This window comes from Fusarium phalaenopsidis (assembly GCF_050370095.1).
Source record: "Fusarium phalaenopsidis strain FUZ10S chromosome Unknown contig_32292, whole genome shotgun sequence".
NCBI classification, from domain to species: domain Eukaryota; kingdom Fungi; phylum Ascomycota; class Sordariomycetes; order Hypocreales; family Nectriaceae; genus Fusarium; species Fusarium phalaenopsidis.
In genome coordinates, this window is record NW_028145410.1 from 503,395 (window position 1) to 709,344 (window position 205,950).

The 205,950-nt window shown below is 50.5% G+C and overlaps 65 protein-coding genes and 1 non-coding gene across 66 annotated transcripts; 39 read left to right on the forward strand and 27 right to left on the reverse strand.

Moving 5' to 3' along the window:
• Positions 1–12,773: 12,773 nt before the first annotated feature.
• LRP88_04474 lies at positions 12,774–12,871 on the reverse strand. The gene has a single exon. It is a non-coding gene; the product is annotated as a tRNA-Ala (tRNA).
• Positions 12,872–13,252: 381 nt separating this feature from the next.
• LRP88_04475 (uncharacterized protein) lies at positions 13,253–15,505 on the forward strand (the record flags this gene model as incomplete). The annotated part of the gene is made up of 1 exon (XM_083241047.1): positions 13,253–15,505. The coding sequence occupies one exon, from the start codon at positions 13,253–13,255 to the stop codon at positions 15,503–15,505; it is 2,253 nt and encodes a 750-aa protein (XP_083102195.1).
• A 224-nt stretch (positions 15,506–15,729) lies between these two features.
• LRP88_04476 (FAD dependent oxidoreductase-domain-containing protein) lies at positions 15,730–17,820 on the reverse strand (the record flags this gene model as incomplete). Its single annotated transcript, XM_083241048.1, has 2 exons — positions 15,730–16,541; positions 16,593–17,820. The coding sequence occupies 2 exons, from the start codon at positions 17,818–17,820 to the stop codon at positions 15,730–15,732; spliced, it is 2,040 nt and encodes a 679-aa protein (XP_083102196.1).
• A 1,510-nt stretch (positions 17,821–19,330) lies between these two features.
• LRP88_04477 (aquaporin-like protein) lies at positions 19,331–20,461 on the reverse strand (the record flags this gene model as incomplete). The annotated part of the gene is made up of 3 exons (XM_083241049.1): positions 19,331–19,507; positions 19,559–20,099; positions 20,154–20,461. The coding sequence occupies 3 exons, from the start codon at positions 20,459–20,461 to the stop codon at positions 19,331–19,333; spliced, it is 1,026 nt and encodes a 341-aa protein (XP_083102197.1).
• A 1,132-nt stretch (positions 20,462–21,593) lies between these two features.
• On the forward strand, positions 21,594–23,253 carry LRP88_04478 (glycerol kinase; the record flags this gene model as incomplete). Its single annotated transcript, XM_083241050.1, has 3 exons — positions 21,594–21,742; positions 21,798–22,956; positions 23,014–23,253. The coding sequence occupies 3 exons, from the start codon at positions 21,594–21,596 to the stop codon at positions 23,251–23,253; spliced, it is 1,548 nt and encodes a 515-aa protein (XP_083102198.1).
• An 823-nt stretch (positions 23,254–24,076) lies between these two features.
• On the forward strand, positions 24,077–26,480 carry LRP88_04479 (transcription factor domain-containing protein; the record flags this gene model as incomplete). Its single annotated transcript, XM_083241051.1, has 3 exons — positions 24,077–24,270; positions 24,341–26,167; positions 26,219–26,480. 3 exons carry the CDS (start codon positions 24,077–24,079, stop codon positions 26,478–26,480), a joined length of 2,283 nt encoding a protein of 760 aa, XP_083102199.1.
• Positions 26,481–27,164: 684 nt separating this feature from the next.
• Positions 27,165–28,732, forward strand: LRP88_04480 (S-adenosyl-L-methionine-dependent methyltransferase; the record flags this gene model as incomplete). Its single annotated transcript, XM_083241052.1, has 11 exons — positions 27,165–27,272; positions 27,331–27,372; positions 27,428–27,494; positions 27,567–27,589; positions 27,640–27,658; positions 27,713–27,835; positions 27,886–27,908; positions 27,958–27,995; positions 28,044–28,181; positions 28,231–28,650; positions 28,702–28,732. The coding sequence occupies 11 exons, from the start codon at positions 27,165–27,167 to the stop codon at positions 28,730–28,732; spliced, it is 1,032 nt and encodes a 343-aa protein (XP_083102200.1).
• An 876-nt stretch (positions 28,733–29,608) lies between these two features.
• On the forward strand, positions 29,609–31,366 carry LRP88_04481 (uncharacterized protein; the record flags this gene model as incomplete). The annotated part of the gene is made up of 4 exons (XM_083241053.1): positions 29,609–29,908; positions 29,959–30,069; positions 30,128–30,300; positions 30,358–31,366. 4 exons carry the CDS (start codon positions 29,609–29,611, stop codon positions 31,364–31,366), a joined length of 1,593 nt encoding a protein of 530 aa, XP_083102201.1.
• Positions 31,367–32,080: 714 nt separating this feature from the next.
• LRP88_04482 (Zn(II)2Cys6 transcription factor domain-containing protein) lies at positions 32,081–34,385 on the forward strand (the record flags this gene model as incomplete). Its single annotated transcript, XM_083241054.1, has 3 exons — positions 32,081–32,191; positions 32,241–32,383; positions 32,555–34,385. 3 exons carry the CDS (start codon positions 32,081–32,083, stop codon positions 34,383–34,385), a joined length of 2,085 nt encoding a protein of 694 aa, XP_083102202.1.
• Positions 34,386–34,400: 15 nt separating this feature from the next.
• On the reverse strand, positions 34,401–35,177 carry LRP88_04483 (uncharacterized protein; the record flags this gene model as incomplete). The annotated part of the gene is made up of 2 exons (XM_083241055.1): positions 34,401–35,114; positions 35,175–35,177. 2 exons carry the CDS (start codon positions 35,175–35,177, stop codon positions 34,401–34,403), a joined length of 717 nt encoding a protein of 238 aa, XP_083102203.1.
• Positions 35,178–36,268: 1,091 nt separating this feature from the next.
• On the forward strand, positions 36,269–37,704 carry LRP88_04484 (uncharacterized protein; the record flags this gene model as incomplete). Its single annotated transcript, XM_083241056.1, has 3 exons — positions 36,269–36,322; positions 36,381–36,464; positions 36,517–37,704. 3 exons carry the CDS (start codon positions 36,269–36,271, stop codon positions 37,702–37,704), a joined length of 1,326 nt encoding a protein of 441 aa, XP_083102204.1.
• A 131-nt stretch (positions 37,705–37,835) lies between these two features.
• On the reverse strand, positions 37,836–38,680 carry LRP88_04485 (uncharacterized protein; the record flags this gene model as incomplete). The annotated part of the gene is made up of 2 exons (XM_083241057.1): positions 37,836–38,336; positions 38,396–38,680. 2 exons carry the CDS (start codon positions 38,678–38,680, stop codon positions 37,836–37,838), a joined length of 786 nt encoding a protein of 261 aa, XP_083102205.1.
• A 517-nt stretch (positions 38,681–39,197) lies between these two features.
• LRP88_04486 (SDR family oxidoreductase) lies at positions 39,198–40,556 on the forward strand (the record flags this gene model as incomplete). The annotated part of the gene is made up of 4 exons (XM_083241058.1): positions 39,198–39,228; positions 39,282–39,521; positions 39,575–39,719; positions 39,773–40,556. 4 exons carry the CDS (start codon positions 39,198–39,200, stop codon positions 40,554–40,556), a joined length of 1,200 nt encoding a protein of 399 aa, XP_083102206.1.
• Positions 40,557–40,644: 88 nt separating this feature from the next.
• Positions 40,645–41,803, reverse strand: LRP88_04487 (uncharacterized protein; the record flags this gene model as incomplete). The annotated part of the gene is made up of 7 exons (XM_083241059.1): positions 40,645–40,750; positions 40,802–40,965; positions 41,021–41,114; positions 41,166–41,324; positions 41,372–41,509; positions 41,559–41,652; positions 41,701–41,803. 7 exons carry the CDS (start codon positions 41,801–41,803, stop codon positions 40,645–40,647), a joined length of 858 nt encoding a protein of 285 aa, XP_083102207.1.
• A 1,842-nt stretch (positions 41,804–43,645) lies between these two features.
• LRP88_04488 (uncharacterized protein) lies at positions 43,646–43,876 on the forward strand (the record flags this gene model as incomplete). Its single annotated transcript, XM_083241060.1, has 1 exon — positions 43,646–43,876. One exon carries the CDS (start codon positions 43,646–43,648, stop codon positions 43,874–43,876), a length of 231 nt encoding a protein of 76 aa, XP_083102208.1.
• Positions 43,877–44,565: 689 nt separating this feature from the next.
• On the forward strand, positions 44,566–45,878 carry LRP88_04489 (uncharacterized protein; the record flags this gene model as incomplete). The annotated part of the gene is made up of 6 exons (XM_083241061.1): positions 44,566–44,601; positions 44,650–44,895; positions 44,944–45,146; positions 45,200–45,291; positions 45,447–45,506; positions 45,556–45,878. 6 exons carry the CDS (start codon positions 44,566–44,568, stop codon positions 45,876–45,878), a joined length of 960 nt encoding a protein of 319 aa, XP_083102209.1.
• Positions 45,879–48,373: 2,495 nt separating this feature from the next.
• LRP88_04490 (uncharacterized protein) lies at positions 48,374–49,636 on the forward strand (the record flags this gene model as incomplete). The annotated part of the gene is made up of 1 exon (XM_083241062.1): positions 48,374–49,636. The coding sequence occupies one exon, from the start codon at positions 48,374–48,376 to the stop codon at positions 49,634–49,636; it is 1,263 nt and encodes a 420-aa protein (XP_083102210.1).
• A 399-nt stretch (positions 49,637–50,035) lies between these two features.
• Positions 50,036–51,783, reverse strand: LRP88_04491 (acyl-CoA N-acyltransferase; the record flags this gene model as incomplete). The annotated part of the gene is made up of 3 exons (XM_083241063.1): positions 50,036–50,517; positions 51,041–51,203; positions 51,253–51,783. 3 exons carry the CDS (start codon positions 51,781–51,783, stop codon positions 50,036–50,038), a joined length of 1,176 nt encoding a protein of 391 aa, XP_083102211.1.
• A 13,078-nt stretch (positions 51,784–64,861) lies between these two features.
• LRP88_04492 (HET domain-containing protein) lies at positions 64,862–66,966 on the forward strand (the record flags this gene model as incomplete). The annotated part of the gene is made up of 2 exons (XM_083241064.1): positions 64,862–65,342; positions 65,390–66,966. 2 exons carry the CDS (start codon positions 64,862–64,864, stop codon positions 66,964–66,966), a joined length of 2,058 nt encoding a protein of 685 aa, XP_083102212.1.
• A 468-nt stretch (positions 66,967–67,434) lies between these two features.
• LRP88_04493 (uncharacterized protein) lies at positions 67,435–68,529 on the forward strand (the record flags this gene model as incomplete). Its single annotated transcript, XM_083241065.1, has 3 exons — positions 67,435–67,848; positions 67,935–68,394; positions 68,450–68,529. 3 exons carry the CDS (start codon positions 67,435–67,437, stop codon positions 68,527–68,529), a joined length of 954 nt encoding a protein of 317 aa, XP_083102213.1.
• A 290-nt stretch (positions 68,530–68,819) lies between these two features.
• Positions 68,820–69,680, reverse strand: LRP88_04494 (uncharacterized protein; the record flags this gene model as incomplete). The annotated part of the gene is made up of 1 exon (XM_083241066.1): positions 68,820–69,680. The coding sequence occupies one exon, from the start codon at positions 69,678–69,680 to the stop codon at positions 68,820–68,822; it is 861 nt and encodes a 286-aa protein (XP_083102214.1).
• Positions 69,681–71,722: 2,042 nt separating this feature from the next.
• Positions 71,723–73,213, reverse strand: LRP88_04495 (WD40-repeat-containing domain protein; the record flags this gene model as incomplete). Its single annotated transcript, XM_083241067.1, has 1 exon — positions 71,723–73,213. The coding sequence occupies one exon, from the start codon at positions 73,211–73,213 to the stop codon at positions 71,723–71,725; it is 1,491 nt and encodes a 496-aa protein (XP_083102215.1).
• A 1,229-nt stretch (positions 73,214–74,442) lies between these two features.
• On the forward strand, positions 74,443–76,718 carry LRP88_04496 (uncharacterized protein; the record flags this gene model as incomplete). Its single annotated transcript, XM_083241068.1, has 4 exons — positions 74,443–74,960; positions 75,016–76,409; positions 76,476–76,624; positions 76,689–76,718. 4 exons carry the CDS (start codon positions 74,443–74,445, stop codon positions 76,716–76,718), a joined length of 2,091 nt encoding a protein of 696 aa, XP_083102216.1.
• Positions 76,719–78,254: 1,536 nt separating this feature from the next.
• On the forward strand, positions 78,255–78,549 carry LRP88_04497 (uncharacterized protein; the record flags this gene model as incomplete). Its single annotated transcript, XM_083241069.1, has 2 exons — positions 78,255–78,348; positions 78,404–78,549. The coding sequence occupies 2 exons, from the start codon at positions 78,255–78,257 to the stop codon at positions 78,547–78,549; spliced, it is 240 nt and encodes a 79-aa protein (XP_083102217.1).
• Positions 78,550–80,858: 2,309 nt separating this feature from the next.
• LRP88_04498 (uncharacterized protein) lies at positions 80,859–81,824 on the forward strand (the record flags this gene model as incomplete). The annotated part of the gene is made up of 1 exon (XM_083241070.1): positions 80,859–81,824. One exon carries the CDS (start codon positions 80,859–80,861, stop codon positions 81,822–81,824), a length of 966 nt encoding a protein of 321 aa, XP_083102218.1.
• A 1,400-nt stretch (positions 81,825–83,224) lies between these two features.
• Positions 83,225–84,615, forward strand: LRP88_04499 (FAS1 domain-containing protein; the record flags this gene model as incomplete). Its single annotated transcript, XM_083241071.1, has 3 exons — positions 83,225–83,860; positions 83,911–84,109; positions 84,176–84,615. 3 exons carry the CDS (start codon positions 83,225–83,227, stop codon positions 84,613–84,615), a joined length of 1,275 nt encoding a protein of 424 aa, XP_083102219.1.
• An 853-nt stretch (positions 84,616–85,468) lies between these two features.
• Positions 85,469–87,223, forward strand: LRP88_04500 (major facilitator superfamily domain-containing protein; the record flags this gene model as incomplete). The annotated part of the gene is made up of 5 exons (XM_083241072.1): positions 85,469–85,705; positions 85,753–85,871; positions 85,921–85,972; positions 86,030–86,135; positions 86,265–87,223. 5 exons carry the CDS (start codon positions 85,469–85,471, stop codon positions 87,221–87,223), a joined length of 1,473 nt encoding a protein of 490 aa, XP_083102220.1.
• Positions 87,224–87,954: 731 nt separating this feature from the next.
• LRP88_04501 (NAD(P)/FAD-dependent oxidoreductase) lies at positions 87,955–89,037 on the forward strand (the record flags this gene model as incomplete). The annotated part of the gene is made up of 1 exon (XM_083241073.1): positions 87,955–89,037. The coding sequence occupies one exon, from the start codon at positions 87,955–87,957 to the stop codon at positions 89,035–89,037; it is 1,083 nt and encodes a 360-aa protein (XP_083102221.1).
• Positions 89,038–89,834: 797 nt separating this feature from the next.
• LRP88_04502 (SDR family NAD(P)-dependent oxidoreductase) lies at positions 89,835–90,629 on the reverse strand (the record flags this gene model as incomplete). Its single annotated transcript, XM_083241074.1, has 1 exon — positions 89,835–90,629. The coding sequence occupies one exon, from the start codon at positions 90,627–90,629 to the stop codon at positions 89,835–89,837; it is 795 nt and encodes a 264-aa protein (XP_083102222.1).
• A 492-nt stretch (positions 90,630–91,121) lies between these two features.
• On the reverse strand, positions 91,122–92,378 carry LRP88_04503 (beta-lactamase/transpeptidase-like protein; the record flags this gene model as incomplete). Its single annotated transcript, XM_083241075.1, has 1 exon — positions 91,122–92,378. The coding sequence occupies one exon, from the start codon at positions 92,376–92,378 to the stop codon at positions 91,122–91,124; it is 1,257 nt and encodes a 418-aa protein (XP_083102223.1).
• Positions 92,379–93,230: 852 nt separating this feature from the next.
• Positions 93,231–94,175, reverse strand: LRP88_04504 (uncharacterized protein; the record flags this gene model as incomplete). Its single annotated transcript, XM_083241076.1, has 1 exon — positions 93,231–94,175. The coding sequence occupies one exon, from the start codon at positions 94,173–94,175 to the stop codon at positions 93,231–93,233; it is 945 nt and encodes a 314-aa protein (XP_083102224.1).
• Positions 94,176–96,193: 2,018 nt separating this feature from the next.
• LRP88_04505 (ferric reductase like transmembrane component-domain-containing protein) lies at positions 96,194–98,258 on the reverse strand (the record flags this gene model as incomplete). The annotated part of the gene is made up of 4 exons (XM_083241077.1): positions 96,194–97,223; positions 97,278–97,376; positions 97,441–98,064; positions 98,122–98,258. 4 exons carry the CDS (start codon positions 98,256–98,258, stop codon positions 96,194–96,196), a joined length of 1,890 nt encoding a protein of 629 aa, XP_083102225.1.
• A 675-nt stretch (positions 98,259–98,933) lies between these two features.
• Positions 98,934–99,558, forward strand: LRP88_04506 (Ctr copper transporter family-domain-containing protein; the record flags this gene model as incomplete). The annotated part of the gene is made up of 2 exons (XM_083241078.1): positions 98,934–99,388; positions 99,444–99,558. The coding sequence occupies 2 exons, from the start codon at positions 98,934–98,936 to the stop codon at positions 99,556–99,558; spliced, it is 570 nt and encodes a 189-aa protein (XP_083102226.1).
• A 206-nt stretch (positions 99,559–99,764) lies between these two features.
• Positions 99,765–109,608, reverse strand: LRP88_04507 (uncharacterized protein; the record flags this gene model as incomplete). Its single annotated transcript, XM_083241079.1, has 8 exons — positions 99,765–100,829; positions 100,879–102,585; positions 102,643–104,714; positions 104,764–107,127; positions 107,176–107,371; positions 107,422–108,309; positions 108,366–108,888; positions 108,962–109,608. The coding sequence occupies 8 exons, from the start codon at positions 109,606–109,608 to the stop codon at positions 99,765–99,767; spliced, it is 9,462 nt and encodes a 3,153-aa protein (XP_083102227.1).
• Positions 109,609–111,867: 2,259 nt separating this feature from the next.
• On the forward strand, positions 111,868–113,293 carry LRP88_04508 (uncharacterized protein; the record flags this gene model as incomplete). The annotated part of the gene is made up of 3 exons (XM_083241080.1): positions 111,868–112,186; positions 112,240–112,513; positions 112,561–113,293. The coding sequence occupies 3 exons, from the start codon at positions 111,868–111,870 to the stop codon at positions 113,291–113,293; spliced, it is 1,326 nt and encodes a 441-aa protein (XP_083102228.1).
• A 497-nt stretch (positions 113,294–113,790) lies between these two features.
• On the forward strand, positions 113,791–114,856 carry LRP88_04509 (uncharacterized protein; the record flags this gene model as incomplete). Its single annotated transcript, XM_083241081.1, has 2 exons — positions 113,791–114,058; positions 114,198–114,856. 2 exons carry the CDS (start codon positions 113,791–113,793, stop codon positions 114,854–114,856), a joined length of 927 nt encoding a protein of 308 aa, XP_083102229.1.
• A 766-nt stretch (positions 114,857–115,622) lies between these two features.
• Positions 115,623–117,107, forward strand: LRP88_04510 (Zn(II)2Cys6 transcription factor domain-containing protein; the record flags this gene model as incomplete). The annotated part of the gene is made up of 1 exon (XM_083241082.1): positions 115,623–117,107. The coding sequence occupies one exon, from the start codon at positions 115,623–115,625 to the stop codon at positions 117,105–117,107; it is 1,485 nt and encodes a 494-aa protein (XP_083102230.1).
• Positions 117,108–117,663: 556 nt separating this feature from the next.
• LRP88_04511 (SRPBCC family protein) lies at positions 117,664–118,155 on the forward strand (the record flags this gene model as incomplete). The annotated part of the gene is made up of 1 exon (XM_083241083.1): positions 117,664–118,155. One exon carries the CDS (start codon positions 117,664–117,666, stop codon positions 118,153–118,155), a length of 492 nt encoding a protein of 163 aa, XP_083102231.1.
• A 2,019-nt stretch (positions 118,156–120,174) lies between these two features.
• On the forward strand, positions 120,175–120,987 carry LRP88_04512 (uncharacterized protein; the record flags this gene model as incomplete). Its single annotated transcript, XM_083241084.1, has 4 exons — positions 120,175–120,297; positions 120,346–120,418; positions 120,493–120,667; positions 120,720–120,987. 4 exons carry the CDS (start codon positions 120,175–120,177, stop codon positions 120,985–120,987), a joined length of 639 nt encoding a protein of 212 aa, XP_083102232.1.
• Positions 120,988–122,725: 1,738 nt separating this feature from the next.
• On the forward strand, positions 122,726–123,961 carry LRP88_04513 (NADH:flavin oxidoreductase/NADH oxidase; the record flags this gene model as incomplete). The annotated part of the gene is made up of 1 exon (XM_083241085.1): positions 122,726–123,961. One exon carries the CDS (start codon positions 122,726–122,728, stop codon positions 123,959–123,961), a length of 1,236 nt encoding a protein of 411 aa, XP_083102233.1.
• A 5,448-nt stretch (positions 123,962–129,409) lies between these two features.
• LRP88_04514 (cytochrome P450) lies at positions 129,410–130,972 on the reverse strand (the record flags this gene model as incomplete). The annotated part of the gene is made up of 1 exon (XM_083241086.1): positions 129,410–130,972. One exon carries the CDS (start codon positions 130,970–130,972, stop codon positions 129,410–129,412), a length of 1,563 nt encoding a protein of 520 aa, XP_083102234.1.
• Positions 130,973–131,783: 811 nt separating this feature from the next.
• On the forward strand, positions 131,784–133,868 carry LRP88_04515 (NADPH cytochrome P450 oxidoreductase family protein; the record flags this gene model as incomplete). The annotated part of the gene is made up of 1 exon (XM_083241087.1): positions 131,784–133,868. One exon carries the CDS (start codon positions 131,784–131,786, stop codon positions 133,866–133,868), a length of 2,085 nt encoding a protein of 694 aa, XP_083102235.1.
• Positions 133,869–135,059: 1,191 nt separating this feature from the next.
• Positions 135,060–135,863, forward strand: LRP88_04516 (uncharacterized protein; the record flags this gene model as incomplete). Its single annotated transcript, XM_083241088.1, has 1 exon — positions 135,060–135,863. One exon carries the CDS (start codon positions 135,060–135,062, stop codon positions 135,861–135,863), a length of 804 nt encoding a protein of 267 aa, XP_083102236.1.
• A 1,330-nt stretch (positions 135,864–137,193) lies between these two features.
• Positions 137,194–137,868, forward strand: LRP88_04517 (uncharacterized protein; the record flags this gene model as incomplete). The annotated part of the gene is made up of 2 exons (XM_083241089.1): positions 137,194–137,516; positions 137,574–137,868. 2 exons carry the CDS (start codon positions 137,194–137,196, stop codon positions 137,866–137,868), a joined length of 618 nt encoding a protein of 205 aa, XP_083102237.1.
• A 432-nt stretch (positions 137,869–138,300) lies between these two features.
• Positions 138,301–140,404, reverse strand: LRP88_04518 (uncharacterized protein; the record flags this gene model as incomplete). Its single annotated transcript, XM_083241090.1, has 7 exons — positions 138,301–138,695; positions 138,748–138,922; positions 139,096–139,184; positions 139,256–139,686; positions 139,735–139,883; positions 139,939–140,168; positions 140,218–140,404. 7 exons carry the CDS (start codon positions 140,402–140,404, stop codon positions 138,301–138,303), a joined length of 1,656 nt encoding a protein of 551 aa, XP_083102238.1.
• Positions 140,405–141,887: 1,483 nt separating this feature from the next.
• On the forward strand, positions 141,888–144,142 carry LRP88_04519 (uncharacterized protein; the record flags this gene model as incomplete). Its single annotated transcript, XM_083241091.1, has 5 exons — positions 141,888–141,930; positions 142,066–142,215; positions 142,264–142,844; positions 142,906–143,218; positions 143,313–144,142. 5 exons carry the CDS (start codon positions 141,888–141,890, stop codon positions 144,140–144,142), a joined length of 1,917 nt encoding a protein of 638 aa, XP_083102239.1.
• Positions 144,143–144,259: 117 nt separating this feature from the next.
• LRP88_04520 (uncharacterized protein) lies at positions 144,260–145,755 on the reverse strand (the record flags this gene model as incomplete). The annotated part of the gene is made up of 7 exons (XM_083241092.1): positions 144,260–144,341; positions 144,399–144,472; positions 144,522–144,939; positions 144,988–145,457; positions 145,505–145,552; positions 145,602–145,646; positions 145,702–145,755. The coding sequence occupies 7 exons, from the start codon at positions 145,753–145,755 to the stop codon at positions 144,260–144,262; spliced, it is 1,191 nt and encodes a 396-aa protein (XP_083102240.1).
• A 694-nt stretch (positions 145,756–146,449) lies between these two features.
• On the reverse strand, positions 146,450–147,482 carry LRP88_04521 (SDR family NAD(P)-dependent oxidoreductase; the record flags this gene model as incomplete). Its single annotated transcript, XM_083241093.1, has 4 exons — positions 146,450–146,595; positions 146,666–146,888; positions 146,940–147,401; positions 147,450–147,482. The coding sequence occupies 4 exons, from the start codon at positions 147,480–147,482 to the stop codon at positions 146,450–146,452; spliced, it is 864 nt and encodes a 287-aa protein (XP_083102241.1).
• A 1,366-nt stretch (positions 147,483–148,848) lies between these two features.
• LRP88_04522 (uncharacterized protein) lies at positions 148,849–149,956 on the forward strand (the record flags this gene model as incomplete). The annotated part of the gene is made up of 4 exons (XM_083241094.1): positions 148,849–149,025; positions 149,076–149,161; positions 149,262–149,898; positions 149,948–149,956. 4 exons carry the CDS (start codon positions 148,849–148,851, stop codon positions 149,954–149,956), a joined length of 909 nt encoding a protein of 302 aa, XP_083102242.1.
• Positions 149,957–150,949: 993 nt separating this feature from the next.
• LRP88_04523 (uncharacterized protein) lies at positions 150,950–151,921 on the reverse strand (the record flags this gene model as incomplete). Its single annotated transcript, XM_083241095.1, has 1 exon — positions 150,950–151,921. One exon carries the CDS (start codon positions 151,919–151,921, stop codon positions 150,950–150,952), a length of 972 nt encoding a protein of 323 aa, XP_083102243.1.
• Positions 151,922–154,577: 2,656 nt separating this feature from the next.
• On the forward strand, positions 154,578–156,557 carry LRP88_04524 (GMC family oxidoreductase; the record flags this gene model as incomplete). Its single annotated transcript, XM_083241096.1, has 3 exons — positions 154,578–154,638; positions 154,686–155,029; positions 155,082–156,557. 3 exons carry the CDS (start codon positions 154,578–154,580, stop codon positions 156,555–156,557), a joined length of 1,881 nt encoding a protein of 626 aa, XP_083102244.1.
• A 6,477-nt stretch (positions 156,558–163,034) lies between these two features.
• Positions 163,035–165,243, reverse strand: LRP88_04525 (uncharacterized protein; the record flags this gene model as incomplete). The annotated part of the gene is made up of 5 exons (XM_083241097.1): positions 163,035–163,633; positions 163,683–163,821; positions 163,885–164,668; positions 164,719–165,041; positions 165,091–165,243. 5 exons carry the CDS (start codon positions 165,241–165,243, stop codon positions 163,035–163,037), a joined length of 1,998 nt encoding a protein of 665 aa, XP_083102245.1.
• A 2,162-nt stretch (positions 165,244–167,405) lies between these two features.
• LRP88_04526 (uncharacterized protein) lies at positions 167,406–167,957 on the forward strand (the record flags this gene model as incomplete). The annotated part of the gene is made up of 1 exon (XM_083241098.1): positions 167,406–167,957. The coding sequence occupies one exon, from the start codon at positions 167,406–167,408 to the stop codon at positions 167,955–167,957; it is 552 nt and encodes a 183-aa protein (XP_083102246.1).
• Positions 167,958–170,738: 2,781 nt separating this feature from the next.
• LRP88_04527 (uncharacterized protein) lies at positions 170,739–171,638 on the forward strand (the record flags this gene model as incomplete). Its single annotated transcript, XM_083241099.1, has 1 exon — positions 170,739–171,638. One exon carries the CDS (start codon positions 170,739–170,741, stop codon positions 171,636–171,638), a length of 900 nt encoding a protein of 299 aa, XP_083102247.1.
• Positions 171,639–174,164: 2,526 nt separating this feature from the next.
• LRP88_04528 (uncharacterized protein) lies at positions 174,165–175,527 on the forward strand (the record flags this gene model as incomplete). Its single annotated transcript, XM_083241100.1, has 4 exons — positions 174,165–174,312; positions 174,456–174,921; positions 174,975–175,105; positions 175,163–175,527. 4 exons carry the CDS (start codon positions 174,165–174,167, stop codon positions 175,525–175,527), a joined length of 1,110 nt encoding a protein of 369 aa, XP_083102248.1.
• A 1,416-nt stretch (positions 175,528–176,943) lies between these two features.
• Positions 176,944–177,939, reverse strand: LRP88_04529 (fungal specific transcription factor domain-containing protein; the record flags this gene model as incomplete). The annotated part of the gene is made up of 3 exons (XM_083241101.1): positions 176,944–177,564; positions 177,624–177,703; positions 177,756–177,939. 3 exons carry the CDS (start codon positions 177,937–177,939, stop codon positions 176,944–176,946), a joined length of 885 nt encoding a protein of 294 aa, XP_083102249.1.
• An 872-nt stretch (positions 177,940–178,811) lies between these two features.
• On the reverse strand, positions 178,812–180,319 carry LRP88_04530 (FAD dependent oxidoreductase-domain-containing protein; the record flags this gene model as incomplete). Its single annotated transcript, XM_083241102.1, has 3 exons — positions 178,812–179,086; positions 179,146–179,722; positions 179,786–180,319. 3 exons carry the CDS (start codon positions 180,317–180,319, stop codon positions 178,812–178,814), a joined length of 1,386 nt encoding a protein of 461 aa, XP_083102250.1.
• A 453-nt stretch (positions 180,320–180,772) lies between these two features.
• On the forward strand, positions 180,773–181,559 carry LRP88_04531 (uncharacterized protein; the record flags this gene model as incomplete). Its single annotated transcript, XM_083241103.1, has 2 exons — positions 180,773–181,368; positions 181,424–181,559. The coding sequence occupies 2 exons, from the start codon at positions 180,773–180,775 to the stop codon at positions 181,557–181,559; spliced, it is 732 nt and encodes a 243-aa protein (XP_083102251.1).
• A 1,123-nt stretch (positions 181,560–182,682) lies between these two features.
• On the forward strand, positions 182,683–184,341 carry LRP88_04532 (uncharacterized protein; the record flags this gene model as incomplete). Its single annotated transcript, XM_083241104.1, has 4 exons — positions 182,683–182,928; positions 182,979–183,030; positions 183,085–183,345; positions 183,404–184,341. 4 exons carry the CDS (start codon positions 182,683–182,685, stop codon positions 184,339–184,341), a joined length of 1,497 nt encoding a protein of 498 aa, XP_083102252.1.
• A 1,462-nt stretch (positions 184,342–185,803) lies between these two features.
• On the reverse strand, positions 185,804–187,155 carry LRP88_04533 (pyridoxal phosphate-dependent transferase; the record flags this gene model as incomplete). Its single annotated transcript, XM_083241105.1, has 2 exons — positions 185,804–185,825; positions 185,882–187,155. The coding sequence occupies 2 exons, from the start codon at positions 187,153–187,155 to the stop codon at positions 185,804–185,806; spliced, it is 1,296 nt and encodes a 431-aa protein (XP_083102253.1).
• A 976-nt stretch (positions 187,156–188,131) lies between these two features.
• On the reverse strand, positions 188,132–189,752 carry LRP88_04534 (acyl transferase/acyl hydrolase/lysophospholipase; the record flags this gene model as incomplete). The annotated part of the gene is made up of 5 exons (XM_083241106.1): positions 188,132–188,205; positions 188,258–188,389; positions 188,438–188,834; positions 188,893–189,119; positions 189,272–189,752. The coding sequence occupies 5 exons, from the start codon at positions 189,750–189,752 to the stop codon at positions 188,132–188,134; spliced, it is 1,311 nt and encodes a 436-aa protein (XP_083102254.1).
• Positions 189,753–190,462: 710 nt separating this feature from the next.
• LRP88_04535 (transcription factor domain-containing protein) lies at positions 190,463–192,743 on the forward strand (the record flags this gene model as incomplete). Its single annotated transcript, XM_083241107.1, has 5 exons — positions 190,463–190,581; positions 190,640–190,747; positions 190,814–191,471; positions 191,521–192,033; positions 192,084–192,743. The coding sequence occupies 5 exons, from the start codon at positions 190,463–190,465 to the stop codon at positions 192,741–192,743; spliced, it is 2,058 nt and encodes a 685-aa protein (XP_083102255.1).
• Positions 192,744–194,407: 1,664 nt separating this feature from the next.
• On the reverse strand, positions 194,408–195,208 carry LRP88_04536 (uncharacterized protein; the record flags this gene model as incomplete). The annotated part of the gene is made up of 3 exons (XM_083241108.1): positions 194,408–194,573; positions 194,624–194,909; positions 194,959–195,208. 3 exons carry the CDS (start codon positions 195,206–195,208, stop codon positions 194,408–194,410), a joined length of 702 nt encoding a protein of 233 aa, XP_083102256.1.
• A 1,095-nt stretch (positions 195,209–196,303) lies between these two features.
• On the reverse strand, positions 196,304–201,211 carry LRP88_04537 (ABC-2 type transporter-domain-containing protein; the record flags this gene model as incomplete). The annotated part of the gene is made up of 2 exons (XM_083241109.1): positions 196,304–198,108; positions 198,157–201,211. The coding sequence occupies 2 exons, from the start codon at positions 201,209–201,211 to the stop codon at positions 196,304–196,306; spliced, it is 4,860 nt and encodes a 1,619-aa protein (XP_083102257.1).
• Positions 201,212–202,965: 1,754 nt separating this feature from the next.
• LRP88_04538 (uncharacterized protein) lies at positions 202,966–203,373 on the forward strand (the record flags this gene model as incomplete). The annotated part of the gene is made up of 1 exon (XM_083241110.1): positions 202,966–203,373. One exon carries the CDS (start codon positions 202,966–202,968, stop codon positions 203,371–203,373), a length of 408 nt encoding a protein of 135 aa, XP_083102258.1.
• Positions 203,374–203,783: 410 nt separating this feature from the next.
• LRP88_04539 (cytochrome P450) lies at positions 203,784–205,527 on the reverse strand (the record flags this gene model as incomplete). The annotated part of the gene is made up of 4 exons (XM_083241111.1): positions 203,784–204,535; positions 204,676–204,695; positions 204,748–205,230; positions 205,289–205,527. 4 exons carry the CDS (start codon positions 205,525–205,527, stop codon positions 203,784–203,786), a joined length of 1,494 nt encoding a protein of 497 aa, XP_083102259.1.
• Between the last annotated feature and the right edge of the window lie 423 nt (positions 205,528–205,950).

A 205,950-nucleotide genomic window follows, 5' to 3' on the forward strand; every position in this document is an offset into this window, starting at 1 on the left:
GGAACAATCTTGGCTTCGCCGAGCGGCAATCTAGCATCAGGGGCTTCCTGAATCAGTGGAGCGGGGATCCTATTATCCAAATGTCAGACCATCTGGCTACCGGTACTACTTGGCTCGACACGGTACTATCAGGTCGGGACAACCGCCCGGGCGGCAGATCCGAGCCCACATTCCAAGCGCCGTCGACTTCAGCCACCGACACCCGAATCATCCCAGGCAAGGACTGATGATGGCACTCTCGTTGCCTCCGGATTAGAAGGACCCACTCAGCACCTCCCCGACACTCATGAAGAGCCCCAGACGTCTCATAGCAGCGACCGCCAGCAGACAGCACCAAGGGAGCCAAGCTCTCCACCCCCTGCGCTGCCAAGGGAGGATGATCAGCCGGAAATATCAGACGAGACCTCCTCCATAGGTAGCGTGGATGATGACTGGTTTGGGGTAAAGGAACGTGAACTCGACAACGACAGGCCCTTGGGGAGATTGTTTCTCCGGCAGAAGTGCGCAAGATCGTTAACAAACATGCCGAATGTTACAACATCGGGTACAGCATAACTGACCTAGACATGGGAGTCAATAGCCGGGTTCTTGACTTAGCCTTTGAACGACCGGATGGCTACCTCACTGTGTCGAATTCTCTTTGGATGTGAGAACCCCCCGTGCCTCAATGACCTTGTCACGTATCTGACTGTCTTATGTTGTCTAGCTCCAAGGCATCTATTGATGCCGCCTACAGTACATCATATTATTGCGATGAACAAGTCGACTTCTGCATCTACTTAGAACTCGGAAGCGAGCTCTATGCGAAGGAAAGAAATGAAACTGATCGACTTTATGACAATCGTACGCATATTAATCACACGAGTTTTGGACCCCTTGACGATTTCCCACTGGCCCTCAGCATCAACACCAAGGGGGATCGCTGGAGCCTTTGGAGGTGGGAGTCTGCACGGTGGGCGTGTCTAAAAAACCTGGTGAAGGTTTGCACGGCGGATGTTGGGGAAACAGACCCGAAGCCCAGCCTGCCTGAGTTTCTCCCGGCGATCCTTGTTGAAAATGACAACTGGAATCTTATTGTGACCACGCACAAGGGGAAAACAACAACTGCCTGACACCGGCTCAAGACGGGATCCACGTCGAGCGTGCAGGGAATTTACCAAATCATTACCTGCCTGCATACACTCAGGCAGTGGGGAGAGGATGACTTTTGGCCGTGGCTTAGGGAACTTCTTCTTCAGTCACGCCCAAGTTATCGTGCCCAGAGATTCAGGCGTTCTAGGCCGATGTCCGTAGAGCGATATTATGGAAGGGGGCGGCGAGGGTCATCTATAACAGATGTTGATTTGTAGGTTGCAGTCTTTTGCGGTTTGGAGTTCTAACGGCGTTGTGTATTAACAACGATGGTGTGCCTGATTGTGGGCGATGGCCTCTTTCGGGCTTGCCATTGTGTATAATGATAAAAAGTAAAAAAAAAAAAATAACAAAACCATCAGGGTAGTCAAGCTCCCCATCTCCTGCCTTCCCGAGAGAAGATACGAAGCAGTCCATATGACCCATATTGCCTCGGTAGCTTCTAACAGGTATTGTTCACTTTTACTGTTGACATAGTAGTTTATTGCATTCCACAGAAGATGGCGAATCAGATCTATCAGACGAGACCTGGTCGATGGGTAGTGTAGGGGATAGCCAAGTGGAATACCATAGGCACTCAACTATGTCAGACAGAGCTAACGCGAACCCAATGCCATATACGACAGTCCTTTTGATTAAAGATATTATTATGACGGGTAATATGAGAGGAAAAATGAGGAGCACGGGCAAACTATGTCTTAGTTCTGTCTGAATTGGTTGAGAGGATGCGGCATAGGTAGACAAGGAGAGTGAACTTGGAAAAGTTTGACGTATTATTACCATCCCTAGAAGCCCCTCCCAAAGCGATTCGACCCCGCAAGCCACCAACCCATGCGGCCCATGGTTCGCCCGCTGCCTTGTCTTGGCATGAGGCTCTGCCCAGAGGCTGGCATGTTCTCGGCCATAACCCATTACTGTAATAATCTCTCGAGTCACTTGCCTAGGTAGAATACGTTATGTCGAGGTATAGATAGCAGGCGCGTTATGGGCATTTGGAAGAAGGCAGACGAAGTTGACATTGAGGTGGGCGCCTGACGCCGCGATCACGGGCCGCCAAGAACAAAAGCGAGGCCCGGACCGTTATTCAACTGCTAACATCGTCTAACTTTCGATAGGTCTCGAAGTTTCGTGCGATATAGCATCGCTTAAGTTAGGTGGTCAGCCCAGACGGGCACACTGAGACATCAGCACTGCCAATGCAGCACAAAATTGGCCCCTTCGCCCAACCGGAGCCTGATTTGGCCAAAGGCGAATGCCTGAGGCTGACGGCGCCCATTGATTAGTCTTGGAAATCCGCCCCGTTGACCTAAATCACCTGGATCTCAAAATTGGCCCCGTGCTTCAGTTGCCAGGAAGCCACAGGCACAAAGACTGGGTTGAAACGTGTCTGGATTATCCAGCCAAGTCTCCTACTGTGGTGCAGAGTTGTTTTCATTAGCCAGCTGAAAGATTTTGAGCGAAGTTTAACACCGCCTTTATGACGTGGCGCAAGAAATTTGCCCCTTCGCTCAGAACCCGGCTGGAAAATCAAGTCTGTAGCTTACAGCCTGGTTCACAGTTATAGGTCTCAGAAATTGGCCCCGCTTAGTCAGAAGTTGTAATTATCCCCGAAGCCTAAACAATCATAAATATCCCTCAGTCCTTCGCTCCCTCCGTCTCGGCCTTTCCTCTACCTATGTGTTGCTTAGAGCGACCCCGCTTTAGGGGGGGCTCATTTCACAAGAACAAGGCCCTTTCAAGTACCGTTTTCATGCCCCAAGGCTAGGTAGCTTTAACCCCCTGTACGACACTGTCCCGGTTCCACGGATCTCTCATGCTGGAGTCGCTCCAGCGAAAAATCGAAGGATAGTAAGTGCTGCTTTATCTATTCTCTTGACGCTTATCCCTAATTATCCCGTGTTGCTAGGTCTTCCCGCTTAACTACTCGGAGGGCTACCGCCCATTATTGAAAGTCCAGTAGCTTGTCGAGCAGTGCGGAACAGACTTCCGCGCTCTCACCATCTCTGGACAAGACCATGGACATCGGATAGATCAGTTTTCGTACCTCAGCGTGCTTGACTTTCTGACAGGGTCATCATCCGACACTTTCTGCGCTGACATTGGCTTTTGGAAGTGCGATCTGGAGTGGATGTCAAGACTCAGTCCCCCAGTCTCCACCTCGGACGTTCTCTTGTCTGAGGAGGTGCGCTTGGGAACTTCGGGTTCTGAATTAACTCCTGCGCCTCTAGATAGCCTTGGTCCTTGTTTGGAATCTTCTCAGTCTTCTTGCTCTCCCTCCTCGGCAATCTCTTCTTGTCCCCCACTTCTTCCTACCGACACGCCCAATTCTGTATCCAGTGCCCCGTCTTTCGAGCTCAACTTCCCTTTGGCCCCACCGCAATACCAAGGGTGTGTGATTTGTGGCAAGCAGTTCAGCGCAGACCGCTTCAGATCCCACACAAAGCTTTGCAAGCGCCATCGTTGTTTGGCAACGGGCTGCGGCAAGTGTTATTCCGACGCGGGAAGCCTGAAGCGCCATGAAAAAGAGTGTCGACATATCGAACGCAACCAGCCATCCTCGAGCTACAAGTGTGTTTGCCACAAGACTTTCGCACGATGGGACAAGTTTGTGGCTCATCATCGCCGACGCACCTGCAAGGCTCTACCTGGAAGTTCATATGTTTGCCAATGTGGACTTGCTCTGGCCAGCATCGAACTATTTGAAGCGCATCACAAAACAGAATTACGGAAGGCAGGACGTCCTCGAAAGCAACCACGACAGGAGGGCAACCACGAGGGAGAAGACTACGGATGAGACCGACCACACTTCATCGTCTGGTATTGGCGATATGAGGAGCATTATTTGTCCCCTTACCACCAGCCGGCTGCGAAGTATGAACAAGGACTAATTTCATGTGTGGGAGTGAAGGATTCATGGGTCATGTTAGAAAGGTAAGATAACTTGGGGGGTTTCTGACCCCCTTAGCTTCTGACCCCTCCAAGTGCTCTGGAAAAAGGCAAGGTCTACCGATTGGCTGTCTTTCAAAACTTCCATGTTTAGTTGATTGATCGAGGCCAATCGGTAGACCTTGCCTTTTTCCAGAGCACTCGGAAGGCAAAGGGGCCAGAAACCCTCCAAGTTATCTTAACAAGGGCACTGAGTGCTACTTCTGTGACGATGCCCACGCTGTCGATAAAGGCCGAGGGGTATTTCCTACGGGGGTAAGAATGCCTTCCCTTTATTGAAATTACGGCCCGCTCATGTGGGTCTGGCGACTGTTCGGCTAATCCAACTGTGTTGCTCGAGTTGGTCTACGGTCAAGACACAGTCGAATTAGCCGAATAGCACAGTCGTCAAACCCACATGAGCCAACGTGTTGCGCGATCTTCCCACTTGGGAGATCGGGTCTCTTTGTATGATGGTGGTCATGTTGATGAAGAGAAGGGAGACGATAAAGATATAGATAATAAGCCAAAGGAGGAAGCGAAGGAATATATCTTCTCGTAAGAAAAAAACCATGCAATAACATTACACCATTCAATGTCATAACAGACGAAAACTTTACTAATCTGATCCACTTGCACTGAGATTTCTTATACACACACAACGCGTTCTAAGCATTTACCTTTCAATGAATGCAATTATTTTTATTTAGTCAGCCAACTTAGCTTCCGCTTTATCCAGTCTTTCTTTCAGGATGCACGCCGAGACAAATCTCAGGCGTAACTGAGCCAATTGAGCCTCAAGATAGGGAGTAATGATATCGGTATAGAATTCAACAGCCTCCTCAATGAGTTCATGCTTCTCAACCTCCGTGTCCTCATAAGCTTCCCAGGCCCTAAAAAGATGCCCTAAGGAGAAGATGAATGCTTGGCGGGCCGGCCCTTGAGTCATGGCTGTTGGACGGTAATTATCGCAGCACGGAGACGCGCTAAAGTAGTCTTGAGGTAGCTTAGCTCGCTGTCTTTGAGCGACACAAAGCGATCCAGTTCTTGTGTTGAACGAAAGGTTCGCCTCCGGCTCTTGCCACCCCAGGTTTTCTCCGCTACTTCTAGCATGGCTTCTATCGTCGCACGATCCAGAGATAGAGCAGAGAGCAGCGAGGGCTTAGGAAACAGACGTGACAAATGGTCCAGTAGCATCAACGTCGACGCGCTCCTCTGTGCTGGGCTCGGACGGTGGCACATCTTCTTAGACACTTCGGTGTTGTCCTGACCAACCTCCGTTGCAGCACGCTTTGAAGCTCTCTTCAGTCTTCTTTTCTCGCGATGCTTTTCCCGTTTCGCTTTCTTGATGCCCCAATTGTTTGAGATGGAGATGGTTCGGTCTCCTGCTCTGTGGTCTCATCTGAAGATGAATGAGGTTTGACACCCTGGTGGTCTGGAGAGAGAACTGGGCTGAGGGGCAGAGAACTGGCAACCCCGCTCTGTGTAACGCTGCAAGATGCCTCGATGTCTTCGTTGCTGGCTTGTCCGCTGGCATGGGGAGACGTCGCTGATGGCGGGTCCATTGTGAACTGACGCTGGTGACCAAGTGGTTCCATGTTGCCTGTTGTAAGAAGAATCTGGGCTACTTTTTAGAATCACAGAAGCCCGACCTGAAAGATGGGGAAAGTACAAAACTGATGACAACTTGGCGAGGCAACCAACAGGGATGTCTTGATTCTGCCTGGGCACGGGGATGATTATTCTAGCCAACCGCACAGAGTGCGCCCTGGCGAGCGGTTGGAAACAAACAAGGCGGTGCAACTCGCGGGGCCAATTTTCTCGACGGTTCATGTCATCTTGAAGCACGCTGGGGCGTGAGACGGGGCCATTTTTCTCTACCCAGCCTGGTGCGCCGGAAAAGCGCTTTTCACCAAGATCAGAGGGCCAATTCTGTAAATCCCGAATTTCACTGCTCGAGCAAAATTGCCCCTTTTTTTTCTGGCTGAACGAGCCACGACTCATCCCAGCGAAAACCGGCCCCCTCACGGGGCACATTATATGGCCTTATGGCTTAGGGACAACGTCAAATCAGCTCAAATTACCAGTACAGTCCAAGTAAATTGGCCCCGTCAGCTGCCATGGCAGCTAGAAATGATCAACAGCTATTAAAGAAGCAGTAAGGTCTTAAGCTATGATCATGAAGGTTTAGTTGTAAAACCACAATTTGTCTATCAAATTCGCAAGTTCCTTCAAAGTTTCCTTCACTTGAATATCTCCAGGACGCCAATTGCCGTCTTCCAGTCCGTGATTTGTCGACCAAGTTATGCCATCTTGGCAACACAAACCTATTTCCCCTTCCTGAACCCACGCGATCCGAACCTCCTCGGCAATTCGCAACTTGGCCAGCAACTTTGCTTCGCCTTGAAACATCACACTTCGCCTTGGTTTAGGAGCCTTGCTACGGAACCAAGTATCTCTCTCATGAACCAGAAAAAGATGGCATTTTTCTCACCGGAGGTTATTATAGCCATGATTTTCGGCGCTCCGAGTTTCCTAGTTGCCGTGGTGGGCCTTTGGTTCGCGTACCGAGCTGCGTATTCCTTCAGGCAGCGGCGTCATGATCTAGAGGCCTCGGTACCGGCAGATAATTCCCCGTTCACATCACCAGGCATATCATCGGGGGGTCTCGAGTATATCGTGGCAATTCCGGATGCCGCGCACATACGACATGCTTGGGGCGAACCCGTTATAGACAGGCGTCATCAGGTCCCTCCCTGAATGCTGCGCGCCAAATCGCTGCCCCGTTAAGCGTGAGTTCCCATTATTCTCACTTTTGCAGCTTTACAGCTTCTCATCGCAATGGGCAGAATAAAAACTCATCTCGCCACAGCAGGACATCCGCCAATTCATAAGCTAATGCATCCCCTTGACTCAGGATGATCTTTCAGTCACACCGAACATCCTCGTCAAGGTCAAAGGGCCGGAGGGGTCTTGTGGTTGTTGACTGCTGTTTGTTATATCTCCTGAGTTAGGCTGAGCGTATTTAGTGCGGTGAAATGAAAAGAAGTAAATCGTTGCAGGAAGCAGAGATGGAAAGGAATCTTGGGCGGTTTATGCATTGCAGCTGTTAGGGAAAAGTCAACATGGGTAAACATGGTGCCACCCAATGCCGTTCAGTGTCTGACCAGATTGCGCACTACTCTATCAATGAATGTGACTCCAAGTGATAGAGTGCTCTTGGCCCTCTCCTCTGAGCACTGGTGGCTATCTTCTAGCTTAGCTATCTCATCAAGGGCCAGGCTTCAACTACAAAAAAAACACAGTGGTAGCATGGGCACACAATAAGCATATGGTCCAGCCCAACCTCTAAGATGTACACCTATGCTAGCATTCCAGTTAAGCATGAAGCGACACTCATAACCCTTATTCCCTCGCAAGATCAACCGACGGATAGACAGCTCGGCTAGATGGCTAGGCTTCGCGGTGCAATAGCAACTCGAGTTGTCTGCGAGAGTGGTGGGCCTACCCTAAGTCACAGTTCTGTACTGGTGGAAATTGGCAGAATGGCCAATGAAAGAAACCCAAGGCCTTCTGCCCAAGCCTAATTCTATCACGAACCAAGGCACTAACTGAGTTCGTGAAACCTAAAGCCCGGATAGATGCTCCGCTTTTGGTTGATCATTACCTATCTGTGTCTCCTCAGGCAGTGCAGAGAGGCCTTTCTGGGTCCTCAGCGAACTGCTCTATCTGTCACACCCAAAATCTCCTTGAATAGCTCAATCCACCGCCTCAAACGGGCTAGCAGTCTTCTTATTGGTCATTCTTTACAAATAGAATGTTTCGTAGAACTGTGAAGCTATGCGGTTGTTAGGGGAGAAGATTGGTCCGGATCGGTTCCACTTGCACCACTCCAAGTCATTATTATGTCTTGGTAGGTGATAGCCCGCATCTGGTTTCGTAGTCACACATACGGAGGCAGCTTTCAAAAGTTCTCGGCCGCCAAGGCGCTAGCAGCAGCCACAAAAAAGCAAGGAAAGCAGGTTTGAAACCCCGCACATACAAATTACCTAGAGAGGGGTTTCTTGAGCTTCTTTTCAATTTCTGACCTTCCTATCAATGGCCCCGAATACAGATATCGCGACCCGGGCCTTGGTGGTTTCCCTCAAGTCCCCCTGCGGGGGGAAGACTACTGCCGAAGTGATCGAGATCACAGGGCTCTCAAAGAGCACAATCAACGATATCTACGCCCGAGCGATTGCCCGAGGGTTTGACCCAAATCATCGACCTCTTATTATTCGGAATTCCTTCCTTGAAGATGCCCCCCGGCCCGGCCGCCCGACGAAGCAGACAGAAGAAGCAAAGAAAGCAGTTATCGCGAAGGTACGCCGCGATCGATACGGCCGGGAAAAAACCTGCGCTGATATTGCTGGGGACCTTAGCTTAGAAGGCCACAACCTCTCAGCTATTACAGTCTGGAGGATCCTCAAGGCTGCCGGCTTCCAGAAGACCAAGCCGACGAGGAAGCCTGGGTTGACGAAGAAGATGAGGCAAGAACGTTATAAATGGTGTATTGCCCATCAAGATTGGACCCTTGAAGATTGGAAGAATGTCATCTGGTCAGATGAAACCTCTATTATCTTGCTCCATCGCCGAGGAGGCTATCGTGTGTGGAGACGGGCTGATGAACGCTTCCTTCGTAGCTGTATTCGAGAGAGATGGAAGGGGGCCAGCGAGTTTATATTCTGGGCCGCCTTTTCCTATGATAAGAAGGGTCCTTGTCATTACTGGGGCCCAGAGACTGCAAAAGAGAGGAAGGAGTCAGACCTACGGCTTAAGGAGATCAATCAGGAGCTCGAGCCGATTATGAAGGAAGAGTGGGAGCTCACAACGGGTGTGCGAAGGCTAGGGCTACGAGCCCTGCCGGGCAAGAAGCCTCAGTGGAAGTGGAAGAAGGCAAATGGCAAGCTGACGAGGGGATCAGGGAAAGGTATTGACTAGTGGCGCTATCAACAGACGATTCTTCTTCCAAAGATGCTTCCTTTTGCAAAGGAATGTCAGAAAGAGAGGCCCGGCACGATCGTTCAAGAAGATAAGGCGCCGGCACATAACCACCACGCTCAACAACGCGTTTATGACCTTCATAACATACGGCGGCTTCTTTGGTGTGGAAATTCGCCTGATTTGAACGCGATTGAGCCAGCCTGGCCTTATTTAAAGAGAATAACTACGAAGAAAGGCGCCCCTAAGAGCCGGCGGGAAGCTATTCGGGCTTGGCAGGCAGCTTGGAAGGAACTTCCGCAAGAGAAGATCCAAGCCTGGATAGAGAGAATCCCTACGCATGTGAAGAAAATCATTGAGCTTGAAGGAGGGAATGAATATAAGGAAGGCCGGGAATAGTCTCATAGTAATTTGTATGTATGTGTACTTCTCCTTGCTTTTTTTCCTTTTTTGGGATAGTGGCGTATTTAGCGCGGCCGAGAACTTTTGAAAGCTTCCTCCGTAGAGAGACTTGGTTTCCATAAGGTGCTTGAACGAATTACCCGTTGGCTCATGTGGGGCTATCGCCCTAGGCGAGCCAACCTAGCAAGCTAGGTTGGCCTGAAAACTGCGGGATAGGCCGAAAACCCCGGGATAGCCCCTCACCGTGACGCATCCGAATTTATATGAACTTCATACCTAAAAATACCAAAAAGAGCGATATAAGATAGTGCAATCTAATGCATTCGCGTCTATCTTTATTATAAGTGCCGCAAATAACCTTAAGGCTGCGAGGGAAATAATCGCATTACGTGCTAGATTCGCTAACTAGCCACATCGCGTTATGTAACGGGCTGAGCCCGTGGGGGTCTCGGCTTGCACTCTCGACCAAGACCCACATAAGCACCGAGGCCCACATAAGCTCAACAGCTAAAAGGGGGTTCTTTCCGCTTCTTCTCCTTTACTTTCTTTTCCTTTCTTCCTTAGCTTTAGGATACTCGTTAGAGTCGTTCAGCTAGTTGTCAATATACTCAGCTGGACCGTTACACGTTACTACCGGCGTTACTAAGCTAATCTCTATCAGGGCCGCCATGGCTAAGCATAAGGCTTCTTTTTCTTCTATAGTTAATCGCCTTATTAAGAAGCTCAAGAACCCTGATTCTGTGAGGCCACTGGGCCGCCTGCGCCTCCTGATGAGCGAGGAAGAAGATGCTATTATTGCCTTCGTCACCTAGATAGAAAAAGCCGGCTTTCCTGCCTCTAAGGCTGAGATTGAGGACGCCGCTAATACCCTTCGCCGCCGTAGGGACCTAGAAGCGAAGCCTATGGGTAAGTTATGATATGTAACCTTCTATAAGGATTATCTAGAGCTCTAGAAGACCTTCCTAAAGGCCGTTAATAAGTCTTGTAAGTCTTAGGAAGTAGGCGGCATTACTAACCTAAAGGAATAGTTTAAATAACTTACTAAGGCCATTAAGAGATTTAATATCTATGCCTCTAAATGCTAGAATGCCGACTAGGCCGGGATCTAAGTTAGCTACTTACATAAGCGGATATAGTGCCTCATCATTTGCATAAGAAAGAAGATATATACCTAGGTGCTTAACCTATTAAACCGCGAGACTTGCTCTCTTATTAGTATAAGAAATATAATAGGTAATATAGTATTATTATAGGTTATCTTTAAGATATTTCTTATATTAAATTATATTTATATTAATACTAATTTATAAATATACTTTACTAAGTTAAAGACTATTTTTTTTAATAATAAGATTATCTTTAAGTAGATATAAATATTTAATTAATATAGCTAGGAGAAATTTATAAAAATATAAAGTTATAAAAAGCCTTTTATAAAGTAATTTAATTATAATAAATTCTTTTATAATCTTATAAAATAATATATTTAATATAATATTTTTTTATTTCTTATAATTTAAATAAAGAAATTTAATAACTTTTTATTTTTAATAAATTTATAAAATATAAATTTTTTTTTATAAGAATTATTTTAAATTTTAAATTTTTATAATTTCTTTATTTTTTATTTTATATATTTTTTTAATTAATAAATATAAAAGTCTTTTAATTAATAAAAATATATATTAAAAGATTTTTATTAAGCTTTATATAAAAATAATATTATTTTTTTATACCTTAACTTTATAAAAAGACTATAAATAAGTTAATTAATATTTAATAAAAAGACTTATTAATTAAGGTATAACTTTAAGAGATAATTAATAAAGAATTTATTAAAAAAAATATTATATTAAGATTTAAGAAATTTAATATCTTTCCTCTTAACCCTAACCCTATAATAGCTTTCCTCCTTAAGTAATAAATAAAAATAAAAAAAGTAATTAACCTTACTTTTATTTCCCTTTTTTTATTAAATATATATTTCTAATATACTTTTAATACTATAAAATATATTATAAAAAAATATCTTAATATCTTTTCCTCTCTAATATATATAAGGCTATAAGAAGTCTATAAGGTTATTATAAAAGCTATTTTTCTTAAGGAGATAATAATTATATATATAAATAACTAGCAAAGTTATATTAAGAAGAGATATAACTAAATAAAAAGGGGAAAGAGGGCTAAGCCTATTAGTAACTTTACTTATAATATTAATCTATAAAATCTCTATAACTAGTAAGTAAAAGTTATTATTATAAATTATAAGAAAGAGAATTAGCGGTAGATTCGCTTTATATATTTTATACTCCTTAGGGAGATTAAAAAGCTTAAGGAAAAATAATGAGATAATAAGGAAATTATTATTAATAATATAAAAAAAAAGCTATAATTTAAGAAATAGCTTAAATATATAGAGAAGGATAAGAACTATTTATTTATAGATATATAATATTCTTAGATAACTTAACTTCTTAATAAAAAGACTAATAGGTTCATAATAGATATAGAGTTGCCGCAAGAAGTCAGAGACTCAATCCATGAAGCAACGCACGCCGCGAAGCCCCTTAGCGCGATAGACTAGACCGCCCTCCCCGGCAGCGACGATACAGTCACCTTTAACCTCGAGCCGCCACGGCAGGCCAAAGAAGATAATAAAGACAATAAAGAAAAAGAAGACCTTCCCTTGATCGAGATCACTACTCTTCACGAAGAGAGAGCAACCCCCCCGTTGGCAGCGATCTTCGCCGCCGATAACCCCCTCATACGAGTCATCGCCCCCGCCGGAAGAGGCTTCAACACCGTGCCCTTCACGACCTCAACCACACACTTCAGCATTAGATCAGATCCTTGAGATCATCAGGAGGGAAAGAGAGGTTCAATCAGCCAGTCTGCCGCGTTCAATTGACGTTGATACACCTTAAAATACGTGAAGAGCCGTCCCTCAAGGCGGCAGGGCCTAGGTGCCGCAACAGCGGCCTCTATAGCTCAATCTTAGTCTTCAGGAACATCATTCCCTTCAGCATCGCAAAAGGCATCACTTCTGCTTCTCTTGGGGCTTCAAATATCACTTTGGACGCCTTGTGAACATCAAAAGATCGGAAAGGGCGCAAATCACGGCTAAAATCGGGCTTCTCCGATGTCCCGGGGTTTTCAGCCTGTCCCGCAGTTTTCGGGCCAACCTAGCTTGCTAGGTTGGCTCGCCTGGGGCGATAGCCCCACATGAGCCAACGGGTACTTGAGGGCGCTGGTGTCATGGCCCACTCCGGTCGCGCAAAAAAGATAGCAAGTGGCAAAAAGAGTGGACTATGGTGGATTCAAACCACCTCTGATGGACGAACAGGGAATCGAACCCTGGACCACTCCCAGAGGCGAGGATCTTTTGGAAGAAACTTGCTAAGGGAGTATTATACCACTAAACCATTCGCCCGGAATGCCTGTGTGTTGCGATGTTCGGCGTCTCCCTCTCGGGCTTCATGAACAGAGAGACCCATTAACATGGATAGTATATTTTTAGCTCACTGGAAAATTCCGATGGAAGACGACGATCTTTATTTAAGTTCTGGTTTGTCAGTTTAGTCACGCGTGTTTCACCTAGGGTACAGAGAAATCCAGGGGCTAGCAATACGGGAAAGGAGCAAAAACCTCCACCTAACAATCTCGTATCCCAAACCTTGCTTTGATTAGGTACGGCAATGCCCGTTAGTATGGAACCAATACATGGTATTTAAAATGGCAATGGCAGCCGCCATGCTTCTAGCATGCTTCTAGAAGCAATAGACGGCATCCCGTTCAGTTACTGGACTGGCTAATGATGCTATCGCACGCCACTCTTCACCTATTGGTGGCCGCTGGGCTCGCCGTAGGTGCCGAGCTCGACTTCGTCAAGCCATCCAACAGTTATATCGTCGAGTACAAGAACGGTATCACCAAGAGAGACAACATCTTCTCTCGTGATGCTAGCATCAAAGTTGTCCGAGACTTCCATAGCGACATCTTCTACGGCGCCAACATCGAGGCCGAAAAGCACACAGCCGAGGAACTCTTGGCCCTCCCCGAGGTCGCCAATGTTTGGCCCAATCGCTTCTACGAGCCTATGAGGGTTGTTGCCAGACAGGCGGCTGATAACTCGACCGACCTGCCGCCTGGATCTGACCTCAATCCGAATGAGTACGACGTGCACAACGCGACAGGCGTGTGGGCTCTCCACCAAAAGGGCATCAAGGGCAAGGGCGTCAAGATTGCTGTTGTCGACACTGGCGTCGATTACACTCACCCCGACCTGGGAGCCGGATTCGGCCCCGGATTCAAGGTCGCCGGTGGCTATGACTTTGCCGGTGATGGAACCTGGCCCAAGGGACCTAGAGAGCCTGACGACGACCCAATGGGTCTGCAAGATCACGGCACCCACGTGGCCGGCATCGTGGCCGGCAAGGGCAAGAACTGGTCCGGCGTCGCCCCCGAGGCTACCATCTACGCATACAAGACTTATGCTCGGGACGGCACCGACGAGGCCATCAACATTGACGCCTTCCTCGCAGCATACGAGGCCGGCGTCGACATCATCACGGCCAGCATCGGCCTCGGCGGCGGTTGGTCCGACGGCGCCTGGGAGGAGGTCGCAACACGTCTCGCCAACAAGGGCGTCGTGATCACCGTGTCCGTTGGCAACGGCGGCGAGGGCGGACCTTATCGCGCTTTATCCCCCTCTGGTGCCAAGGGCGTACTTGCTGTTTCCAACATCAACACATACTCGAATCGCGATGCAAAGCTGGCCGTCCCCGACTATAGCACCTCATGGGGGCCTCTCTTCGACCTGCAGATGAAGCCTGACGTCGGCGCCCCAGGTGCATATATCTACAGCACCGTCTTCAACCATGGATGGGCTATCTACAGCGGTACCTCCATGGCGACACCCTATCTCGCTGGAGTTGCAGCTCTCTACATTGGCCAATTCGGCGGCCGAGGCACCCAGAACGGCGCCAATTTTGCCAAGATGATGCATAATCGCCTCGTGTCGAATGTCCGCAAGGTGAACCAGTTCAGCTGGAACGACCCAGTTGCTTCCGTTGCCCAGATCGGAAGCGGCCTGATCAATGCCACAAGCCTCTTCGCGTCGACGACTGACCTGATGTACGAGCCCATGGCCCTCAACGACACTCGCTTTTTCTCTGGCCACCACAAGATCACTGTCATCAATAACAGCAAGAAGCCTGTTGAGTACTCCTTCACTAAGGAGGACTCGCAGGGCGTGAGCTCCCTGGGCAGCGATGCGTATGACACCATTGTCAAGCAGTACGACAACCTGCAGTGGTACGAGTACTCTATCAATGCTACACTTCCGACAAAGTTCACCCTGCAGCCTGGCAAGAGCAAGGAGGTCACCGTCTCTTTCCAGAACCCCGACAAGTCCAACTGGTATAAACCAAGTATGCCCCTATACGGCGGCAACATCATCGTCTCGGGCTCCAATGGCGACCGTCTTGCCGTCCCCTTCGTAGGTGTCGGCGCTGACCTGAAGGAAACGTTCAAGAACATGTTCCTTTCCGAGCCGCGCATGCAATCCCTCGATCCACCCGTTCAGCAGGGCGTCAATGGTTCTACTCCCTCCTTCTCCTTCAGCCTCACTGCCCAGGATTTCCCCGTCATCTGGGCCGGCATCGGCTGGGGCACGCGTCAGCTCCGCTACGACATCTTCGAAAGGGGGTGGAAAGAGAGCGCATGGAAGTGGCCCCTCGTTCCGGGGAAGAATAAGTACGTGGGCTCGGGCACATGGTGGGTTGGGGCGGGACAGGTTCCCAAGTGGTTTGACGATCAGGGCTGGAACCCAGACGAGACAACTGACTATCCCTTGATAAACACGGGTCGAGCAGCGGCCATGCCCGGCTACGACAAGAACGAGTACTGGTGGTTTGGCAAGCTTACCAACGGCACCAAGATTGCCCGTGGCGAGTACGTTTTGCGATTTGCAGTTCTTGTTCCCTTTGGCCGGCCGGAGGTGGCGGCCGACTGGGATACCTTGACGGTGCCTTTCAAGGTGACGGGACAGTACAAGTCTTTGTAGTAATTAGATAGATGACTGAAATATGCACAGTACCTAAAAACGCATCAGAATAAGCTGTTAAGTATTTAATCAATTAAAACCGTACATAAACAAAGAACTCTGTACGCCTATCCTGCCTGCAAGACATGCCTCTTGTAGTAGCAATTTATCTGTAAATCCCAGGTCCCTCGAGCAATCTATCTTCTATCCTCTCTGTCCACCATTTTCCGTTCAGACTGTCAATGTTAGATGGCCCGAGTATCTCTTAGTGCCTGTCCAGCACCAAGTCCATTTACATCCACCTCAATGCCCCCAGCCATGGTTGGCCGCTGAGGCACAGGTACAGAACCGCTAGCCTTGATGTGCAGTTTCTCATCTTGAGCGGATGCAATCTTGTCCTGTTTCAGACCCATCGAGTCAAGAAATCCAATAGTGTCTGTCAGTTCTTGCTCCTTCCTGGCTGCGGTCCAGTGAAGCTCCTCAGCCATGATGTCGATGACCCTTGGCAGGACTTGCAGCGCTTTTGAAACATCGAGGAACGACAGACGGGTCCGGCGGGCGATAACGTCTGCAGCTGTGCAAGCCGCTTCAGAGCGCACGCCGTGAGTGATCTCGGCCTCAATGAATGGCAGGTTTGGCAGAAGTCGGGTGTTCAGACGTGGTGAAATGGCGAGTAGTGTCCAGGCTCGGTCTCCGTAGTTGGTGGCAAGGTGGTGGGCAATATCGGCATCGATGGGGAATACCTCCATTAGTCGCGAGGCAAGGGAAGACCAGTAGCCATGTGCGCCTACGAGGGGTACGTTCCGCGTGCAGCAGGCGCCGCTAGTCGTGAACCCTGGTAGTCCGACACCGCTGATATCGGGAAGAGGTATGGCGCGCGGTTGGAGGTTGAAAGTCTTGATGGCTTCATCAACCGTGTCTTCAGCCATTTGTCGGTAGGTGGTCCATTTCCCGCCTGCACAGGTGAGAAGACCTGAAGGAGAGACGGTGATGAGATGGCTTCTGACAAGAGATTCGGTGTTTTTGGCTCGTGGGTCGCGGACGAGGGGACGAATTCCTATGTGGTGTAAGTAGATGCTCAAACGTTGAAGACAAATGGTTCACTAACCTGACCAAGCTGCCAGTACGTCATCCCTAGAGAGCACCGATTCTGGCGACAAAAGTTTGCTGACCTCGTTGAGAATGAAGTCCACATCGTCTTGCTGCGCCACGGGTGCCTTCTCAACGTTGCAAGGGTTATCCGTCGTTCCAGCCAGAGTGAAGCCCTGCCAGGGAAGAACAAAGATGACACGTCCATCCGAGGTAGCTGCATCAAGCATCCCCATTCCATTAGGGCATAGCCTCTTTGGGAGCATGATGTGGACGCCAGATGAGGGAGCGACGATGGGCTCTCGACTAGGCTCATCCATCTGCTCAATGGCGTCGGTGAAGGGACCGGTCGCATTGATGACGCCCTTGGCATGGACTGTGAAGGCTTGCGATCCGTCAAGTACATCTCGTACCTTGGCACCGCATATTTGACCACTAGCATCTTTCTCGAGATCCGTGACCTCAACATGGTTGAGAACGGTGGCTCCGTATTGAGAAGCCGTCATCGCCAGAGCGACGTTCATTCTCGAATCATTGTGTTGGCCATCATAGTACACCAAAGCGCCAACCATGTTATCTCGCCGCAATAACGGGAACGCAGCAAGCGCTTTGCTCTTACTCAAGTAATAAGAACTTTCAAGACCCTGCGAGCCGGCGAGAAGGTCATAAGCCTTGGTACCAGCCCAGAAGTAGGGCGCTTCCCACCAACGCTGCAACGGTAGCAAGATTGGCAGCGAACTTGATAGATGCGGCGCAATGTTGAGAAATGTCTTGCGCTCCCTCAAGGCTTCCATGACGAGCTGGAGCTGACCGTAGTCGAGGTTCCAAACCGCCTTTTCGAGATAGCGAACACCGCCATGCACGAGCTTTGTGCTCTTGGAGCTTGTACCCGAAGAGAAGTCATCGCGCTCGACGAGTGCGACTTTCAATCCGCGTGTGACGGCATCAAGGGCAATGCCTGTTCCGGTTGCGCCGCCGCCGATGATGAGTAGATCATACTGAGCACTCTTGTCCGGTGTGTTGCTGCGGCGCAGGTCGGCAAGCTGTTCGGCGCGGCTCTTTGTAGCTTGGAACGTCGGTGGCACGATACAGCCGGCGGAATCGCGCTGGAGAGAAGCAATGGGCTTGTCGATGGAATGTGTCTTGTTTCGGGTCGCGTAGACGATGCCGCCGGCTGCTACGGTAGCTGTTGCAGCAGCACAAGCGACGAGCAGCGGCCGCTTGACTGTTCGAAGTCGCTGTTGCATGGTGGTTGGCTTGTGCTCTTGACGAGGGACAGTGTGAGCTCCTCAAGCGCTCTTGAATAGCTTTGAGGGCGTTGATAGGAATGGCACGGGTGGCAGGGTAGGTCTTGAGTATGGTGTCAAGTCAATCAACTTGGAGCAAAGAGAAAAGTATGTTTATAATAGACGATAACTTGACAATGATCGTCGCATTGGAAAAAAAGATTCCATGATTTGCCGGGTGAAAATGGGCCACTCGAGCAGCTCTGATATCATACCTGACGCTTTCCTCTGCAAAGAATCGGAGAGACATGCCGGCCACGCCAAATCACGGTCCCACGTTTCTCCCCGTGACCATTTTCCCTCCTCGATTTCCCGTCGAAATGAAACCCCTGCCCCGCCAGAAACTCGCATCTGACAAGTGAGGTTGTCCCGTAAAACCTCCAACATGCAAGTGAGCCAATTCTTGCCGTGTCATGGACAACGCTCAGCCTCATCCACCATATGCATGTCGGTATTTCAACACCGAGCTGCTAAGCTCTACAGGGATTAGGGCGATAACCCCTGACAGATGCATGTCGGGGTTCGGTACCGACCATAATTCACCGAACACGACCGAAAGATCCATTGTGCGCCCGCCTCCTCCGGCGGCAAACTTGGCTTCCGTGGCCACGTGCTGGTCTTCACCGAGGTACAGCAAAATGCTGTTGGCTTGGCTCGCACCTCGATGTTGCTCTTCAGGTCAGAGGCGCATGCAGGTTGGTACCATTCGGACTAGATACGCTTTCTGGAAGGGAGCCGCAAAACTGCAGTTTCTTACGTATCCACTTGGTTTGGTTGGTGTGGGTCAAAGATCCTACCACGTTGTATCACGGCTCGGCGTCAACTCACCCTGGAGTAGGAGCATTGATGAATGGTGTTATCAAAGTCGAATCTCAGCAGACTTTTTCGCTTGATGAGCTTTAAGCATTGCAATTAGGTGATGTGGTTTGGACATCACTTGATATCGAGGCTAAGCTATCGATGCCCAAGATACAGTGGAGGAGAAATACTGGAGCTGAACGATGTGTTAAAAACCATTTATAGCCAGCGAGTTGACCAAATGCTACACTCTCCAAATACCACCATGAAAGGTTGCCTAATCACCAAATGCTCATCGATTGAGTTAAACATCGTCATCAACTCTAAAGGATATCCACAACGATTTCACAGTGTTTCAGAAATGCTGACACTTCCAAGTTCCACCAGCGCTGATCACAAACTCCAGTGGAGAATCGCGAGGTGGGCACCGTGGGGTTGAGGCAAACGCTCTTCAGACGATCAACGCTATCAATTGACGCACTACCTAAGTAACCATAATACTCTTCAAACTTGTTTCTCATTCTCCTCATGTGGGTTCTGTCATTCCCTTCTTCTGTTTCATTTCCTGTTGTTTCCCTTTCACCCACCAAATTCGAGTTTTCAAAGACTCTCGAACACCCCGCCCTCACCTCGAAAGCGTCCGAGTCCTTCAACCATGCCTAACGAGCGGATTCTATACCTGCGAGTCCAGGGCGCGGTCATAAGTGTTTGACCAGACTGATCGACGAGGAGTTACGAGCCGCTTGAATCCCATGTAGGGAGTGTTCATTGGGCTGGGGCCAGTGTACATGAAGGTATCATAGAGGAAACCACCAAAGGATGTACCAAGGAACGGTATGACCATTGGGATCTATCATCAAGGTTAGTCGAGTGCGCTATGATCAATCAAAGCTTGACTCACCCAGAAATAGTATCCTCCCGCAGACCAGACCTCAGTTCCGTATCCGAGCATATACGAAACCAACCGCGGTCCAAAGTCACGAGCCAAGTTGATGGCATAGCCAGTCTCCCAACCCCAGCAAGCACCGATACCAAAGATCAGGAAGAACAAGGCAAGAGGCATCAACGGTCCGGCACCAATGTTGGTGCTGTCAGCCAATGCAAAGATGACAAACTGCAGGATCGTGCTGGCGATGAATTCGGAGAATACCATGCCAGTACGCGTCATGAAGGCAGCGGGATACGTGCAAAAGATGCCTGCCGTCGCGTTTTCGCCTGTGACGGTTCGGATGCCTGGGCCGCCCTCGTACGCGTTGATGGCAGACTTGTAGTTGCCGTACACGACGGCGGCGGCGGCCATGGCTCCGAGGGTTTGCGCAATGGCATAGATGGGGAGTTTACGCCAGGGATGACCTCTGAAGAGACAGTTCGCCCAAGTCACGGCGGGGTTCAGATGGCCTCCTGATTTACCACCGACGTACACTCCGAGCATGACGCCCAATCTAGTTGAGGAAGTTAATCCAAATCCAGGTCGACTATCACGATCGAAGACTTACCCCCAGCCCCAAGAGATACTCTGGTAGTCACCCTTGGTTCCTCTACTCAGAACAACCTGAGCAACAACACCGTCGCCAAACAGAATCATGACAAATGTACCAAAGAATTCCGAAAAGGCATCCTGGCAGGTTTCCCTGACCCTGCTCCAAAGCAACACCTCCTCCCTCTCACCAACATGAGGCTGCAGCGTCGAATCGCTGGGCAGTTCCTTGAGCGCTTTGGTCTGAACCATCTCGACTTTGGCGGGAGAGCTTGGGCTGTTGATGGATGACTCTGAGATAGAGTCTTGGTTGAAATAGGCGGCCATTGCAAAGATCTTGTTCGAGAGGGGATGCGTGTGAATGCCGTCATCACCTCATGGGGATGTGGTTACAATTTATGCTCAGCAAGGACCAGGAAAGCTCTTAGCCACCAAGCCGATTAGGTTACAAAACGGTCGAGTGTATCCTCTCGGACTGAGCCATCGTTCGGCTCCGGTGTGAGCGAACGTCGCTTCCTTTCCCGAGGCACGTTCCCGGTCCCCTCACCTTCCCATGGTGAGGGTGGCTTACAAGTCTGTTGGTACACTCCTAGTTAGAGAACGGGAAAGTCCAGCTCCGAAGGGGTAGCACTTCCAATCCCTCCCGACACAATCGAACCATGGCTTGTGGACGGGCCCTTCGGTGTTTGTCAGTCAGGTGAGGGTAACGTCTAGATGCGAGCTCGGTAGCCCACACCGAGAGGTATCACCACCCTCCAAGATGGGGATTCGAGACCCCCATCCCCCGCCTCCGCAGGTTCCCCGACGAGCCTCAGCCCCTCCGGAGGTCCGAGGGACTTTGATTAGACAGTATAATAGACTACGAATATGCAGATAAGCGTTCGCCAAGCCCCTTGTCAATTCAAGCTTCTAGAACGGGGTTCCCACTTTGTGGGGATATGCACAAGGTCCCGAGGTGTCAAGAAATTTCTCCACGTTAATCCTTCGCTGCTTAGACCCCGATGGCGTCCTCCGATGCTCGTGCCATTGGCCATGTAAGTCGGGTTCGCAAAACCCGAGTTTCTGACCTCCATCCTTCAGGTGTAGGGATTGTGAGTCGTGCTGCTGGTCCGTGTCAAGATGCAACCCCAATCAACCGCGGTGATCCTCGGCCGAAAATCTTGACCTCGTGCTCTTTTCTCGACCAAAAAGTAAAACCCCGCAAATTGACGCTTGGGGTAGTCACCTGGGGTTAGGTCTAGGAGGGGTTTCTTCCCCGTGGAGGAGGGGATGGCTTGTGATGGTGTCGCATTAGAACCTCCAAGCTCAAGCCGAGACGGGAATACTTAAGTGCCTTGCCCATTGCAGTCTGATGACACGTCCTATCGCATCTTATCTCGGTTTAATCATCACATTACAAGCTTGTTCCACCTTTTGTTTCCCAATCCTTTACAACTGATACCTCTTCACCAAAAGCGTCATGCCTCTCATCAATGGAAACTCCAATGGCTCCTTCATTGGAGCCATTGATCAGGGCACAACCAGCTCGCGCTTCCTCATCTTTGACACTAGTGGCGAAGTTGTGGCGACGCATCAGCTTGAGTTCAAGCAGATCTACCCCCATCCTGGGTAAGGCGATATAGAAGCAACGCTTTTTCGGTCTGGAAGCTAATATTAAGCTTAGATGGCATGAGCATGACCCAGAAGAGCTGGTAAGCTCTGTGGAAAAGTGCATTGATGGAGCTGTCGAGTCCTTTGAGGCTCGGGGCAACTCACGCGACCAAATCAAGGCCGTGGGCATCACAAACCAGAGAGAGACAACCATTGTCTGGGATAGAACGACGGGCAAGGCGCTGCACAATGCCATCGTCTGGACCGACACTCGATCTCAAGAGCTGGTCCGACGACTTAAGCGTCGTCTCGGGGCCAGTGAATTGCCCTCGAGATGCGGTCTTCCTCTCTCCACATACCCCTCGGTCAGCAAGCTGCTATGGCTGCTCGAGAATGTTCCTGATGTCAAGGATGCGTATGAGCGCGGGGTGCTCGCTTTCGGTACCGTCGACACTTGGCTGACGTACAAGTTGAACGGCGGCACGGAGCGTGACATCTACGTGTCAGATCCTTCGAACGCGTCACGCACCATGTTCATGAATCTCGAGACGCTCAAGTACGACGAGGAAATCATTGACTGGTTCCGTCTCGACCCCGCAAAGATTACCCTGCCAAGGATCGTGCGGTCCTCAGACACCAAGGCTTACGGCTCCTTGGCTGGCACATGCTTGAAGGGCACCAAGATTACAGGGTGCCTAGGTGACCAATCTGCTGCCCTCGTCGGCCAAAAGGGCTTCACCCCCGGCCTCGCCAAGAACACATACGGGACTGGCTGCTTTCTGCTCTACAACGTGGGGTCTAAGCCCGTCATGTCTACCCACGGACTTCTAAGCACCGTCGCCTTTGACTTTGGCGAGGGCAACACCATGTACGCGCTCGAGGGAAGCATCGCCGTGGCGGGCTCGAGCGTCAAGTTCCTCGTCGACAACTTTGGTTTCATCCAGTCGTCGTCCAAGCTTAGCGCCCTGGCCGAGACTGTCGAGGACAACGGTGGGTGCACTTTCGTGACGGCCTTTAGCGGCCTGTTTGCGCCGTACTGGATTGACGATGCCCGAGGTACCATCTTTGGCATCACAGCGTACACTCAGCGCGGACACATCGCTCGCGCCACGCTTGAGGCTACGTGCTTCCAAACGAAGGCCATCCTGGACTCGATGGAGAAGGACAGCGGCCACGCCCTAACGGAGCTGGCCGTGGATGGTGGCATGTGCAACTCGGATCTTATCATGCAGGTACGTACATCAGCTGAAGGAACAAGGGGGAGGTGAAGACGCTAACAAGGTTTACAGACGCAGTCTGATCTTATTGGCATCCCTGTCAATCGACCAGCCATGCGGGAAACAACGGCTCTTGGCGCCGCCATCGCAGCCGGTTTCGCAGTGGGAATCTGGAAGGACTTTGATGACCTCAAGAATGTCAACACGGAGGGCCGGACCATTTTTGAACCCCAGATCACTAATGAAGAAGCGGCAGCTCGATTTGGGACGTGGGAGAAGGCGGTCCAGATGGCCAAGGGGTGGGCGAGCTAAACGAGGCGGTGTCTGTAGCGTTCTTGTCTGTGCTTTCTTTTTTCTTTGCGTTTTTTTGTCTGTAGCATATGTATGTAGTTAGCACAAGAGCAGAAGTGAAAATGCTGCTGCCTGCTAGCCCTGGGCCAAGGGCTGCTAAAACAAGCCCGTTCAATTACCTACTGTCAACACTAGTGATGATCGTCTAAGCCATTGCCGTCTGCCACATGCCAATAGAGGCAAAGCGTCCTGGGGCCGACCACATCCTTCAATGGCGCCAGGGTGAGGGGACAAGAGAAACGAAGCATTTTTCTTCCCGGCGAAGCCGTAGCATGAATCAGGACATGAGCTGCGGGTGCTCAGCGTCTCATCTCCACCGGAACTTTATGTAACCTACCAAGCATCGACGTACGTCAGCCGGAGTCCAAAAGAAGAAGGCCCCTAGACCTTCTGGGATGTCATTTGCTACAGGGCCCCTGGTCCGCGCCAACAGGGAGGGGGTAGCACCCCAAAATGCCGCCTTTGTGGTGTGGCCCCCTCAGCTCGGCAGTAGAAGGCATGGTGACAGTGTCAAATCTCCACGTTTCACCAGGGGGTCTAGGTCTCTCTAACTGGGGCAAACTTGGTCAAAGATTGACGGCTTACCGCCGGTGTTAGTGGACCGAGGCTCGGCCTTATTGTCACCAACCGTTCTCCTCAATATTATCTCTGGATCCAATTCTCCACGTTTCCTGTCAACGAAGATCTCCTGTTCCACCAAAGCAATCCATGCGCATGCTTTATTCTACTGCTTATCGCCCTTCCCCAGATTCTACTCCACGCAACTCAATCGAACTCTGAGGGAATGTGGAGGTCCCAGACCCTCGGGAGAGGGATCGGCACAATCCCCACGAGCGAGCCCTCGACAGCGGCAATTGAGGGTGAGGACCTCAACTCGACTCTCAGCAATGATGAGGGATCCAGTGGCGAGGAGTCCAGACTCACCAGCTCAAATGGCCCGACGAGGAAGCGGAGGAGGGAGAGACACCAAAAGATATCGTAGGTCTTTTTCCGACATGCAATACCCGATAAAAAATACGAAAAAATCTGAATAGTTTGTGTGTTCAAGGTGTGAGATGTGCAAATCCCGCAAGGTAAAATGCGACCGTGCTGAGCCGGCATGTTCGTGGTGCGCCCGACACAACCGCGCCTGCGTCTACCTCGAGAGGCAGAAGCCGGGGGCGGCTCGCAATGGCTTCAGTCTTGAGCTGGAGGCCAAAGTCAATCGGATCGACGCGTTACTACAGGCACTGGGACGTCGTGTTGAGGAGCACATTGTTCAGGATCACGCGGCGGCTTCACCGAGCCTCGCGTCTTCCACCGCAAATAATCTACAGGGCGACAGTCAAGATGGTAGTCGACTTACGCCTACAAGTCTCCCGAGAACCTCGTCAATCTCGCAAGCCAGGTCACCAAGTTTGTCCAGCACAGCATGGCAACCCGGCATCCAAACTCAGCAGCCAGTGCTGATGGCCAGTTTGGAGGGCCCTACCCAACCCATGAGTTCTCCAAATGCGCCTGGATTTCGAAAAGACCCTTCCCTTCACTCCTTCACCATTGATCTTCCACCTCACGACGTCGTGTATACCCTCGTGGACCTCTACTTCAAGCACTGCAACACGTGGTGTCCCATCCTTGATCGAAAAACGACCTTTGCTAGCTTCTTCGGGCCCACATTGATGGAAGAAGCCGACCGGATTCTCCTCTATGCAATCGTGGCAACGACGCTGAGGTTTCTCAAAGATCCAAGGATGTCATCCGAGATGCGGACATACTACCATGCCGTGGCTAAGCACACGGTGCAGATATACGCCATGGAACATATCAGCGTGCCTGCTCTAAGAGCCCTCGTCATAATAACTCTGGACGAACTGGGAACATCAAACGGCCCCCGCGGCTGGAATCTCTTGTCATTACTATCACAAAGCGTGAGACAACTCGGCCTATGTGAAGAAAGCACCGTCTTCCTTTCAGCCGAGGCGTCAGAAACTCCGCACACCGGCTCCATGAGAAGAGTCGCAGCTGGAAAGCCCGAGTCCTGGATCGAAGACGAGGGACGGCGACGGCTTTACTGGATGATATACCTCTTGGACCGTTATGCAACAATAGCCACGCCGACGTTTGACTTTATGCTCGACAGCAAGAAAGTCGCGCGTTTTCTACCTTGTTCATACGACTTGTTCTCCAAGAACGTGCCGGTAGAGACAAGGGCTTTTCATCCAAGTGACGATCAGCAGAGAGAATACCTCGTCAACAAACCCGAAAACCTCGGCAGCTTTACCTACCATTGCGAGATCCTCATCATCCTGAGCAAGATCCACGAGTTTCTTAAGACGCCAATTGATGTATCTTCTACAAAGGACATGGCTGAATGGCGAAACACGTACCAGACGCTTGACCGATCACTGGATGGCTGGCTGCAGAGCTTACCGAGTGAATACAGCAAGATATCTGCTCTGTGTCACTCGGACCCTGCAAGTCGTGTGGCAAACTGGTTCATGTTGCACAGCGCATACGTCACTTCTGCAGTGCGGCTTCATTCTTCGGCGGCATATCCAACCGTCAGGTCTCACATATTTGTGCCCTCTCACTACGCAATGCAGAGGTGCTTGTCTGCTGTACAAAGCCTTGGAGACATTACCCGCGATGTCTCCGAAGCAGATGGCTTGAATCTTCTAGGGCCTCCGTTTGCATTTTCGCTCTGGGTTGCTGGCCGATTGCTGCTGGTTCACGCCGCTGCGGTTGGATGTCCAGTTGATCCCCTGATTGACTTCTTTATCGATACGCTTCGCAATGTCGGCCAGCACTGGGACGTCGCGAGCAACTACTCCAAGATCCTGAGCCGGCTTGTCCAACGCGGGAGACAGGGTGACATGAGCTTTGCTGCCATGAGACGGTACGTTCCCGACAATCTTCCCTCACAACAGAACTGACATAGCCTTAGGAGCGCGTATGACTTAGTGACACTTACATCTACCGCTCGACACTCAAGCCTGGAGCCGACATCAACCCAAGTCACATCTCTCAGCGAGCTCGACAACATTGATGTCTTTGACTTTTTCAATTATCCCAGAGTTTCCAATCAGAGTACGGCGAATCTGGTCATTCGACCGCAGACCATGAATAATATTCAAGGGGACTCGGCGAGAAACGGCGTACCCGATCCGGACGCGGATTGGTTAGCTTATGGAGGGTCGCTTTTTAATTAATCTGGAACACCTGGGCCATATAGAATTATGTTGACAATCACTTGTCCGATTTTATGTGCTTGTATCATTAAATCTCAGCCAGGTGTTAGAGGTATACGATTGGGGGATTGGGATTCTACCAAGAGTAATATAAGATGACTGCACGTTCGAGAAAGCATGATCGTATTCTTTACAGGGTTCCTCATCACTTCCGTATCGATTGCCCTCTGCTTGTTCCTATTTGCCTCCACGGCCTGAATCTTCCTCTCATCAGAACCCCATTCCCGGCATGTACGCCGACACAACCCTGCTCGGTTTGGATGCGCTCTTCAACCGAGGTCTTCTTCTCGACCTTGTAAGCAATACGGCCCATGACAGAGCTGAAGGACTTGTTTTTGAGAGACGCAATCCAGTCAGTGACTTAAGCTAGACATCTTCGGGCCAGAGATTGCGACAGTCCCAGGGGTTCTGGCACCCCCAAAGCTCGCGTAGAACAACATGCGTAATCACACGCAGAACCGATACAAATTTTAGCCGACAATACATATCTACGGTGTGACAAGCAGGCGGACATGCAGAGAATGCTACCTTGCATATCAGACCACGGGCGGATAAAATGCCAGGGTCGAACCAACAGACAACAACACCTGTCAAAAGACCGACGACCCCGCCCGTAATTTTTGTCGCGATCTTGACTCTCAAAACATGCACGAACACCCACGGACCAACGTACTAGGCAAGATGACGAATGATCCTGAGAGTTCTCCTCTAGCGCAAGCTGCCGACACCGCCGAAGACCAGGTGGCGCCTCTGGTGCGTAGGACGACGGAACGGTCCATTGATGGTGGATGATGGAACTGACGTGATTCAGGAAGCTGAAGTCCCGGCTGACGGCGATTCGGCAATTGTGGTTGTTAGTACTGTAGCCCTCATCTATCAATGAATGCCGACTGGCTCACCTCCGCTAGACTGATGATGAATTGTCCACTGCGTCGTTGCGCTCGAGCATTCGCGAATACCACATGATCAATGGCCGTGGATATCACCGAGATGAGAGCAAGTCGAACCTAATCGCCTGATTCCTCTTCAGCTAACTAACGTTTGCAGAATACTATCTCCCTATTGACGAGGTACAGCCTATCATTCATTCGATGAAAGAACATCGCTGACAGTGTTGCAGCATGAATCAGAGAGACTGGGTAACCAGGCGTGAACGTCAACTTGTGAATTCAAGGCTCATGACAGCGTGACAGATCTCCAAAACCACCAACTTCTCCTAACATTTGGCGGCAAGAGGTATTTCGCTCCCAATGCTGAGACAGCCAAGCGAGTCCTTGATGTCGGCACGGGCACAGGAGTCTGGGCGGTCGAGTTCGGTATGTCGAGACAGACCCCGTTGAAGTAAAGGCTGACCAGGGTTTCGAAGCCGACGACCATCCTCATGCTCAGGTAGGATCCATGACGGCCTAGACTCGATGTAGATGGCTCAATTCAACAGGTCTTTGGTATCGATATTGCCGCTATCCAGCCAACTTTGTAAGTATCGACCTCAGCCGGTCTGACAATTGTCTGATGATATCCCAGTGTTCCTCCCAACTGCACTTTTGAGATTGACGATGCCGAGAAGGATTGGACTTGGAGTCAAAAGTTCGATTACATCTTTGTACGCCTCATGGTTGGCAGCTTGGCCGACTGGGACAGGTTTACACGCAAATGCTTTGAGTAAGGGCACGAAACCCCCACTTGCACGCTTCGTTCTGACCAAACCCAGAAACCTGGAACCCGGAGGCTGGCTTGAAGTTATTGACCCTACTTTTCCCGCCAAATCAGACGACGGAACACTCAAGCCCACCTCTCCTTTAAACAGATGGGACGAGCTAATCTCCAAGGGTGCCGCAAACCTCGGACGACCCTTCGACGAAGGTGTAAATCACGAAAAGCGCCTCAAAGAACAGGGCTTCGTCAACGTGACGCGCAAGACGTTCAAGTGGCCCATCAACACCTGGCCCAAGGATCCAAAGTACAAGGAGATTGGGCTTTGGACGCTGGCCAACATTGAGAGGAATCTTGAAGCTATCAGCACTATTTTGTTGGCGCATGGGCTTGGTATGAGCCGGGATGAGATTTTGGTTTTCCTTTCTGAAGTTAGGGCCGAGATGCGGAATCCGAGGGTTCATGCTTATTGGGAAGTGTAAGTGCCACTTTAACCCTTAATCAATAGTGAAGCTGACTGGTGATGCAGGTTTGTGGTTACTGGGCAGAAGCCGGAATAGTAGGTCGAGGTATGAAGACGGGTGTATTGTTGAAACCGTATATATGAAATTACATATATGCTACCTGCCGACGGCCCACCTTGCTGTTGTGAAATATACCAAATGATTGCAGTCTCAATACTTGAGCTGAGCAATCATCCATATCGACAGATGATAGTATATCTCTGGTCATCGAACCGTCCGATGGATCGTGTCAGAGATAATCACGCTCTGCTCAATACGCAATATCAAGGGGTGCCCAGAGATAAAGTTCCCCTTTGCCAGTTGGCCGATGCTGGACTGAAACCATTGCGACATCAGTCCGGACAAGCCGAGACAGGCAATTGCACGTCATATCTTGGCAACGAATTCTCCATAACCGGGGTGAGTCAACTGAACGCATAGGGCCACAAATAAGAAACTGTCTCACTGTCGTCAATAAAAACAGAGTTTGCCTAGACCCATATTCACCGGCCAAGCCGGGGTTTCATCCGTCTTGTCTTTACGGCGCGGCCAATCACGACGCGACAGATCCACGACGCGATCCAGGCGATCTTGGCCAAAATACGAGAAATGGCAAGGGAGCCAATACCTTAATTCAATGTGTCTAGGGAGGCTTGCAGAGTCATTCTTGCACGGACCGACATGAGTACAGGCCCAGCCTGGCTGTGCGACTTGGCCGAAAATGCCAACTGTCAGACAAAGATAAAACCCTCCAACAGCCCAATTTTTTACCATCTTCAAGTATTTCCAACTTCACTTTACGTCAACACACACACTATGGAAGGCAGTTATCGGCCTCTTCCTGCTAACGCACCCTCGCACGATCCATCAACGCCTTGGCGAGGGAGTCGACCAAGCAACCAAGCGCCAAGCCCGCCTCACCAGCACGAGTTAATGGAAAAGACAACACCTCGGTTTAGAGGCCTCCCGGCACGCCGACGATCACGACCAAAGCTTTGGCTAGGGGTGCTTGGGAAATGGCTCATCACGGTGGTTTTTATTGTCATCATTTACGTCATTTTGATCGGCTATTCCAACTATGAAGTCATTTCCAACAAGCAGAAGCGATATTTCAATGCATTAATTACCGGATTTTTAATCGCGTTGGGTTTGACGACTATGAGCCAGTTGACAAACGCCGTATCCGATCTGAGATGGTGGATTCTTAGCCGTAGACCTCGCTCAGCAGGAAAGGTGAGCTAGGAATTTCACTTTTGATCAATTTTTCGACTAATAATTTTCAGGTCAAGGCAATCCTACACGCAACTAGTATGACCCAGGTCTTGATGTTGGCCATTAAGTCTAGCCGAACATCTATCCACCTCAGTGTTGCAGCTTGGGTCATCTTATTCCTCGTATGTTCTCTGTGCCGTTCTGTGCGAGACTTAATACTGATGGCTTTGGATAATCTAGGGCTCTCAAATCGGTTATGCCTCTCTCGGACTGTGCTACTCTGTAGACAAGACTGAAGACCGTGCCCTGCTCGTTCCTGGCAACGTCTCCATCCCCAATCTCTCTACAATCGAGACAAACAAAGTCATCAAGCAGTCCAATTCTATCAGGGCACAGCAATACACTGCCAACAGGTTTGTTCTACCAAAATCAAAGCTATTATCAAACAGATTTCTCTGACTGCTCGCCAGTTACGGCACCGTCTCTCTAGCCCTCAACTGGGCCGATCCCGAGGATATGCCCATTCCCGGAACGCTCTGGTTTGCCGACGATTACTCCCTCTTCTGCACCATCGACTACTGTTCCTATGTTTTCCGCGAGATAAACACGCAGACACTGGGGGACCCACGTGCCATTCCTGTCACCGTAACAACGAACCGCAGTATCAATGCCACCGCACAATGCTCTAGCTACCCGGTCCTTCAAGGAGGCAACGGCACAGACTCGAGCATACGAGTAAAGATTGACTCACAAGAAGTCAATATCACCATCCCGCACCAGGATGGACCCGATCAAACGACCTACATGACATCTACCGACCAGTCTTGTGGGGAAGGTTGCAGTATTCTATCAGTGTTCGAAGCGTCATCGACGGAGCCATGGTTCTACAACTGCACTGCAAGGCTAGGATCTGTGGCTAATGCCACTAGACCCGAGCATAAACTTGGTAGCAATCTTGCACAGCTGGCGACGTCGGCGATCGCATTACAGGGCTATGCCAACAATGGAAGCTTCCAGTACATGACATACCCATCCGCGGCAACATTTGGAACGCCGGTGAACGGCTCCACCGAAGCGATGGGGCTTCTCCTTTCTCGCTTCACAATTGGTGTCCTCAGCACCGTCATAGAGTCGAACTCAGACATTGTCGTCCAAGGCCAAGCACCAACCATCGGGCAGAAGCTAGGTGTCTCGCACTGGGGAATCATCCATCTCATTATCTGGCTGACAGCCGGCCTGCAACTACTGCTGGCAGTGCTGGCGACCTGGGTGGCAGAAAAGGTGGTTGTCCCAGAAGAGAACCCTCTCGCCGAAGCACGAGTTTTACAATCCATGGTGACAGAACAAGGGCCTCAGATGATCAACGGCCAGTCGTTTGAGACTGTCCCGTTGGGCCAAGCCAAGTCATTATGGATCTTTAAGGACCAGTACGTGGGGGATGGCGTGTACGATTTATATATGGAGGAGGTGTCGAGATGATCAGATTTATATAGCGCGCCAGTTTTCATTAATTTTCATATGCTTTTTTAGCGATGCTTTGTTCACGAGATTTACTTATATCACGATTTCACTGTGCTCTAGGGTACAACAACACCCCTCCCAGTATTCATTTATCCACACGCAAGACAAATCATGCTTACAAGTCCTCGCGAAACCCGTCACCAAATATTGGCTAACGCTTTTATGAAGGAAAAGTGTTAAACGTGAGCTTATCTAGTCAAGCCATTGTCCACAGATGTATTGATTCGGCCGATCTCGGGCGTCGCTCTCGTACACCAAAATAGGCAAAGTCGATTCTGCAGACCCATGTTCGAGTCAGGTGTTGAAGAAGTGGGGAAACAAGGCGGGATGAGGTCCCAAAAGACCAGAGACACTTCATAATCAAGGAACAGCATTCACAATATTTGACAAACAAAGAATGATATCCACGAAATATAACCTTGTGTTCTTATATACTCCAGCTAAGATGTAGCAGCGTGAGGTGCTTAATCATGTGATGGCTCATCAGCAATCAATGTGACATGCTGCGAGATAAAGACCCTGTGTTGAGTGATTTTGACAGTCTTGGACCAATCGGAACTAGAGTCAACATTAGTCATGATGATTATCAGCCGGTTCTAAAGTTGATCTCCGAGTTTCTTGTCACGTCTCCTCCATCAACTCACATGACAAGCACTTGATCAATCTTTCAAAATGCCAAACTTGAGTGCGGATATGTACAAGCCCGCTCCGCGGCGTGTAAAAAAGACAAACATTGTCCGAACCCGAACTGGCTGCATCACATGCCGTGAGCGAAGAAAAAAGGTACGTTCCAAGGTCAGCGATGCGGAGCAACTGAGTTGACCCGTGGTAGTGCGATGAAAAGAAGCCTGCTTGCAGCACATGCGCGAGACTCGGAAAGCGCTGTGAAAAGTACAAGGCGGGCTTCAACTTTAAGAATGTGTCCTTTGATGCATCGCCAAGTCCTCGACAGGGAGCTCACAAGACCAGAGCCCGGTATGCTCAGCAGGAGGAGTGCTCCCCTGGGGCCGTCACTGCGGACACCCCATTGTCTCATGGATCATCTCCCATCAAATCGACGATATCTTCGAGGCCAAGCCCACGGGCGCCCGAGGCGACGACTTCCTTGACTCCACTTTCGGAATCAATGATATCGCTCCCAATCAGTCCCTTCTCAGACATGGGAGTTGCTGGCCTCGAGTTTACCAACACTGTTCTGGGAGATGGGTTTGCTCTTTGGGCTGGTGATGTTGATTACGGCTCATTGAAGGCGTTGACCGATGAAGCGAATTCGCCGCAATTTATCTCGGATACACAATTAGGGGCTCCGTCTGGCACCTCAGAAGGCGAAGGGACTTCTACACAAACCCAACAACCCGTCGAGACGCCGCTATTTGTTGAAGATGGTCTTCAACATGAGGCTAAATTGGACTGTAACGTCTCGGAATCTATCGATTTCCCTACGACAAGCCCTCCCACCACAGACCTCATATTCCTAGACCACAACTCCACATCCAATGCAATCCAGCCTTACCAGATACTCAAAAGCCCGAGCCCATTTTTACTCAACGACAACCAAGTGGTATACATGGACTTCTGGCTTAACCAGTGCCTTCCGGCTCTACATCCTATTTTCAAAGACTTTCCCGTCCTTGGAAACCTTCCTCTCGTGGTTACCGACACCATGATGGCCCTGTCAGCTGGACGTCTCAGTCGGATGCTGCCACAGAGAAAATCCTTCGACTTTTCCAGCAATCCAGGATTCTCGTTCAGACCTGACTCCAGTCATAAAACGAAGAGTCAGAAGTATTATTACTCTGCTATACGCGGTATATCCGACTGGGTCAAGAATAATAGCGAGTCTCAGACGACCACTACCCTTGCAACTCTGATCCTCTTCTGCTATTGGGAATCGTCGATGGGCAACTTCCGAGACTTTTCCGTTCACTCAGGTGGCGCCACAAAACTCATTGAGGCTCAAGAGAGTACCTTAGTACAGCAGGGCTTTGTCGGTTATGGACTCATGGCTGCTTGGGTGCGAGCTCAGATGAACAACTGGTGGCGACGGATGCATTTTAGCACAGTGGAGTTCCAACGAAAGCAGGACCCAGTGTCGATTTCTCCCAACGTCGAACTCATCTTGGACCTTGTTGGGGACATAAAAGCTTCGGTATTGGTCATGCTATGTGAGTCTCTTCGCATATACTCCTCCGCGGTTGTCGGCTACTGGGACTTGTTCCGCGATCCACCCCCCACCAACAAGGATAGCCAACCGGGTTCACAAACGCCTACAACCTCCTCTGCAAGCCGAGAGGGCGATGCATGCTTATATCCCTACACTCTACTCATGAAAGCCCAAGCTAGGAAGCTGAACGATTGGCACACAAAGCTGCCATTGTCCCAGTTACCCATCACATCTTTTCACTCGGCGGGTCCGGCCACTTCAGAGGACAGCAGATTGACTGTCGAACCGTTATACTTCCAATCTCATGATTCAGCGATGAATTACGCCTATTACATTACAGCACGAATCATTCAGAGCGCAGATTTGTTAAAGGATCAGAAATCTACCACCTCGGCACAAGAAACAGACAGGTGGGCTCTTATCCTGGTTCAAATCGCCGCTGGCATTGACTGGGAAGAATGCATCCGCCTCAACACGTTCGCAATCGGCTTCTCCGGTCTCCTGCTAGTTTGCGCTATGCACACCTCAAACCCAGCCATTGGCCTCTGGATCCAAAACTGGTTGGAAGAGCGACAAAGGACCAGTCACTTGGAAGAGGGCAGCTTTCCTGTTTTGCAGATACTTCAAGTCCTGCGTGCGGTCAACCATGAGCGGGCAAGGGATCGGGATGTATTTGCCGTCTTTCAAACGGTTGACGATGGGGGTGGTGAGGGCAAGTTTCACTCGTATCATAGCCAGACTCTTACCTCTGTGATGATGTATGGAAAGGAAAAGGATACCGAAAACATGGTTTCTTATAGCGTCCCAGTCTAATATCGAAGAGGCTTATCACTCTTCGTCCATCTCAACACAATCCTCGGGGTTCATATGCTCCAACAGAGCGCCAGATGTCCCACTGGTCGTGAACAAAACTCTGAAGCTAGTCTTCCGCAGAAGTCTCACTAAATCGGAGAGTAGATCATCCGTATCCCGTCCATCAAGCCAGTGCAGTCCATCGATGACGCACACTGTATCTGGGGTCACAAGTCGAGCCGCCTGATCGAAAGCGGAAAGTGCCTCGCTCCACGTCCGTACGGTCCCGTCCAAGCCCGAGATCTGCTGCTCCAGCGCACTCAATAGCGATTGCTTCGATGCATCTGTAGAGTGAAAGGAATGGATTGCAGCAAGAAACTGATGCAGAAATGCGTAGACAAGTGAAACAACTCCCTCAGCCTCCCTTGAAGGGTTACCCTCGCGCAGGTCTTGGCTGCTGATGCTGCAAAAGTATGACACTAGAGGCATTGACTCTTCATGTGTTGACTTGAACTCCCAGGCCAACTCAGTGAGCTTGGCTGCCAGGAGAGACATGCCGTTTTGGTGATCCTCTGCTGACTTCGGAGGCCCTTGAAGCCATATGAATGTAGATCCTTCATCGTCGCACTCGAGCCAGTCTTCCACACGCTGAAGCATTTGATCAAGGATCGAGTCGATGTGGAAGCCTTCGAGGATTAGCTTTATTCTCTGGCTGCCGAAGAAGCCCTCCGATGTCTTCATAGCATTTGACTATGCATTAACCATTAGCCGCATGGCGCGTATAAGATAAATCATGGTGGGAGATCTTACCATTTCAATAGGGAAAATTGAAGTTGTTAACTAACTGCCGCTTTCTTCGTTGGTTTTCTTCGTACTACGGTGGTGCCTAGGCGGATCTGTTATAAAAACTGTAAATGGTAATTAAAACTTAAGACTTGGAAAATGGGAAACACAATAGTAGCTTATATAGCTTCCAGCTGCTATCAGTGACAGTTTACAACAGCCTCGTATGGCAACTTATAACGGCAGCTTCTAATAGCTAGTAATAACAGCTTGCAACAGCCTCATGCGGTTTTTGTAAGACATTCACAGAGGTCAACCGTATAATAGACGCTGATCATTGATCCAATCTTGGACCTGAGGCGTCAGCAGGTGACTCTTGATCGAATCAGCCAGCTTCCGGTGCGAGTTCCTCATCTTCTCGATGGTAAGTGGTATTATCTTCTCTCAAGTGTTGAACATCTTTGCCGATATCCTCAACGTTCAAGTCTACTCCTCCGATTTCAAGGATGGTCAGCGGCAATAGTTATAGCAAACCTTTGCCGACAAGCTCAGCGGAACGGCATTTCTTCTCAGCTATACCTCTTTATTCCTCTGGTGGTCATGTCATTGAGCCTTCCAAACCGCCGTCTTTCTCGCCGAGTATGACGCGGAGCAGGACGACGAAGGCGAAATTCTCGTGATAGATGACGATTTTTAGGCCTCCATCAAGCTTTCCAGTGATTTCAAAAAGTATCTAGACACACTGCACAGGAAGGACGAATCTCAGAGGGTGGCTTTGAAGCCTTGGTAGGTGGATAGGGGAGGGTCTATGCGAACAACACTCATACTTGAGTGGAGTTTACATTCACGCGGAATAGAGCAACAAAAAAAGAGCGCTACCCATCGCTTCCCATTATCGTCATTGTTGACGGAGATTCCTGGTGTGTGTCGTTATCGCGCACTATATTGGGAATAGCGTCATCTCCACCAACATTAGTGAGTTATGGGGCGATGTCCAGGACCGCTCGGACAAGACTTAGAAGGTTAAATACATCATTTTCTAGAAATTTAGTTAAAGTCAAGATCACTCTCGACTCACTTAATCACAAGTAACGCTCAGCAACGCCGTGCAAGTTATAAAAATGACTCTTCCACAAAGACACGCGCCCCCGCACGACGAACTACGCCAGTTCTATGTCGGGAAAGACATACACGATGTTCCCAAGCCGGCCGTCATCTTAGACGTGTCACGAGTCCAAAGGCATTGCCAATCCATGTTGGAGGCTGTGGATGCTTTGGGTGTTGGATTCCGTGCCCATATCAAGACACACAAGGTCAGTTAAAACTGCACCTTTGACCATCATCAACTGACCCCTACCAGACAGTCGAGGGCACACGCCTTCAAGTTGGGCAAGGCAGTGGCGACATAAAACTCGTCGTATCGACTCTAGCAGAGATCGATCATCTTCTCCCACTCTTCAAGGAGTATCAAGACGCAGGCCGACATGTCGACATCCTCTACGGTATCCCACTTCCGCCGTCTCAAATTCCACGTCTCGCTACTCTCGGCTCCAAGTTGGGAAAGGGAAGCATCTCCGTCATGATCGACCATCCCTCTCAGCTCGACTCAGTCAAGGTATTTTCCCAGCAGACGAAATTCCCCGCTCGCGTCTACTTGAAGGTCGACACTGGTTACCACCGTGCGGGACTACCTCCCACATCCTTGAACAAGCATGGCTTGATAGAAGCTCTGGCGCAGCTTGAGGCACAGGGGGAAGCTGAGCTGATTGGACTGTACTCGCATAGTAGCCTGAGCTACAAGGACTCCACCCCCGAACAGGCCATGGCCAACCTAGAGGGTGAGATCCAAGGCTGTCTTGAAGCCGTACACGCCCAGTCCCATTTGTTCCCCAAGGATAAAGAAATCACCATCAGCGTCGGGGCCTCTCCTCAAGTTACGGCCATCGAAAACTTGACCAACGCCGAAGGAGATTTGTCAGATGCCGCCCAGTCTCTACGCAAGGCGATTCAAACAGTCTCGGCCGGGAAACCAGGTGGACTTCAGACCACCCTTGAGCTCCACGCAGGAGTGTACTCCATCCTTGATCTCCAGCAAACCTCAACGAACTCAAGGAGGACCCTAGGGCCATTCGAGGAAGAGATTGCAATCTCAGTCGTTGCTGAGGTCTGCAGCGTCTACAACGATAACGAGCGATCTCAGCCAGAAGCACTGGTTGCTGTCGGTGTACTCGGCTTGGGAAGAGAACCTTGCCCTTCGTATCCAGGCTGGGGCGTCATCAACAAGGCTTACCTCAAATCTCAGACAAACTCGGAGAGGCGATTGATCATTGACCGAGTCAGTCAAGAACACGCTATTGTTGCCTGGGAGCATGGCAAGGATGAAGATACCGCCGATCTACCTCCTCTTCCTCTAGAAGTTGGCCAGAGCGTCGTCATTTTCCCGAACCATGCCTGTATTACCGGGGCTCTGTACGGATGGTATCTTGTAGTTGACTCGTCTGATGAGGAGAACTCGACCAAAATTGTTGACGTGTGGGTGAGAGCGAGTGGTTGGTAGTCCAGCAAAGATTTATCATGTAGTTATCCAAAGGATAGAAAACGTCAAAACATTGTTGAAGACACGGCATCTTCAATAAATCAACTCCGTTGCATGCCTAATTTCTTTCTCCCAACGTCGAAGTGGCAGCTCTAGATCAAGTAAACATCCTCGCCTTCGGCCGCGTTATCTCGGTTCCTCACAACACCGTCAACCGCAGCCTCGACACCCTCAGTGCCATCAAGCATGTCCAACCAGCAAGTCTGCACCTCCTTGTGATTCAGCAGCAAAACGATGGTTTCTGCCACTGATGCACGACTCACGTTGCCCTCCGATCCGTTGGTCTTCCCCAATTCAACATGCCCTGCTGGTTCATCCGACAACATGCCAGGTCGAAGACTTATCCCTACAAAGTCGGCCCGCTTTGACGCTTCCTGGAGCAAAGTTTCGTCCGCAGCCAACTTGGCCTGGCAATAACTTTTGAGATAACCGGTTTTCATCTCTTGGGCGTATTTCCATGATGCGTCGTTCCACCAGTGAGGAGGCCTTTGACGACAGGCCAGATAGGAGATGAGGATGAACCTGTTGATAGTGGGAGTTTCAACCGCGGCCTTGATGAAACTGATGGCGGCATCTCGATCAATAGCAAAAGTCTTGGTTATTCCACATCAGTAATTCCCTAGGTCTACTCGTTGTGTTGACTGTTACGTACTCGTTCAGGTCCACCCTTCCCACCAGCACCGGCGCCCCAGACCACAACGTCAGGCTTCACTTTGGAGAGGAGGCCTTTAGCTTGGGAGACTTCTTGAACATCCTCGATGCTGTGAACAAGGACGTTCAAGTTGTTCTCTCCTGCAGATGCCAAGCTCTCGATCTGAGAGACTTGCTCCTTTGTCCTTATAACACTCGTGACAGTCCACGAGTCTCTTAGCAGCACCTGCGTCAGGATCTGGGCCACTTTTCCATGGCCACCGAGTACAAGAGCGTGTCGACCCATTTTTGAGTGATGGAGGGGTGGTTCTTGGTAAAACTTTGTTCGAGACGTTCCTTGAATGATAAAGGGTTAATGTCTCTGGATACGGTTCGAAGTTGGGCCGGCTGAATAATTAGGATACCGAGGCTTTGTAAATAGCATGTCACTAGTTGTATTATTTTCACCTCATGCTCCGAGTTATGGGCAGCAATCATCAACCAAGACCCTCCAAAGGGCCGAGACTGTGTGATGATAGAGCCACCTGCCCCTCCATACAGAAGACGTAGCAAATCAGAGTCGATCCTTTCAGAGATAAGAATCCATTTATGAGACATTAGTGATGTCAGATCAGGGCTTAAGGCGCGTTGCCACAAGGCTCGTATGGTGTACCAAGTCTGTAGGGCGTGTATCCCGCCGCAACCGGAGGCTCCCATTTGTCAGCCTCTTGTGTCTCAATGACGTCGAGACAATGTTAAAATCAACTTCGAGTCCAGAGCAATCTTCTTTCCATCATCAATTCACCTGTGTTTACCTAATCAACATGCCTTCAGCTATCGTCACCGGTGCTACGGGTAAGTATGCGGTTTCTACACCATGTAATTCATGTTAACAGTCCCATTTTGAGGCATCCTGGGCCGCGAGATAGTCAAGGAACTCTGCAGCAGACCTGAAGAATGGAGCACCATCTACGCCATGTCTCGCTCCAAGAAGGAGGACTTTGGTCCGAGGGTCAAGCACGTCCACCTTGACTTGACGGCCGCAGCCGAGACCATGTCCGACGACTTAAGGGACGTTGAGGCAGACTATGTCTTCTTTGCCGCCTACTTGCAGCAGGATTCGGAGGAAGAGAGCACCCGCATGAATGGTACTATTCCCAATACTTGGATCAAGTTGGTGTTTGTGTCTGACGTCCTATAGGCGACATGCTCAATGCTTTTTGCAAGGCCCTCGAGATTACCGGGCGCGCATCATCCATCAAGCGTTTTGTCCTCGTTACTGGAGCCAAGAACTATGGCGTTCATCTCGGCCGGGTCAAGATTCCCATGCAAGAGGCTGATCCATGGTACGTATGAACTGGACCAAAGTTGCTGAAGCCATATTGACACCCGTCACTAGGCTTCCTGAGCCTCCTTTTCCTCCCAACTTCTACTACCGCCAACAGCGTATTCTGCACGAATTCTGTGAGAAGCATGGCATAGAGTGGAACGTCACTTATTCCAACGAAGTTTTTGGATTCGCCAAGGGCAATTTCATGAACTTTGGCAGCGCAATCGCCATCTACGCCGCTGTTTCCAAGGAGCTCGGGAACGAGCTGGTTTTCCCGGGCTCTGAAGAGTTCTACACTAATGCAACTGTCTTCACTGACGCCAGTCTACACGCGCAATTTTCTCGTTGGGCGGCTTTGGAGCCTCGGGCAGCTAACGAGGCCTTTAACGTCGTCAATGGCGACGTGGAGTCGTGGATGAACCTGTGGCCTCGCGTCGCAAAATATTTCGGCCTTAAGGTTCCTGCTGACCAGTTCCTTCGCGAAGCTCCTCTTGCCTCAGAGAGACCTCTGGTGCCAGAACCACCAGCGTCCGTCCTTGCCAGGGAAATGGGTCTACAGGATCGTGTGCCTCAGAGCTACATCCGTCAACGCATTGATCTCGTCAAATGGTCTCAAACTGAACAAGTGCAAAATGCTTGGAAGAAGATGGTGGATCGAGAAGGACTAGACGCCTCAGCTCTGAACAAGGCGTCGTGGGCTTTTGCTGGATTCGCTTGGGGTCGAGACTACAATGTGGTGTTGAACATGACCAAGTCACGAAAACTGGGATGGACTGGTTATCTCGACAGTTGGGAGAATCTGGAGTCGATTTTCGATACCCTTCAGAAAGAAAAGCTCATCCCAAAGATGTAACCAACATAAACTTGGAAACCGGGTCATGGTGTCAATCCCGAGAAAAGCAATTGGAAACTGATACGTTTGGTATTCTATCTTGTCTACTCTATGCCTTGAGACTGTCCTCAAACAACTTTTGTAGTCGTGCACCCTCGCTATCAGCAACCTGGCCGTGGGTCCTAATACTTCCGTAGGGGTGGTAAGGGAACGGACTATGTATGAAGTCAGCAACCATAAGGGTCTACCAGAGTCTTACAACTTACCCATACTCAGGCACAAAGGTGATGAGAGCATCTTGGTTCCGCGCCTTGATGATGCGCAGCCAGAGCTTCTCAAAGAATTCGCGCTCGGGCTTGAAGATGGGGTCCTCAGGCTCGGGGCATTGCGAAGACTGAGTCGTGCCGATGCGGGCATGGATGTGGTGCACCTAATCAATGGTAAGACTCCGGTATGGGAACGAACAATTGACTTACCCGAGGAACCAGGAGATCGAGAATCTCTTTGTCCTCCTCGCCAAGGTCCAGAAGTCGCTCGCAGACTACAACCCAGTGGGAAATGTCCGCCGTGATGCGGAGCCTAAAACAATCGTAAGCAATGATCAAACGGGCAAGGTGGGGCCAAACTTACTCGGGAACCTTGAGCAAGATTTGCTTAGTGGCATAAGGAGTAAAAAGAGCTCGGTTGCGGTGTGTCTCATGGGAGACTAGGCCAGTAAGGCCAAGCTCCCGGTCGACTTCCAGGGTCTTTTGGTAAAAGTAGACAGACTCGTCCACGGTCCAATAGTCACTGCCCTAGTCAGTAAACCGCAGAACTAATGTCATATAGTCGCTTACCCTCCAGATTGGGCATTGATCTTGACTGGTCGCAGAATCTTGGCCAGCTCGAGAGTTTTACGGTAGACGTCGAGATGAGTATCAGGAGTGAGGCCTGTAGGTCGAGCACCGACATAGCCAGCCCAGGCAGTGTGCATCCTTGGATGTGTGAGTTCGGCTCTTGTCTCAGTTGATCAAGCCAACTTACAGCACCGTCGCCTCAAAGTCAGCATCGTCCAAGAGCTTTCGGAGAAGTCGCAGGTTATCAGCATCTCGATCAGTAATGTCGACCTCGACGCCAGCTAAATTACATTAGTTTTTGCAGCCCCGATAGATCTTGAGAAACAAACAGTAGCCCTGCCTCTTCAGATCCGTGAACCAGGGGATCCACTTCTCGAAGTTCTCTCCGGAGTCGATGCCCCAGACAGTTCTGAATCGCTTGATAACCACCATTGTGGCCGCTAAGAAGATGACAAACAAAAATACAAGGAGTAAACTGAAGAAGAAACTAGGTTGAAGAAATCAAGTTTCAACTTCTCAAGTCAACGCCTTTATATCTCACCCAAGCTCACGACTCGGCGATCACCCGGGGTTCCTTGCCCAATCCAACCTCTGAAAGCTCAAGTGGAGCTGCCCTTCTCAAAAAGGCAATATCTCGCCGCCGGGAGAAATTTCCCTTTCAGAGATCTCACGCGGGGAAGTGTCCGATCCACCCCGCCTCCGAGATGCTGCAGACTCCACATGAGGATGGTGGAATTGCCGAATGGACCAGAAGAGGCAATCGGGATTGGCAATTGCCTTGGGCGTTACTGGGGAATTTGTTTTACTTTCGCGTGATTGGTTTAGCGGTCTATTCTTGGCTGGTCATCTCATATTAGATGCTGCTTACGAGATGCTTCCCGACAACAGCAGAGAGCTGCACGTCAGCAATGCCACTTGTCGATTCCTCAATACAAAGCAATTGTTCGCCGAGGCCAATATTTTTAACTGATGTGTTCTTAATAACCTGCAGACTGTTGCTATCTCATGGTGGAATCCAGTTGTTATGGGGCAGCCGACTTATAACACAACTATGGGATCGTCGCATGCAATTGACGCATTCTCATGAGCCATTCTCATGAGCCATTCTCATTCTAAAGATACTTTGCAAGACTTTTCTTCAAATCGAGAATCTCTCTACTCTCTCCCACATCCCCTGTCGATCAAGATGCTAACTTGGCTGTCCGGGTGGCTTCACGCCAACGGTGCGGGAACTAAGTTCTCTTGACTCGTGTCTCATCAGTTGTTAGTTGTGTGGACGCCACGTGTGAAGAGGGTGAAATGGAATTGCTTCCAAGATAGAGTATGCTTATTCTAATGTTCCTATAATATTCTTACTTTCTATCTCTGTTGATCAACCTCGGTCTTGTGGCTCAGTTATCCCATCGAAGGCCGGGCTTCAACTATACTAAGGAACACCTTATCAACACATCATAGCATCATATCCCAATGCTAACACAGTGGTCTTGTCGATCAACCTCGCTGCCGTTTGCGCAGGAGATATTCTGCATACCATTGGCGTTGTACTTCGCAGGTTCTGGTCAGCGTGTGTTCATTTTTTATCATCGTGACGATCTTGCAATAGGCCATTGGAATTGAAGTAAGAGTATATCTATGGCATGGCTTCCTTTGACTATATACATACTTGGATGAATTGAGGGAGTGGTGGGGAGGGCGGGTCGTCGGTGGTCCAGGGATAGTTGCTTCAACCGAGGGGGATGAAGCTGAAGCAGTACCTACAAAGCGCGGGATGATACTCTAAACGGAATTTGTGGGTTTTTTTCTCAATAATTATTTAGGCTCAAATACGTTGTAGTCGTTCCTTACTTCGAGTGGCATGAACAAGATGTTCCAGTTTGTTCACCAGGATAAATAGCTGACACCTTGCTCTTTGTGCATTTCAAAGTTGTCGGTCCGTGTCAGCTGTCAGCTTTGTTCAATTCTTTCAATATCTGCAAAGACCCAGTGTCGAAAGAAAGCCGCTCGAGCCAACCCACCTCGCTCTTTGTGTCCTCATTGTTCAGGAGTGAACAAGAACACTGATCTTGTAGTAGTCGATCACAACAAGCTACGAGAACAAGACAGTGAGTATGAGCCATCTGTCCATCACAATCAATTATAAAGTTCTGGCCAGCTACAACAATCCAGTCTCCATCATCACCCATTACAGCATCTTCACAGCAGTACATCACAACACACTCATTCACAACCGTCAAAACACTTTACAGTCTTTCACGACCCACTTACACCATCAAGATGTGCCAGCCTACTCCGATCACTATCACCCCTGCCTCTCCCGCCATTTTGGCCCCCTCTACCCCCGAAAACTCGGCCCCATCTTCCCCTACCTCTGCTCCCATCACCCTCGCTCAGCCTATTCGCGAGATGGCTAACCCCCGATGCCAGTGCGCTTGCTCTTGCATCACCATCGTCCGAAACCGGTCGTGCATCTTTTGCGACTTTTGTCTTGAGCACCACGTGGCTTAAGCTGACCACATGTTTTGAGCACTGCATGTAAGTGTCTCGAGCCAGATGTGAGCCGTCTGGAGCCTTTGGGGAAGATATAAGATAGATAGGTGACAAGATTCTATCCCGCCCAGAACAAGAAAAGATCAATAAATCGATAAACTATTGAAAAATTAATTTCTTCTCATTAAGTGACTGATTATCCCAAAATACGCCCAAAATATCGACTCGTCACACAAAGCTTTGCCAAGCCGCCCTGACGCTCCCACCATCGAAGCGAAAGCTGGAAACGTCGAAACGGTGGCGAGCACAGATGCTGTCTCCCCTCCCGGAACTTGGACCTGATTAGCAGTACAGATTCCCCATGGGAACGCGCCTCGTCCGCTTCCAGGTTCATGTGTGGATGGTTCTGGCTTGGTGGCTCAGCCTAGCGTGTCCCGACTGGCATGTGCCGAGATGCGCAAGGCTCGCATGTCTGATATCATCTCGTGCTAGAAACTGTAAACAGCCACATGAGGGTCGCGACCTTGGTGTCAGCATTCTTGCAAGTCCGAGAGGGTTTAAAAGGGTTGCTTGAGAACCTGCACGTGGTGGAGTGAGACTCTTTGATGCTCCTGTGATGCGACTTTCGCGATTGAGCGAACCCCCGCCCTAGATTTGCAGCCTCTCTGGGGGTTTGAGAGCCCGAATTCTCGGATCCATCGTGGACAATGCCGTTTGGAAATCCAGGACCAGCGGCCATTCTTGTGCGTTCAACTCACAGATCTTCTCGACTCTCTTAACCTTCGCTCCAGGCTTCACAATGGACCCTCATCGTGGTCGCCACGGCCGTCATCGCCGCCCGAATATATCTACGACTCAAAATCCAGAACCGCCGAATGCTATATAGCGACATCATCATGTGCACGGCGTGGGTTTTTGCAATCATCACTGCAGCATTTGGGCCCGTGTTTGCGAGTAAGGGCGCCCTCGACCCGGACGTGCATACATCACTGGAGGGATACAAGGGTGGCGTGGAGGACCTAAAGCTGGTGCTGCAGGTGAGAGCATCGGGAAGGGGCAGCAAGAATCACGACTGACGACTCCAGTTGTTTTTTGCCGTCAATTTTCCCTTCTACACCACATTTTACCTCTGCAAGGCCGCCCTCCTCGCCGTTTACTTGCAGGTGTTTCCAGAGTTCATGGTCAAGAGAAGGATATTTTTATGGGTGACGATCGTCTTTGTGGTTATCGCCTACATTGTTACCATCACCTTGATATTCACTATATGTCTGCCTCTTGAACGGAACTGGTGAGTTGGCCCTGCGTCTTGGAACCAGCGGCATGTCTGATTGCTCTTAATAGGGAGATTAGCGTGCAAAAATCGTGCCCGGGCTCGTCTTATGCCATTCTCTTCCAGGTCGGCTGGGGATTGCACTTCCTAGGGGATCTTCTCGGTGAGTATTCTGATCCTGAATGACTACGCCCGCTGATATCCCAGTCTTCATTCTGCCGTGGCTGATTGTCCCTGCATTAAACGTCAAGAGAGCACTCAGGCTAGGCATTTACTTTACGTTTCTTCTCGGAACCATCAACATTGCCGTGTGTCTAGTACGCTTTATCGCGATCCAGCGGGCGGGCGAAGATTACTCCATCTCCCTGAGCACCATTGGTACGTTCTCACGGAGCAATCCGCCGGTGGCGATTCTAACGCTTTGCAGTCCTTTGGAGCTCCCTCGATGTCAACGTCGGTCTCGTCATCGCTTGCCTCCCTTCTCTCCGACCATACTTTGGCTCCCTAGGAAGTTCAGGATATCCGACCGAAAACACACAAACCGAATCAACAACAGCAGGAAGACAGTCGGAGGTCGGCGTCAAGATGCATGATCCCCGACCTATGGGGCATTTTGAAGATGCACCAATGTCAGCAGGTCCGAGTCTGCGCGATCCATCCCTCACGTGCACGGAGGAGATTTGGGACGAGGGAAAGAGGGATAACGCGAGTGATGTGGAGTTGATACAGATGCATTTACCACCACGGTGACAGCAACAATTACTTCGAAATATAATAATACACATATTTCAAGCCAACACACGAGGGCTGAGAAATATTTCCAACCTTTAATGATTCCAATTTCCTTCTCGTTGTAACATTGAGTGTGTTGGGCTCAAAATCGTTGAAGACCTTCATGTGGTGATCACTAATCGGACGCCGCCACTCGGCGCCCACGAGTACCAAAAGACCAATGCAAGGGCAACACAAGCTAACCCAAGCCATGATCCAGAGCTTCGTTTACCGCATCTCACTTCCGTATTTCGCATCCGAGCTCGCCTCCGATCCCCGTCGTACAAAGACTGCCGCTATAAGCGAGACGCGTCCAAGCCTCTCTCCGTATACCGACAAATCAGATGGAGCATCGAAATCCTCAAAGTTGCCCTGAGCCGAATGGCGTTTGGGCTAACTCGCAAAGGGCAATTGACGCGCACGACTCCGCGTTGTGGAATGGAGGGAAAGCCGTGTAAGCCGTTGAGTGGATATAAGGTTCCCGCGGCACCCTGGATCAGCCAGCCTTCAGCCTTGGCAGGCGAAAAGGATTCTATGTCCGGTATTGATGATGAATGGAAGAAACCGCATCTCCGAAGGTGAGTCAATATTGCCAGCAAGAGTTATGAGGTCGTCATTAGTACTATCTATTGTAGAACCGACTCAACTCCGGATTAGGATATCTGGGCTCTGCTCTATAATTGACTATTCCATCTGCCTTGAAAATGACATAGAAATCCCATACTGCGTCCCAAAAGGAATGACGTCGTAGAAGAGCCAACACCAGATGCAAATGTCCCGACGGACTGGGTCTCGATAGGGCAAGCGCGTGTTAGACCCCCTGGTGTCGCAGAATCACGTCGGTACTTCATACCGGGTTCATATTTCAATGGCTTGGCATTCCAGCTTCAAATCCGACGACTCGATTGAGCTTGTGCCCCTGGTTCAGCAAGGTCGTTCGGTGCAACTTTATAAACATGGTCGCATAGTCTCCTCGCTGCTTCTGTTGGGCTCAAGTTGGTCATGTCGGGTTCCTTTTCGAGTTCATCTCCAATGCGGAAGATACCTCCCTCCCTGAGACCGCTCAGGGTCTCGGTGTCGTTTAGTTGCATCTTGCTGTCGTCCGTATCGCCGCTGACGGCTCTCTTCAAGTGTTGATCAAGGCCACAGCCAAGTATAATGGAAATAAAAGGTGACCTTCGCGATGCTGCTGTGCTCTGGTATCCGCGGCTAGTCACGCTCAAAGGCTGATAATCTGTAAAAATCCATATCGTATCTTGTGTCGATGTTGAACTGTCGATTCGTGACAAGAGCGCTCTTCGCTATTCTACAGTGTTAGGAATATTCATGAAAAGATGGGGCCAAGGGGATGTAATATTTACCCAGGCTTGGCAGAGCAGCTGATGCTCTCGGGTGCTTTTCTCAAATACAGCTACGACGGTGTCGATGAGAAGATGGTTGCTGACCACCTTTGTATTCGGTAGGAGCTGGCTTTGCGCGTGCATTAGCCAAAGGTCAAGATACTAAATCAATCATTCTTACCAGAGTTCATTGGCAATAGTGCGTTTGCGGACGCCAGGATAACCGTTCAGGTAAATAATGGGTCTGTATTTCCTCTTGGCCATTTTGAAGTGCGTCTTTCGGATATAGACAAGGGAAACATGGGAACTTTGAGCGGTTAACACGGAAGAAGAGAGAGAATGATTAAGCTCACTTCATAGTCATCAATATTACCACTGGCATGGAGTTGGTCACGTTGAAAATGTTAAAATAAGACTTTCATGTGCAGCACCAACGCAGTTGCGGAACTTAGCTACCCTGTATCACAAGATGTACCCGTTTGGCAACACTCATCTTCTAATAGATAAGAGATTAAAGCGGCACAAATGGATAAATATAATAAATCAGAAGTAAGATTTATAATTAATTGCTTTTCTCACAGAAAGGTGATGCAAGTTGGGTGGTGCGAGCTTTAGGATGGTTATGCCAGACAATCTCAGCGTGACGAAACCTCACAGGGCTGGCATCTATCCGTACCTGCACCAATTTCTCTCACTACAATCTACCCAAGTCAGGGCCTCATTTGGCTACTTGAATATCTAGGACTTAACCTTAATGATGCCAAGAAAAGTGCATTCAACATCCAACTTATTTGCTTCTGAAATGAACCGATGCCTAGCCAGAAATAACCACTTCGTCAAAAGGCTGTACAAGGCCAGGGGGCGGGGGCCTCGGAGCAACTAAATAGAAATAATACAGCCGTAACACAACCAACCAGAAATAACCACAACTTGACCCATGGAGGCTGTGATGTCAGCCAAGTGGAGAAATACGGGATCGCCAATCAGACAGTAAGGCTTAGCGGCGGAAAAAAAGGGGGCGGGCCAATGATGACGCAGTTTAACCGTGGGTACCTGTCAGCAATTGAAACAGTTGTTGGCGATGCTTCGTCTCAGCCTTTGACTCTCCTTGCTTCTTCAACAAGCAATGAAGCCATGCGGCCGTCTCGCGCAAACATCGGCTTCTGGCTGCTTTGGCTGTGCGCCCTTGTATGGTGCTACCTGAACAGCTACGATGACCCCTCCTCCTTCTTCTACGACGCCGACCGCGCCTTTGACAGGTCCTTTTCTGCTGTTCGCGAGGCAGAGGTTGAGGAGTACCTGCGACGCGACGTGTACCCGGCCGTTGAGCTGCCAGACAGGACCGACGCGCCGGTAGCGGGCGAGTTTCTGTGCATTGGCATTCCGAGCATCAATCGCACGAGTTCGGCTTTTCTTGCGCACGCTGTTGGGAGTCTGGTCGACGCGCTCACCCTCGAGGAGCGAAACTCGATACACATTGCTGTTTTACTTGCCGACAAAGACCCCAAGAGGCATTTCGCATACGGAAAAGAATGGCTGTTCAACCTCGCCGACGAGGTCCTCGTTTACGAAAACACAAACGTTGGCGAAACGACCGACGAGACGACATCGAACCTCAACTACACTGTCCTTCCCCACGATGTACGCGGCGTCGGTCGCAGTGACGATCGAGTTGAGAATATCCGCCTCGACCACTCTGTCCTGTTCGAAGTCTGCCGAAAACGAGATCCTTCATACTTTGCGCTCGTCGAAGACGATGTGATAGCCTCGCGCGACTGGTTCTCGCGGTTCAAGAAGGGTGTGGCGCAGGTTGAGAAGCAGGCCAAGGACTCGGGCACAGACTGGATCTACCTGCGGTTGTTCTACTCTGAACTCTTCATGGGTTGGAACAACGAGGAGATCTTTGATTATCTCAAGGTGGTCATTCTGGCGTATACCTCTGTCATTGTCTGTCTGTTGGTTGCCTTGCGGTGTCGTCGTCATCGTCACTCTGGCTCTTTCGCCAGCAAGGACTTTGCACAGACCGTCGCATTACTCCTCGGCCTCTGGATCCCAGCCTGCATAGCCTTAGCTTTCGTGACCGGTCGCACCACGCTGCGTCGTCTCACTACTTTCTCCCCCGGTGTCCGCGAGATGCCTCGTTACGGCTGCTGCGCCCAAGGCCTCGTATTCCCGAACCACCACCTACAAGGTCTCCAAGACTTTCTCCGAACACCGCCGTTCCAGTTCCCCGGCGACATGATCACCGAAGATTACGCGCGAGATAGGGGATTGACGAAGTGGGCGCTCGATCCGAGCGTGATGCAGCATGTTGGACTGGTTGAGTCGTCTGATGGTCCCAGGAGGGCTGAAGTCTGGAACTTTAGCTTTGAGAGGCTCCGGCCGAGGCCAGGATGAGAAGACTGTCGAGACTTGTCTGAATCAATTTGGTATAAATGGGTAGTGGGCGCCTGGAGTCGCTTCAATTAGGTGGCCGTGTTCCAGAACGGGGACAAGCGGCATGTCCTAACGATACCCTCTCCGACCGAAGGAATAGGCCCAAGCTGAGGTAATGATGGCTGCATAAGTCTGATCTGGCTCATTGACAGAGCCTGGTTTCTCGGCGTCGACAAGCCCGGATTCGCGATGTTGGAACGAGAAGGAGGGCTCTCGCAGGGTCGAGACAACAGTTGGCGGTATGCCCTGTACAACAGACCATTCACAACCGTGTGAAGAATATGTATGGCCATATAGCTTCGTTGAAAATATGCAACAACATACGACAATAATGTCGGACACTTGAAAGCGACTCGAGCTTCACAAGTCCTTCCGAAAGTACACCCGCTCGTAGCCCTCATCAGTCTTTCTCTCCGTCTCTACAAACCCCATCTTGGCATAAAGCTCAAGATTCTCCCACATCTTGACGTTCGTAAACAGCTCCAGAGCAGAACATCCCCGCGACTTTGCAAAGTCAGCGGCATAGCGCATGAGCACGCCTCCGTAGCCGCGTCCTTGTGCCGTAACGTCGACAACCAGATTGTTGATCTTGACCGCGTCAGAACCTTGTTGGTGACCGAGAACGATGGAGCCGACTATAATGTTGTCTTCTTTTCTTCGTAGGACAAAGACGTCGTGTGATTGAAGGACCTCTTTGTAGTCTGTTGTCATGGGAGCCGGTGGCTTGCCGATGCGCTCAATGTACTTGGTGTATGCCGCATCGACTATGGCCTTGATGGCTGGCACATCTTGACATATTGCCCGTTCAAGTGTGAGCTCATCAGACGTGAAAGGAGGGTCAGCTATATCCCTATCGCATTGTAAGCCAGTGCAGGACAGATTGAGGGTCGGCGTAAAGAATACCTAGAAGTCATACTTAAAGGCAGAACAAAAGAAGCAGTCAAGGGTCAAAGTTCGATTAACAGAAGTGATGAAACTCAGAGTACTGTCACAACAAAGCGATCTTTTGTAGATGTTCAACTCCGGGACCGGGACCGGAAGCGGAGAACTGACTCAATGAGGAGAACGAGGCAATTTAGCTGCATCCTAATATGACCCAACTAGGCATTTCATAACTTGTCTGACAAATCATCCGATCATAACCGCGTGCTAGCATAGAATAGGCATTAAACAATGATAGTAGTGACTGAATCATGAGTCTTAGAGGCGATACTCCCAAGTCTCTCTCTCGCACCAATCCCAAAACTTCTCGCCCAGGCCGTTCTCTGTTGAGGCACGGATGTCTTCGCGGACTGGGGCGATTCGTCCCCAAGGAATAACTGCGATGTATTAGATGAAATTCTACCACTTGAGTTGGATACATACCCCAGCAACCAGAGTTCTCGGGCGTAATGTCTGGCGAGAATCCTGCAAACAGCTCCGTGTAGGCGCCGTACACCGGATCCCAGCTCATCCAGCCAAAGAAGGTGGCGATAATCCAAGGTAAATGGCGACGCAGTTCAGTCTTGAGATTGCCAGGGTTCATAGACTAGATTTGCGTCAGTAAATAGTGGCCTAGTTGGAATGGGAAAACCTACGACGCTGATGATGCCGTCCTTTTGATGGCGTCGTGCATACTCTTGTGACAGCAACACCATGCCCCCCTTGCTCATTCCGTACTTCTCTCCAGTGTTTACATTCCTCTTGTAGTCCAGATTGTCCATGTCCACGCCTCCATGCGGAGCGAACAGTTCAGCAGCTGAGGAAGCAACCCACAGGACTCGCACAGAGCCCGGCGGCTCATGTTTAGCAGCCTCTGCCAAAGCTGGCGTCAGAAGCTGCGTGAAGAGGAAAGAAGCGATGCAGTTGACGCCTAGCTGGAGTTCGTAGCCTTGCTTCGACGTGGAGCCTTCGGGCGGTCTCATCACGCCGGCATTGTTCCACAGGGCATCGAGACGTGTTTCCTTCTGCAGGAATGAGGCTGCTGCTTCCTTGACGCTGTCTAGGTCTTCGAGGTTAACGGGCAAAAAGACTAGGTCGCCTGTGGACTTTGGAACAGCGGAGCGAATGTACGCGATAGCCTCGTTCACTTTGCTCTCAGTTCTCGAAGCGAGATACTGGCAAGTCATACGTGCACCGCCGGCGGTGCAAATAAGATCACGTGATATATCGCACCGCCGGCGGTGCAAATAAGATCTATTATGTAAGACCGACTTATATGTGTGTGATCAAGAGATATCCCTCCCTCATCTATTAAGAGAGCATCTATTCGTGCAATTAAAGAGATTAAGAGGCCTTCTATATATATAGATATTCAGGATATAATATAATCTATTAACCACGCGCTAATCTGCCTTGGGCTATGAATAATATGTGATGCCTTTACTTATATAACTGAATAGCATGGTTTTAAAGTGAATTACTTTAATGCTTCTAATATATAAAGTAGGCTTTTTCTTATTAAAGAAGGCTTTTATCCTCTCTTAAATAATACCGCGAAGATAAATAACTAAAATTAAAACTAAGGTTAGAACCCTTAGGACTTCCCTATCTTTATTAATAATATATTAATACTAGCTAGGGCAATATATCTAATAAATATAAATATCCTAGCTACTTTATATATTATTACTAATAACTAGTAGTAAGAGTAATATCCTAATAATCCTTATCTAGGAGCCTAGCCTCTATAAATATATTATTAGTGGGCTTAGTATATATTGCTAAATAACCCTATTATATCTAATGCTCTATATGCCTAGAATCTCTAAGCCCTTATAAGAGCTTAAAATACTTAATATCCTCCTTAAGGTACTCTTATCGCTATGTTATTACGCCTATAGGGATATTAAGTTAAGAGAGAGTAATATATTATATATTAGAATTAGTAGCTATAGTAATAATAACAAAGGGTTAACCCTAATATTAACCCCTATTAAAGTATATATACCCTTTAGGCTAGAGATTAAATATATTAGAATTAGCCTATAATTATCCTAGGCATGGTTTAGCCCTTGCTAGCGGTAGGGATAATTACTTATTAGCTAATTATTATAGTATTAAAGAATATAAGGATTTATATTATAGATATTAATTAGAATAGCTATATATAGTAGTATTAATAAGGAAGGCAGTGATTTCTATAGGGGTAATTATTTTATTCCTTAGATAATTAAAGGCTACTAGGCCTATAATATATACTTATTTAACTTACCTATAACTTAACTAAAATAAGCTATTAGGTTATATATAATATACTTAGAGATTTACCTTTTTTTTCTCTTTTAAATAATATATACTAATTATATCTTATATTAATTTTATAAATATTAATAAGGGGGGTTTTTACCTCTATATTAATCCTCTTATAATTTATAATCCCTTTTAGTAGCATCCTAGATATACTATATCCCTTGCCGCTATATAAAGGGCCGCTATGCTATCTCTTTCTCTATATTAAATTTAACCCGCTTAGTCTTAGCCTTATCCTAATTAAGATAACTTATTATCTCCTCCTTAGTCTAATCTCTAATACTATTTTCCTCCTTATAATGCCTCCCTATTTGCTTATAGTTAAGGCACTAGTTATACTTAGCTTTAAAGTAATATATAGGCAGCTTTATAGCCTTCTTAAATTACTAGTTAGTCTTAATTATTCCCCGAGGCAATGTAGTATATTAGGCCTCTTATGCTTCCTTATATTATTAGAAGATAGCACGAGGATTATTAGCTCGTAATATAGGCGCGGCTAGGGTAGCTATTAGCATAGCTGCTAGGGGAGATAATACCTAAGTTATTATGTGTGTTAATATATATGTTATTATAATAATCTCGGATATAATAGAGGCGCCTAATAGGGATAATAGGGATAAGGAGCGGGTTATAGAGCGAGAAGATATATGCGTTATTATCTATATAGTTATAGAAGTCTAGACTAGAGCCGCTAGTAGAGCTATTAATAGATCCTCGTAGCGCAAGGGGTAAGCCTTTAAGGTTATCTTATGGCTAAGCTTATGATATCTCGAATACTTTAGTTATGCCCTTGGCTGTGATGCCCTCCTAATAAGCTTAAATATACTGAGCTTACGCTATGTGCTTATTGCCGGTAGCGTTAAATTAGCCGCTAGGTGATTAAATAACTTATAAGGCTTAATGAGAAGCTAGGGGATCCCTGAGCGCTAGAGGTGCTAATATATATGGAAATAGTATAATTAAAGGGGCTCATTTCGCACTAGTAATAGCTAAAGGGTATAAATATAAGGCAGACTAAGAGTCCTCGTGAATATGCCTATATACGCGGGATATACTTCTAATAGTTATTCCCACTAAGAGTTAACCTTATATAAGGCTTCATATAAGATCTAGCCACAGATATAGCTATATAATACCCCTAATAGCCGAAGAGGCATACTTATATACTGCCTGGCCTAAAGTGCCTCAAGTTTAGTAAGCTAATTTAATAGCATAAGCTTAAGGATCCTCTAGGCCCTAAAGAGGTTAGCTTATAAGGTCTTTAGGTATAATTTAATAAGCTTATAAATACCCTCGCAATAAGATATAATATATTACTTAAAGTAGAGGTATTAATTAACCTATGCCTTAATAAATCGCTCCTTATAGGGATCTAGCTAGGTCTAGATAAGATAGCCTACCTTATTAATATACTTCGGGATATAAAGCTCCTTAAGCTTTTTAAGGTTCTTATCATAGATATCCTCTATTACTAAGGCAATAAGCTTATACTAAAGGGCAAAGAACTTATTCCACTTCTTAAGCCCCTTAGGGTTACTTTTATCTTAAGTAAATATAGGCATATAATAACTTAGGATAGCCTTATTAATATGCTATAAGTATAATAATAAGATTAACTTAGGGAAGTATAAATAAAAAGTAATTATATTTATATAAGCTAGGTAGTAATCTATAAGTATTATAAATAAAAGAGCTACCTTATAAAGCTTATATATACTTTATAGATATATAAGGGCCTAAGTATAGTTATTTTCTTCCTCGCTACTAAGAAATATAAATATAATATAGAAAGTTTATTAATAAGTATTTATAGTAATTATCTTAAGAAGAGGCATCTTATACTTATTAGTCTTATATATATAATTTATTATAAGCACCTCGGGATAAAATTAAAGGTACCTTAGTGACTTTAAATATATAAATATTACTATTATAACTTAATTATTATTATTAAGATAAAGATAACTCTAAAAGCCCTTACTCTTAAGCTTATTAGTAAGGGCATATATATTACTTTAGCCTTAAGTAAGGTCTTATTTGCCCTATATAATATAATTATAGATATCCTACTATATAGTAAGTATATCTAAATTAATATATAGATAAGACTTAATCTCCCTTGGTTTAATGCCGGCCCCGTGAAGTTATTAAACTATTAATTTATCTTACCGGGATAATTAATAAAGCATTAGATATACCACTTAACTAAAGCTTGGCTTATAATTATACTTATTAAAGCTAGCCTTAGGATAATGCCTTAGACTCTAAATACCGCCGCAGAGGCTCTCCTTTGCTATGATAGAGAAGCGGCATCCCATACGGCGCATTATAGTCTGCCGCCGTTGCTACTTTGGGTCCTTAGGGGCAAGAGTGCGCCCTGCTCCACGGTCATAGTTAAAGATAACTATGTATCTTCTATTGGGAGTCTTCCTTGATCTCCTAGTCATAAAGGCATAGCCTCGCGGCGCAGCCCAGGCATTAATCGCGGTGCGTAGGTCCTCGCGGCTGTGATATTCGCCCTCGGGGGGGAGGGCATCATCGGGGAAGGAGCGAGAAGCCGCAATTGGATCCATTGGAGCAGGGAAAAGAGATTGTAGATAGAATTGATAATGCAGAAACTACTAGTCATTGAATTGGGGTGATAGAAGCTGTTGATGATTAAATTGAGGGCCTTATTCGAAGGGTGTTATCCCCGTTCAATAATGCCACGTTGCCCTTATTTGCACCGCCGGCGGTGCGATATATCACGTGATCTTATTTGCACCGCCGGCGGTGCACGTATGACTTGCCCGAGATACTGGGAGCTCATACCTGCACCGCCCCGTACATGCACCGTTGGGCCTTAGTCAGCAACAACCCACTATAACTCCTTTCCTCTTAATGCCCTAAGGGCCCTATAACTTAGCACCTACAATAACCAATGGAAGACCTCCCACCTTTTCAATATTATCCCTCGCGAGAGGAGCTTGAGCTTGATCTTGCAATTTACGCAACAATTGGCGGATATAAATGGATTATTCGACGCTCACGTACGCATTGGGGAGGCTCTGAACGGCCTACTATCCTCTATGCTTGCAATCGCTGGCGGCAAGGCTGCCAATTTTCAATCCTTGCCAAAGAAAACTCGTACGAGCTATGGTATCTCCAACAACGCACTGAAGCCCGATTTTCCCACCATAACCACGGGCCCCGAGAGCCCCGAGAGCCCCCTAGCCAGCAGCCGCAAGAGCCCCAAGAGCCCCCTAGCCGGCTGCCCCAAGAGCCACAAGAGCCATTAGAGAAGAAATTGCCCACTTGCAGTAAATGTCATATAGAAGGTCATAGAAGGGGCGCAAAATGCTGTATTTTACGTGGTCAAGATAGCCCTTAGGGCACTGAGAGGAAAGGAGTTATAGTGGGTTGTTGCTGACTAAGGCCCAACGGTGCATGTACGGGGCGGTGCAGGTATGAGCTCCCCGAGATACTCGGGGGATTAGGTAATCGATTTACGCAACCCCTCTGTTCATCACAGAGGGGGCATCACAACCTGTAACTGCGTCACTGCTGTAACCACCTTGAGCAACTTGATTGCCTCATTTCTCCACCAATTGAAGGCCAATTTTAATAAAAATATAATCATTAAAAAGCGCTTCATCTGATCAATTGATTCTGACAATTTGAACCTTCTGGAGGCTATTCCCACATTGTTGTGTATAAGTGAATGTGATGCCTAGTCTCGGGCCCGCGACTGCGGCACGGGAATTGTCATCCCGGCCACCACAATGCACGCCTCGACCCTCTCGTCATCCGAGTAGTTATTAGGCACGCGATCATAGCCGAATCCGCCCCAATCTTCTCGGCGTGATAGATCCTCTTCTTGATCGCTATTTTCAGGCGAATAATCCCTCTTCCGGCCGCCAAAGCGGCTTGTGTGAATCCCTCGATCTGTGTGTTCATGATGATCTCAATATCGTCACGATCCTCCTCCTCGTTGCCGGGCAACAGCGGCGTCAAGTCTCCCGATGATACCGAGAGAACATCTTCAGGTATATTATCTAGCTGACCTCGCGAGGCTGCCACCTCTCGCAAGGCTGCAGCCTTGTCAAGGTCGGCCAAATAGTCGGCGGCCTCGGGAATAGCTTCAAGAACGTGCCGGCTCCAAATTCGATAGTAGAAGTGCCGGGTTTTCTCGTCAGCTTCGGTCCAAAGGCGCCGGCGATACTCTAGGACATCCCTTTCTGACTTATCTATTAATCTCTGGCGGTTGGCCTCTTGTGAAGCCATCGCGGCCGCTTCTGCCGCTGCCTTTTCCCGCTTTGCTTTCACGGCCGCGCCGCCACGGAGACGAGGCCGGCCATCGTCACGAAGGCTCTGAAGGAGGTTATTCTGCTGCCGGGTCAGTCTCTTCTCTTCTAGTCTCTTATCCTCTTGCTCTCGTGCTTCAACCATACGCTTTAACTCATCTACACTAAAGGCACCATCTTTGACGCCCTTAATTTGCCGTCGACTTCGTGTGCGGCGTCCCTCAAGTCGTATATGTTCCTTGTGTAAAGCGAGGCTATTCTCATGTGACTTTTGAGTCACAATGGCGAAGTCAACGCACGCTTCAGCGTGCCGGATAACCTTCCTCGTTGGTGTATCAAGGAGGGATATAGACCTTTGAATAGACTGATCAGAGAGCTGCTTCTTGACCCTCCTCGGGGTCACCTTATCCCTATTTAATTTGACTGGGAATAGGGGCTTATCTCGCTCTTCAGCGTGCCGGCGGAGCGGACCTAGGATGACTTCTGGGTTGAAAGGGGATAACCCTGACTTCTCGAACCCGACATATATGTGACAGGCCTTAAAGGCGGCTGCATACATCCGATTCCACTGGTTCAGGAAGTCGAATCGAGAGATCTGGAGACCGCCGGCCATCATGAAGTCCCTGAGTGCGCACTTTTGCTCATTCTTAAGGTATTGATAGACCCCTACGTCAAGAGGTTGCAGACGGTGGCTCATGTGACTTGGGAGCCGGTACGGGATGATATCAAACATCCCACAATACCATAGGAATTCAGGATCCTCATGAGCGGAAAAGGAGTCCATCAGGAGGAGCCGGTACGAGGTCGGAGCCTTCTTGACTTGGTAGCGAGGTTTGAACGCATATTCCTCGTCAAATTGGGACTTTGTGATAGCCGTTGGGTAGCCAAACCACTCCTCAATAGAGGATCCGGCGAAGGTCTCGCTGGCGGCAAAGGAATAGCGGTTAAAGTGTTGCAGCCACTGGACAGCTCGATGAGAGTTATTAAAACCCGTATCAGTGAATGTGAGGACAACCCGGCCGTCAATATCAGCCCGGGTATATTCCTCTAATAATACCTTCGCCGTGAGTATCAGGAACGAAGGAATTGACTTCCCAGCTGCACTGACTGCATCAACAGAGGTCAAAGACTCCTTATTCCCGGGCTGAAAGACAGTCGTCCGTGTGTTCCGTTTCATCCGCGTAGAAAAGAGCTTGATACTACCATTTACCCACCCAATTTGTAAGGGGTCTCGTCAAAGTTCCAAAGATCGCACTTTTGGATACCAAGGGTGCGCATCAGGGCGTCGAATTCCTTGAACCAATTGTCGATGTGGTATATGTCAGTCTCGGCGGCGGCACGGGTGACTTCTTGGACTTTTGGGGACTTATACTGAAGCTCTGGATGACGCTTTTTAAACCTCCGTACCCACGATACTGATACAGGAGGCTGTGGGTTATTAAATCGGTGTCCTCGAAGGAAACTGGCGTAGTTACGGATAGAGGCTTCTGATACCGCAAAAGCACTCCTTTCAACTGAACGGATAAAGGTCACTATAGCCCGTTCTTCCGGCCCAGTCAGCGCCGTCGGAGTCCCTCCTTTGGAGTCAGAAGGCAGCGGCTTTCCAGCTTTCAATAGATATATATATTTCTTAGTTAGGGCAACATTTGCGTGGTGGAGCGCGGCTGTCTCCTTGATGCTGTGTTTGCCTGGTGAGGGGTTCGCCCGAGTTGTCGGCGGGGTTGATGCCCCCGACAGATACGCATGCGCCGCACGCGCCGCAGCGGCGCTCTCTTTGCTTGAAAATCGAGGCATAGTTGGTTTCAATTGAGTATAAAGTCTAGCTTTAATTTGAAGCTATTCGGACCTCAATTGGTGGAGAAATGAGGCAATCAAGTTGCTCAAGGTGGTTACAGCAGTGACGCAGTTACAGGTTGTGATGCCCCCTCTGTGATGAACAGAGGGGTACGTAACTTGCTTACCTAACCCCCTGGGTACACCTTGGCATTGAGCGAAAAGAGAATGCGGGCCAATTCCTTGCCTACACCGGCTGACGCGCCAGTGACGATAAAGACCTGCGGGGTGTTAATTGGAGCTTTCGAGCTGGCGAGGACACTCACCTTGCCGGATTAATCTGGCACATCTTTTTCGGTGAATTTAGGTGCTGGAGGCCAGACCTGGCTCAATGTATTCAGTGCCCAGCTGAGCATTGTTGAAGTCGATGAGTTGCGTGGTGGAATGATGAGAGAATCAAGTTTATCTTGTTGGCGCTGATCGAGAATGACCTCATACCCCCTGCCCTGTTTCGGTTAAATGATGGAAAACTCTTGATACTCGACACCCTCCAACATCTCGATAGGCACCCACGCAACCGTTCCCACGCGTCTATATTCTGAATCACTTCCTTTAACCGGTTCAAGCATCAAACCTCGTCCACCTGCTGACCGATATCCCTGCACCAGCTGCTGTCCTTCTCTGCCTCCCCACTGTTCCTCGCGCATCTCCCTTGTTCTCAGGATACAGATTGTGTATGTTTCTCTGGTCCCTTTCTCGATATTGTCAGGCGTGAAACAAATGGAGTTACTCTTGGGCACCTCAAGCACCCTCGCGCGCATGCGGATGAACCCCGAGACTAGCCCATCTCCCATCTCACGCTTCGTGACGCCGGCATCAAGTATCTCGGCATCGTCATCATCCGCATCATACCTGAAAATGATTGGAAAGTTTGTCAAGGCCCAGGACCATGAAGGAGCGTAGTACGCTGATGAGTCGAGTGCCGCATGCATCACTTCAGGCCCAGCCCTCTCCCAGAGCAGATCCCTCATCAAGTTTCCCCTCCAAAGTCCTGCCAAGTAATCACACTGGAGCAACTTTTGTACCTCCATTGCAAGACCATCAATAGCAGGGAGCTTATCAGTTGGGACTGTCAAGCGCCGCCGTGAGTAATCCTCAATCATGGACTGCCACGTCTTGAAGCGGACCAACGTCGCTTTCTCTGGCCATGCTCGGCCAGATCGTACCATGGCAAATCCCTTGCCATCAGATGGAACATCAAAGCAACGGAATGGCCAGGCCGAAGAGAAGTGGTCCAGGTCGAGATACTTGATCTTCGGGCTTGACAGGCGGTTTTGAGGGCGGATGTATGAGCAAACTTCCTCTCTGCACTCCCAAACGACATGAGTGGTGGTAAAATATAGGATTCGTGGCGATAGCTCTCGTTCTTGAAGCACCCATCCCCTGGAAAAGAGAGGATTCTTAAAGAAGGATCGAATCCAAGGGTTTGGCTCTTCAGCAGGTGTCGTAAAGTCCCACTCCATCCCGTAACCTCCTCTTCGAGGAACCGGCAAGTCCTTCTTGGAATACGAAGCCTTGATGAACCCGCCATCACAGTGGTCTGAAGCCCCTGCCGCAATGGTGATGTACGCTCTTGAGTAGACTTTGCTCATAAGAGAAGCTTCTCTCGCCCAGTCTTGCTTGTCGTCTTGGAGGATGCACAGCGAATCGATCCAAAGAAAGGGTATTCCAAGTAGATTCGTAAGCTTGATTGCATCTCGTGGTGTTGCTGGAAGTTGCGAAAGTTCGATTCCTTTCCGGAGAGTTTCCAGCTTGTCTGTGATCGCTTTGCCCGTCTCTGGCATACGCGTTCCCCAGCAGTAGCTCAGAGCCACGTATCTTTGGTCTTTTTGTCCATTAGCAGATATCTCATTTTGCAAAACTAGGCGGACATCTGGATACGCTCGAATGTCGATGAGTCGTGATGGCAGAAAGGGTGTAGAGTCCGAGGTCTGACACGCGACATGTTTCTCGGTGCAGTCTTGGATCAGCCGCTTCTGTGTCTTTTGTTCCCTTCCAAAGAGCATAGTGTTTGCGGTTGATCTTAGATCGTGAAACCGTTCGCAAAAGTCAGTGTAATGCCAAGTTGAAAATTGCTAAAGGACTCAAGCCTGTATCTCGCTCTCGGAACGAGACAAAGAGTCCGGTAAACTCGGCGTTTCTTGCAAAGCAGATGGTTCAGCTTTCCTGCAATGCATCCGCATGTGGCTTTGGTGATTGGGCCATGTTGAAGATGGTGTGTGGCGAAGCTACGAAACTGCGCCCCCGAAGCAGGGTTATGAACCACACCAACTGGGACCGAATGATAAAGGAGGGGAGGGGATTAGGAAAGTCATAGCCGTGGTTACGATTTTATCCAAAGCCCATTATTGAACCAGGGACTTGCTCAGCCAGGGGTTTGAAGCGCCTCAAGAAGTCTGCCTTGCGCTTGTCTAGTGTCTAGAAAACAGACAACTCCCTGGATTGCAGCTATGAGTCCAAACAACCAACATCGCACTAGCTTACTGATTAAGATTCGTGGGGTGCAGTGCTTCTGGAGGTACTGAGTTGTGCGAACATGAAGTCCTCCATCAAGTCCCGATAGCCTCAAGCCAGGCGTCAACGAACCTCGTATCTTTGGCCTCGACTTTCTTATCCTTCAGCGCTTCATCACGTCCAAAACGGTGGGGACAATAGTGCTGCCGAAGCCTTGCTCAACTTGGTAACAACATCACCAAAAAGTAGACTCGGTGGCCGTGCGCGAGATCCAGCGCTGCTTCAACGTCTCTGATCTTGAATTTTTCCTCTGCCTTAGCAACTGCGAAGACTTGAGGCGAATGATGTAACCGCATGCCCCTCGAGAAGAGGCCCGTGTCGGCTTCACCGCTATGCGACCAAGTCCAATGAGAGTATTTCCATTGGTGCGAGCAAGATAGATGGCCACGGATCTCAATCTCTATATCTTCAGGTCGCATACTTCCAAAAGGCGGCCATCCATAGGGCGGACTGTGGGAAAAGGTCTCGTGGGAGTAGAGGTGTGAAAAGTCGTGTCGCATACGCCATACGTCTGCCCTTGGAGCCATACCGTCGGCAGAAGGGCCTGATAGCCCGAAATCCATGAAAGACTGGGCCATACCGGTCCATACCGCAGCGTCGATAAATGGGTGGGAAAAGGGATAACTGTGTAGCTTGGTCAAGGATGGTAGAATGCAGTTGATAATTGTCCTGCGGCCACAGATAGCAAGTCCGAGCCATAGCGGCGACATTGCACTGAATGACATGACCCTGGCGAGCAACTCCATGTCGTTGTTTTGGATAATAGGCTCCAACATGTCAGAAATGGGCTGTACCCAGGCTCCAGCGCGGTTGCATGAAACGTCTGGACTCCAAAAAAACTCTCCAAAGACACGGACCCAAGACCCATGGGCATATGCTCAAGGTCATGTAATAGTCGATTAGGTCAAACTCAGCCGGAAGATGCTGTGGCGACCCTGTAAATCCGTATTAAGTGTTGAATGACGGTTTGGGCAATTGGATTTCGACCAACTTGAAACAGTTGACACTGGCATGGAGTGGGATGGTCAGAGCTGCAGCAAGAGCAGCTGAGCACTGAGAGCCCAGATCATAAGCCTCGCAAAACCGTGATAGGTAGTGAGCTGCTTCCCGGGCCGTTGGTGGACGCTGATCGCTTTCGGGATCACCTGCAATACTGACATCCAAATCCTGAGCCATGGTGGCCCAGGGTGACAGTTTTGACCCCGACACGGTCCATCCTCGTCCAGATGCTGTGATGGCCTTCCACCATCTCTGCTCACTTGGCGAAGCGTACTCGAGGTTGAGCACAGTAGAAGCAAGTTGTGTGGATGTTTCAGGCAGAGGCAGATGCTCTATTGACAAATCTTGTCTTTCCGCCAGACTGGCACCCATGGTATACGCCCAACCTAGCGTCAGTAGAGTAATACCATTATTCGTCTTTCCTTCCTATACATGAAAGTTTGACGAAGGCGATATTGAGCAGATGGTTGGGTGAGGTTTTGTGAGAAACAGCCTGCACTCTCTCCCCCTCCGTTCCTTGACTGGGCATGTAGAGCTTGAATCAAGCCACGTAGAGAAGCCCTTCAAGAACCTAAAGTCGCTTGGCACCCTCTCAGGAAAACAAGGGATGCGATCAGGACACTATGTCAGATCCAGACTCGAGCTGGGAATTGTGTTGGTGGCCTTGGCCTTGGAGAGGATCATTTGCCAGCGAGAAGTGCTTCGGCTAAAAATGGCCTCGCTGTCGGAGCCATTGTAGAAGCCATCTTCGCAGGTGTAGTCCATATGCGCGGAGGGTGGAAAGAGGAAAGGTGAGGGAGATGTTGTGCACGATGGGTTGGCGGCGTGCATGCCGTGGGTAAATATTTCAGTCAGCATTTGGCCTATCAGCAAGCACATCAGCTCATTGTTCAGTAAGAGTGCGAGAGATCACCTGCTAGGTATCATTATATCGGTGAAGGCACTGCAGAGGGGGGACATGGGTGCATTCACAACGCAGTGCGTGCATGAGAAAATTGCTCACTTTATCTGCAGAGGTTTAAAGAACTTCCAACTGACTCTTCCACTCTTAACCAGTTTCCAATCGCCCCCAAACCTCCACTTCCATCACTTCTTCCCTCCACAGATGGCACAGGTGAAGACGCCGTTTCTGCCTGTGCCACCGCACATCCTGCAGGTTCTATTAGGACTTGAGGTGCCTTGGTCGGTATGTTGAAACTCAAAATTGACATTGATACGGTCGCTTGTCTCCTGCATCTGCTGGACAAGCGCTTCAAGTCCACAACCCTTTGGCATACCCATCTTGGCCCAGTATGGAAGCTCGTCGGGTATGAAAAACGCGAAGGTGATGGTCCGGCCTTTAAATATCTTAAACCCAGTCCTGGCATCCATGATGGACCTCCAGCTCGTTAGTAAATGTGTCAGTGGCCGGGAAGGAATGCATACAAGCCACCCTTCTTCATTACCACAGTCCTACTGAAGATTACAGGAAGACCGAGACTCTCTGGGGGTATCATCAGCAAGCCATTTGGGGCCGCTTGGGCGATGAGGTGATTGTTATGGGAGCGAGCATGGAACATGACGACCGAATCACTCGCCCATAAGTTGACCATCAAGACCCTGAGCTCTGGATGGAACCGATTAATCTAGCAGCAGTCGTAATCAGTTGGTCCGAATGACCTTATGGCGGCCAAGGAAGATTTCGGGAAGAGGGATTCAACAGTGGACCGGACTTTCTTCTGTATGTTAGTATATTTGGCTATGGCGTTGGTCTGTTGTACCTGATTTTCGAATATGTTGGTCTTGATGAATGTCAAGCCGGGTTTGTTCCTGAAGCGGTACCCGATTTATTTAAAAATCGCATCAACTCGTTGTCCCACGTCGGGATCCTCTTGGTAAAAGTAGCCGAGCTCTTCTATCGACTTCTTTGTCTCGTCAAGTGACGCCATGGTGGCATTCGAAGGCAGGGGATCAACGAGGGACTAGAAGATGAATCGGACAGGTGGACGGTCGAATCTAGCAAGCGATGATTACCCTCACCTTGGAGCTCAAGCATCGATTATTGGTTTGCTGGCTGACGGTTCTCAAGCCTCCGATCCAGGCAGCAACAAAGTCTCAGCCTGATGCACGAGGTCCCCGTCGCATTGCATAAATTCAGACACCGAGAGCCCAGAGCCCGCTTACTATAATGTATTGTTAGTAGGACTCTCCTGGCTAAAAGACTCTCATTGCTTATCACCAAATTTTAGAACCTAGTCATTAACGGCCTCCCAAACTATCCTGCCATCATCGAGTTCGGTTCCTCCCCCTTTGAAACTAACACCACGCCAACTTGTACGTGTCCGCCATGGACTTCATTCTCCAGGCCTGGGACCCTGGCTCTGCGAGATCCGCCGCTAGGAAGGCCGGGTACTGTAAAGCTTGCGTTGGCATGCTATGCACTCCCGAGGGCCTAAAGTCTTTGGGAACCTTACCCGGGTATCGCCATTCCAATATGCACCAGCTCCTAGAAAGCGTCAAGCAAGGGTGCCAGCTGTGCGAGATCATTCTTCATCCCCGACACAAGTTGGGCTCTGAAAAGCAGGTCCAATACTCTGAAAAGCAGAAAGATAGATACGTCTGGTTTGTCTCGCGGGGGTCTAAGCAGAGCCCTCCGCCTGGCTTTACACGGTATACCACCAAGGAATGGGAGAGACGTCTACGCGATAGTCTGGGCGATAGGGTGTGGCTAGATGGCGGGTACGTTGATCACGAGAAGCCGCCAAAAGCCCCGGAAGAACGATGGTCATGGGACAGCCAGATCTCTATCGCAATCATGGCCCCTTTTGGTAAGTATATTCGGCCGTGAAGCTTTATAATACTCATACGTTACAAGACGATCCTGCAGCAAAGTACTTCTTTAATCGAACTACGCATACCAACTTCCTCGACGGTGACATTATGCAACAAGCAAAGATATGGCTTGATGATTGTGTAGGAGGACGTCATGAGAGATGTCTTTTTCTTGAGAAATCTCAGCTTCCTACCCGTGTTCTGGACGTTGAGCCTAGCCTTGGTCCTATTGTCCGTTTGCAAGATCAGACGGCCGGCAGATTTGAGAGGTACACAGTACTGAGTTACTGCTGGGGCGGGCCTCAGCCTCTAACCGCCACCAAGAGCAACATCCAGACCCTGATATCTGGAGTTGAGATTGATAGACTCCCACAGACCCTCAAAGACGCTGTTTACGTGACAAGGAGACTTGGAATTCAATACCTCTGGATTGATGCTCTCTGTATCATCCAAGTTAGCCCGGAAGATAAACTATCCGAGATTGGTAAAATGGGCACAGTCTACCGGAATGCCGTGGTCACCATCGCATCTGCACATGCCCGAAAGGCTTCAGACGGTTTCCTCAAAATTGCCAAGGATAATAAGCCGAAACACTCATGTACAATGCCAATCTACCTCCCGAAGCAGCCTCGAGTTGGTAGAGTGACTCTGGCGGCGGAGGGTATTCCCGCTGATACACACCCATTGCCCCTACGGACTCGTGGTTGGGCTTTCCAAGAAGCCGTCCTCTCCCGGCGTATCCTGATCTTTTCAGATTACGACTTGCATTGTCACTGTAAGCCTCAGCACGAAATGTTCCTCAACCTCGGCAACCTCAAGCGAGAGAAGAGCCCGAAGCTGTTCTCGTTTGGAACCAAGCTTTTCGACGAGTTTGAAACTTACCACAAAAGCCGCGGAGACGGCTGGATGTTGCCAGTGTTCCTTGGTGGAATGTGGAGCGGCATGCTCTTCGAGTTTACTACACGGTCGCTCACTGTGGCTGATGATCGACTTCATGCTGTGCAGGGCATAGCGAATGAACTACTACAGTCGAAGCACTTGTCAACCACTATGGACAGGACATATATTGCGGGCACATGGATGGCTTGTCTGCCATTACAGCTTCTCTGGTCACGATCCCAAGCCGGCCCTTCCCAGCCTGTCACGAGTAGATCCAGAAGAGCCCCAACATGGTCTTGGGGTTGTCTGGACTGCCGTATCAATTTTTACTCCTATGGAATATCCTCCATGCGACCATATAAAGGCTTCTCGCTTTTGCACGTCACTTCTGAGCCAGATGAAGTGTATCTGGAGGCCGAGTGCGATATCGTCCGTCGCAGTTTAGACCAATTCCGCCACGACTCGTCGAAAGACCGGGGCATCCGGATCACCCTTGACCTAGATGTAAACGAGCTTCCTACCACGGCTACATGTGTCTACTATATACTTGTAGACAAAACTATTGACATCACGGGTAGGAAGAAGAGCGATCCACTCCGGCTGTACTATGTTGAGGGTATCGCTACCTACGAGAATGAGCAAGGGGCTTTTCAACGGCTGGGCTTTTTCAGATGGAATGTGAACCAGCCTGCTGAGGATGAGTATACCTTTGGTCAACGGAGACTGGTCAAGTTGGTGTAACGGATGCTGTCGCTTCACAGCCCTACAAGGGGCAACCATCGGCAAAGACCGAAAACGGGCTGACTCTTGGCATGTCAGGATCAATGTTGCAATGTGCGGATCCCGCCTTGTCCGCTTTAGGAAAAATATCAAGAGTTGCATCTAGAGCCAATGCTGGGCGTAATACTGGCCCACTTCCCCAAGATCTTGGCTGCGTCTGACTTGGTCGAGAGCTGAAAACTTGATTCAATCTGAATCCAGTTCCTATCCATTTCTGACGCTCATTGACCAGATGGGTAAATTGGCCAGTCCTTGCCTAGATACACCGCCACCCGTGCCAATTACCACTTTGGCCAGCTGAACTATGATCCTAGACCCTCTTTTCATGTATAAAGGCAGAGTCAAGACTTCGCTTCAAGTTAGACAAGCAACTTACCAGCAATCAGCAGCCCTTAGCGTTCTCTTTCAACTTCCTCTCGGCTATTCACCATGAAGTCCGTTCTTTTCTTCGCCACCATGGCGCACCTCGCGGCATCCTCTTGCCTGAACCTCCAAAACCTAGTCAACTTTGGCGACAGTTTCTCTGATGAAAACCGCCTCAACTACATCTACGAGCATCAAGGCCTACCTCCTGCTGGAACAATCCTCCCTGAAAATGGCAACACCACGACCAGCGGCGGCTACAAGTGGCCCCGAATGGTGGCTCGCAAGACTGGCGCCAAGAGCTTCAACTACGCCGTTGGTGGTGCTACTTGTTCCAAGAAGATCGTTGAGCGCCAGTTTGTCCTGACTCCTGGAAAGCCCTTCCCCTCTGTTCTGGACGAGCAGGTCCCAGCTTTCAAGGCTGATCTTGAGTTTGATGAGCTTCATGGCAAGCGCACGGCCGATAACACTGCCTATGCTGTGTTGACTGGAGGAAACGACTTGACTGCCAATGGCTTTTTGACTGATTCTAACGCCCGGGGCACCAACATCACTTCGTATGTTAGCTGCGTCTGGACGTCTTTGACGCACTCTACGAGACTGGTGGCCGTCACTTTATCGCCATTACACCCCCTGCCGCAGAACACTCCCCGGCCTACCTCATCCCCGAGGACGGCGGTAGACTCGACAACCCAGCGTGGCTCAACAAGACCGCTTACAATATGACCGATTACAACTACAAACTTATGGAGTACCTCACCAGCGCCAAGGCGATGCTGCAGTACGGTGTACCCTTTCAGCTTATCGTCGAGAAGCGATGGCCCGGGTCGACTTTTTCCTTCTTCGACCTCCATGGCCTGATGACCCACATGCTCAAGACTCCTGAGGAGTACATCGACGCCCCTGCCAATATCACTGGTCACTACAGGCACTGCGAGATTGGTGAATTCCTCGACTGCCCAGTTGAGAAGGAGGCCAGGGAGAGTTTCTTCTGGTTCGACGAGCTGCATGTGTCTGAGCGAGTTGGTAAGTCATCAATACCAGACTGCCCCCATTGGTAGTCATTGCTAACACAGCACAGAGGAGAAGGTTGCGGAAGAGTTCATCAAGCTCTTGGCACAGGAATCCAAGTATGGAAAGACCTATCGGTCTTGGGCTTAGGCGACGTACTCGGGCTTGTTGTAGATTAGTGATGGATGTCTGTATCTTTCATTTTTCTTTCAATGTGTACTTGCATAGGGACTTTGTCATCTAGGCAAAACCGGTACTAGTCTGACTTGATAGAATTGTTACAACGAAGAGGAGTAATATTATTCACTGAGAGAATTTACCGCCACGAAACAAGTTGCCAGGCTGCTTCCTAATAACTCTCCATTTCGCGCGTGCATACAAGGTAAGTTGCTGGACTAGGTACCCAATTGCATAAGAATAAACATCTGAAACCCCCGTATTTACAACTCCAGCTTCCCAAGGCACATCCCAGTAAAATTGGCCACTTGCTGCTTGTCGTCAACCTTGACGAAGCTGCCATTGTTCTTCTTGGTAAACTCATAGGCAGCCAACCCGAAAAAGGGCTCATCCAAGCCCTCGCTAACCGGAATAGCATCCGCAACTGAACCCAGGCATGCCCTGACGTCGGCGTCGTGACCGTAGCCGCTGGTGAACTTGCCGCACGGGGACTTGCGGGTCTCGAGGCAGGCGATGACAATGGCAACGACCGCGAAACTGATGATGCACCCGGTGTAGATCTGATACCAAGTTTCTGAAATACAGGGTATAATAGTCGTTGTATCATGCTTGCAGACGAAAAAGATGAAAAAGATGATGGTTGTTGCTGCAAGAAACACAAGATAGAAGAGTAAGACAGTAAAAGTCGTTGCCGTGTAGTTACCGCCCGATATTGCGTAACAGATGGCCAAGGCCAACAGCTCGAGTATAGACAGACCATAGACGAAACGAAACAAGATGCTACCCCAAAAGGTGGTAGGCAGGAATCGAAGTGACTGGTTTTCTTCTGAGAAGCGCTCAAATGACCGGCCAGAGCTATCCGGCTGGCGGCACGAGCATGAGAAGCTATCAGTGGAATTACCCGACCGGCGGCACGATGAGACATTGTTGGGAGAAGGGTATGAGAAGTCGTCGGTAATCCAGAAGCAACAGAAAAGTCTCAGCAAGCCGATAAGAGCGATGGGGAAGAAGATGATGTCGACTGCCATCCACTTTGTGAAGCCGATAGCACCCTCGGTGAGCCCGCCTGACAAGAGGGTGATGGCCTGCAGCCCTTGGAATGTGACGATGAGGGTCTTGACCATTTCTCTTGAGAAGAAAGAAGCTCGAGTGTCCTCTGGCAGATGAACACAATGCTGGTGAGTGCACTTGGTCATGGCTTCTGAGCCATCCCAGCGTTCGCCAGTCCAGAACAAAGCATTCGTGGCGGCGAGGTCGGATTTACTCCAGTCTTGAGCACGGATTCTCCGATCAGTGATTAAAGCGTAGCGCCAGAGAATAGAGGTTGGGTTGTAATGACAGATCCGATGGTACCAAGTTGGTCGATTGTCGTTAAGAATGGTTGGGGAGGGGACACCAACAAGGACATGGGCAACAAGAGGGGTTAGGCACAAGGTGAGGAGCGTGACCCACTCGAAAAGGAGATTTCTTGACTTTGGACTCTTAGCGGGAGGGCGTTAAGTGGCCGGTACTCGAGTGCAGGCATTGTGGGTGTCTCAAAGGGTATATCTGACAAAGGCGGTAATGCGGCGTTGGCATGAAACCGGACATGTTAACAAGGGGAGGAACCCTGTCCTTTATAGAGAATCAGCTGGAGCATTCGGAACGAAGAAACCAGTGCTGTTATTTGATACGTAATGGAGGGTTGCTGACCGGGCTCTCTAAGAACTTTAGCCTCGAAATCAGGCTGGAGGCCAAGACATAGCCACACCAACACTTCCTACCAGCAGCAGGCTGTAGACAACTTTGAGAATTGGTAATTAAATCACGCAATGGCAACTCGAAGCCTAGACTTCGGACCGGCAATGACAAGCTAGAAAGAACAAGCCGAGAATGTCCCATTATGCGCGGTCGATGAGGGTCGGATCGATGCCTAGGCATGTTTCCGGAGAATTTACGTAGTAGTCGAACCCCGAGAGACTCTTGAGCGAGCTATCCATGGCAACTCTCTCCGTAGTAAGAATGGGCTGAAAGAGGCCCTACGCGCAGCGGCGCGTGACGGGGCATAGTGTGCACTTTTGACCCTATTTTTACGTATCCCAAGAGACAAAAGACACGGCCTGAAGCGCTGTGGCATAAGCCTCATCAGCCACCTATATCCAAGCGGCCAATAGAGTCAACTTGGCAACATACCCGGGTCTCCAGCTCAGAAACAACAGAGCCTGATCTCATGCATTCGGTGTGATAAGGATTTATTAGCTGAATACCGTGTACGCCAGTACTCAGTTGCGGCTGATGGCATGCATTGGAGAGGTTGTTTCCTCAGCCTGAACGGGCAGAAATCTTCTTGACTCTTCAACAATATTTCTCCTAGGCCCCAGCTCTAAAAACTGAACTGTTCTTTCTTGTTTTCAATGACGTCTCCGTCGTGCGCAATATTAAAGAACACGCTGATAAACACATAACAGTATCATAACCAAATTCTCTCAACGAACTCACAAGGAGAAGAGATAGTTGAGAGCCTAACCAACCAAACCAAGTTCCCATTTGCGATCCGGGCCAATATGCAAGACCTCAACTAAGCTGAATCCCATCCTGTCTTGTAAGTCAGGCTGTGGGAGGGTAAGCATTCCATCGTAGGGAGTGCCCAAGAAAGCGGTCTGCGGATAACCCTAGCCTCAAATCTTGGAGCCCATGATTCTAAACTTGGCTAGTCTCTCAAAACCGACTCCCTTGCTGAACCGCCAAGACTGTGGCAGTACACCATGTTGTGTTACCACTCACAACTGGCAGTGCCCTCCACAATTCAAGTCGGGGGTCTCACTTTCTATAGGCAGCTGTCACCAAACTCTTGAAAGGATGTCCTGTCTGACCTCTACACAGAAAGCCGCACATTACTCTAAGAACAACAGGCTAGATAGTGATCTAGTTAAAAGGGGGAAGAACTTTCAAGCTGCCTCAGCTACGTGCGTAGTTGCGAGTGAATGAATTGATTCTCAGATGCCATAAAAGAGTTAACCCATTTGGAAGGAAAGGACAGAAAGTCTTACCAAGTGAACGATTGGAAAACGAACAAGCCCAAAGAGTTCTTGACACCAACCTCCATCCAGGTTCACCCGAACATCTTCCTTCCTTGATTCAGTCTTGTCCACTTTCAAGCCCTTACTGAGCTTGCGGCACCTGTCCTTCAATCCGCCAATGGCACAGTCCAAAGCCGAACGCCACCAAAGTCAACACTGGCCAGAGTCAACTTCCCTTCTCCCTCCAAGACCAACATACCAGACCCCGCTTCACTCGTAACCTTTCCATTCTCATCCCTCCAACTCTCAGCCTCTAGCACATCCTCGGTGCCGCCTCTTGCAAACCTCCATTTGGCCTCCTGAAGTAAGTCAAACACCTCGATGCTGCCATCGCCACTCACCCACACCACGAGCTTGTTCCCTCCGTCAGCAAACTTGATCTCGTTTACACCTACGAAGCGTCCTGGTATCATCAAAGGCGTCTCGCCTTCAATCCTGGCGTCTCTGCACGAAAGCAGCCGCCTCTGGATGACCTCTTTCTTGACGATATCCAGGAGAAGGATCTCGCCGTCCCTCTTCCCACCAACGGCTATCAGCGTCCCGTTTGGGTGCCAGGCGACCGAGGGCCTCCACACCTTTGGGCCCTCAGCTTGGAATTGCCAATACAATGTCTCGTCCGCATGAAGCGCATAGACACGAATGATGCCAAACCCGTCTGTGGCGACGAAATACTGCGAATCGGGGCTAAAGGCGCCGGCCCAATTATAGCGGTCTGTTTCGAAACAGTGAAGTTGATGACCATGAGCAGCATCCCACATGCGAATCGTCTTATCGAATGAGACAGTTGCCAGAAGTGTTTCATCAGGGCTCCAGCCAGCCCACTTGATGTCATCGGTATGACCTTTCAGAGTCAAGAGAGGTTTAAAGTCCTCCGTTGAGCAAATCACAACGTCCCAGGGAACAGTCTCGTCAGATTCTGGGGCATATCCAGGCGAATACACCATCTGAGTCCCGGATGGATTGAAGATCTCGGGCTGATGACCGAATTGGAGACGACCGCAAATGCGAATGTTGTCTGAGACGTTTTGCTTTGCCATGACTCGGTCGATCTCAGACACCAGAGCTGTTTCAAGCTCTGGTTGCCCAGGATCCTTCAGCTCCAGGCCTAGACCCTCCAACTTGGCGGCTACGACATCTATAGCGGCCTTGGAAGCGACGTGCAAATCAGACTCTTCCAAGCGCTGAGCCTTTTTAGCTTTGTCGATATCCCAAACAATGATTGTCGGCTCAGCGTCACGACTGATCTGATCAGCCTCTGTTCCTTCAGACGAAACAAGAATGTTGCTGTGGTTTGGCTTGAAAGCAAGGCCGTCTACGGGGCGCGTGTGGCCTTTGAGAACAGTAACGGTCTCCCAAGTCTCCGTATCGATGACTTGAATTCTCATGTCCACAACGATTACTGCCCGCTTGCCGTCACCACTAAGACACGCATCTCGCGGCTTTCCACTCAAAGAAAGCTTTCTATCTTCGTTGCCCCATTGCAAGTGACCACCTTGGGCATAAGGAAAAGGCTTGCCATCAGCAGTGACAAAGTCCTTCTCGACGGCATATCGCCAGTCACGGTAGAGTTGATCAATTGTAAAATGGTAGGGCTCCATGATGTGATGTGATGTTGCAAGAGCGAAGTTCACGTCTTTGTTGACGGCCTTTATATACCCATCTCAGGGTGGCTGAGCAGGCCGGGTTATGTCAAAATGTCGTCGATCTTAAGATGGTATTCATTTATGATATCTAGGCAGCAGCCGATCATTTCAGTTAACAGAGAACAGCTGAGCCACCGATACGGAATTTGTTCAGCTTTCTAGTTGTGACGGATAACACGGCAATGCAAAACAATGGCCGCGGGGGACAACAAGGCAATATATAGACGCAACGGATAGTACGGCAATCCAGATGACCTGTGCTGCGGCTGGCATTGTGATTAAATTAGGGGTCACAGGACTATCATCCCCCCTTCTTGCTCCTGTCCAACCGTTTGAAGACCTTAAAGGCAGCAAACTCCAAATCTGCCTTGCACCCAGCCCACCAACCATGTCCATGACTGTAAAGTCGGCCAATTGCAGAGCCTCTGCGTTATGCAAGGACACACGGAATACGAGGCCCACACCACACAGCGCAGGGAAGAGGCAGAGATCACCGAGCATTCCCTGCCTAAGCCACACTCCAGTTTGACCTGTTTGAAGCGAGGAGTCATCTGCTTCACGGCGAGTTGCATCGACAGGGAGCATCCAAATGTCATCGCCACAGAAGCCTACCAAGATTTATAGAGGTGTTTCATCCCTTGAATGAGAATAACTGACAGGAGGGCCGTAGCTCGTTCTCTACTTTGTACCTAAAATAGAGACTTGCCGAAATCTTGCTGGTGGATTGACCTCATAGTTTGATACTTGATGTTTTATTTACATTAAGAGAAATTAGAATTGATATAGACATACTTTGTATAGATAAATCACACTTATAATATTTTTCAATTTAATATATCTCTATTTTGTATTTTTCTTCGTTATATGTAAACCAGTAGCCTCAGTTATCTATCTTCTGTGGGCTGTCTCCAAGGCAGAGCCCCGACATGTGGCTATCCAGCTCAGCCCCTTCAGCGGGGCTGAGCAATTGCAGGATACATTAGACCATCAGTTTATATTCCGCACCCACCAGATGGGTCAACGAACTCGTCACCGCCTCCCCATACATTCCTGGCGTCAATGCCAGCGGTGGTTTTTTTTTTTCGACCAACCTGCCGCCTTAAGTTGGCAAAGGAGACGTTTGTCACTTCCACAACGCACTTCAACCAATAGAGCACTTGCTCTGTTAATTCGATGCCTGATCGATGGACCCTCTGGCCTCCATATCAGCAGCGGCGAGCATCTTGGGTGTCATCCAGTTTGGTGGCAGTCTACTAAAGACGGTGCGCGAAATCCACAACTCAACAAGCGGCTTGACAGCCGAAAATACCAACGTCGAGCGCGACTGCTTCGAGCTCCGTCATAAAGCCGAGGGCTTGAGCAGATTCGCCAAGAACAACATCCAGTCCTTTCCTTCGGGGGAGGACGGTGAAGAGCTGATTCGGATCTCGGAGAAGTGCGTCAAGGCAACGGAAGAAATTCTGCGTTCCCTGGATCACGTTCGTGACAAGCAGCTGAAAATTCAACACCAACAATCCAGCCAAGCTGGTTCGTCGTCTGGGTTTGTTCCGGGTCAGAAGGCAGACGAAGTGAAGCGTCGGAAACTGAAGACTCTACGCCAGGCGCTCAGAGCGGTGTGGAAGAATGATGAAGCTGCAAAGGCTTTGCAAACATTGTCTGATTTGAGAGGCCAGCTGGAGCTCCACATCCTGTCAGTTGTGCAGTGAGTCCTTCTTGGAAGACGGAACTTTTGACATTCCAATTGACGCACGCATTAGAAAGGCACAAGCCACATCTTCCGTCCTGGATGACTACAGGTTCCAAGCACTTCAGAAGTCAAATCAAGACCTGGTCCAAAAAATACTTGAGAACCGGGATATTTTCGCTGAGGAAATTAGGTCCCGAGTCGACGCTCTATGGGAAAAGACCGAGTCATCACTCGTACAAGCTATCGCCAGAATCGATGAGCGAATACCATCCAGCCGGGAGATTGAGGCCGCTGTTCAGCGGGTGCTACTAAAATGTCTTCGCTTTGCGAGCATCTCACAGCGGTATGAGGAAGTCGCTGAAGCACATCGCTCCACATTCGAATGGATTTTCAAAGCAGACAAGTCCGATGAGACGGCTTGGAGCAGTTTCCCTCAGTGGCTACAACATGGGAATGGCGTGTACTGGCTCAGCGGAAAGGCCGCCAGTGGCAAGTCTACCCTGATACGATACATTCTCGACAGCGGCCGGGCATATGAGTTTCTTGGTCGTTGGGCATCCGGACATGATCTTGAAGTATTCTCATTCTTCTTCTGGAACAGCGGTACACCCGAACAGCGGTCTTTATTGGGCATCTTTCGATCCATTTTGCACCAATATCTATCGAAACACCCCGATCAGCTTCAAACGATACTGCCATGCGCATACGATGACGTATCCCGCTGCCAAGTTTTCAAACAGCATACTCCCAATATCAGTTGGACAGTCGGAAAGTTAGAGGACGCTTTTGAGAGACTGATAAAGTCAACATCTCATCAAAGACTCTGCTTGTTCATTGACGGGTTGGACGAGTACCAGGGTGATCACGCTGCAATGGCACGGTTCCTGGTCAAGGTCGGGGCCCATTCACATGTCAAAATCTGTGTATCTAGCCGGCCATGGCTCCAGATCGAAAACGTCTTCAAATCTTGCCCGACCTTGAGGCTTCAGGATCTCACAAAGCACGACATCTTTGTGTACGTTGAGGATCGACTCAGCGCAAATGAAAATTGGACTGCCCTCTGCGCAGGACAACCAAGCGAAGCGACAAAGGTGATCAAGGAGATTGTCGCGACGGCAAATGGCGTGTTCCTCTGGGTCAAGCTGCTCCTGAACTCACTTATCAAGGGTCTGGATCTCGATGACGACTTTGAGGACGTTGCAAAAAGGCTCCGGTGTCTACCGCGCGGCCTGGAGGACCTCTACTCTCACATGCTGAAGACGATTGACCCACCATTCTACCTGGAGGAGGCTGCCATGTTCTTTGAGATTCTGCGCACCGCAAGACAGAGCCAGGAACTTGCCATGACCGAGACAGGAGGTGACGAGTGGTCAGGGGGCGTGATGAGTATCACAACGCTGGCGCTGGCGGACAGGAAGAACCACAAGCTTTTCGTCCAAAACGACTCAGTCGATTCCAGCAAAGGTTTTATAAATTCTCTGTGTCGGAAAACCGATAATCGACTCAAGTCAAGATGCATGGGATTGTTAGAGGTGAACGGCGCTCATCGGAAACCGTACGAGAATCATACCGTGTCATACATTCACAGGACGCTTCGGGACTTCTTGGAGCGTCCTGATGTTCGTGTCATGATTCAAGACGCCATCAAGGACGATAAATTCTCTCCTAGCCTCAGCTTGGTTCGTTCCTACGTATTTCAAATTCAGTTTACCCTACCGCACTTCAAAACAAGCCCATCGCTAGGTGTATGGCAATCAACACAAGTTGCCATGAGATATGCATCGATTACAGAGAGAAAGCATACCAGCCAAGTTCAATTCATCCTACACCAATTGGATTCAATGATGGGGGAGCACCAAAAAAAGTACGATACTTCAGACTACCACTGGAGCACGGAGAGTTTGCTCCATGGGAGTGGCGAAAACAGTTCGGACCGTGAAGATGATACCTTTCTATCTTTCTGCATTCAGAGGGGAGTTTACAACTATGTCCGGTCCATTCTACAGCAGAATGCTGGCCTGGTTAATGCAAAAAAAGGACGGCCGCTCCTTGACTACGCGGTCTCTTCGCTGATTGACGAACCTCACAACGATACCCGATGCCGCATGTGCAAGGTACTGCTCGAGCACGGCGCATCGCCAAACGAAGTCCACAAAGATGTTTCCCCTTGGGCAAAACTTGTTTTATATCTAGCCAGGAACCGTGCTCTCTTCGATGGCGACTCGCTGACGACCCAAACCCCTGCGTGGTTAGATCTCCTCACCCTATTTATTTCACGCAAGGCCAGTTTGACCATAACTGTTACGGACCAGAGGTTAGGCGAGTCCATGACGGCAAGGCAAATACTGGAAGATATCTTTCTCCTCAATACTCAACGTGACGCTGGCACGCTGAAGAAGGTGCTTAAAGAACATTCACAGAAAGACCAGACTGAGCAGCTCTCACCTCGAGGCCCAATGCCCGTGTTGAATACAAATGCGACCACACTGGACGAAGATGATTCTGAGATGGGCAGGGGCTGGCTGGCCCTCGAAGAGGCGCATAGGGCCGTCAGACCTAGGTACATGCGTGTACAGAACTATGGCACTTTCGGGAGGAGTGAAGGTACGACTGAGAATCCGGTATCTTTGACAACATTGTGGTCGATTTTATGCTGCGGCTGGAGCGGTTGATTTGACAATATCTACCCGGGAATGTAAACTAGAAGTGCGCCCTCACAAGGGAGAAAGAGAATGAACAAGATATTTTTAGTTTAACCCTACTTTCGAACATGTTCTTTGAGATTAAGGATCTAAGGCTACCAGGGAAAATAAACAATACCTAACGGTATCACTGAGTTGGGCCATTTGAGACAGACGCTTTCCCAATTGCCCTCTTGAAGAGGAGCTCCATCGCATCTATTACTATTTCATAACCCAGTCCCATCATAGGTACTCTGGAAGGAGTTTCATCATTCCATGTCACCCCGGGCCACGGGGTGATCGATGATGCACGTGGCTGGCTCCCAATTCACGCTTGCGGTGATGGCGCGGGGGAGAAAAGGAGAGGTTGACCATTGCAGTGGATGACCTCACGACTGTGTTGGTGTATCGAATCGCTCTAGGCATGGCCGAACAATCGCCAATTACGAGTGATGAGATCATGACTTTGGACGTTGTCGCCTATGCCCGGGTGATGTAATCATAGAGTTTAAATACTATAAAATACCTTGACGCAATGCTATCCTCTCGTCAGCATCTTATATCATTCATCCGTACTCTTCCCATATATACCAGTATCAACAGTACATACAACATACCAACACTCACCATGTCGGACAAGCCTATGGATGCTACCAACCTGAACAAGGACACCATGCCCAAGGCGATGGATGCGCAGGGTAGCATTGGCAAGCAATTCACCGGTTTGTCGCTCCCTGGCCCGATTGAATACAATCATGCTCATTCTCTCACGAATAGAACAAGGTGCAATTGGATCAATGGGTCAAAAGATTGGTGGCCCCTTCGACAAGGAGGGTATGATTGGAAAGCAGTTCACCCCGGAGGGCAGCATCGGCGGGGCTGTTCAGAACGCAATGGGTGGAGAGAAGAAGGCAAAAGAGTAGCCTTGAAAGGTGCTTCAGGACCCTATGAATCTAAGCCAATAATGGGAAAACGCCTCGTGTTAACGCAACTTTGCAATTCCATGACCTGTGCCACCCTCTCTGCCAGAACAGTCATCCAGGGATCTTAGCGCCCAATGGAACAGTATCAAGACATAGTCTGAGGTTAGGAGGTAAAATTGGCTGTCAATCCCGCAACTGTCACCCCAAATGGGTCTTCGCGATCGGAGTTGCATACTCAATCTGTAACTTGACCCCAGAATCCTGGTGTGCCCTCGGTGAGGTCCTTAGTGGCGGCAAGCTCGCCTAAACGCCCAGTCACAGACAGTCAGCCACTGTAGATCTCGAAATGGAAGGTCAGGTTCCCATAACAGTTTAAGTTCAAGGATCCAGCGGATCTCTCCAAGGATGTCTCAAGGGTAGGTCCAAGGATAAACGCGCGGCAGCAGCGTCAAGAGCAGCCTATTCGACGCCGGAACGGCCCGTCTGTGTGATAGGTCTCCATGGCTGCATATTGGCCAGGGACGAACGAGGAATACAACATGCCATGGCTTGTCGTTGAATGGAGACGTGATGGGTCTCGTGCCAAGATCTTCACAATGGGTCTGACAAGGATGTCTCGCAGCTTCTTATCTGGGATCGGTTCTTGTGAGTCTGTCCTACATCAGTTACAGCATCCACGAGTATCGTAGAATAAGTTAATTGAGATCCCTCACTTGCATAGCATCTTCACTGGTCTACCGTAAGCATTAGCTTGCTCGGTTGGTTCACGTCTGACGACTCCATCAACGAACCAACGAGCCGCTTCATTTTTCTCTGATTGCCGAGATAAGCTTTCGCTCGATGCCGTAGCCCGCCGCTATCGTTTCATCCCAGCGAGGGTCGAGCAAGACAAGCCAGGCATGATTGGCTCTGAAGCGACGGAAACAAGCGGAGATTGCGATTGTCCAATAACAAGCTATTGCGATCTGTGTGTCTCGCTCCACATGGTCTGTCACGCCTTATCACCTCGTACCGTGAAAAACGCCGCAAAAGACGAGGGAGATTAAAGTGCAGGCATGAACAATTTAGGTCTCACTGATGGTGCAAGGATGGTGTTCCTAACAGGCTTTCCTGGCTGTGCGAGAAGCGAAGGATGCAAGTGCTTCGCCAAGAGGTGTTGATCATGTTTGTAGAGTGATCAAAGCGTTTCTTCGTGCTTACTGGACCTGGGTGCTTGACATGTTATCTCCGGAGTTGTGAGAAAGCAGTGTGCAGTGTTCAGCGTTCAGCACAATCTCATCATTCCTTAAGAGGACATGCAACTTGGCATCGGCTGTTGGCTCGACAGACAGGAGATGGGCATATGTGCGTGATCATAACCCACATGCGCCGGGGATTACAGATGCAAGGCACCCGTCCCGTCATAGCCATCCGCCCAACAGCGGCGGGGCTGATGCGGCGGGAGCCAGGTTCATGGCCACTTTCTCCATGTTGTTGGTCGTGAATTCCCTCTTGTCTCAGTTTCAGCGGTTGATGCCTCTATCTGATCACACAACGTCAAGGCATCAGCCAGCGCCAAAAACAAACTCGGCCGGATTTCTGCATCCCTTGCTGCCCTCTGTCTCGGCATGTTAGACATGCAGGAGGAACATCAACAGACGCGCTGTGGATCCCGCGGCCGACCTAATCGCCCTAGTGAGGCACACTGTCATCAGAGGTTACGTATGCTCCAGATCCTTTGTTCTTCCTACCATGTCAGCCCCTCCTCCTCCCTTCGTAATCTTTCTCACGCGACCTCTTTCTTTGCTGTCAAGTGCTTCAAAATGTCGTTGGAAAAGGCCACTGGCCTGGTCCAGCCTTTCCGGAGCCCACGGCGTGTTCTCTTGCAACTCACTCTTTTCGTCAGCTTATCATTATTCCTTCTGTTCGTCACTTGTAGAGGCTGGCCCTCTGAGTGGATGCGCGTCGATTGGTCGCAATTGTCCCAGGCCGAACTCGACAACATCACTGCCACGGCGAGAGAGTTTGCAGACCACGAGATTCAACCACCATACAAGGACCAATTCTGGGAGGTTGGACAAAGATCAAGACAACTAAGTCAATGGATATCTCAATCTGACAAATTAAATCCCAATTCTTGGGTCGGAAAAGAGTTACTCGCCACCACCGAGACGACGGCCCAAAATCTCTTCCCCTTCCTCCAGAGGCCCGCGCGCAATCCCGGGTCAAGAACGCCGTTATCCGATTTACGAAAATCCTTCGTCAGAGGCTCGCGCGGTATCGTCATTCCCGTTGGAGGAGGAGAACAATCGATCCGTTTTGCCGGCCATTTGATCGTCTCTCTCCGAAAAGTTCTGGGATGCACCCTACCGATTCAGATCGCCTTTGCGGGAGATGAGGACCTATCAAGAGAAGAGCGCGACAAACTTGTCCAACTAGAGGGATACATGGACATTGAATTCCTCAATGTCTTTGACGTTTTCGACGACTCGACGATGAAGCTTAAAGATGGTGGATGGGCTATCAAGGCATTCGCTGTTCTTGCATCGAGGTTTGAACAGGTCATTCTCATGGATGCAGATGCCGTCTTTCTACAAAAGCCCGAGACACTATTCTTCCAAAGACGCTACATCGAGAAGGGCGCCTACCTATTCCACGATCGTCTACTTTGGCAGCATGCCTTCCGATCAAGACACGACTGGTGGAAGGATCAAATCAAGGTCCCTTCACCCGAAATGAACAACTCGTTGGTCTGGACAGAAGACTACGCCGAAGAATGCGACTCTGGCGTCGTTGTCGTCAACAAGGGCAGAGTCGACGTTCTCGTCGGCATGCTCCACGTGGCTTGGCAAAACACGTACGACGTCCGCGAAGAAGTCACATACAAGTTGACCCACGGAGATAAGGAGTCTTGGTGGCTTGGCCTGGAACTTGGCGGTTCGACATACGAGTTTGAGAAGCACTATGGCTCTATGATTGGCTGGGCCGACGACGCCAATGCCCCGAACGTCACAAAGGTGTGCAGCTTTGTCATTGCACACACAGACGACAAGGACAAGTTGATATGGTACAATGGAAGTTTGTTGAAGAACAAAAAGGTGGACCCCAAGGGATACGAGGTTCCAGAGTACTGGATGGTGGATGGAAAGTGGCACAAGGGTGCTACAAAGGCGGACATGAGTTGCATGGATGGCTCGAAAGCCATTGAATTGACTGATGAAGAGAAGCGTGTGCTCAAGGAAAGCATTGGCGCCGCAAAGAAAGTGGACGAGGCTTTGAAACTGAAGCTGGACTAGAGACATGGCGGTTCTTGAATGTTTAATATGATATCATAGCAATGTAGTTTATACCTGTATACTTAGAATTAATCTGTTATCAAAGTATTCAAACTGCCATGATGTTGAATTTGTCAAGGCATCATCTTTCGTTGCAACTCATTGGGTGATGATGGCAAAAGGCATGTGTTTGGTCACCGCCGTCAATACTGAGGTCATATTTTGCCACAATTCAACTTCTCCTGGTGTTCTTTATGGGTTCCAGGATCGATACTCGCCCGTGTTGAGTGATCTCCTAACCAAAACCTTTCGTGACCAAGATTGGCGGTGTTGGGGGATGTAGCTAGTAAGTTGGTTTTCGGTGGGCAAGGAACAACCCTTTTATCCCCATACATGGAGGTGATTCGAGGCTCTTTTACACTTGAACAGGAAAAAAAAATTGTTATCAACCCGGCCGAATTTCTTTGGGCAAGTTACCAATCTTTCTTCTCGATGCTGCTTGTAGGGGTGGTCTCATCCCTGCTACCCTGCACTAGTGAGACTTGGGCCCAGGACTCTCCCAAGGACGAGGTGATATAGAGAGGTTATGCCGATAGAACGGAGCTTTTGTAGCGCCATATTCTCATTTCAAAGCAGCTTTGATTTAAATATTGTATTTGATGTCAAATGCCCCGAAAAGAGCTCCTTGAGAACCGTTCGAAGGACGGTGAGATGGGGCTGAGAGGCCGTTAGAGTGCATGCATGATCTCAAACTCACCGAGAAACACCATACATGCTCAAGGTTATCGCAAAGCTGAGGTTCTATGGCAATGCCTATGTTGCCGAGAATATGACGAAGCTGGCGAATGAGGATATCACGATCGAGAATCGACCAATCTTGGCCACTGTTGTCAAGGGCATTTATTCAACCTTTCCCACTAGGATATTATTTAAAACAGCTTATTAGGTTAGTAAGAGGGAGAGTATTATGGAGCACCACGGAAATCACCAAGATCAATTCCCCGTTGAGGCGTATCACGTCTTTCATATACCACTACGCGTATCGCGTCATACGAACTTATACGCGTATAGCATCACCAGGTTCCCAAACCGACGCGCGGCTGAGTGCCCCTGCCCCGGCTAAACACCCAATCAAACTCGTGACTTGTAAGGAACGCGATCTTGGCCCGTCACGTAAGACAAAAAACCCGAGGAATCCGGTGCGGGGTTCGAAAGGATGACGCCAGCACCGTCACGGATCTTGTCCCTACTGGTTGGTGGCGACGAGTGTCAGCGTAACCGGTTTGGAGAGAACATCTGATCCTTGGTTCTGATATAAACGTTGCTTGCCACACCGCTGCGAACTTGTCGACGTTATCGTGCTTCACTTGCAAGTCAGGTGACCGACGATATTGGCATTCATCAACTGTGCTTCATTCAAGATGAGATTGGTACCAGCGCTTACGCTGGCTTCGGCCGCCTCGGCCATCGTCATCCCCCAGGCCTTGGATGAGTTCAACCACCTGAAGAACGACATCAAGCATACCCTAGAGGAGCTGCCCTCTCGGATCGCTGGATCCGTCGATGAGGCTGTTGAGCATCTCTCCTCCGAAATCTCCAACGCCGTCCACAAGAAGCTTGAGGACCCAGAGGTCCACGGCCATCCCACCGAAGCTCCTATCGACCTGCTTGGACTGGATCTGTCGGATTTGACGATTTGGGAAATCCTTGAGAAGAGCAACCATACCAAGGAGTTTTTCAAGTTGGTCGGGAAGCACGACAAGTTTGGCAAGCTGCTCAACAGCACCGACGCAAACTACACCCTCTTTGCGCCCATTGACGAGGCGTTTGAGCACATTCCCCACGACCACAAGCCCAGCGATGAGTTTGTCGAGAGCGTGCTCAACTACCACCTCGGCCTTGGAGAGTACCCTGCTGGAAGGATTCTCTTCACCCACACTCTGCCCACCGCTTTGAACGAGCCATGGCTGGGTGGCAACCCCCAGAGACTCCGAACAAGCGTCGGCTTCAACGGTGTCAGAGTCAACCTTTATAGCAAGGTCGTCGTCGTCAACATTGTACGCACCATCCCACCCTTCCATATGGACCTCCACTCACATATGCACAGAAAGCCAAGAACGGTTGGATCCATGCTGTCAACCGCATCCTCGTCCCTCCGCCCATGATCGGTCGGGTCATCAGCCTCTTCCCCGCCCAGTTCTCAACCCTGCTGCTCGCTTACGACAAGACCGATTTCGTCAAGTTCGTGCACAACGTCAAGATGAACGGAAGCACCGTGTTTGCCCCCTCTAACAGCGCATGGGAGCGTCTTGGTCCCAAGGCCAATGGTAAGTGCTAAAACTCGCGTAGAAAATTCAAGCTAACATTTGCAGCCTTCCTTTTCAACACTGAGACTGGCAAGAAGTATCTCACCGCTCTGCTCAAGTACCAGATCGTCCCCAACACCACCGTCTACAGCGACGAGATCTACTACGGCGATGAAGAAGCCAACAAGGAAGACCAGCCCAAGATCAACGGCAACTTCCACATCGAGCTCCCTACCCTCCTTGAAAAGAGCCTCGGAGTCGACATCCACACCTGGAAGAGCTGGACCTCGATCGTCGTCAACGGCAACGTCGCCGTCGACTTCGAAGACGGAATCGGCAAGAACGGCGTCATCCACGTCGTCCGCAGCGTTCCCCTCCCCCCCTGCCGAAAGGGTGGTCCACGAACCGTGATTGGAGGAATCACCGTCCAGGAACTGAAGGAGAGACTTCGACCTTATGTTGAGGGCGAGGAGGAGAGTGAGGAGTGGGATGAGGAGGAGCTCTGAAGGATTCTTTTGCATGGACAAGGGCATCTGCAGTGATTGACGAGTTGGTTACACCATGAGTCATGTAAACGATAAGGGAAGTCGGAAAAAGCCCGATCGGACGAGGATAGGCAACAATTAGGTCTTGAAATATGTATGTTAGCGTCGTAGCTGTTGGTCTCCCCTTGCAACCTTGAGAGACCGAAAAAGAGACAGCAAATTCTCCATGAACCATTCCCAATTTGCTCGCAGAAATATCCTTGAAAGCAAGGATACGTAGTATTCAACCCCAGTTGCTGAGGGATTATATCTATCTATCCCCGCAACCTTAACGGTGCTTAACCCCGGCCGATCAAGCACCAAATACTGGGACAAGGTCACGTCAGCGCTGACAGACCAATAGTGGATCACCTCTGCAACAACTACTATCCTCAGCGTAGGAATGATCAGATATCCGTTTCAGTATCAAGTGGGAGAAAATCGGGCAAGAGATGGGAGATGCAACGTTTCCATGATGACGTCTTTGAATCTGTCTTGCTCGTGCTACTAATGGTTCTATCTGCGTAGCATCAGAGCCAGACTTGGCAATAATCGATTGACGACATTTCCAACCCCGATGAGGACTTTTCCATAACAGACATTATTGGACGTCGATCGTAGCATCGTCTCTCCACGAAGAACTATTCACCTGTTCATGCTCCTCATTAACCCCGACATTATTTCCCGAAGCAGCAAATCTTGAAGCAGGGGCGGATAAAGGATAGATCAACACAGGGCAAATGAACACTCTAATGTTAAGCTTAAAAGAAGGTTATCTCCCGCTAGCAAAAGTCCATCGACTTGCTTTGCAGGACGACCGAGTACCGAAACCAAGATGGCGGATATTTCCAAGGCTGTGGCAAACGAAAAGGTGCAAAGGGTAGATGACCCTCCCACGTCCGATTCTGACACTGTTGTTGCTGTGGTTCAAGAGAAGCCCAAATCAACATGGAAGAGTTATCTCTGGGATACTTTTGACAAATCGCCCGAAGAGAGAAGGTTTCTTTTCAAGCTGGATGCAGCGTTGATGACGTTGGCATCGCTCGGCTACTTTATCAAGTATCTCGACCAGGTGAGAACAACACGCACTGGCGATGAGTGAGAGTACTGATTTAGCAGGTCAACATCAACAATGCCTTTGTCTCTGGGATGAAGGAGGACCTGAACCTCATGGGAAACGAGCTCAACTACATGCAAACATGCTGGACTGTTGGATACGTCTTAGGAGAGATCCCGAGGTAAGATAATGTGCCCGCCTAAGCCTTAGGATGATATTGACGAGAGTAGTAACATGCTCCTCACTCGGATCCGGCCCAGCTTGTGGATCCCCTTTTGTGAGGTAAAAATAACCTCCCACGTGCCTCCCCACAACGGTCAATTTCTAACAATAGATCAGGTCACTTGGTCTGTTCTGACGATCCTGCTTTGCAAATGCACCTCCGCCAAGCAAATCTACGTTTTACGCTTCTTCATCGGTCTCGCCGAAAGCACCTTCTACCCTGGTATGTAATAGTTTGTTGGCGCATACCGCAATGCTCACAGAGTGGCGTATTGTGTTCTTTGATATAGTTGAAGCCTGCACCTTGATGGGATAACTGGGCCAGAAGACAGCTAACATAGTGGTCTACTAGGGATGCAATACATTATTGGATCATGGTATCGTAAAGACGAGCTAGCGAAGCGATCTTGTCTCTTTCACGCAATGGGAAACGTCGGATCCATGGTGTCTGGCTATCTGATGGCCGGGTCCCACAACCTCGACGGCGTCCACGGTTTCCACGGCTGGCAATGGCTGTTCATTACTAATACGATCGTGTCGTTGCCTATTGCCATCTCTGGTTTCTTCTTCCTTCCCGACTTACCTGAAATCACCAAAATTTGGTATTTGACGAAGGATGAAATCGCACTCGCCAAGAAGCGAATGCAACTGGAAGGACGAGCTGAACGAGCGCCATACACCAAAGCCAAGTTCATCAAAATCTTTTCAAGTTGGCACATCTACGCTCTCACGTTGTTGTATATCCTCTTCAACAACGGAAACGGCGGGAGCTCGCAACCTGCGTTCCCCATCTGGCTGAAAGAACAAGGGTACACCATCCAAGAGGTCAATATCTACCCAACCATCGTCGAGGTGATCAGCATTGTCACCACGTTGATATACGCTTGGACCTCAGACAGTCTCTTCCGCGGAGCACGCTGGCCGGCAATCCTCTTCTCTGGACTTGTCAAAATCATTGCCTACGTCGGCCTCACAGTGTGGAACGTCCCCAATGCCTTCACATGGGCATGCTTCATGCTCTGTGGCTTCGGAGGGGGTATCAGCGGTCTGACATTTGCCTGGGCGCACGAGATTTGCAGCGATGACAATGAAGAGAGAGCACTTGTGACAGGTGCAATGAATGAGATGGCATACGTATTTCAGGCCTGGCTGCCGTTGGTTATCTGGCAACAGGTTGAGGCGCCGGTTTATCCAAAGGGATACCCGACCATGGTTGGCATGGCCGTGGCTCTTATTGGGACTGCTTTTTTGATCCGGTTTTTGCACAAGAAGGAGCAGAGAGGACGACACGCGTTGGCAGGCCCAGCTTAGAGTACCAGGAAGATGTGAGCTTGGGCCTTCATGTTATCTGTTAGGTGAACAATAGTGTAGCTCAATATCTTCTCTCTACTCACCGACTCTCGCCGGATCTGCGTATTTAATGAAGTTCACTTGGAATGTTGGCAGCCCTAGCTCCTCTCAAGCATAATAATTAGCTAAACATGGATGATGATAAAAGTAAAGCTTTAGAGCTTCTTTCCCTATTCTTATTATACTCTATTCACTATCTTTAGGGGAGGATAAGCTAAAGGTTGCACTAGTGTCTCTCTGTTTCCTCGACCCGGATGGCAGTCAAGTCCCCCTGGTATTATGAGACGAAACTCGAGAGACACGTGATCTACCGTAGATTGCCGCTTTTAAGGTCTTCTTGCTTACTAGCTTAGCTTCGGCTCAGCTATTCACCAGCCCCGTACCTGGGAATATGACACATTGTTCACCAATGAATTTGCTGACACATAAAAGTCCTTTTTCACTGGAAATCAAGCTGCCATATGTGGCCATGGTAACGTTACATGCCTAGATACACAGTAGATATTCTGCGATATACTGCCAATCACAGACACATAATTCTAGTCCAATCGCTGCGTTAAACAAAGGCGGGGTCAATGCAGCCAGAATAATAACTGACAGCATGTCTCTCAGCAATCGCCCGCTCCCCGTACATCTTTCGTACTTTTTCTCCTTCATCATCTGCTTTCTCAATCAAGCACAACCACACCAATATGAAGACCCTAGCCCGCCCTCATGTCATCGTCGTCGGCGGTGGCATCGTCGGTGCCTCCATCGCCTGGCACCTGGCTCGCGAGACTACGGTGACCATCGTCGCCGAAGATGTTGGGGGCCCAGCTACTGCAGCCTCTTTTGCGTGGCTCAACGCCAGCTCGGCCAACGAAAAGTTCTACTATGAATTTCGCCGTCGTTCCTTGGAGCGATGGAAGCAGATCAGGCTCCAGCTTCCTGACCTCCCAATTTCTTGGAGCGGGTCGCTAAACTGGCACAAGTCGCCCGAAGATCTTGTGAAGAAGGAGAAGAACCTCAGCGCCTGGGGCTACGACGTTGTCCACATGCAAAAATCTCAAATCGCCGAGCGAGAACCCTTCATAGACACTTGTATCCTCCCAGAATGGGGTCTCTGCTATCCCGAGGAGGGTGCCATTGAAGCGCACATTGCCGCTCGCCAGCTGATAGCCGACGCAGAAGCCAAAGGCACCAAGTTGATCAGAACTACAGCAAAGGGGTTTTGCAAGAACAACGGCCGCGTCAGTGGAGTTGTTTTGGCCTCTGGGGAAGAGGTGCAGGGCGATCACGTTGTTGTCGCCGCTGGCTTGGGCAGCGTGTCTCTTCTGGCAAGTGAAGAGCTAGCACTCCCGGTCACCCGTGTACCTGCTTTGCTCGTGAATTCGAAACCTACAGAAGAGAAGCTGGTGAACGAGGTTATCAACTCCAAGTATTTATACGTGCGTCAAACGCCTGATGGTGTCATCCGGGCGGGTTGCGAGTATCCAGGCGATGACCCTGGTGATGATCCGGAGCAAACAGCGCGTGACGTCTTCGCAAAGATTCGGCAGACGTTGGTTGGCGGGAGCAACCTCGAGTTCGATCACTATACTATTGGACACAAGCCGGTCCCTGAGGATGCGCTGCCTATCATTGGACCGACCGGCCTTGATGCCCTCAGTATTGCAGTCATGCACTCTGGGGTGACAAATGCTGCCATAGTCGGAGAACTGCTCAGCAAGCAGATCTTGACGGGCGAGACTGACCCAGCGCTCGTCAACTTTCGGCTCGACCGATTTACCAGGTAGACAACGAAGCTACCTTGATTTTGTTCTTCCTCTCGTCATTGCTTTTCTTTTCGGTGTCAGAGTCGGGCTATACAGATTGATCCTATAGCTCCTCATCTTTAGGAACGGATTTTCGCTTCACGGTAGTGGCTTGTTGACCTTGTTTACCTTTCTTCTTCTGTCCCAAGTCTGATACTTGGTCTTTTTCCTGCAAACTAGCTCCCTGGCCGCTGAACTGAATTTTCGCTTTTACGGCGACCGCTCCAGTGTCCAAAAATGGGACGCTATCGGAGATGGCTTCTTCGGCGCCATGCGTATCCATCTAGTACATGAATGGTGTAAGGGCGGCGATAGCACGTTGTACGATGCGCTGAGTCGAATGGAGTTCCTCCTTGGCGTATCCGGTAGTTTGTAAATGATGGGGAGTCGTGGGAAAGCTTTTGTCTATTGTAGACTGCCTGAATCGACCAGATGTAGCCGTGAAAAGTTCAAGATGGCAAGAGTCCTACCAGTATCATCAAGTAAAAGATACATCGTGGATTACTTCTCATGTCAGCGCCTTTGGTTACATCTCCCCCAATTTGCCCAATTGCCATCTTCCCCTTGTAGATTCATTCCAGGCCCAGTCGGGATCCGTGATCCCCAAAGCGGGCTCCCTCCCGCACCTCACTCAGCTCCCTACTCAGCCCACCTCAGCCCCAGGTCTGGAATCCTCAGCCCTCGCTCAGCGGCAGCTCAGCCTAAAGCGGCAGGAACTCAGCTCTGGGAATGGAAATGGATTTTGGTGTGCTTGAGTTTCGTCTCTGAGTTAGTTGGTATCATGTGGCTGAATATCCACCATCCACAAAGATAGTCTGTCCCGTCACTGCAGCACTGGCCTCGCTAGCCAAGTACACAGCAACTCCTGCAAAGTCCTTGGGAATACCATTCCTTCCTATCATGGTTCGGGCAGCATGAGCCTCCACCTTTGTCGGGTCGCTAAACACAGGTGCTGTTAAAGGCGTTTCCACCACGCCTGGCGCAACAGCGTTGCACAAAACACCTTGTCGAGACCAAGCCTCTGCCTGGGACCGCGTCAAGGACAGAAGCCCTCCCTTGGAGGCACCGTAGGCGCCGCTATTGCCGTAAGCGCGGAAACTCTGCTGACTGATGACGTTGATGATGCGTCCATATCCTTTTGATGCCATCTTTGGCCCGAATGCTTGACCGAGGATGAATGGCGCTGTGAGGTTCGCCGCGATGGTGTTGTCCCATACTTTTTGGGAGAGATCATTCATGCGAGGGCGGTCGTTTACTCCCGCAGCGTTGACGAGGATATCCGGAGTTCCAACACTCGACGTGATCGTGTCAATCGCGCCCTTCAGAGATGCTCGGTCCGCCAAGTCTGCCGTGACGGAAGTGGCTTCAACGTGGTATTCGGCGAGTTTGTTGATGGTTTCTTGCAACGGCTCTGGTCGACGAGCAACAAGAACGAGACGACAGCCAGCGCGGCCCAGAGCAATAGCCATTTCACGCCCAATCCCAGAGCTGCCTCCAGTAACGACGGCAACCCTGCCGGCAAGGCCGAAGACGGATGAGAGATAGCTTCCGATAGCTTGAGGACTTGGAGTCATGGCGTCGAGAGATGAGAGTTCAAGAATGCAATGGGAGGAAGGAGGAATGAAAGAGGTATGGCGATAAATCCGAGACAAGTCAAACCGTGGCCGAAATCGGCGATGATCAGTCCAAGGGCGTAGAGGCGTTATGCGGGGTAGGCGGTTCACAATGTCTTGAATGACGGTGACTCAGCGCCTCCATCGGATGCTGAATGGCATTGAAGTATTCGGAGAGATGTGTCAGGAAGTAACAACAACTGCCCCGAGCTCGATGCGAGCAAAGAATCCCTTCGTCAAGTTGCCGTCGCCTTGAGAGACGGCCCCCCTCCCCGTTCATTTGTAACTTTAAAGACGCCGGTGCTTTATAATTGGACTTGAACGCTGCAATTTATTGAAAGCTACTCTCTTTCTGACAATGTGTGGCACAGTCTGCAGTTCTCCATAGAGGACGACATGGGGACAAGAGGGTGGAAGTATCAGCCATTGCTAACCCAATGGCAACAACCGATGTCACAGCTCGGAACCCTGCTCTGTACTTGGACCATTCTTTGAGGTCGAATGTCGTTCAAACACCTCGCCAAACCCATCAAACGACGGTTCGTGCTTCCACCAGAGAGCGTCTATAACATCGTCATCACCCTTAACACTGCCGAACCTCAAGATGTAGAAGTCTTCCCCATATCCATCATACCGAGCTAACCTGGCAGCCTCGTTATGAGTCAAGAACCAAAAGAAGCTATCATCTTGGTATGTCTTCAGTTCGAACGTGTCCCTCTTTCTTTCCATGAACGAGATATGGAGGTTGCCTTGATCGTTGAGCGCAACGCCGATGAAGAAATTCTTGACTTTGTTGAAGTAGCGCCCGACATAGCTGTCTAGAGGCCTGCATGGCTCAGAACGTGTTCGACCGTCAACGAGTCCCTTGTGAATGCTCTCTACCCTTGTCACTGCCAGGTCTCTCGACCCTTTAGCCAGTTTCACATAGTCGTGTGCATTGTCAAGATTGACCAGCAGAGCCTCGATAACCAGATCGTTGATGTACCTGGAGCCACCATTCAACGACAGCGAGTTCGTCAACACCACAACTGCCTGTTTAGTCTCTGGGAAAAGCGTTGCATGAGTCTGGTATCCCGGAATATCGCCACTGTGCCAGATGGCAAGACGAGACGGAGCTCCAGTGCCGACCAACGGGTTAAGGTCTGGATCTCCGCGCGATGGAGCTAGGACTGACGGTAGTTGGGATCTTAGCCAGCCATAACCGTATAAGTGCTCTCGGACGAGGGGCAGTGGTAGAACGTTCCAGCCTGTCCACATAGCTGGGAGTTCAGAGAACGACACGGGCTGGTCCTTGGGAGTGAAATCCCGTTCTGTGCCAAGCTCGACGTGTTCAGCGGCAGCATCCATCAAAGTATTGTAAAAGATGAGAAGGTCAGAGACGGAGCTCCGAGCACCGCCAGCCGGGCCCATCAAAATGTGATCTCCCCGGAGGGCAGGCGAGATGCGAACCGGTATAGCGTCAGAAAGGGCAGCGTAGGGCTTGGCTTCATTTTCCATTTGTTCAGTCCGGTCGGTGAAGTAGGTTCTCTTCATGCCTAAGGGGCGAAGCAGGCGCTCGTGAAGGGATGAGGAGTATGATGAGCCGGAAACCTTCTCGATGACATGCCCAAGAACCTCGTACGCAAAGTTGTTGTAAACAAAAGACCCACGGAAGGGCTGTTGTTGCGGAACATAGTTGAGAATTTCGATGGCATTGGAATGGTTGAGCAAGGGCACATTGTCAGAGCCCAGCCAGAGAGTCGCAAGCTGACAAACCGGTGTGATGACAAAGAAGGTCCCCGATGGTAGTATGGCTGCTCAGATCTTGAGGATCTCTCTGAAGCTCGGGCAAGGCCTGGCTCAAAGGGTCGGCCCAGCTCAAGCGACCTTCTTGGACTAGCTGAGCGAGTAGAGCAGAAGTGAAGGCTTTAGTTAGGGAACCGAGGACGAAAGTGCTGTCGCTGTCACAAGGGATTTGTTTCTCCACATCGCATAAGCCATACGAGGCCTGATGGATGATTTTGCCATTATCTGAGACACCGATAGCAACCCCTGGGATTCCTGACAAGCGACTTATCTCAGTGATGGTCGAAGAAAGGCTCGCGAAGACTGCACTGCTGGGGACTTTCATAGTGGATGACATGGAGAGGTATGGTTTGAACACTTGAGCGGCGAGATAGGCGGAGGTGGGCTTTGTTTGTGGGAGACAAAGAGAAGGTGCAGGCTTGGGGAGGTGGCTTTTGACCCTCTGGTGTGCGTGAGGGGGGTTAGGTCAGCCGTCGGACAAAGGAATGAGCTGGGGAGACCGTGATATGAAGCCTATTAATCATTCTCGTGACGAAACAAACGGGCCACAGCCTGTCCAGTGCTGAAAACGACACTGATTGGGACATATTCAGAGGTTAGGGTTGTGTGTGATGTTCTGAGTCATGGAAAGTATTTAGGGTTGGAAGCCATAACATTGCAAACGCGACACAGGTGTTCGAAACGAGCCAAGGTGCAGCATATTTGAGAATCTCCATCTACGAATTCAATAGGAAGGGCTGGTCTTACTGAGCCTGTTCCACGATGCTCTACCCAAGCTCACTCGCGATGCTCTGGTGTTGCTTCTATCCGCACCACGACCAACCACGTAGTCGCGTCAGCCAGATCGATGACACCCGGTCCCTGAATCTCCAAATGGGCAATGTGCTCTCTTAAAGCACTCAGCTGTCCCTCTGCGCCTCCACTCTTATCCCCTGTGGATGCTTCTAACACGGCGTTGACCGAGACACCAAGAACCTCAGAGAGTTGGTCAGTGTTGACCAAGCTCGCATGAAGGCCTCGTTTGTTGAACCAGTCCTTGTTGGCAACGATGACATAGGCCACCGCTCGCTCCGCCGGCGTCTTGGGCTTCCTCGTCACAGCCGCGATTGTATGGGCTGGAAGGCTCACGACTGTGCCAACAGCACCAAGAGCAGCGCCAACGGGGATAGAAATGGCACCTCCAATGACACCGAAGGCTGCCCCAATGATGTTGCCCCTCTTTGCATTATCGCCAATGTTCTTTCCGACACTCTTGGTGTGCGAAACGACGTTCTTGACAAAGCTTGTCGGACGCTGGCCGACGTTCTTGGCAATGTCCCCGGCGTGGTTGATGGCACGCTCACCAACCTTGGCTGTCAAAAAAGCAGACATTGTGTCCAGGAAAGAAGACCAAGCTTCCTGAGTGATGCCATGGCTGAGCAGAGCGGGAGGGTAGGCATTGAGGAAGGGAGCTGTGGGAGTTGGGGACTCCTGGGGGATTGCGATGGGTGGCTGCTTGCTCGAAGATGCCTCAGAGTAGGTGGGCAAGGGATCATCGGAGGGGAAATTGAAGGGCGCGTCCGCCGTTGGGCGCATTGAGGCCTTGGAGGATTCGCCAGTAGCTGCGGGCGGGGACGTGATCTCCCTAGCTGACGATGGTTCGCCTGTCTCGTAGGCGGGAGGAGCATCGCCTTCCTCTGGGGCCTTGTTGGCGAGATGCTCTTTCTCTTTCTCAGAAGACATTTTTGATGTGTAAATAGTGAAGGGAGATGATGATGAATCTGGGTTCAGCCATGGAGTGAGATCTTAAGGAATGCGATGAGCTCGTCAGGTGACTCGACTCGGCCACAGCGTCATCGGCTAACCGGCACCAGAGAGTAAGACGACAACTACCTAATCGGTTCATTCCAGCTAAAAGGGCTTTTAAAGATGATAAATTGTGAGGGATATTTTATTTCCACGTATAACATACATCTCATTCTTATCGTAGGGGCCGAAAAGGTGATGGTTGGTTTGTGACAGCATTGATAGTGACTGTGGGTGACATGACCCACCTAGACGGACATCACCAAGAGACGAAAACAACTTCATAACAAAACATGCTCGTAGTTTCACTTCAAAAAGGAACTCTATCCTCGTCTTTCTCTCGCAGACCACCCCCATTACTGATAAACCAAGACTCCTTCTCTGTTGTCCCGTCATCTCTCCTCGCCCAAAGATCCTGCGCATGACTACAAGTCTTGAAATGTTGCAGAAAACCCACCCTTGAAAATATCTGATCTCGGTGCTCCCTATGGCCTTTCGGCCCAAGTTGCATGGGTGGTATGGTTTCCTCGATGTAGAGTTGTATCGCCTTGCAGTTGACACCACGGTCAGCCTCTCCCCTTTGCGCATTATACCAGGGATACATCGCAGCTGATGCGAACCGGTTGCTCTCCCAGTCTGCCACTCTGTTCACAGCCGCTTCAATCGCTTTTTCCGGCACATCGAGTGACCTGAGTCTTGCGACAACTTGACGCGTCGGCATGAGCTGACGCCCAGTCCGCACAGTTTTGTAAGATTGCAGACAGTATTTTCCACGCACAGGATGAAGAACTGGCCTCAGTTCTCTATGATGATATTCAGTTAATCCCTCAATCGGGGAGAACTGCCTGACCAAATTGGAAACATTCGTAATACGCAACTCAGGTGCCTCGATGAGGCAGGCAAGACAGCAACGCGTGCAGTCGGGCAGGTAGAGGAAGCATCCAAAATCACCACAGACCTTGCAACCGTATGTCACGAGAGGGCTGTACAAGTCCTTAATGGTGAAATATTCGCCTAATTTCGTTCGCAAAACAGCTGTCAGGCCCTCGAGTCCATGCGTGGCAACGAGCTTGTATTCGTGAAGACGTGTTGCTATCACCCGGGCGTGCCTGTTGACACGGCGGAACTGAAGGTATGATACGATATCGAGTTGGAGAAGGATAATGACGATGAGTTCTGGAGTGAGCCGATCCAAGACACCGAGTCTAAACGGCGGGCCATGTTGGAAAGGAGACGGGGTGGTGAAATATGTTTGAAGTAATGCCGCAATGGCTTGCATTTTATGTGGACGTGTGCGGACGAGAGCCAGAGCAAAATCTGTGCGATGGTACGAACAGACGCGAAGAACGTCTTGTCGATACTCCTCAATGCCTATCTCTGAAGACATTTTCTTGTCGTTGTTAGGAGGATGGGGAGTTCCGGTAGATCAGATCATGGGACGAATGAGTAAAGCGGCACAGCGCCTTGTACCTATCAGATCGGAGTATCATTAAATCCGGAGGCACTGTAGTTCAGGTATTTATGATCAAGGTTTGGATATGGGAGGGTTCTTCTTAGGCAAGCATAGCATGAATTGCCCGGAATCCCAATTGAAAAATGGTTTAGATTGAGAGGGTCTTTACTAGAATAGAAACTACACAAGAAAATTCCTATAGAGTATCAGGAGTGGGTTTGAAACTGTGTGCTAAATATGCCGAGGACATGGAGTGTCACCCTAGAGCACATTTATCCGGGACCCGGGTCGAGCCCCGACTTAGTGCGAAGCAGTGCTAAATTTCCTGGGGTACACTGGATGCTTTCACAAAGTCAAAGACAAGTATGCGATGCTAACATTACATGGATAATACTGTAAAACATTAAAACTAGATGGCCTACTGCTTTCGGTATGAACCAGTGCCGTTAACTACTGCTCTTGAGATTCTCGTGGGCCGGATGGCAAGACACTCGCAGCCAAGTTAAGCCCAGGAGAAATGTTCCAGATGCAGAAGGATGTCTCCAGTGCCTCTCTTTACTATGTCCAGCTGCTCACGCGCCACGGCAGCCGAAACATCACTCTGCATGCTGAGAGGACCACATACAAAGACGCTGAGGGACTGGCCAGAACCACTCGACCTGGCCTCTTCTTCCACCTTGGCTGCCAGGTCGGGCCTCGATTTCAGATGTTGGACGCTGTGCTCGGGGCTTGGTGCCGTCTTTTGAACGTCATTTGCGTCTGATGTCGATATGACTGGGGTAGGCGTCGACTGAGACGCCTTTTCTGGGTGATCCAACGCCTTTGAGAATTGCCCCGTCTGTGTTGGGCTTTCTTTGTTTGCTTCCGAGCCCGTGTAGTAGATTTCGACATCAAGCCCGTGTGTTGGTGCCTCTGACCGTGACTTCAGCAGATGATGGACCTCCTCCTCGAACCAAGTGGTAGTCAAAATATCTCGAGTGACTAAAATGACTCTAAGTGATTGAGGAGGATCTTCATCTGTAGGAGGCCAGGCTTGGAGTTGACGGTCTAGATACGCCGTGATGAAGGGTAGGATCCAGCCCGCACCTGATCCACCAGCGATGACGAGCATGCGCTGGCTATCATCAATAGCCTTGGCATCAACACCACCATATGGGCCGTCTAACAAGACTCTCATCTTGGCGTTTGTGTGCAGCTCGGTGTAATGCGCCAGCCGAGCCGTGAATCCGCCGCGAGGGCGAATGAAGAAGACCAGCTCGGATTCGTCGAATCCGCTTCTGGCGTCCCTGGGCGGTAGAGAACAGGCCGTAAACGGGTGAAGGGTCAAGGCGTGGGGGCCTAGGCCCATGAAACGGACGAAATAATGCTGGGCGACGGTCCAGGTTGCCTTGGTCGGTACAGAAACGCGAATGAAGCCGTTGGAAGCAATAGTCAGCTCGGCGTGATAGCTTATCCCGTGTTCGAAGTAGATGCGTGCCTGTCGATACAGCCACGACAGGGAAAACAGAACCCCAGTGGCGGCAAAGTAGTCCCTGTGAATGGTCAGTCATGAGTTCTGTTCAGTGCTGAGGGTCGTGGCAACATACCATGCAGTTAGTGTAGCATCGCAGTGGAAGAACAAGAACAGTACAAACACGAGTGCAGCGACGAAATGAGCGAATTTGAACCACTCGTAGCATAGAGTCCTGCGCGAATACACTAGTCAATAACTTTGCCGTTGTGACTATAGATAGTTTCGACATCGCCTACCTCAGTGGCCCCCATGAGGCAAAGGTCAACCAGGCCTGAGCAATAAGGGCGACCACACCTGTCCAGTAGAAGACGGTGGTTTTCCACATGTCGACCATCATGCCCTTGTTAATGTTGTAAATGATGAATGGAAAGGTATGGATCAGGGAGAGCACGAAGAAGGCGTAGGATATCCAACGATGGCATGTCTGAAGCCGCTCATGTGAGACGCCAGTTACCAAAGTGATAAAGTTGGTCTTGGCTGACGTGGCTATCACAAAGGGCAGGCAGGCCAGAGCCATCCAACCTGTCCTGGTCGCGATGGGAGGCGAGGACCCGTAGTCGACGTCGTCCGTGTTGGGCCAATAGTATGGCTTCGGACCGAGCGTCATGGCGAAGAAGAAGATGGTACCGACACCTGCCAGTGCCAGCAGGCCGATGGGTGCCGAGTTCCAGTCCAGAGCTGGGATTCTGAACGCTCGGTACGACAGGTATCGATACAGCGCCTTGGTCTTGGTCACAGGTTTCGTCTGCTGGACTCTTCGAGGGGTCAAGCTTCCTGCAATGTAGATCAGGGCGAAGACGATAATGCTTGCCAGGAAGAAGGCGACGGTAGGCAGTGCATAGCGGTGATCGGCTTCATACCTAAGAGACGCGTCAGTCAAGGTTCAGATGTGGTCAGTATGGGACTCTACGACTCACCAGAATCTCCAGTAGCCCTCCTGGTACTCGCATTGAGATGTTTCGTTAAAAGTGCATTCGTACTCGCGGTAGTTGCCAGAGAATACCAGTGGCTTATCAAGCCATGGTGTTGCACGGCGCTGAATCTGCTTGTCCATGTCGACTTGGCCTCTACAGCTGATGGTAGTCGAGTGGGCTGTATTGCTCCCTTGTCGAAGAAGACTGGGCACCTATGTATAAGGTGAAGTGTACGGACGCCTCCCTCTTGTGTATTTATTCTCGGCCAACTCTACGCCAGACCCGTCCACTGGACTCTAATCATGTGCGCTAGACTGTTCCGGTCCCTCTTGGCTAGATTACCGAACCGGTGCTGTGGGCTGACCAGCTGCGCACGTTTGCGCACGTTTTCCCGGGCCGTGAGTGGTTTCGATACACTCGACGATCCAGAATAATCACCAACAGTTCGAGAATCCATGCGAACCACGGCTAGACGGCAACAATCTACATGGGCATCACCAATGGCAAACTGCTCTGGCGAGTTGCAAGCCCACCTCGCTTGTACCAGCCGCGAATCACCAGTTGCTTGAAAAATGCTGACAAGCGAGGCTGACGCCCCAGTAAACGCTCAATTAATACCCATGCTCGCGGCTTCATACCCCTCAGACCAAAGTTCTATCACTCTGCCACCGCTCGACTGAGACTGAGAACAAAATACCATTACGCTACCTGCTTGACTGAGAAACTTGAGCGCCGACGGAAGCCAAAATCCTATTACTCTACCATCGCTCGACCGAGAATCTCCAACGCCCGACACTGCCTGTGAGCCTTTCAAGATGGACATGTCGACAATGACAATGGCAATGGGCACGGCCATGTCCGACATGCCAACAGCCACCTCGGCCTCTACCTCCATGGCTACGTCGATGGGCAGCATGGACATGTCGCATTCCTCGTCCATGATGCCCGCCAGCGACATGGCCATGGTCTTCTTCCGGGCCGTCACAACACCACTCTTCTCCTCGGCCTGGGCTCCCTCCAGCGATGGCACCTACGCCGGCACTTGCATCTTCCTGATCGCCTTCGCTGTCATTCACCAGATACTCAATGCCGTCAAGCGTACGCTTTTCAGCACACCCGATGCAGTCGTTCTGCCGAGGGACTCTTATAACCCCAACATGTCGGTTGCTGAGCGCCTGCGAGAACAATTAGCCAACCATCCTTTCCGTATGGCCACTGAGACGAGCCGTGCCCTGTTCCAAGTCGTTACCAGCGGCATAGGATATCTGCTGTATGTCAGGTCCTCCGCTGACAGTCTCCTGTCTTGCGCTAACTATTGTCAATAGTATGATCGCTGTGATGACAATGAACGTCGGATACTTTCTGTCAGTCCTGGGAGGCATTTTCCTAGGCACTTTGATTGCCGGTCGCTTCGGATCTGATGCTGCCTCTGGACACTGAGCCTATGTGACGACAATACCACCATCTTGTTGATCGGGTCCGACGTTCATGAAAGCCGCGAAACTTGCAAGGAAAGCTTGGTGCCTTGTGGTTTCATACGACTTAGTGCTAGTTAGAATGACAAATGGAACTTATATTCATGCCTGATAGATCCTATACTCATACAATCCGTAACTCATGTGAAATCGTACTCATACTAGACAACGTCACTCCACCTCGAGAAGCTCATGGATCAACTTGGCCGCCCTCCCCATGCACTCGCAGAACTTCTGCGTCTTATCCCTCCCAGTAACGATCGAAAATTTGGCCGAAGCAGCATCAACAACATATTGAACCCACACCGAATCAGGATACCTCAGGACCATGCCAAACTCGCCACCTCCAGATCCTCCGAGATCAGTCGAACCCGTCATCAGCCAGTGAGGCCGCATGCTGATGTACGTCGGATCGTTGTAGATCTCAGGCATCTCCTCATCTTCTTTGAGAACTGTTTGCATGGCTGACATCGTTCGCTCATAGCCCTTGCCTTGCTGCACGCGGTTGACATTGGCGACGTGGCTTCTTGCAGCGGCGAAGAGCAACATCTGTCGCTTCCGAGCTTCGATAGAAGATTTCTCGGCTGCATCGCAAAAGGCTTTGAGCTCAGCTGTGTATGTCTGGATGATCTCGGGACGGCCTTTGTGCGCGTGACCCATGGAGATGGCACTCCAGCATGGATGGTTCTCGCCCAGGAAGTATTTGGATGCCAGCTGGACCATTGTCTCAAAGATGCCCTTGGCGGGAACTCTGTGGAGCTGCAGGTACTCTTGTCCAAAGTTGACGCATTCCCAGGTCGTGAAGCCAATTATGGAGGTTTCCTGCAAGTATCGAGCCCGAACATGGGTAATGCGCTCGTCGATGGCCGGGGAAGATTGACAAGTGTACTCGTCTAACTTGATCTCATCCACGCTGTTCCGCGAATCGAGTGTATCTGGACCGTCCCGTCGGTAGTTGAGGATGGCTGAGCTGGTGGCGTCATACAGCTCTCGTACCGTCATGCCGTCAATCATGCTGTGTTCGACAACAGACCCAGACATTCCGTTGGGGCAGATGACAAATTTGAGGCCCTTGTCAAACCAGCGGTTGAAGCCATCGTTGAGCTGCCAGCACTTCATTCGCTCGAATGGAGTGGTGGGTGCGCCATCATCTAGACTGACGACAAATGCTGCACCTTCAACCATGTCGAGATATCGTTTGTTGTTCGGGCTCAGGTTCTTGAAAGCTTGACGCATCTACTCGATATTAGTATACTGAAGATCCTCTGTCGACACCAGGACTTACCTCTGCCCACGAGTCTCGTTCATCCGCGGTCAGAATGCCAACCCACGAATCATCATGCACCTTGTCCAAAATAGCCTGGAAAGTAGACTCCAGTTTGGCAAATGGAACATGCTGGCCTTGCTCATCTGTCAAGTTGACCTTGAACAAGTGGCCACGTCTGAGCACCGCAATGTAATTCTCAGACGGCATCTTGCGCATCTCGTCAATTCCCGGAAGAGCCTCCCTGAAAGAGTTGAATAGCCATCCATGGAGGTACATACACTGAGGCCGACCACCGATGACGGTTGGCTCCAGTCTGCCGCTCTCAAGCTTCTGCTTGAACTCGAGTGCCGCGAGCGAGATGATGGCCGCCCTCTCTGCCTGTTTGTGGGGGAACTTGCTGAGTGTATCGCTGCCGGCAAAGGTACTGAACGGTGACACGGGATAGTTCCGCCCGGTGAAAATGGTCTCCAGATATGGCTTGAAGAGCCAGTTGTCGATGGTTGGGTCATTGAAGCGGTCCATGAGCCGGGCGTGGAGCTTTCTGCCCATTCCACTTGGCTCACTGAGTCTTTGGAGCAAAGTAACCATGTGCTCAAGCTCTGGCGGAGTCAGAAGATGCTTGATGGCACTGAAGTAGAGATCGAGAACCGTGTCAAGATCGAGCAGAGGCAGGATGGGCAGTTCCTCAGATGCGGCACAACAGTCAAAGCCATGCTTGGGATGACCGTTGACTTGCACCAACTCTTGACTCTTGTCCGCCTTTTGAATTGGGCCGGACCCGTTGGTGGCCGTTCCGTTGGTGGCTGTACCATTGTTGGCGGTACCATTGGTGGTTGATCCGTTGGTTTTTGATCCGTCGGTGGTTGGAGTATCGCTGACTGCCTTGCTAGCGTCATCTGTCTTGATCTTGCCGATGAGTTTGGACTTTTGCAAGATTGTGTCTGTCAGGGTGATGACACTTGAAGCATCCAGAACTTGAGACGTCTGCAACGGGGCTTCAAATTCTCTCCCGATCCAATTCTTGATCTCGATGGCAACAAGCGAGTCGATACCTAGATCAGGAAGCGGCACGTCCAGTCTCAAGTCATCTGGGCCAATGGCGATGAGTTCCCGGACCTTTGTCGTCACGGCGTCGGAAATAACATCATGAGTCTCCTGGATTGTGTTGGCAGCTGCGAGCTTCTGGCTGAGAGTTGCGGGTGCTTGTTGCGCTTCATCCGCAGTCGACGTGACGTCTTTGGTCTGAAGGATATCGGTAAAGAACGGGTAGTTGTATGTGCCGTCGTTGGGGATTGCATTGGGGTCAATGCCGACAATCAACTGCGAATATCCATCACGAGGAGCCTGTGAGCCGACCGCATACTCAACCATAGAAATGACCTCGTCGAACTCCACGATCGTGGCTCCTTGTCTGAAGAGCATCTGTCTCCGCTCTGGACCAGTCGTATCGGCGTCAGAACCGCCAATCAGCGCGGGCATGATTGTCGTGAAATGCGTCTTGGATCCAGCGGCAAGTTGCTGTCTCGCGAAACCTTCTTCGAACGAGTTGCCCGAGTTGTAGTGAGCTTGTCCCTTGGTTCCCAGAATTGCCGCAGCTGAGGATATCATGACGAAAAAGTCGAGGTTATCGCTGGCAAAAGCGGCAAGCAGGTTGAGTGTACCGATCCGCTTTGGACGAACTGCTCGGTTGAATAGCTGGGCATCCATGTTCTCCAATGTGCCATCCTAGTCACGAGTTAGCGAGATACTTATCATCGAGGCAGTAGAACTATGAATACGAACCTGGAACACGGTGGCTGACTGAATGACGCCTCTGACAGGAGGTAAATTGTCTGCACACCACTTGGCCACTTCCTGGACCTTGTCGCCATCTGTGATGTCGCAGGCTGGGAGATACAGCTTCACCCCGAGAGCCTCCAACTCTCTCTCTAAGGCTTCCCTGTGACCCGAGTGCCTCGTTGCGCCACTCCTGCTCAAGGCCACGATGTGCTTTGCACCGTGGGATGCCAGCAGAGGACAGATCTTCAACCCGAGGTTTCCCAGACCGCCAGCAATCACATAAGTCGCGTCTGACGAAAGCCTCAAAGGTGCTGGTCGAGGGACTGTGGCCTTGACAAGAGCTCCATCATTAACCTCTAGGACAATCTTGTCCTGACTCTTAGAGTGCAGTCGGAAAGCGTCTTCAATGTCCGAGATAGGCATCTTGATGATCGGAGAAACGAGCCTCATGTGGTCATTACTGAAAAGCTCCATGACGTTGTCCAAGACCTCTCCAATGACTTGTGGCCGACGATGGACGAGGAGCCCCAAGTTGAGCGACACAAAAACCGCGTTCTTGTCAGTCGTCGTCATTGTCAAGGGACTATCACCGTATCCAATGTCGATAAAGGTGCCAAAACCCGCGAGGCATGCCCAACTGTCTTCGAATCTGGAGCCTCCAAGGGAGTTGAGGATCACGTCGACACCCTTTCCGGCTGTCTGGCGAATCACGCCTTCTCTAAAGGTCGAAAATTGGCTCGAGAAGATGTGGCTTTCTGGGATGTGGAACTCGTCTCTGATCAATGTCCTTCCAGCAGCGTCTTTGACAGTGGCGAAAATTTTCACGCCCATCATCTGCGACATCATGATGGCAGCTTGGCCAGTTGGTTCATCTGCGGCGTGGATCAGGACGCCCTGGCCAGTTTCAAGTTTTGCAACGTTGAAGAGCGCATGATATGCGGTCACAAAAGCCGTCAAGAGCGAAGCGGCTTCAGAAAAGGCCATCGAGAATGGAATCTTGCGCATAAGAGTCGGGTTTGGAATGCTCGGATTACTCGCGAATGGAGCCGTGCCTTCGAGACCAAATACTCTGTCTCCGACCTTCCATTGCTCACGAAGGCCAGTTCCAACAGCTGTGATTATACCAGCCCACTCTGAGACTGCTGTTGTTTTGACTTGCCCGCTGACATGGCCGAGAGCTATGTCCACGTCCGTTGAGTTCACCCCAAAAGCTTTGGTTTCGACCTCAACGTCGAATGGGCCCAAGATGCCACGAGGCTCATCATCAGTGAACCGAATGCTGCTCAGCAGCCCAGACGTTGCGATCTCCATCCTCAGAGGTCTCCCTGGTGAGAAAAAAGGTGTGGCGTCTGTCGTGGTCTCGTCCGTCTTGCTTTGAATCCATCGCTGATAGTTTGCCGCCGCCCTGACTCGGGGAACAAGCACTCTGCTATCGTTGTACTCATACTCTAGCTCGCAGGTAGGACCCCTCTGCTGATGGAAAGAAATGACAATGATACGAAGCATGACGCGTAGGATGTCCAAGTTTGCAGGAGAGTCTTGCTTCACGACGAGTGAAACCAGCCTCAATGATTCATTCTCTTTGCGTGCGACACGGGTGAAGCCAGTCACCATGTTCATGTCGGCCCCCGAGGAAGAGTTGGCACCGTCTGCTCTCATGCTGACCCAGAGAACAGACTTTGCCTTGAGGGCAAGCGTCTTGAGCTCTGAGAATCTCGCTGACGATGGGTTGGCCAAGAGTGGATCGGATCCCTCGTCGAGAACGACATACAGGGATTCTGGGACAACTTTGTGCTGGGTGAGGCCTGAAATCGACGAGGCCATGCCGTTCGTTGCCAGAATTGACGAGAATTGGCCGGCAAAATTCAGAAGCTTGCCTTCGGTGTTGGTGATGATGCTGACTGGCATTCTTTTGCGGGTTGCAGAAGCCAGAGCAGTTGAGATGGCACAGTAACAGGACTGGCCAATCCTGTCAAACGTCTTTGTCGCCGGCTCAAGACCACTGAAGCTGTTTGTTGAAAGGACGTGCTCCCACTCAGCTGGTGAAGGAAGTGGCAGTTGGTCAGAGTGTTGGCCTAAGCAATCTGTAAGTAAAGGCGTGTAGAATGGAAGAAAAAGCCATACTTGACCACATGCTCTCCATCATACCAAAAATGAGGCTGTATGTTGGTGATGGGTCCCTCATCCCGAGGAAGACAAGAGCGCCGCCCGGGATCAAAAGCTTGCGGGCATTCTTGACAGCCTCATCCAAGGAATCGGCGATGCGCAACACGTTGTTGACAATGACCACATCATAGGAGTCGGATCCAAATCCTTGACTCAGCGGATCCTGATTGATGTCGAGAGCCTTGAAATTGACGCCCTCATGTTGAGCAAATGACGACCTGAGCTGACGCAAAAGCGAAAGCGACACATCGGTCAAGTCATAAGACTGTATGTTTCGCCCCTCAAACGCCTTGAGGATATCACCAGTGTGGTAACCAGCGCTCGATCCAATCTCCAAAATTTTCATGCGAGGTCTTTTGATCGCATAAGACGAAAGATACTGACTGACGTGGACTCCGAGCTTTCGTCCCGTCTCAATGTTTTCTTGAACTTGATCGAGTCTGCCCTTTTCGAGGAGCAGTGGCAGAGGATTCATTTCTCCTTTGACGATGGAGATCAAATTCGGGCCGATTGTGGAGAGGAGATCTCCCTCCACACCTAGCTTCGGGAGCGACGAGAGGATCTCGATAGCCGAGATCATGGAGAGGTCCGCTAGTAGCATCTTGCTCGCTTGTGACGAGTTGTAATCCAGCATCCATTTGAAGAGCTGCTTCCGGTAGCCCGTCAGGGCAGATGGGTCAAATCCCTCATCATCGAGAGAGATGTTGTTGATGCACGATCTGATGTGCAAAGCTGCACCTCGCGCGAGGACGACATGATGATCGATAGTTGCCTTTCCAGGTGGTGTCGTCGGTCTCAGTGACGGTCCTGAGAAGAAGTCGGCGTCTGTCTCCCAGTCGACGTGAAGAACAGTATTTCGCTCATGATCCTCATCAGGCGACTTTTGCCCCTCTCCGATCACCACAGTCTCCAGGTTAGACATGCTCACAACTGGCTCCGCCCGTAGATCTGTCTCGCCCTTTTCAAGGACGGCAATCTTGGCTCCAGTGGCAAGCAAGCCAACCACGACCTCGAGTTCTCGTCCGGCTTGGTTTGGAACAGTCGGTGAAATAACAATCTCTCCGATGGAGGTGGGCATGACAGATCCTGACTTATGATAGATGGCTTGGAGGGGGAGAAAGACATGCGTGATTGCGTCCAAAGTGGTTGGATGAATGAGGTGACGCTGCATGAACTGACCAGGCATGTGACTTTGAACATCCGGGACACGGACCGTTGCGACCGCTTCATGATCCCCGAGGTTCAAATGGACAATGTCAGCAAATGTTGGACCGTAGACATTTCCGTTTCGCTCAAGGTTGGAGTAGATGGTATCATGGTTGACCTCTGTCTTGCAAGACTCGCGAGCGTTTTGCACCCACTGGGCCCGTATGTCTGAAGCGATGTCCTCCTCTCGAGTGCCCTCTACTTCGTTTGCTTGTGAGCCGTACTCAGCCGTGACTAGACCTCGGCAGTGCTCAGACCACTGTCCCTCTGCGGAAAGTGCCGCAACGACAAACTCACGCCAGGTTGAGGGACCTCGGCGAAGAATGATTTGGACTTCAACAGTCTCCGGGCTATCCGGGATCACCAGGGCCTTGATGAAACGGATATTTTGCAGTCTGATGTGACTGATCTTGTCGGCTTTCTTGCTGTCCTCGGCAAGTTGCCATACGGCTTGAATGGCCATGCAGACATAACCTGATCCTGGAAAGATCTTGAAGCCGTCAATAACGTGGTCGGCGAGCCATGGCTGGCGATCAACGCTGAGAATCTGTCGCCAAGTGGGGTCAATCGAGTTGCCGCTGATGATTCGCAGGCCCAAGAGGTCATGATAGGGATGCTGACGCAGGCGATACTCCTTGCTGAGTCGAGATTCATGCCAGTATTTGGCTGAGTGGTCCCAGCTGTAAGTAGGCAGATTTGAAATGACCTTGGCGGGGAGTGCTGGCGATCCGAGAGAGTTGGCAGTGTCGACATTCACAGGGTAGCCCAGTTCAAACAGCTTTCCGACCGCAGAAAGAACGGACTGGCGGGCATCTTGAAGACGAACCAGAGCTGACGTGTACTCATAGTCAAAGTTGGCGAGGTTCAAAGCCTTGAGAGTCTGTCCAAACGGGCCCTTGAGGGCTGCGTGGGGACCAATTTCGATGAAGACGGGATTCATGATGCCCGAATTCTCTTGGCGGAGACAGCGGCAGAGACTCTCAAGAGCTTCACTGAACCGAACTTGAGAGACAAGGTTCTTGACCCAGTATTCAGAACCGAATCCAAACGTCTTTTCCATTGTGGTGACGGAGGAAAAGAAGCTGACTCCAGTCGATGACAGGGTAGTTCCGCGAACTAACGGAGGTTAGCCTTGAAGGTTTTTGAGGGCATTGGCTTATTCACCTTCACCAAGCGCGTCGAGATATCTGGGAGCCACGGTCCTCATGTGGTGGCTATGATAGGCCGTGTCAACTTTGAGCAGTCTGTTGAAAATAGAGGCCTTTTCGAGGAGCCGTTGCAGATCCTCGACTGCCTCTTTGTCGCCCGTCAACGTGGTGCTGACGGGGCTATTGATGCATGCAACCGACACAATTCCGCGCTGCACGAGAATGTTAGAGAAATTGACTAGAATTTCTGGATTCGACTTACCGAGTATGGAACTTGTTGGATATAGGGCAAGATGGCCGCTTCGCCAAGGCCAGCCGCAAGCATGGTACCTCGGGTAGGAATCATCTCATGACACCAGGAAGCAATCTGACTTCGACAGAACGAGACAGTCAGAGCTTCTTCCTGTGACAAGGCACCTGCTGCATACGCAGCTGCGATCTCTCCGCTGGAGTGACCGACAACAGCCTCAGGTAGGATGCCAAGATGCTTCAAAAGATCGACAAGAGCAACTTGGATTGCCGTGCTGGCTGGCTGTGCGAACTCGCTCTTGTCGATCTGCGAGGAAGCCTTGTCTTTTTGAAGTTCCTCAACCAGACTCCATGTGAGACCAAGAGACTTCAAGATGCTGTCAGATTTGAAAATAGAGTCTCGAAAGACTGATGGACTGGCTGCCTGCAAGAGCTCGCGGCCCATGGCAAACCATTGAGCTCCCTGACCAGTAAAGAGAAAGACGACAGGCGGGTGTCTTGAGGATCTTTTCAAGGATAGGCGTTCGAGGGATGAAGCCAGGTCCTCGGCTGATGAGGCAACGTAGCTAGCTCTCCAAGCCATGAGGCTTCTGCGAGCGGCCAGAGTATGGGCAAGATCACCAAGATGGAACGTGTCTTGACGTGGGCTCACCCACTTCTGGAGCTCACTGAGGTTCGAACGCAGACAGTCTTTCGACTTGGCAGAAAAGACGAAGAGTCGAGGAGACTCCATACGCTTCTCCAGACGGTTGACGCCGTTGGTATGAGCCTCCCCACTGGTTTGAGGAGAGGCGCCCAAGGCCTCAAGGATAACGTGAGCGTTTGTTCCACCAAAGCCGAAATTCTGGACTGAAGCTCTGCGGATGGCGTTTGATGGCCAGAGTTGAAGTTGTTGTGGTATCTAAATGGTATAATTGTGAGTGTCTGCTGTCAGACCTGGGAATGGGTGGAACATACCTTGATTCCATACTTGTCAATATCCCGTAAGCTCTTCTTCAAGTTCACTAAGCTCGGCACAGACGGTATGTACCCTTTCTCCAGGATCAAAACAGTCTTGATGACTGCAGCAAGTCCACTGGTACATTCAAGGTGTCCCATGTTGGCCTTGACGCTGCCAACATAGAGCTCCGAGTTCTTGTTGGGACAAAACACCTTTTGAATGGCGCCGAGTTCAATCTTGTCTCCAGCAATCGTCCCCGTACCGTGAGCTTCGACGTAGGCCGTTTCCATTGGGTCAAGACCTGCTTGATGGTAGACTGCTCTTGTGAGCATCTCTTGAGACTCTGCACTTGGGTATGTGATGCCGTTTGTCTTGCCATCCTGGTTGACACCTGTGTTGCGAATCACGGCACGGATTGGGTCGCCGTCTTGAAGAGCGTCATCAAGACGCTTGAGGACAAGGGTAGCAATGCCTTCTCCTCTTCCATAACCAGAGCCACGCTCGTCGAACGAGTAGCTCTTGCCGTCATCATTAAGCATACTAACCTCGTTAGTGCAACCTCCAATTGTGGTCAAGGGTAACCTACTTCAGGAAACTCATTCCAAACATAAACTCCGGAGACAGAATGAGATTAGTTCCTCCAACAAGCGCAATTTTCGACTCCCGATTTCGAAGACCTTGGCAAGCCTGGTGAAGGGCCACCAGACCTCCAGAGCACGCTGTATCCAAGGAGAGTGAGGGTCCCTTGAGGTCAAAGAGGTATGAAATGCGATTGGCCACGATGGCCTTGTGAGTTCCGGTTACATGGTACTTGGCCAGGTTGTTTGTATCCTTCATCATCATCGTTTCCCAATCTTGACTAAACGTTGCGACGTAAACAGCCGTGTCAGAACCACGGATGCTTTCAAGTGGGATACCAGCATTCTCCAGAGCCTCGTATGAAGTCTCGAGGAGGATACGCTGTTGTGGATCAATAGCTTTTGCTTCGTTGGGGGAAACTCCAAAGAACTTGGCATCCCAGGCGCTAATGTCTTGTTGAATAAAGTGACCACCACGTTGGTTATGACCCTCTTGGGAATCTGAGTAAAGGTGGTGAAAAGATTCCCAATTCCAGCGATCTGGGGGCACATCTTGCCAGGCTGTGCGGTTGTTGGAGAGGAGGTCCCAGAGCTTTGATGGGTTGTCTGCACCTCCGGGCAGTCTGCAACCCATGCCAATAATGGCAATGGGGATGGGGGTTTGTGGACAAGTAGAAGGCATTTTGAGGGGATTGAAAATTTGCAGTGATGGGGTAAGGATGGACGTGCTTAAGCCTCAGATATCCAGAGTACGGGCCTTTAAGTTATATATCCAAACAACGGCCTTGGCCCACTAGTGATCCCTGAGTTTGTTCTCTCATCTCCCATCCTTCATCCTTACAGACCATATCTCCAACTCGAAGCACCTCGCAAAGCAGCCTATCAGATTTTCAGTCTAGCTATCGTGACAACACCATGTCTTGAGCCACCGGGTGGCACAATTCACCAAGACGCCGCTAATCTCTAATGTGGTCAGTTTCTCCCACATCCCTCATGCTTGTTCACGCATCTTGGAAGGTTCTCTATCGCCTAGCCCTGCACGTGTTAGGAAGTTGGTTCTGATATCTCAGCGTATACTCGAAACAGCATATGCCAGAATCACACTATGATCAGATATGCAGCTGCGCCGTTGTGTAACTGTGAGATATGGCGACAGCACCAGGGGTAGGGCTCGAACTGCAGCGGCTAAAGGAGTTTTAGAGTGATGTCTGAGAGCTTGAACATACGAGACAATGCAGTGATTTTCTTTGCCATGACGAAGCAAATGCCTCAACTACGTTCCAAGCCCCAGGTCTAGATGAGGCCGTGGCTGCACGAAACCCCTGAAGTAGAAGTTCAACTGCGGCGTAGCTGAGGCAGGGAAACTCTTGGGCTTTTGAAAGACGTACCTATGTAGTGGTATGGCAAACTATCCGTCGGATCCGAAAGATTGAGATAATACTTGCCTGACGACTCACGCCTTGTCGATTCAGAAGTTCCACTTCGGGACACCCGTTACGTTACACGTGAAGCCATAACCAACTCTGCTAGGCCAGTAAACGAGCGAATCCCCCCACAACCCGGTCTCTATCCAGCATCAACCAAGAGGGTACCCGGTAGTTGGAGCGGGTAGCGGGTAGATAGTATGATGCGGATAGATGGCGGGATCGCCGCCCGCCCGCGGCTCTGCAAGCTGCAATCTTCAGCCAGGATGCGGATCCCACGAATTACAGACCTTTCGGTTATCCAGGGGGCGAGGCGGAAAAGTCTGGCCGTCGATCCGATACAAGGTCACATTTTTCGTACCGTGTTCGGATTAAAGGGATCCTTCCCCGAACCCCTTGCTCTTGATCTCATGATTAAGGTCACACACTCTTTTGAGATTACGCAACCTTGATTCCTTCAGTGAAAAGCTGCAGACAACTAAAAGCCAGGGTAAGAAATTCCCAACAGTTTTCAAGATGGGGGTGTAAGGCTGATCGTCATCATCTTTTGTCATCCACGCAAGTGCGAGCCATCATTTGCAACGTTGATAGTAAGCGTTAAAGTCCAATGAAGTCTTATTCTATCGTGGTTCCATGCCAAACCCATGCTGTTTCACTCCCTCGTGACGAGCTGTTCGCTTATTGATGACCCGAATGTGAGTCAAATTGTTCAACGTTAACAGCCCAGTCTACGTTGTAGTAACCACTGGGGCCTACACGTATATGTACTCTGTCTGATTACCTATCAGCTTAACCGAGCTGACGAGTGCGAGTGCGAGCGCGTCAATGGCCTGACCTTGCAGCCGCGTGCCCCAGATCTCACAGGGCGCGCCTGCACTGGGGCTTTATTGACACATCGACTCTTTTTAGCGCTCGTATATTTAAGCATAATCTTCCATTTTCGCGATGTTGTCTTTCTCTCCAGATCAACTTGAACACGGAAATGCAGATCCCTCAGCCAACATCACCCGCTATGCCAGCGGAGAATAGGAACTGTCAACAGTCAGTAAGATGGCAAGTGAGTTTGACATTTACTTACCGTTCTTAGGAGCAATGAAAACCCTCCAGTTGAACCAACCATGAATGCAGATCCAGGTTCAGGGGAAAAGTCTCCACCAGCAGACGTGGAACCTGCACTTCAACCAGCACTCTTGCCAGATGAGGGATCTGAAGACTCGGAGAGCGACAAGTATCTTCATGGAATGCCTCTAATCCTTATGGCCCTGTCTTTGATGATTGGTGTGTTGACAGTTGCCTTGGACAACAGCATCATTTGTAAGCAAACCCCCTCTATACCTTTCACTCTTGTTAACGTCAAAAAGCTACTGCTATCCCGAAGATGACAAGCGAGTTTAACAGTCTCAGCGACGTTCGTAAGTTTTGACCGCCGAATAGCACCGCAGCCACTAACAATTCAAGCCTGGTATGGCACCATTTATCTCCTCGCACAAATGTCCTTCCAACCGACATTTGGAAAGATGTACACCTTTTTTAACTTAAAATGGATTTACCTCGGCGCCGGTGTTCTTTTCGAAGTTGGCTCCATCATCTGTGCCGCTGCCCCAAACTCGGCAGCTTTTATCCTCGGCAGAGCCGTGGCTGGGTTTGGAGCTTCAGGTCTTTACTGCGGTTCCATGATTATCATAACGCAAATTGTCGAGATGAGAAAACGGCCACTGTTTCTCGGTATAATCAGTAGCATGTTTGGTGTTGCTTCTGTCATCGGACCTGCACTCGGAGGCGTCTTTACTCATTCAGAGCGTCTCACATGGAGATTCTGCTTCTGGATTAATCTGCGTAAGTAAAAAGCCAGATATTGTCAACACATTCCTCAACTAACAATTGAATAGCACTCGGAGGCTTGACGGGGGCCATCATTTGTTTCTACTACCCGTCCACGCTTGGAGGGGCTGTCAACAAGGACCGCCCGTTGAAGCAAAAGATTTTGGGTCTAGGCCTCAAGAGCGCTGTCATTCTAACAGCGACTCTGGTGTGCTTATTCCTCGCTCTTCAATGGGGCGGCTCTGTCTATCCTTGGCGCGATTCTCGCGTCTGGGGCTGCCTCCTTGGATTCGGGTTTCTCTTGATCTTGTTTGGCTACATACAAGTGCGGCAAAAGGAAGAGTGAGAGGCTTCTCCCCCAATACTCAGGACTTGGCTAACATGCACAGTGCCTTGATCCCTCTCCGTATCCTATCTCAGCGATCTGTCTTACTGGGCTGCCTCTTCTCCTGTTTGCTCCAAGGCGCAATGATGACACAAGCCTATCATTTACCCTTCTACTTCCAAGCTGTAAAGGGTGATGACCCTCAAGAATCTGGTATCAATATTCTCCCTCACGGTGTCACGGTCTCTATCGCCACCTTGATCAGCGGTACCTGTATGACCCTTTCAGGCTACTACGTGCCCTTTATGTGGTTTGGTGCAGCCCTCTTCACCACAGGCGGTGGCCTCTTGTACACTCTGTCTCAGTCCAGTCCGATTGGGCGCTGGTTCGGATTTCAGCTCATGGCTGGTGCTGGCTATGGAACAACAGTGCAGATTCCCATCTTCGCCATCCAAGTGGTGCTCAGTACCGCCGACATTCCTCTCGGAACAACCATGGTTATCATCGCTCAGAGTTTTGGAGGAGCAGTTGGCCTCGCTATTGCCCAGAATGTGTTCCAAAACTTCTTAAGCCAGGAGCTTAACAAGATCAAGGGCATAGACGTGGCAGCTGTGGTGGCAGCGGGAGGAGTGGAGCTTGAGAAGGTTGTGCCGAGCAGCTTACTTGCTCTCGTCAGGGACGCTTTCCAGGTGGCCATTGCCAATGCGTTTCTCGTTGCTGTTGGGCTTGGAGGCGTTGCGTTCCTCGCCAGCCTTGGCATGGAAAGGAAGCGAATCAACAAGTCTAAGAGTAGCTAAAGCAAATATTAGGGCAGGTTCACTATATAAGAGGGCAATAAGAAAGAATAATAATAGGTAGTCGTATGATAGTTCTTTCTTAAAGTCACGATAGCTCGAAAAGGCTGGCGGATTATAAGTAATTCAATCTATGCGCACTCAGTTGCCTATGCATGACGTCTAACAAAGCGCCGGAGTTAGGACTCCCCAGTAATTCCGCCCGGGGTTATGGAGTAGAGTTGGCTTTATTGATTACCAATAATCATGGTGTTGGTGCGGTCCAAATGCGAGGACCGAGATGCGAGAATAGACTCTCATCCTTGGCACGGTACGGTAGTCCTCTTTGAACACTTGGCCCGGAGGTGCCGGTTCAGCGCTTTATAAAAACTGCTATCAAGCTGCATCTTCAGACACATGATTGTTTCGATTGAACAAATTCTGGAATCCCTTACTCAATACTATCCAACTTCGCCGACGACAGTAATCTCTGCATTCTGTATTCATCACTCCTGGTAGCCATGTCATTCTTCACCCCCATCCGAGCTTCCAACGCCCTCATCACCGAGGCCAGCGTCCCCAAGACGGCCGTCTTTGTTGGCGGTACCGACGGCATTGGCAAAGCTACTCTGAGGGAGCTTGTCTCCAAGCGTTTCCCTATCAAGGTCTATATCGTAGGCCGCAATGAGGCGGGCCACAGGGCTCTGCTGGATGAGCTTAAAAGTTTGAACCCCGAGGCAGACCTGATTTACGTCCAAGGCCAGATTTCCTCGGTTGCAGACTCTCACCGTATTGCGAAGCACATCTCGGCTCAGGAGGACAGGATCGCCCTCCTCTTTCTCTCAGCAGGCTACTTGCCTTTTAATGGGCGCCAAGGCAAGTAATTAGAGCGGTCGTTCCCGAGCCCATCTCGCTAACTGTTTCACAGAGACTTCCGAGGGCCTAGAGGCATCCCAGGTTGTGTCCTATTACAGTCATGTTGTGTTCATCACCAACCTCCTACCCCAGCTCAGGGCGGCCGCCCAGTCATCGTCATCGGCGCGCGTCATCAATGTCCTTGCCGCTGGCCAAGAGTCGACCAGCCTCTTCCTTGACGACCTAACTCTCAAGCATCCCGGCCGTTTTAGTATCCCCACCTACGCTGCTCACGCCGCTACGATGGTGACCCTGACCCTGAAGCGTATTTCCGAGGCACCGGAAAACAAAGACGTCGTCTTTGTCCACTCGCATCCAGGTAGGGTTAGCACAGATTTGTTTATGAAGAGCTGGGCTGGCAAGTTCGACCCCAGCAAGTCTGCCCCTGCGCCGCCCCCTGGAACATTCGTTGAGTTGACACCCGAGGAATCTGGCGAGCGGTGCCTGTATTTGATCACAAGCGCCGAGTTTGGGGGCAATGGTGTCCCCGTACAGGACGGTCGGCAGGCAGCTTTGACTCTGGCACACGCTGCCAGGGCATCGCTTTTCTCTATCGATGACAAGTTTGATATTCCGCAACAGGACGATTTGCTAGCTCAGCTAGAGAATATGGGGGCTCCCCAGAAGATCTGGGATCACACTTTTGAGGCCATTAACTCCATCACCCAGTAGGACTAGATTAAGGTAGCAACACTAGCTTTCAGATTAGTAGTCGGATTGTTTGAATGTAAATGTGAGACCATGTCATACTACATACGCATCAATCACAATGTTCTTTGATATTGCGACCGATACCTCCTCTTGGAGGCGTCATTAATACCAACGGTGTATCAATCGCCACTGTCTACTTGATTTAATAATCCATGCCATTCCCAAGTTCTGATTTGGTTCAAACTCCGAACGCTAGAGTGAACGCCCCTGACGCCAGAGGGCCAACTCTGGAACAGTTGCAAATTGTACTTGAGACGCCCCTGAAAGATATGTCATGACTGTGGCCGAGGAGTTCAGATGCAATGAGGCCTACAAATTGTCATGCCGCGCGTCGGACGAATCTTTTACTTGCTCTCCACTACCTTGGACTCGCGGTCTGTGGCCTGCCTGGGAGAATTAATAATGTTCGGGCAAATCCAGGGGGTTGAAGCCACCGCGGTTCGTCCGAACTGGGCTAGCGTTCCGTGAGGTCGGCCACAACCGTCGATCACCGGACGCTGACAAATGAGGCCGGCGGTCCTGAACCCCGGGCTTGAACACGGAACTTTGACCGAAGCAAAGCTATTTTATGCATTTCGCCCCATGAGGCTAGTCTTCCGGGACAGAATAAATCTCATTCATTGTCTTCCATCAAGGCAATCACCACTACAACGCTTCTTGTCTGCGAGTACCCATCCTTAGCATCTAATGACCTTCACCTATCGGATCAATCACCACTGAACAGGGTATGGTCTATCACGGTCGTCCGTCCAAATATTGCTTGCCCTGCAGGAGGAGGAAGATCCGGGTAAGGAAACTCCTTCATGAGCGAACCGCTCCTAGCCCAAGACGCTATGCTGATGTTGCCAATACGACGCAGTGCGATCTGAATCCTGAGGGCTGCAACCAGTGCCGAAGAGCCAAGCTCACCTGCCATGGGTACCGCAACCTGGAGGAGTTGGCTATCCGTGATGAGACACGTAGCACGACCCAAAAGGTCTTGGCCCGTCATGCACCCGCTCAGCTCACCACCGCTCCGCAACTCTCCTGGGACATGGTGTCTCGGAACGCCTTCCTTTGCCTCTACATTGATCGATACTCGTACGGCTTTGACGCCCTAGCTCCTCTCCTAGCCACGGCGCCCGCTTCCGGACACCTGCAGGCCAGTGTCGGTGCGGTCGGCTTGGCCTTTATGGCTCTCCAAGCGAATCGTCCAGACCTAACGCCGCTGGCCAACCGGCAATATTTGGTCGCCATCAGGGCAGTCAGAGAAGTGATTCGCATCTCGCAGCAGCCGGCCAGCAACAGGGCCCCCAAACCCGTCAGCGATGAAACCCTGCAATCAGTGCTCCTCCTTGACCTCTACGAGAAGCTGACCATGTGTCATCAACGGCCAGGGCTTCCGGGCTCCTGGCTGAGCCACCTCCAGGGTGCTCTAAGTATGGTGCAGGCCCATACGAACACTGACTTCCGCAATCTGACCACTTGCCAACTTGCCAGTCGAACTGTGATAGCTCTAACTATCAGCTGTGGTGCAGCTGGTGTACCCATACCGGAAGCCCTCCAAGCGGTTCGCCAAGATCTAGATTGCTACATTCGGAACTCAAAATGGACGTTTATCGGCCTTTTGATGACCATCGTCAATTTTCGTGCCCGCATGCGGAGCGCTGTGTTAACATCGGACGACATCCTCATACAGGCATATGACCTGCAGGACCAACTCGCTCTTGCGGAGAGCAAGATTTCACGCGCTTGGAGGCCACACCGGGTAACTTCTCACCAAAAGTTCATCTTGGAAGACTACTACGATGTTTATCCCAGCCACTACGCTACCCAAGTCTTCAACGCCTTCCGGATCCTGCGTCTGGAGATGTGTGGCATCATCCGGAACCTCCATCCCAGCAGCTCAGTTGAGAAGACGATTGACCAAGTAACACGGGATATATGCGCAGCCGTGCCTCAGTTCATCCTTCCAGAAGCGAGATCTGGGAACGCGGTGCCATTTTCGTCCCTACAAATGTTGGAATGCAATGGCATATTGACAGCGCTTTACGAAGCTGGACAGATTACGGCGGATTTGAATTTGCGGGAGTGGATCTTGCAGTGCCTAGCGTACATGGCTGATAATGGCATCAAGATGGCTAGGGATGTAGGCCATATTTTGAGGTTTACGCCGGAGGTGGACTACTGGACTGTTTTCGCCATGGTCGGTAGTTGCGGGATTACCGCCTGAGGGGATGGGAGAACTCGGAAAGGCCCATTGCTTGGTCAAAGGGCTTCAACAGGCCAAGGGGCGGGGGCCTCGGAGCAATTCAACCAACAGAAATCATACAGCCGTAACACAACTAAGACTCATACCCAAGCCTCAATAGCACAGTAACAGAAAGGCCCATTGCAAGAGCCAGCTTGTGGCAGAACGCTTCACCAAACCGTGCAAGATTTTCTACACTCTTTTAGTATATAACTCGCGGAACCCTAGCCTTGTTAGGCACATCGGACTTAGGACTCTCTCCCCATACACTATAGTTCGTAAGCGACTCAGCCAACCTCTAGGCTAGCAACACAAGGTGACAAATCATTGTCTTGACATTTGGGTTTGTCAACTGCCGGAACTCTAGCCTTGCTAAGCTCTAGTGGATGATAGAGTACTGTATGATATGGAGTATATATACGAGGCTGCACATCCTGTAACCTCCATCAAAGCCACTTGACACGCCCAGCATCACTATCAACCCTACTATTCCGCAATCGCCCAGACATTATCGTCTTCACTCAAACATACAGTCTCACTGCTTCTCCTCCTTTACACCAACATGTCTCAGACCCAGGACCTCGTTCCCTACATTACTGTTGTTCGCGATATCTACGCGCCCATTGGCGAAGTCTGGGGCATCTTGGGAGGCTTCGGAGCCGAAAAGGCTTGGTATCCAGGATGTATCAAGCTCAGTCTGGAGGGTTTCGGCATTGGCAGCATCCGCTCCTTCTCCTACGAGTACGCTTTCGGCCCACACAAGGGGGAGCGCTACGAATTCACTGAAGAAATGACCGAGGTGGACGCTGCCAACCACTCGATGACATTCAGAGTGCGGAGACCTGATTACCCCGACATGGTGGCGTTTGGGACGACTGCGCTGGAATATGTTGGTCCCAACAAGACACGTTTTATTTGGAGTGCTAGAGGGAGCCGACTCCCGGAGGAGCACATGAAAGCCTTGGCTGAACAGGACCTGGAACCGCGCTTCTCTGGCCTTATCGCAGCCATCGCAAAGCAGGTGGAATAGTTGAGAGCCACTTGGTCAATTTGTTATAGCCAGTGTACTATTTTTGTGTCCGACAAGCTCAATTTGTCGACCCAACACTCTGGACAGGCGCAATAGTATGATCGTTTGCAAATATTAGTTCCCTGGCCCAGAATCTCTTCATCAGAGTGACATCTCTCATACCCTAAAGACCTATTAACCTATAATACAAACCCGAAGTCTCCTACCCTCTGAATGAGAGTACGAAGCGGCATCCGCTTGTTACATCTTTCAGAGATAGGGCTCGCATCTTTCCCTATACTAATAGCCCAAAGGATCATCCCGTGGTCAAGCAATGCTATGTACCCAGTCCCAGAATTGCCATCAAGCCTCAAGATATAGGGTAGCTTCTCACTGGCACTGGACAACCACGTATTTTTTAGGGATGGAGAAAAATGCCATGTGTTTCAAGCAATCTCGCTATGTTTAATTATATACCTTGACTTAGACTTCGGTCAAGTTTATGCCCCGAGCTCCTGAGTTTGATGACAGCAGCCACATAAGTTACCTACCTAATCACGGAACCTGCGCTTCTACACCAGCGCTGAGTAGAACATTATCCTTTTTTTTCACTTGTTTCTCATGGTCCATCTCCACAATTAGATAGGCTCCTCAGCCGACAATATTTAGAGATGTTATGGTGGCATGTCGCCTTCTTCTCTCTGTATGGATCTGACGACCGCACTCTGGCGTAAGTGGTAATCTTCCATACGGTCATCCTGTAAGTGGCGAGGTGATTTGAACGTGCAAATTAGTTTTGGAGCAGTGTCTTAAGATAATTTTACATAAGGCCTGATCTCCAAAGCTTCAATTGACTTTCTGGAGTAGCGTTCGATAGCTCTTAGTGAGCTGGACTCTCATTAGATATGAGTCCAATAGGTGCCTTATACAGACTGACCTTGGTAGTCCTAACCCCTCCCCGCTGTTTCACGAATAATATTTCAAATGCAGCATAGGCAAGAGTATTACCAAGCAAGATCTCAGATAGGGTGATGATAATGGTATCAAGCCATTAGAGTAACAACTAACCCACTTGGGTACATAGTCGCACGAGTGGAAGCTCCATGATGTGATCGACTATTACTCCATGACTCCGAAAACCGCACATCGAGACTGGCTGGCTCTAGGTCAGGGAGTTGCACAACTGGACGGCATTAGTAATCAACTCGGGCTCTCTTCCTCGTTACATCAACAGCCAGGCCTGCCCCGACCATCAGCGTTGAATCCGCCTGCCTAGCGGTAGTATTCACCTACTCCGGTGGGGATTACTGACGCTTGCTCGCCAATATCACTCTGGAAATCCCCCCTATGGCTAACAATCTAAACCCGCGCTGGGAGCAACCGGCCCTTCTGCAAAGACGCTTCCATCTAGGTTTGCAAGTGGCCAGTACCCCCCAAGAGTATGGCGTATTATGGCCAGGTTGTCGAGCCTCGGCCATGCTAAAATACCGAGCCTCGAGGCCGACGCGCGCGGTTGACAACCTATGGGCTATAATGGCCTTGCTGTTTACTATGCATGAAGGCCGACGCGCGCGGTCGATAACCTATAGGCCATTATGACCTTGCTGCTCACTATGCACGAAAGCCGACGCGCGCGGCTCTTAGAGCGGTGCTGTAGGGTGCGTCTCTCTTTGGGCATGCAGGAGTTTGTGGGTTAATCGCTTCGAAACGACATGACGCCGTTGAAGTTCGCGTATTGCCTGAAAACAACGGAACGCTAGCCTTTCTAAGTTTGGCGTCTATGGAGAAACAGCAGATGGCTAGCCATTCTAAGCTGAAGGTTCTCCAATGTCGCAAACATTGACGATTGGGATTAGCAATCAACAAGGAGGCCTAAAACCACAGCTTACAGAGACAGAAACAAAAGCACGATGCTAGAGACAACCAAACAATCTTGCTATAAAAGGGCCAACACTATGCCCATGGAATCATTCACCAGCAACACTCATAAGACCAAGACATCAAGACAGATACCAATCATCATTTTCAACCCATTCCACAATGGCTCTGAAGCTCTACGGCCACCCGGCTTCCATGTGCACTCGCCGCGTTCTGCTCGTTTTGGCAGAGAAAGGCATCAAGTATGAATTTGTCAACGTTAATTTCATGGCCGGAGAACAAAATGTGAGCTTTTCCAACCTAACCAGTTTGGCCTTGCTCTAACGTCACTAGCGGGCGCCCTATGAAGAGAGAATGCCATTTGGGCAGATTCCGGCCATCGAAGATGGCTCGCTCCGTCTCTATGGTAAGTGCTTGCCCTAGACAGTCACACTACATGGCCACATGGTGATGGGTAGTCCAAGTCTAACGTTACTGCAGAGTCTAGGGCAATTGCTCGCTACCTAGCCTCCAAATACCGCAGTCATGGAATCGACCTCCTCCCTGCTGTTGACGATGCCCAAGGTTCGGCCATTTTCGAGCAGTTCGCCTCCGTGGAGTACTCTCAGTTCAATGATCCCGCCCTCCAAGTTTTGTGGCTGAAGCTTTTCAACCCGTAAGTGCTTGAATACAAGTCAGGACACGGTTGTCTTTTCTAACACTGATAGGGCTTTTGGCATCCCTTCGGATGAGGCCGCGACCAAGGCTAGTGTTGAAAAGCTCCACGCTAAACTTGACGTCCTGGATAAGATTCTGTCCAAGCAGAGCTATCTCGGTGGCCCTGGCTTTTCTGTTGTGGATATATTCTACATGCCAGCTGTGAATGCTCTTCATCAGGCCGGTGAGGGGCAAGCCTTTGAGCAGCGCAAGAACCTTGGCGCTTGGTGGAGCAAGGTGTCCAGCAGGGACTCTTGGAAGAAAGTCAACACGAACTAAGTGAGAGTCCAGAGAGTTGAACTAGGACTCTCGGAGTCGTAAATCATCGTAGTTTCAATAGAGTCTACCTTACTTATATAGTCCGGGTCAGCCTAGCTTATCCAAAGGCGAATCATAGCTAGTACTCCTCTTATACTTAGGACTAACCTAACTATACTAGTAAGAAAATCCTATTTGCGTTAGCTCATATCGCCCCATCCCAAGATCTCCAAACCTACCCTTACTCATCAACCTCACACCAAAGCCTCTTGTATCCGCCCCAGCAACCCGACCCGTAATCCCTGCAGCAGCTCCCACTCAGTTTCTCGCTATTTCTGCTGATAGTGTAACAGAGATTCGTGTGGTCCTGATCCTTGGTCCAGGCCTTGAGGACTTTGCCGGACCCGTCAATGTCTCCGAGATTATAACTGGTGCTTCCACAGGCGGGGGCCACTCCGTCCCAGTAGCACCATCGGTTGTTCATGGAGCATCGTGAGGCCGCGGGAGTCAGGAGCGTGGAGAGAGCGGTTATGAAGATGACGGGCTTCATGATGAAGTTGGTATTCGTTTGGTGGGAAGTGGAAGAGTGGTAGAGATCAGTGATAGTGAGGAAGCTTGGTGATTGTGAGGTTCATATTTCCCCGGTCTCCTGAGTATTTATAGTTCAATGATAGTCCCCAAGGATGATATTTGTTAAAACTGAGGGAGAAAATTCTCAGTCCTCAGACAAATTCTGTCTTGAGCATATCGGGCCTTCTCTGCCGCGATATGAGCCAAGACTATCTTCTCTACTAAGGATTGGTCCCTTGTACCAGACTTTCCGCAGCAGAGTCAGATGTCTCGGACCCTGAGCACCTATTATGAAGCAAGACACATCCGCTGTCACTTCCTCTAGCCGAGATCGCGGGGTCTCCTCCACTTGTTGTCTCCGCCAAAGATGAGGATTGCATCTTTTCCGCTGCCGACGGCCCGAAGGATCATCCTGTCACTGAGCACTGTGTCTTGCTGAGCGGCGATACGTAGTTTCGGAATTGCCACTTGACCTCGGGATACCGGGTAGCTTTGACATGAGGTACTCAAGTATCTTACTAGAAATGTAGAAAGATGAAAAGTACTAGGGAAATTTTTGTGGCGGCTCAAATGTTCCTACGAGGGTATCTACCTTGAATTTTTCTTTAGCTCGTGGCAGTATAGGCCGCAGCCTCCTAAATCTGGCAACAGCCGCTTGGTTGGTGCGCGACTTACATCCAGAGGTAATGTTTGACAAGGCTTTGTGAGGCAGGCCCTCCAAGAAATAATGTGTCCTATAACTCCACCAAAGCTTCAACTCCTCTCCGCTATTTCATACCAGCTTATCACAAATGCAGTACAGGCTGACATGTTGCCAATCAAGATCCCAGATGGGGTGATGAGAATCGTACAGGGCCAATCAGGGGAATGATCTGCCTGTTCAGTTAGTCGTGAGAGGGGAACTTCTATGATGTGATCGACTGCTGCTCCATGATTTCCGAATACAGCACATCAGGACTGGCTCGCTTCCAGGTTAGGGAGTTACACAACCCAACAGCATTAGTAATCATCACTGGCTCTCTTTCTCGGTGCCTCGGCATGCACATTAGTCATGTATGCAAGGAACCATTGGCCAACCCAACACAAAAACCCAATGGCGCGAATCGTTCGTTACCAACTTCGCCACTAACAGAAACGCCAGCCATTTCTTCTAGCTCTGTGAAGCAGCCCAGAAGCTTAGGTTGCAGCCATGGCACCAGAAAGAATCGAAAACGTTGCCGCCAAGGGCATTTCCTACTACACGCCAGCCCAAGATCCCCCCGCAGGCACGCAGCTCAACGGATCCACCAAGCTCTTCACTCCTATCACAATCCGTGGCGTCACATTCCCCAACCGTCTCTTTCTTTCCCCTCTATGCCAATACTCGGCCGATAATGGCTACGCAACTGATTGGCATCTGACCCATCTCGGCGGCATCATTCAACGTGGCCCAGGATTAGCAATTGCCGAGGCCACAGCCGTTCAGCGATTAGGTCGCAGCACACCCGAGGACCTCGGTATCTGGGAAGATGGTCACATTGAGCAGCTGAAACGTGTCGTCGAGTTCGCGCACAGTCAGAGTCAAAAGATTGGCATTCAACTTCAGCACGCAGGTCGCAAAGGTAGTGGCGTCACACCGTGGTTGAGAGGCAATGGCGTTGCTGTCAAGGAGGTCGGTGGATGGCCAGACGAGATTGTCGCTCCTTCAGCAATTCCTCAAGTCGAGGGAGTCAACCCTATTCCAAAGGCCCTGACCGTGGAGGAGATTGAAGCGCTGAAGACGGCCTATGCAGAGGCTGCACAGAGGGCGGTCAAGACTGGTTTCGATGTCCTTGAGATTCACGCGGCCCACGGATATCTACTCCATCAATTCTTGAGCCCCGTCAGCAACCGCCGGACAGATGCCTACGGAGGAGGTTTTGAGAACAGAACGAGACTTCTCTTGGAGATTGTGGAGCGGATTCGAGCCGTCATTCCGGAAACCACGCCGCTCTTTGTCCGCATCAGCGCTACGGATTGGTTCGAATTCGACGAAAAGTTGAAACAAGAGTTTCCTGAGAGCTGGACTGTTGACCAGTCGGCAAAGCTCGCATCTCTGTTGGCCGACCGAGGTGTTGATTTGGTTGACGTCAGCTCCGGCGGTATCCACGCCAAGTCTGCTATCGCCATCAGGCCAGGTCCCGGTTATCAGGTCCATCTGGCCCAGGCGATCAAGAAGGCCGTGGGAGACAAAGTACTCGTTTCTGCTGTCGGTGGGATCAAGACTGGTACCCTCGCTGAGGAGGTATTGCAGTCTGGTATTGACGTGGTCATGGCTGGGCGGTGGTTCCAGCAGAACCCTGGACTGGTCGATGCGTTTGCTCGGGAACTCGGTGTCGAGGTGAAGATGGCTAACCAGATTGGCTGGGGATTTAGAGGTCGTGGAAAGAAGGCAACCAAGATCTAGAGTTGTCGACTTGCTGATGTATAGAATGCGAAATAGAGTCTTATAGAGTAGCTGAGCTAGATTGTGCTGACCGTTCAGATCCTTTGAACGGCTGATGTATTCGGTTCAACCTCGGCCGAGTAACTTATTTGCAGGTTCTCTCACCGTCTTGGACTTTGGCCTGAGCTTAACCTTCTTTGAATTGTGATTTTACTCGCCATGAACGTATCCTTCGACCCGGTTCGGTGCGCCGAGCTTCATAACCAACTTCTCGCAAAAGCAATCTCCAGGATCCCCGGCGCAGCTCAAGAAGTCAAACGTGACGTGCTGGCGCGATGGAGCGATTTACCGCCGGAGAAACGGCCATTTGACATCCCTGAAGAGGAGCCGCTCTACAAATTTATATCGTTGATTGATAGCTACAAACCCAACGATCTCCCGTTGACAGCCGAGTTCTGCCAGCCCGACCCGTGGTGGTTTGATGACAATTTTCAAGAGTTGGATGACCGACGCATTATTCTGTTGTACGGGGACGAGACCAACACGCCAAAAATAGACGGCGGTCTTTACTTTAACCTTGATACTGACTTGGTCTACTGGACTCGCCTTCGTGGATGTGGCGGATTCCCACCCGATGAGCAATGGGTCTCACTTGAATTAGCTCTTCGAAAGGCGTTGGACATGTGAGAACTCGGCAAGTTCACCTGGAGAGGTGAAACCGGCTGGTACCGGTCTAAAGAGGCGGTTTCCTACGTATCCTGGACACCTCAAGATCTAACTACGACTCTTCGTCTCTGGGAATGCTTACTTGAGGCTATCCAGTCTCGCCTGCCGGAGAGCACACCCAGGTCACCTCTTCTGGAACCCCTCTCCGTCGACCTGGTCAGTAAATTCCAGCTAAGCTCCTTTGCGAAAGCCTTCCTCTGTGCTGCAAAACGCCCGTCTTTCAGGCATGTCGCACCCGGGATCACGGCCTTCACGCCGGAAACTTTTGCCGCCATCTACGGGGCAGAGTCACCCACAAACCGTCGCCTACGAATGGAACCAGAGGGTGGATTTGAGACGATATCACTCATATTACCCTCTACCGCTGGTCCTATAGTGAAGAGCGAGGATCGACACTTGTTTGACGGAGAAGACTATCTCCCGTTGGCTGATACGGCATTGTACGAGCATCCCGGCCTATATACGACTTTTGTGCAGCCCACATCGGACGGGGATGGATCGGATCTAGTCACTGCCCAAGGCGCGATGAATCCAATCCGATTCGATGGGCGCCGGCCGTGGGGACCTGAGGGCAACATGCGACTTGAAGTCATGCTTGATCTTTGGATTGCGCACGTGGTGCATGGGACGTGGGAGGTTAGCCCCGAAGGGATATCTACGCCGGATAGTTAGTTCACGGATAGGCAGACGATAAAAGGTCGAAGGCTGTTGTGGACAGAAGATTGTCGATAAATAACACACATGTACATGAATCGCTCCTTAGAAACCCGACGCTCCAATCACTGCCATGCCTATAATGGGACCATAAGCCAACTCTTGCCATAATCCATCATGATATGTCTCCGATGTCTCCCTTTGGTGCACAAATCTCTCTGACTTGGTTGCTAATTTTTAAGAGGTCGATGGGGGATGGCTTTAGGAGAGAATGAACGTCTCCCTCTCCATCCTCAAGCTCTTTGAGCTGTGAGGACCCACTGAAATCCCTCTCGACGCAGAGGCTGGAGGAGATGCTCGGCGCCGAGGAGCCGTTCAAATTTGCCATGGCCTTTAGCGAGTCAATGCTGGTTGCTCTGTTGGAAGCCTTTGGCTTTGGGATACTTTTGCGGTTGCTTCGGTCTTGCAAACTGGATTTTCTCTTAGTCATAGTCTCCAGAAACTGCATCGTAACATGGACCGAGATTCTTACATTACAGGCGGCGCCGAAGAGTCTTGGACATTGGAGGTTTCGTGGGTCATTGTGGATGATTTGAAGTCTCTGGTGGGAAATTGGAGGTGCAATCTATGACTTGTAATGATTGACGGACAAGGGGAAAGCACCAATAAGACAGGGAGTCAACAGACATTTTATGTTTCACGATGGCCACATCATGTTCCAATTGTGTTGACTGAGAACACAAGTAGTGAAGCCGTCCACACATCTGGCGCATTTCGCCGAGCAACGACACATTTTGGGTCAGCTAGATGAAATCAGTAAGATCCATGTTTAAACCTCGCTCTTTGTTGTCTTTCTAAATCTGCAACCGGAGACCTTTCCATCAAGTTTTAATTCGCAAGGGATTGAACCACCGTCGATGTCCTCTGCAATGTTGGGAGGTCGCGAGATTCGACTTGTTCGATTTGCGAGCCACAATGTGTGTTAGAAGCATGTTTTTACGGTGGATTGTATATTTCCCCGCCACAATGTGTGTCTGGCTCACGGGTTTTCACTGGTCAGCGGTCGTAGTAAGCAACACAATATGTGCGATCAGTGACCACCTGGTCCTTGGCTGAGCCTCAAGTCCAACACAAGTGTAGGTAGCGCCATAAATACGGCCAATTAGGCCCCATATCCACTATAGGGGCGCAGCGACTTACTTTTCTCCACCACAAGGCTATGCCAACCGCGCCAACCAACCCATCACCATCAGAAGCATCCATTGTTAACATGGACAGGCACCAGGGCTCCAGAAGTCAACCTGTCAGGATGATAAGAGGTGTTCAAGCGACCAGGAGCCGAACCAGGAGCCGACCTATCAAACGCGAAACAAACCAGCAAACCCCCATCTGCCCATTTCCCGACGTAGAAACAAGCGATAATGTGTCCACGAGTCCGGACGCAGATCTCCTCGGTCTATCGTCTCCTTGGGGGCCCTCTCGCGGTCTATCATCTATGGAGACGTATCTTTCAGCGGGTCGAGAGATGGTTGACTTGTTCGCTGGGGCTGGAAGCTCCAACCAACCAGCTCCCTCAGAAGGCGATACACCGACACTGCTAATGGGTATCCCATTTGCACTAGAGCCAATCGAAAGCGAAGACGAACCACGGCAATCTGATCTGCAGTATTTTTGTCCTTACCGAGACCGCAATCCTCGCGTCTTTAATGCTTTTGACTTCCCTGGTTGCACAGTTGGTTCATTCAACACAATTTCCGATGTCAGGTTTGTAACTCCGCTTGTGTTGGGCTCAGACGATGAGATCTCTAAGACGGCGTATAGACAACATATCATCGAGGATCATAGATCCAAGGATTTCACCCGCCAGTGTCCGGCGTGTAGTTCGTGGTTCCGAAGCGACACTTCCCGTAACAACCATCTCCGACGCCAGAGATGCTTCCGTCCGCCTTCTATCCTTGTCGATGATTACGATAAAGGGATCAACGAGCCCACAGCAGCACAGTTGGAGACCGGTCCGGTTGGTGAAGGCATGGCGACTTGGAAACACCTATTGGGGATGATATTCCCCACGGCCCCGGGTATGTCTTGTGAGCTGACTCCTACTGATGTAAATCTAACCTACTATGCGATTAGATTTCCAAGCCCCTCCATCCTCCTGTCGCAAGGTGGATGCATCAACTCAGACTGATGCCCAAGAGTCAAATTCGAGGAGTTTGGGAGATGAAGCTTGTTCATCGCGTACCGAAAGTAATGCGAGCAGTCTAGCCAGCGAAATTGGCTCGGTGGAGGTCGAAAGCCATGCTTCCCACGATGTAGGGCGGCCTACTATGGATCGCCATGCAACAATCCCCGACATGACCTCGCCATTGCGTCAAGTAGGACTCGCCAGAGTTCACATCGAAATACTCCCCCTATCGGACCATTACCGGCGTTGGAGGCCCAATACTGGCAATAGTCCTGATGATTCTGCGGATGAAACGGGCAGCGAGGGATTTGAGGATGACCTTTGCCACCTTGAGGCTCAAGAATCTGACGGCCCTCCTGAGCACACCCCAACAAGGACGACAACTGTTGAAAGTGTAACGCAGTCACAGATGTCAGCATCGACAGGACAGCAGACCTTGCCAGTGAGAAGGAATCGGAACAGCGAAGAGGACGAAGGCAATAATGACAAAAGGCGACGTAAAAGGCCACGACAGGAACCTCGAAACGAAGAGTCTACGCAACTACGCTTTGCCTGCCCTTACCAAGAGGCTGAGCGGTGTCAACTTGTTCCACGGCCACTCAAATGCTTTTTGCCCGCGCAGCGCAACCCTAATGGCGGGTGTGCCGATATACGGCGACTCAAGTAAGTGACTTGCTTAAAGTTCGAGCTCAAATGAAGCATACGCCTGACAACTGTTCAGAGACCACATGACTCGGAAGCATATGTCATCATACCGATGTCAACGCTGCTGGCAGTATTTGAATACCAGACGTAAAGCACAAGCGCATCCAGAGAGCAACTGTGTTCTAAAAATAAAGCCGCCTCACGAGTGTTTCATGACTTTGGAGCAAGAAACGGAAGTCGAGAATTGCGGCGGGAAACAACAGTCTGAGGAGGACACCTGGTGGGAACTGTTCAGACTTCTAATTCCAGGCATGGCCGAGCAAGGCGTATCTGATTTGAAGAAATCATATGTCCCTTGTGAGTTGCGCTACAGATCCTATTCTCCCCAATTTACTGAGTAATGCTTCACAGATTACGGCCATGCTTACTCGCCTTTCATCTTGCCACCCCTGCAAGCTCCAGGAGTCCCCTTCCAGCACATGCACATGCAGGGATCAGATCAAGCGGACGGGAGCGGGATATTTCTAGACTCTTTGGGTTCGCCATCTGATGTTTTCTCTGGACTGAGCACCACAGGCGTAGTTTTGCAAAGCGTCGATACCCCCATCTTCACAACAACTATCCCACAGCCACACTCCATATCCATGCCGTCGTTTGAGGGATCGGACATACAATCGACGCCTATTGTAGCCAACCAACAGTCTGACTCGACCGAGCCAAGTGACAGGGCCAACGCGTCGTTGACACCAGCCAGCTCACTTCACCTGGCGCCCATCTCAACCTCCGACACGTCACAAATGCAACAGAATCTCGAGCGCCAGAAGAGGCGAGTCGCAAAGACGGAGAAGGAAAATAGAGCATTACGAGAAGCTATCAACACAAGTCGGGATGAACTAAAAACCGCCGAAGGGATTCTAGACGAGGTACTGAGCATGTATACTCTAGAGGGCGAGGTGTTTGAGCGACTATCACGCGCGGCCGAGATTCTCATGAGTGCCACTGCGCGGTTGTGATGAAAGGTCGAGTTGAGCAAATTTCAAGCGTCGCGGTAAACTGTGCTTCTAATAGATGTATCGAGATAATAACTTGATCAGTTTCACAGGCATTCACTAAACAGCAGGTCATTTCCTTGCTGCTCCTCTCCTACTGATCATGCCGCTCGCCCAGTTACAGCCCCAAAACAACACATAATTTTCTCTAAATCCTCCCTGCCCGCATATTCTCGACGGTCTATGTAAAAACCTTCCAAACCTTCTTCTCTATGCAATTTCTCTTCGCCAAATCTTGATAGGCAGCTGTCCACAGATAATGTTGAAAGCTTCCACCCTCTGCATGTTGAAATCAGGCGAAGGCAGAGCAAAATCGTACCTATGAACCAGCGAAGCTAGGACAACGATCTGCTCAAGGTACGAAATGTTTCGTCCGATACATCCTCGGGCTCCAGTGGAGAAAGGGATGAACAAAGGCTCCATGCGCTTCCGTTCGTTGGGATCCATCCAGCGCATGGGGTTGTACGTCTCAGGGTCAGGGAAGATCTTGGGATCGCGATGCGTGGCGTATATAGTCATGTTGACGGATGTGTCTCCAGGAATCCATTGGTCAAGGATTTGAGCACCTTCAGAAGGGGTTCGGCGCGGGAGACCGGCTGAGGTTGGTGGGATGACACGGAGGGACTCGTCGATGCAGGCTTTGAGGAAGGGGAGATCCTTGACTTTGTCGTAGGGCGCGATAGCTTCATCTGGTTCGAGCACACTGTCGAGTTCTTGTCGGAGATGCTGGAGGTGCTGCGGGTGCTTGATGAGGAGTTCCAGAGTCTGAGTAAGAGCGATGGCAGTAGTGTCGGAGCCAGCGTTTATGATGGCACCAATCTCAGACACGATCTCACCCCATTCAAGGTTGTTAGGGCTACCAGTCTTGTCCTCCATAAGGCAAGAAAAGAAGTCATCCAACTCCTCGCCAGCCTCAAACCGTCGAAGTCTCTCAGCCGCCTGGTGATAGTAGATATCATCCCAAGCCTTGGCAGCATCCCACATCTTCTGGTATTTGCCGGGGATAGTCTTAGTAAGCCACTTAACCCATGGCCAGAGGGTGTAGTCCCACACCCAGACGGCCTGCGCAAGGGCATTTTGGTCTCTGGCATCTCGGTATCGACCGCGGTAGCGGGTTCCGTCACGCTTCTCAGCTGGGACTTCATCGGTGCCGGTGTCTAGAAGATCCATCTTGGCAGACAGGGTGATGTAGCAGATGGCCTCGGTGGTCCACAGGTTGATCCAATGGCTGAAATCAAGGTTGACATCTTGAGGATCCGGGATCGAGCCCTTCAACGGAGCAGTGCACTTGTTGTCAAAAGCGTCAAAGAGTCGCTTAGCAGTGTAAGCAACCTTGTACTCCCACTTCTCGAGGTTCTTGATTGCAAAAGCGGCTGAGAGAAGACGTCTCTTGCGGGAGTGATCGGGCTTGTCGACGACATCGAAGAGATGACGGTGGGAGCCAGAAAGAACATTATAGTTGTCATCCTTGATGCACTTGGTGTTGTGGCCGTAAATCGCCTTCACGGCGCGAGTGTCGCCAAAAGACAACGAGTTGGGGCCGATTCTCAGAATAGGCTCGCCCGTCTTCTTGTGGGCTTCGTACAAAGATCGAGAGCGGAAGCCCTGGGAGGAAGTGTAACAGTGTCGAAAATCGGTGATGCCTGAGAGAAGAGCATAGTTGGGGTACTTGCGAAGACCCTTGGGATCCAAGAAATAGACAACAATGGGCCTAACAATCAAGTAGGCAAAGGCCAGTGTGCCCACAACGCCCAGAGCGATGTATCCCAACATGATGGCGAGATTCCAAGGCTTGAGTCTTGAAGAAGTGAAAGATGAAGATCGATGAGGTTGTCTGAGGTTGAGACTAGACTCGTCGTGTCCGTCTCTTATACCTAAGCCTCGAGCTGCAAATCGCGACTCCAATGAGCCCGATGACAACACAAGCGATAAGATGCGGGGGATAATACCGAATCTAGAGGATGGCCATTGAGAAGAGAGATGACAAGCAAAATGTGATGGATATAATTAGTGAGCCTCTCGGTGGGGGAACAGGAGTTTGCGGGGAACACTAGCTTGATCAAGACAGCCGCCGCCGAACTCTACGTTTTCCGGCAATACTAGAATCTGAAACTTTCACCCTCGGATGGAGGAAATCAACTTTATTGTAGCTTTGGGTAATTTTGGGCGATGTTTGTGCCTGGCTAGAACAGTCATTTGATGCACAACTTCTTATGGGGCTGTCTTGGGTGCTGCAGAAGGGCGATCACGCTGGAGAAAGGTGGTTGCCACTAGTCGATCGGGGGCGTCGGTGTCGGCGAGTTATCACCTATTTTGGAATGGTAGCGCCTCGGTTGAGTCTGCGCAGTGATCTTATTCGTCAGATCGACTCGGCGAATCTTTGCCCCTTTCGGGTTCCCCTACGATCGCTCTTCAACTCCAGGTTATGAGATACGGATTGCGGGGTGGCTAGGTTCACGGCATTTGTATATCAAACCCCATGGAAACAGTTGAAGTCAAGTCAGTTCAAGGCATATCGCCCTCGTCGTCCATCCCTCTTTTCATTTCCTCCTTCAGCGTTGTTCTTCTCTTTCTTTTCGTCAGCATGGCTGCATTCAATTCCAACACCACGCAAGTCTTGACAGACGCCATCGAGTCTCTGTCAAAGAACCTCAGCCATGACGACTATATTCTCCTTCCCCTGGTCATCTTGGGAACTGTCTTTGTAATTAACAAGGGTAGCATCCTTCCCAAGAAAGATCCCCTCTATCACATGTGGTTTCAGCGTCCTCAAGCAGCTCATGGCTCTGGGGTTGAAACCACAAAGCGATCGCGCAATGTTGCCGATCTCATCAAAGAGGCTAACGCCGACTTGACCATCTTCTGGGGCTCCCAGTCTGGCACTGCTGAAGGCTTTGCCCATAGACTTGCTCGGGAAGCCCATCAACGCTACAAGCTCACGGCAGTGGTGGCAGACTTGTCTGACTACGATGCCGAGTCTGTTTCTCTCATCCCAAGTAAAACACTTGCCATCTTCATCATGTCCACATACGGAGAGGGCGATCCTAGCGACAACGCCCAAGACTTTGTCACCTGGACCCACTCTGCCTTCAGCATCAGCCTCGATCACTTGAAGTTTGCTGCCTTTGGTTGCGGAAACTCCAACTATCGGTACTTCAACAAGACCATCGACGAGGTGGTTACCACTCTTGTCAAGTTCGGTGCTATCCCCCTAGTGCCCACCGGCAAAGGCAATGAAGCCACACGAACAACTGAGGAGGACTTTATGGACTGGAAAGAGACTCTCTTCTCCACTCTGGCAACCGAGCGTGGCCTGAGCGAGGTTGAAGCCGCCTACGAGCCCGAAGTGGAGGTTATTGAGGGCGAGACGATCCCACACGAAGAACTTCATCTCGGAAATCCTTTCCACAGGACCACCTCCAAGGCCGGGGCAACGAATTCGGATATTGTGCCAGCCTCGGTGGTTGCACGTACTGAGCTTGCGCGATATGCTGAACAAGACCGTTCTTGCATTGAGATCAAGGTCGACCTAACGCCTCATTTACAGGTCAAGTATAAGACCGGTGATCACATTGCAGTTTGGCCCGAGAACTCTCCAGAAGAAGTCGATTCTCTCCTTCGCATCCTCGGTCTCGAGACGAGACGATCCAACTCCATCCGCATTAACGCCAAATCCGGCTATGACGATCCCAAGGTGCCCGAGACGACAACCATCGAAGCTCTGTTCCGCCACTACTTGGAGATTTGCAGTCCTGTTCCTCGAGAAACAGTCTTGTCTCTTGCGCGGGTGGCACCCAGTAGTATTGTCAAGAAGGAGCTCCAGGCCATCAGCAAGGACAGGGAGACTTATGCTGCATTCTTGAACGCCAACTATCTGACCTTCTCCCGGCTGCTGGCATACGCTTCGTCTTTTGACTCCTCCATTTCCTGGACAGATCTTCCGCTTTCGTTCGTTATCGACTCTCTTCAGCCCATGCAGCCACGACTCTATTCTATCTCAAGTTCCAGGATCACCTCTCCTCGCCAAGTCACTCTCACAGTCTCTGTCAAGCCCTCCATGCTCGTTGGAAAAACCGATATTCGCATCCCAGGAATTACCAGCTCTTTCCTCTCAAGGACAACTTCCAGCGACGATATGGCTGCCACTCAATCCACCCTGCAAATTCAGATCCGACCATCCCCTTTCAAACTCCCAATCAACGCCTTGACTCCTCTGGTGATGGTTGCAGCGGGAACGGGAATTGCCCCATTCCGGGCGTTTGTGCAGGAGCGTGCAAGACTCGCATCTGTCGGTCGGGAGGTCGGGAAAATGGTTCTCTTTTTTGGATGTCAAAACGAGTCTGACTACTTATACTCTCAAGAATTCCAAGAGGCAACCTCTGGTCCATTGGCAGGGAAGCTTGAGTTGGTACTGGCATTCTCTCGAGCGGGTGGAAAGAAGACATATGTCCAAGACAAGGTTCTTCAGCGCCAAGAAGAGGTTTTGGCTCTGTTGCAAGACCAGGACGCGGCATTCTACATCTGTGGTGCTGCAACTATGGCCAAGGATGTTGGGGGTGTGCTGGGTGAGGCTATCAAGCAGAAGAATGACTGGTCTGATGTCAGGGCGGAAAGCTGGCGGGCGGAGAAGAAGAAAGGAAACCGTTGGTTTGAGGATGTTTGGAGTTGAGCATCAGGTACCTACAAGAGACGAATGGAGACTGAAAATGATATGGCCCATGTTTAATAGCACACACTTTGGATGCGAAGCACCATAGATATTTACATTACAAATGCTTTGCTGTACTTGCCTTTGCCTAGTAGGTACTTCGAGTTGCTGACCTTATAAGCGTCTTTCTTTCAATATTCGGGATTTTGCTTCGCTTTCGCCTTTCTGTTACCATCCCTCATTCCAAATAACAAAGACATACTGGCAAACAGGCCAGGGCTTCCAACTCGCTTCACATGCAACTCCAGACTCCCTTGATCCCGTCTCAGCCACCATATCCTACATAGACTTTGCACTATTTCTTTGCCACCAGGAGTTTGCCTTAGTGCAGATATCCAGGGCGCATGTGGGCCGGAACCTCCATTACCAGTCTGGCAGTGTTTGACACTGCTCAAGTCGGTTTGAACAAGCCGTGTTCATATTTGCTAAATGATGTCATTTTATTGTTATTTGGCCATTGCATTCACTTTGATTCTATAGATCCTGAACATCCTCTAAAGGGTGAATCATGAGCGTGCATTCTCCATTTTCCCGAACCTTGTCCTCTTCACCCTCCTCACCTTCACCCTCATCTTCATCCCTCACCTGTCACACTCCATCGAAGCTCTCTTGCGACCACCAAAGCACGACCACCAGCGCTTCGCGGGCGCAAAAGCCTGGTTCTCGGGTCTTGTCCAGCCTTTGAGGTTATCTCGCAGCTCTTGTCCCTTCATTTTCTCGCTGGGCTGTCACGCCTCGCTGCATCCACAGCCAGACTCTCTGAGAGGCTAGAGAGGTTTCTCCTCCAGCCTCGCCGTTGGTATACCCATCGCTTCCTCTCGCCTTCTACATCAACTTACTGACCATTGAATAGCGCCTAACGCTTTGCACCCCTTGAGCCACCCTACCTCACGACATCTCGCCCAACGCCTTGTGTGCACAAGCACTCCTCGCTCGTCACAGTTCCGGTATGCTTCCTTAGCTCTTGTTTCTTTCTACCAACATACACTAACTGAGAGCAACCGTTAGTCGCGTGCGTTACACTCCCGATCCCACGACAAGCCACCCAGCCCAATTCCCAGTTTAAGGTATGCTCATGTCCTCCTTCACTAGCACCGAGTCCCTTGCCCTAATGCATGATGATAGTTTTCACCCCCGAAGCCCTTGCCCGAAATGTCCGAGTCATCTTCGTCCTCTTTCATCCGACCGGGACTGGAAGCCGACCGGCAGGAAAAGATGCGCCGACGATTGGTATGGCTCCGTGATATCGGCGTGATGGGCAAGGTCCATATCGATGTGCAGCCCGACGGACTGCCTGGGCTTCACGGAATGCCCGAAGAGGATGTGATGAACTTTCTCCCTTCAGTAACGGGTCCTGAGTTGGTAGCGCTTGCCCTGAGAGATACCCGAAACCATCCCTTGATGGGCGGACCGATTACCATCCTCAAGGGTATAGGCCCCAACACGCATGTGGCCTGGAAAAAAGCTCTAGAACGGCAGGAAGCACTCTGTGCCTCCAACACCACAGCGGCCGCTTCTGATGTCAGGGCCATCTTGGCAGACGCCCGGGGGAGCTACGGGGCTGATTACGATGAAATCATTCGTTTTATCTGCCTGGCCCAGGACGACTCCAGCTACGTTCTATGCCGGAAGGAGCCAGTGGTTCCGTGTTTAGTTCGCTGCATGGCACGCATGTTCGGAGTTGAGGCCCCTCTCGAGTCTGACGAGAATTGGTGGGCGACGGCTCGGGAACACGTTGAGTTGGGGAACGACGAGAGATCTTTCAGCTTGATCGACATGGCTTGGCGACGATTGCGTCAGACTCGCCGACATTTCGAGAGAGATGGCCTCGATGAAAAGGCGTTGATTGGGGTCCGAAAGGTCGTCGACCTCGTTGACGAGTTCATCGAGCGTGACAAGAACGAGACGGTCTGCGAGCTGATGGAGGAGGCCGTGTTTGGGCCCCTTCGCGGTTGACTCAATCACAAGGTCATAGGATCTCCCTGGCTTGTATGCCAACCTCTCAATGGCCCTGGAAGCCCATCAATGGGTGGAAGCTAGAAACGGTTGAGGACAAAGTGAGTGGAACTTCAAGCGCGAGACAGGAGAGATCAAGAGGGCAGTGGTCTTGCAAGACACGTGCCTCAATGGGGATTATTTTGGACGTCACAATGCGGCTGGGTAAAGGTTTTTCTTAACTAGCATCTGCCAGTTTAGCTATCCCATTCAACGAGATGCGATATTGATTCTTATCCCATACTTTTTGTGCACTAAACTAAGTCATTGATAGCATATAGACAGAGTTTCTCGGATCAAACAGATAACACACCTCCCTTTCTTCAAATAGCATCCAGAATGCCCACGATGGGCTCCAGTCAGAATGCATTGAGCCGTTGACCTCTTCTCATTCATAGCAGTACTGACTCCAGGCTCTCCGTCTCAGTATCAATGAGGGCATCATTCCATCTCTCGGGATCCGGGACGCTGGTTGGGGCCCCCATTGAGAACTTGATGACGCGTCGAGTTACCCAGTTCAACCATCCCGAATCTCGAACCAGTTCTGAGTGTTATGTTCGCGTTTGCCAGATATGGACATTTACTGTTTCACCTTTTCGTATTCTCTCTGATTCTATGGATCCTAAGTCTTCCCTAAATCCCAAATTCTCTGGTTATTCAAACCCTCTCCTCTCCTTCTCTGGCTTCATCTTCCTCCTTCACCTTCTCAACTCTGTCGCACCCCTATTGCGACATCTCAACATCATCACCAGCGCTCTAAGGCCTCTGAAAGATCAAGTCTCTGGATCTACTCAACCTTCACAGGTAATGTGCTTCCTTTTTTTGTTTAATTCCTCTCAAGGCCCTGGCACCATCCCTCCTTCAAGGTCAAGCCTTCAGAGGTGCCCAGGAGGTTCCCCACCCTGGCCTCCAAGGCTGACCTTCTCCTTGCCCCGTCTCTGAGGCCCCGTCACCTTCTCAAGCCTCCCATGTCTCCCTACTTACCCTTGTCTATCATTAGGATACACATCTAGGGCCTTGCGCTGCACAAGTCAGTCTACATTACAGCACTCGCCCAGCACCTGCATTGTGTACCTGTCGTTTCCCCTGTATGGCTCCTCCGGTGTTTTTTCCTCACTCAAGGCCCATTTACTGATAATCGGCATAGGTTAGGCACACTGCGCCTCCCATCAGCCCCATTGGAGGCCAAGCCCAACACCCACTCCAGGTATGTTCGAGGCTTCCTTCACTAATCTTAAGGCGCTTCTTCTAGTCCATAGTCACATCTAACGCAATCATAGTCCTTGCCATCATGTCTGGGACTTCCTCTACTACTCCCCAGGGACTTTCAGGTTTTGGCAACCACCCTGCTGTGTCTCGAGCATGGCTAAAGCACATGGTCACCATCCTAGAGACCCGAGGCCAGCTCTCACATGTGGCCTGGAAAAGGGCCTTGGACGAATTTCGAAAGCTACTTCTCCTTCCCCAAGATCCTTCTGCGTTTGCTCCTCTGCACATTTTGAGCGTAGCCAAGAAGGCTTACGATGAGGATTTCGAGCATTTCGGGGACTTCATCCACCAAGTGGAGGCAAACCCGATGCTCCTTGTGAACAGGCAGCGTCCAGTCAGTGCTTGGTCAGCCCAATGCATGGCGCGTATGGTTGGTTTCGAAGCCAGCCACTAAGACGACAGCGAGTGGTGGATGACGAGTGGCATGAAGGTTTGGATTGAGAACCTCGACGACGATGTTTACTTTCGCATTCATTACGCCCGGCGTCGATTCCTCCAAGCCCACGAGCTTTGCTACTCGCTAGATGACACTGAAAAGGGACGCGAAGTTGCTTGCAAGGGCCTTCATCACATGAAGGCCTTTGTCCATCTACACCAGAACGGGCGGGTGCTTGCGCAGGTCGGGAACCACATTGAAGAACTTCAAAAGTTCATTCGAGACAAGGGCCTTGGAGGGTGTCTACCCTCGTTTTACTAACATCTCTGTCGCATATCAAGTCCATGGGCCTTCAGATGGGGATATCGCAGGTTAGGATGGGGTTAAAACTGGTGAAGGCGGGAAAAGAACGCGAACGATGAGGTATCTGGTTGGTCATGGCAAATGGACTGACATTAAGGCCCTTCTCCCCATAGCCCTCCCACCTAAGATAATTGAGAACAAATGATCTTGGTACTGGCCTTTTTGCGTTGTCATCGGGTTCAAATCAGAGCCGGCCTTCTTGGGCATTTTCAAAGTGAACTCGCACGCAAATTGTATAGGGAAGTGTCAGTGAAGCGATAATGATGGGGAGTGGATTCGCGAGCAGTAGAAACCACTCCGACAAATAGTAAATACATGTTGATATTGATCCTGCTATGTACGGAGAGTATTCAAACGGTCAAGATCAAGTCTGAAGAGTATATGGCCCATCTAGGAGCTAGACGCAGCCTCGGCACCAGCAGCGGTGTACTTGGGGTCAGACCAAACCTCCTGCTGGATACGAACACGGATAGCCTCCTCCTCAACAATGTGGTTGTCTCCAAAGAGCTCAGAAATCTGCTCCAGAGACTTGCCAGAAGTTTCAGGCACGAGGAAGAAAGAAAAGATGGCGGCAAGAGTACAGAAAACTCCGAAGAACAGGTATGTTCCCCAGCCGATCTTGATGACCATCTCGGGGACGACAACACCAATGATGAAGTTTGCGAGCCAGATCATTGAAGTAGCGGCGCCGACGCCCTTAGCTCGCTTAGAGCTGGGGAAGACTTCGGCGGGAAGGGTCCAGGCGAGAGGGCCGTAGGAGCAAGCGTAGCAAAGGACATAGGTGTCTGGGTAGGCAGTCAACAGACAGTTCAAGCCAGATATTCTTGAGCAACTTACAAATCAGAGCAACTCCAAACCAGCCCATTCCCTGGTTGCTATCCCATTTGTTGTTGAACTTGCCAACGACGCCAGCCATGATGAGGTGGGGAACAGCCATAGCGATACCACCGTAGATGGCCAGCTTCCGGCGACCAACCTTGTCGAGGTAGAGGAAGGTGGGGATTCCAGCAACCTATAGAAGATGCTTTGTTAGCTTTTGAAAAATGACGAATGGCGCAATTGCTATTCTCTCCTTCAAGTCAAGACCAAGGTGAGCACGTGGCCGGTCACGTGGCCCCGACGTAGCATCAAATTGAAGGCAAGAAACTCAAAACCGCAAGAGCCGAACTAGGGCATTCTACTTACCAACTGGCAGATATTGACCATTCCCGAAAGGATCAAAGCCATGTTATCGTCCTGACCAAGAGCCTTGAAAAAGGTTGGCGCATAGTACACTAAACCTGTCAGTATGCCCTCAACTCACAACTCGACTCCCAGGAGTCGTCTAAATAGCTTCAGAACTCACCGAAAGCATTAATTCCAGAAAACTGCTGGAAAAATGGGATTCCAAGAGCGATAACAGTACGCTTCAGGTACTTGGGGCGGAAGAGATCGATCCACTGGAGGATCTCGAGCTTGAACTTGTTGTTGGTGGGATGATCCTTGGCAATGACTTCCTCCTGGAAGCGGACTTCGCAGACGATGCCCTTCCACTCGGCTTGAACTCGGTCGTCGGTGGCGGGGACACGGCGGAGCTTCGAAAGGGCGGAGAGACTGTCGTTGTCGCGGCCACGCATGGCGAGCCATCTAGGGCTGAAGGGGAAGAAGTGGATTCCGAGACCGACGCAGAGGGCAGGGACCATCTGGAGACCGAAGGGAAGTCGGAAAGCAAGCTCTCCGGACAGTTCCTTGGTGGCGTATGTGATCCAATATGCGATGATAGCGCCAATAACAATGCTGTTGAGACTGTTAACTTGCTCTCAATAATCGCGCTGAGATACTCACCTAATAGCCTCGAGAACAAGCAGAGATCCTCGCAAGTTAGGGGGCGCAATCTCGGAAATGTACAGAGGGGCTCCCATAGCAAGTTGACCAACACCGATACCTCCAATCGTTCGACCGGCGACGAGGGTTCCGTAATTGTGAGAGGCAGTCTATCGAGCGATTAGCCAAATTTCGTCCGTCATTCTCATTCCACGGTTGTCCTACCTGAATGATAGCTCCGACGACAAAGAAGCCAGTGGCCACCGTGAGAGACCACTTTCGAGAAATTCGGTCCGCAAGATATGGGAGGAACAGACACCCTATGAAAGCACCCAGTTCCAACATTCCGGTCATAAATCCGACGTTGAAGCCATATCCAGGATGTCCAGGGGCAGTTTCGGGGAAGGACTTGTGGAACTGCTCCATCACCAGAATGATGCTGATGACACCCTGGTCTGGAACATGTTAGCGATTCCATGATGGGCTTTTGAGGAAGGAACCTACCGTAGCCAAAGGAGAAACCTCCAAAGGAAGCCAGAGCCGCTGCCCCGAGGACGTAGGGTGAGCGGACGATACCAGCAAGGCCATTGTCATCGTAAGAGATGATCTCTCCCGCCTGAGCAGCGATATCAGTCTCTTCAATATGGCTCTCAGTGGGCCGTGAGTGGCTAAGGGACTCTTTGGTCTCCATGTCTAACAATGAACAAGATGTGGATGTTGGAGTAGGATCAGACTGAAGCAGTGGAGATGCAGGATGCAGGTCATCAAAACTGACAGAGAAGTCGAAGCATTTAATACTTTTCGGCTTGAATATAGTCACTCCATGTTTTAAGAGTCGAGAACATGGGGAGCCTTGCATTGAGTGACGCCACCCCAGACGAGCACATGGAGAAGGGGCCTCTCCGCATCCCCATGGGGAGGACTTGACTAGCGCGCATGTCAAGGTCTGCTTACACTTGAAGCCGTCCGATTGGATGTTGACGGGAATCCTAGTCAGTCTCTCCACATGCGTCAAAGCCTAACAACGATGCTAGTCGTTTTTAGAAACATTTCGGCGAAAACGTGACCGAACAGGCAATGTTTCGCCGGCTCTCCAACACCGCTTTGTGAGGCCGAGGCTGAGACAGCGCATCGCGAGCTGACAACACCACTTTGCCAGTGGTTATCTGTGATTCTGGCGTCTCGAATTGTCCAAGTCACCGAGCTTTGAGCGAGGCAGGGATAGAGTCAAGGCGAGGAGAGTTAGAGCTCGCTGAGAAGCCCGGAGTTGGTTTCAAGAGCCCGGCGAAAGAGACCCAAGAGAAGCACATTGTCCGGATGAGCTCGGATTATCACCAACGATGAAGTTAGGAGACATTGACGTAATCTCAGGCAAGCGAATGCATTTCTCTTGTATGGGCCACGTCAAGCAACACGCGATATTGCGTTGATAGCGAACTGTTGGGGTCTTGACCATCTTCCTCCAACATGTCAGTAGTTCTCACATACTACTACGGTTGTAGAAATCTCCAGGGTAGTCGCATTGATGAGGTCACCAATTTGGGCGCGAGAATACCTTTTTTTTTTATTCCTGTTCCAAGCTGTCGGGCACGGGACTTGGAGAATCCGCACTCCGTGAAGCTATCCACAAGACACCAATAAAACCTTAGCAAATTACTAAGACTAGCCAAATCACGAGGCCGTTAGCAAGCTGCAGGCTCTTCGAGAAACGGCATCGAAGGATAATCATTGCCAGCGCCACAGCCAATGTCAAGCACCCTCCAAGAAGTCAGCCCTCCTCGGCGCAGTGGATACACGAGTCAGCTCTCCAAGTGTTCCCCCTGGGGTAATATCAACCCCGGACTCGGCAGAAACCCGCGGGCGACGTTTCCTTTTAGGTCCAGAGAAGTAAAACTCCAAGCCAACCAGGATGACCATCTCCTCCCCCGTCTGGGGATCCCGGATCCCTGGAGAAGGCTTGAATCTTGGTCGTGATAGCGTCGTGCGGGGAAGTCGAAAGAAAAGGGTGTGGGGTGACAACATGGTTAGTGCTGCCCAAAGTCCAGGGCTTTGCCACCCTTGCCCGCCCTCGGGCAGCTCACCGGCGTTTCCTTCAAAGACGAGACATCTTCCCCTTGTCAAGAACAATCTCGGCGAAATCCTTCCTCTTTTGCTCAAAAATTGTGAGATCTGTCATGGCTCCGCAACCCCGCACGCGAACTGTTCCCTGCGACAAGTGTAGAGGTGATGATGATTTCTCCCCTTGGTCCACAGAGCAATGAGCTGATAAGACCGACGTCATTGTAGAGAAGCATCTGAAATGTACGTTTCTGCAAGCTGTCGAGTCGAGAAGTCTGTGCTGACGCGCTGCAGGCGACGGCGAGAATCCGTGCGGAAATTGCAAAAAGGCGTCTGCCAACTGCGTTCGCGCCAACAAAAAGTTTCGCGTCAAGAGGTTGATTACGACGCAGAATAGCTTCAAGTTTGACCCGAACCAGACGTGGATACGCACTGGAAACCAAGGTACACTCATATCTTATCTTGAGTTGGTTGATGGCTGACAATCAATAGAACAACAGGAACCCTTCGCCATCATTGACGAATCCGATATCGCAACGAATCGATCCACGCAGGAGCCTTCTTCGGCGAGGGATGAACCTCAAGAAGGGTACCTGAACTTTGCTGCCTCCATCTTGCAGTCTTTCTCTCGAGATGAACAAGTCAGAGCTGACGACTCGCTTCGGAATCAACCTCTTGAACACAGACCGACTACGGCCACCCGATCAGAGAGTAACCTCGAGACGTCCAGCATCGGCGACGATACAGCCCTTAGAAAGCACCCAAGTCTGACACCCTCCTCTACGTATGACGATACCTCTGTGCTCGCATACTCGGAGCCAATATCAACACGCACACCATTGTTTCCCACGGCATGGCAACATTCTCCCGACGCGGCTTCCCACGGCCCATCTCCGTCGAATACAGAGTCTCCATACAGTGATAGACATCTTCACTACGGCGCGTCATCTAGCTCTGCCACAGGGCACAGAGTTCGAAGGATAACAGAACTCGCCGGAGGCAGCGATGTGCAACACACGAGCATTGAGGAGGCATGCTTGGTCCGTTGCTTCGTGAAGAAGCTAGGAAGGGCTGTGAGTCTCCCCAGCCATACTCTACCCATGGCTCAGAAACTTGTTCTAACACTCTTGACAGTTTGACACGAGCGACAGAGACCACCACTATTGTTCTGTTCTTCCCATTCGTGCCATGCACAGCCCTCTTCTCCTAAACGCAATCTGCACAGCAGCCGCCAGATACCTTACCCGAATATGGTCTCTCAAAGACCCTCACGCAGTCATCGAATACGATGGAGTTCCTCTCCCCAATCTCACAATGGAATCAGCAATTCACTATCACAACAAATGCATCTCGCACCTTATGGATGTCTCTGCAGACCCCACCAACACATGCAGCGATGACGCACTGACTGCAATTACTATCCTTCGATATCACGAACAGGTCGACAGTAGGTCTATAACTTCCCTCCTTATAGTCTCTACTAACCATTTAAGCCCACTTCACTGGCACCGACAATGAAACCTTCTCTATCGCCGTTCAAGCCGTATTCCAGGCAGCCCAGGACGAAGCTCATGGACTCTTGACTATTATTCTTCAACCCCCACGCGGTTCTGATGTTTACGCCACATCCCTTTCTTCTCTACGATACTCAGCCTGCCTGATTGCCCTCCGACAAGAAATCTGGGGCGTCCTGATTTATCGTCGGCCCTTCAGACTCCCAATCTTTGCCGTTACGGACTATGCCAACTTTGATGACACCATGGCTGCTGACGACTATGACTGGACAAATCGCATCATTATATGGTGTGCCCATGTACTCAAGTATTGCTTCCCTGGGGACACGGATGTAGAGACCATTGAAGATACGCGATCTCGTGCTCAGCAGTGGGAAGCGCTGAAAACCTTTCAACGCAACTGGGATGAGCATACGCCACCACACTTTGCGCCTCTCTATTACCAAGAACGCAACCCAGCAGAAGGTCGATATTTCCCCACTATATGGCTGGCCAGTCAATGTCAAGTCATGGCCCAGCAACACGTAGAACTAGCCCGCATCGTCCTCGCAGTCCACGACTCCAAGCTTCAACTCGGCATCGGCGGGAGGGCAGCACACAAAGCACTCGAAAAGTTACTGCGAGATTCCACGCGAAAGATATGCGGGCTAGCCATGTCTAATCAGCAATATCAGGAGGCCATGGTCACAAGTGCGGTGGGGATATCGATGTGTGGGGAATACTTCCGGGACCCTAGGGAACAGGCTGCGATTGTTGAACTCATGTCTATTTTGGAACGGAAACATGCTTGGCCGACAAATACTGTACTTAGCTCACTTCAGGAGGCGTGGGAGTCATATAGCAATCATTATGCGTGACTGCTTCGCAGTTACTAAAAATCTGAACCTTTATTCATCCAGTCTTTTGGAAGTCTAGGTCTATCAAAGTGATTACGCTTTTCCACACGTCAATCCCCCATTTCTAAGATGCTCTCATCACAGATGATATTCACTGGGCTGCTTGACCTTGATGCCTCGTCTCTCCCACACACTCGTAATGCTCATATCCTCCGCACCACTAGAAACAGTCCGTTAGTACATTGGCATGCCAAAATCTGTTCCATAGAGGACTTACTCATCCTTCATATTGATTGATGGCTCCGTCTGGCCATTCGCCACGTCAGGGTTTCGGAAAATCATATTCTTCGTCTACGCAACAGTCAGCTCTGCATAGTCGGCTTTGTAGAAGTGTTCTTACCAATCCAAGAGTGAGGTGGATAGCCGGGGGCGCAACAGTAATCTTCTCGATAGGTTCCTTTCCTTGGATCATGGCGGCAATGTTCTCGGCAACAACGCGGGCCTGCGCCATGCCAGGTCGGGCAGCCTTGTGGGCCTTGGTATCGGCGATATCACCACAGGCATAGAGGTTGGAGTAGTTGGGGTCGTTGAATTGCAAGGTCGGTCGTATGTTGATGAATCCATTCGCCTTGTTGAGAATCTGGTGGTCTGGCGAGGGTTCCAGTGTCTCGAGGAATTGGTTGTTGGGAATTTGTCCAGTTGCCGGAATGATGAGGTCTGCTGGGATCTTGCGACCATCCTTCAACTCCACCTCGAGGTTCTCGCCTTCAATTGGGAAGCCTCCAGGAGGGACCACAGCACGTGAGCCGGTCGCCAAGCTATTTTGAGTCAGTCTTGAACAGAGGCCATGTACGATTATCACTTACTTGACTCCAAGCTCCTCGAAACGGGCCCTGATAGTTGCATCCATCTTCTCATGGTACAAAGGCATCAGACGATCCCGTGAGTGAACCAACGTCACATCCTTTTCCGGATATACTTGCTTCAGGTCGCTAGCCATCTGCACACCAACGGCTCCACCACCGACAATGACGATTTTGTTGGCGTTCTTGACACGCTGCTGATATGCCTTGAAGTAGTCGATAGACAACTGCTTCTCGTCATCCTGCATAGTGCCAGGCGCAGGCAGCCTCGTTCCAGTAGCAACAACGGCATAATCAAACGGCAGCTCGGTGGACCCCTGCCAAGGCCGATCAAGCACCACATGGTCCTTGTACAGCTCCAGGACTCGTGCCCTCACGACGGCATGCTGAGAGGCGTTTGGGAGGGAAGAAAAGGACCCAGAGTACGGGATAAAGGCTTTGTGCTCATGAGTGGGCACGATTGCGAAGCGAGGCTGCGGCGGTGTTAGAGTCGGTGTGGAAACGTACCATTATGACTTACAAAAGCAAAGAGGTGATGAAAATGGCTGTGCGGCTCCACCAAGAGGACCTGAGAGGTGTCAGCTGTTTGTTTGAATATGGCCTAACTGGTGAATTACTCTGTGGGTGATGGGTAGAAGAGTTGCTAGTTCTTTGACAGCGGCCTGAAATTGTTAGCACATAGTTCAGTAAGTATTTGTCTTATTGTGTAAGTCTTACCAAGCCGACATATGAGCCGCCAATAACGACAACGTTCTTAAGAGGACCAGTCATTTTGTAGGGTATAAAGATGCGTTTCGAGGTATGACGAGTAAGATATCCCAGGAAAAGTGCACAGCCGGGGCACACGATATTTATAACGACTCACAAGTCATGTACCTACTTCGGATGCTCCGAGCGGCAGTCGTCGTGGCGGCTTGCGTTATCAATCTAATCTCCACCCGGATATACGGATCTATAGGCGGATATTCGGAAAGCCGATGGCAGACCGAGGTCGGCTTTTGGCACGGCTTTTGTAGGCCGGAGAATTCAAGTTGTATCAAGTCTGTGAGTATTTTATCACGATAGTGTTTTTCAATTGATGTGAAGTTCCGTCAAGGTAAAGAAGGACAAACGTTCGGGACAGTGAGGCTTTCGGTGAGGAGGAATCGGAGCGTTTGCCCGAGTTGTGTTTTGGTGTGGATAAACCTTCACCCATTGCAGCGACAACCACAACTCAAGTATCACGGACAGTCAAATAAAGAAAGGACTATGGTCAATGAACTCAACTACTATATGGCAACTATGTTCTGATAGATTGATAAGATAACCCCGAAGATTGTAATCCAAGATAGCAATCCTCCAGGTCTAGGGTAGCCCTCGGTTCAACACGGACACGGCGCGCATAATTCCGCCCGACCCGACACGAATAACCCGAAATGGACCGGGCGCGGAAACCATCCCCATATCCGTTCCGAACCGGAGCTCTTCACAGCCCCTTAACTCCGACCTTGAGCAACCACGGGTCGGCGTCAATTTGAGACCGGAGCTCACCGGAGGCGAGGTCATTGACGTCCCAGGTCGACCAGACGAAGCGGCCGTGGAGGAATTGGGCTTCGGGGGATGCGGCCCAGACTGCAAAGCCGCCGGGGATGTTGGCTAGCAAGGTCAGTGTGTGAAGTGAGAGTGGAGGTTCATTACGTACAGTCTGTCCAGGGGAGGGTCTCTTCAGTGTATCCCGCCTTTTGCGCAGCCTCTGTAAATACAACAGAGGGATGGAATGAAATAACTCGCAGCTTTTCCTCAGGAGTATCTCGTGCAATTTGTTGAAGGACGCAAGTAAAGGAATTCTTGGTCAACTGGTATCCGGGCATTTGAGTCGCGCTGTCCCAACGATGAATATCCTGGGTTGATACAAAAATAAGGAACTGAAGCCAAGTTAGCAAATGTCTTTCTCTGGAATTTTGGAAGCCTCTTACCTTTTGGCTAGAATGCTGAGGTTGCTTATAGAATCGCTCCACAATGTAAAGAGGAATATGGATATTGTTCTCGAAATCTTCCCAAAGTCTATCGGCTCCCTGTTCAAGGATTGGCTGCATGGCTGGGATTCCAACAGCGTTCAAAACAAGAACATCAATGGTAACCTTTTCCTTCTCAAGGGTATCCCATAGCTGCTGGACCTGGTCTCTAACGTGTACATCACACACGCGTCCAGTCACAGCAGTGTTTGGGTGAGCCTCATTGAGCTTAGACACAGCATCATTGAGGACATCAGCACGACGGCCAAGAAGTATGACACTGGAGGCCCCAGCGATACAATAGTTGCGTGCAATGGCATGGCCAATGCCCGTAGAGCCGCCACAGACGAGCATGGTCCTTCCAGCTTGGGACAGCTCAGGACGTTGAGGTGAGATCGTCTCATATGGCTTGTCGTGGATACGCTAGGATGTTCAGTAGTGGTTCAGGAGCATCTGATAGGCTGGACATACAACAGAGACACCGTTGATGGTTGTAGTCGACATGTTGGTGGTTTTGAGTCGTTGAAATTGGATAGTTGCACACTTGGTTCTTGAGAGGCTTGAAGATAGAAGCTGATGATTTATTCAAAAACTCAAGGCTATTCCTTCGGTTTATATACTCTTTCCATGTCATCTTGCTCCTTGTCGACTCTTGATAACTTGGACTTAGTCAGCTCCTTCGTGCCAAGAACAAGGTTGCACTGAGCGTATATTCGTCCCAGATTGGCATAGTCTGGAATGATCCTTTGCTTCGCTACGGATATAGTAATCGATTAGCGCTGATTTTGCGGGGGCGGGAATGGATATCGCAAGGATATTAGTCAAACGGGGCCATTACAGGACGAGTGGAAACCAGTTCTCCAGTTACACCATGGTTCAATACCCAATAAAACATGCCCATAGTGGCAGAGGCCATGAACAAAGACTCAAGACAAAGAGTTATCCCAATAGCCCAGATGATTGAGGGTATATCTTGCTTGGTTGGTCCACATTTGACTGGAATGTTTTAAAAGCAAATCACTATACACCGAAGTCACTCCCACGCACAAACACACACAAACCAGGCCAAAGCTACCTGCAAGGGTGCCACGGCAAGTTCCACCATATCTGGATCCTTATACCCATCACACCAAGACCGGCGAATCTCACCTTGTGGCGTGTCCTGTCCTTCCAAACCTCCCATCCATGCATACCGAAAATCATCAGCTGTGGATTAAAAAACAATGCCGACCCAAGTCGACCACGACCAACAGCCCGCCGCTGCCCAGTCAAGGAGCCGGAAGCAGCATACCCGTAGCCGTACAGGATGTCTTACCTGCAGGAAGCGCCACAGGAGATGTGACGAGCGTCGGCCCGTCTGGTCAGTTCCCCATCTTTCCTCTTCGGGACGAATAGACGCCATCACGCACACCTTTTCTGTGCGACCCAACAACCGGGCTGACGAATCTCCAGCGAGAACTGTGACACTGCAGATAGGCAGTGCGAGTATCCCCTGCCCAACCTTCCTCTTCGGGAGCGTAGAAAGACGAACCTGCCCGGGGAGCAGGAGCCTTGGGCTCCGGCAGCCGGGTTGGCGGTGGTAACCTTGCCCCGCCCGACCCGGCCTGTTGGACCGTGTTTGTCCCAACAGCCGATCTACATGCCGTTCAGGTCGAATGAGCTCTTCAGTTACTGTGAGTGCTATTCATCCAATGAAGTACCGATCGCCTCTCTGACCAACGGCAGTCTATGAACTCGAGGACCCTGTCGACATCGCCCCTCGAGATAAACGCCAAGGCTTGTGAGGCAATTCCTCCCCACTGACTCGATCAGTTACTGATCGACCAGGCTGAAATCTGTTATGCAAAGTCCTGATGCACTCCGCAACACAATGCTCATTGCTGGCCTTCACTATGGATGGAAAGCCGGCCGCTTGCAGATATTCGAGTCCACCCTGCTGTTCCACAAGATCGAGACTATGCGATTGGTCAATTGGCTTCTTGTGCAATCTGAACCGACAGCGTACCATTTGTGTATCAGACACATTGCTACTTTGTGTTTGACCGAGGTGAGCCGGCTTGCATGATCCCATGCCGAGCAAGCTGTTGACAATGATAGTGCGCCTTTGGCAATGTTTTGGTGGCAGAAACTCATCTCAACGGCCTCATGAGATACATGGACTTTCACAAGCCCCCAGACGCACCGTATGCAGATGACGAAAGCGTGGAAGAGGAACTAGCAAACCGATATGTCATACTGTACGTACTTTCCTGTGGTTGCATATCACCTCTAACCAGAGCATAGGACATACAACTTTATTTACGGATTCAAAAGCCGTCTCAGAGATATTCTCCACGAAGATGACCGCGTGCCTCCCGACACGAAACCCGATCCTAAGAGGCCCGACCCCGACACAGTTCAGGAGCTCATGCATTCGTGGCACAAGGACGAATTCCGAGGCCTGGATATTAGGCTCAAGGCCATGAAGATGGTTCCATATTTCTTTAACCAGGTACCGCCAGATACCAAGCTTTGGGATATTGACGGTACACCCATGTTGGAATGCTTGACCAGAATTACTGAGACGTCTGGCTTCAAACGGAATTCGGCTCGCGAGGCTATTCAGCAGAATATGTGGCTTGAAGGTGCTGTCACCAGGCTTTTGCTATCCTTGGTCGGATGCCACATTGAGTCACTATCTGGGGATGCAACTGGAGGTTGGAACAAAAAGAAGGGACCACCACTGGTCACTTCATGGTCAGGCATGTGTTCTGCCTCTGGCCTTTACCTCCACGCAGTTCTCGGCATCTGGAACGCAGGAGAACTCATCGAATCACGAATGCACCGACGAGTTCTATACCTCGTCAAGCACGACCTGGAACGCTACCGACCACAAAAGAGGGATCGCAGGGCTTCGGATCTCTGGCTGTGGAAAGCCTACGTGTGTGCATTCAGTCTAGCAAGACACTTGCAACTCGCCGACGACCAAGGTCTCTTGATTCCGCTGCAAAGAATTTTTGCTGAGTTAATTGCGGAGTGGAGTTACATGACGGAGGTCACGGAGTGGACTGAGGCAAGGAATGCGTTGACGAGGATTGTCTGGCCCGAATCTTTTTACTTGGAGGATATGTGTCGGTCGCTTTGGTATGGAAGTGTTTCCTCCGGGAGTGTTTTCTCAGGGAGTGTTTCCCCAGTGAGTGTTTCTCCAGTTTGAGACGATAGCATCGTGGGCGCCGTTGAGGTTTTGTTCCAAAGGAGCCATTATGCAGGGAAGAGAGGTCTTTGTTTACGGCTAAACAAAATGTCCACTCATTATATATGTTCACTTGACCGAGCACTCTTCCGGACACTTCTTTAGAATGAGAAAAGTGTTCCAAGAACACGAAACAACCTCGGAACACACCAGGCTCTGTGATGGAGCCCATTTAGCTATTTGGGATTGCAGACCGTTGTCCGTCCTCCAGCCTCAGCCAAGTTCCCAAGTCTTTCATCCTCCGAGTCCCATCCGATTTTACGTTGGAAGGGGAGACATTTGTCTCTTTCTACTGACTATTTTGTTAGTAAATCTATCTAATTGTTAGTCAAGGCACCATCTTAAGTTTCGGATTCATTCAGTTAGTCATTTCAGGTCATTACATTGCAATTTTCAAAGACCATTTATCGAACAAGACATTTTTTAAAGGGTCTAATAACCCATATTTATTTATCTACCTAATTACCTATCCCTTGCTTTAGCAGGGAGATCCTACAGGTCCGGGCCCGGACACCTGTGCTGTTGTTCCCAAAAGTCTACAGGCTGTGCCTGGACATCAATATCCTATCCCAACCGGTTTTTTTTTTTTTTTTTTTTCGTTTTTGGGTTTTCCTCCAATTTTTTTACTTTTTCTTTTTTTTTTTGTTGTCATGGCCGGCCTTTGTCTAGCTCATGACGGGATGAGTGATTGGAAACCGTCGTCTCCAGGGGGGGAGGGGGTTGACTCAGTCCAAAGAACTTACTGAGGGCCAATAATGTACTGGCGCATACCAGAGTTCTTGGCCTTGCCAAGAGTCTTGACAGTGAGACCCTCCTTCTTGGTGATCTCGTGGATCTCGGCCTCGCCACGCTTCCAAGACGGGAACATCTTGTAAGACGTACCGGCGGAGATCTTGTAGTTTCCGAACGTCTCGCAGACCATGTCCTTCAGGGCGGTGACCTTGAAGAAATGCATGGACTTGTCCATGTTGGACTCGTAGGCCCAAGGGGACTTCGCATCAGCCACGATCCCAGCATGATCCTGGATGCCTTCCAAATAGCGGACAAAGAAAGCATCGTACTCCTCCGTCTGGTACGACGACTGGGAACTGTGGCTCTCAGTGGCAGAAGGAGCGTCCTGCCCAACAATCAGTCGGTCAGAACCCGCCAAATGGCGACGGAATTCAGCGCAGCGGTCCACGCACATTTCGTCAGGCGCATTGTAGAAGATGCTCCCAAGGGACAGGAAAAGTCGCCCCTGGGGGATCTGGTGGAAAAAGCGGCCGCCCTGCTGGAAGGAACCCCAGAGGCCGACACACTTGATGGCAGGAAAAGCCTTCTTGACGTTGTCAATATGGCGAATGAGGGAGGTCTCGGACAGATCGAGAGGCACATAAGTGCACTCCTTCTTCTGCGAGATGAACTCTCGGACGTAGGGTTCGAACTTGAACGAATCCGCAGCCCCCAAATCAATGATACAAGTCCCCGAGGGGAGCTGAGCAACGACCTCCTTAGCGGTCGATTCAATGATAGTAAGCTCATCCGAGGTCTGGTAAGAGCGGTTAGCAATAGCACACCATTTCTCCATACCCTTGATGTAAGCGAGTTCCTTGGGGAACCACTCTGTGCCGGCAATGGCGGCAGGAAGGTGACTGGCAAAAGCCGTATCGAGCTTGCTGCCACCAATGTCAAGGACCTGGCGGTCAGCGGGACTCCAAAAAGAAGAAGACATGTTGTCGTTGGCGTCGGAAGAATGTGTGTTGTGTTTGTTGAAAGTCGTGGTGGTGGTGGTGTTGCTTGCTTCGTAGCCGTGAGGGTGAGGGTGAGGGTGGGTGAGTGGGTGATGAGAAAAAGAAAAGTTTGGTCTTTAGAAGGGGGTTTTGAGTTTATATAGTTGTTGCAAATCATCCACTGTGATGTCGAAGACATGATGTTGTTCATGAGAACATGGGAGGTTTGAATAGTTCCATGCAGTTCCGAGTGTTTTCGCGTGTGTTCAGCAAATGTCCAGCAGTGTTGGAGTATCTATGAGTAGGCATTCACATATTGGTCTTCAAAGTAAATAGTATAGTTGTGTTCAATGCTTGATTGGATAATGAACATTGGTTGGAACAGTCTCTGCCAGGGTTGGGTAGAATGAACAGCAAGGAACAGCCGTTGGGGAGAGCACAGGTCCGAGCACAACCCTCGGATAGCTATCGAAGATCTGAGCCAGACAACTGAATACTGTTGGAACGCTTCGAAATTTGTGAATGTGTTTCGTTAAATTCGCAAAGGAGTGAACTGGCATCGAACACATGAGCCGTGGGGGCCAGGACTTGCTGGTATCATTACCTGAACACGTTCATACATACTGACCAATCCAAGGTTTGAACTAGAACTTTGCGGAACGTTCATATTCTCGCCCTAACATGGGAAAATCTGCCACACCATACGAATGATGTGCTTGAGGTGTTATCTGGTATCAAGTCCGATGTCAATATTGTCTTCTAAGCTACCTCGTTTACCACTCTATCTGACACCCTGTGCCCTCACAAAGAGACATGGATCAATAACAGTTTTCTTGTAGAAAATCAGCATAAGCCTGCTCTGGAGATATGGCCTTTCCTCTTTTTCTATCTTCATTATTGTCTGCAATGATGAGTCTACAAGAGATGGACTTTCCTTGATCGTGAACCTTGGAGATGATCAACTTGGCTTTGTGACCGTTAAATAATTGATGACCAACATCGCTCAGGTGAAGGATTTTTTATGCTCTGATAACTTGACCGTATGCACCCGAATTTAATCACTGTTGTCCTAGTATCTTTTGGTGTCTGTAACCTGATAGCTTCAATGAGATAACCCGACCTCTGCCATGACGAAGTGAGCTGATGACCAAGCACAACCCGATGGCCGTCGATTCCCTTTTGAAACTTATTCAAGATGCAAAATGGATTCTAAAAATAACGTTAACTGAAAAATTTAGCATATCGCTCATTGATATGAGCAGCGCAGAACCCTTGGCTTCCTGATTGAGGGGGCATAATTGTTTCCAACAAGAGCCACACTGGGAAACTTCGTAGAGGGGCAAGTTCTCACAAATCGAAAGGGCTGCGGGAAATAGATTTTTTGTTCTATTTTGCTCATCGCTGGGCCACCTCAGTGAAGCTGTCATACTCGCAAAATGGTTACCGCTTCTGGTGCTACGTTGAACAATGAAGCTGATAGGCCTTGACCATGGCGCCTAAAAGAGGAGTCGTGCAAGGCTTTCTTGGCGATAAAGAAACTCGACTTGTGGCACCCATTGAACGGCTCACCACATAATCGCCCCTTGGACAATGTTTTTGTCCCCCATTCATTGACCCGCAGCTCAGACCCGCGCGAGGACAGTTTGTGGACCTCGATCAGAGTCCCTGAGGTGGCCTCGAGCCCTAAAAAGTTGATGCCCAGGGGACTTTTGAGCGCAGACGACTGTGTTGACCAACCGTATTATGCAGTTTGTCTCAGATCCTGCATATTCTGCCCCAACCCCTCATCTTGTGCCCGAATCTGACATGTCAGGTGAATCTTCACGATCGCCAATGGTTCCTGTATAGCCCGGGGACTACTGGTGGTGTTTTTTGGGGCGACCTTCTACGGCGGACAATAGGGACCAAATTTCAGAACGCGACAAATGTCAGTTACGTGACAGGCACCGCACCGCACTGCGAGAACTGAGGACTCGGGAGATGGTTGCGGGGACAGCTCGAATGTCTCACCTGGGCGCAAAGTGCCTTGTCTTGATTCGTCAGAAGTGCATCGTGGTGGAAGATCGTATGTGCCTCAATTTGCGACAGGCTGAGCCACTTGCTGACTTGGAGGGGTAGGTAACTACATTTGCTGGCCTGGACCAGTAGCCAGAGGGCTTCTATTGAACGACTACGCAAGCTGGTTGCCTCCGCTAGAACTGGGCTTTACCGTGGTCTTGAGAGAACTGGAGGACCAACAGTCCACAGGGTCCCAAACTGAAATAAGACATTCAGGGTCTACTCATCGACATGCCAGTGGAGCTGCTGCGGTCCGTATGCACGCTTTGCCTGCGGGCTCGGCTCAACATTCACTCCTCCAGACAGGCCGAGGTTATTCGTTATCACATGGGCTGTGTACAAAGGCGAGGGCGAGCCGGGACGATGGTACTCATACCCCGTATGTGCGACGTGACTGAGGGAATTTGTGTCACCCCAGATGAAAGATCTCAGTGTACGTGATACGGAAGGAGCATCCGGCATGAGAAGCGGGGGCCAAACATGCATGAAACTGTGATCAACATGCAGGCCAGCGGCGGATGTATTTAAGGGAGAAAAGAGACCCTGATCGGGCTCCGACAGGGAAGAGGATATCGCCCTTGAGCACCTCCAACAACAACAATGGGTCTGTACACCAAGCTCGCCGACGATATCGATGAAGTCGACGTCATCATCGCTGGAGGTGAGGTGCTCCATAGCTCAAATGACTGATATACTAACCTCTGAAAGGCGGCACCGCTGCTTGCGTCGTGGCTGGACGTCTAGCAGAAGCCGACCCAACCCTCTCCATCCTTGTCATCGAAGGAGGCCCGGACAACCGAGGCATCCAGAACATCGAGAATCCCGTCTTCTATCCTGACCATTTGCTACCCACTAGCAAGGCGACCATCTTCTACAAGGCAAACAAGGCAGAACAGCTAGCCGGCCGAGAATGCATTGTTCCCTCAGGCGGCGTGCTGGGCGGAGGTTCATCGATCAATTTCCTCATGTACACTCGCGCCCAACGATCTGATTTTGACTCGTGGAACACGCCTGGATGGTCGGGAGACGAAATGCTCACATTCTTGAAGAAGGTAACCATTGACTCGACTTGTTCGCCGTTGTTCTGCCACTGACACCCCCAAGTTCGAGACGTACCACGGCAAAGGCAACCCAGAACTTCACGGGTTCGACGGCCCAATCCACGTCAGCGACGGCACTTTTCGCAACACCAAGGTTGAAGACGACGTCCTCAAGGCTGCGGCAGCCGTCGGATGGCCTGAGATCAAGGACCTACAGGATCTCGACAGCAACAACGGATTCGAGCGCTGGCTTCGTTACATCTCGCCTGACGGCAAACGACAGGATACTGCGAGAAAGTATCTGCACGACAAGCTCGAAGGGACCAAGTACCCAAACCTTCACATCCTTGTCGAGTCCAAGGTTGTTCGAGTGTTGCTGGATGACGAGAAGCGAGCTGTCGGGGTAGAATACACCCCCAACCCCGCGTTCCAACTCCAACTTGCTGCCACCCAACACCCAAAGCGCATCGTCAAGGCTCGCAAGCTGGTGGTTGTTTCATGCGGTGCCTGCGGCACACCCTCTGTTCTCGAGAGATCAGGTGTTGGCGACCCTAAGATCCTAAAGAGAGCGGGCGTCCCTGTTCTTGTTGATCTGCCTGGTGTGGGCCACGAATATGAGGATCACAACATCATCCTCTACCCGTACAGGACAGGTCTTGAGCCCAACGAGACTGCCGACTGGATCTTCAGAGACGCGGAACACCGCCAGGCGCTAGTTGACTCGAAGCATCCGCAAATCGGCTGGAACACTGTCGAACTCTCATCCAAGCTTCGACCTACAGAGGCCCAAGTGGATGAGCTTGGTCCCGAGTTCCGAGCTGCGTGGGACAAAGACTTCAAAGATGTTCCAAACCGTCCACTGATGCTCACAGCTGTCATTTCTGCGTACGTCAGTCGAACAAAAAACAGGGCTGGGCTAACAAGTGACAGCTTTTATGGCGACCTTGCAACTGTTCCGATGGGACAATACATGACCATCGCCAATTACACCGCGTACCCCTACTCTCGAGGTCACCTTCACATCACCGGGCCTAAAATCACTGACCCACTTGACTTTAACGTGGGTTTCCTCACAGACAAGGGCGACATTGATCTCAAGAAGCAACTGTGGGCCTACAAAAGATCCCGCGAAATCATGCGACGCACCGAGCTGTATCGCGGTGAGATCCCTGCCGGCCACCCAAACTTCCCCCCTGGCTCCAAGGCGGCTTGTGTCGATCTCCGCGAGAGATTGGAAAATGTCAAGGATGTAGAGTATTCTGCAGAAGATGACAAGGCCATCGAGCAGTTCATCCGCGAGCGAGTTGAAACAACATGGCACTCGATCGGCACAGCCAAGATGGCCCCTCGTGAGAAGTTTGGTGTCGTGGACAAAGACCTGAACGTCTGGGGAACAAAGGGTCTCAAGCTTGCTGATTTGAGCATTCCACCGATGAACGTCGGAGCGAACACGAACAACACAGCTATTGTGATTGGCGAGAAGGCTGCGGATATCATCATCAATGAGCTAGGGCTTGGCAGCAAGGGAGCAAATTTGTAGTCGAGCAGCCGAGGGATTTCTTACACAAACGCTCTATAGTTGGCATGACATATGTTAGTTGAGATTTCACTCTGAGCGCGTTGTCTCTCGTCTTGATTGGGGCCATTGTTCTTCACACTGTTCAACCCGGCTGAGTTACAGAACCAACACGTTGGCTCAGCGCATTCAAAACGCCACCGTACTGCCCCCCACTCTGTGGAAATTTGTAGACGAAAGATGGCTAACGACAAGCTGAAAAGATTGCACTTTTATAAGCTTTTCAGGCCCCAGGCCTCGGTGGCTGGGCTTGGCCCATGATGTCACAGGTTCTCACTGGTCAGTGATGTCCATCTGGATACCGAGCGACACACATTTCAGCTCACCGGTGGAGCCTGAGACCCATCAGAGAGCGGTCAGCAGTTATTTCAACCCCCAAGACTCTAAATAAGAAAGCAGGCTGGCGCTTATCAGTCGGAGGTCTCGGGTGTCGCCCGACGTTGTTGTACAACATAGCCTATTGTCCCTCTCGAGGGACGCCTGCCTACCGTTACGTTCCGCTTGAATTGTATGCCATTGGCCAGGAGATGGGCTACTCCCCCGATGGCGGAATGGTGAAAGCCTGATAAGAATGCCCTCTCCGTCATCCATGGTTATTCATTCTCCTTTCCACCACAGACAGCAGAACACACCGCAAGATGCCGCCGCTACTCCGACAACTTCTTTCTCCGTCCATGTCGATACGACTTGTTTTTCTCAGTCTCTTGCAGTTATGCTGGGCTCAAATACCCAACAGTGACATGGGGCAATACCCGGCCGGTGTTGTAACGCTGATTGCTGCCAGTTGGATGTTCTTTAAGAATAGCACATCGACTCTGTATGGTATGCTTCCTCAATACTGGCTGATACCTGGTCTTCAGACGGCGAAGAAACAGTTCCGTGACGGTTTTGGGCATGTTGAATGTTGTCAGAAGAACTGTTACCACGGGGACCAAACCGACATTATCAACCAGGCTGAGGAACTCCGACGGGAGTTCGCAGACGAGGGCATCGATCTCGAGGACGCTAGCAAGCAGATTGTCGAGTCAGGATGTTGGAGCTTTTCCACCTTGGTTCACGCAAGTGACGAACATGTTCGACGGGGGAGCCAGCTGTTCCTCACTAGTCAAGATCAAACGGAACAAGAGTGGTTAAGGGACTTCTGGGACTGGGAAAGAGATGTGAATTCCGCAGCAAAGAGGTTCTGGGTTTCCGGCGACATTTCAACTATCTCCGACCTTTTAAATCACCACGTTGCCATCAAAACTTTCGACGCAATCAGCGTCAGAGTCGGAAGTCGACGAAGAACGATGAACCTCAGAAACGTTAAATGCCTTCTTACTCATTCTGTTGCTGCAGCTGCAGCTCGAGAAGCCAAACGATGCATCGTCTTCGAAGCCATGCTTATCTCAATCTGGGCCGGCGTTGCTTCAATCAATGACCAAAGTACGACGACTGCACACAACAATTCTGCGACGCAATGGGCCAACCCAGTTCTTGTATCAGCTTCCACCCCGAAACTACAAGCAGTAACACCACCAGCAGGCTCTCGACTAGCCTACGAGCCTATTGAGGCCCACGGTCTATGGGTTTACATGGTTTCGATCACAGCTGCTCGCGTCACAATCAGTGCCGCTACAACTCTTGGTAGCTCAGGCAGTCTATGGCTTGCTGTGTTCGTGGGCTTGTACCTGACCAACCCTTCTGCCGCCGGTTCCTTTGGCCGGGAGAAGGACGATGCTCGCGCCGACTGCGGTCTAATAAGCGGAGAAGGCTTCTACATGAACTTTAGGCGGGAGACAATGCCTACGCACGTCAATCTGCATGAAAGACTGGAGAGCATGTCTATTGCGCTCTCGGTGGTCTTTTCCATCGTTGTCAGGCTTTTGAAACTACGGCTAAGGTCCCTGCTCGGCTACGGCGATTGGGTTCCTTCTGCGCCATGGCAAATGGTTCCAGGCATACTCCTTTCCATATGGGCCAGTTTGACCTATGCCGCTGAGCTAGTTGTAAGCTTGGATAGGAAGTCACCTGAATCGAAGGACCCATTCTTCATTGGATACAAGACTTTTATCCTCGTCTCTTCGGTTGCTTGTGTCTCCTTGGGTGTGGCGAGCATTACGGCTGCATACAAGGATTCCCCTCTATCGACAAGTCTCAGATGGGTAACGTATGGTGTTGCCGAGTTTCACAGTTGGCATGTCTGTATACACTACTTTCAGATTGACAAGGTAGACGGGCCGGACATGTGGTTTGCCTCTACCTCGACTTTGTCTGCGACGTGGGGAGCGGTACTTTTAGCGGTGGCATCTGACTTGGGAAAGTCATTATTATAGAGTAGTTTTACCAGGGAAGACTTGTTGCCATTTCCTTGCTTGCCATACATGAGGTGTTTGGTATCTTTTCATATAGCGGTGGTTCGGGCGTATTTACAGGCCGATATCCAGGTCAATGTCCAGTGTGCCTCCATGTAACTACCACGTTGTTATTTTGACGATTTGAGGTGTGTTTAGGTAGGACTCATTGTAAGACACAATATACGAATTTCGAATCGGCCTCTTTCCACTTAAAATCTTGGTCAAAAAGCCTTGCAATTGCGTCAACGAAAGAGTTATCCTGTCCGTGTTAACTTTATCCAACATGGCATCCAACGGTTGAGAACTTTATCTTGGAATACAAGGCTGCCTAAAGTAAAGATGTAAGGACACGGTTCAACTTGAGCACAATCGTGCATAACATTATCATCTGCAGGAGCTGCCTGGGTAAGCTCGAGAGCGAGACTGGGCAGCTATATAAGAGCAACCAGCGCACTCGAGGGTCCTTTGACCTTTCTTCTTTTAAACACCAGTCAAATATATACGTAGAAATCTTGCTCAAACACATCGCCTCCCTCGTCCGAAAAACATACGTCGATAAAATACCGACGATGGCTCACATTCAAGCATCCACCCAGGATGCTCGCGAGTCCTCTTCGGAAAGCACACAACTTTAGCGATGCACTCTCAGTCTCCCAAATGAACTGGTAGATACCGTCTTCGAGTTCCTCGACGGAAAAGATCAAATCTGCTTTGCGTTGACCTGTCGAACTCTTTACAACAACTATTTTCTCAAAACCGACAAGTACTACCGACGCGCTAATAACCGGTACCGCATTAGTAGCCTGCTACATACGTTGAAGAAGGATAGTCCTGATTACTACTATTGTGAGAAATGGCACAAGCTTCGTCGATGGAATGTGCCACCAAAGCGGAATCGGTCGGCTCGCGAGAACTGGAAGGGATACCTTGGAATTGATTATCGTCTTGATGATAATTACTACGAGTTCCCAGTGGGCGAAGATCATTGCCTCACGCTTCATGCCGTGAGAGTTATCATGAGCCGCCACCTCTTCGGGCCTCGACATGGAATACCGCTCGAAGAGATTGAACTAGACACCCACAAGCAGTGCCCGGAGACTGGTGCTTCAGTTGATATGGCCGTCCGACCACGGACCATCGATAACGAATTATTCCTCTCGGTCCGCTACAAGTTACTGCACCCCCAAAACGACGCCCAAAGCCTGAAAAGGTTCATCAACCAAACCAGGTGGCGTGTGTGTCGACACCTACAGATCGGGAAGCATTGGACCAGCAGTAACTGTTTTTACGAGCGCGAAATCCAATTCCTGCCTCGTTGTGTCCCGGAGTTCGAGAGAGGATGCTGGCCTCCACAGGACTGCGCGGGCGGGCTTGATGGAAACGTCAGGTCCTGCTCAGTCTGCATGACAGATTACCAAGTCACCATCAGCCGGCAATACGACGGACAAGAGAAAAAGGGCTGGTCTATCGAGATCTCGGTGTGGCACCAACTTGGAGATGGCCGCGATCCCATTCACGGGCCCTGGTTTAATTTAGCGTGTGAGGGATACGTTGGTGGAGAAGAACGACAGTCCCTGCCGGGGATTGTACGACACAGGTGGAGCAAAGGTGATGGAGCTTTGCTTGATATCAAAGGGGAGTTTGTGGAAGGCTTGCAGTATCTTCCAAAGGGACTCACGACGGATCGATGCGGAAACGTGCTCATGGAAGGCGAATTATCCTATATGGACTATTAGTAATATCGGAGTAGTAGCCGCCTGACCATAGGAACTCGTATTAAACGCAAGATTGCAAAATATTTTTCTGCTTCCCGTTTTGAACTTAAGCTGAGTCGGTGTCTAGATCTTCCTGAGGAACCCAGAATGAGACGGGCTGAGCGAACCCCTGTAAGGTCACAGATCTGGGACAACGTCCAATAGCGCCCAGGGTCGGCCTGCGTCTTTTTGAGAGCACGTGGTGAGGGGACCGTACGAATAGCAATACCTGTTTGAAACAACCCTGCGAGTAATTTTCCATGACAACTCCAAGCGTGCAACATGTCGACCAACGGGTTTCACTACCTTCCACTTGGCTCTCAACCTGGCGGATTCCGTCTTCTCACACTGTTACCGGGCAGCCCAGATACGCTACTGCATTGTCAATTGTCCGATTCTAACCTCACCATCCGCCCCGTCTACGACGCGTTATCCTATGTCTGGGGTAAGCCCTCGAGTCCCAATGACTCAACCAATGTCCTAGTTCTCGATGGACATCATTTACCGGCTACGGCGAACCTTGTTTCAGCTTTACGACACTTGCGTCCGCCCGTTGGAGCGCACCCAATCACCCTCTGGGTAGATGCCGTTTGCATCAACCAGGAAGATCTGAATGAGCGAAGCCAGCAAGTTTCAATGATGCGGGATATCTACGCATCAGCGGAAAGAGTTGTGATATGGATTGGAGAGGCAGGTGATGGTAGTGATGCCGTGTTTGATGCGCTGCCAGTGATTGTTGGGCCAGACGGGCAACACGGTACTGAAAGATTGAGCCTGATGCGTGAATGCAGCAGCTTCTTTATTAGTATCGTGGATCGCCGCCCTTGGTTCTCGCGCACTTGGATTCTTCAAGAGCTGGCCATGGCCAAGCACGATCCCTTGGTGGTTTGTGGATGGAAGTCTGCGCCATGGTCGTTATTCATCAAAGGATGGGTGACTATTGCAAGAGAGGCATTCTCGGAAATGGGCCTAGTCCGTGAAATAGGGTTAAAGCGAGAAGAGGATGCCAACCACAGCCCCGGCACTGGCGGTGACTTTCAGATGGTTGCGTTGATGAAGCTCGACGTCTTGAATGAGCTCAGGGACGAGGCCATGCGGACCCAGGGCGGGGAGAGTCTGAGGAAATTACTGATGATTTCGAGGTCCTCAGAAGCCACCGACCCAAGGGACAGGATATATGGACTTCTTGGAATGCTCAAAACGGATGGACCTGGTATGACCATCCCCGTCGACTATCACAAACCCACCGCGGCAGTTTATTCAGATGCCATGGCTCACATCTTCTCCCAAGGAGAAGGTCCATATTTCCTGTCAGGAGTGTGGCTTCCAGGGGTTTCCGCTGCCGCTCCTCATATTGATTCACTTCCACCAACAGTGGACCAGCCAAACCTTCCATCTTGGGTTCCCGATTTCTCGCGCCAGATGGCCGGCAAGGCAACGCAGACAAGCGGTATTCACTTCCATCCCCCAGCAGGAATCAGTGCCTCTGGGGCTGGGGCGGACTGCAACAACGGAAAGAGGCTGGACGATGAAAGAACGCTGCATGTAGAGGGACTCTTTGTCGACACAATCGACCAGGTCATATCATTGGGCACATCTCTCGATTCATGCCTCGAGAAACTACCTGCTCTGGAGGCTGTGGTGTCTGAAGCCAGGCAACGACCCTGTCAGCTTAACCACACGATCGCATCCTTTATAGAGCAGTTCAAGAGGAAGGAGCCGTTGTGGAGAATCTTGATCTCGAACAAGCGCCTGAGGTCTGGCTACGATTCTGCCCCTGCTTCTTACGAGGACATGTATCTGAGCCTCTTTAGCCGGCATGCCACGAAAGCCGACCCAAACAAAAATAGCCAGCAAAATGAGTACGAGATGTGCTTGAAGCAGGGCATCGGCAAACGATCTCTCTTCGTCTCCAAGAGCGGGTTTGTTGGCACCTGTGTGGCGGAAAGCTGTGTTGGAGACACTGTTGCCATTCTTTTTGGGTCACCGGTACCTTTCATCTTGCGCCTTGTACCCGGGTCAGAGATGGGAAGAAAAACTTATTCGCTCGTTGGTGGTTCATATGTCGGCGGTATTATGGCAGGTGAGATGGTTGATGAACTTTACTGCGAGGATTTGATGGATTCCACAACGTTTTTTATTCAGTAGAGTTAAGATGTTGATGTTAGGCGATTCGTTTTTACCTTGAAATGCTATCCCTACTCTGCTGAGTGCAGTCAAAGTCGGAGAACTCACGCTTAGGTGCGCAAGTGCAATGCGAGTCGACATGACAACATTCTCTCATCATCTCAAGTTAATGCGGTATTAAGTATTACTTCAGATCTCCCAGTCACCAAGCTAGTTTAAAATCACTACACAAGTAGAGCAGCCATCAAGAAAACAGACATAGACACCCCAACAAAGCTTTCCATAACCTTGGATCCCGCCGAATCATCATCCTTGCCATTAGTACTGTTCGCCGATCCCGCAGACCATTCCGTCTTGTTCCACTCCTCATACGTCAAACTGGTATTCAAGCGCGGCTTCAAGTCAAAATCTGCAGCTGTGGCCTCCCTGGAACTCGTTGTGCCATTCCAGCAATGTCTATCAAAACACTCCTGACACTGGGAAGGCAGCTTGGTGTTTGTGCGCTGAAGCGCTCCTTTGATGGCGGCACACGCAAGACAAGCCGGCCAATCGGGATCAACCGTGCCGTTTCCATACGTGGCGATCTGGAACGCATTGTCAAAGGCAATGTCGAGTTGCTCATCTGTGAATTGATCCAGAGTGTACGAGTAGTTAGTGTAGCCAGTCCATGGAGCGTTGGGGAGGTAGAGAAGGAGGGGCTTGTCTTTGGTGGCGTTGCAGCCAAAGAAGGTTGGCTGTTTGGTGAGGTTCAGGGCGACCATGGTGTTGACGTCTGGGATGTCGGGGAACGGGATATTTCCCTCCTTTGCGGAAAGTGCCGTGTCTGCAACCAGTCAATATTGGCTCTCAACATGAATAGGCGGCAAACCTACTGATCAGATTGGTTCCGTTGACCCAATCGTTCACGATGGAGTCTGATGAAGCTTCGTACACGATAATCAGATCAAGCTTGCGGTCAGGGATGATCAGAGGTCGAAGGGGGTTGGTCTCTCCAGTGAGACTGCCATCCACCTAATGCTGTTAGCAGTGCTTCGCAAATACAGGAAACAGACATACCAAAAGTAGTTCCGAGACACCCTTCATATCATTGTTGTAATCCTCAAAGGGATTGGGAAATGTAGACCACAACGATTCGTTGAATGTGAGGTCAAAGTACTCAGCCGTCTCATTCACCAGCTGAACAAGCGGATTGTCGTACTGATCCTCAGGAATAGGAACATCATTGATGTCCTTATTCACAGCCTGCCTCTCATGCAAATCTCTCTTTGAAAAAACCGGAATGTCGTAAAACGTATCAATGAACCAAGCAGTAAACGCATTGGCCGTCGTGCCCTGCATGAGAGTGAGCTTATCGAATCCCTGAACGCACTCGCTCGAATTTTGTGCTTTGCCCTTAGACATGGCAGTTCCAAGCCACTCGGTGGAAATGAAGGCCTGGACTCTGCCTCCGAGCCAGCTTCCAAACTCGAATGGCGTGACTTCGTAAGCCGTGAGGTTGAAGCCGTTGGTCTTGTTGAAGCCGGGGTACATGAGTTTGCCGATCTCTGGGGATTTGCCGGGGATGACTTCTGCGAGGGCTAGGATCGGCATGGGTGCATCTCCGAGGTTGAATGCGGTGCCGTTGGCTGCAATGTCGGAGTAGTTGCTGAAAAGCTGATCCTCTGGCAACCAGGTGCCCCAGAACTGTCCAAAGGTGTCGCCTACAGACACGGGGAAACCAGCTTCGGCCTTGGCTCCAGTGTTTTCAAAGATTTCTTTGAGAAAGGCTTCCTGGTCCCCATCAGGCCCAGAAGCATAAGCCGCTGAGAAGTTGGTGGCTTTTCGTAGAGCATCTGTTGTGCTGAAGTTATTTGCCGCACTATCACATTAAGTCAACCTTCGGCGTCAGGAGAGGTTGGGAGGTTTTACAGTAAAGAAACGGTCACAGTTCCGCCCCCACTGAGACCAGTGATGTAAGAAAGCAGCTGCGTCAAGCCTCCAGTGCGGGCGGCAACAGCGGCGTTAGATCGAGCGTCGTACGCTTGCCAGATGCCCAGACCTCCAAGACCAGATTGCGTGCCGCCGCCAGAGACTGAAAGACCAACAACGGGAACATTAGTTGGCTTGAGCTTCTTGATGAAACTTGACACGTCAAAGTCGGAAATGTTGGCCAGCTTGAGGTAGTCTTCCAGACTAGGGATCATCTGCTTTCCTCGTTGCTGTCTCCAGGCGCTCTCTTCTTTTGAAAGACCCTAAGATCAGTCAGCTTAGGAGCTCCAAAGAGGATGGAACATGGCATACATCTGAGGGATCGCGGATTCTCAAGTTGGATGGACAATTCGTGTAAAAGGGCGCATATGGATCGGCATCAGCGCCACCCTGTTGTGCTTGTGCCGTAAAGCCATTGCTGAGTATGGCTGAAAGCAGCAAATGCGTATGGGCTGTCCAATGCATTGTGTCGGTGTGTTTGTGTGTTCGTAGCCGTGAACAGTCAATCCACGATGAACAACAGCGAGAGAGAACGAACAGAGATTCTCCCTCATTCTGACAGGGAAATGGCCGCTTATTATCCCTGTTCACGGAACACATGCCGATCAACCGATCTCCCTTGACGGGACTTGTCGTTGTGGAAACCTTCACCTCGGAAGTCGCCAAATCTGGAGCTGCATGCCAGCCATTGACGTTGACGATCTCAGCCAACGCTTCTGATTGGTTTTGAGGACCAAAATATCCGTAGCCAAGTCTGAAATAGCCCAAAGGAGAGAAAAATCTCGGCAAAGAATGGGGGAAGATGGTCATGTCTCTGATGCGGCCCTTGACGTGGCGCCCTTGAAGGAATGCGCCGAAAAATTACCTCTTCTTTACGCCCCATGGGTCTTAGCAGAGGCGACGCCTATGTCGCGAGATCTGGCTCTTTTGTGCGAATGAAGTACCCCTGATGAATGATGCAAAAGCGTTGCGCAAAGCCGTTGCCCCAGTCCCTGAAGAGGCTCTCAAAGCCCGTTGTGGTGCGATGGGGGTGGGGGCAAGTTGTCCTCTGGGAGTCTCTAACGATGTGGCTGAGCCCAGACATCGACAGGCTCATCGAGGCCCTGTCGCCCTCTGAACTTGCGGTCCTGAGATCCGTCAGCCGTGGTAACTCATGACAGAATCTCACCTGGTCACGGTTGGACAATGGAGGCTTTCATCACATGCACTATGTAATTGTATAGGATATTATTGCCCTCGTCTCTGGTTGTACATTTCTCTTTTTGGTAGGTACGGCGCCCCCATGTCGAGCACCAACTGACACTGCTTCTGAAACGGTGGCTACCACTCATACCAGATGACATACTTCCATGAATAAGCTCAACACGCTTGAGCTAATGGAGAGTAAGGCATTGTACCTCCACACGTCAAATAAAATACCTTGCTACTCGGCCTGTCATGGCTTTGAGATCTGAGGACAGTCCTTGACGTTCTTGAAACCGTCCTCACTCTGGGAACCCCAGACCTGGGTGGGTCATAACTGCTTATCTAAGGACCCCGCCCCGTCCATGAGGATTAATGGAGCTTGTGTGGATGGAAAATGTTGATTCTTATACCCCAGAAATACAGGATGATCATCCCCAAACACCCCATCGAATCCTTTGTCTTATCGTGGCTGCGCTGCCCTAGCCTGGTGATACCAAGCGACCCATTGCAGTCAGCTCAGTTCAGAAATCATCACCTTTGTCACCCCTCGATCGACGCTCATAGTGAAAGCGGCTCTGTCAGAGCTTTCGCTTCCGGGGTCGTCTAACCTGATATGAGCCGCTTGGAAAGCCGGCGGTTGTCGAGACTATCCCTCTTCTTGACGTTCTTGTGTCACCCTAAAACCGCCTTGGACATAGTTATACACTCCAACAGTAGAGTACGGAGTGTGTATGCCCCACAATGAAACAAATAGGGGGAAATGTGCTGTGGCGTACGGAGTTCGGCACGCGGGTGAAAGAAAACAGGGCCGGTCCTCACATACAACTTTTACGCGGTGAGCAGCCTTGTAATATTCCACCCCGCGTGAACGGATATCGTGGCTTGCATTGGTCGTCGAGAATGGCCATAGTGCGAGAGACTATTTGACGCTCCCGAGCCCTCAAGCGTCGAAAGCGCGTCAAGCCCCTGGGCTAGTCTGGATCTCGATCTCCTGACTGCTGACGGTCGCTCGCCTCATCACTAAAGCACTACCAGCTGCTTCTGGTGCCTTGGTTTCGTCTTGATCTCATTTTGTGATACTCATAGCAGGACAAGCCACCGACCAGCTATGATTGGCTTAGATCCCCATGTGCGGCCTCTTGTTTGAATGTTCGCGCCCCCAAGGAGGTCTTCATCTCCAGATGTGATCCCCAACTAATCTCTCGAAGAGAAGGGGAACATCATGTTGGCTTGTGATGATTGAGGGAATGCGTTTACGCTAAATTGGTAAGTGATAATAAATTCTACGTTGCACCCACATTCCCTCGCCGTCTTGGTCGTTCGTCGTGCATCCTCTGTTATTGTCAATGCATCCCGAATAGTCACTCTTTTTCCTTGCCTCACTCCTAGTCACTCGCTACCAGACCATCTATTAAATTCCCCATTTCACTCGAACAGACACAATGGTCCACTTCAAGCTCCTCCTTTTGGCCCTGGCCGCCGTCTCGACCGTCGGCGCCAGACCTCCTTGCAGACCCGACACCACGGCGCCTACCCTGAGCACTACGACAACCGCAGCCGAAGAGACTACCAGCACCGAAACTTCTGCCACTGAAACTCTTGCCACTGAAACTTCTAGCACTGCCGTTTCTACCACAACTGCCTCTGACGAAACTTCTACCACTGCTGCCCCTACCACCACAACCACGGAGGCTGATGTTTCCACCACATCTACCGCTCCAGAGACCACTACCTCGGCCCCTGCTCCCGTCTGTGGCATCACCGGCTACTTCGTCCCCGGGCATGACCTTGCCTACCTTTACTCTCCTGGATACAAGCCTAGCGCCAAGGAGTGTCTTGAGGGGTGCGCCACTTACAGCGGCTGCGAGGTCATTGCATTTTACTACACTGGCAGCGACTTCGGCCGTTGCGAATACTTCAAGGGGCCTCTCATTACCGATGGCCAATACACACAGTACAAGTGGTACGACGTCGGCTGCCTGGCTAACATGTAAGGCAAGTCGTTGGCAGAGTTACATGCTGTTTCCGTCACGGAGGTTACGGCATGTTGTCCTGATCGCTATATCGGGCTGAAGGGCGTCCAAACATTTGTATTCGACCACAGCAACATATTTATTAACATAGAATCTTAAGAGCTGCGACACTTATACGTGGCCATTTAATTCATAAATACATTCTCCGCATAATTCAGTGACATGAACAGACCCTCTTACGCAGACAAGATATGCGATATATCACAGATTCCATGGTGGAAACGGGATCCTGAGACGAAACTCGAGCGACACGTGAAATAGTAGGGTTGGCCGCTTTTACGGCCTCTTTTGCTGGCCGGCTCAGTTTCAGCTCAGCTGGTCATCACCCCCCACTCAGTCCGCATCAGCTCTGCTCACCCCCTTTGGCTGAGCAGCAGCTATTTCTCTCCAAAGGCTATCTGCAGGTGCTTGCCGGGGATTAAAGTACAGGCCGTTTTCTCCAAAGGCGGCAAGATACTTGTTGTCGTCACGTGGTGTAGGAACATTTTCTGGGACCATCGGGAACTGCGTCCTGACCGATGACTGCCATACTTTCCTTTAGCGCGTCACCGGACCAAGTTTCAGGACCTAGAAATATATTAGTACATGCCTTAATGTGGTATATTAGATCCCAGTTTAATATCTGGTATAAGACATGGTGTTATAGACCAGAGTTTGGGATAGTATGTGGTGTGCCAGTATATTTATATCCTATGTAGAGCAGGAGGTATACACTGAGCAATTGGCATGTCAAAATACATATTTATTCTTAGTCTTAGGTCAATGCGAAGTGTCAAAAATCTAAATTTAGTCTTCAGCTGCGTACGATCAAAAGAATGAAGGTATTGATCAGAGGTGAAAGCCTCGTACCCAGGGGGCTGGCTAATGATGGGCTGCCCCATTATACTCCTATCCCCGAAAAGAAACGGGTTGAGCCTGGTTAGGTGTCACACCGCGGGAAAGGTAGCGTGCTACTAATTTTGGGGAAATTGACTCAGGAAGTGTGTCATTGGACGCGTGCTAATCATGGCTATGAGAGACCAGAACTGGATACGTGGATATTCTAGGCTTGCTCCAGACGCCCGCAATGATACCCAGACTCGCGCGGGAATGTCTGACGACGCACTCCTATGGATACAGCTTTATAAGTATGAGCAGACCTCCCTGCAGATCGATCGTACTGATTCAACCAATGTTCCTTCCTATGATCCCACAATGCAGCGATTTTTTATGCTATCTAGTCTACTCGGCCTTGGTAAGCAAGTCTCCTGGTCCACACATAAGGTCGAATCTTATACATCCTTCTAGGTCGAGTGATGGCGTGTTCACCTGGCTGGTACGGCACCGCACCATTTTGCGACGGAGAATGCCCTCCCGGAACCCGCCAGACGAGAACCGATGAATGTGGTGGTGGCCATTGCTGCTGGAGCGGACACAAAGTCTACTGCGAATGCATTGGCGGCGATACTTGCGCGGCTTTCTGGAGCGGGACTGCGCCGTTTTGCGATCCGGAGGCGTGTCCGGCAGGATGGCACGAGGCGGGGAGAAGTGACTGGGGCGACGGTGGCTACTGCGTCACAGGAAAGAAGATTCTCTGTGATTGCAACGGTGGAGGCGCTGGACCATGCTCTCCAAAGCCAGCAGATGTTCACTGCGCGGGCATCTTCTTGATCTGCGATAATGGCTGCTCGACCTTTGTCTGTGGAGGGTGCTTCGGGGTCGGTTAGCACCAAGGCTACGAAAACTGATGTTGATTCAGCTGCAGATGTTTCAAGGTTTCCGCAAAACTGAGTTATGTTTAGTATTTAGTGAAGGTTTCGTTGAGAATAACACATCGCGAACATAATCCAACCAGTTTGAAGCAAGTCACTGTGAACCAAGAGGCATCTCGAAAGTACAATCTGTCAGATGGCTCCTTAGGATAGCACCCCAGGGGAATTTGGTACGTGTGGCAGTACCCTGTTCCCTGGTTCGGTCAGGTTAGAAGCCTGAAATAGAATCTCTGCAACAGAGACGATTGAGCCACTAGTCCACTTGAAAGCTCTCTCGTAGTGTATACGTACTCAGTGGCGACTTACAGCTTGACTACAAATTAAGAGTAGTGATCTTGAACTATTTATGGAACATTCTACTAATATTAGACCTAGATTCGTAGATGTATAGAAATCTTCCCCTAGTCTAGGCCAGCACACCCGGGCTTGTGCTATAAGTAGCAACTTTGTTTGAATACTAGTTGAAGATCCCGAACTAGGACGAGAACTATTCATAGCAAACTTTCCTGAAACTTGGAGAGACTAGCAGCACCTGTGTCTGTTTCTGAATCTCATTGGCAGATGTCCTCGGCCCCTTTCCAGAAGTCACACGTCTCTCGAACACAGCGGCGCGCCCGCTCGCTATCCTGCGAGTGCATGGAGGCCTAAAATAATAGAGGTGTCTATGTATAGCAGCCTTCTTCGAGATCTAAATATAGCCAGCCATGGTGGAGTTGTGTTGGCGATATCACGGCCTGGCGCTCCAGCATAAATAGAATGAAAAGATGCACAGGCGAAGAATCTTATCCTTCGCTTTGTTTCTCTGTTCTAAATCGCCTAGGTTGGCATCCATCAATCAGTTGCTCTGAGCAGATTCCTTTATCATCTCCGCTGAGAAAGGTGACGCAGAGCCAATCCAAGCGAGTCGTCATGCCAGGTACTGACAACTGGCCAAACCACCAGTCTCTCAGATTCATTGCAACCTCCACGATTAGAACCTGCGACTACCACAATGATCTCAGCTTTCCTATCTGCTGTCACTTGGGCTTTCGCCCTCATGGTTGTAACCGGCCCTCCCTCACAGGCCACCCCCATAGCATCAGACGACACTGGTGCACACCATTCTATCACTGCTCGAGCTGCTGTATCGTGGCAAGCTAGACACAGAATGTCTTCTTCCACCTTCCAGGACACATTCGGCAAAATGTGCCACGACAAATACCGTCTCACCTACGTGAGCGGCTACACTGTCGGCGGTGATCCGCGTTTCGCAGCGATCTGGGACCAAAATGCTACTTCGGATTGGGCTGCGAGGCATGGCATGACCGGTGCCGAATACCAGGGTCAGTTCGATGCTCTCGCTGGCAAGGGCTTCCGGCTCCGTCTTGTCAACGGATACACCGTTGCAGGAGACGCTCGTTATGCAGCCATCTGGGACAAGTCTGCGGGCGCCATGCCGGTCGCTAGACATGGCTTGAGCTCTTCTGAATACCAGAAGGTGTTTAATACCTTTTTTTCAAAGGGGTACCGGTTGAAGCATGTTAGCGGCTATGCGCAAGGCAATCAAGCGTTGTATGCGGCGTTGTGGGAGAAGTCGGCGACTAATACTACATGGGTTGCACATCATGGAATGACAACGTCTGCATATCAGAAGTTTTCGGATAAGTATGTGGGTCAGGGCTTCCGTCTCGTTCATGTCAGTGGTTATGTGGTCGATAATGTGGATTATTATGCCGCGATTTGGGATAAATCGCCAAGTGGCCCTTGGGTTGCGAGACATCGGATGTCCTCAGCAGACTACCAAAATGAGTTCAACAAATGGGTGGGTCAAGGATATCGGTTGATGCTGGTAAGTGGGTATACGTTGGATTCAGACCACGATATGTATGCTGCTCTTTGGATCAGAGAATAGTAAGAGTTTGGATGGTTTCAACATACTCAAGGCGCAGTGTTTTCTCTTAAGAGGACAATTTGAAGCCGAAATTGTTTGCTAAATCTAATTTGTAACGACCGATTTTTCTGGTTACTATGTTCTGCAGCATTGGGTCTTTGCAACATTCTGCCCCCATTTCAACGCAGTAATCTCTTTCACCCCCCAGCACCATCTCCTTGAAGCTAAATCTTAAGAAGGACCATAAATTGTGGGGCAAGAAAGTGATAGCAAGTGGAACAAGCCTTTGAAAGCAAATGGGAGACTTGACAGCTTGAGCTCGGTTCAGTTCAGAATAATCTGCTATCAGTTGGGTTCATAGGGAAACATCAAACGGTGTGTAAAGAGTAGTAGGCGCCAGAGAGAAACGAATTGCCGTACTTGATGCGCTTTGAGACACGAACTTAACCTTGCGAGGTGTAGGTCGTGACGGAGTTACTGCGCCATGCCTGATGGAACGCTCAAGCCCTTTGTCCCCATCAGTTAACGGTGACCTGTATTTACGAGGGTTAGGATCAAAATACTGCGAGCACTGTTGAGTATTCTGATAGTTGATACGATGAAGTAACGCACCTTCACTGCACGGACTGCTGAAATGCCAACGGCATTTCCGACTCCACGTGGCTGATCATCGCCATGAACTGTTCGGCTCCTCAACCGCACGTGTCTGATGAAATGCATGATTACATCGGATCTCCAATCGGTTCCATCAATGCAAGATTGCCTATCAAGGGGTTTTAGACACTAACTATTTCTTGCAGATGGTGCCCCTGAGCGACTGACCCATAAGCCACATGGGAAACTGCCAAGAGCGGAAATATCGCCAACCTCACCCCAACAAGCGAGAGGGGGCGGAAATGGAGAGCTTAGAGCTAAAATCAACTTTAAGAAATTCCAATTTGGGCAGTTTGGCACGGATGTGATGATTGATGCCCCTGGGCCCAAGCGAGCTGAAAACGGCTTCCGTTGAAAGCTGTCACTACCATGACAACCCCTGAACTTCCAAGACGAACCGCATCGATTCAATCTTTTAACTATCACTCGCATGGGAATAGTATCATGAACCGCTGAAAAGCCTTCGAACTGCAATCTTGCTTTCCTGTCACTGCGGATGACCACCCGCGCGGCCGCCCACTCCGCCAACCACACCGCGCTAAACCCAGCCATTCAGCTCTAGCTTGCCTGCCGATTTGCAACGGGAGAAAGCCACGGCGGCCGCGTCGTATCGCTCGACACGTGTCGGACCCCCAAAGCATGTCACCCTCCTTGATCGGCACCGTTTGACCCCGAAGAAAGAATGACATTCTGCGATCCGTTCACTGATAGACAGATCGAGTGGACGAGCTGTTGGTGCTAGAATAGCGGGCTAATCGTTCACCTCAGCACGTTATCAAAATCCGCTGCAGCCACCACGCGTTAGCTGCCTCACCGTCGGTGGGTCGGAGGGCAAGCTAAGCTTGATCAGATCTGTCAACAGACCTAAGCGATGCGACTTTGAAGAACCAGGAGCCCGGGCCGTAGTGCACGGTCGAAGGGGGAATGCTACGGTGGAGTTGAGAGGATCTGAGCGTTTCTTCAAGAATGACATCAAAGCGAGGAGCTGAAGATATGGAGTGGATACCTTCTGCAACGGCAGCAGCGTGGCCGTTTACGCGGTTGGTGTCCCTGCATCTTGCGTCGCCCTGCAGGACACCACCAGCTCAGCTGAGAACAGGCCCTGTTTCCAGATCCCCGATTTCCCGTTCAACTGACTCGAGTCCCAGGAACGCCGACATCACAATGGTTTCAGGCCGCGTTGCTATCGCCCGCAGGGCTATCGGGAGACTCGAGACCCGTCAAATCAGGGCTTAGCGATACCCTGGGGTTTTTGAGGCGGACCACGCGCGGGTCCGAGTTAGAGTTTCCCAGACCCCGGATCCAACACTGCCGGGGTAGACGCGGCAGCTGTTGTGCGCTTCTTATCTCGCGTGTTCTTCAGTGGCTGATTTCGAATGCAAAAGGGGCTTCACTTGTGTGTCCAGAATGATCGGTAAGAAGACGTGGCTGAGACCTGGCAAAAGGGATTTCTCAGGAAAAGCCTCTGCATGACTCTTGTATCAACCATGGCATTTGAATGGCTGGTCTACCGTGAAGCCGTCGCAGCCGATGAACTGAACGAACAAATCGGTCTCGATCTAGCTATCGACTCCCCAGCTCAAACGTGAGTCCTGAAAACAGCCCAGCTAAGCAGCGCAGCTCGAGTCCAGCCCGCCAAGGCCATTGGGTACATTGCTGCCACTCTACTTTCAGCCATGGTGGCTTGTCGCGCCGAGTCAGGTCCTCACGTCAACGGTCCAATGATGGGGGTCTAGTCTCGTTGATAGGCCAGCCACTGCCAGCCCAAAGTCAAAGCGCTGATCCTCAGCCAAAAGGTGAGGGACCCCCAGATAAACCGGTGGGAAGTGATTCTCGTCATTGTTGTGCTCGTCATCGAAAGCTTCAACTTCTCGAGGCATTGCAGTCTCAACCATGGCTGGGCTCGAGCCCAACATCTACTGGTCGACGGCCATCACATGGATCGCGGCATCGGTGGCCATGGTGATGCGCTTCATGGCCCGACGGATAACAAAGCAGCCTTGGTGGTGGGATGATACCTTTTGTGTGCTTACCTATGTGGGTTCTCCGTCCACCTAAGACATGAATGAACAACTTGCTAACAGACATGCCAGATATTCGGATGCCTCTACTCGGCGACCGTGTTAGAATGTACAAGCCAACCTACAATATTCACACCATTCAGAGTCTAACAATTCTATGCAGGGACCATCCATTGGTACCTTGGCCAATACATGCCCGACGACCTCAGCGACGCCGAACGAGACCTGATCCTTCACAATGGACGATTCATCGGATTCTTCAACTCCCTGACATATGCCTTTGCGATCGCCTCTGCGAAATTGGCTATCCTCTTCCTCTACTGGCGAATCTTTCAGCTATCATCGATCCGACTCCCAATGCAGATCATGATCACCATGTGTTTTATCTGGATCATTGTTCGAACGTTCATGACCATCTTCCGCTGCCTCCCGGTGCAGGCGTACTGGGATAAGACGATTCCTCACGCCGTCTGCAGGATCCGGGATACGGAATTCTTCTTTAGCACGGTGCTTACCCATTTCTTGATGGACCTTGCCATCTTGGTCTTGCCTATCATCGAGGTTTTCAAACTCCGCCTACGCATCGGCCAGAAGATTGCTGTGGCCGGTCTCTTCGTTGTTGGCTCTATGTACGTGACTACTGGGCTCTATTACTGTGCAGTCGCATCTAACTCTGTCACAGTGTTTGTCTCGCGTCGATATTCGCTATTGTCGAGGCCCTCAGGTATAACCCAAAGTCAACACAAATGCCCCATGACTACGGCATGTACTGCGTCTGGGGATCAGTCGAGATCAACATTGCAATTGTATCTGGTGAGAGCCCTTAACCTTGAGCCTATATTGGGCCTCTTGACTAACTACTTCCAATAGCTTGCTTCCCCCTACTTCGACCTGTCATCCGCAACATCTTCCCCGCCCGCTTCCTCAGCTCCTACTACGGCGGCAAGAGCAGCCAACCCACCAGTCGACCAAGCCATGCTATCCGACTGGCTACGATATCGAGAACAAACAGGGAAAAGGAGAATGACGAGACCAGTTCGACCCATCAACTAGCCGACATAGAAAGTGGTGTCTCGGACGTTGGCGACTTCGATGCGGTTCCCAGGCCAGTACACAGTCATGAGGGTATTCGTACCGTGATATCGAGTCCCTACCACGAGGACACGGATCAAAATACGGCTGGGATACGTGTACAGAAGGACATGATAGTCGAGGTGGTGGCGACGAAACGATGAAAGGGATTGGAAGATGAGAGATGATACCCCGGGAGATAATGAGCAATGTATATATTCAATAGAGATTAAAGACGTGCCGTTCAATAATATTTTAGTAGCGTGACATGATGGCACCTGGTTTCATGTTTAGACTTGACAGTGAAGCGCTCCTTACCATGAAAACTCAGGGGAGGCTCGCTCGAGACTCGCGGTATAACGGACCTAGGGAATAGTCCAGTCTCTCACAGGGTTCACTGTTTCTTCATCGCACTGCATATCTAAATTTGTAAATAAATTGTGTCTTTGCTTATCCTATTGAACTCTGAAAGTAGTTCTCCAGGCCGGGCAGCGACGCAAGCTCAGCAAAATTGGTGGGCACAAACTCGGGCATCAAGTTCATTTCCTCTGAACGAAACGATCCCTGTCCCGGACTACTACCATACGCCCACTCCATCGTTGGCACTGCTTGCTCTTGTCCCAGCATCTGCTCGGGCTCAACCTGCAACGCAACCCAGTTACGAAACTGATCATAACCTGCACCGCCCAGTGACGGGCTTTCACCATGACTCGCTCCCAGCTTAGCCAGCGTCATTTCCAAAATCTCCAAGCCCCGCTTCTCGGAGCTTTTGGTATTGGCAAAGATGCCGCCAGACATGATTTTTAGCAATGTGATTCCTTGATCGCAGATGTCGCCGAATTCGGCGAATTCTACCGTCTTGCTGAGGATGCGTTGAGCTATCAAAGTTACCACCGCAGCACAGCAAGAAGTGAACTCGGTATATGATGACTTGGAAAGTCCAAATTCATCATGGAGCTTTTGACAGAGCTGGACGGACGTAATGGCGCTTTGGATACAGTGTTTTATGAGGGTATTGCGAGCGTTGACCCATCCGTGCAGACCTCGCTTATCAGTATCAGAATCGTCAAACATGAAGGACCGGCCAATAAAGATATGCACAAGATGATACGTGAGTGCGAGGTGTATGTTGGATCGAAAGAGTGGCTGGCCCGGCGTCAAGTCCTTGCAGTAGGTCTCTTCTGGGAGACTATCCCACCATGTCTCCAATGCCTGGTTTACTTTGAGGGCATCATTGGCTACCAGTATGCTCGAGCTTGGAGTTGCTCTTTTAATCATTAAGCTGGAAAGTTAGCTTTGCAGCAGAAATCGGGATAAAAGAACCAACATGTTGTCGCGAGCATCCTCCATAATCTCAGTAAGGTCTTTCTGGGCCATGGCGTTATGAAACGTATTGGGCCTTCCGGATGGCTGTAATTCAAGGCGATCGACTGGTACCTGAGCGCTTATCTGGGACCTCTGGATTGATGCCGGCCGGCCATGTAAAATGGAAACACGCCTGCGAGTAGTTAGATACTGTGTCCAATATTTGGCTTCTGGTGAAATAATTTTCAAGCACGAGTGGACTCGTCAAATAGGACTTATATGGGCTGGCTCACCCACCTCTCCAGGGTATAGACCGTCCACCAGATTCGGTTGCGCATCTCGGTGTCTCGTGTCTTGGACTTGCTTTTCAAGTGCATGTTGTTATGTATGGCTATCTTCATGGCAATTCCATAATAGCTGCTAGCCAATCCCGCGGGGTCAACTGGAAGTGTGTACACTCCCATCAAGATGAAGGCTTGCACGCATTGTGCACTTCCGATAGTCAGCAGATCAGGAATCATAGCTGTTGCTTTTCGATAGAAAGACAAAGCAAGAGCGTCATCGATTGCCGAAGTCACGTCAACCTCCCCCGTGTTGGACTGTCTTCCTTTGACCAGGTGTGCAAACTGGGTACTGACGCAAAACACCATGAGAGCTGTGCAGACCCATGGAGCATCGGCGATCGTGAGCGGCGTGGCAGGGTGGGCGTATATCTCGGATATCCGGTTCCGGATAAAGTCTTCGTCTACGTAGAAGTAGTTTGTCTGAGCTACGTTGAAAAAAATGTCGAGCAACGCAGTGGCGACCTCGGCAGGTGGGAACACAGATACTGCGTCTTGGACGACAAAGGGCCATGATAGTAACTGTTCGGCAGTGGCCACGCTGGCTGTCGGGTCCTGTGGCAATACATATTAGCTCCGCAAATGAAAAATCGATAGAGAGAGACGTTTCTTACAGTGCTAGGTCTTTCCAAGTCAGGACCTAATTTTTGTTGGATTTGGCGAGTAAAGTCGGAATGAGAGAACTCTTCATAGGCTGTCCAGCGATGAGTAAAGTTGCCATGACTTGGTAATCTAAAACCGCATACCTAGGATAGAAGTAGCGTCTTTCGTCGCTTGATTGCTGGGAGTGTCGTCGGAAGCCTCATCACGTTGTAGGTTCGCAGGGTCCTGTGACGCAGGCGAGTCCGTTGATAGAGATGCCACCGTCTCCGCAAGCTGAGTAGGGCTGAAATCCTGAATATTCGTAAAGTGCTGGACAATGGCTTCCAAGTTGCGAATCCTATCGATATCGAAAAACACCCTTGGGTTAATCGTTTCTGCCAACTTTTGTATTTCTGGCCGCCGTCTTGATCGTCTATATGCGTTGGTGAAGGCGCATTGGCGCTTGGATTTGATACACCCGTCACATGGGGTTCCGCCAGTGCACCTTTCCTTCAGACGCCGGCAATGGTCGCACCTATGAGTCCTATTAGCCATGGAACGCAATTATACGCTATCTGAGCACTGACGCTCGTGCAGCCCTTGGCTTCTTCCCAACCGCCACGGTTATCTCGTTACGTGCCGGCTGGGGTGACGCCGGAGGCTGCCGGTCATCAACAGTCTGATCTGCTTCGGTGGGTCTCGACATTGCAACACGCTGAGCAAACCAGGCCAATCAGCTTGGTAAACAAAGGTCCTGGTCTAGTGGAGGGATGTTGAAAGAGGGAGATTCCTACGATTTGAGGTTTGGTGTTGTGTGCCGGTTTCGTGCCGGAAAATGTCACCCGAGACGTGCCGGGCCGGTGCGTGCCGGAGATCGACAGTGATAATGCCTAATTTAGAAACCCACTTATCCAAACCACTATCACTGGCTTCACTGACATCATTCATGTGAGGTCAGGCACAATCAAGTGTTTGAATGAAGACAAGGGCTGTTCCAGGTTCTCACAGAATGGCATCTAGAATACCTCGAAGATCATAGTTTAGCATACCTATCCTACGGTATTAAGACCAACGGTTACGTGGTGGCAAACAATTACAATCAAGCAAAAGCTCTAGGGTGGTTGCATCACGAGAAACTGTTTGTGGTGATTGTAGCATTGAATAGACACTACTCTCTTGCGCTAATTCATATATCCTAAACCGCATATCCTCCCATTTCCCTACAGTTTTGACTCCCTACCCGTTTTCCACAACGGCTCGAGACTTTCTTCCATGAGGTTTCGTTTTGAGGATATCCTAGCCTTGGTGGTCTTGAAGATACGAGGTAAACCCGAATTCTCAAATGAAACACCGTCACGCACCATGGCTGCCATGCCCTTGCTCGAAAGCAGAATCTGCGGCATGCCGTGGCCCGTGAAACCAGCAATGATGAACTGGCCAGGCTTGTCTGGGACCTCGCCGACGTGAGGCATAAAGTCTCCGCTGTATCCCATGACTAGCACTCGTGTTAGCAACCGTCGGTAGTTGTGGTTGAAAAACGCAGGTCCAACTTACTTCCAGTCCAGATGCTCTCTACTTTGGCACCCGAGTTCTCCCACCCGCGGAAATGCCGTTGCATATAGTCATCAAAGTAAGACACAGCCTCGTCAATGAGTTCATCATCTCGTACTGTGCCATACCATCGCTCCTTGTTGTGCCAAAACCGCTGTCTGGCTCCACCAACAATGATGCTGCCGTCGGGTCGCGGGATAAGATAGTCATTGTTGCGGGCATCGAAACGGATGCCATAGGTATTAACCAAATGAGGTGTGTCGGTTTCCTTGGGGCTGCTGATATGGCAAGCGATGCCCCTGATCGGGACGATGCAGCGCGCGTATTCGGGCAGTAGATGGCTGGTGTAGCCGTTGGTGGCGTAGATGATCTTCTGAGCCTTGATCAAGCCATCGGGGGTTGTCATAGTCCATCTTCCATTTCTATCCTGTGTTGACGAGACTGATATTACGGGCGTGTGAGAGTATAGCTTCACGCCTTTGTTGAGGAGGAGTTGTAGGAGTTGATGGATCATCTTTGATGGCCACAAGTGGGCGGCCGTGTAGGAAAAACAGCACTGCGCGCCCCTGACACCAGAAGCCTGTTTTTATACCTGTCAGCTGCTGCTTTGAGTGTGATAGAATAAACACGGGGTGGTATTTACCCTTTCGGCGTCTTTCTTGGGCGTAAAAGCGATGTCGTGTAGATCGACAACATTTGCTTTTACCAACTCTCTGTATGCTTCCTCCGTCTGCTTTGCATGTTTGGGGTCCAGAAAAACATCCAAAGCCCTAGTGACGTTAAAGTCACAGTCAAGGCCTTCCCTTTCGACAAGATCTTTCACCGCGTACACATGAGCGGCTTCAAACTTGGCCAACTCGGCTGCTGCCTCTGCGCCATAGATCTTGGCAGTTCTCGGAACGTTCAAGAAACCGTCTGGCTTGACATGACCTCCATTTCGCCCAGTGGCACCAGAAACTGGCTTCCTGGCTTCGAGGATTGCGATAGAGGCTTTGAAAGAGCTGTCTCGAAGCAGGTGGTAGGCTGTGCCCACTCCTGCGATGCCAGAGCCGATAATGAGAATGTCAATTTCGGAGGGAAGGTCTTTAGTGCTTCTGAAATCATCCAGGGGGCGAGGGTCCGCATTCCAAAAGGAGGGGACGGGGCTAGCGGCTGGCGCCATTTCATCTTTGTTCATGTTGTCGGCTGTCTGACTCGACGGTCAAGATTGGATTTGTATCTGTGGAGTTTGCCAGGCAATGACATGAACGTTCAAAGAATAAAAAGATAGGGACGGTAAGTCGCGGATCTTGTTCAGACCAACATAGACAGGAAATTATCTAGATAACAGAGCCGAATGATGCAGAGATAGATGACGTCGGCATAACTTTACAAATGATAGTCACCGGGGTCCACCCCCATTCTGCGGGACGGTGTGCCGGCTGCGTGCCGGTAACATTGAACCCATCCTTCAACTCGGTTAGTTCTTTGACCCCCAGCACAAGCAGGCACCGACAATCATCAGCTGGTTTTATCATTTATAGGGCCCAAGCCTTTATCGGAAGCCTAGAGTTAGCCATCTACCTCCCTACCCAACCCCCTTGTTCACCACAAACACCATATTCTCACTCCGAATTTTACCGACCCAGTCATGTCTCCGGCTAATAAGCACGTTGTATTTGACATCGTCGGCACATGCGTGTCGTATGATGCCATGTTCAACGCCCTTGACCGACGATTGGGTGATGAGCTACGTGAGCAAGGCATCAAGCCTCGTCTGCTTGGATACCTCTGGATCGAGGTCACGGAACGCGAGTATACCTATCTCAGCATGAATGGCCGCTACATAACATTCCGAGATGTCTTTAGCAGCATCTTTTACCGAATGTTATACATGGCGGGCGTGCAAGAGCCGCACGAGTTCGCCAACGACGATGACTTGAAGTATATCCTCCAGGAGTATATGAAGTTGGAAGCACGCCCCGGAATTGCCGAGTGCTTCCAGATACTAAGAGACAATGGCTTCACTATCTGGGCCTTGACGGCCGGTGACGTGGAGCGCGTGGGCGGCTACTTCACGCACAACGGCATCCATATGCCCAAGGAAAACTTCGTGTCCTGTGACGGATTCAAGATTGGAAAGCCTGATCCCCGGGTGTATAAGCTTATGCTGGACCGTCTGGGTGATGATGAGAAGTGGTTTGCGGCCGCTCACAATTGGGATGTGACAGCTGCTCAGTTGGCAGGGTAAGTTGCATTTCTACACTAACAATTGCTCTTGCTGACAAAAGTTTGTGTACAGATTCAAGGCTGCGTACTGCACTGTTTGGGAGAAGGAGCTTTGTGAGGGCGTTTTTGGCAAGATGGATATCACGGCTGACACTTTTCCCGACATGGCGCGCCAAATTGTGGCAGCATCTGCGGCCAGTTCATCATAGGGTTGGAAGATGATGTAGAACTAGCTGGTATCATTATATCGAGATAAACAAGACACAACGTATAAAGTCTAAAGAGCTCCGGTTTAATGACCCACGCATAATGACATCTAAGAGTATCATTCAACACGCCGGAACCTTTTTATTGTTGGTATCAATGACCTCCCCGTCGGGCACAGTAGCAAAGAACACAACGATAAACCAACCTTGTAATCCAATGCTGAACGCCGGAACTTGAGCATCTTGCCCGTAACCAAAATCTTGTCCGCTCTGGACCGAAGTGCAATGCCAAGGTTCACGAGGATTGTAATGACAGATCGTTGACCGGCACACCCGGCTCTGGCCAAGGCCGTCTCCAAACTCCTCGATTATACTCGTTCCACCACCACCCGTATTCTCGACTATTGCCACGCGCCATGGCCTCGCCCCAGCTGTATCCATGCCATGCCTGTAACACCTCTTGCAGCTATCGCCATTAGCGCTGCATTACCCCAGACCGCCAACCAAGATACCGGGCCGTCATTTCAAGCCTGCGTGCCGGTAGTGTGCCGGGTACCCCGCAACTCAAACCAGACTTGAACCACACTTGGGGATTGCCTTTGAGTGACCATGGCGATCCTTCGTCATTTCCCCGCAAATCCTCTTGATCGAAGGAAAAAGAAACGTGAGCGTAGGGCCCATCTATACTGTCAATATCCATAATGTAGTGAAATTACTCGTGTATACGAAAGAGCTGGACTCGAGGTTCCAACTCTAGGCAACCGAATTCTGAACAAGCTCGCTCTCTACCTACCTACAGGGCGCGCTTATCTCAAGAAAGTTGGATAGACTCTTGGCAGAGCGGACCCAACAAACCCAGCTTATCTCCCGTCTTTGATAACTTATCCGGGGTCTGGGGTTCAAACCGGCAAAGCTAACTGACTAGTATGTCACCCCTCATGATCCTACCCAGCGGCTAACTTCTCCCGCTCGACAAAACACCTCCCACACGGGGTACATAACCTGATCAACCGCCTGGGCTTTCGGAAATTCATCTTGCAATCGACATTGAAGCGTTTGCTACTAGGCTCAATCAATTTTGCGCTCGCACACTCTCATCAGACTATCTTATTCTCTCTGTTGTGTGATGGAGCACTCCACATCCAAAGATCAGGGGCCCAAGGCTCACGATCGCGTTTCCAACTACAGCCTCAAGGAGACCAAGGTTGCCGCCAATGAACTTTCTCTGGAAGATGCCGAGATTGTTGCAGCCCTCCAGAGTTACGTCCCCGGAACTTCAGAGGAAAAACGCCTGGTCAAGAAGGCCGATATGGTCCTACTTCCCCTTCTCTGGTGGATGTACATTCTTGCATACCTCGACCGAGGAAACATTGTGAGTGCCTTCCTTGGATATCTGAGAGCCAAACTAACACAATCTTAAAGGCCAACGCCAATGCCGCAGGAATGAGTGAGGATCTAGGACTCAGCGAGAACCGTAAGTCAGGCCCCCGGTCATCGATTTCCGACACTAACCACCCTTTGCTTCCAGAATACTCTCTGCTCGTATCTCTCTTCTTCGTCGCCTACGTCCTGTTCGAAGTACCCTCCAACATGCTGTTGATGAAGATCAAGCCTTCTATCTACCTGCCTACCATCTGTGTCGTCTGGGGAAGTGTGATTATCGGAATGTCCCAGAGCAAGAATCCATCATCGTTCCTTGCCGGCCGTTTCTTCCTTGGTGCCATCGAGGCCGGTCTCTTTCCTGGTGCTCTTTTCCTCCTGACCTGTTGGTACACCAAGAAGGAAGTTGGTAAGCATTCAACAAGTCAACACCTACAACAACGTGCATCTCGTGGCTGACTTGTCAGGTAAACGATTCTGTATCTTCTATACTTCCGGCTGCGTTGCGCCCGCCCTCGGTGGCATCATGGCCGGAGCCGTTATTTCGCGACTTGAGGGAGCCCGTGGAATCCCAGGCTGGAGATGGCTTCTCCTTATTGAAGGGGTCGTTACAGTTGCCTGCGGATTTGGTCTCTACTTTGTGCTTCCCGACTACCCCCGAAACTCCAAAATGTTGACTCCCGAGCAACGACTTCTCGGCCACGTCCGCATCCTGCACGACCAGAGCGCCTCTGTTCAGCCCGAGGAAGATAATCTGACACCCTTCCAAGCCGTTGCAGCAACCCTCAAGGACGGCAGAACTTGGCTGTTCCTAGCTCTCTATACCTGTAACATTCTGGGTTTGACTATTTCGTACTTTATCCCCACCATGCTCAAGGGACTCGGCTACACCAGTGTCACCGCCCAATGGATGACGGTCCCCATCTGGGCCTGCGGTGCTGTTTTCCAACTATTTTGGTCCTGGACTTCGGATAAGACTCAAGATCGCAGATGGCACATCACTGGTCTGCTATCCATTTCGGCGCTATCGTGTCTGATCGCCATTGTTGTTCGGAACAACACTGTCAAGTACGTCATGATGTGTTTCCTCATCGGCGGCATGTTCACAACCGTGCCACTTATTCTCAACTGGACGAGTGAGGTTATGGCTAGACCAGAGCGAAAGCGTTCTATTGCCATTGCCTTTGTCAACTCGTTCGGTCACACCAGCTACATCTACGGAAGCTACTTGTGGCCCGCCTCTGAAGGACCCCGCAACCTCAAGGGATTTGCAGCCTCCAATGCCGTTCTCGGTACCGCTGCCATCCTTGCCGCGGTCTTGCCCATCATTTTCAAGTACCTCCCCAACAAGGACGAAGAGCCTGTGCAGCGAAGGGACCAGGAGACGGCCGGACAAGAAGATTGAGAGGTATAGCGAAGAACTAGTATATATCCGTATGGAAGCAAATAGCAGGATCAGTGGTTAGTATGAGTAGTAGAGAAACGAACTTGGCGACCCCCTTCGTGTTAGGGGCTTCTGTTTGAGAAACAAGACAGGAGGTCAGCACCTGCACGCATTGGGCCAAGTCATTTCCTACAGTAGTGTATTTATCACGACGCAAACGCTTAGCAGAACAAATCTATAGCTGACTCAAGTTTTATTCTTTTCATATCATATTAACTCTCATGCCAAGAAAACACTCAGTTTCCATCAAAACTTCCCACGGATACCAGAGTCCGCCGAGGCCCTCATCAGATGGCGTAGGAGCAAGCCACTTCTGCTATACAAACCCCGTATACCAGAGAAAAACAGCAGATTTTCTCTTTGCACGGGGACCCTATCTTCCACCCAAAGTTAGAGGAGGATCTGCAAAAGGCTCATGGGTATATTACTCAACTGATGTTGGGCGGCTAGCTAAGCGGCTTCAACCACGTAGTCGAAAATACACTTCTTCAGGAGCCTTTTGACCACGGGCAGCAGTGTACAAAGTCGAAAGGGGCGTCGTTACGGAATTTTCCTTCCGGAACAAAGCAAAAGACGCAATGAGCAGCGTCGTGAATTCTAGATGCAATCCCCTCCCCACATGGCCTCCGTGAGGGGCTCGATGCAGAGCTGCTGTCGGGCGCTCTTGCTGGAGCAGCATACGCAGTGGCAAGAAAGTAGACGAGCCCTGCCGATATGTAATTGAACTTCATCGCGTCTGATAGGAGGTGCTAGGGGATTAAGGCAAAAGGCGAGGTAGGATGAAGAGAGTGATGGAGGAAAGAGTTCGAGGGGGGAGGCTAGAGATACTTATAGAGATCAGAATTGTAAAGAAGAATAGACAGGTGTCGTATTTTGTGCTCTCCTGTAGGCCGTCTAGCGTCAGAGAAATGCCGAGACAATATTTGCCGCCCTACTGTGCATACCTGCGGGGCTGGTTGGGCTTGAGGCTCGAACCCTGCTTTTAGATCACACGGCACGATTGCCAGAGCGGAAAGGATAGTTTATTGATGCCTAGTAGAAGAATGAGCATATAGTAGGGAAGATGGTACTGTCTTAAACCAAGGTACGTCGTGTTACGTACCAAATAGTTGAAGACCTGTCGGAAGTGATCGACTTGAACAACAAGGGTATTGTGATGTGTAGTTCTTAATATCGGGTTCCCGCTCTTTAGACCATTATATGAAAAAGCACTCGCTATAATTTGCCGTGTCTCACCTACATGTTGACAGCTCCCCGCTCTTGATCATGGCCTTGTTTATCTTGTTGATTTGGAAACTCTAGTCAGGGTCTTTATGTCTCTAGCTGGCTGTCTTTCATCAATCAGACACAAGGATTCAGCTGTCTTGCCACTTCATCGACTTGTCGAATGATGCCCGCCATCTCATCACCGCTCAATAACGGACTAATCGAGCATATTCTCAGAACTACTCTCCCTCGTAGCTTTGTTGTCAATATCCCAGCGATATTTCCCTCGACCAACTTTCTTGAAATTGTGGTGTTTAGGTCATTCAGCTCCTCGTCCGTCTTTCCCGGTGGTGCATATCGGAATGTCACTATTGCCATGCTCGCAGCACTTGCAACGTCCCAATTCTTCGACTTTTTCACCTCTTCTTGAGCAACCTCTGCCAGGCGGAAGCCATGATCAATCATTAGTCCCAGTCTTTCTACTCCGAGGACGCGCAGCGTGAACCAGAGCTTCATAGCTCGCGACGGCCGCGTCAACTCCATACCAAGGTTCCAGAAGTTGGGAATCTCCTCGTCATCGAGTGCGTCTCGGAGGTAGTCGCCGTCGTTGGTAAAGACCCTTGCCAGGTTGGTCTTGTTTCTGACAAGAATAAGACTGCAGCTGTAGGTTTGAAACAGCCACTTGTGCGCATCCCAAGAGATACTATCTGCAAGGCCGAGACCGCTGACCGCTGAGCTTCGAGTAGCGGCGAGAGAGGCAGATGCACCGTAGGCACCGTCGATGTGAAGCCATACGCCCTCTTCATCTCGAATTTGTGCAAGAGCCGTTAGATCGTCAACACTCCCCGTATTGGTCGTCCCTGATGTCCCAATTAAGACGAAAGGGATGAGTCCTGCCGTTCGATCGGCTTGGATGGCGTCCTTGAGGGCTGCGGTCTGTATCTGGAAGGAGTCATTCGACCGAATGACGCGGATCCGATCGCGTTTGATCCCAATAATCCTCAGCGCCTTTACCACAGAGTGATGCGTCTGATCAGAGACATATGCAACACCCAATCCCTCCTGCCCAGAAGGCAAAATACAATCCCTCGCCAAAACCATAGCAGTCATATTAGCCATGGACCCCCCCGAAACGAAAATCCCGCCCGCAGTATCAGGCAATCCCACACGCGCCGCCAGCCACTCCAGCAACGTCTGCTCAACTACGGCTACTCCCGAGCCCTGCAGCCTGGACCCCGCAAACGAGTTGAAGGCGCTCGAGAGGCAGTCGCCTATCCAGGACAGTGGCGAGGCGGGGTTGGGGACGAAGCCGAAGAAGCGGGGGTTGTTCATTCGGAGGCGAAAGTCGGAGATTGTGAAGGCATCTTGGATGGCTTGGTCTATGTCGTTGGGTTGGCCGGGAGTGCTGAGTTCTTTGAGGAGAGGGAGGTCTGCTGGTTGGGCAACCCGTAACATAGGATCATGGTGAACTTGTTGCGTGGACTGAAGAAGTTTGTCAAAGACGGCTTTGAAGGAAGCACTGATGACTGCTATTTCTGCACTCTGGTCCAATGTATCGAGAGAGGTCATCGTGATAACTGTGTCAGTGTGTGGAATCTCTGATCAGAGTGCCCAGAAAGTTCATGTTATAGCAGAGGTTGACTCAAGGTTCATGGAAAATAGTCCCGTTTATTGCCGAAACAGCCCGGAAATGCTCCCCGTGAATACCGTGGTGGAGTGTGCTTCATGTCAAAAATGTCAAAATTGACTACAAAATGTCAAGCAAAGGGCGCGAGCGAACGTTAGCCTCCCCACATCGTAGGATGGTGATCGGATTTGCAAGCGCAAGGCTCTACATTTGGGCGTCTTGGTAATCATGTCTCCATATTATCACTTAGTCTTTAGATGCCCTTGCAAATTGGGACGACGGTGAGTGAACGAGTGAGCTAGTATTCACTAGATTTACGAGGCAACCTATGAGCTCTTGCTAAATATTGCAAGGGCACACTAACCAAGTCAATCGCAACTGCACTTCGTTAGTAGCTCCCGGGTAGTTGGTGCTTGAGCGTTTCTACCCTGTGTCGAGTTCGCTTTTCACGACTGAGTCAATCCCACACTATTCTCATATTCCATCTCGTAAAAGTACGTCCAGCTCAGCCGTGGTAGAGTCAGAGGCATGACAAGATGTCGTTCTTTGTCCCAGGTCGAGCATAAACCAGCGTCACCCCCAACTTAAGTCGCACATTGAGGGTTGCTTTAATCGCCAGTTAATACTCGGTGCTGTTCCTCAACCCAAATAATTATAAGATTACTCCTCTAATTGTCTATTCTACTTAAAACACTTTTGTGTAGGTATGCAAAGTCTATATCCAAACATTCTATGCAGTTCTTTAATCTCGTTTTTCTCCAACTCTACCTTCCATTTGATGCAGAGTCGTTACGTGGTTCGCGTATCAAACCTGTAAACGTCAAGCAGACTTTTCGTTGTCGTATCCTGTTTCGGCCATCTCCTGTGCCCTGCTAGATGGCAGGCTTGATGGTGAGTTGTCAAGCCATTTGCCGCTATTTATTGCTTCCATGTTCTGCTGAATCTGGAAATCAGCACAACAAGCGTGCCGCTGATAATGGTCGCGAATGTAGCTTCATCAAGTTAGCACATATTCCAAGTCTCGACCAATAATGGAATACTCACTGATAGTGAAAGCCCATCCAACACCGAGGCCGTTGATTAAGGGTACGACTCCGCCAACACTTCCCGCGGCAAAGCTGTACTGAACAACATACTTGCCCGTGATGACCGCCGTTCTGTATACCGGACGAACTTCTACAGAATTATTAGCGCCTTCCCCTAGGCTGTGCAATTCTGACTTACCAGCAGCGTATGTGTTCAGCCCGCTGAACGACGCCATGAGTCCTGTTCCCTGAACGAAGGAACCCACAATGGGCAAAGCCATGCTTCCGATGCGTTTCTGTACACTCCAGCCATAGAGGAGAGTGCCTAGAGGTAGCACCAAAAGAATGAAAGGCAGACTGGCGTTGAGTCTGTCCTCTGGTAGTCGCTGCCCATTCCTCTTTCGGATGTATCTCCTGACAGTGATGTCGGACACTTTCCCACCAAGCGTGCTGCCAACCAAGAAGCCGGCGCCAGGAGCGAGGTAGAAGAGGCCGCTTTCAAGAGGAGAGTTCAGGTTGAAACGAGGGTTGACAACACGGCGGACCGAACTCAAGAGGCCGTACTGATTAAACGCCAACAGGCCACAAGCAATGTTCTAGTAGGTGTCAGAAACGTCTCATCATCGAGTGGATACAACATACAGCCAATAGAACTTTCGGGTATTTGAACTGCCGAAACACAATCATAGGGTTGAACGTCCGGATCATGTCCTTTCGTGTCTTGGGACGTATAGCCTCGGCAGTCTTGGGGTTCCCGACCTCGCTTGCCCGAGGAATGAAAAAGAAGGTGAGAATCAAGCCAAAGCAGGACATGCCGGCCTCGACGCCATAAATGACTCTCCAACTGGTAAAGGTGGCAATGATACTACCAATCAGTGGGGCTGTAGATGGTTAGTTGTGATGTCGCGTGACCCGTGGCGTTGCTCACCGATGGTGTTTGCACTAACGCAGCTGCCAAGAAAGAAACCAACAGCCGTCCCGCGAACAGTCTACATGGCATTAATATTAAACACTAATAATCTCTTGGATAAACTTGCCGGTTCAAAAATGTCTGCCAGAATGGTCTGTCCGGCAACAAGGAAGAATGGCCCTGTTGTGCCGCCAAGAATCCAGAGAGCGCCGAACCCTGCAATGTTGGGAGCCACAGCACATCCAATAGAGCATAGGCACAGGACAAGGTTGGCAACAAGATATGTTGACCTTCTACCAATTATTGTGCTAATTGGGAGCCAGATCAGGCCAGACAAGGCCTGGGCGACGAAAACGCCAGCATTGACCGTGTTGATGGTAGTCACCCCGATGTCCAAGTCTGAAGCAACCTCAGGTGTAGCAGGCATAATCGCAGTACTCCAAAATGTCATTGGAAGAGGCATCCAACAGACGACAAACAGGATGACCCATTTTCTCCAGGATGGGATCTCAGCCACATCATCGTCAATGGCACCGACAGGAGGCAGAGGCCTTACTGATGGTTGGGTACCAGTCAACCCCCCTGACTTGGGTTCACTCGCCATCTTGGCAGAAATTCAGGGGACAAACAAAATATATTGAAACAGGAACTCGAACCGAGAAATCAACACCTCGGCAATAGCATCTGTCAACGGACAACTTCCGGTGGGCATTGCAATGAGGCTCAAAAACTTGCATTGCATTTGCAAGAGAAGCCGAGGACCAGAGAGTACAAATACCACCTCGAAATCATGAATACCCGAGCGAAGGAATTTTCGTTTTGCATCAGCAGGCATCACGATAAGTGGGCCTTCCATGACTCTATCTTGCGGTGTCGGACACACTTTTTATCCCTGGCAAATCATGAGTTTGACAAAGACGTCGGCATCGAGAGTCGAGATGCCGATTTAAAGGGTCAAGTAGCCGGGATGTCCTCGGCGGAGAGTGAGTTTTGCCGATCCGGTCGGAATTTGGCTTAGTCATTCCGGCGAGGGGAAACATTGCGCCGCGGATATTCGGCGTCACATTCCGCTTCCAGAGATCTTCGCAGTCACACGACATCACGGCTGCGACCAGATCGACTAGACGCATGTCCAATCGGGAAGAAACCGGATCCCCAGATTTGTTAAGATCAAGCGTTTGCCGCTACCGACGATCCCCAGGTTTCCCACCTCGTGCGGCGACTTTACCATCTTTCCGCCTCCTTTTGTGGTTGAAGCCCGACGACCCCATCAGTCCACTCGAATCGAGAGACGGCTAAACGCAAGTAGCCGACATGACCTCGAACGATGAGAGTCCCCGTGAGTCCGAGGGGGAGGGTAAAGATGATATCGACTCTCTTAACCCGGCCAGCAGCATCTCTGGCAAGCGACAGCGCAAGACCAAATCAACGGCGTAAGAGTGAGACATTTCGTGCGCCCGTGAACCCCCTTGCTGATTCATACCCAAATAGCTGCCGTCGGTGCCACGCCCGAAAGGTAAAGTGCTCGGGAGGACAGCCCTGCGAGAACTGCCGACAGGCAAGCAAGGGTGCCGAGTGCTCTTATCCCCGGAAGAACCGGTTGGTAAAAGTCAGCCAACAGTAAGTCGATGCGTGGCCTGACATGTTTCTTCTCTAACGTAGTAGATATATCGATGACCTTGTCGCCGAAAATCAGCGGCTCCGTAATACTCGAGATGCGGACACCAAAGCTCGGCCTGAACTCGGCGCACCGGAGGCTCCAATTGCCCCTACCAATGGCCAGGCTGAGGGGACCTCGACCTCGACTCTTCAAGGGACCCTGTTGGAAGAACGCCCCTGGTTCTTTGACATGAATGTTCTTCACACACCGATATTGATCGGTGAAGCATCAGATGCCGCCTTTGCCACACGTTTCCGTCAAGCCATCTCGGAGCCTGGACACAGCCATATTCCCAGAGTCAATTACGCACCGGATGATAGACTACTTACCCTCTCTGATGCCGACTGCCCTTGGCCTATTCCCTCCCGAGCACGATTGTTGGTAAATGTCGCCCTCAAGTATGTCAGTCGTTGCTACCATATCGTTCGCAAAAGCCAAATCCTCGAGGGACTTGAGCAGACGATGCAGAACCCACATTCTACCGATTCGCTTCTCAAGAGTAAACTATGGGCCCTGTTCGCCATTGGAGAGATGTACTCGACGCGGACAGCCGCAAAGGAAAAGAACTTTCCGGGAATGTGCTATTTCGCTCGGGCGACCCGTGTGCTCCGCATCATCAGTGAACGGCCGAGGATTGATGCCATCGAGATCAGATTGCTTCTTGTAAGTTCCTCGGCATGTACGTCTACTAACATAGGCTAACCGTCCCAAGTCCTTCTACTCTCTTGCACTCAACCGTCGATATACGGCATATGCTCTGGCCGGCTCTTCTGTTCGCCTTTCTGTGGTTATGGGACTGCACCTAAACGTCCCCGAATCCCAGCTGAGGGATGCTGCTGCCAGGGAACACAGGATTCGAGTATGGTGGACCGCGTATAGCTTCGATCGCATGTGGGCATCAAGGCTTGGTCATCCAGTTGCGATACAGGACAACGATATTGAGGTTGACTTCCCTTCGGATCCGGTATTGGAAACCCCATCAGACGACTTCGCAGACTCGGCATATTTTATCGCAAGTATTCGATTGGCTCGCCTCGCCTGGCGGGTGATCAACTCGATTTATACACGAAGGCCTCAGCAAAAGACCTTGTCTCAGAGAGTGCAGGAGGCTCTGAGAGATCTGCGTACCTTTGTAGAAGACTTGCCACCTCATCTACACATTGAGTCGACGGACGGACCTGAACCAAGCCCCAAGCCTCTCTCCCTACACCTTTACTTCAACCAGGTAAGGATGCGTTCCTCAAATTCGGGTTACTTTCTTCTTACAATCGACAGGTCGCCATCACTTCCACCCGACCTATCCTTCTCCACGTTCTAAGAACTCACGTCGCCGCTTGGGAGACGCAGCCAAGGGCAGAACCTCAAATTCCCGCCTCTGCCGTCACCCTGTCGGAAGCTTGTGTGAGGTGTGCACGACACTCGTGCCGTCTACTAATTGAATGTTGGATTGATGGATCTTTTGCTACGTTTGACTACTTTTATACCCAATATCTCTTTGCTGCCGCCACTGTGCTAGCCATTTCGAGTCTTCTCGACGGCAAGGAGTGTCGAAGCGACAAGGAGCAATTTGAGTCTGCCGCTCAGTTCTTGGCTCAGCTGAAAGAAAACGGCAACTTCGCTGCCGAAGAGTTCTGTCGACATTTAGACGCCATGAAAGTTTGCATGGCGGCAGTTCAGTCACGGAGGGGAGATTTTGCCATACCGGATGCCAACCTCATACAACTGGATGGTATCGACGTTAGTCAAGCGCTCACGGCGGCCAATCCCACAGCAGGCATGGCCTTGTCAGAGCCTTCACTACAGGAGCTCCTGTCTCAGCCTGTCCTGGATTTGCAGTTCATTGATGCGTCGATGTATCACGATGGTTCACAGGGACTGTACTGGCCAGACATCAGCCCCGAGAGTTGGACGACCAACGCGTGGACACCGAACTAATACGTTTTCAACCAAAAGTCGATTTCTTGTTTAGGAGGTTATTTGTTCTTTTTAACGTAGACATGTCTTGAGATGATTGAATTCCAACTTTGTGCGTCTTTTTTTGGTTCCAGTCTGCCCCTGATATTCATCCTGATCATAGGTTCATATCGCGGGATAGAGAATGCCTGTTTGTTTGCGCGCAGCTTCGATTGATGTCAAGATAATTCGTGTCTAGAACCGTTGTTCCCCTCCAGCTCTGGGATTGACCTTTCTTGCGCGCCAAGCTCATGCCTATCCCCTGTTCCAGCAGTACCGGCAAGCTCTAGTGGCAGCCCATCAGCTTCCCCCAGCTCTGGAATGACGGGATTCTCTTCTCGTTCCAATTCGTGGACTGGCCATCCCCCCTGCGATGCCTTTGCCGCCGCCGCCAATTCTGCGTGTTGAGTCGGTGTCTCCAGTTCAGGCAATCCGCTTCTGGGATGGTATTGTTCAGTAGTGTCTCTACTCCGCTCAGTACCACGACGCCCTCTTCTACGAAACAAGAAGAATAGAAATCCAGTGAGTATGGCGACAGCGGCTGCAGAGCCGAGTGCTATACCCACCACAGCGCCAGTGGGCAAACCCGTGGGATGAGGATTTGATGTCGAACTGGAGCTCGAAGTCGAAGTGGCGCTGCTAGATGTTGACGTCGAGGATTCAAAGACAGTGAGGTCAGACTTGGCCCATCTGATCTGGAATGCGGGGACTGTGATCGTGTCGTTGCCAGAGACGGAGCTCGCATAGATGAGGTAGTCGGAACATGAGTACGAGCTACAACCACGGTAAGTCTAAGTCATGTCCAAGGGAGGAGGAATCACGGACCTAGGAACACATACAGCCGCTGTCTCAGTTGGACGGACCGTCCCGCCATAAGCTGAATCCGTCACAGTACATCCTGGCGTATACCCATGTGGACAAATCCCGGGTGAGTAGAAGCCAAAGCTCTCCCAGATGGTCCAGTAATCTGGTGGGTAGCAAGAAGAGTCGAAAGTGGTCTGCTGGTCATATGCCAAAGGCACGGGCGATGGACAGCCGTCAGGTATAGTCCATACTGTCGTCAGCGGCTCGATCAAGCTGCTTTTTCTATCAGGATTGCCGAACTCGTTAGCCATTCTAAGCAAAGTTAAGAATACAACGAAGAGCAGATGAAGACAGGGGAGGTCGATGGCTCTTAAGTGAGTGGTTGCATCCCAACAGTACGTTGGCGTCGTCGAGATGGGTTTAGTCTCGCAAACTGGTTGTCAAGAGGCTACTGGTGTGATAGGCTGGCGTACAACTAAACGACGCCACGAGACTTTTAGAATCAATAGCGGCGGCAGCGAGGCTCAATTCTTGCCGAAGAGCCGATTCAGCATGAAGGTTAACTACCTACTGAGGAAATTGGTAAATCTAAACCGAAATAAGTTGAGATCGACCTTTCCGTGGCGTGGGCGGTTCATAACCAAAGAAGCGGCTGATCATGGATGCTAAGCAGTCTGTTCAGTCATGCGCAGCCAGTATGGCCTTTCACTCTGAAGATGGACCGCAGGACAGAGGCAAAGTGGCATTCCTTTAGCAATACATAGTGACAAGTGTGAGGCAGACAAACCGGGCTGATACTTGAAGGGGATGTCATTGCCTATCCATCATACCTACCAGTTTTTTTACTCGTCAAATTTGACATAACCCTTGCCCTTTACAAAAGAAGCCAGCCATGGACCCTGAGTCTTGGACTCAGCGAGCTCAGTATAAAACTCTCCATGGGCTTTCCCGTCGATAGCCGCCATCACTGGCGACCCATCTTCATTCCTCTGGTCCGCGTAGTAAAACCTGTCCTTGTCAATACCAGGCAAATCTCACTAAAACAGGCACCATCTTACTTGTAGCCTTGGGAGCTATAGGCCTTGGCAGAAAATGAAATCATGTGCGAAGAGGCTGCTTTGCCAACGCCAAGACTCAGAAATGGAGGGAAGGGCTCGAGGTTGGCCTTGTTTCCGGTGTAGATAAATGTCCGGGATGCAGAATCAGGCAGCTTCGCAAAGCCTGATATCGCCAACTGAAGAAGTTGAAGTACGCTTGTTGTGTTGGTGGCTAGGTCGGCTGCGAGGCCAGATACTGGAAGCTGGATTGGGTCGGCGTTATCTGGCGCCATGGTGCTGGCATATGCTGAATATACCGTCAGTACTGTTGCTTCAGTATAAGATGCATCACTCACCGTTGTGGATAACGACGCTAGGAATTCCAAGCTCAGCTACAGTGCGCTTATATGCTGCCTCTACCGAAGACGTATCCGCCAGGTCGCCTTTGACATGCAAGAAGTCTAGACCTTCAAATACTGGCGCCAGCGCACCACGAGAGACGATGGCCACCTTGTACCCCTTTCGAGAAAAGGCTTCTGCGACGCCATAACCGGTGTTGGCGCCGGCACCAAAGACGAGAATAACAGGGTGATTTGTGGCGGGCATGTTGACTGACTTCGGGATAGTGTGTTAAGTAAGGTTTCAAGATGCCATCAGGTGTGATATTTATATGCATCCACGGTTACATCGAACGGCTTACATGATTAATAATGCCTTGAGGGAGTAAGCACACAGATCGACCCGCCATTCGGATTCCAAGGGATGCTGTTGGACAGTCGGGTCTGATGTTGGCATAGCACCGCTAAGTCCAGCACCTACAGAAAAGTACTAATAAATCGTGTTCGTCGCAAGTATTGCCTGATCTTTCATGAGTTCAAGTGATGAACCTGTTCAATGAATGACTTTGGGCGGCCCAGATGCAGGTTGAACGATACATGGTGCCCCTATCGACGAGAAAAAAGCTCGTGTGGGTAATATTACTGAAGCAATCGCTCATTTTCACTGAGGCCATCTCATATAAGTGGATCATGACGCATTTGAGTTCATACTTTGTAAATACGGCTCTATCATGAAACGTCGATGCAGCCTTCTCCCGACAGGAGAAGCACCGGCCCCCTTTGACCTGCATGATACATTCACAGAGATAGTGCTTGCTTCTAGCGCCTACTTCAGGTGACAAAGGTCCCGTTTATTCTTGGAAGAGTAGTATTTCCAGCTCTATAGGAATCGAAGAATGGTCAGACCCTCTAGTGATGAGTGTGGCGCGAAAAATTCTGTCTCCCTAGAGATGTGTGCGGATGAACGAAATGGCATGGTTTACGAGATAGGGGTATCTACGGAGACACTTGAATTCTCATGATACTATTGTTTCCCGGTAGTCCTTGTTGTTGATGATGGTTCGACTTCCCCTTGGTAGTCGAGGGGAATCTGGGGAACAGGAGCAAAGGACACAATTTCCAACGCAATCTCATGTTGTCTTAGCAGATTATTCTTTTCTTCTTGTGCCTGAACTGCCTTTGACTGTCAGAGGGAAAGTGTAAATAAGTCAGATGTTGGATATGGCGGCAACACATCAGGCAACGAGACAGGAGCTGGTGCAGGCAGCCATAGAGCTCGGATCCCAAGCAAGAAGAGGTTAAAGAGGGAAGACGATACAAATTAGTTACAACATAATACAAACCAATACACACCATTCACCCCTCAAGACTTCCTCTTCTGCAACAATCCCTTGAACGGGTTCTTGCCCCGGAACCTCAACCACGTCGCCACATAGATAATCGCATAATTAAAGACAATAAACCCACAAAAGATTCCAAAATCCCGCCAGATGTTCCTGTAGTAGACGCTGAATCCAGCACCAAACTCGTCTCCAGTCGCATATTGACAAAATTCGCAGATTCCCCCTTCACCTGTCTGCACGTAACCACCCGCCTGCTGGATGTATTGTCGCGCGTACTCCTCACATGATTGACCAGACGGTGCTTGGAAGCGTGCAAACTCGCCTGACTTGCACTCAACTGGTTGATCATGAATGGCAGCGCCGAGGAAGGCTTCGAGGAGATAGTGGAAGGGCGTGAGCCAGTACATCCAATCTCGCCAGAAAGCCGGCAATCCAGCAGGAGGAACAACGACACCACAGAAGGATACGACAAAGAGGAAGAATATAGGTACGAGAAGAGAAGCAAGAAGCTCATTCGGAGCGAAAGCGGCGATGGCCTGTCCAAAGCTGGTATAATACAGCTCAAACAGCAAAACCAGCAAAAACGCAAAACCAGAAGTGAAGCTTGAAGCTCTCCAGCCAAAGACTCCCCACCACCAGCAGTTGAAGTATATCCCGCCGGCGACAATGCGGTAGGGAATCTCAACTACAACAGCAGCGGTAGTCCATGCGAACCAGCTGTATATCTTGGCATTGTTCTCGCGCCACTGGAAGATCTGTCGTGATTTGAGGAACACAGGTTGCAACTGCTGAATGAGCGGCGGGCTGATGGTGAGGGTCATGAAGATGGAGAACAGCCTATTCTGGTAGTCGATGGATGCGAAACCAATCTTGTAAAAGGTGAAGCAGTTGAACAGACCGGTGAGAATATGTAGCATAAAGTTGCCAAAGATGTACTCTGGGGACCTCCAAAACGCGATGAAGGAGCGGCGGACGACAGCCCATGTTTGGGTCGAGAGAGGCATGGCGTACTCGCGGTCGTCTTTGAGGCTTTGGGATGGTTCGACATTGCGACGATGCTCAATCATTTCTTCGATTTCGCGAGCTCGGGTGTCGCGTTCGGATGAGTTGGCCCATACGTCGCCCCAATCTTGGCCGTTATAGTCAGGATCTCCGGCACCGATAGAGTCGAGCATGTACTCGGCGGGATTGGCATCAGGTGGACACTTGGGGGCTCCATTAGACTCAAAGTAGCGGATGAGATTCTGGCTGTCGCTGCCCAAGGGACCATGATACACAACGCGACCACCGGCTTTGAGAAGAAGAAGGTCGTCAAAGTGCTCGAACAAGACGGCAGAGGGTTGGTGGATGGTGCAGAGGACGGCTTGACCTGCATCTGCGAGCTTCCGAAGGAACCGGACAATGTTGAAAGCAGCGCCAGAGTCGAGACCAGAAGTGGGCTCATCAAGGAACATCAAAAGCTCAGGCTTGGAAGCCAACTCGACGCCGATAGTCAGTCTCTTGCGCTGTTCGGCGTTGAGACCCTGTCCGACAATACCAATCGTAGCACCAGCGATGGGACGCATCTCGAGCAGATCAATGATGGTCTCGCAGTACGCCATCTTTTCCTTTGTCGAAACCTCCTTGGGTTGCCGAAGGAGAGCTGAGAACTGCAGGGCCTCGCGTACAGTAGAGGTTGGTTCGTGAATGTCCATCTGCTCCGCGAAACCGGTCGCTCGCTGGAACGACTTGGGAAGAGGTCGACCATCGACGAGAAAGTCGCCTGTGATTGTTCCAAAGTTGATTCGCTGAGCTAAGGCGTTGAGAAGAGTCGTCTTTCCCGCGCCTGCAATCTGTCAGTTATTGCAGTGGTACTCCCGAGGCAGTGACTTACCAGAAGCTCCCATGAGGGCAGTCAACTTTCCAGGACGAACATAGCCCTGAACATCCTGAAGCAACTTCCTCTGCCCCTTGTCGTATGGAATCGTGTAGTTGATGTTCTGAAACGTAAACACAGTCTCATTCTTGCCAACCTCCTTGGTGATCTGCTTATCCGTCTTTGTCCTCTCAGCAGTCACGCCCTCGGCGAGAGAAACAACCCGACCAGCTTCTTCGTCATTCTTTTCATTCTTGGTCCTCCCGCCAGTTTCAATTGACTCTTCGACAGCTTTGGGAACTTGACCTCTCTTGAAGACGGTAATGGCGCCGCCTCCGACGTTGGGTTTCATGAGTTCCATGCCGAGAGCTGTGAGAAACACGAAGAAGAGGAAGAAGGCCCATAAGAAGCCAAAGTTGCGCCACAGGTGAGCTCGGGTGTAGCTGAATGACTGCTGGATGTAGTCTGATCCCTCAACGGAAGATGCTCCAGGAGATGAACCCGGTAGGGTGCAACCTTGGTACTGCGGCTGAGCGTTGGGGCCCTGCGGGACCAGGTACGGCGGCAAACATTCGAGATTGAGGCCAGTAAATTCGTTAGCCATTAGGCACTCAAATCCGTACTGAATCCAATTGATCCATCTCAGCCAGCCGAACCAAGGACGCATCGAGTCAGGAGGGATCAAGTAGCCTGTGTACACAATGACGATCTGTACGCTCAAACCAGTGAACCGAGTCGCGATATCGAGGCTCTTACACCACGCCGAGATGGCCCTGAAAAAAGCATACGTCACCATGGTGACAAGCCAAAGAATCAGTGTCGCAATAAAGAACTGCGACGCGGTACGGGCCAAGTTGGACATGAAGTAGATGATGACGTTGAACAGGACAACTTGGATAAACACCATGGGAACATCGACGACTGTCTGTGCTATAGCAAACGCAGATGGTCGATAGAAGGAAAAGGACTTGTGCTTGAGAAGAATGGGCTTGGACTCGAACGCAGCAGTTTGTTCAGCAAGGGCAAGAAGAGCATTAAACAGTAACAGAAAGAAAAGTGTACCACCTCGAGGAAACGCGCCCGCGGCTGTCTCAGGGAGGTTGTAGAAGAGACTTCCCACAATGAGACCCTGAAAGAGGAGACCACCCCATTTACCAAACAGCGAAGCCCTATCACCCGTCATGACGAGGAACTGTCGATGCGTACAGGCCAGAACTTGTTTGTGGAATGGAATCTCGTAATTCTTCTTCTCGGTGCGCTCCGACCCGTGTCTGCGACGTTCCTCAGCTCGACGGCCAAGCTCAGACTCGAAACTCTCAATATCCTCGAGGTTCTTTTGATAGGCCTCGCTTCGATGGTAGGCTTCGGCAAATTCGTCTGCAGTTCGTGGAATGCGATCTTCCCAGCCGCTGCGAACACTGCGCTCATGCTTATCCGTGACTGAAGTCAAAAAGTCGGCTGTAGTCCATCGCTCAGGACACTCAAACCCCAGATCGAGAAAATACTGCTTCGCATGGTCTGAAGGTCCAAAGTATAGGCACTTGCCATGGTCGATGAGCAACACCTTGTCGACGAGGTCATATAGAGTCTCGCCAGCTTGGTAGAGAGACACGGCGGTTGACGTATCGGCCATGTTTGTCATGGCGCGGATCGACTTGACGTATTCGACGGCTGTGCTCGCGTCGAGACCTTTGCTGGAGTTGTCCCATCCTTGGACTGAGGCTCTAGTGATCATGGCCTCGGCGATGCTGACTCGCTTCCTCTCGCCGCCAGACACACCACGGATGAACTCATTGCCAACCTTTGTCCCAAGGGTATGTTCAATCCAAAACAGCTTCGTGACAACTCGTAGAAACTCGCGGACGTAATCCGCACGGCTCTCACCCTCCAGTCGATCCTCCTTCCCAGGCGTTCGCGTCTGAAGCGCAAACTGAAGAGTCCTCTTGACCGACAAGGTAGCATAATGCAAATCGTCCTCCGGATTGTAAATAATCTCTCCCCGAAAGTCCTTGGCCATAGTCCCCGCATCAGTACCTCCATACGTAACCTCCCCCTCAACAGCCTCAAAGCCGGCCCTCTGGTTACAAAACGCCTTGAGAAACGTGCTACAACCAGCCCCAGGCCTGCCCAGCACGAGGAGCAACTCGCCAGGACGCACACACCCATCAAAGTCACTGATTAGATCCCTAACAGGTGGCTTGGCAAACGCCGCCTTTGGACCTCGAGTGAACAGCTTCGAAAGTGTCCGAGGAAGGCCGAGGAAAAAGTCGCCGACGGTGGGTTGGAGGCTTGCACCGAGGCCGACTCCCCGGACGGTCAGACGGCGAAAGATGACTCCGCTGTGGCGCGTCTTTTCGCCGTCGCTCTGCTTCTGGCGGGCTTGGCCAAAGATGCGCGACATTAGACGCTCGAGTTCTTCATGTTCATGTTGTTCCTCCTCGGGTGTGCTCGCAGACGTCTTGCGACGGGACAGGACACGGAAGAGGTCATCTTCGGTGCGGATTGTCCTCTTTCTCTCGAGATTGGGTCGTTCTTTTTCAGTGTCGTTTGACTGGGACTTGATGGGCGAAAAGATTGGTTCGTCGGGGGAGGATGGAGCGTCGGTTGGTGAAGGTTCGCCAGCAACTGCAGTTTCCTTGTGCTTCTCGTCGGTCGAGGCTTCGCGTGGTAGGATCGTACTGGAAGACGAGTTCTCATCTCTCGACATGCCAACAGCCGCAGCCGAGTCTGAGACATGATCTTCTTTTCGCTCAGCCTGCTGCTGTGACGCCTGCTGCTCGTGCGTGTGCCATGTTTTCTCGTCTTGGCTCCCCTCAATCACATCGTAGTACTGGTGCACATCCGTCGTCTGTGGCTGCTGTCGTGTACCCAAGTCTCCACCGGCCGAAGCCCCGATGGCCACCGGTTGGCCCCAGCCGGAGGCGGCCGGGCCATGACGCCCCGAGACGCCGGCTTCGAGTCGGTGTGCCGTATCACCAGTCGGCGTCAACTGGTCAATCGAACTGACACTGGGCGTGACGGGGAAACCGCCCGGAATATCCTCATCCCGAGGAGTAGGTCTCTCGTCAGCCATTGCAATTGATGTTTGAAGTGTCGTGGAACATGGACATTTTAGCAGTAGTTAACCAACACGGCATTTTTATCTCGACGCTGCGGATGCCCTGTGAGGCGTCTATGACGACACCAACGCAAAACGTCGGACTTCGGACTTTTGAATAAACGCGACCAACTACGAACAAACGTCTTATCTCGTGCCGCGCTGACGCGGAAGCAGCCACGATGGGAGCGGCTTCGATCGTAGTGCGCGGGTGGTTTCGTCATAGACTTAAGCTTACTGGAGGTTTGGTTTAGCTACCCTAGACTTGGCGTAAATCTACTTCAAGTTTTGTATCAATTGACTGGGGACACAGATGCTACTCATTTTGATGAGTATTAATTAAAGAAGACCCATGACTCAAAGAAATTACAGAATGACGCAGTGTAACCACATGTTTGCAGTCAAAAACTCCTCTCGTTCATGTCGGATACTGTGCATATCCCCAGTCTCACCAATACCCAAACCATCTCACAAGTCAGACCACGACATGTCCTCTTGTTGTACTGGTCATACAAGGGAATAAAACCACGTTCTGGAAATAATCTCGCGATCAAAGGACCCTGAAAATCCACACCGAACCCAGACTTGGCATCGACCAAACCCAGGCTCGATCGCGATCTCACCACACCATCATCTACCGGACAGCAGTGTTTGTCATTAATTCCGTCCACGTGCAACTGCCGACCGAAAGCAACGTCAGAGCTGTGTTACTCATCACGTCGCACAAAGACAGCGGTGACACCTTGTGGTATGGCGTACACACTGGACATTTCATCCTAGCATCTCTGGGAAACAACCAAACACAAGGCTCTGAAACCCCTGGGTTCAGCTCGCTTCTCCAACGCCATTCTGCACCATTCCGGAAACCTGGAAGGTAACCCTCTGTCGGCCAACCACGTTGAGGAAGCCGACACGCCCTCGCATGCTGGAGCCTATCCGGATCAAGAGGCCTGCATATTTGGGGGTGAATGCCGCTGCAGGTAGCCAACCCTCCTTTCTACTCTTTTCTGAGGAGACAGCAATGTGAGTGACAACAACGGGCTTGCTGCTGGCTGCCGTTTCCGGGCGCATGGTGGCTTCGGCCTTCAACGGTGCCGAGCAGATCTTTTTTGTCTCCCCTCCCCCCAGTGAGACATCATCTCTCGCAGGTAGACTATTGATTCAAGGCGTGACTCGCTAATCTCTGCAATCTGGCTGTATTGGCGAGGTTAACGTGATTAACTCGAGACAACCAAATATAGAGCCTGGCAACCCCTCCTCCCTCCCCCTCACCCCTAGCAACCCACCACCACGCAAACCGTCTCGCGTCTCGCGTTCCACGTCTCGCTCAAGGTCGACAGCGATGCATACACTTAACGCAACGGAACATACTCCGTGCGTGGCCATAGGTTATTTACGGGGCCCAAGACATGATGCGTCTCTCCTGTCGCCTCTATGGATGGGAAATTCCGTCTGCATACATTGCAGTTGATTGCTTCTGCAGCGTGGCGAGAGCCTGCTGATCACGCAGGGCGCACACGACGGAGCCTGATGGGAAGGCAACCGAGTATATCAACGCGTCTTCCCTGCCCATGAACCTTGGGAGAGCGGGAACGAACGCTCGAAGTGATTTGACCCGAACCACCATGTGCCAGTATCCCACGCGTCAACAAGACAACTCGGTCCGCGACAGCTTCAACCAGACACACCAACACTCACGAAACTCTCAACAGCGAGATACATCTTCAACAATGCCTTCCGCAGACCAGCAGCACCGTCTCAACCTCGACGGCCTTCAAACCCTCTCCATCTCCGCCCCAGACGTCCCGAGCCCGCCCTACGAGCACCGCACCACCATGACGATCCAGCAAGACGAGCAGCAACCTCCGGCAACCCACTGGCCGCAGGACATCTGGCTTCACAGCCCCTCGTACCGCGTGCTGTACCAGCCTGTCCTCGTGGTCCCCCACCAGCCGCCGCCCGACGAGTCTCCCTTGCAGCGGCCAGCAACAACCAATGTGCCAGATGCGCCACTGCACGATCTGTCACAATGCCGCGACGGAGAGGACCCGCAGCCCGAGGGGAACCCCGCCGACGGGTGCGGCCGCTATCAGCCCAACGGGCATGCTCATTCTGAATCCAAGGGTGACGGGCGTTGAGACATTGTGAAGGCATGCATGGGAAAAAAAAACACGACCAGCCAGTCCTCTACACTCGTTCAAGCCACCGGGTTTATTTTACGATGGTACTAATGGGAGTCTGCCTTGTTTATTTGCACGTTCACCACACACAACAACAGAAAAAAGAGAGAAACGAGGGATTTTGGTCAGTCTGTTAAACGAGGCTTTGGGTAGGGATGCGATAACTCAGGTCTCTGGTATGTCGGAGCGACGAGGCTTTTACATGTACATCAGAGACGGGCGAAACACGAGGCCTTGGTACCAAAAACAAGGCTTTTTGGTACCTCCAAAATGACATCTTTGGGAGAAAAATTGGGCGCCGTATTAGCATTAGTTAGCGGTCATGATTGATGATGAATTGAAAGATGGCTTCGCATCTCACTCAAAGATCAGCACTCAAATCTCCAATCAACGTTCTCCCAACCACTCCTACGAGTAATCTTCCCACCAAGTCCCTTGCCGTGCTTCTCTGGTCTTACCGTCCCGCTTGCGAGTTGCCCTCCCAGCATCTTCATCTCTCCAAACCTCATACCCAAAGGCTCAACATCAAATCCAAGCACCAAAACAGCCATGAAGCCCAAAATCTCTGCAAACGCAAAGTTCCTCCCGGGACACAAATGCCTCCCCCCACCAAACGGGAAATAAGCCGCCTTTCGCCTCCGCTCCGTCTCGGCGTCCCCAGCCTTCTGGAGGAACCGCTCCGCATCAAACTCGTCAAAGTCCTGCCCCCAGGCGCTCCGGTCGTGGTGCGTCACGCCCGCGGGGAGCTGGAGGTCGACGCCCTTCTTGAGGAGGTAGGATTGACCGTCGGCGCCCGTGATGGTCATGTCTTGCATGATGCGGCGCATGCTGACCGAGTGGTTCGAGAGGCGCATCGTTTCGCGGTAGCAGCTGATGAGGAGAGGGAGTTTTGCGTCGAACGAGGCGATGTTGAACGTCGCGGTGCGTTTTCCTTCACTGTCAGATACTACTGCTGCAGCCTCGACCTCTTTTCTCACACGATTCACAAGTTCAGGTCTCTCAAAGATAAAGAGAAGCATCCAGTAAAACGTAGGCACGGCATTGAGAGTCGCGACATTCGGTAGGATCACCTCGAGCTGTCCTACCTCGTCACCGGTGAACCCATGCTTTCGTAGGGCGCCTGCACGATTCTTAACAAGTTGAGACGTGGTTGGGTCGTTGATGTCATGGTCTTCTGAGTAGTATTTGCCCATCAGAGCCTGCAGCTTTGACCGTGCCCGATATGCCTTGGGCATCGTGACGGATGGGAAGAGAGACAACAGAAAGTAAGGGACAGATTCCTCAAACAGCCTTTCTTGTCAGCAATTGAAGTTCCAACGAGCAATTACTTACCATAGATCGTCAACCAGGTGCGGCTGAGGCCCAAACGGATCGTGATCTCCGTACAGAGCCTTGGTCGTCGCCAGAGTCATAACATCTCGACACCAAAGATACAAATTCTCCACCCTCAAACCCCCATCCACCAGCTCCTCCCTCCCAGAGTTCACCTCATCAACACGCACTGTGCCGAAACTAATCGGATCCATCTTGGCAGAGATGCTAGCCAAGAAGTGGACATTCATCTTGTGCAGCATGGGTGCCTGAAAGCTCGAGTGGATGGCATCGTTAAAGTCGTTGAAGACATTCGGGCCTCGAACCTTGGCAAACGTTTCTTTGCTCAGGCTAAACGTCTTTTGCGCAAAGTCAATCACAAACGGCTCGAACGAGGCGATCCTAGACCGCAGCGCTGTCTGCACGAGGTGAGGATCGTAGATGGTGTACATCTTGCCATTAAGCATGGGAAGCGTGGCGATGGGCTTTGTAGGGTTGGCATTGCTTTTCGGGCGTCAGCAGAGGGTGATCCAGAGCAGTGATACAGAAAGTGCAGACGCACTGGATGATCCTATGATAGTCTGATTGGTGCCGTATAATGCCGATGATGTGGCCGACGAGGGGGATGGTGGGTTTCACCACAGGAGGCTCGCGGGGGTCCAATCGCGGCGTGAGGAGCAGAGACAGCGCGAGGGCGCCCGCCAAGAGCGCCGTGGTCCAGACTGCTGCGGTGCTGTAATTGCCATCGACGAGATCAGCGGCGAGGCCCTGCAGGAGGGAGCCTTGATTGAGGATGCCCATGGTCTAGAGGCGTGGGATGAGGAAAAACATGATTGTTTGGCAAGGAGAAAAATGCAGGTTGGGAGTTGCTTTTGAAGCACCAGCATCGCGATGCAACGCCCGCTGCACCTTGCTAGCGTGGGCGCGAAAGAGGAGAGACTCTAACTGGGAGTTGGCCAATGAGATGCTGATTATTTCGAAATTCAGGACTGCGCCGTACGGAGTAGCGTACGGAGTAGGGCTGTTGTAGGGCTGCTTGTTTCCGAGAGGTCGGACTTGCTGGGAGCTGACGTGAGATGGATGTTTTGACATTGCCTCACAGAGGTGTCATCGAGTTCATGGTCTTATGAGGTGCACCAAATGACAAAAGACAAAGGTCCTCCCTCATTAACCACTGCCGAAGCTCAGCAGACGAACCCGAGGGTCATCTCTAACTCAAAGCCA